Source organism: Lissotriton helveticus, chromosome 10 (assembly GCF_964261635.1).
Source record: "Lissotriton helveticus chromosome 10, aLisHel1.1, whole genome shotgun sequence".
Taxonomy (NCBI): domain Eukaryota; kingdom Metazoa; phylum Chordata; class Amphibia; order Caudata; family Salamandridae; genus Lissotriton; species Lissotriton helveticus.
This window is the reverse complement of record NC_136071.1, coordinates 931,238,545-931,526,902: the sequence shown is the minus strand read 5'-3', so window position 1 is coordinate 931,526,902 and position 288,358 is coordinate 931,238,545. Positions and strand designations below refer to the sequence as shown.

General features: G+C 43.4%; 1 protein-coding gene across 1 annotated transcript; it reads right to left on the bottom strand.

Moving 5' to 3' along the window:
• Window positions 1-159,899: 159,899 nt before the first annotated feature.
• GTPBP10 (GTP binding protein 10) lies at window positions 159,900-286,897 on the bottom strand. The gene is made up of 10 exons (XM_078663587.1): window positions 286,698-286,897; window positions 281,558-281,751; window positions 246,059-246,150; window positions 242,466-242,610; window positions 223,664-223,737; window positions 204,298-204,350; window positions 181,493-181,600; window positions 173,847-173,924; window positions 164,394-164,517; window positions 159,900-160,322 (listed from the first exon to the last, which is right to left on the bottom strand). Exons 1-10 carry the CDS (start codon window positions 286,728-286,730, stop codon window positions 160,069-160,071), a joined length of 1,155 nt encoding a protein of 384 aa, XP_078519713.1. The 5' UTR covers window positions 286,731-286,897; the 3' UTR covers window positions 159,900-160,068.
• Between the last annotated feature and the right edge of the window lie 1,461 nt (window positions 286,898-288,358).

Sequence of the window (288,358 nt, the reverse complement as noted above, 5' to 3'; positions counted from 1 at the left end):
CCCGACATCAAGAGATATTGCTTGCGGGCCCCCGTGGTTGAGCGGAAGAGCTAATATCAGGATGGTGGAGGAGACCCAGCCACGGCCTACTGAAGCTGACGACACACCAGGGTGGGCCGAACAACTGGAGGCGGGCGGTCGCTGGCTGATGGATCCGGAGGGCGCCCAACTGGAGGAATCGCCGTGATAGAGCACTCAGGTCACCCGACTATGAATTTACGGTGCTCACCTGGGCCCATAATCAATAACTTATAATTTAATCAGGTAACCTGCGCTCTACTACCAGTTTATTTTACCTACTAGGTCCTATACCATTGACTTACCAATCCTTGTCACTGGTACCTGTAAACCTAATGGATCAGGGTGTTAGCATAATAGGAAAATACTTTTGCACTCATATAACAACCACAGACCCGTGAAGTTTTAAAATCTTTACCTAAATTTCTTAAAAGGTCATGATCCAAAGATTAAACACGAGTAAACTCTCAATAATGAAAATCAGAATCACAATGTTACTATGCAGAAAATGTAGTAAACTAATTTCAATCATTTAGCAATAGAGAAGATAAAGAAAAAGGACTTAATATGCAATCAAAATGATGTTAAGCATTTAACTATAGGGAGGGTAAAGAAAGGGAACATAAAATACGATCAAAATGATTAAGCATTGAACAAAAGGGAAAGGAAAAAGGGACCATATCAACTTTTAGCAATAGGAAGGGTAAAGAGAAGGAACATAATATGCAAGCACAATTATCAAATATTTAAACTTTAGGGAGGGTGGGAAGAGAAAACAGAACATGACGAACCCACACAATTTTATATTTACCTAAGAATGGTGTGAAGAACTAACCCTGGCCACATATCAGTTTAAAGGACAGAACCGCGAAAGTTGCAGTCGCCAGTAGGCATGCAGGTGCAGATTCAGAATCAGGACAGGTAAAACCAGATTTGGATCAGGACAGGACCACCAAAGGTTAAGACCAGCACCCGCAGATCAGTTGCAACGCCTGCGCTACTCCCTCTCTGCAGCTAATAGTCAGAACCCTGATTGGGTTATCGATTTCACCGTCAAAGTGCTTCACCAGCACCTCAGCTTCCTGGACCCCGATTGGGTCAGCGAATCTTCTGACAGAGTGCTCCGCAGCACCTCTGCTCTCGATCACCTATTGAGTGCGTTGGGTCACTGACAGGTCAGCTATTCGGACAAGTCGGACAATTTCTCTAGCTAAACCTACGCTAGTTATACTATTTTCCAGGTCAGTGTATCACCCCCCAAATGTTGCAAGTGTACGGATCCCCAATTTTGATTGGACAAAGAGTGAGGAGAGGTCATCACACCACACCAAATTTAAAACTTTTTCTTTGAATATTCTAATAACGTTCCCGCCCATCACTTTATTTTTCTCACGTATGTTTTATTCCACCCGGCAGTGAATGTATCAATAATGATTACAATGTAGTCTATATTTCAGTTCAGTTTCCTTCACAGAGGTCAGAAGTTGACTTTCCCATGCACATCTTCTAGCAAGTCGTGCCTTGGCCGAGTGACATAGCTCCTTCTGGAGTTTTGACATGCGCAGTTTGGCTTTTCAAGATGGAGTAATAGAATCTCTCGGGCCCAAAGATTACGCTATATGAAAAGTAGAAAAGAAACAATATTAGAACACAGAATAAATGAATACACTGTATACCATGTATCTCTGCTCTATACCCATTATTTTATATTTAACTATAGCATTAGGATTAAGCAGAACGAACAGCTTGGCAAAAGCAGCAGTGCAAGCTTCTTGCATGTGAAGACATAGATCAGCCATATTATTGCTAGTGCGCAGAAGCGACAGATTCCCTCCAAAGCAAAGAATACGTCATGTCACGTGAGTATGACAGACGCATGCGCAGTAGAAACCCTCGCGTTGCAGCAGCCATCTTAGATGCAAGCGTATTATGGTTAGTAAAACACATAAGCAAGCTTCTCTCGGACACCCACTGTTTATGTAAAAATGCGATTTTATTAAGACAAACATGTTGATTAGTGTTTTAACGTTATTCGAGGTTCATGAATACAAGCAAGTCGCTTCACATGCGAATCCTTACTCCATCAGCCGCATGGGCAGGGAAGCGCGTTGCACAGGGGCCGCACCCCTTCCCAAGCCCTGAGTATCCAGCAGCAGAAAACACGCTCCCTGGGGAGACATGGGGAGTGTGACCCAACCTGACGACGGCGTGGAACTCTCTTCCGGCCCAGTGGAGACATCAAGGGGCATCAGAGCTGTGGCGGTGTGGCAAGAAAGCGCTTCTACTATCCCAGGTACCGCTGAGCTGAGCAATTGGGACACGGTAGCATGCCTAGCAGGCCTGCGGAGTGATTTCCTCTGTAGACGGGAGTGGCACCGGCAGCCTGTGACGCACCCCCCTGGAGGCAGCAGAAAGCGGAGAACCTAAGCTCCGATCTGTAAAACCGCATGGGGGAATGAAATCCATAATAGCCAGTGTTCAGGGATATTTGTACTGCAAATAAAGGACGTGCAAGGAAGATACATATAATTCAGCACAACAGCACAGCGGGGATACGAGTGTACCAGCGACATAGTAGGCTGAGTGCTACGAGCTACATTTTCAGAGAACCAGGGAGCAATATTATCACTCGCTTCATGGGAGCAATACCTTTGGGGAGACAGGACATGTAATGGTACACCTTTGAAGTGGTTGACTGGAAGCTAACTGGCACCCTCCGAATTACAGGCCTTCCGGAGTCCACCAGTATGGGAAACATGGAAGTCTACGTAGAGGAGCTATTGGTATTGCTATTCGGCCAGGAAACCTTCTCACCTATGTTTATGGTGGAACGTGCCCATCACTCACTAGGCCCAAAGCCTCCACCAGGAGCCACGCCATGGCCCATAATAGTTAAGCTGTTGAACTATAGAGATAGAGACGCGGCGCTGAGGGTTGCCAGAGAGAAGCGATCTCTGCAGCATGAAGGTTCCACAATCTCACTTTTTCCTGACTTCACAATGTAGGTGCAAGAGGCGCGGAGGCAATTTGCCCCACTGAAGCAGCACATGAGGGGACAGAACCTGGACTATGCCATGTTGTACCCAGCATGTTTAAGGGTAAAAAGGCAGGAAATGTCTAGAATTTTCACAAACCCAAGCCCCTACAGAAGGCTCTCAAAGAATGGTCGAAGAATGGAGAGGGACGTAAAGAAGCAGATGACCACGAAGGCGCACATGGTGGAAGCCTTGACGAATAAGACTAAATGGGTCTTTGTACATATTATCAATCAAGTTCCTGAATGTTTGGGAAGGGAGGGGTTTTGCTGCATACATATTATAGTGCTGGTGGGGTTCTGGGAGATGCCAGAATAGTGCGCATAGGTCCTCATTGTGCATAATGATAGAACATTAAACAACACTGCAGTCAGACTGGTGATTTAATCAGAAAGTTGACACAGGGTGATGGTATCATCGAAATGTTCTTCAAAGCTGTCAGTCAGATGTATGCTATAGATTAGATGGCAAACAGAAGACGCCTAGACTACAGAGGGGTAATTAAGGGTGAGCTGGCAACATCCTCCCACAAGTGTGAACCACATCATGGCGGTATGCCAGAATTGTTCTTTGTTGGAAACAGTTATATGGGATCCTGGTAAAGCTGTTGTGGGGAGGGAGGGGGGGAATCGACTCTGCAAAGTTGAGGTGAGCATGGCGTGGGAAGGAGGGGGAGTACAGAGACCTAGTTTGTTGGCAAATACTATTACAAGGTGGCCTAAATTTAACATGCGATGTACAATGCGCGATAATGGAGGGCTTAGGGACAGTATGTTAGTCGTACACAGCGCAAGCTTAATTACAATCACAAAACATTGTGCAGACCCAGGCCAGTAGTGTAAAAATGTTAACATGGAGCGTTCGAGGTCTTAACAATTATAGGAAACTGCGTAAGGTATCTGCTTATCTTTCTCGACATGGAATAGATATTGCGCTCCTACAGGAGTCTCACTTGCCCACTAATAGCAGAATGTTGACAAGTAGATGCTTACACAGTAATATCATGCAGCAGGATTCACTACGCATGCACGAGGAGTGATAACACGGGTAGGCCCGAAATCAGGGATTAAGCTTGAAGCACTGGAAACAGACCCTGAGGGCAGATATGTCCTTTCTAGATGTTGTGGGAAGGGGCTAGACATGGTAATTGTGAATGTATATGGGCCAAATTATGACAACCCACAGTTTTATTTACACCTGCTGGAGAAGTTGTGTAAGTATGGGTCTCTCCCCCAGCTTTGGGGCCGCGATTTTAACTGTGTGATGGACCCGACACTTGCTCGTTCGGGAGGTCCAGCCTGGTGCCCCTCAGCAGCGGCCAGGGTTATTCTGGATGCGACTCATCAGCTGGATTTGTGTCCCCTCATTCACTTGGAGGTTCCTCCATACTCATTGCTTGACAAAGTTTTTTAAAACAGAAATGGCTGAAGCCATAGAAAATTTCTTTGAACTAAACATAGGCTCTGTAGACAAGTTTTCCACGGTGTGAGACACTTTTAAAGTGTACATAACCGGAATCGCTATCGCCAAGCACTCAGGTGTCCTTCGAACACTCAGGAAAAGTCTTGCTGACCTGGAAGATCGATTGAAAACCCTAGAGAAGGATCTCCTTGCGGGGGCAGACGGTAGCACTAAAGAGGCACTAAAATCAACATTAAAGGAATATCATGACACAGCAGATACAGAAGTAAAAAATTTGGGGAAATATGCTACAGCCTCCATTTATGGAGAGGGAGAAAGACCGGGTAGGGTTCTTGCCTCCCTATTGAAGAATAGATGAGAGATGACTGGAGTGGGAGAAATTCACTCTGAGGAAGGAGAGACTGACCCGACTGAAGAGGCCAATAGATTTAGACAGTATTATTCTACATTATACAGTGCTAAGGTGACAGCAGGCAACAAAGAAATCCTAGACTACCTAGAGTATATTAAACTACCGTGGTTGACAGATGAGTATAGAGAATATCTAATGAGGTCGCTAGATGCTGATGAAATGAGATGAGAACGGGGAGCGCTCCAGGCATCTTTTACAAAGAATTTAAAGATCAACTTATACCACATTTAATCATTTTATTCAAACAAATGAGTGAGGATAGACAGATGCCCCCCTCCATGAGGGAAGCATTAATAGTGATGATATTGAAACCCGAAAAAAATCCCCAAACGAGTGCTCATCGTACCGTCCACTCTCGCTCTTAAATGTAGACACAAAAATATATGCCAAAATACTAGTAAACCGATTGGCTCCTCTGGTGCCACTGTTGGTGGCACCTGAGCAGGCTGGCTTCGTCCCAGGGCAAAACCTGCCATATAATATGAGAACAGTGTTCGGGGCAATACAGCACACTAGGCAGGAAACAAAGGCTGTAACTGTGCTTTTAGATATGGAAAAAGCCATTGATTCAGTGGAATGGGTGTTTATGAAACAAGTGCTGGAATTGATGGGTTTGGGCAATATATTTTTACAAATGATTGGAGTCTTGTACATCTCACCGACAGCCAGAATCAGAATTGGCAATATGGTCACTACCCCATTAGTATTACTAGAGGCACACGCCAGGGGTGTCCATTATCGTCGCTATTATACACCCTGGTCGCAGAACCGCTGGCTTGAGCCTTCCGCGAGTACCACAGTCACAGGGGAATACGCTTCCCAGGTTATAACCTAATCATATCAACATACGCTAATGACATGCTGCTGTATATTAGAGATCCAGAGAATAACTTGTCGCCAGTACTTTGTGAGATAGTCAAATAGGGAGAGTTGTCAGTGCTAAGGTCAATTGGCCTGAATCAATCATATTCCAGCTGAACCTTTTGCCCTGAATACCTTCTGCAATGGACAACTGAACCAGTTCGATATTAGGGCGTGAAGGTTCATACAGACTCAGAAGTGGTCTTTAAGCAAAACGATGGGAGGGTAATCAGTAAATTGGAAGAGGATATAGAGCGATGGAGCCTTCTGCCCCTATCACTGGTGAGATGGGTGTCAATCATGAAAATGGTCCTACTGCCTAAGTTCTTATTTGTATTCACAAATATCCCAATGGTCCTCCAAGTTCCTTTTTTAAAACAATCCCATCGCTACTAGTCGAGTTAGCATGGGCTGGAAAGCATGCAAGGGTTAGGTGGGACGTACTAACACTCCCGTACAGCATGGTGGGCCTTGGTAGCCCAGACCTAGACTTGTATTATAGAGCGGCGCAAAGCTTGCATGCACACTACTGGATACAGGAGATCCCTGGACTTCCCCATATTTAGATCGAGAAGATGGTAGCAGCTCCCTCCCCATTACCGACCCTATTATTTAACTCCCCTATCTGTAGAACTGGGGTTTTAGACTCAGTGAACGCTGCAGTACATGCCTGACAGCATTTACTTAAACTGCAGGCGGGAGCCATACTATACTCCCCATTGACTTCAATAGAATGGTGCCACTGGTTACCGTTATGCAGTGAGAAGGGAGTTACCCGCACTTTAGAATCCATAAACATGAAGACAATATGGGATATGTTCCTGGAGGGCTAAGTGAGAGAGTGTACTGATGTTGAGGTAGGAGGGCAAGGGCACCGTGCTTTCAAGATTCCACTACCATAGAATGAGACAAGCATTGAAAGAAATATTAGGAAACGAATTAACAGAACCGCCAGACGTAGCTGCCCTTACATACATAATAAAGTCAAACACAGCAGTGAAGATAGTCTCCAGCATATATAAACTAACGCAGGATTACCGGAAAAATCGCTAAACCAAAGCCAGGCTAGAATGGCAGATTGATTTATGTGAGATTTTAGATGATAATATGTGAAAATATTGTTGCGAGAGCACGAAGCGTGTTTCATTAAATGGGCGCCACAGATTAATCCATTTTAAATCCCTAAATAGGGTATACTACACCCCGGAAAGATTGCATAGGTATGGACTGCATGATACAGTAGAGTGTGAATGCTACAGAGGAAACCCAGCAGGGTTTTTTCATTTAGCCTAGTTTTGCCCAGGAATTGCCAACTACTGGAAACTGTTATTTAAGACCTTGGGAGAAATTACCGCTATGACATTGGCCTAAGACCCCTTGCTAGCGCTGCTGGGCTATTCCAAAAACTTGCCAAAGGAAGTGAGAAGTTTAGTTGATAGAGGGCTGTTACTAGCTAGACGCAGAGTAGCGATCTCTTGGGCCCGTGACCCAATTCCTACAGTAGCATGTTGGTCCAAAGATATGGTATACTGGAATACGCAAATAGAGCTTTACAGTGAACTACTTCCTCCTCGGAACCGCCCCAAAAAATGTGGGGGGCTCTACCGAAGTTATACGTCCACAAAAGAAACAGTGATACCGGGCTCAGATAGTCGCAGAGAATGAACATGTAAGGCACCTGATAAGTTGCATAGTAGCATATATATCGCAGGAGAATTCTGATCAAATAACCACCCTAAACTTAGACTGAAGGTTGCTGCCTAACACTGCTGGCAGACTGGTGGTATATGATGACAGGTTTGTCTTTCTGACCAACAATGTTGTAATGTTGTTTGCACAATGTTACAGACTGGTAGCTTTGCTCCTAAAGTTTTTACAATGTAATGGTTAACTATGTGTTATATTACAGTAAGACGCAATGTACTGTCATATCATCGCGATTTATGCTATTCTATTTGATGTGCTTTGTCAAAAGAAATGCATGTATATTTGGATGCCAATAACATTTAAATAAATAAAAAAATTGAAAAACAATTTAGTTTACCTCACATCAAAAAAAAGAATTCCCTACGTAAGGAGTATAGTAAGGTTCGGCTAGCAAGGATTAGGGGCCTGTTGGAGGATGCATGGGAGGACCTGTCAAAAGCAGCAGATAAAAAAAACATATTTTTAGAGAGTGATAAATGCACTTTTTTATGTACATTTTTTATTGTTGCAATGGTGATATAGCAGATTCATATTGTCCACCTTTGCATCAACATTCGGTCTTGTCAGCTATGATGCAACATTTTACCATAAAAGCAAAGGAAAAATAAAACACAAAAAGGATCCCCAACTCCCGCCTCCCTCGCCCTCCCCCCTCGGGTGCCTGCTCATCCTATTTCTGATCTACCTATTAACCTTAATTACCTCCTGGATCTTCAGATGTATCTGTTCGGTGGGGTGCTTCCGTTAATATTAACAGTCTGAGATATCAAGGGCAGGTAAGTTCTGTGAATTCTTGCGAAAGGAGTGTAAGGAATGAATGCCATATTTCCCGGAAAGTGTCTCCCTCTGACTTGATGGCTAATGAGAGGTGCTCCATACCTAGTAGGCCCCAAATCAGAAGTAGCCAAGTAAGCCTACTCAGGATTTTATTGGTGCCCCAAAGCGCTAGTATAGCTAATGCACCTTTTTAGGTCGAGACCTGCGTAGGCTGCGCTTGCGCAGTCTCGCAGGAAGAGATCTTATGTTGACAGTGTGGAGGCTTGAACCCGCCCCTCTTCTCCATTGGCTGGCTTCTTAACACCTTCAATGCTACAGAGATTCATCCCCATGCTGATCATCGATGAATCCCATTGTTCATGACGAGCTGAGCTCGTCATGAGCACACAAGCAGTGTACTGCATGACGAGCTGAGCTTGTCATGAGCATGGAAGGGGTTAAACTGAGGCCAGCCATTGGAGGAGAGGGGTGTCACTCTGTTCAAGCCCCATCTTTTTGGGATTCGGGGGTGTGTTTTTTACTTTCTTTTTCTTTTCTTTCTCTCCTCTTCCCATTGACTGGAATTTTACCTTCCAGCCAATGGGAAGGGGAGAGAAAGAAAAACACGCCCCCGAATCCCAAAATGAGGCTGAGTTTCTCCGAGGCATTTCTGCATGGCCTCGGAGAAAGATGGTGGTGTCATGGCGTGGTCCGAGGGATGCTTGTTTAAATGTGTATTACTTTTTTCTTTTACTTTAAAACAAGCTTGTTTCAGTTTTGCCCAAGGCAATTTCTTCCTGTCCCTTCCACCCCCCTCCCAGTCCGTGGCCTTCTCGCTCGTCCTCTTCCCCCCCAGCCCCCTCCCGTCTTCAAATGCTCCTTTCTTCAAAGTATGACGTCGTGGCTTGCCCGCCGCCCGATACCCCCCCGCCTTGAAATGCTTGTCTTGTTTGAACTCTCCCAACACTTTTTTTCCAGCGCGAAGGCGTTTGAAAGAGACTGTCGTGCGCCCCACAGCGGAGCAGTATGGCGGACGAGGAACCCCCTGCAAAGGGCGCAGGAACATTATCTAGCTGGCTAATTTGCACACCTGCCCCCTACCGGGATTTCTTTCCCTCGGCCCGAATATAGTTTTCGCTCCTGCGTTTAATTAGCCTTTACCCAGGTTCTGGCTGCGCACCAAGACTAGCTTTTCTTACAAGGTAATTTTCCAGGTCTGCTTCTACCTGAACCAACTCAGAAAGCCGTCACGCCCCTTGGAAGGCTTCTTGATTATCATGTTCGTGCCTCAGCCAATTATCGAGAACCCCTGTCGCAGTCACGGGAACGGAAGCCTGGAAGCAGCCAATCGGTAGACCGCCGGCTTCCGGTGGTAAAATCTAAGGCGAGCCGCGCTAAGGGCCCATGTTAGGGGAATCAATGGTGGATGAAAAGGGGTCTCTGTGGGCTCTAGTTTTTAAGAAAACGATAGCGAGGAGGTTATAGAGAGCATATACTGGTGTTACCAATTGGAGGGGAAGTGAGAGGTTTCGGTCACAGACCGAGTTTATGAGAGCAGTGGGTGGCCTAGGGATTGAATTTTCTATTTAGCTCAGGAGTAGCTGTTTCTAAGCCAGAATTTCAAGATAACCACTGACTATGCGGCCCCATCGAAGGAGGAGGAAGTGCCGCCCGACCCACTGGCGTTTCCCTCGCCCCACTAGGAGGAGCCGGCCCCGCGGAGGGGCCCCTCTGGCTCTGCGCATCACTCTGTGGACTTGGGATGTCTGGGAAGTTTATGTCCGCCTCCTCCTCCCTGCGCGGTTGGCGTAGCCCTGGATGCACCCTGTGCCATCTCCCAGGGGCAGGCGACTCCCCTTAGGGTGCGGCAAAGCCGCAAGTAGAGAAGCTGCTGAGTCCTCCGCCACAGCCGGTGAGTGCTCGTTTTTCTTGCTCTTTCCTGCCCCCTGGCTGTGCTTGCTCTCCTGCCCCCTGGCTGTGCTTGCTCTCCTGCCCCGTAGCTGTGCTTGCTCTCCTGCCCCCTAGCTGTGCTTGCTCTCCTGCCCCCTGGCTGTGCTTGCTCTCCTGCCCCCTTGCTTTGCTTGCTCTCCTGCCCCCGGGCTGTGCTTGCTCTCCTGCCCCCTGGCTGGGCTTACTCTCCTGCCCCCTGGCTGTGCTTGCTCTCCTGCCCCCTGGCTGTGCTTGCTCTCCTGCCCCCTGGCTGGGCTTGCTCTCCTGCCCCCTGGCTGTGCTTGCTCTCCTGCCCCCTGGCTGTGCTTACTCTCCTACTCCCTGGCTGTGCTTGCTCTCCTGCCCCCTGGGTGTGCTTGCTCTCCTGCTTGTTTGATATTTCTGGCTCATCGTTCGCAGGGTGTTTCTTTTCCTCGTTTTTGCGCAGGTTTTTTAAGAATATGATATATGAACACATTAGGGTGGTTTGAGAGTCGAGGCGTTCTTCCATTGATAGGGCTGAGGAAATGCGAAGGCTCATTGTTTGGTTGATTATCTGCGAATACTTGTGTACATCTGGGACTATGAGTGTTACACTTCTGCGGTAATTGGGAGAAATGCCATCTGGACAACCTGGAAAATCTGGATTATGGCGTGAATGTATGTTCCAGAAATGACCGTACTTAAAAGATCTATTCAGATAATTAACTGCCCTCTGCTGCAATTTGGACATGGAATCCCAGAAGCCTGTATTCCTGTCAGACAAAGTCACAAAGGAGATCTCTGAAAATGGTGAACGAAAAAAACAAATGGTGCAGAATAATTTTTTCCCCTAGTGATTTGAGTAATCTTGCTATTGCTGTCCAGATGCAATTGGAGGTCAAAAATATGTGTCCCGAATGGATGCCAGGAATAATGTTGGTTCACAGATGTAGCCCCCTTACCCATATCGTTCAAGGGTCTCTTCCTGTGCTGTGGACAAGGGGATCTTGGAGTACATTGCCCCCAGTAGGAGTCCACAATCAAATAGTTCAAGAATTAAAATATGGTGGATAGCCTTGGAAGCTTACCAAAACGCATGCTGTGTCCTAAAACAAGGGAGATTATCTGCTTTCATTTACGCCCTCGTTCCTGCCTAAGGATTATTTAAAGGACCTCAGTTCGAGGACATAAATGCCCCATAAAGAGTGTTTGTTCTCAGATCAGTGTCTGTGTGTGGCTCTGTGTGTGTGTGTGTGTGTGGCTCTGTGTGTGTGGCTCTGTGTGTGTGTGTGTGTGTGTGTGTGTGGCTCTGTGTGTGTGCGTGTGGCTCTGTGTGTGTGTGGCTCTGTGTGTGTGTGGCTCTGTGTATGTGTGTGTGTGGCTCTGTGTGTGTGTGTGTGTGGGTGCAAATGCAATAGGTCTCGCATTTGCGAGAGATAAAGCTATTGGCATTGTAAATGACAATGCCATTTATTTATCTGTTTTCAAAACCAACACATAAATAAAAATATTGTCATTTACAATGCCAATAGCTCTAACTTTTGCAAAGGCGAGACCGTCGCATTGTAAATGCTTGTTTTAAAGAGGATTCTGACCCTACTCTAGATTCTCATGTGGGGGAGGATGGATAGGTGGCTCATTTTGAGCACATTTTTGGAGCAATAAACACCTCCCCTGACCCCCTTTATAACTCATCGCAGGTACCCCCCAAGGAGTCCCTGGTATTTGATATTGAAGAGATGAGATTGGGCCTGGCTCAATGTACCCCCTTAAAAGCTCCAGGCCCAGGGGGGTCCCAATAGCCTTTTGTTTAGCCTTTCAAGAAATTTGACTCCCCTGTCTAACATACTATCTTTATTACTTTAAGCAAAATAGGCCCACTAGCCTCCTCGAATACATCGATAAGAATTCCCCCATTTAAAAAGGGAAATAGGTCTGATCCAGCGGCCTATAGGAAATATGCCATAAACAACGCTACCCAACTTCATAACCTATAAACAAAATTCTACACTAACCCATGGACCCATTTATAAACCTGACATATTTGGGCCTACTGAATCTGGTGGTCAGATCAAATCTATATACACCTTATTTACAAACTATATACAAATTTATACATTTACGGTAAAAATGTCATTATAACAAATCATAATTATTTAAATGACCACCATTGGCGACGTGATCTAGCTAATAGTAACCTACACTTCTGAATAATCAAGACCAGCTTGTTTGTCAAAAGTAAGATTTTATTTACTAAATTATGGTATTTCAAAATGTAGTTTTATAAACGCAATTTTATTAGCATTATAGTAAGCATGTATGAAAAGCTTCATGAGAAAAATACAGTTTAAAGTAGAAATTCAAAGTTTAAGTAAGATTTAAAAGTTTAGCATTTCTAAAGCCTAAGTCCCTAGCTAAGCTAAATAAATGGAAAATAAAGTAAAGTTCTTTGAGGATTCTTACGTGCTCCACGCAAAGTCCGACAGCACATCACCCTCATCGGAAAGTCAGAAAGCAGCAGCCAGCCCATCCCTAAGGGCATGACTTTTTATACCTTTCTATGCTAGCTAATCTAAGCGAAGGAAAGTTTTCATAAAATCACGACGTCCCATTGGTTGAGAGTGACAAGTGACATGTCACCCACATTTCAAAACTTCCATTAGGTCACACTTCTTAAGGACCATTGTCTTTTCCAAACGTGACTAGGAGCTTCCTAGGTTTGCAACAAATGTAAATTAATGTTCTCGCTGCGTCCATTAGACTTCCGCGGATGCCAAGTTAAGGCTGACAAAATGTTCTTTTCGACCTTGGCCACTTCCAACAGAAAGATGAATACGCGTCAGATTTGCTCTGTGAATGCAGCTTTGACGAACACTTTTTCAGAATGGGCATCTCGTGACTTTTGTAGAAGTAAAATTCAGCTTTAGCAAACTCGAGCAAACTAGGCCCAAAAGCAGGCAACTTATGTTTTCTAGTAATAAACAAACACAAGAAAAGTATTATTGTAAGAAATAATGTTGATTATGTATCCACCCTAAGTTAACTAATTAATTAACCCTCCCGATTAGTCTAATGTTACCTAGCAAATGCAAACAAATAAAGCAGCGTTTATATCTACCAGTCTTCATGAATCCATGAAACTTATGTGCACCTATAATAGTAGAAATGACATCACATAGACAAGGAAAAGCAAAATAAGCACATGCCTCTTTTAGGTTTGCTGCAGTTAGTAATGACAAAAACGAAAACAACAATTATTTTATTATTTTGCACGAACAAAAAGATGCAACACTTATGCACGTTTATGAGCACACATGTTAGTCCCCCCCATGTGTAAAGTTTAATCTAGGTTGTATTAGCACGACATATTACAAATCATTAATTTTATTATTTATGTTATGGAAATGTGACTTTGCGAGTTTAAACAAAATTTTGTTTTCTATCTCGCTCCATCAACTCCCTCATCTGGTGATTAACAAATCACCACACTACCACCCAAAATTTGGTAATTTAAACTTCCGAGAAAGTGATTCAAATTCATTTGTGTCAGTAATCCTAAAAACCTGTGTCTGCATAATCCTCGGAATTTGCATAACGTTCTCTGTGTAACTCCTGTAACTCAATCTCCCTTTCTTCTTCTTTTCTAAGTTTATAGATCCTTCTCTTTTCTTTCAACTGCTTCTTTCTTTTATGCAACAAACAACCTATTTTGGTCAAAATAAAAATGAATACTATTATAATCAAAGGTGCCAAAATCTTGCCAAGAATTGAACTTCCGATGTCACGAAACCAATTTTTAATAGCTTGGAATCTTTTTGAAAGTTTCCCTGTAAAATCATCTTCTTCTAAAGGAATTATCTCTGAATGCATCTGTGTAATGTTCTTAATGTACATCTCAATGTTCTTACTTTCATCAGGTATATATGTGCAACAATGTTGTACATGTAAAATGCCACAGACTCCTCCCTCTTTTGCTAGGAGTATGTCTAAAGCAAGGCGGTCTTGAATCACCATAGATCTAATTGCAATTACTTCAACATTCACTAATTGGAATCCATCAGCTGTGTCTGTTGACAATCTATCAACAATTGTGGACAATTTTCTGATTCTCCCTGCATTTAGGGTTATACCAACAAAAGGTATCACTGCTTGAAAAATATCTCCCAGAACTTCTGTGAAAGTTTCTCTTTTGACTCTATTTACATAATTATGAATTTTAAATAATCCTTCTGAATCTCTGTCAACATGAAACACTTTAGGAAAAACAATTCCCACATAACAAGTTCCATACCAGTGGTCTGGAAGGTTGTAGTAGGCTTTGTCACCACAAACAAAATAAATCCCAGGAAAGATTGGATCCTTTCCACCTTTGAATCCCCAACCTCCCAAAATCTGATAAGTATCTTCACAGTTACTTGCACCTACGAAATAATTATCAAAAAGTGTATTATCTCTTCTAATGCAAAGCTTCCCACTAACTGGTTTGTCTATGTGAATTGCAACATTTTCAAGCATTTTGCCATTTAACTTCTCATCCTCTTTCTGCCAAAATTTTGACTTAGTCTGCTTGACTAATTCATTCCTTTTGTAAATTGCTCTCCTCTCCTCAACCATATTCAAAAATTTCTTTCCTTCAGCACTTAATTTGCAGGTTAGATTATTCTTATAAGCATACTCATAAGTGAGTTCATTAGTAACAAGGAAAAATTCTCTCATTTGTTTAGCTTTCTTATGCTTATTTAAAGCATTCTCAATCTTTACATTTGCAAAAATCTCGTCAAAATCTGAATAATAATATTCTAAGCGTCCAGTTTGATAAAATAAGCTAGTAAACACACTACATGTTAATCGGGAGGGTTTGGAGCACCTGTTTCTTTGATTCGCTCAGGTTCTGTTTTTGGCCAACTTATTGATATTTTGCATTCTGTCCAAAGATCTGATGGAACGACAATGTCGAAAAATCCATCTAAATCTATCCACAGAACTTTTGACACTTTGATAAACCTATCTACTTGTCTATACCACTCTACTGGTTTCTCCCTCAATTTCGGAAAGTCGTTTGTAAACAACAGTATGTCCTGTCTCGACCAAGGGACATGAACATATCCTCCACCTGCAATCTCTCTCATTGGAAATTGTTTTGACAATTTTTCCAATCTTTCATCTTCCTTCTTTTTCGTCCATTTCACTCTCCACTTATTGAGTTCTCCCAGCTTTTTGATGTAAACAATCAAATCTTTTATATGCAGTATTCTTCCCATTGAGTTCAAACTCTCAATGTCACTTTCTGAAAAGTCTAGTCTGTAATGCTTTGCAAAATTCTTTTGTTTACTCACATCGATTTCAAGTTCCGCAGCTAGATCCTCTAATTGATCATATTTATTCTTTGTTTTCCACTGAATACTTTTGCAAATGAATAGTAATTCATCGTCTCGATAATAATTTAAACTATCTGGACCAATTGTTCCAATTATTAATTCTTCAATATTTGCTTTTAATTTAGCCACATCAAGTTTTGGTGTGGTCACCCTGACTTCAGGACTCCCTACATCTGATATAGTACCCATTGGTGTTTTTGGAGATAAATCCTCATTAAAGGTTAAATCTGGCATTCTTGATTCCGAAGAGTTTATTTCAGATATGTCTGAATAAAATTTTTCAGCAACCTTTTGAATTTCTGCATTTAAAGGAATAGTTAACCCTGTTTTGTTTGATTCTCTTTGGTCGAATACAGGCTGAACAGGACCAATCGTTACTGGAACTGTCACAGCTTCCATGCCTTTTGTCATTCTTCTAATTAATTCTTCTTTAGATCTTAAATATTCAGCAGAATCAACAGCTTCAACATTTCTTGTCTCTCTTGTATAATCCTTTGGAGCTTCCCTTGCTCTTGGAGTCATTGCAAAATGTCTACCTTCATTTCGAGCATTATCAAATTCTGGCCTTCTAGGAGTTTCAATAATTTCACAATTATTTGGATAAAGTTTAGGAGTCTCATTCATTGGAGGTGCACTCGGTGAAGTTTCTGTAGAAACTACCGGAGTAGACCATGATCTAGGAGGTCTCAAAGGCTGATTCTTTTTAGCTGTAGTGTATATTTCTTCCATAACTGCATCTTCAGATTCACTTTCTATAGATTTCCCAGTAGGAGTACCCATTACCATTTCCTGAATTAAATATAATCCTTCACTCATGTTTCCCTGCCTCCACATTCTCAATCTATCTTCATGAGTATCTCTTCTCCAAGCTGGAGGTTTAGAAGGTCTTTTAATTCCACTGGCTTCCCTTTGTAACTGATACATCTCATCTTCCCACTCAACTAAAGCTTCAAATTGAGTTGGTCTCGGTTTTGGAATAAGAGCATTCATTTTCTCTCTTAAATTTCTCAAGACCTTTACATTAAATGAACCATCATCAGGCCAAGTTAAAACACCGTCGTTCTTTGTATAGCGTTTCCAGCTATCAAACCATAAAACGGTATGATATCCATATTCACCTTCCATGTACGCTGCAGGTGTTTTATACTTATGAAGTAATTTACCACCTCGCGTTTCGATTTTCTTATCAGGCGAAAATAAATTTTTAAACTTCTGAAATAAAGTTGGCTTTTTCTCAACATGTTTAAAATGATAACTCATTTTTAAGAGTTAAATCTAATTCACAAAATCGTTCGTAAAATATTTCCGGGATGTTCCGCAAAACAACCAATCTGTGCGCGAAACACACCAACAAGCCAATGACAGTTGAGCTACGTCACTTTTCTGCTCAACTAATAAAAATGGAGTTTTTCTGAAGAACCAATCAGCTCATAGGTTGTCGGAGACTCAGGAGCCAATCAGAGTACAGTCTGTGACGTAGGTTACCCAATCCCAGCGCGGCTCTGTGACGTACACAGCAGCTGCGGTTTTTCGTTTCTCACTCCTGGCGCTTACCCCTCCTTCACATAATCTTTTCACAACGCCATTTTAAGAACACTTTTCAGTGTAAATTAATTCTTAACAATGACAATAAGGACTCATCTGTTTGTTTCACTATTTAGGATAGTTTACATACATTCAAGTATCCACACTTCGGAATAGTCGGCGCTATTCACACTAAGGATAATTTTCAATTGTCAGTAGAGTAACTCTTACCCCACCCTTCTAACACGTAAAATTATGAACTCGTTTTCCTCTGAACGCACCGTGAAGTGACAGTTCTAAGAGTTCCACTTGAACATAAATTACAAAACAAACTCGCACTTTCACACGGAAAATTCCCTAAATTCAAACACACATGAAATCCGTACAGGACTCTCACCTGTTTATAGAAATCATGCACCGTTAGTAAAATAACGACGTTATCCGTACAGGGCTCTCACCTGTTTATAGATATAAAACATGTACCCCTACAGGACTCTAACCTGTTTATAGATAATCATGCACCGACGCTACTCTACCCTTCACTCAAGCTCGGATATAACTAATACTCTTATCACAGTGAGTTTTATGGAAGGCGCTTTGTCCCTATTCTCATGCTGCTCTAATTTCTTAGAAAACCCTCACTATACAAGATTCGCACCTAGCCCTAACACTGTGCTGCACGGCGACAACACTATGGTACACGGCGATACCACTTGTGATACTCGGCGATATCACTGCAAACAGAACAGATGACTTGCGTGACTAATTTCTCGCCACACAATCTATACCGGTATAGCTTACAGATAGCACGAAAAACAAACTCAACATGTGTTAAAACATCGATCCTATTTCCATACCATAACACTTTAGCAACCCTTAGCAACCAACATATTACCTTGGTTACCCTTAGCAACCATCAATTTCTGCTACCAGAGAATTGATCCAGCGGCCTATAGGAAATATGCCATAAACAACGCTACCCAACTTCATAACCTATAAACAAAATTCTACACTAACCCATGGACCCATTTATAAACCTGACATATTTGGGCCTACTGAATCTGGTGGTCAGATCAAATCTATATACACCTTATTTACAAACTATATACAAATTTATACATTTACGGTAAAAATGTTGTCATTATAACAAATCATAATTATTTAAACGACCACCATTGGCGACGTGATCTAGCTAATAGTAACCTACACTTCTGAATAATCAAGACCAGTTTGTTTGTCAAAAGTAAGATTTTATTTACTAAATTATGGTATTTCAAAATGTAGTTTTATAAACGCAATTTTATTAGCATTATAGTAAGCATGTATGAAAAGCTTCATGAGAAAAATACAGTTTAAAGTAGAAATTCAAAGTTTAAGTAAGATTTAAAAGTTTAGCATTTCTAAAGCCTAAGTCCCTAGCTAAGCTAAATAAATGGAAAATAAAGTAAAGTTCTTTGAGGATTCTTACGTGCTCCACGCAAAGTCCGACAGCACATCACCCTCATCGGAAAGTCAGAAAGCAGCAGCCAGCCCATCCCTAAGGGCATGACTTTTTATACCTTTCTATGCTAGCTAATCTAAGCGAAGGAAAGTTTTCATAAAATCACGACGTCCCATTGGTTGAGAGTGACAAGTGACATGTCACCCACATTTCAAAACTTCCATTAGGTCACATTTCTTAAGGACCATTGTCTTTTCCAAACGTGACTAGGAGCTTCCTAGGTTTGCAACAAATGTAAATTAATGTTCTCGCTGCGTCCATTAGACTTCCGCGGATGCCAAGTTAAGGCTGACAAAATGTTCTTTTCGACCTTGGCCACTTCCAACAGAAAGATGAATACGCGTCAGATTTGCTCTGTGAATGCAGCTTTGACGAACACTTTTTCAGAATGGGCATCTCGTGACTTTTGTAGAAGTAAAATTCAGCTTTAGCAAACTCGAGCAAACTAGGCCCAAAAGCAGGCAACTTATGTTTTCTAGTAATAAACAAACACAAGAAAAGTATTAATGTAAGAAATAATGTTGATTATGTATCCACCCTAAGTTAACTAATTAATTAACCCTCCCGATTAGTCTAATGTTACCTAGCAAATGCAAACAAATAAAGCAGCGTTTATATCTACCAGTCTTCATGAATCCATGAAACTTATGTGCACCTATAATAGTAGAAATGACATCACATAGACAAGGAAAAGCAAAATAAGCACATGCCTCTTTTAGGTTTGCTGCAGTTAGTAATGACAAAAACGAAAACAACAATTATTTTATTATTTTGCACAAACAAAAAGATGCAACACTTATGCACGTTTATGAGCACACATGTTAGTCCCCCCATGTGTAAAGTTTAATCTAGGTTGTATTAACACGACATATTACAAATCATTAATTTTATTATTTATGTTATGGAAATGTGACTTTGCGAGTTTAAACAAAATTTTGTTTTCTATCTCGCTCCATCAGGTCCAACCCGCAAAATTATAAACCCATCTCACTCTTAGACAGTACAGCCAAATTTATGGGATGACTCCTGCTGAACAGATTGGAGGATTGGGCCACAGAGAAGAAAACTTTAATTCCAGTGCAATATGGTTGCCAAAAAGGCAAGGGGACAATAGACCAATGTTTCAATTTAAGCTTAACCATAGCAAAATATACAGTGGTAAGATCTGAGAAAATCTAAATGGCCTTTATACATTTGGCGGCCTCATTTGATTGCATTTCCCACCCAAACTATGGCCCATCATGGAGGAAATGGGCATTGACCCCCTGATAATTACTTTTATTCGTCAAAGGTACAACCGAACCTCCGCTTGCATCTGTAATGGTAGGGATTGGAAATTACCAAGGCTGTTTTAAAATAAAACGGGGTGTAAGACATTGATGTGTCCTTCCCCCTCTTCTATTTTCAAAATACACCAACAGGGTGCAGGCAGCTGTGATGGGAGAAACAAAAGATCTTACCACCTTTAACGGAGCATCCCTTCCAATACTGCTTTATGCAGATGATGATGTATTAATTGCAAGAACTGGAGTGGGGTTACAGAAGCTAATAGAGGCCTATTTGAAATGTTTGACTAGCTTGGTACTTTGTGTAAACGAAGAAAAATCCTGTGTGCTGGTGGCAGGTAGTCAGTCACAAAATCTCCCCATATTTGACATAGGGTGGCGCCAACTGATAGTGGTAGACTCCTTTACATACTTGGGGGTTGTATTTGATAGAAAATATACCTGGTCAAACATGTTGGGTAATAGGGCCCTAGCCATGGAGAAAAGCGTTAGGGCCATTTTTACCTTCATTAAGAAGAAAGGTGTCAAGAGGATCAAGGTAAAAAAAAAGGTGTGCCACAAAATTTGTCACTCTAGCATCTTACGGAGCTGGGATCTGTAGGATGGCGGCAACTGATCAACGAACTCCCAAGAATAGAGGACTTTTTTCCAGAGACTGTAAGCCTACTCACGTAACTGTGTAATTGTCACGCTCAGCTAGAGGCCCCGTGCATTTCAGATGTAGTGAGACTTGCTCCGATTATGCTGTTGCACTCAATCTGGAAGAGAGATACGGTCAGTGTTACTCGAAATATCATTTAGGGCTGCCTTGCCCTTGACAATGTACATAAGGTCGCCTGGTTGCAATATGTAAAAACAGCACTGGGGCGCCTGTGGTTGGGCGATCTATTTGCTAACCCTCCCAGTTGTAGAACCATGTTTAACGAAAGAATCAAACAATTATTCCTCGGAAAGTCGGTAAACGACAGAGAAGAAGCTATTCGTACTAAAATTTCAGTAAAGTTATACCTCACTTGCCCCCTCCGCACCCAAGTGGATGAGTCCTATTTGATATTTGTGACCAATCCCCAACACCATTGTATAATAACTAGATTTTGCATGAATTACATTCCATTAATGATGGGTTTTTCCAAGAATATTTTAACATTAAACGTTCTTGGTCTGGTCTGCACAGTCCGATCTCCACATATTAATCTTTTGTGGATTTTATACCTCTCACAGGAAAAGGTTCATTCTCCCCTCTCTGCGAACATTCTACTTTAAACAATGCCGTCCTGCGCTTTATTTCATAAAACAATTATTTACTCTTTTTATCTGCTACAGCACAGCATTGTTTGTATGGTCCTCCTGGTCTTGTTGGAGTACTTTGACAGAATGGGATAGGGGGGGTTAAAAGAGAGATGATAGACTTTCAGTCCGAGGGCATATTGTTCTGTATACAGTGTGTGGGGGTCCATATTTACCTTTTTTTAGCACTGGCTTTGTTATAGACATTTTCATATAACATTTTATTAGGTTTCTTATATGATATGTATATTTATTTAGTTCTAATATGTGATTACAAGATTGGCTCAAAAAATTGGACTTGTGAAGCAAACTGGGAGTGATTGTTACCAAGATTGAGGACACATTGCTCTTTACCTTACTGTGATGACTAAAGATCACGGGCACAATGCACTTTATATTCTTGGGGCGACCATGATGAAAGGTAAAATGCACTTTATACTCTTGTGGTGATTGTTTTGCTTTTTAGCTTTGGATTTTATTGAAGAACACAGAGAGTTCGCCTCCCCCCGTTTCGATCCGAGGCCACCGAAGTCATCTACGGCGTACCACAAGGATCATCACTCAGCCCCACCCTCTTCAACGTCTACATGAGACCTCTTGCAGCCATCGCACGCCAACACAACCTCAACATCATCTCCTACGCCGACGACACCCAGCTGATCCTCTCCCTCACCAGGGACCCCAACACCGCCAGAACCAGCCTACACGAAGGGATGAAAGACGTCGCCGAGTGGATGAGTACCAGCCGCCTGAAACTGAACTCAGACAAGACGGAAGTCCTCATCCTGGGACCATCACCCTCCGCCTGGGACGACTCCTGGTGGCCCCCTGCCCTGGGAACCGCCCCCAAGCCAACAGACCACGCACGCAACCTGGGCTTCATCCTGGACTCCTCCCTCTCGATGACCAGACAAGTCAATGCCGTTTCCTCATCATGCTTTCACACCCTTCGCATGCTCCACAAGATCTTCCGATGGATTCCGACCGAAACCAGGAAAACGGTCACCCAGGCACTCGTCACCAGCCGACTGGACTACGGAAACACCCTCTATGCCGGAACCACAGCCAAGCTACAGAGAAGACTCCAACGCATCCAGAACGCCACCGCCCGACTCATCCTGGACATCCCCCGACGCTGCCACATCTCTGGCCACCTGAGGGACCTGCACTGGCTCCCCGTCAACAAAAGGATCACGTTCAGGCTCCTCACCCACGCACACAAGTCTCTCCACGACCTGGGCCCCAAGTACCTCAACGACCGCCTGACCTTCTACACTCCCACCCGCCAGCTACGATCAACCAACCAGGCCCTCGCCGCCGTCCCACGCATCCGAAGAGCCACCGCCGGAGGCAGATCCTTCTCCTACCTGGCGGCCAAAACATGGAACTCCCTCCCCATCCACCTTCGACTGACCCAGGACCATCTCGCCTTCAGGAGACAACTCAAGACCTGGCTGTTCGAGCAGTAGCGGACCCCTCCCCCAAGCGCCTTGAGACCCCCCCGGGTGAGTAGCGCGCTATACAAGTGTCATGATTGATTGATTGATTGATTGATTGATGTGGCCGTCTGTGGCATTTTTTATGTTAAACACATATATTTTTACCATGTATTTATTTTTATATTTATGTACTTTATATGCTCTGGAAATATTGCCAAATAAAGATTGATTGATTGATTGATTGACTGATTTTCTATAAAGTGTGTTTGTAAAGTCACCAGGTGTACATATTGTTAATGCTTTGTGTTATATTGTGATTGTCCAGGGTCTCACTGTGCCCCTTTATTAGAAAGTGGAGCTTTGTGTTTTTTATTGGAAAAGTTGATACATAAATATAAATGACATCATAAATACAAAAATAGGAGCAAGGGCTTTAAAGGAAAAAAACAACGGTCAAAGTAACATGGCAGTTAGTTGTTGGAATGAGACATGAGCTAAAGTTAAGAAACCCAAACAAGCATTGACAAAGGCACCGTGTTGACTTATTAGATTTGACAGTGCTTTTTGCTGATACTATGCAGTATTGTGAAAACAAGAAAATACACATGCTTCTAAGCACTCACGCACACACAGGCAATGCCTAGGATCTGAAGCAGTTCTGCAGTGTTCGATATTTTATTGCTTGCTATGAGCCTCTGATTGTTCCGAGGCGAGCTTGCAAGATGTGGATTTTTCTGAAAAGCACACATGTACATACACTAAAGCTTACACACTCATAGGCTTCTAAGCATTCAAGCACAAAGGCAATGCATGAGATCTAAAGCAGTCCCTCTGTATTGTTATTGTTATTGTTAATGTCAGTTTATATAGCGCCAATTCACCGGCAGGTCTCAGGGCGCTTTTGACCACAAAACATAACAACCTAATCAGCAACAGGGACCGGATAGAGACTATACTGGACTCAGCGCTTCTCTAAATAAGATAGTCTTTAGGGCTTTCCTAAAGTGGAGCCGGTTTCCATCTTTACGAAGAGCCTCAGGCAGTTTATTCCAGATCCTAGGCAACAAGACCGAAAAAGATCTTCCACCTTTTGTGGCCAGTTTAAACCGAGGACACACCAACAATTGAGCCTCGGAGGACCTTAGACTTCTTTCTGGCCGGTAGATCTCCAGCCTTTCTTTAATATACGCAGGGGCTTGCCCATAGATGGACTTATGGGCTATGCAGAGACTTTTGAAGGCAGACCTTTGCGTCACCGGCAGCCAGTGGAGGCTCTGCAGCAGCGGGGAGGCATGTGATTTTCTTGGAAGTTTATAGATGAGTCTTGCCGCATCCTTTAAAACCACCTGCAGTCTATTGGTTAATACCTTTGGTAAGCCCAGGTAGAGCGCGTTTCCATAGTCCAGCCGCGAGAGTATAGTGGCAGAGACTACAGTGCGAAGCATGGACTGTGAGAGGAGCGGAACTAGTTTGCGCAATTGTCTTATAAGACCATTACAAGTTCCTACAACGGAGGAGATCTGGCTCACCATTGATAGGGCAGGATCTATCTTAATACCAAGGCTTTTTACCAAGTCAGCTGGCTTAGGGGTGGGGCCCAATTCCTGGGGCCAGTACAGGTCACTCCAGGGGGAACAAATAGATGAGATTATTAACACCTCGGTTTTTTCGGGGTTAATCTTCAGGAGGTTCCTGGACATCCAGTTGACTGTGAATCTAAGTACCTCCTGTGCCTGTAACTGGGCCTGTTCAGTGTCGTCCATGCTCAACAACAACTGAGTATCATCGGCATAATTGTATACGCGGCAGCCCATCTCAACCAGGGCTTTTATTAGGGGTTGTAGGTACAAGTTAAACAGAAGGGGAGATAGAGCAGAGCCCTGGGGGACCCCACATGTGAGCTTTCCCACTCCTGATACCGTATCTCCCAACTGGACCCTCTGGGTTCTCCCGGATAGGAAAGATTCCAGCCATTGATAGGCTGAATCCCGAAACCCATAACTGGCCAACCTGTCCAAAAGTAAAATATGGCTGACAGTATCAAACGCCGCTGACAGATCTAAAAGTATCAGTGCGCTAGGTTTTTTACTGTCAGCCAACAACCTGAGATCGTCCAGCACCGAGAGCATTACCAGCTTGGTGCTGTGATGTGCTCGAAACCCTGCCTGCATCTCATGGAGAAGATGGTTAGACTCCAGAAACGAGGCCAGGGATATCAGCACATGTTGTTCAAGAACCTTGGACAGGAATGGCAGCTGGGAGATCGGCCTGTAATTCTTCAGCACTTTGGGATCTGCCCCCACTTTCTTAATTAGCGGTTTTACCCGAGCTTCTTTAAAGCTGATTGGTAGCCGTCCTGTGTTTAATGACTTGTTCAGCACGGACAAGATATGGTCCTCTAGGCTAAGGCGAGCTAGGCGAAACACACTTGGGGGACATGGGTCCGCTGGGGAACCTGATTTTATTTTCCTCATTAATGTTTCGAGACCTAATGAATCCATCAGAGGGAATTCGGACATGTACACTCCGACCGGAGTTTGAGTAGATTGTGGTTCCATAGGGCCAGTGACAATGTTTTTTATTTCCTTTAAAATAGTGTCAACCTTATCCAAAAAGTATTTCAGAAAGGTGTCACAACTAATAGTGGTATCCGTAACTTGGGCTCTTTTACTTAGTTCTGACAGTATTTTGAAGGTTTCTTTCTGGACGTTGTCTGCCTCACTAATACGATTTTCATAAAAAGTAGCTTTAGAGTTCTGTACATGTTTTTTATAGGTACGAAACAACTTCCTATATTGTTCATGGGATTCTCCATCTTTTTTCCTCCTCCAAGTTCTCTCTAGATTACGTAATTCTTTCCTATGCTCCCTCAGAGCAGGGGTGAACCAAGGGGCGCCTTTCCCACCACAATTCACTTTTTGAGGTTTCTCAGGTGCAATCAGGTTTATTGCTCTGATCAAACTATCCATTAAATCCTTACACTCTTGATCTACATCAGCGTCAGGATCCATAGGTTGGACGAATTCCATAAGTTTGGTGGTTAGCGTTTGTGAATCAACGTTTTTCCACTTACGCATCTTTTTAATTATGGGTGGTGGTTGCGGGGGTTTTATACCGACAGGGACTTTACAATAGATCAGATGGTGATCTGACCAGATACAAGGGAGGACTTTCACTAATGTAACCTTGGGATCTAAGGCCCAAATCAGATCTAGAATGTGGCCCTTTATATGCGTGGGAGAGTCTACCAACTGCCTAAAGCCTATGGAGGACATCGTTGTCTCTAACGAGTCAGCTGCTGAATCTTTTTTATCCTTGTCCCAGTGCAGGTTAAAGTCTCCCGTGACTACTATGTTTTGATACCGTGAGCATAAGTCAGACATACTAGCCATAAATAGATTATTAAAGGCCGGAGTAGAGTTAGGTGGACGATAAACAGTGAGAATAGTTAGACACAGATTGTCAAACATAAGTTTCACTGCGAGCATGTCAGCCAGATCCACTGTTTCTGCCAAAATTTTGGTTACTACTAGATGTTTTTTTAATAAAATTGCTACTCCCCCTCCACGCGCATTCCCAGCACGGTTATGCCAATGTATGTCATATCCTGACGGGACAGCAGCTATGATATCAGGTAGGGAATTTTCCCCAAGCCAGGTCTCTGTCAGCGTCAGGATATCTATATCTTCATCTCGGAGCAAGGTGAAGATCTCAAGATTGTGACATTGCATAGACCTTGTATTAAGGCTAGTCAATTTCAAAGTGTACAGGTCCGAGATGGACTTACCTGAATATGGATTATGGATGGAAAGCTCGTCCAATACGGATAGCGTGGCTGGATCTAAGGGGTGATATTCCATATTTAATCGATGCATTTCATCCCGTGTGTAGGTGATCCAACCGCCAGAGGTCCCGGCCCCCGCGCCCGTCCGTGCGCGGACGGGCGCAGACGGGCTGGACTCTGGCGTGACTCCGACGTGCTCACGCTGCGCGTCAGCATGGCCGTCCTAAGTATCGATCAGCCGACCACTAGTGCGGCAACAAAGATGGCGCCGTCTGGCGTCACGACCTTCCCCTAAGATGGCCGCTTAGGGGTGAGAGGGACCCGCGAAATGCGGTGCTTTACTATTAAAATGCAGGTAAGTGGGTAAAAACAGGGTAAAATTAACCCATAAACAACACAAATACAAAACAGGGTATTTAAAATCTTAAGTAGCTAGCGCTATAAAGTTCGTGAGATGCGCTATCAATTGACGCTGCAGCGCTCCTGAACGCGATCTCCTGTGGCTATGAAATGAGGCAGCACGCCTTGTCAGTCGATATTTGGTAAAGTGATCTAAAGAACGATGAAGGATTCAACCCATATCTGTGACGGGGGTGAATGTCTGAAAAGTTTCAGCGCTCCGTCCATAGTCTCCTTGTATTTGCTTTGTTCGCAAGGAATTGGCAGAGTATGCCCAGATGTGGGTCCCTTGCTCACTCTGCCACTGGATTCAAGCTAGCCTGGCTGATGAAGGGTGTTACTCCGAAAGCGGTCCCAGGATGCTTGTTTCCAGTCCAGTGAAGACCTGGCTTGGCAGTTCGGGCTCCACTGTTTCCATGAGGCACACTGTCAAGACTAATTTGCATATAGCTAGGTCTGAACTGGGGTGGTGAAGTGAGCTAAAGAACAATGATGGATTCAACCCAGATCTGTGACTGGGGGTGAGTGTCTGAAAAGTTTCAGCACTCTGTCCATCATCTCCATGTTTTTGCTTTGTTTGATCTAGCAGGGTATGCCCAGACCTGGGTCCCTTGCTCACTTTGCCACTGGATTCAAGTTAGCCTGCCTGATGAGGGGTGCCACCCCGAAACTGGTCCAAGGATGCTTGTTCCTGGTCCAGGGAAGACCTGGTAGAGGGGGGGGGGGTCTGAAAAGTTTCAGCGTTCTGTCCATCATCTCCTTATGTTCAATATTTTGTGAAGCAGTTCCTCTACGTTTCAAATTGTATTGCTTGCTATGAGCCCCTGCATTATAAATCAAAGGTGAACTGGTGAGACATGCAGTTTTCTGAAAAGCACGAAAGCACATACACACACAAGAGTGTGCATACCTGCTCCTAAGCACTCACGCACCTACAAGTACATGCACACGCAAGTGCGCACACAGCTTCTGAACATGGGATGTGGAGCAGACCATTTGTGTTCCATATTTTATTGCTTGCAATGAGCCTCTGTGTGATTATTTTCAGCTGAGAAGCAGAGACAGGCAGTTTTCCGAAAAGTAGAGCTAGAAGTATTGGAAAGAGAGCAATGAGTTTGACAAAAAAAGAAAACACATACAATTAATGCGTCAGCTCAACATCCTGTGATTCTGGACAAATCAATTGATCTCCCTGGGCCTAAAAAAAGTTATGTGAACTTGTGTAATGTAATTGGTGTTATGTAAAGTGCTCCAATATCTTTGGTTTGGCCCAAGATCGCACTATATAAAAATGCCCTAAAAAAGAGTACCTCAAGTGGCGCCTCGCACACACTGCCAAATTAGAAGGCAACAAAGAAGAGCGATAATGATGGCAATTAATGGGTTTTTGTTTTTTTAAGCTACAATGGGACACCATGTGACAGCTAATGCATGCTGCCTGGAGGCTCGACCTAAAACCACTGAAATATACCAGTTACAGTTTAATGAACTAACTATAACTTGTGCCACCATTATGCACTATTTATGTTCTCCAGTCCTTTCTTGGTATCCATGGGAACGAGCACTATGGAATGTAAGTGACTTGTCCTTCTGATGGATACTTCTAACCGCAGATTCCTCATCTTAGAGTAGATACAAAAAGCAGTACCTTCCCAAGGTGGAGGGTCTGTTGAGATGGCTCAGACCAAAAAGTCTTGAACAACCGAATGAGTGAAGTATCCTTCCTGCCGGATCTGCTTTGTGACATATGCACAGATGCCCATGTTGCACATGTCAAGGACAGGCACCCCTTGAGCCAGAGCCAACGCAGTGGTAGCTGCCTTGGCCCTGGTAGAGTGGACTCTGAGACTTTCCAGCAGCTGCTTCTCAGTCATTGGGCTAGTTACAAATTATGCAAAAGCTTAAGCACCCTTTTTGGGTCTAACCAATGGAGCCTCTCTTCCGCTTTCAAGAGTTTTGGGGAGCAAGCCTGAAACAGTGGGATAACAGCCCAAATGTCCTGGACTAGTTGCTGTAGAGGGATGTACATATCTCCGCTCCTGAAGGTGTCAGAATGGAAATAAAGGATCTGACATTAGCAGGCTGTTGTGGTGCTTACAAACGGCTCTGCTCCATCACTTCTGGAGCTGTGTTGAGCCAATACAGAGTCGCGCCAAGTTACCAAGTGTTGTGCGGGAGCACGCTTTTCAAAAAAACACTCCTGATCTAGTCTGGCCCCAGAGGAGCATAATGAGGTGAGGAACCTGCAGTCACTAGTCCCTGGTTTGCTCTTTCACTGATTCTCGGTGTACACCAGAGTTCCTCTACTTTGGTGTCTGTGAATTCCTTATATGGCATATGCACTGCTTCTGGGTGGACCTTACAGACCATTAGACAAGTATATGTGGGATCTGCTGCTACCACTATTACTATTAGTACTTCTATTACTACTATAATACCTTAGATTCTTTATTGAAGTGTCTGCAATGCTGCACAGGTTGCCACTTTACTGCTTAAAGGTTAACAACATAGACCCTCTACTGAGGTGTCTCTGGCAATACTTGTGTGGCCTCGCCACCAATTTGAGTGGTGCAACACAGACCCTCTAGCAAGGTGTCTGTGAATTCCTTGCTTGGCCCAACTGGGGGCTTCCGAGTACTATATTATAGAACCTCTACTGAAGTGTCTTATGTTACACCATCAACACATGTTGTGGGACACTATGGACCTTCTAAAGAGTTGCCTGTGGTACTTCCTGTGTCCTCTCTTCACCATATCTGGGTAGACTCCCATACTTTATGTTCATTGGCCTCACCTCTACCTCTTCTTGATGGACTCCAGGGGTGAAACATATTATTATATGTTGAGCATTTGATTAAAGCCTTCCTGACTTGTAACAAACAAATCTGATTGTTTTTTGTTTATCCTTAGTCTATGGCCTACACTTACTAAAATTAACGCAGCAAAGCTCTTGCGTAACTCTGCAGAGTTGTGCTGCTTGAACAATAAAAATAGTGCAGCACTGAATTTTCAAAGAGCTGCATGCTGCTGAGGTTATCAGACATGCTCATACACAATGTTGCTCCATGGCACAAGGGTCAGCAACAGAGTTTCTGATGGTCACCCTGAAGTACAAATGTCTACAAATAGACAACCATCCATGGAGAAATAGCATATGTGTAATCCTGAGGGTATTACATATATTAAGCATATCAAAACCACCCAATTTTCTGTTCACAAGGATTTCACTCAAAGCCAGGTTCACCCTAGGTTACTAGATTTAGCTTTGGAAAGAATCCGAAAGGGCGTCTGCACAGTTCACTGCTACTGCTACTTTCGTACTCGTTGCTACATTCCATAGAATCCCAATCAATTCATCGGAGCCCAGGAGTAGTCTTTCTGTCGCCAGACAGAGTGAGCCAGTTGGTGTCTCATCTAAGGTACTTATTGTATCAACCTCAGGCCTCGGTAATTCCGTGGTTGTGAAGTCAGGGGGTGATAGCCTCAGTCTTAGCCATCATGGCTGGAGTTGCCTGCATCTGTGGTAGGGGCGCTTCCTCCAAGGCACAGGGCAAATAGGCACATCAAAAGGCTCTGTCATCGTCCAATGGGAGGGAGTTAGCTGCAGTCAAGGCGGCTGTGGTTTACTTTCTTCCTCAGACCAGGAATCAGTGTGTATCCATTTAGTCAAACAATCAAGTGGTGGTGGCCTATATCCACCACCAGGGAGAGATGGTCCTTTCCCTTTAGCACCTCTCCAGGGATGTACGTACTTGGGTGGAGTCCAGTCTCCAACATCTCAGAGCAATATATCTTCCAGGGAGAGAGAATGGGCCTGCCAACTAGTTGAGCAGATTTCCCTCCTGGATCTCCCTGTCTGTAACACTCAATCTTTCAGCAGATTTGCCTTAGATTCGGCTATCCATAGTTAGACATTGATGCGACCAGGGAGAATGCACTTCTACCTCACTTTTGTCCTCTGGTTCCCACCAGGGAAGCATAGGCAATAGATGCATGGTCAGTGAAGAAACCTTGGGTCTGCTTTATTGCTTTCCTCCATATTCCTATTTCCTCGGGTTCTGCAGAAAATTTGGAAGGATCAGGGCCAAGTTCTCTTGATTGTACATCAATACATTCGGAAACCATGGTTACCAATGTTCAGACAGATGGTTGGGACAGATGGCTACGGCACCTCTGTGGATTTTCTCTCTCCAGCCATCGCATTCGAGTCAATCTCAGTTGCCTCACAAATCTTTCAGTCATTTGAGTCTGGGGGGCCAGCCGCTAAATAGAGGCTCTTAATAGCAAAGGGTTGTTCTTCAGAAACATCTGAGGATATTAAACAGCCTTGGCAGCAATCTATGAGAAGATCTTATAATTGGCATTGGCAGAACTTTGAAAAAGGGTGTCTGTCTAAGGGTTTGAAGCCCACTTTTGTGCTTCTGTTAAGATTTTGGACTTCCTCCAGAATGGCTTCAAACTGGGGTTGGCAGTCTCCACCATAAGAGCTTAGTGGGCTGCAGTTCAGGCCTTTTGAGGAGAGTGGCTGAAGTTGCCCCTTTGGCCTCCTGCCTTTTGCAAAGTTTCATTCTTTAACATCCTTCTGTCCATTCCCCAGTTCCTTAGAGGGATTTACTTCTACTTCTTTGAATTTTAACCCTTCCTGCTTTCGAACCATCGAAGTCAGTGTGTCTTAAGTTGTTGACACAAAAGGTGGCCTTAAAGTTGCCATATGTTCCGGAAGATGGGTTGGGGAATTGGATGCATTGCTTGCAGCTTACCCTTTTGTTCACTTGTTCCCAGACACTGTAGTCCTTCGTCCCAGTCCTTACTTTTTGCCTAAAATCCTGTCTTCTTTTCACTGCTCCCAGGACATTGTCCTACCTGTATTTTTTCTGAGCCCTCCTTGGCTGAGATGAAAGTTCTTCAAAATTTGGACGTACATAGAGTCCTTAAAGCTCTTAAGATCGCTGCATTTTGCAAGGTGAATGCCCTTTTTGTCACATATGGGTTACCAAATAAAGGTTCTGTTCCTTCTCAATCCACTCTCTCTAGATGGGTCAAGTCCGGGATTGCCCTGTGTTGTGAATTGGTTCAGGTTCTTCTTCCATCTGTCATTGAGGGTAGATCCACTAGAGCATTGCCATCTTCCTGGGCTTCTTTTAGAGGGGCTTTGATGGAGCAAGGTTTCACACGTAAAGTCACTTGCTCGTACTCAACCCTCTCGATAATAATATTAATGTACTAACTAACATGTTTTGTCTTATTAATATTGCATTACATGACATATTAGATATCTAGGGGAAGCTTGCCAATGTGCTTTTACTAACTATAATCCGCTTGCACTAAAATGGCTGCTGCTACGCGGGATTTTCTACTGCGCATGCGTCTGTCATGCCCACGTGCCATGCTTGGAGGGAAAACTTTTGCTTCTGCGCAATAGAACTAAGATGGCTGTTATGTGTCCTAATGTGCAAGAAACTTGCACCGCTGCTTTTCTAAGCTGTTTGTTTTCGCTTAATATTTAATGCAATAGTATAAAATAAAATAATGAGAATAGAGTAGAAAGAAGTGGTACAAAGTGCATTCATTTATTCTGTGTTTCTAAAACTGTTTCTTTTTTATTTTTACATGTTACCAAAATTACGGGCCTAAATGCTTTGCTGAACTCCATCTTTGGAGAAACTGAGCCTGTGCAACAAAAGTCCTGAAGCCACAGAAGCTGTAGACTTGAATCATGGCCAAGACGGACATGGAAGGCAGAGAAGAGTGAACTCCTTGCCTTGCCAGAGGAAGCTGAACTGTTTAAATTGTTTTAAATGATCATTGATACATTTCACTACCGGGAGGAATAAAGAACATGGGTAGATAAAGTTATGGGAGGGAACGACTTGAATACATGATTGACAAGTTGCTTCTAGAAAAGTATGGTGTGATGGCTACTTCTCATTTTTGTCCAATAAAATTGTGGGATTCACACATCTGCAACATTTGCGGGTGGTACACTGACCTGAAAAATAGTATAACTAGGGTGGGCTTAGTTAGTTAGATTGTCCGACTTGTCCGAATAGCTGACCTGTCACTGACCCAACGCACTCAATAGGTGATCGGGAGCAGAGTTGCTGGTGGAGCACTCTGTCCGAAGATTCGATAACCCAATCGAGGTCTGGGAAGGAGATCGATGACCCAATCGGGGTTCGACTGTTAGCTGCAGAGAGGGTTTACAACGCACGCGTTTTGAACTTTAACTGTGGTGCTGGTCTTAGCCTGTGGTGGTCCTATCCTGATCCACTTTGGTCAGTAACCTGTCCTGATTCTGGCTTGCACCTGTTCTTTCCTGCTGGCACCTATACTTTGGGATTCTTATTTTTTGACTCAGCCTATGACCAGGGTTGGTCATCACACCGTTCTAGGTAACTATAAAGTGTGGGTTTGTCATGGTACTGTTTTCCCTTTTTCTCTTACCCACCCTCTGTTTAAATGCTTAACAATATTTTCTCTCCTAAATATTCTGAAATATTTATGTTTTTAAAAATTTGCATTAGTCTAAACAGAATAAGAAATTAATTTGAGTTTTCATGTTTATAAGTTTTCAAAGCTTTTACTTAGATAAAGATTTTAAACCTTTCCCGAGTTTGTGGTTATTTATGAAATGCTAAATGTTATTATTGCTACCTATTTTCTCTCTAACTCCCTTGATCTTTTAGGACTTTAGGTATCGGTGACTTGGATTGGTAAGATAAATGGTATAAAAATCCAAATGGTAAAAACCCCAATTGATTGAGTGTAGGTTTACCTGTTTAATGTATACATAGATATATGGGCCCAGGTGAGTATGTTGAGCAGGTGAGCCCGTGCTCTATCAGTTATTTTGGTAGCAGAGGCAAGGTTAGGGATTAGTGTAGATAGGTAGTTAGTAAATATTGATTGATTATTAGTTATTGATTTTATTGATTTAATGCATTACCAAAACTGTTCGTACCTGTTTTTATGTTTTGTCTGGAAACCCCGGGGGCAGAATAACAGGTGGTAAATGGAAGCCATTTTGTAGTGAGGTCACTTGTTCGAGGTAGTAAGTGCATGGTTAGGTAAAACCGGAACACTGTTTTAGGGATTTTTCTGTATAAATGTGTGAATAATTGATAGCAAAGAGTTCGCTAGTAAAACTTTGGTGTGATATCACCTAGAAAGGGTCACACTGGAGGAGTAGCAGGTTCTTCTGAGCTTGATTGACAGCAAAGGGGTTCGTTGGTGAAACTTTGGCCTTGCATAACCTAGAAAGGGTAAGCCTTAGGGAGTAACAGGTTCTCCGATGCTTGCGTGAAAGGTAGACAGAAGGGATCTACTTGTAGTGTATGAAGAGTAAACGGAAGGGAGTTACTCGCAGAAAATATAAATCATTCTTTTCTTTCGAAAATAGTTACTCGGACACATTGGCGAATGTTTTTACTTTGTTAATTAATGATAATGAGCATTTAAAATAAATCTCTCATATTACCTTGCAGAGGAGGGAGTCAGTTGCGAAGCTGCGCTGACGTCACTCAGAGTCACGCTGATATTAGTTAATACAGCGGGTGTGTAGCTGAGGTAATTTTGTAAAGGAGGGGTGAGTACAGGAGCGCGAGAACTCGTCTCACGGGAAAAAGCCGCATAACCATTGGTTGAAAATATTTTGGATTCTAATTGTTGATTGGTCATTGAAAATAAAAACGTTTTGCTATTGAAGGTTTCTCGTAAACAAACTAAGTGTCATTACGAAGTAAAGCGGCATAAAATATATGTGGCATTTAGATCCAGAATTCATAGGAAATAGACCAGATAGAAAATAACTAGGTTTTGCTAAAAAACAGATGATAAGAGGGAGACCTTATATTATGTATGGAGACAAAAGAAAAATGTCATTTGTCATGAAAGTTAAAAATGTCTTTAAAAAAGATAAACCGATTAGAACCAGAGAAGGGATTATTATTCCACCACCGAATACACCCGCATCATAGATGATGGTTGAAAGGGGCTACCATTCTTGCATATGGTTAGAAAACTGGATAGAATATACAAAAGATGATGGAATTTTGGTATTTCTAGAAAATGGTACCTTTAATGGTAGAGTTTTATATAATTTAAGAGCACGCATGAATGAATTAGATCCAAGACCTAGGTTAACTCAATATGAGGCATTAGAGGAATGGGAAACAGAAGCTTTTGAGCGAGACAGATCTAGAAGTGAGAAAAGTATTAGTAAATGTTATCCTAAATTTCCTAAAGAAACAAGAGATAAACAGATGAAACAATGGAGACAGTCAATGCTGGTGGAAGGATTATATCCTGTCCGAGCATTAGAAGAACAAACAGGGAGTAAAAGTACTGAGCAAAATAAAAATTTAATGACAAGTGCTGATCCAGAAGATGATTATTTGGAGGATTTATTAATGAAGAATCTGCCACCTTATAATGAGGAGCAGAATCAGACAAATGCTAGTGCTCCGTTTTTAAAGCCACCTTTAGTTCCACAAGTGTTACCTGAGTCATCATTAGAAAAAGTGCTGCAGGAAAAGGAACGAGAAGCAATAATTAAGCAAAGGAATGAGTTAATTCAGAAAATGACACTGTTAAATATCAGTCCTGAAGCCTTGACAATTCCGGTGACTATAGGTCCAGTTGTTCCTTTATATGGAGAAAAACAGACTAGTCCCAGACCTCCTGTTCTAACTACACCTGCTGTACAGTCAAGGAAAGAAACATTAATAGTGGATGATCAAGCAAGTGAATGTGGGTCAGAAATGTCTTTGATGGATTTACCTATAAGAGAACCAGTAAGTAGCTCAGCTAGGAAAACTACACCTGTGCATACTAGAGAAGTGCAAATAGAAACCTCTTCAGGTACGAGAAGTGCAACTGTAGTTACTCCAGAAGAAATTGAAAGATTGTCCCGAAAAATAGAAAAACCAAAATCACAGTCAAAGACATTGGACATTTTTAAATTAAAAGTTGAATTAGAAGAAATGATTGCTGGGAATGTGGGATTAGATCGATTAAATGCATTAAATGAAGATGAATTGTTGTTTATATGTCGAAGTATTACTCGAAATACAAAAACATTTCATGAAAAATTGACGAGTTTAGCAAGTGAAATGGGAATTGACATTGGTAAATCAAAAGTTTTACAGAAACCATATCGAGATGAATTTTCTGACCAAGATTTAGAAAATATGAATGTTTCAGGTCGTAAATTACAAATAAAAGAACTGTTATCATTGTTGCAAAAATGGGGTGACATAGACAGATGGAAAGCTAGATGGTTAAAGAAAAAGGAAGAAGCTCAAGGGAAAACCACTGTATCAGAATATATGTTGAAAGAAACAGAAAAAGTGGAAAGGTTGTGTCCAATGAGAGAAGTACCAGGTGGAGGTTATGTGCATGTTCCGTGGTCCCGACAAGATATATTGTCATTTACAAATAAATTTCCAAAACTCAGAGAGAAACATGTAGGCTGGTACAGACAGGTCGAGAGATTTGTAAAGGTTTCAAAAGTGTTATTAAAAGATCTAGATGGGTTATTTGACATTGTTGTTCCTGTCGATTTATGGACAGAATGTAAAATTGTAGTAAACTGGCCAAATGATGAGTATCCTAGAGACCCGAAAATAGGAGCACCATCAGACAAGGTGATGAGGAAGTATAACCAGGTTATACTGTATTTGAAAGGGAAAGTACCTCCAAAAGAAACAGACTGGACTAGAATAGCCAGAACTACTCAGAATAAAGCTGAATCTGTGCATGCATATTATGAACGTCTTTTACAAATTTTTAAACAGTATAGTGGTTTAGAAAATATTGACACCAAAGATATGACGCATTTTATCTATCGGTATGTGTCTGGATGAAGACCAGAAATTTCACAATGGATTAAGGATAATAAAATCAAACCTGTAGATGAAATACTGAAATATGCAAAATATTGTGAAGACGAATTGGATAATAAACAAAAGAATTTGAAAGAAAAAGTAATGTGGGCACAGGTAAAATTAGCAGAGCAACCAACAATAACTTTAATTGAAAAACATTCAGACCCAAGGAGATGGAAATGGTAATAAACCTAGAGCTAAATTTAATCGAGAAGAGGCTAAAAAGAAATCTCCTTGTCATGGGTGCGGTAAGTTGGGGCATTGGAAGAACGAGTGTAAGGCTGTGCTAAATAATAATAATTTGAATCCACAGACGCGGAATGAGGTATCGAAAAAGCAGCAAAAACAGGCAATACAAAATCAGTTACCATTGGTGGCTATGCCAAACACTGGGAGTCAACCAGCATACAGTATAGATACCACAAGTTGGGAATGAAGTAGTAAAATGGACACAGTGACACCCCAATTTCTTTTGAGTGACTCATACTTTGATGAAGATAGTTTCTGACGGTGCCTGAGGGGGGAGGACGAGGAGTGCATACTTGGCGCATCCTTGCAGGTAGATCAGTCAGGTCCATACATTGAGGGAAAGGTTGAAGGAAATGATGTTACCTTTCTATTGGATACTGGCGCTACCCGTTCTACTGTGAGAACAGCAGACGTTCCAAACCTACCCCTCTCGGGAGATGCGATCCAAGTAGTGGGTGTTTCTAATAAACAAATTAGTACCCCAGTTACAGAACCAATGGAAGTCAAAACAGGCAATTTTAAAGAAATGCACACATTTGTTGAATGTGACTCCAGTCCTGTAAATCTATTAGGCAGGGATTTGTTGTGCAAAATGAATTGCACTATCTTTTGTACACCAAATGGAGTTGAAATTCAAACTCCAGATGAAGATGGAATTTATAAAATTATGCTAGCAAAACAAGAAACTGAAAAACAAAAGTTTACCATAGAAGACTTGCCAAAAGAATTACAACATACAGTAGATCCTAAAGTGTGGGATTTCAAAGGAAAAGATGTAGGATTAATGGCAAATGTTGACCCAGTAAAAGTAACAGTAAAAGAAGGTGCAGTTAATCCAAATATTCGACAGTACAAAATAAGCCCAGAAATAAAAGCAGGAGTCGCACTAGAAATAAAATGTCCAGTAGAAGCAGGAATTTTGCAGTAAATAATGAGCAGTCCATGTAATTCACCCATAATTGGCATCAAGAAACCAAGCAGAAAATACAGGGTCGTACAGGACCTCCTCAAAATTAATAAAATTGTCATCCCATGTTGTCCAGTTGTGCCAAACCCTGCTGTCATTTTATATCAAATACCATGGGCAGCAGGCTGGTTCACCGTAATTTACATTTGCCATGCTTTTTTCTCAATACCACTGCACCCGGATAGTAAGTATCTTTTCTCGTTCAAATTTGATGACCATATCTATGTTTGGAAATGCGTCCCTCAGGGGTACACAAAAAGTCCATCGATCTTTAATCAGATCTTGAAAAAATGTCTTGAATCTTTGATATTGCCCGGACAATCAGTCCTGGTGCAGTATATAGATGACCTACTGGTGGCATCTAAGAATCGAAAAGACTGTGTTACTGATACAATTGCTTTGTTGAATCATTTAGGAAAAGGTGGACACAAAGTATCACCTGAAAAGTTGTAGTATTGTACTACATCAGTGAAATATCTGGGGCACCAGATAGAGGGAGGTTTTAGAAGGGTTACCTCTGAAAGAATCAGAATAATTCAAAACATGAATCTACCTCAAACACAGAAAGAAATCAGAATGTTTCTTGGAGTTGTAGGTTACTGCAGGCAATGGATTGTGGGATTTGCAGTCCTAGCAAAACCATTAATACAAATGACAAGGAAAAGAGCAAAGTACCCAGTAGAATGGGATGATGAAAGCATGTCATCTTTTCTAAAATTACGAGATTGTTTGTGTTCAGCTCCAACATTAGGGATGCCTGATTTATACAAAAGATTTTGCATTGTTTTGTGACACACGAGAGAATTGTGCACTTTCAGTTCTGACTCAGACTCATGGTTTGATGAGATGACCTGTTGTATACTTTTCCTCTACTCTGGATCCAGTGGCAGTAGCATTGCCAGGATGTCTGAAAGCAGTAGCAGCAATTTGTGCAAGTCTTGAGCAAAGTAAGTCCATTATCATGGGACATCCAGTAACAGTGTGTGTCCCACATGCAGTTGTGATTTTATTGACTAGGACTAAAACTCAGTATTTAACACCTAGTCGGCTGACTAAGTATGAACAAATTCTTGTAGGTGCAGAGAATGTGAATATTGCTAGATGTAATATTCTGAACCCAGCAACCTGAATCACAATTTGCAGAAGTCAAAAATGAAATCGAACATAATTGTATTGATCTTACAGAATATTGTACTAAACCACGACCAGACATAAGAGAAGAGCCACTAATAAATTCAGAACATGAGTTATTTGTAGATGGTTCATGTATGCGACATGAGGATGGAGGTTTGAGTGCTGTTTATGCAGTTTGCACTCTATGGGGTCCAGTTGAAGCATTATATTTACCTGGAGTAAAATCTGCACAGGTAGCAGAATTAATTGCATTGACAAAAGCTTGTACATTTGGCAAAAATCTGAAAGTGTCTATTTTTACTGATAGCCAATATGGCTATGGAGTTGTGCATGATTTTGGCCAACTCTGGATGCAAAGAGAGTTTCTGACTTCATCAGGTACTCCAATTAAAAATGGAAATTTTGTGAAAAATGTACTAAACGCAATTCAATTACCAGAAACAGTAGCTGTGGTCAAGTGTGCTGCTCACCAATCTGGCAATGACAAAGTGACAGCAGGTAACCGATATGCTGACCAACTAGCTCAACATTGTGCCAAGAATAAAATGGCAATAAACACGAAAATGTAACCAAAAAGAAACAGCTGCCAACTTATGTTGCTTGAGAAAGTGAAAACGTGTGAAGAAGTGAAAGATTTGCAAAATGATGCCGAACAGGAAGAGAAGGAAGAGTGGGCAAAAATAGGATGTCAGAGAAGGGCTGAAGATGGTGTCATTGTTTACCTTGATGGGAGGCCTGTGTTGCCAAACTGTATGCTTGCTCCTATGGCTAGGATGTCTCATGGTGATTCTCATCTAGGGTGAGGTGCTATGCTAAGACTATTCAGACAAACTTGGTTCAATGCAAAGTTCAGGAACGTTGCAGAGAGTCTTTGCCATAGGTGTTTGGTATGTCAACAAATGAATCCTGGGAAAAGAACTGTGGTTTTGTCAGGAAAGATTGGAAAGGCAGAAGGTCCATGTATTCGACTTCAGATTGATTTCATTCAATTACCCCCTTGCAGAGGAATGAAGTATGTTCTTGTCGGTGTCTGCCTATTTTAAAAATGGGTGGAAGCTTACCCTACACGTAGGAATGATAGCATCACAGTGCCAAACTATTACTTAGAGAGCTTATACCACGTTTCGGTTTTCCAGTAACGATTGAATCAGACCGAGGAAGACATTTCAATAATGAAATAATTGGTCTAATCTGTGAAGCATTTAAAATTGAGCAAAAGCTGCACTGTGCATACCGCCCAGAGGCTTCTGGAGTGGTGGAACAACTGAATGGCACTATCAACTAAAGATTGGGAAAGATTTATGAATCAACTCGATTAGAATGGCCAGATACTTTACCTCTTGTTCTGATGGGACTCAGAAGCATTCCAGACAGAAAAACAGGCTTGAGTCCTCATGAAATACTCATGGGAAGAGCAATGAGGCAGGCATGGGTGCCAGGACATAAGTTTTTAAATATATCTGATGACTTAGTACTAGAGTACTGCAAAGAACTGGCTGACCAAGTGCGTTCTATCTCTCACCAGGTTGGAGAAGACGCTGTCACCAGGCAAACAACTCCAGCACACGATCTGATTCCAGGTGACTGGGTTGTAATAAAAGAACATACACGAGAATCTTGTCTAGCTCCAAGGTGGGGAAAACCAACATAAGTGATATTGGTTACCACTACAGCAATAAAGTGTAAAGGAGTTCCAAATTGGATCCACGAGAGCCATACAAAAAGAGTGGCTGAACCTGATGAAACTGAAGCTGAAGGTTGTGCAGCTGAGGGGTCTCGAGAGGGAAACATCCTTTACAACGAAACTTTTTCCACGCAATACCTTTACAACGCAGGTATTACAACGCAAGTCGTTACAACGACTTGTGCTGGAGGGCGCTGTAGGATAGGGAATAGTTTAATTTACTATCCAAAATCTTCCCTACTATCCACCGGGACTGGAGTTGGAATAGTAAATTAAACTATTCCACTATCCAGCGCCCCCAACGCAAGTCGTTGTAACGACTTGCATTGTAAAACCTGCGTTGTAAAGGCATGCATGGAAAAAGCATGCGTTGTAACGACATACATCCGTCTCGAGAAAGTGATTCCGAAGTAGTTGATGATGAACAACCGAGCACCAGTCAGGATGAATGGATTCCAGTGATTGACATTCCTGCAGATGTTGTGAGAACCAGAAGCCAGACCTATTTAGATAGACAAAGTGATAGTGAGGATGAGACAGGAATAGAAGAACGTACTCAGGTTACACAAATCAAAGTCAAAAGTAATTCTGAGGAGGAACAGATAAGGAAAGATCAATATACTCAGACATTCCAAATACCTGACACAGTTTCAGAGTCTGAGAAGGGACAGATAGGTAAAAGGGCGAGGGCTCGGGAAGAAGAAGAGCAAGAGATAGAGATACCTGAGCAGGATCAGATAGATGTAGATAAATGTGTTCAGGAAGAAGAAAACAAACCAAATCAAAGTCAATTGCAGCACATACCTGAACAAGGCCAGATTAGTATCCTGGCAGAAGAAACAGAAGAAAGACCTGGACCAAGTCAGATAGAGAGGGATACAGATAACAGAGATATACAAATTGTGCCACAACTGAATGAAAACAAAAGAACAATTGAAGAAAAACAAATCATAGTGCCAGCTAAAAGACTCAGAAAAGGAGATCATTGGCCTGGTTTTGTTAAGAAACTAAAATGTGTCTTAAATCAATAAATGAAGAACCAGAGCAAGTAAACGAAATATCAAGTCAAACTGAGCTTTCCACAGAACAACCAAAAAAAAGTCTGAGATTGAAAAGACTGAATAATAAGTTCAGAGGTCCTGAATGGACTTATGTCATCCTTGAAGATCTTGAAAAATTAGAACTGAGTGATGATGATGATGAATTAATTGATGAACCAACAGACGAAGAAGTAAGACCAACTTGAAAAATTCACAGATTGAAATTCTGTGAAAAAGTCTCAAAGAGAGGCTAAGCCTCCCTAATCGAAAAATGGCTGATCATACTGTTAATGGTAAACCGAAAAGAAATTGCTTAAAAACATGCTGTAGAATATGCACATGTAGTATAGGGTAAACAGTCAAAATATCGACTTCAAAATATCGAATGGACATAATATCGAGTTTTAAATATCGAATGGACAAAATATCGACAGGACAGAATATAGACATCAAAAATATCGTTTTTTAGGTAAGTAATGTAATATCGAATGTTAAAAATATAGACAGTTTTTTACCCCTACGCTATCCAACGCTTTCTCTACTGTTGCACCCACTGGAGTGGGAATAGTAATTTTAACCCCTTCGCTATCCAACACTTTCCCTACTGTTGCACCCACTGGAGTGGGAATAGTAATTTTAACCCCTACGCTATCCAACGCTTTCCCTACTGTTGCACCCACTGGAGTGGGAATAGTAATTTTAAACCCTACGCTATCCAACGCTTTCCCTACTGTTGCACCCACTGGAGTGGGAATAGTAATTTTAACCCCTATGCTATCCAACGCTTTCCCTACTGTTGCACCCACTGGAGTGGGAATAGTAATTTTTACCCCTACGCTATCCAACGCTTTCCCTACTGTTGCACTCTCTGGAGTGGGAATAGTATATTATAGTAATTAATTTTTACTATTAATTTAATTTAACACTGTTTTTAATAAAGTCAATATTTTTAACAACTATATTTTTGTAAAGCGATATTTTGTACTCGATATTTTTGTACTTACCTGTTTGTAGATACAAACTCGATATTCTGTCTGTCGATATTTTGTCAACGATATTTTTGATAGTCGATATTCTGTCCGTCGATATTATGTCAGTGATCCGTAGTATAGTAATAGTACTTATAGTTTGGTTAGGACTATTCCTTATCTAATGAGTAAAAGTGAAAAGAATGATACTAACATTCATGAGAAGGTAGATGCACCTGAAAAATTAGGCACGCATGGGAATATAGACAATGTTAGGCAGCAAAGAATAGAAGTAGAAGCATCAGATGAGGAAGGATTGCATTACGATAAATTTAGAAATAGAACACATTTGAATGTATTTGCAAATCTATTAGTACACTATGTAGAGGCAATGGAAATAAGCGATTGCTACGTATGTATGGAGCTACCATTGTCTGTAGCGGAAGGCGTCACTTATCATCATTTACCCCTGACTTATGGTATTTCATGTAGCATTTTAGCTAGTTTATTTTACAAGAAAGGACCCTTACAGTATTATTATTCTAATTTAGATGTGATTTTCTCTGAACTTCCTATTCACAATAACCTGAATTCCGTACATAGTAAAGGTAACATATCTCGTTATATGGGAGAATATTTTCTAAAAATAGGTACAATAGATATAACTGAAGCACACAAGAATAATTTAACATGCATTTTACATGAAGAAGAGAAGATATTTTTGAATGTAGTTGAGAAAAGGAGAGAGGATTTCCAAAGAAAAGCTACAGTACAGAAACGAAAGATTCCTAAATGGGCAGAAAATAAAGAATACACCTTGAATGGCAAAACTCATGCTGCTATGTTGCTGGACTTTGAAAAGAAAGGGAAACTCTGTCTCCACAGGGAGAGAACAGGTTATTATAACAATATATTCATTGGTTCCAGTGAATGTGAACACAATTATAAAATAATTGGGGGTAGGTGTTTCAAAGATGGAACTGAACCGGTGTTTCCTGGAATTTATTATATCTGTGGAAACAAAGCATATTACAAATTGCCTGATCATTGGTATGGGAGTTGCTATTTTGGTATAGTATTCCCAAAGGTATACCATATAAATAGAATCACTGGAAGCAATGAAGATACTAATGGACTAATACGTAGTAGCAGAAATTGTAGGTGACATATTTAGTGCATTGATACCTTCAGTGGGAGTGGTTTTAAATACTCAAAGAATTTGCAAATTATCGACAGTGGTAGATCGATTATCGACATACACGGCTGGAGGTTTCTTAATGATTAATACAGAATTAGTTGCGGTAAGATCAATGGTTTTACAAAATCGACTTGCTCTTGATACATTGTTAGCAAAAGAAGGCAGAGTCTTTGGAGAAACTGTGCCTGTGCGAAAAATTTCCTGAAGCCACAGAAGCTGTAGCCTTGAATCATGGCCAAGACGGACATGGACGGCGGAGAAGAGTGAACTCCTTGCCTTGCCCGAGGAAGCTGAATTGATTAAATTGTTTTAAAATGATCATTGATACATTTCACTACCAGGAGGAATAAAGAACATGGGTAGATAGCGTTTGGGAGGGAAGGACTTGAATACATGACTGACAAGTTGCTTCTAGAAAAGTATGGTGTGATGGCTACTCCTCGTTTTTGTCCAATAAAATTGTGGGATTCACACATTTGCAACATTTGGGGGTGGTACACTGACCTGAAAAATAGTATATCTAGGGTAGGCTTAGTTAGTTAGATTGCCCGACTTGTCCGAATAGCTGACCTGTCACTGACCCAACGCACTCAATAGGTGATCGGGAGCAGATTTGCCGGCGGATCACTCTGTCAGAAGATTCGATAACCCAATCGGGGTTCTGGGAAGGAGATCGATGACCCAATCAGGGTTCGACTGTTAGCTGCAGAGAGGGTTTACAACGCTGGCGTTTTGAATTTTAATTGTGGTGCTGGTCTTAGCCTGTGGTGGTCCTATCCTGATCAAATTTGGTCCGTAACCTGTCCTGATTCTGGCTTGCACCTGTTCTTTCCTGCTGGCACCTATACTTTGGGATTCTTATTTTTTGACTCAGCCTATGACCAGGGTTGGTCATCACACCGTTCTAGGTAACTATAAAGTGTGGGTTTGTCATGGTACTGTTTTCCTTTTTCTCTTACCCACCCTCTGTTTAAATGCTTAACGACATTTTCTCTCCTAAATATTCTGAAATATTTATGTTTTAAAAAATCTGCTTTAGTCTAAACAGAATAAGAAATTAATTTGAGTTTTCATGTCTATAAGTTTTCAAAGATTTTACTTAGATAAAGATTGTGAACCTTTCCCGAGTTTGTGGTTATTTATGAAATGCTAAATGTTATTATTGCTACCTATTTTCTCTCTAACTCCCTTGATCCTTTAGGACTTTAGGTATCGGTGACTTGGATTGGTAAGGTAAATGGTATAAAAATCTAAATGGTAAAAACCCCAATTGATTGAGAGTAGGTTTACCTGTTTAATGTATACATAGATATATGGGCCCAGGTGAGTATGTTGAGCAGGTGAGCCTGTGCTCTACCAGCTTCTTTGAGGGAAATCTGCTGAGCTGCTATGTGGCAATTTCCTCATACTTTCCTTTCCCATTATAGAATTCAGTTGGGGGAGGGTTTTTCTACTTCTTTTGGTGACTGTGTCTTGTCAGCTGTTTCAAACATGTAATTTGTACCCGTATTTACGCATTTTGATCTTTATTAACTTACTAATTTTTTTATACACACAATGTTTTTGTGTTCTATAAACAATCCTATGCTGCGTGGGTATGCTCTCATAGGTAAGAACTGTATTGGGGAAGATGGACGAGGAGGTAATGCTGTGGTTAGTTACCAGTAATATTCATTACTCCAAGTCTTCTCTGATACAGTCCTAATATCCCACCCTCCCTCCTGAAGATGGGACTGATAATAAGGTGGGTTGGTATTCTCGTTAAAGAGCTTGTAAGTAAATAGGGAGGGATGTTACTGCTCCTTCCTTTTCTTCTGACTGAAGGGTAGGGGCAGCCATAATGGGAGGATGTTTAGATCAGCTAGTGAACAGGTTATGCAGGACGCTGATGGAATCTCGCAGGCAAGAACGGTATTGGGAAAGACTTGGAGTAATTAAGATTACCTGTATGTAAACAGGACATTTGTTAACACCCTTTCTAAAGGTTCTGAATGATACAAAATATACATTACCAATATTGGGCGTCTGAAAAATGTGCATTGTTGCTTGAAGTTGGAGTGTGGTGTGAACGCATTATTTGAGGAGGGTCAAAAGCAACTGATTCACTCATTACACTTACTGCAATGTAAACCTTTCCAGTTGATGCCAAAACACAATTTTAGACACACAATCAATATGTGTATTGTACCATATGTAGGTTTAATGCTCTATTATGCTACATAGGCAGACTTTTATCTGTGTTATTGACCTTTCACTCTGTTATAATGAATGAATGAATGTGACATTTATAAAGTGCACTACCATGCCCATGGGAGCACCTTGGCGCTATGCAGAAGGAAATGACTTAGTTAACTAAAAGGAGGGGCTCAGAGAATTAGAGAATAACAATACATCAGAGGCTGAAAAGAGCCATGTCTTTTGTTGTTTTTTAAACAGTGCTTCAGACCCAATGAATCTTACGTGATGGGGAAGTGGTTCCATGCCTTGGTGCCGAGGACTGAAAAATATTTACCACCTCGAGTTTTGAGTCTGAATGAATGGGCATGAGATGGTTTGAGGAACAATATCTCAGGGTTCTTTCAGTTATATAATGGGAAAATCTCACCTTTAAGTAGCTAGACTCTGTAGTTCTATACGCTCTGAAAGTGAATAAGAGAATTTTAAACAAACGTCTCTTAAGAACCGGGAACCAATGAAGGGGTTTTAGGGCTGCTCCAGCAGAGGAACATCTTGGGAGTTATAAAACATGTGTGGCCACCACGTGCTGTATAACCTGAAGTTTATGAATGGTTGTTGTGAAGACCCTGCATAAAGACTGTTGCAGCAATCCAGTCTAGAAGTAATTAAGGCGAAGCAAGAGTCTTTCTAGTGGACAGTAGGAGTAGATCAAAAGATTTTCTCAGAGACTTTATTAAATTAAAGCACATGCTGGCTACTGCAAGTGCTGGGGGACAAAAGGACAGGGAAGCATCAGATTTCACCCCTAGGTTTTTTGCAAAATTCATAGTGGCGGGCAGGGGGTGGGGTCTCTGAGGGTGGCCACCATTTAGCTGGCATGAAGAAGTTTATTTTTCCGAAAAGCATGATCTCAGTTTTTTCTGTGTTACATTTTAAATGACTAAATTGCATCCACCAAATAACTTTGTGAAGGGATTTTTTTTAAATTGGTCTCAGAACCAAAGCCAGACTGTCGTGGATGAAGACTATTCGTGCCTTCTAAGAAAGTTACTAGTTGGTTGTTGACACTTTTTTCAAGGCTCTTACTCATGAAGGGGAGAAGTGAGATGGGGCGAAGATTAGACAATATTGTAGGATCAGAGAAAGATTTTTTTGCAAAGCTTTGACCACAGCCAATTTCCAGTCAGGCGGAAACCTCCCCATTGTTTAAAAAAGTGTTAAAAATGCTATTGATTACAGGGTTGACAATGTCAATAACTTTTTGCAAAATTAATAGGGCGCAAGGATCCTTAGGGGATATCAAATTTACCAGAGAAAATGGCGTGATGTGACTTAGCCATGGAGATTTCCTGGATTGCTGTCGGTTGTTACTTTTGAAGGAGGATTCACCACTGTCTCATCGGACCGGGGTGGGTTGATTATGAAGTCCTGCTAAATAGTACATATTTTTTCATCAAAGAAAGTAGAAATTTTATCACACAACCTTTGGGAGGGAGGAACATCCCTGTTCAATGCCTTGTGTCGCAAAAAAGGTTTAGAGATGTTTAAGATAGTTGTTGGGTTAGCTTTGGCTTCCTCAATCTGAGTGGCAAAATAGACTTTTTTTGCAGGTTTTATCTGGCTATAACACAATTGCAATGCTGCTCTGAGAAAGAGCACGATATAGAAAGAAGTGGTTCTGTTGGGAAGGTGGCAATTGCTTTGTACAAGTGAAATCACCGTATTCACAACCTATGATTTTTGGGAAATAACTATGATTGTAATACACGGATCAACGTCCCTACTGGAGAACCAGCCTGTACTTTTTTAACACACCACAATTCCAATCTGAGTGGTAATATAGAATTTTTTTGCAGGTTTTATCTGGCTATAATACAATTGCAATGCTGCTCTGAGAAAGAGCACGTCCTTTGTCAGGTATGCCTTCTGCCATCTTCGTTCTGGCGAAGAGCTGGGATCTATGCTTCTCCTGCAGGACAGTTACCAGGGCTAATTCATTCACTGTGTGAGTGATCCAGTTATTGAATGAGGAGAAATCTGCCTCCAGATTTCCTGTAAGAGTGGGTGTATTACTGGATAGGCACGATGTGCGTTTGGGGTTAGACTACAGCTTTCCCCATTTCCCCTTGCATCTGAGAATCCTGGTTAGTGGGTAGTAAAGGGAGGTTTCCTTGTTCATACTGAATATTGAAAGGGATCAGCATATGGTCTGACTAGGGCTGCCGAATAGGATTTTCAATTTCCAGGTTAGCGTTTTTGGAACATACACCATCCATGGTATGGCCTGGTATATATGTGGATGCAGTGAATAGTTGGTGGAGGCCAACCATACTTAGTGTCTCTGAAAAGTTGGCTACATTAGAGTTATAAAAGTACTGGTTGTTAGGATTTCCAAAAATTGTGACGTTCACAAAGCGGGATACTAAGGTGGGTAGAGTTTAACCCATAGAGGCTAAAAAGGTAGCCCCTTTTGTTGGGGGCGGTAGGTTAAACTACCTACGAAAGAGTGTAGGGACTCATCTTAAAACAAAATCCTAAACTTTCTGCCCCTTTCAGGGTGGTTATGTCAAAGGTAACACATTGGAGTGTGTCTCGAAGAATATTGGCCAGGCCACCTCTGCACGTCTCTACTCTGTCCCGCTTAATAATAGTGGGGGGGTAAAGTCAGAGAAATGTCAGGGTTCACCACTCTTTCAACCACGGTTCACTGATGATGAGGAAGTCAAGCTGGAGATCATTGTTCAAATAATACTTTTCCTGAGCATGTTTGCTCAATGAACGAGTATTAATAAGAAAACTGTTGTAGTAAGATTTGTTGATGAGGCCATAGTTTCAGGGCTCTTGTCAATTGATTCTCGTACTTTCCCCCCGGCAAACACCTCTATCTCTATTAGGTACACACATCCATTAGAAGAAGGGGCAGTCCTGCAGAGAACATCTTGGGTGGATCCGTGTAATGGCCCGTGTGGGTCAAAGAGTCCCCAGCAGTGACTGAAGAAAGATGGCATTTTGTCGCATAGATGTAGACAGGACCATTTCCCTCCCCTATTGTATTCCGAGCCAGAAACGAATCTATTGCTCACTACGACATCGTGTGGTGTGTTTAACGCTACAAATGTAACCCACGGCATAACCCTGAATGTTTGTTCGGTTGAAACTTGGTGTTTTACTTTTTCATCATTCAGGATTCTGGTTTGGAATGTGGCCGGGGTTTCTAAATTACTGTCAGACCCCGACTGGTGCACATTCATTGATACCTTTGATATAATTTTGCTACAGGAAACTTGGAGTCTGTACGCTCCTTATAGAAGCGGCTTTTCCACTTTCGATATTGCTGTTACTAAGAAAAAGCAAGGTAGACCCTCAGGAGGGTTACTGGTATGGGTGAGGAATGCTGTAGGGTCCAAAATTAAGCACCTTCATGTAGATTCGCTGGTAATTTTGGCGGTGGAGCTGACTTTATCTAGTGGTTGGAAAGGCACATTTTTTGATGTGTATAATAGGGTTTACATTGCCACAGAAGAAACCACTACTTTACGTAAACTGGACGATGCATTGTCCAAGTACATGGATAACACCCCGGCCATAGTACCTGGTGACTTTAATTGTGCGTTCGAACCTCTTGCTTTGACTGCCCCTGATCTGATTGAGGATTGGGATCAGGAGTGGTCAATTCCACCACTTAATTTGCCGAAGGTAAGAGAGACAAAGAGAGGCGGTCAGTTGCTTGCCGTCACATTGCAGCATGATTTGAGAGCAACAAATGGAAGAGCAAGGTCAGACCTAAATGGGGACCACACCTTTAACAGACCAAACCATTCAAGCAGAATAGACTACTGTTTAATTTCCTCCAATCTATGGCCTACACTAGATGATATGGCCGTGGTGAAAAGATTTGAAAGTGATCACAATGCTCTTGCTCTTACTCTTCTTATGCAAGGTAATGCTCACTCCCACGAAAGGGGATGTCCTGAACCAGGAGTCTTGTCCCCTACTAATAATTTGAGGTCAGTAAAATGGAGTTGGGTAGAAAAACATCTTGAAACGCTAGATAAAGTTAAGAGCAAATCTAGGGACCTAATTAGGCACCTTGGCAAAATTCCCAGCTCTGAGGCGGTAATGAGTTTAGGCTTCTGGCATGAGCAGCTCTATAGGGAAGTTAGAGAACTGCTCAGCCGGCCAGTTAAGACACAAGGAAGCGGCTGTCATTCTGCTGGTCTGCAGCAAAATCCTAAATGTTCCTGGTTTAACCGGTAGTGTAGTAAGTCTAAGGGGGAACTTATTAGTGCCGTAAAGGGAAATGCCCACTCTGAGATTGTGCTCTGTAGAGCCAAGTACAGGCAGGTTATTGCCAGTGCTAAAAAAGAGTGGGAGGGCTTGTTATGGTCAACTTTACGTACAGCACTTGTAGATAAAGATTCCAAGACCTTTTGGAGAGAGGCCCCTCTCTGGTTAAAAGGGGAAAGATCAATGTTAGAATATAATATACAGCCTGAAGAATGGATGGCATATTTTGAGTCCCTTTATGCTAATGACAGCTATGTAAGTGGCAAGACAAATGAGGCCGTGGATGAGGGGCTGATTGGGGAATATGAACCCCAGGGCAAAGCACTTCACCAAGTTGCACGCATTCTTTAAAATGATGGATTAAATTGGAATATCGGATAAATATGGAGTGCATCCCGTCTTCTCGCATTGCTAACCACAATATTTTGCCCTATCAAGGGGTAGCACCCTACAAAACAAGAAGTCATGAGAAAAACGCAAGAAGAAAAAATGATTAAACCAAGACGGTCTACTGAGAGGGAGTAAACACTCTAGTTCGGATACCAAGTGGCGTTTTAAAACATGAGAGACATTTTTTTGGACAACACCTCAGGGATACGTATTATGAATGAAATATTATTGCTGATTGAAGTTATGCGGTGTTTAATATTATTCGTTGAGTATTGTTATATGTAGGTGAATTGCATTGTGGTTTATGTAGTGAGCACATGTAGGCAATCATGTTCAGCTGGAGCTTAGGACTTGAGCACCTATCACAAAGCAGGAGGTCAGTCGAGCAAAATTTAAAAGCAGGCTGCACAACATTGGGTTAAGACTCACGTTGCGAACCGTTTGAATGGAGCTATTTTAATCACAGCAGCAGGTACGTGATTCACTGCGGGACTAACTAATGTCTAGGAAGGGGGAAACAGGAGGTGAAGTATTGAATGTTACACATGGGGATTGTGGAAATGACTAATCAGTCTGAAGTGCAAACTGCGCGTAGGTAAAAAGCTAGAGGTTTGTGGGAGGTGTTGAGGAATCACACGATGCAGTGTAGGTAATTGCGGGTCAGATGGTTACAAGGCGAGTAGGTTCGAATTAAGAAACATAGTGGGAGACATTAGCGCGCAGTATGGGTCTAGCACAAGAGCTTTATAAAACACAGATTTTCCAGCAAGCGTAGGTGCACGTGAGGTGATACAAAGGTTTCGTTTATACACATGGAATAAACACAGCACGAATACCGATGTATGATAAGAAAGAGGTATCATTAATCACAGTAATTATTTTGTTTTATCGTGCAGACACCTATTATTGGAACAAGTAGATTGAAATGCATGAGTACAAGTCACATCTAATCAAATATGTTTTTATAAATGTAAGAATATCAATCAGTTTGATAACATAGTTGTTTCTATTGTTAAATTACAGTGTTCCCTGACGAAGGGCGTATCCCGCCCGAAATGCATTGGGATAAAAATAAACACTGCTTGCAACGAACCCTGGCATCTGTCTTGTTTAAGCTAGAGGCATGGATGGGCACAGTTTATACATATGAAGTATGGGAAATTTCCATAAGAAACCCCACATGTAGAACCTTGATCTGGAAAGTGGATAAAGAGGATTGAAAAACGGAGTAATTAAAATGATGGAGTAATTTGTAAAGATGGAATAAATGATGGATTAATAGTGGAAAATTGGAGCCGAGCAGGCACTTTTCTGCAGTGCACTTGGTTTGGGGCGTAAACTTGCCTCATAGCTACACTTTGTTAGAATATAATATACAGCCTGAAGAATGGATGGCATATTTTGAGTCCCTTTATGCTAATGACAGCTATGTAAGTGGCAAGACAAATGAGGCCGTGAATGAGGGGCTGATTGGGGAATATGAACCCCTGGTCTTTTTAATTAAGGAAACCCAACTGGCAATTTCATCATGTGCAATGGCCTATGCCCCAGGCCCTGACAAAATTCCAAATGATGTGTACAAAGACGACAATTCGTTGTGGGGCACGTACATTACTATGCTAGCCAATCTGGTCCTGGCGGGAGCACCCGTACCGCCATCTTGGCGGATTGCAGAAATTGGCCCTATCTTTAAGAAAGGCGATAAAACGAAGCCTTCGAGTTACAGGCCGTTTCAGAAAATTTTCTGCAAACAGGTCTTAGGGAGGCTCCAAGAATGAATGACGGAGTTCCAAATTTTAAGTGACTTCCAAGCTGGTTTTCGCAGTAAAGTTAGCACTTTAGACCAGGTTTTTGTTTTATTAGTAGTTATTGGAAAGAAGTGGATGTTAAAGGTGGGAAATTATATGTGGCATTTGTTGATCTGCGCACAGCTTTTGATTCAGTGCCTCGTGCAAAGCTGTGGGGTGTACTAAAAGAGATGGGCTTGCCAATAAACATTTTAAACATCCTAATTAGACTCCACTCTTCTAATTCAGCACAGGTTAGGTGGGGCCCAAAAAATGAAGTTACAGATACCTTTCGAGTACAGCGTGATTTACGGCAGGGTTGTGTGCTTGCGCCCACCCTTTTTACTCTTTTTATCAATGGTGTTATTGATTTCCTGGACAGGGATGGCTGCGACGCACCAAAAATAGGCACTAAAAGAATTCCCGCCTTATTATTTGTGGTTGATACCCTTTTAGTTTCAAAGTCACCCCAGGGTCTCCAGCAACTTTTAAATGATTTTAGACATTTTTGTAATGATAGGGGTTTGTTTTTAAATGAGGGAAAAACTAAGTATATGATTTTTAATAAAATGGGAAGGAAAGTATCAAGTAGACCAATATGTGCCGGCAAAAGTAGACTAGAACAAGTAGATGTATTTGAATACTTGGGTATTCGAGTGTCCCTATCAGTACACTGGGATGCTCATATGGAGAAGGCAAAATTAAACCAAATTGTCCAGTGTAACCACATTAGCAAGATTCACAGAAAACCAGTCTCACGCCAGATTGCTCCAGCACTTGAGATTTATAACACTAAGCTATTGGGGAGCATAATGTTTGGTGTAGAGTTGTGGGGGACAGGAAACATAACACCGCTAATTGCTGTTGAAAACTGTTTCTTACGATCATTAGTGGATTTACCCCAAAGTTCCCCAATGAAACCTTTGTATATGGATCTGGCACATGGAGAATTGATACACAAGGCAAAATATAGATTGCTAATGTTCTGGTTCAGACTATGGACTATGGAGGAGCTTGAACCATATCGAGAGACTCTGCTAGATCTCCTGAGATTCCCCAAAGCGTCAAAAATCAACTGGTTCATTGCCATACAGAAAATCTTGGGGAAGCTGGCATGGATGCTTTTTGGACAAACCCGGGAAGTATGAGCCGAATCGCAAGAGCAAGAATGAAGGAAATGTTCTGGGAAACTACCTTAGCAGAGTATGCTTTAGTTTCGGAATCTAGCCTGACTAAAGACTTTTTTACATTTAATTGCTTTTTATCCTTCGAACCAAGTATTGGTGAAATTGTTCCCACTTTTGCACGGAAGCTTTTCTTGCAGTTCCGTTATAAAACACTTCCTACCAAACCATTTTGTTCAAAATGGTCGAGCAGAAGTACTTTTGATGATCTCTGTCCAACATGCAGAGGAAGTTCAGAATCTATTGTCCATTTACTTTTCTTTTGCCGGTCCTACTGGTTACTGAGGAAAAAATGGATTGTCATGTTATGTATTCTAGTAGAACGTAGTCATTACTTAGAGGTCTGTGCACTGATACTAGACAACCCATTGTGTTTGGCCTTTCTAAATGTTGGCATGCACTTTGGATTAAGCAAAGGAAACTATGTTCCTGAAGCTTCTGTTGCCCTGTCCCGATCCTTTCTGAAATTGTTTAAGATCTTGTATCTATTGGTTTTGTAAACCAGCACATTAAACACTTTAATTCTGATCAATCAGACGTGTTATTGGCTGCTAGTGCATATTGCACTTTTTTCCTATGGAGATTTTTAAAAATTGTGTAAATTGTGTAATTGTTTTAGTAACTTTTTATATTGTCTATCTTGTCATTGCTGTACATTCTGGTCTCTGTTGTGCTGTATACTTTTCAGGATCCTTGTCATCGTACTAAAGTTACTGACTGACTGACTGAATAAGAAAACATAAAAGAGACTTCTTCCCCTGTGGCCGGGACGTAACTAATGGTGACTCTAAGGGGGTCCAAACACGCCTTTGTACTTAAGGCACGAAAATGGACCTCCAATGCAGGAAGGTGACTCAGAGAAACCGCAATGTGGAACACATTCTTTACAAGATTTAAAAAAAATCTGGAGACAAGTAAATACCTGAAATGTTCAGGCTGAAAAGGAACAAGCAGAGCGCTAGTCGCGATCCGGGCATGGATGGGCGGGACGGGCAAAACAGTTGCTAAATCAGTATTTCATTTAAGCACAAGTTTCGGATTAAAAAAAATAGCTTAATGGGTACAGATCAACTGTGCGTGTCCGCGGCATCTGACCCTTAAAATAGTCTTTACCAGAGAAAGACTACAGCGGCCAGGGCCAAAAAATGATGGCTTCTGACAGGACTCCAGAGAGCAACAGTAAATTGAGTTGAGGAGTAAAGTGCAAAGAGTGCAGGAAAGCTCAGTCAAACTTGCAACACACTATACCATTCCCTGTAAAATATTTATTTAAAAGATCTTAAAAACTCCCTGAAACAGATCCTAAAATCAGTATTCATTTGAGAACAAGCATCGTATTTAATAAAACAGCAATAATGGTACAATCAACCACTTATAGGTATTTTAGGACATGCATGACAAGCAAATGGGCCCACTAAACTACTATTCTGTTAATTTTCAGTCAGCTTCTAATTACAAGTCTGCTTATGATGCTCTAACATGGACTAAGTAAAATTCTATAAAATGCAATACCAAATGACATTTTACAAGTCAGTATAATATATGTGTCAGTAACATTAGACAGGAATACATAAAAAAATTCTCAAAATCCCACTAAACACATGTAATAAGATCAATTTGTATATGTCTATTCTTGATTCCCAAAATCAGGATGTGCAAAATGTTAGGACCAGAGGTGTCATTTACGATTGCCGGATTTCCACCAAGTGTGTAGAAGTTCAACATTTGCCAGTGAATTCTAGGGCTCCATTACAAATTCTTTGTAATCTCTGTTGGGAGATACTGGGGCCGGAATTTACTCTACTGGAGGGTATCCCCTGGTTAGATATTGTGGAATTAACACTGGTTCACCCAAAATGGGGAATATAATGTGGCCATTGGAATACCTGATACAATTTGGCATGTTTTCCCCTCTTCCGGAACATTTAGGTGTGTGGTTGCAGGTGGACCCAAAAAAAAACCTTTTTCTAGAAAAAAAAAATGTTTATAATGATGTGACTGTTGAGCGATGAATGGATAAAAATATGGTATGGAAGGAATAGTGAGTAATCTGGAACTGCTTGAATTCTCTATGTTATAACGAGTGAAGATTGTCCCATATATAAAAGGGTTTTTGCCACTAGAGTGAGATTTAGGGGTGTATCATTGTTTGCCTTTGTTGAACAAATAAATATACCTCACTTTGTGATGTTAGGTTTCTAACAGCCATAAATGAAATAAAAGGGACATAAAGAGTGTTGGATAGAGCTACGGTGGGGGGGGGGGGGGGGGGGGGGTTGGATGTGTGTCCTATGTGTAGCTTGTAAACCTTAGGTCCCCCAAAAATGAAGGAAATCCAAACTAGATTACGTGTTAATGAATTATTTAATATGTTTTAACTGCATTTTTAGTTTAAAAATAATAATGGTTGTATTCTATTGTACAGGTGACCCTACAAATTTGTGTATCAAGTACAGAGAGTCTAAAATACTTGTCTTGAGAAAGATGGATTTATAAGTTGACCCATCGAAACGCGTCGACGCCAAATTTTAGTACACAATCCGCCTAGCTGGCATTGGTTAAAGAATGCTAATTATAAAATGCTGATTTCCATGCTATTGATATTACTACATGACGGATGTGTAAATTGTTAAGACATATTGTATCTGTCTGACTCTTTTTTACTCTCTATGTTTATGTTACATTTGATTAATTTTTAATGTATTGTGTTTCATGAATTTTGAGATATCAAGCATACAATTTGTTTGGTCACTCTTTTTAAGGATACATTTTGTTAAATGATGTATAAATAAATGTGAAATTTTAAACTTTGCAGTGGCTTTTCCCGGTTATATACGGCTCAATCTCTAAGTGTGACATAAAGGCAAGTGGAGAGAGTCTCTTAGATATTTAGATAATTATCTCTAAGATAATTAGTATTGGTGCAGCTTCACGCAGTTACTAAAACAGTTACACCAGAGTCAAAATGTATAGATTATGTAAAAGTGAGCAAAACGGGGGCATGGCTTAGCCGCGAGCGAAGATGGCTGCTCCTGACTGGCTCTGTACACCGAACGAATATAACCCTCCTTCCGTACCATATCCAACCAACTCATAGCAATCAATGAATGGAAACGAAAGCCCCTGACACCGAGCAGTTCATGTATCCCCAAAATTGCCAGAAAACACCTATGGAAGAGCGTCAAGTGATGACAGAGCGGCGCCGGTCCTGCTGTGGCCCGGAAGGTGAGGCCTGCTAGAAAAGCCTTTGCCAATTGTGGGCCCGAGTGAGTTGAGGGTTCCGGTTATCTGCCAGGGGCGGCGGCGGCGGCGGGACTGGGAGTGTCTCAGGACCAGTGGTCGGTGTGAAGAGAGGAGTCAAAGCAGCGGCGGCAGAGTGAGCCAACAAAAACCGGTGACAGGCAGTGAGCGTGACGGAGGCTAGTGCGCAGTGGTCAGAAGCAAAGAGCAGTACTCCCGAACACCCCCGGGCCCGGGAGATAGATCGGAGGGGGAGCAAAACAGGGTGCACCAGAGGGGGACTTGGAGAAGTCCCCTGAATTCAATTGTAGAGACAGAGAGGACCACGGCAGCCTACACACGGCACCCAGCAAAGAAGGAGAAGTGGCCTGCCTTGGCCCCGGGACCCTTCTCCCTCATTTCCCCTGTCAAGGTTCGGCTTTAGGCTTCCTCGGGGCTGAGTTGAGAGTCCAATACCCGGCCCTACTAAATTACCCCAATGCTCGATATGCAACGACACGAACAAACGAAGTAATTCAACGGGGCGCGGGAAAGGAGGGGAACAGCGGGGAGGGAGATCTGCAACGACAAAGAACACCAGATTAGCACACCCTATCTCCCTCACTCTAACGGGTATTCACAGTGCCCTTTACTAAACAGTGTACTTCTCTTTATGCTTGAATAATACCTGTAAAGGAAAATACACAAGGCTTTATTCCTAGCAGAGACACTGCTGTGGAGGAGGTAAGAGGACTTGTACCCAGCTGTAAAACAAAACATACACGGTATAACATATACTGGTGCAAGGTAACCTGATTAACTGCGGTATACCAGTAAATACCCTACACATACCCTGAATACGGTTTTATATCAGATTGTACGGGTATTTCACAAGCCCCTCTCTCATGACCTCTCCTGTCTCCTGCAGAAATGAAAAGAATATAAGAACCATAAATTTTGCTTCTTGTGGAACCTCCCCTGAATGCACCAAGATAAAGGCTCCTTTTTCTTGTACGGAACGCAGTGTTGACGTCACACCGCGATCCCCCCCGAGTTATTGTGCCCTGTCTCAATAAAGGAGTCGTAGTTATACTCCTGCAGGGCTAATGGAATAGCGAGGCTCAGTGTCCTGGTGTAAGTGAGTCCCTTCGCTTTTCCTTGTTCTCAGAATATACAGATATATACAATTAATGGTTGGCTACGCAGCAGCGCCAGGTTATTGCCGCTCCAAACTGCCCTTGAAATGACAAACAGGGCTCAGAAACATTTATCACTGCTGGGAGCTTTCGGTGGCGGCCGGCCGGTGTGCTGTTGGGATCGATGGAACCAATGCCTCACACCGCCGCCATAAAGCCCCTTACTCACGGTTCTGACGGACTATGAAAACAAGTCAGACACTGCCAAAAGGACCGTAGCTCCGCACTCTCTTCTGGGACTTCGGAATTATCGGCGTTGCACGGCCGTTAGTTCCGCTTCTTTATTTCCTGGCATGCGTGCGCACATGACGTCCTACGTGCATTACGCGCAGCATGCCGGGAACTGTAGTTTTCTTGCTTCCGTCTCCAGCCCGGGACCCGTGCACACTGCTTTACATCGCGGGACATGACAGTACATCCCCCTTCACAAAGGGGACCTGCCCGCCTTGGGCTTCGCAGGAAACAACCGATGGAACTGAGCCACCAACCTGGGAGCCCGAACTGCCCTGGCCGGCTCCCAGGAATCCTCCTCCGGCCCATACCCCTTCCAGGACAGCAAGTACTGCAATCGACCCCTCACCCATCTAGAGTCCAGCACCTTCCGTACCTCATACTCCTTATCCTGATGCACCCAGACAGGCTGAGGTGATCTGCGCACAGGACACCTAGAGGGTTTCAAGAGCGACACATGAAAAACCGGATGGATCCGCATCTGCGCCGGCAGACGCAAACGCACAGCCACAGGGTTCACATGTTCCACCACTCGGTAAGGACCGATGAACCGGGGGTTAAACACGCTGGGCCTCTTAAACTTGATGTTACGAGTGGACAACCACACCAGATCCCCCTTCCGATAGACTGGATTGGGTCTCCTGTGCCTGTCGGCCTGTTGTTTGTACCTAGCTTTGGCCTTTGTAAGATTCCTGCGCGTATCCAAAAGGATTTGGCGCACACGCAGCAATCTCTCCCTCACCTCAGGTAATTTCACATTATCTGATGGTAACAGCATGGGGGTGAACCGGGGGTGATGCCCATAGGAACAATAGAAAGGTGAGTGGAGAGTGGATGCGTGTTGGGTGCTATTGTAGGCCACCTCTGCCACCCACAACCAAGTAACCCAGGAATCGCTGCTTTCTTGAACATAACAACGGAGATACTGTTTTAGGGATTGGTTTACTCTCTCCGTCTGTCCATCTGTTTGCGGATGGAAGCTTGTGGACACAGACGAGGTGATGTGTAAGGCGGTGCACCATGTTTTCCAGAATCTGGCTGTAAACTGAGCCCCGCGATCAGATACGATATCACGGGGTAGACCATGTAGCCTTACTACGTTCACCAGTAGGAGTTGAGCCAATTGGCCCGCAGAGGGCACCTGATCACAGGCTATGAAGTGACCCATCTTTGTTAGGAAGTCCACCACAACCACTATAGCCGTTTTGCCTTGGTCTTTTGGGAGTCCTACAATGAAGTCCACTGAGAATCTTTCCCATGGAAGGGTAGGAGTGAGAAGCGGTTGTAACAACCCTTGCGGTTGTTGTCGGTTAGATTTCATCTGATTGCAGGTGACACACTCCGCCACCCATCGGATCAAATCTGGTCTAATGGAAGGCCACCAGAAGTGTCTTTGGGTTTTTTCCAACGTTTTAATGAATCCCATATGTCCCGCACACGGGGCGTTGTGACACCAGGAGAAGACCGTCTTCCGCAACGCAGCCGTAGGTATAAGAACCTGTGTTCCTCTCATGGGGATGCCTTGTTTCATCTTCCACTCAGGATGATGCCGAAGCCAAGTGCGCCACACACAGGTTTGGGCTCCTCTCCGTACACCCGTAAGGAAATCGTTGGTGTGTGTTACTCCTATCACCTGTCCGGGTTCAATGATAGATCGAACAGGTTTCTCCAAAGGGAGTAGGTGGTTTTCTCTTCGTGTCAGTGCATCAGCTTTTCTGTTGTTGGTGCCGGGCCTGAACGTCACCATGAAGCGGTATTCTTCGAAGAACAACATCCACCGAAGCTGTCTGGGGGTCAGATGTCTTGCTGCTCTTAAAAACTGTAGATTGCGATGGTCAGTATACACCGTGATCAGGTGTTTGGCTCCCATCAGCCAGTGTCGCCAGGTCAAGAAAGCGTCTCTGATGGCAAGCAGTTCTTTTTCCGCTATAGTATAATTTACTTCTGCAGGGCTGAGTTTCCTCGACATATAGGCAATTGGGTGTAGAACACCCGAGGTACCCTCTTTTTGGGACAAAACTGCCCCCAAAGCTATCTCAGAGGCATCTGCCTCTACGATGAACGGGAGATCCGGATTGGCATGCGTCAACACCGGGGCAGAGGAGAATGCAGTTTTTAATGCGTTGAACGCACGCTCTGCTTCCTGGTCCCAAACGAACCGGGTGTTCTTCTTTGTAAGTTTCGTGAGGGGTGCCACCATTCCTGAGAACCCTGCTATGAATCTCCTGTAGAAGTTTGCAAAACCCAACAGGCTCTGTATGTCCTTGACATTCTTGGGTACAGGCCATTCCACTATGGCCTGCACTTTTCTTTCTGCCATCACTTGTCCCGAGGGCGTCAGTATCACACCCAGAAATTCCACTGTTGTGACATGGAATTCACATTTGGTGATTTTACAAAAGAGATGGTGTTCCTTAAGAGCCTGTAATACCGATTTAACATGGGTTATGTGCTCCTCAGTTGAATTTGAATAGACCAGAATGTCGTCTATGTAAACGACCACATGACGGTCCAAAAAGTCTCGAAGCACTTCGTTGAGAAAGAATTGAAACGCGGCCGGGGCGTTGCAAAGCCCAAAGGGCATCACCAAATACTCATAGAGCCCATACCGCGTTTTAAAGGCCGTTTTCCACTCATCACCCTGCCTAATGCGTACAAGGTGGTATGCCCCACGCAGATCCAACTTGGTATAGATACGTGCTGCACGGACTTGTTCCAGGAGTACCGGGATCAAGGGCAAAGGGTATTGATTTTTTACCGTGATGGCGTTAAGCGCGCGATAGTCAATGCAGCACCTTTTTTCTCCGTTTGCTTTCGGAATGAAGAATAAGGGAGACGCTGCAGGGGATCTGGAAGGTCTAATAAATCCTAGAGCCAAATATTTCTCAAGATAATCTCTCAGGGTTTCTGTTTCTGGCAACGTCAGCGCGTAGATCCTCCCGTTAGGAATTTCAGAGCCTGGGAGGAGATCGATGCGACAATCATAGGTTCTATGAGGTGGAAGTTCTTCTGCTTCTTTATCGCTAAAGACCGCCCCGAACTCTGCATAACAAGGAGGCAACGTCACGTCTTTTTCTGCTGCTGTGGCTATAGTTTGCATAGAAGCTAAGGCGGAAGCAGGGTTCCAAGGCTTCATCATACAGTGTTCGCTGCAGTATGGAGAAAGAAACTGGACCGTTTTAGTGGTCCACCGTATATCGGGGTCGTGTTTCTGTAACCATGGGAGACCCAGTATGATGCCATACTGTGGGGCTTCTATGATATTGTACACCAGCATTTCCTGATGATGATTATCATAAACCAGTTCATACTCCTGCGTGTGGTAGCGTATGGGTCCTGCTTGTAGTTCGTTTCCATCTACGGCGTAGACCGTCTCTGGTGTGTTTTTTGGTACTAGCGTCACTCCTAGTCTCCGTGCTTCAGTGGCATCCATAAAACAACCCGTAGCACCAGAGTCGATCATCACACGTACATCCTGTTGTACTCCATCTATCGTCATGGTCATGTACAGAAACAAATGAGTTTTTTCTGCTTCTGTGCTTGGGGAGAGCGAAGGGATAACATGCGAGCTTGAGGGCTTCCCTTCCTCCGCCGTCAAGCCGTGTAGTTTCCCGACTCTTTTTCTGTCACTCCGGCGAGGCTTTGACCTCCCTTGTATCTATTACCTTTTGGTTTCACCGGGCATTCACGCAGGAAGTGGCCTTTCTTGCCACAATAGAGACATAACCCTTGTTTGCGCCTGTGGTCTCTTTCGCTCGTGGTCAATGAGGCTCGCACTGCCCCTACCTCCATTGCTTCGGTATGAGTAGACTGTTTTTCACCACTACCAGCTTGTTCATAGGGCATCACGGTCTTGTCCTTTTTCTTATGTTCTCCCTTTCTTTCTTTCATACGATGGTCCAATCGCAAGGAGAGCTCTATAAGTGCAGTGCATGTACGTGGTTGAGGATCGATCTGTGCCAGCACGTCCTTCATTTCCTCGCTAAGACCTTGATAGAACAACGCGGTTCTCTTGGCTTCTGGCCAATCTGTTTCTGCCACGAGTCGTCTAAAGTTGTTGAGATATGTGACAAGATCGGCATCCCCCTGTTTCAGCTTCAGCAGCTCACGATCCGCCGTGAAGGTTTCCGCCCTCCTATCGAATGTTTTTTCGAATTCTTCTCTAAAATTGTCCCAGTGATACAGAAGGGGGTCATCCCTTCTGACTATCGGAACCGCCCATTGAGCAGCTTCCCCTCCTAAATACGATATAAGGAAAGCCACCCTTGCCTGATGTGTGGAAAACATTTTTGGTTTGCACATAAAGTGCATTTGAACCTGCGTCATAAACACCTGCACCTTTTTAATGTCCCCATGGTATCGTTCCGGTGGAGCCAGGGGTATTTGGGCAGGCATTTCAACCACCACAGACGTGGTAGGGGAAGAGCCACCGGTAGCTCCCTGGGTTGTGGAGGCTTGCGGCAATCTATCCACCCTAGCCCGCAATTGGGCATTCTCTGCCCTCGAGGCGGCTACCTCTCTGTTGGACGCGGCCAACTCTACTTGTACTAAGGCCAAAGCAGCCAGAACATCCTCTAAGGTTGTCATGGCGGCTCTCAACACAGCCAAGAGGAGGTAAATTCCTTGGGCCGATAATTCTGTCAAGGTTCGGCTTTAGGCTTCCTCGGGGCTGAGTTGAGAGTCCAATACCCGGCCCTACTAAATTACCCCAATGCTCGATATGCAACGACACGAACAAACGAAGTAATTCAACGGGGCGCGGGAAAGGAAGGGAACAGCGGGGAGGGAGATCTGCAACGACAAAGAACACCAGATTAGCACACCCTATCTCCCTCACTCTAACGGGTATTCACAGTGCCCTTTACTAAACAGTGTACTTCTCTTTATGCTTGAATAATACCTGTAAAGGAAAATACACAAGGCTTTATTCCTAGCAGAGACACTGCTGTGGAGGAGGTAAGAGGACTTGTACCCAGCTGTAAAACAAAACATACACGGTATAACATATACTGGTGCAAGGTAACCTGATTAACTGCGGTATACCAGTAAATACCCTACACATACCCTGAATACGGTTTTATATCAGATTGTACGGGTATTTCACAAGCCCCTCTCTCATGACCTCTCCTGTCTCCTGCAGAAATGAAAAGAATATAAGAACCATAAATTTTGCTTCTTGTGGAACCTCCCCTGAATGCACCAAGATAAAGGCTCCTTTTTCTTGTACGGAACGCAGTGTTGACGTCACACCGCGATCCCCCCCGAGTTATTGTGCCCTGTCTCAATAAAGGAGTCGTAGTTATACTCCTGCAGGGCTAATGGAATAGCGAGGCTCAGTGTCCTGGTATAAGTGAGTCCCTTCGCTTTTCCTTGTTCTCAGAATATACAGATATATACAATTAATGGTTGGCTACGCAGCAGCGCCAGGTTATTGCCGCTCCAAACTGCCCTTGAAATGACAAACAGGGCTCAGAAACATTTATCACTGCTGGGAGCTTTCGGTGGCGGCCGGCCGGTGTGCTGTTGGGATCGATGGAACCAACGCCTCACACCGCCGCCATAAAGCCCCTTACTCACGGTTCTGACGGACTATGAAAACAAGTCAGACACTGCCAAAAGGACCGTAGCTCCGCACTCTCTTCTGGGACTTCGGAATTATCGGCGTTGCACGGCCGTTAGTTCCGCTTCTTTATTTCCTGGCATGCGTGCGCACATGACGTCCTACGTGCATTACGCGCAGCATGCCGGGAACTGTAGTTTTCTTGCTTCCGTCTCCAGCCCGGGACCCGTGCACACTGCTTTACATCGCGGGACATGACATCCCCCGCCTAAAGTCAGGAGAGGCGAGCTGAACACTGGGAACAGTACATAATACCGAGGCGGCCTTGAACACGGGAGCAAGTTTAAAGAAACCCAGCATCAGATCGACAAGGATCCGAGATTGGGGCCTGTCCTGAATGACCCTGCGCCACCGGTTAAGGAGAGACTTGCCTGGGGTAAGACCCCTGAATCCAGGGGTATGATGGAGGGGTGGTGGCCAAAGGCAAGTGCCACCAATAGTCCTCCTCCAAAGAAGTTTGGCTGGAGGAGCCACACAGTAACCACTAAACGAAAATCTTCATCACCTGCCCAGGGGAAAACAAGGCTGTAGTGGGTTATCAAGAGCCGGTGCTAAACAACAGGAACAATAATACCCATTGGCTGGATTGGGAAACATCCAAGCAAAAAGACAGGGAGTACCAGGAGGAGCGCACAACTCAGGAAATATTCCACAATACAAACACAAGAAAGTGACTGCAGTCGCGAGGTGGTACAGAGGCATCAGGGGCCTGGTGGGTGCTGGAAACGCCACAGAGAGAAACAGCCCCATTCATAAAGGCATGGCCACAATAACCATACTGGGCAACACCTTGTTTCAAAACAGTAGCAAAACGCAGTAGGCTTCAAGTAAAAAAGGTGAAATGGTGAAGCCAAAAGGACATGCTGCGAAACAGCGGAGGAGCAGTTGAACCCTCTCTGAGTGCTATAATGGCTGCCATTAGTGACTCGAAAGACACCTTAGAACTAAAAATAGACACAGTAACGGTGGAAGTGAATCTAATCCATACAGGCTTATCGAACCTCCGGGAGAAAGTTACAACTGCTGAGACGCAAATTGCTCATCTCCAATCTACTTCAAAGCGTTTGGGGCCCAGTACAAAAGCTCACTCTCCAAGCCACAACAATGGCAATCAAACTAGAAGACCAGGTCGGTAGAGCCAGAAGAAATAATGTCAGAGTGATTGGGGTCCCAGAGGGGGCCGAGGGCCCCAGTGTGGAGCTTTCTTGGAGTATCTTATTGTCCACAAATTTCAACCCAAAATACTATCCATGTTCTACACAATAGAGAGGGCCCACCCAGCCCCGGTCCTGCCGCCTAAGCCAGGAGCACCCCCAAGGACGATCATTGCACAACTTTTCAATTATCGGAATCGGGACGTCAGAGCCGCAGAAGGAATTCAGTTTGAAAATACCCAAATTTGATTTTTTTCCAGACTTCTCTCTGCAGGTGTAGTGGCAGTTAAGGAGCTTTGAAGCAGCAAAGAGAGAGCTCCATGATAGGGGCCTCTAATACATGATGCTATTCCCAGCTAAGCTCAGAACTATAGTGGACGGTAAGACCTGGCATTTTAATGACCCAGATGAAGTCTGGTAGTGGCTAGAGAGCACTCTCCTGGAACCACCAACCAAGGAGGAGGAACAAAGCAGGATTGGAATGATATGGGCCGAGGACAAAAACACAGAGCACAACCAAACATTCAGGGGGTGCACAGGGAGGACTTGGGGATCAAGGGAGATGCAGCAAGCTGAACATGGTAGAACTTGTATCCTTGTTAAATATAAGAAGGGTGAATGACAAAGTGGCTGTATAAGGACAAGTTCAATTGGGAAAGCTTGAATTTATAAAAGAAGTAGCGAGAGAGTTAGACAACTTTATGATGAGAAGTATAAAGGGTTGCATGTAAGCAGTTGATTTGGTGACGCTCCTCAGCGGCTGAGACAACCTAATACAGCGGCGTGTCAGACACCGAAACACAGAACCACCTGGAGAAAGACTCGCTAAACTCGTTGCAATAGCGCGCCTGTTTTTTAAACCAGTCTCGTATTGTTTTTAAATTGCCCTCTTACCTGGTTTTTAATTGTTGCCCTCTTATTTGTACCTGGCTCCTTCCTTTGTGCCCCCCCGGTCCACCGCGGCTTGTGCCGTTTGTGCGGAGGGGTAAGCACCATTTTGCTCTCTTAGGCTGCCGCCTCCTCCCACAGCTGACAAAGGCAGGTCAGCACTCCACCCCTCGCTGCAGCGGTCCCGTCCACCTCACAGTCAAAAAGAGGTACACCGAGCGGACGCGCGCAGCGGCGTGTCAGACACCGAGACGCAGAACCACCTGGAGACAGACTCGCTAGTCTCGTTGCAATAGCGCGCCTGTTTTTTAAACCAGTCTCATATTGTTTTTAAATTGCCCTCTTACCTGGTTTTAAATTGTTGCCCTCTTATTTGTACCTGGCTCTTTCCTTTGTGCCCCCCCAGTCTGCCACGGCTTGTGCCGTTTGTCTGGAGGGGTAAGCACCATTTTGCTCTCTTAGGCTGCCGCCTCCCACCACAGATGACAAAGGCAGCTCAGCCCTCCACCCCTCGCTGCAGCGGTCCCGCCCACCTCGCAGTCAAAAAGAGGTGCGCCGAGCGGAGGCGCGCAGCGGCGTGTCAGACACCGATACACAGAACCACCTGGAGACAGACTCGCTAGTCTCGTTGCAATAGTGCGTCAGCGCTCCACCCCTCGCTGCAGCGGTCCAGCCCACCTCGCAGTCAAAAAGAGGTGCGCCGAGCGGACGCGCGCAGCGGAGTGTCAGACACCGAGACACAGAACCACCTGGAGACAGACTCGCTAGTCTCGTTGCAATAGCGCGCCTATTTTTTAAACCAGTCTCGTATTGTTTTTAAATTGCCCTCTTACCTGGTTTTAAATTGTTGCCCTCTTATTGGTACCTCGCTCTTTCCTTTGTGCCCCCCCGGTCCGCCGCGGCTTGTGCCATTTGTGCGGAGGGGTAAGCACCATTTTGCTCTCTTAGGCTGCCGCCTCCCACCACAGCTGACTAAGACAGGTCAGCGCTCCACCCCTCGCTGCAGCAGTCCCGCCCACCTCGCAGTCAAAAAGAGGTGCGCCGAGCGGGCGCGCGCAGCGGCGTGTCAGACACTGAGACACAGAACCACCTGGAGACAGACTCGCTAGTCTCGTTGCAATAGCGCGCCTGTTTTATAAACCAGTCTCGTATTGTTTTTAAATTGCCCTCTTACCTGGTTTTAAATTGTTGCCCTCTTATTTGTACCTGGCTCCTTCCTTTGTGCCCCCCCGGTCCGCCGCGGCTTGTGCCGTTTGTGCAGAGGGGTAAGCACCATTTTGCTCTCTTAGGCTGTCGCCTCCCACCACAGCTGACAAAGGCAGGTCAGCGCTCCACCCCTCGCTGCAGCGGTCCCGCCCACCTCGCAGTCAAAAAGAGGTTCGCCGAGTGGACCCGCGCAGCGGCGCGCCGGCAGCGCGCCAAAGGCAAGCCTGTCTGCGCCCGTCCGCGCCAGACCGACGCCTGACGCCAGACACTCTGCCCTTCTGGCCTTTTACCCCCTCCCTGCTATACTCAACATGGCAACCATTTAATATACAAGCCGTGAGCTACATCATCTGAACAGAGCACCTCTGGGTGCCCAGCTGGGTCTTCTGACAACATTGCCTCAGATCAAAAACTCCAAACCCGAATCGCACCCTCCCTTCAGACACCCCACCATTAGTAAAAATCTCAATACAGAGAACATCATTCTAAAGTCTAGCAATATACACAGGCCACACAACCTGACCTGTCTCTATTGCAACGCACCCTCCTTACCCAAACATGCTCTGGACATTTGGGCCTTACTAGACTCAGAAAAACCCGACCTCCTCTTTATTACCGAGACTTGGTTGCAAGAGTCTTCTCTGCCTGACATAGCTACTGCCCTTCCACCCGACTATTGTCTAATCAAACAGGACAGGAAGGATAGAAGAGGTGGAGGACTAGCAATTGCTTTCAACAGCAAATTGAAGCTCCACATCATGGAATCCCACCAGTCAGACTGGGGAGAACTTTGTGTTTTCACCATAGAGCTCTCCAATAAAGATCCACGGAGAGGAGCTCTCCTTTACCCCCCCCCCCCCCGGCTCCAAAACTCACTTTATTACTAAATTGTCCGAAATCATCGCCCCTCACATTCTAGCCTCCAATAACTTATTTTTGTTAGGCGATTTTAACTACCAAGCAGAGCTTGTGGCAGACCCTCACACCATAGATCTCATCACCAGCCTAAGCACGCTTGGATTAAACCAAATAGTCACCAGCCCCACACACTCTGCCGGCCACTCGCTAGACCTATTATTCTCGAATACACCTCACATCTTCTTTGTCCAACAATTCCCAGTCTTATGGTCAGACCACCATGTAATAAAATTTCAGGTCCAAGGGACACAGAGCCACTCTCCCCTATCACGTGAACTCAAACTATGCTGACCGTGGAGAAGTATTCAAATAGAGCCCTTTTCAACCCCTTTTTTCCATCCCTTCGGCTACAGAAACTACTCAAATTGACATATACACCTAAGACTTGGAAACCGCAATAAGCAACACCTTGGACAATATCGCCCCCATCAAGGCTAGCAAATGTCCAGCTAAACTCTCGCCTTGGTTCACCCCCGATCTAAAAATCGATAAGAACACAGCTCGGAAGGCTGAACGCAAATGGCGACAGTCGCGAAATGAACAAGACAAGCAACAATACAAAAAACTGCACAAAATCTACATGGGCCATATCGCCTCAGCAAAAAAAACATACCTTGCAAACAGAATAGATCAAGCCTCAAATTCACAAAAGGAACTCTATAAAATAATCAAAGAATTCACCAACCCCCCTGCATACCAAACTTTCCTCAAAGCCTCTCAAAAGTGGGTTGATGAACTCTCATCCTATTTCAAAGAGAAAATAGACAACATTTACAATCAATTTCCTCTCTACACCAATCCCCCCCTGGAAACCAATGCAACCAGTGCTATCCTACCCCTCTCTTATGCAATTTCGTACAATAACGGAGGAGGTGATCCCTAGACGATCCAGCATCCGCCCAAATTATCTCTAAAATCGCCCCTGTCTTAATTCCTCACCTCACCAACAACTTCAACCTCTCCCTCACTCAAGCCACAGTCCCCAAGCACTGGAAAGAAGCCACCATTTGTCCAATTCTAAAAAAGCCCTCTGCTGATCCAACTCAACTCTCCAATTATCGTCCCGTTTCTCTCTTACTTCTGTTTGGAAAAACAATGGAATCACTGATTAACCACCAGCTCTACCACTACTTGGAACAAAATAAACTGCTTGATCCATCCCTATCTGGCTTTAGGGCATGCCATAGCACAGAGACCGCCCTCCATGAAATCGTAGATAACATCAGGCTCTCCCTTGATGCCAGGCAATCCGCAGTCCTGATCCTGCTCGATCTTTCGGCAGCCTTCGACACCATCTCCCACAACACCCTGCTGCTTCGTCTGTCGGAGATTGGTGTCGGAGGCCCAGCCCTAGGATGGATCAGGAGCTACCTGTCTGACAGGTCCTCCAAGGTCCAAATTGACCCTTTCGGTTCCAAAAAAAAGAGCATCGACAAAGGTGTCCCCCAGGGGTCCATATTGAGCCCGACGCTCTTCAATCTTTATGTGTCCCCCTTAGCAAAAATCATCCGTAACTATGGGTTTGACATAGTGTCATACGCTGATGACACACAACTGGTGATCACAATCGGGACAGACCCTGATGACGCCAAAATCAGATTTTCCAACTGTATGGCTTCAGTTAATGACTGGATGACTAACAACCACCTGTTACTGAATGCCAGTAAAACGGAGATCCTGCTCTTCGGTAATGCGCACAGAGTCTGGACCAACGACTGGTGGCCATCGGTCCTTGGCCGTGTCCCCCCCCCAAAAAAGTCAGCACGTAACTTAGGCTTTATCATTGATGACAAGCTCTCCATGGCCGAGCACATCAGCACCACTGTACGCACCAGCTTTGGCATCCTGAGAACCCTAAAAAAAATCTTCAAGTGGATCCCGCTTTCCTCTCGGATGCCTCTTGTCCAAGGCCTTATCATCAGCCGTTTAGATTACGGCAATGCACTACTCGCAGGCAGCAATGAGGAACACCTGGCCAAACTTCAGGTGTTGCAGAACACGGGAGCCAGAGTGGTCCTTAATCTCCCTCCTCGCTCTCACTCAACCCCCGCCTTGAGGGCCCTACACTGGCTGCCCGTGAAAAAAAGGATCATCTTTAAAACTTGCTGCATAGTTCACAAAACTCTCAACGGCAAAGGCCCTATGTATCTAGCAAATAAGCTAAAACGGTACGTACCAGCCCTATCTCTTCGCTCATCCAGCAAGCAACTTCTAGCCCTACCTAAAGTGCAAACTATCAGAACGGGGGATAGCGCATTCTCCAAACTCGGCCCACAAACATGGAACTCTCTCCCAATCCAGCTACATGATGAAAGTAATCACAAAAGCTTTTGTAAATTCCTGAGAATGTGGCTCTTCCGACACAAGTGAGTCGTCCACTGTGAATCTCTTTCTTACACCCGTTGGCGCTGTGAGACCTACAGGTGATACATGCGCCTAACAAATACCAAATACATACATACATGGTTGGGTATGTACAACTATTTTGCAGGGTAGCAGGGAGGGGGTGGAGGCACATAGTTGGGAGTTAGAGGAAAATAGTTGTAGTGTTAAAGTAGCTTTACTTAGTGCTCAGGAAGAGACACAGAGAAGTTACATATTGCAGGGAGCCAGTAAGCCACGTAATATACCACCCAGTTTGAGATGGAGAGGGCCAGGCCCAAGGACATCCCCTGACACCTATCAAGGGTCCATTAAAATATGGTCCTGGAATGTAACTGGCCTCAATAGCGGCATAAAATTAACAATGGTGCTTCATTTCATTAAAAATCATGTCCAGGACAAAGTGCTGATTCAGGATACTCACCTCCTAGGTAATCAATGTAGGACACTGAATAGATACGGGTACAAGCTGATGGCACACGCAGGCTACACCTCAGGATCAAAGGGGGTCAGAATACTATGCAGAGCATCATTTTCATACGCGCAAATACAGCAATGGTCTGACCGATTGGGTAGATATGTAGCGGTAAGTGGCAAATGGGAGGGGAAGACGCTTAACCTGTGCTCGATATGTGCCCCGCCGGGCTTACAAACAATGACTTTTGATACATTGGGTCCTTTGTTGCTAACACTCCCAGAGGGCAGAATAATACTGGGAGGAGACATGAACGATATAGTCTTCCAGGAACTAGATACCCTGACTGGTTGGTAGTGGAGAGAAGGCTAGGCCCACTGAGTTCAGTTGGACCATGGGACTCTGTGATGACTTGCGAAAACTAGAAGAGTTCATCCGAACCATGGAACATTGTGATGTCTGGAGACATCAACACCCTGGAATAACGCAATACACACATACTTCAGTGTCCCATGGTAGTCTTTCTAGACTGACTACATTCTCACTGATGACTCTACCCTGGGGGATGTTCAGAGGGCAGCACACATAGCACAAGGGGGTTAGGACCACACCCCACTGGAGGTAGTTTTAGAAGGACCTAATAAGGATTATAAGCTCCCCCCAAAAATTGGTCCCTGGTATTTTAAAGACAGTAAAATCAAAACAACTCTTTGGAAAGGGGCATAACAATACGTGTGTTCTGAAGAATTAAAGGTCTAGGCCCAGGCTCTCATAGGAGCAAAAAGAAGAGACCAAAATCTGACATGCATACCATGGAGGAGGAAATTACAGCCCTGGAAGCCCAACTGGGGGACGGTGGGACAGTTGACTCGGATATCAGACACAAATTGCAAGTGAAGCACAAGGAGTTAAGAGACATAATGGAGGACTGGGCCAGAAATCTGGCACAAGCCCTGCAGCATAGACTATTCAATGTGGGAGACAAGGCAAATAAACTGCTGGCATGGCTGGATAAGAAAAGAACCGAAAATAAGTGCGTCCCAAGAATAATAGTCGAAGAAGGCCACCGCTACGAAGCGGGTAGAAAAATTGCGGAAGCCTTTGCTAAATACTATGAATCACTGTACTCCTCCTCATTAGCAAACATTGAGGAGGAGTGTAGGGACTTTCTGAAGGACATAAGGATACCAACACTAGCGGAGGCAGATAGGGAAATGCTGGAGAGCGACTTAACAGTAGATTAACTAAAAACAGCGACACGCGCATTGTAATCCAGAAAGGTAGCGGGACCAAATGGCCTGGCAGTCAACCTTTTTAAATTAATGCTTAATGAGTCAGCCGAACACCTATTAGCAATGTACACAGAGGCCAAAACAGATGGGTTCTGCCCACCCGATCAAAGGGTAGCACTAGTGGTATTAATTACTAAGGATGGCAAATCCCCGGAAAAATGTGGGTCATATCGGCCAATATCTTTAATAAATTACGAGGCAAAGGTCCTAGCTAAAGCCCTATCTAGACGATTAGCAGCAGGCATTACATCACTACTGCACTCTGATCAATGCCTCACAGAAGCACTAGTCTTAATCTACGTTGGCTATTTGGCGTCCTGCACACAGCATCGACTGGGGGAGTGAAGCCCATTGCGCTACTATCCCTAGAAGCCAGAATGGCGTTTGACAGTGTCGAATGGAACGATCTATTTGCAGTATTAGGGCACTTGGGTTTTGGGACAAACTTTATTGGTTGGATGAAACTCCTATATAATCAGCCTCTAGCTAGGGTGAGAGTAAACGCAACAATCTCACAAACATTTGCATGTAAAAATGGAACCAGACAGGGCTGACCGCTATCCCCGCTGCTCTTTACTTTGACCCTAGAATCTCTTGCAGAATGGGTATGACGCGATCCCCTGATTTGGGGAATACTAACAGGGGTTTAGTAGGATGAACGCATCTCTTTATATGCAGACGATATCCTGCCCTACTTTAGGAAGCCAAAGCACTCGGTAGACAGGATACTCCAAATCTTTCGTGTATATGGGGATTATTCAGGATATTGCATAAATTGGGACGATTCGTTACTATTCCCACTCCTGGGAGGTACCCCAGAACTCACAAAGCGTTGTGTGATACCGATAGAACTCGAGAATTTTAAATACTTGGGGATTCACATCACTAGAGACCCATTGGAATGTTATAACAGAAATGTCAGAAAACAACTAGCCCGCTTTGTATCAGATGTTACATGTTGGAAAACACTCCCACTCACACTAATGGGTCGAGCGGCACTTTTCAAAATGATGACTCTTCCCCGTATGTCATGGAAAATATCCCCAAGAACTTCCAGACCTGGTCTTCAGAAGGCAAGAATCTGAATTGAGAAATCTAATCTGGAGTGGGTGTTCCCCCACGGAGAGCCCTTCGAAAACTACAAAAAAGAGTCTATTAGGGGGGGATAGCAATGCCAGACGTCAAAATATATTACTGGGCCACGCAATTAATGATTGCTTGTTTGGCGAGAGGGAGGAACCAGCCGATCATGTAGACAGAGAAGCTATGGGGCCAAGAAGGTACCAGTCCATATTGTATGATAAAGGAAGGTTCAAAAATTTCCCATCACATACACAAACAGTGGTGGGAGCATGGTGTGCAGCCACTAAACACCTGAGCTAGGAGGGGAAACTAACAGAGATGACCCCACTATGGGACAGTGAACAACTACATTGTTTGGATAAATTACGCAATTTAAGCAAGTGGGAGTTATTGGGGCTGGAGAAACTGGGAGACGTATAGAGAGGCCAAGCCTATATCACATTTGCCACCCTGCAGCAGGAATGAGAATTGGGCCCTGGAGAGTGGCTGACTCACCTTCATTTGAGCCATGCTCTCAGAAGCTACATTCCCAGAGGGGTCTGCCCTTCCAGAAGCCTCCCTGCTAGAAGACAGACTGATGACAGTATCACTAACTTCCAAAGCCATTTCACTCATATACAAAAAGATCCTTAATAACTCACCAAACTCATTAGGGGTATTGAGAGTCCACTGGGCCAAGAACTTGTGAAAACTAGAAGATGATGGATGGGTAGAAGCTATTCAGCGACCAAGGGAGGTCGCAATTCAAACCAGGTTTCGACTAATCCAATTGAAGATCCTACACAGGGTATACTACACCCGAACCACACTGCATAGGATGGGACACATTGAAACCAGCCAGTGCTACAGACGGTGTGGTCAAGAGGGCACCTTCTTTCACCTACTCTGGGAATGCCCTAAGATACAAACGTATTGGCAGGGGATAGAGAAGGTCATGGCAGACGGGGTGGGAATGGAAGTTCTAGTCAACCCGAAGTGGCTCATGCTGCTGATACTCACCGAACAAGTATGGCCTAAAAGCATGACACAGTGGCTGAAAGTGGCGGCAGTGCTTGCCAAGTGCAATATTGGTAAACATTGGGAAGCAGTTGCCCCTCCTAAAGAGGCAGATTGAGCCTCTGATCTAGATTGGTGTTAGCAAGCGGAATATATCATCTATTTAAGCAGAGGGGGCCTGAAGAATTGGGAAAACATATGAGGGAACGGTAGAGCATATAGAGGCATGTAGTGGGCAACTGAAGAGAACAGAGGTGGGGTGAGGGAGGCAGTGGGTAACTTACATTGTAAAATAAATAATAAATGTACGAAATGGGACTGATGTAACTTGCAAAGATTAACAAAATATGAGATTGACATGTGAAATATTGAGCATGGTTAATAAAAAGAATGTTTTTAAAAAGAAAACTGATAGGAGAGTAAAAATTCACACAGAAAAAAGATTTTTATTTGAAAGAAAAAATATAACATAGTTTTGTGTATTTCACATAAACCCTAACACTATAGCAACAAAATGATCTCCTGCTATAGGGGTTTCCCTCATAAACGTGCCTGTTTAGCAAGGCAGGCATTGTTTAAACCCCTTGTAATTGTAGTGGCTTGATGCCTCTAAGCAGCACCTCCACTCTAAAAAATGTTCCAGCATTGCTGTTTGAGAGAATATATTCTTAGCATACTGTATGCAATTAGACAACTGTTTAGAAAGAAGAAACAATTTTCATTGTTTCAACATAAATGCATTTCTAGAAAGAATTCGCAAATCCAGTCGGTCTGGCTTATAACGGAAAATGCAGGTCAGACGTAGTGGCTTTGCCAGTGCTTGATTAGAAAGTTTCCAAATAAGCCTCATATAGTTTTATTTTAGCTGATGTTTAATGAACAAGTAATTTACATTCAGTAATGCCTTTTCTGGTAGAGACTCTATCTAACTGTAGATTCCTCACCCTGTGAATTTCCCCACAGAACAATTTCCTCCCAGGTCGGCATGTGATGCTGTGGAGCTCTGCATTGGGACCGTCAGTTCTGAATGTGACGTCAGGGACTCTATAAGATCGCCACCTCTACGCTCTGACATCAGTTTCTTTCTGATCTCCGTCCGCACTGTCAGATACAGAGCCATTGAAATCACAAGTGCATTTGAGATGGATGTGTCAGAGAGGAATGTGCAGTTAGCTGGAGTATCTAGCATAGAGGGTGTTACCGATAATAGGTAACTTTGTGAATAGATACCAAAGTAGTACCTCCTCAGGTTGTGGTCTGTAGAATACCTCATACCAGAAAATCCTGCAAGACAGTTTGGACAAAATGCCCATCCCACTGGACCTGTTTATATAGGCAATACCGCTTTGTTAACATGTGAAGGGATGCCAACAAAAGACACTGGCAAATGTCCACGACAACACACCATGTGCTAGCCCCATTGGCAGCAGCCTTCGCTCTGGTGGAATGAGGATGCAAGCCTTATGGGGCCTGTTTAATAGCTAGCTCACAGAAGATATTCATGCATAGGACAATCTTATATGAAATAGATCTCTTTTGCACCTTCTCACTTTCCCCTTTTCTGCTCCAGAGATGCCAATGCAAAACCTGGTCATCTTGTTAGTATTCTCTGGTGGGATCGATGTAAAAACTAAAAGCCCTCTTGGAGTCCAGTCAATGAAGCTGTTCCTCTTCCTTAGAGGGGTTGAGTGGAGCTCAGAAAGCAAGCAAGGTGATAGATTGCCCTATATGGAAGGGCATAATCACCTTCGGCAGTAAAGTTGCCTTTGTCCTAAGGACCTGTTTATCCAGAAAGAACAAAGTGTATGGCTGCTTGCCACACAATGCATGGAGTTCACTCCCTCGCCTAGCAGATGTTATTGCAACAAGGAACACCGTTTTAATAGTTAACAGGTGTAAGGGACAACTATGCATACGTTTGAATGGAGTGCACATTAGATAAGTGAGAACAAAATTTAGGTCCCACTGTGGCATCACAAAAAGTGACAGTGGGATCATGTGGGTCAGCTCTTTCAAAAAACACATAAAAACAGGTGACTTGGAAAGGGAAGTTGATCCGGTTATGTGCCAAAAGGGCCAATAGATAACGTTTATCTATAGCCACTGAGGCTGGGCCAATGAAAGAAAAATATGGCAAACTTGAACATGATAGAGGGAACACTATTCAACAAACATCTGTCAGAGCTCCGGTTATACAGACTTAGTGGAGGGCGCCTGACTACCAGAATGACACCAACAACTTTAGGAGGAAGTCAAGAAGTGTCACCACTCAATCCTCACACATCACATGAAGGTGTAGGTTGTGCAGACTATGGTGCAGGACCCAGCAGTTCGATAGAAGGTTCTCTGGATGGGATGGGACAGCCAGATTGGAGGACAAAATGCTCATGGCTAGAAGTTATGGGTACTACACTCTCCTTGCCCAGTCCAAAACTACTAGGATCACTTGAGCCCAGTCTTATCTGATCATTTTCAGCACTCTAAGCAGGAGAGGGACCGGAAGAAAGGCATACAGGATTCCTGATACCCAATGCTGATGGAAGGCATCTCCAAGGGAGGACTGTTTTGGGAACTCCAACACGCACAAGTTTGGATACTGTGCATTCTCAGCAGTGGTAAGTAGAACAAGCCAGGGTTCTCCCCATTGTTGGAAGATGCACTTTGTCAACTCAGAATGTACCTGACATTCGTGATCCACTTGACATCAGAGTTAATCCGCCTAGGCATTTAAAGATCCTGCAAAGTGCTGAACAGAGAGATGCCTCAAGCGTTCAGCCATTTCCAGAAGTGCATAGCCTCCTGGCACAGGACCCATGACCCCACTCCACCCTGTTTGTTCCAGGACCACATGACGTTATACTGTCATTGAGAACCTGCACCTGTTCCCCCAGGATGATTAGGAGAGCGCCTTCAATGGCAAGCAAATCGCTTGCAATTGAGGAAAGTTGATGTGGAAGCAAGCCTCGGCCAGAGATCACAAGTTCTTTGATTTCCACTTCTCCCAGATGACCTTCCCAACCCAATAACAATGCATCCCTCACAACAGATAGTTCTGAGTTGTGTAGGGAGAGGATTATGTGGCTCATCCAATTGCGGTTGGAGATCCACCACTACCACTGCCAATCCTTTGCAGTCTCCTTCAACACCTGGATGTAGTCTGACAGGTTGCCTTGGTGCTGAACCCACTGAGACTTAAGATCCCACTGCAGGGGACACATGTGCCACGTGGTGTGGTCCACAAGCAGAATCGAGGAAGCACAGGGGCCAAGAAGCCTCAGAGCCCCTCTCACTGAGACCCAGGTCAAGGGTTGAAACACTGGGATTATAGCCTGATTGTCTTGGGTTTGTTGAAGAGGAGGATAGTTTGAAAAAACACCATATTCAGGGTGGAGACTATAAAAGGGAGCCGCTGTGGAGTAATCAGGTGTGACTTCAGCACATTGATGGAGATAACCAAAGATGTAAACAGGCTAGGTAGTTTAAGAGTGTTTGAGGTGAGGCCGCCTTTAGTAACTGGTCTTCGAGGTATGAGAAGACTGGCATTCCCAACCACCGCAGGTGGGCAGCGACCACCATTACCTGAACACTGGAGGTGCACTGTTCAGGCCAAAGGGGGAGTATGGATAACTGACAATGCTCTTGAGCTATCTGGAAGGTCAATTAATGCCTGTGGGACGGCAGGATGGGGATGTAAAAATATGCGTCCTTCTAGTCGCGCGCCACCATCCAGACTTTTGGATCGACGGCAGAAGAACTTGGGCTAGGATGAGCTTGTCCTTCATCAGGAAGAAGTTCTAAGGGCAGACATTTAGAATGGGGTGAAGGCCTCTGTCCTTTTTGAGGACCAGAAAATAACAGGAATAACATCCAGTCCTGATTTCTGATGCTGGTACCCTTTCTATTGCTGCCTTGGTCAAGAGAGGATGAACTTCTTTACAGAGTATGAACATATGGTCCCCTGTGGGTGATGGGGATGCTGGTTACCTAGTGGTCCTGGGGAAAGGACAGAAAGCGTATGGAGTAGCCATGTTTTATAAGCTGGAGCACCCATTGGTCTGATGTGATGCTCGGCAATCTGGGGCAGCGAAAGGTGAACCGACCTCCTACAGGGTGATTGTGTGCCACCAAGGACAAATTAAAGCAGCTTTGCTGTGGCAGCTACAGCGGGAGGGTTTGTAGGCTAGGTAGAATGTTGCCCCTATCAGCCTGAACAATGTCGTCTTGCCCCCCGGCCTTACCCATGAAAAGGCTAGGAGGCATTTTGCTGCGGAAGGCCATATCCATGCTGCCTCTGAAGATATCTCCTGCCAAAGTCTCTAATGGGGCATTGTTGTTGGGTGAACAGCAATTGACAATCACAGCACAGTTTAAACCCTATAGTAACGGGAGACATATCTGCACACTACATGATGTGTGGTGTAAAAAAAACAAGCTTTCCTGAGGGTAAGTTCTGTCAAGAGACAGCACTGCTAGCTTTAGCTCCATATGAGCGGAGGAGCGTTGCCCCCCCGAATAAAGTGTGAGGCAGGGCCAGTGCATCATTGTTGCCAAGTAATTGGCGGCAATGAGGAGTTATATTTTGCTATTAGAATTTGTTACGCGCATGAATAACCCTGGGAGGGTATCTCAGAGCAGGAGCCAGCAGAACTAAAGCAGTTAAAATCGACAGGTCTTAAGTAGTTTTCTAAATTGCCGATGGTCCTTACAGGTTCACAGTCGAAGAGGCAGGTTATTCAAACAAAAGGGAGCTAAGAAAGGGAATGACATGACCCCAGCCCAGGACTTCCTGACCCCTGACCCCTGGGAGTGGCCCATTCAGTGTGAATTGTGCCTGTAGGTTTGGTCAGCTACCATGCTACAGCCAAAGCAACATGCGCAATTCAGACTCGCCAACCCAGCTATCTTAAACAGCTGGGTTGGAGAACAGGCACAGGGCACCAGGGCAATTTGGAGCGCTGAGGCAGCCTGCCGCAGCCAATCAAGACGCTGCTCTGAGCAGCGTCTGGATTGGATAAGGTGCAGTAAGCTTTCGTACACCACCTCGTCCTCGGAGGAATCAGAGCAATGGCCTGGAGAATATGAGGACGTGTTGCAAAGTAAGTGAAACTTTTATGTATTTTGTCTTCCTGACTAGCTGTCTGGTGTGTGTGTGCGCATGTGTGTGCTTGTGCGTGTGTGTGTGGGTGGGTGTGTGCGCGTGGGTGTGTGTGTCTGTGTGTGTGTCTATCTATCTATCTATAGTGGTACTGATGACGCCTAACTACTATTCTTTCCTTGCAGCTAACCGTGGGAGCGCCTATGAGCTCCACTTGTGGTCTCCTTTCACATACAGAATCGGAGAGGTGCACGGTTTGCCAGCCACTAGACGGTGCCCATGCTGCATACAAGTGCTCTCTTGCATATCTCTCCTCACAGATAGTGTGCTGACGGCTCCAACAAGCTGAAGTAACTGACGTGATTGGAGCAGCGCGCGCGCCCGTGATCGACTCCAACAGAGGTTTCTGTTCCCCGTCTTGGGCCTCATAAATTAAAGTACTGCATGCCCACTGACTGGAGTCTGAACACCCTGAGGGGTCTGTATATTTTTGCATTCTTAGTAGTGAGCTTGGAAGCACTGTGTTCGCCTAATAACGACCTATTGAGCCAGGTGGAAACCAACCCAGGGTCTGAAAGTTCCTACTCCCTGATCTGTTAAGGAGCGTGGCCCAGGAGATATAGTAGGCTGTTTGGTGTTCGGGACATTCACCCCTTTTAGTCTTGAAGACTTCATACAATTTTTCCACTGGGCACCCCACCCAGCCACACTTAGCCCCCTGCCATCCAACAGGATGTAACACAATAATTAATCTACTGAGACCCATATTGTATATATTGTAGAGGACTATACCTCAGATTTCCCGTTTGATGAGTTTGGTGATGCAATTTATGCCTCCATTCACAACGCGGTATCAGGTGCCATGGCCCCACCTTGAGAGGAAGTTAATGGAATGGGCAAAGCAGTGCTTTGAAGTCCTCCCTTTGAGGGAAGACCTACCAGGACCCTCGGAGTATCGCATCCTTTGGGTGGCCTAGAGTTGACCTGGATGCATTTGGTAGGCTGAATAAAGCCTTCCTTGCACACTCCTCGCCTCTAGAGGACTCCCCCTCCATTACTCCCACCCAAGACCAGAACCCTAGTACTCGGGCTAAACCAAAGAGTAGTGGTCATGATAGGCCATGGTGACCATCTTTGGGCACCTCTTCCTTTTCCCCTCAACTGGGATTGCTCACCCACCCAGGGCAAGATATGTTAGATTCAGAGGACATCCTCCACCTCTGATCATCCATATGGGTCCTGGGGATAAAGTGGCCACTTAAGTGACCAGCAGGCTTCACAAGCCCCTTGATAAAGAGATTCGCAACTGCCTACGGGTCGAATGCCTCATCCATTGCTGTACGGCAAAGTGGCATGTACCCATGAGATAGAAGCGGACATTGACTTATCCTCGCGGTGGTGCCAGGATAAAGCCTTGTATGTCATTGCCCTCTTACTAAAATACTGCAAATGGCTGAAGAGGCCAAAGAATCTGGTTCCCTCATGTCCCCCTGCGATTCTATCCAGCTGGACGCAGAGGGTTGTCATTTTTATTGGCAATACCAACTGGGCTATCCCTACCGTGAGGTGCAAATCCCCTCTGATCAAGGGGGACTCAAAGCCCCATTATAAACCTCAGGCAGTTCAACGATAGGGTGATATTCTGCCACTTCAAGATAAAGGGGATTCACCTCCTCATGGACATCTTGAGACCCAAAGACTGACTTGTCCACCTGGAACTCAAGGATGCTTACCTTACAATACCTATCTATGCCCCCCCACCCTCAACGCTGCAATTCCGGTGGCGAACCAGGTCGAACAAATTCATGACTCTTCCATTTGGGCTGTCGTCAGCCCCACGGTGCTTTATCAAGGTGGTGAAACCAGTGGTGGAGAACCTCAAACTAATCTATCTAGATGATATCCTCCTGATGGAACAGTGCCCTATGAAACTGTCGGAACAACTGCAACTATTCATCGAACTCTTGGAGTCCCAGGGATTTGCAATCAATGAGAAAATATCTAATTTGACCACTAATCACCTGATCACGTTTCTGAGTTTTGTGATAGACTCAGTAGCGGTGACCCTAACTCTGCTGCCCAGAAAAATGACAAAGATCTGACACACTCTATGGAGAGCTCTCCACAGACCAGGATCCTCCTTATGACAGATCGCCTGTCTGGTGGTCCTGCCTCCCTCCTCCATCCAGGCCATTTTTTCCGGGCTCAGGCTACTACTGGGCGCTTCAACACCTCATGGCATTCCATCTTCGATGGGGGCTTTCATACTCACAAAGGAAGCCAGGACGGAGATCAAATGATGGTTGCACCACATGCAAGCATGGAATGGGAGAGCAATTTCCGGCTCCCAGACAGACTTCGTCATAGAATCAGATGCTAGCAGGACCAACTGGGACACAAGATGTGGAGAGTTCTCCAGAGGAGAAGATAGGCCAGCCTAAGAACAACAGCTTCACACCAAGTGTCTAGAGTTGCTGGCAGGGTCATTTGCTGTTCAGTGCTGGACCAAGGACAAGATTCAATGCTGCATGATTCCTAAGATGGACAATAGAGCTGTGATTTCGATACATCAACCACCTGGGAGGCATGAGGTCCAAGACTCTCTTGGGCCTGGTAAACTCCTTTTGGGAATGTTGCCTGGAGAACCAGATAGCGGTTTTAAGAGAATATATCCTGGGATTGTCCAAACAGGGGCCATATTACATAAAGTGCCCTGAGGGAGCAGCGGCATTTGTTACCACTTTGCATGCCCCTGGGCGCGTTGGTATTACAGAGGAGGCCGCAGACGCTTGTGTGGCCCCTTCTGTAATAGCAATAGCGCTGGTCAGTGGCGGCTCGCAGAGGGAGTGCTGCGGGGTGGCGGGGAGGGGAGGGGCATGAGGGGACGTAGTGGACTCTGACTTATGTCGGGACTGAGTTAAGTAAGTAAATATATAAATAAAACAATTTTCTTTGCGTGCGTTGCATCGCCGATTTTGCGATGCAGCGTGCGCAATGTAAATTGTTTTATTTGTTTATTTACTTACTTAACTCCGTTCCGCCGTAAGTCGGAGTCCACTACCCCCCACCCTGCATCTCCCCCACCCCGCCACACCGCCCTGCAGCACTCCCTCGGCGAGCCGCCACTGGCGCTGCTGCACATAAAGTGCCAGTGCCTTCTTCAAGGGGGCATTCCTTTATTTGCATGGAGGCGTGCCCAATGCAAATGAGGGTATCCCTTTGCCTCTGCGCTCACACCATATTACGGACATGGGTGCAGAGGCAAAGAAGCCCTCAGGAGGTACTCAGGAAGCGCACTGAGAGTGCGCCTCCTGAGAGCAGCCCTCTGCAAGGAGGTAGAGGGGGTCCTATGGACTCCTCAGACATCCACTTGTAGGCAGCTGCAGTCACTGACTGCACCCACCTGCAAGGGGATCTCTATTCTCCTTTAAAGGTGCACCTGCACAGGGAAACATGGAGCAGCTTTAAAGCAACCGCTCCGTATTCCACATGAATGTGCTGCCTCCAGGCCAGCACGAGTTCGCAGCTGCTCTGTGGACAGTGCATTCCCCATAATTTGGTGCATTTTCCTTCATTGCAACAAGCGCACCTTTTTAATGGCGCACCTGGCACAAGGAAGGAAAATGCACCGCTTGTGCAGTGCGGCCCCAGGTGGCATACGGGCACTCCAGACACATCCAGGACTTCAGCCTCTTTCTCTCCCTCCGGCACAATTGGGGCTCATTCTCAGTCGACCTCTTTGCATCGTGTCTGGACAATCAACTGAAACAGTGCTTATTTAGGAGGCCAGACCCCAAGGCAGAAGCATCAGATGTTTTTTTTCAAGGCTGGACGAAAGAATACAAGTCCGTTTTTTTCCGAATTCCCCATGATCACTCGTCTTTATTCCCATGCGAGGAGTCAGAAGGCAGACTTGGTGGTAATGACTCCAAATTATACCTGAACCCATTCCCAGAGCCAAGCGGCAGTATTGACCTTCTCTGCTACAATTATGCAGATGACACACAAATACTAATCAAACGGGGAATCCTTAATGGCATATGATGCTCTAAACTAAAAAACTGTAGCAATGCCATTGACCGATGGCTGATATGGTGCTACTGTAAACTATATGAATAAAAAAACAAATTACTTACTTGTGGAGATTGGAAAAGTTAAGATTCATCAAGATTCCGCCGGGATGATCTAGACCCACCCCTATTTTGGATTTCCACCCAAAAAAAAATTAACCAACATCACTTTTCCTCTTAAAAGTTGATTTTGGATATGCTCTTTTTCACTGGATCCTGCTCTCGATCATTAGACAACTTCAAAGAATGGAGAACTCAGTCTCAAGATTACTTTTACATCGAAAGACATGCAGAGACATCTCCCTCGCCTTTAAGGCTCCTCATTGCTTACTGTTCACAAGAATATCTTCATTCAAACCACCGTATGTCGCTCACAAGGCAATACATAATACACAATAAACGTCCTGAAATCCTTGGGACGAAATCAACCAATGCTCCTAAACTAGGAATTTCTGTTCCAGACTCGCACCAAGATTTATCATTTCACCTTACAAAATGAACGCAAATGAGTGCCACTACTTCCTCAGTGAAGGCTGCCATATTAATGAATTCCCTCCCAGCAAAAATACCGCCCAATGAAAAGCACCAGAAATTTAGAAGAAACGCTAAGAGCTGACTATTCTCAACCTGATCCTCGTGGTTTCCAAGACACACCATCTTCTACAAAACGAAACACTTAACCAAATTAAGCCTGCCCTGTTCACAATCCGAATATCTGGCCAACTTGTCAAGATCTTATGAAATAACTCAATCAATCCTTCCTACCAACAGATTGTCTTCTCAGCCAGTCCCTGTATAAGTGGATGTAAAATTAAAGTATTATCCAACATGCACATACTCTGCTTTTTCTACTGTCAGCTACACGAAACTGCATGAAATTCAACAAGCTTCCTCCCATATAATCCTTGCACAAAAACGGACTTTTGATTTATAACCATCTAACATCTACAATCCTCCTAGGGCCCTGCTCCACTTATTCTACTCTTATTCCAAAGAGAATGTCCTTCTTCACCTCATACACAAAGCAGCATACCCTCTGGCTCGCTTCTCAGTATTTACATGTGTGAACTATATCATAGGCTTTACCTAACCTCTTCCCACTCATAAACTGGTAAACATTTACCTACAATGTATCAATCGTCTAAGCTTCCCCTGGTCTATTCACCCAACCAATCATTCACACAAACTAATATACCCCAAACCCTGGCGAGCTTTGAGATCTAACTCCCTACTGGCAGCCTCCTCTACACAATATATATTCACCCCATCAATAATTTGCTTGAAGTAATATATCCCCACACCCGCTAGCTATGACATCTAACTCCCTCTGGTTTCACCACAAACTGGGATAATGCATTCAAGTTTTGTGCTGAGAACACATAACTAAACTAACTAAAAAAACACTGAAATAACCACTGACCTGGGTTTTGGAGCAGCGTGTTTCTTGACGTAAAGTACCCCAATGCCTAGTCAGGGGCAGTAGGTACTATATAAATGTGAATACAATACAAATGCGGTAAGTATGTTGGAGTAAAAAGTAGGCTTCTTATAAAGAAGAAAGTGCACGCCCAAGTGCGCTGTTGGTTTAAAAATGATGATAAATAGCTGCAAGTCACCCTCATGACATGAGAAGCTTACAACATTGCAAGTGGTAGGCACCACCCACACCTAGGGGCGTGGTGCCATTAGTGGCATCTCGTTCAGGAGCCCTGTTACCTTCCGGTCAGCAAAGAGGGAAGGGGCGTTGCCGAAAACACGAAAGGTCTTCTAGGCGCGTCACCAAGGTGCTCAGGCCACCCCTCCCCAATAAAGGATAAAAGCTGGAGGACGAGAGGGCGAAGCCATCTTTGTCCTCTCCAAGGGATGCCATTGTATCGGAGCTGCAACGAGTATCTGAAGGTTTAATAAAGACTACGCAGTGAAGACCAACTACTTGGCTGGTGTGTTTGTGGCGGGTGTGGCAAAGGGAGAAGGGGGTGAGCCTGTCAAATTTGGCTGGGGCGAATCACACATGGTATGCCCACTATGAGACGCCACTCAAAAAAAAGCTAATTAAATTACAATGGTAATTTTTCTACATACAGTGGACAACATTTGCTCGTTTTTTACTCTTGCTTGTTTTTTTAAATTTCAGGTTTACCGATTCCTCTGACAGGTCACTGCCTTGTTTCTTTTGAACTGACCTGAGGCAGTTCACCGGTGCCCTTTATTCGGGATCTCAGGCCGTCGGGCCTGCACCCACAGGAACAAGTTAGCCCCTCTCCACCGGAGCTACTAATCACGCCGATTACTCTTCCGACCAGTTCAGCACAGAAAGTCTACAAAAAACCCAGACAAACACACCTTCCTGCTCTTCTTTAATGGGCGACGTGACTGCTCAGCGTTCTCTCTACTTTACAGACAAGAGAACTAATAGAAAGACGTGGTTTATTTCCTGTGAACCGAATCCAGGCGCACGGGACCGACAAATCTACGCAAGCCGGGCACTCACGAAGTCACTTTCAGTTAGTGTCTTACTATTTGAGCACGTGCAGGTGTATTGTGCTTCCTCCAGGTGGTTTTCCAAGGAAATAACTTGGTTGGAAATAAACATCTAGCAGCAAACAAAACAACCTCAGATGGTCGAGTACACTCAGGCGGTCGCGGTGAGAACCTTCTCAAGACCCCCTGAGGTTGCGCTCGTCATGGAAACCACACTAAAAGGTTCCGAGCGCGCCATAATGATGACGCTCGGCAGCAAGCGAAGTACAAACAGTTAAGGGGCAGTAAGAGAGACATAAACAGTTTGAATGTAGTCTGAAAATAAGACGCTAGCGCAAATGGCGGCTCTAGTATGCGTCATCCAAGAAGCCAGGAAACATTCACTTTTATTTGAAACATTTTTTAAAAGGAGAAAAATTGCTGCAGAAAAGATACATACTGCGAAGGGTATCTCAAGTCCTTTTCTCAACTCTGTTACAGCGGGAAGACAGGAATGCAGCACCAACTCCTTCTCAGGTTCAGCTCCCCACTCCCAACCGTTCACCCACAAAACCTTCACCTTCCCATTCTCTACATTACCAAACAGCTCACCTTCCACATTCTATTGCAAGCAGCAACACCTCACATCTTTCCCCTTTAAATACACATACACATTTATATCAAAACAAACACAAATCACAGAAAGAATATAATGAAAAGCTATTCAAACGTTTGACAGAAAAATAGTAAATCACAGTGGCACTCTTATGTGCCAGGCTCCTTCCTAAATTTACAACATAAACTTTTAATAAAAGTACTGCACACTCTAAAACAAGGTCTTTGAACTTAGCTGGTGTGTTCTTCATAAGTACAACTAATAAATGTCCTGCTCATTCTAACACAAAGTCTTTTTAGTTAGCTGGTGTGCAAATGATACTACCCAATCTTCCAGTTCTCGCTAAACACACACCCTCCTCCTCTCGCGGGCACACTTCCTTTCTTTTGTACGCATCCTCATCTTCCTCCTGCTGCCTCTTACCTCTTTTTCACACAACCAATCATCATCCATCAAATCTGCGACCTCATGTCCTTTTACTCTTACCTCCATCTCTCCACATCTTGCAATACGACTCATATGCCATGCAAAATTATCACAGAGTGTAGCTGCATTATTCAAACATTCAATAACTCTGAGCAGCACTGAATACACACTCTCCCCCTTGGGCACCTTTTCCACCTTCCTGACTTTTACCCAAACACCTATCTCCAACTTTCCTTCCTTAGCTGCTTTCTTGGCATTAAAATACTTCTTATATACACTTTGAGCCTTTAAAATGTTAAACGTTACCTTCTCTGGTGACCAGTCAATCTCCTGTGCACTATCTATTCATCCATCCAAGATTATCCTTAATTTACGGTTCTCTTCACCTTATGAACACAAAAGGCCTTATACCCATGAGCGAAGGTGTTACCCTATGTTCCCAAAGCATTTTCTTGACCTCCACCTCCCATTTTTTCCAATTCTAGTAGCAATTTGATAGTACCTTTAATAACGGAGTTGAAGCACTCTCTACATCATTTCCTGCAGGGTGATATACAGAGGTCTCTACATGTTTCACACCATTCCTTTGAAGAAACTCTTCAACTATCATAGACTTAAACTGTGGACCATTGTCACTCAATAATTTCCCTGGTAGGCCCTCTGTTATAAACACTGCATCTTAAAAATGTCACCACAATGCTGCATCCGCCTTTTGTACCACCTTTACAATTAGCAATTAAGATACAAGTATCCCCCAAATACTGATCTTCATCAGATGTTGACTCCTTTTGAGAGTCAGAAACACACTGGACCTTTTTTCCTCGTGTCCCTCTGTCTACACATCCTTGCATAACGACCAATTAAGCCACAAATAGAACACTTTTGGTCCCTTGCTCTACACCTTTTGCTATTTGCTAAGTGCTTCCGGTTACCACACCTGTTACACGTCAATGTACCTTGAGTTCCATCGCTATTTATGTTTTGCGCGTACAAATCTACAACTTTAGATTCTTTTTTCTTACTTTCAGAATACTTTTTGGTTGATTTACCAACTTTCTTTCCACCCATCACACCAACTTCTCTGCTCTCTTTAGTATCCTTAAATGCAGCTTTGGCATATCTATTCGAAATATCTGCCTTCCTCATGACCACCAACACATCTTTCAAAGTCGCATCTCCACTGTCCCATAACCTCTCCTGAACACTTTTGTTGAAAGCATGCATAATTATTTGGTCCCTTAGCAATTCCTCTTATATATGACCAAACAAAGATTAGCCTTCTAAACGTGGGAAAAAGGGCCTCTGAGGTACAGAAATCTACATGTCATTTTATAGGGCTTTAGACAAAGACATTCATACATTCTGCACGGGTACATGGTCCTCATGATATGCACCAAAGGGAAATGAGCACGAAGAAACAATTTACTACAGAATACATTCGAAGATTCTCTCATGGTAGTAGTACATTGGATTTCAGTCATTCTCACAGTTTATTCAAGCATCTCAAGTGATACATTGTATAGCAGTAGCTTGAGACAGTTGAAATGTCCTTGATTAGGTACAGTGAGAACAAGTCTCTGGCTCTCCTTTTATTAGTCTGAGTCTCGCAATTCTTTATTTAAAACAAGAACAACAGCAATAGTCATCACATGATATATTGTGACGTCGGTGCAAGATGGAAGATAGTGTAAACCCAGTCTAGGTTAACATAAGCTTAGCTCATTTGCGTTTAATGTAAGAAAGGAAAAAAACAACTCCCACAATGGTAATGAGGGGTGTTAAAAGTGGTGGTCGTAATGGAAGTATTGGTGAAGCTAATGGGCGTGGTGGTTATAATGGTATAGCATCAATTGTTAATGGTGGTGGTATTCGTTTGTGCTAATAAAATACTCTTTGAAAAGCCTTCTGCATTAAAGAACAACTACAAAGCGGATTAATTTCTGAATACAGTGGATGTTGAGCTAAAGAACTGCATGTATGATGATTGAGTGTTTTTTTTTAAATGACAAATAGTACCTCGCGTTGCAGTAAAAGCACTTTACAGAAAGAAGAATTAGGAATAATACACCAAACAGCCAATAGCATTAGGTGAGAGGGTAATACTCTGCTGGGTGGAGCCAAAGCCCACTCTACATATATTTTAAAAAAATGGTAGCAGAACTCTAGTGGTAATTCTAGAGCTATTACATGCCAACAAGTGTTAAACTCCCAGAATGTGTGCATTTATCAGACCAAGACCAATCTGGGCTCGCCAAGGCATCAGAAATGGGATTCATTGGTGGGAGAGCTGGATGATGATGATTGGCGGGAGGCATGTAGGGCCCCTAGAGAACTGGCAATATTCTCACGCCTTTGAATGGTTCAATTGTCTCCACATGGCGTATCTGACCCCCATGCATTTACAGCTTCAGCATTTATTTGTTCAGGGCGCTCCTCCGCTAAGGTGGAGGAGTGTTGCCCCACTGCTCTGTGAGCAGTTCAGTATTGTCATTTTATTTTTCAGTTGTGGATCAGCTCTTTAGGAGCGGGTTGGGGCTGGACTTCACAGAAATGGGGAGGAGTGGTGGCACTCTCTTAGTGAGCATGACTGTTTGGCCAGCCCTCTTGGGCCTCAGACCAATCGCAATTCTGCTGTAACACAGCGTTGTGACTGGCCAGAAGAGTATGGGAGACTGTGTGCTTCCTGGTTCCTTCTTCTGGAGTTACGAAGAGGACCAAAAGACTGCAGCAGGCATGCAGGTAAGTTGTATTTGTTTCCTTTCTTTTAAATTAAGATCGATGTTATGTAACCAAACTTCCATACACCCATCACAAATGGAGCATGTACTTGGAAAACTAAGTTAAGAGGCACAAGAATAAGAGCATATAGATCTACAAAAAGTTAGTTACCATCATCTAGTCTAAAAATCACAACTTAACAAACACCAGATAGAGAAATAAAAGGATTAATTGAACATAGTAATTTAGGTGGAAATGGCTAGACTGTGTTTACGCATATTCGACTTTAGGTTACAAGAAAAAGTAAACTTAGAAACTGAACACCACAAACAATGGTAGGACAGACACAGGTGGAGATAAAATTGTGACCAAATTTTTTAACTGGAGAAAAAGGAAAGGCTAAAAAGCAAAAATCTTGTTTTAGTTAGGTTCAGTTTAATAGCAGAGACATGTTATGGGGTCGGAACGTGTGTTGCTAAAAAATATTATAATATTCTGCAACTATTTTGTTGGCCTTTCTCCTTCAAGTAAATAAAATATACCAGAGACACCTTAAGCCCAAAAAAATGTAAGTGAACGTAAACAGTGGAAAAATTGTGTTTTCAATTTTATTAAAGCTCAATTGGTTAATGCGATCACTCCTTTGCATGTGTGTGTAATCAGTAACAGAATTAAATCCTGCTTTGGTACACTGGTGGATAGTGATGTGCATTTATAGTGCATATGTAAGTCATTGTGTCAAATTTGTACAAAGGAAAGTATAAGGCTGCCGCAAAATGTGCCAAGAGATTTAGGGCCATATTCATCAACACATTTTCGCATAAACACAAAATGGGCAAAACCCTTTGATGCATCTGGCCCTTAGTGCTCAAGAAAAAACAAATGTATTCAAGTATATGGATTTTTTTTAGTAATAGACAATCATATTTTGGAAACCTCTTTTTATAATTTTCCGTTAAAAGTCTTACATTACCTCTCAAAATTGGATACATTTTAGTCACTATGAAGCCTCAAATTAAAGCAATTTGGTGCAGCCTTTAAATATGGTGATTAACCAACTGCAGTCATGCACATTTCTTTCAGGCAGGAGGGATCTTGCCAGGAATGCTTGTTTTGTCTTTTGCTTAGGGCCTGAAGGTTGCAAATTGGGTATCTGAAGTCTTTAATCTGCTGTGGTGTCACCAATGGCATGGGAAACTCAGGGTGACATTATGATGAGTTCCAAAACTGGCTCTGCTGCGGGAACCCTAGCGGGAACCCTAACATTGCGACACCTTCACCTTTCTTTTGCATGTGTGTTTGGACTTCAATTTGGAGTTACTAGAAGACTTCCACTTTCTTATCGTGTGGAAATGGCACCAGCCTCGGAATTCCTTGATGAATAGGATTCTAAAAATTAAGGTTTCTGAATTTTCTATAACCCTTTATAGCTGCAAAATGTACCCCATATGGAGGAAAACTGCAATTCCAAGTTGGCTATGTAAGGCAGATGAGGTAGTACTGGTTCTGCAGTAATCTGAGTAGTTAGATTTTTTTTACTGCACCAGATGCAGAACCTCTTCCATTTGAAAGAGAAGGAAGTATTGGAGGATGGATGCATGGGGATGTATGACGTTACAACGCAGGCTATTACAACGCCTGCCTTTACAACGCGGTTTTTACATCGCAATCCATTACAACGCATATCGCTTTGGGGTGCTGGATAGTGAAAAGTTTAATTTACTATTCCAACACCAGTCCCCGTGGACACTAGGGAAGGTGTTGGATAGTAAATTAAACTTATTCCCTATCCTATAGCGCCCCCAGCGCAATGCGTTGTAATGGTTTGCGTTATAATGGTAGTGCGTTGTAAAAGTTTCGTTGTAAAGGTTGTTCACCGATGCATGGCCTCTCTTAGAATGCCCATGAAATCTTGTGGGAGATCATCTGACCATTTGGGATACAGTTTAGAGTCAAGCTCAATGATGGCAGGCTGGGATGCAGAATCTAACCCTTCAATTTGTGAAGAAAAACTGATCTGCATGGCAGCCTTTTGTCTGGGCACTCTGACAGGAGAAGTAGGTCTGTAAACCAACCATCATTGATCAGTCAAAAAGGTAAAAGCCTCTGTCTCTGGTTGGTAGGATCTTCAGGTAAAGTTGGAGGCAGTTATCGTTTTCAGCATCTGTGAAGGTCTATCTGAGGTACGCCCCATTGGAAGAAGTTGTTGTTTAATACTTTGCCATTTAGGATACACTTTTGATTCTTTTTAAATATCCTACTGAGCTTGTCTGCCTGCACTCTTCACAACTAGTAGATGCACTGTGGTGAGTTCAAGGTCTCTGACTATGAGGAACTTCCAGATTGTCTGGGCCTCGAGAGACAGAACTCTTGATTTGATGCCTCACTGTTTCTTCAAATAGTTCATTGTTGTTATATTGTAAATATATACTTATACACAATTAAATCTCTTTAATCAATCTTTTTGGTGATTTAATTGTTGTAACTGGCAACTGGTAACTGTCACCATCAATGTCCAGGACCTGCCTTGATGGTGGAGAGACAGCAGCAGTCACTGGGAAATCAGCCCCACTCTCTCCTTCAACATGTAGATCTAACGAATGAGGATGTAAATGCAGAAAGTGAGAAGAGTGTGGGAAGTTGGCCTGGCATATGCTGTCCACTATTCTAGTGGGCACCTTTCACCAGTCCAAATGACCTTTATTGATGGTAGGTTAAAGACAACCTTACTAGAAAGCTATCCTAGTGGTAGCTGTGGAGAGCAGCCATCAGGCTAAGTCTTGAAGGAATGTAAAGCAGCTGGTTTTACCAGTCTATAATCTCGTGAATGACCAAATGAAAGGAGAACCACACCAGGCATATATATAAAATATATGTATTTATTCTAAACATATCCCACTAGTCTCTTTATGAGGCTAGAGGCAAAAGTACATTCAGTAAACTTAACACACAGTAAATTTGCACAATATACGTTGAGCCCCCCCCCCCCCGGCGTGTACCAAACCATATATTAAGAAAGTGGTATAAGAACCACGACTTGCATAGACACAAGGCCTAGAGCCTTTGGAACTGCTGGGGCCACCAGGTACCACCCAAGGTAGTATTGTATTGTATTGCATTGTATTGTATTGTAAAGGCTCTTCTATAGCGCATGGCTACTCGGAAGCATCCCAGCGCTTAGGACTGACCAAAGGGAAATGGATTGCAGAAGATACGGAGACCCAGACTCGTCTAGATCCTGGGAAACAGGACAGTTTTTAGCTTCTTTCGAAATGCAAGTAAGTTAGGCTCTTGTCGGAGGGATGGAGGAAGAGCATTCCATAACTTAGCCGCATTATACGAGAAAAGACGGCCCCCTGTGCGGGCCCTATTAATCCTGGGAATTGCTAAAAGGTTTTGCTGATTGGAGCGAAGATTCCTAGATGGTTTATATGGCCTAATCATGTCATCCAGGATGGGGGGCCTCTCCCATAGAGTGTTTTGTGGACCGTACAAAGGGTTTTGAAGTGAACCCGCTCCCTTATCGGAAGCCAATGCAAAGTGCTCAACGCGGGTCTAGCTGATGTGCGGTAGCTAGTACCCGTGAGTAGCCTCGCTGCAGAGTTTTGGGCGACCTGGAGTTGCCAAATAACCGAAACAGGGGCTCCTAAATAAAGCGCATTTCCATAGTCCAGCCTGGATAGAATAATGGACTGGACTATGGTTTTCTTGGCTGTTTCGGGTAGCTGAGGAAGGATTTTGCGGATTGTCTTCAACAGTCCAAAGCAAGCAGCTACTGTCTTCCTTGCCTGGGTTTTGAATGACAGCTCCGCATCCAGCCAAAATCCAAGGCTCTTAATCTCAGTCTTTGGAGTGGGCCCAGGCCCCATGCAGGAAGGCCAAAGTGTCGAGTTATTAAATGTGGCTCTTTTCCCCAATAGCATCAGCTCAGTTTTCCCCCCATTCAACTTCAGGTGGGATGAGTCCATCCATTTTGCAACTGCCTCCAGGCAGTTGCAAAGATTGGTCGGAAGGGGCTCTACCTGGTTTAAGGAGACAACTAGCTGGGTGTCATCAGCGTAGCTTACTAATTGGATTCCAAAGGGAGCCACTACTTCTGCCAGAGGCGCCATGTACACATTAAACAGTGTGGGGCTAAGGGAGGAGCCCTGTGGCACGCCACACTGTAATGGTACTGGAAGGGAACAGCTGTTCTCCGAAAAGACCTTAAAAAATCTATCACTAAGAAAAGACTCGAGCCACATAAGGGCCTTGCCGGTAACCCCAATCCTTCCAAGGCGAGAAAGGAGGACACGGTGGTTAACCGTGTCAAAGGCGGAACTGAGGTCCAGGAGGATGATGGCCGTGCTGCCACCAGCGTCCAGAATCCTCCTGGAGTCCTCGACCACCCTCAACAGTGCTGTCTCAGTTCCCTGTCCTCTCCGGAACCCTGTTTGAGTTGGATGGAGCAAACCATGGGTCTCTAAAAAAGATGCCAGCTGTTTATTCACCCATTTTTCGGTCAGCTTACCGATGCCGGGGAGAAGGGAAATGGGGCGATAGTTGGAAAAATCGTCAGGGTCAAGGTTTTTTTTTTTTAACAGAGCCCTGACCATGGCGACCTTCCAATCTCGTGGCACCGTGCCTGACTTAAGCGAAGTACTGACTAGGTTGATGATGTGCGTACTGATGTGGGGCAGAGCCAAGTTTAAGATGGTCATAGGGGCAGGGTCGAGCGGAGAACCGCTCTTTATGGAATTAATGAGGGGGGGTAAAAGTTCTGCACTGAGGGGGGAGAAGAGAGAAAGGTGAGGCGAGATGGAGTCAGTGCCACCTACTAGAGGGGAAGGTAATACAGCCATGGGTGGGGGGGGAAGTGAAAGAAGGATCTTTTGGATTTTGGCGGCAAAAAAATGTGCTAATTCGCCGCAACGAACACCAGATTCATCAGAGGATAACGATGATGATAGCGGGTCCGGGGCTTTTAACAAAGATTTGACTATCTTAAACATCTCTCTCGGGGCGTTGGCGGAAGCCTCAATTTTTTCTGCATAAAAGGTGGATTTGGCCATGTTAAGGGCAGATTTGATACTCAACTTCACTGGTGAGAGGTCAACGGTATTTATTTTCAAGATTGATCTATCAACTTTAGCATGCTACAATCATTGCTTGTGGCAGTGATAATCTAGGGTAATGAAATGGCAGCTGGTGTGTTTGACTTTACAATGAAATTGATATAGGTTTCAACCATCTTGGTTGGAGTACCATGACCGTGTATAATCACTCTGGGAAAGTAGTCAGCAGCGTTATGATCCTTCCCTGGATGATGCACAATGTTATAATTGTACACTTGTAGTCGTAGTCCCCATTGTTGAATTCAAGGCTGCATCTTCGCCTTTGGATTACCAAATATAGTTAATAAAGCTTGATGATCAATTACCAGCGAAAAAGGCTTCCCGTCAGGAATACATGAAAATGTTCAGAAGCCCATACCACTGCTAAATTTTCTTTTTCAGGTTGTGAATGAGGACGTTCTGTTTGGGACAAACTCCTACTTGCATATGCCACAATATGCCTTCGAGCATTTAGGCGTCCACTATGCTGTGCAAGGAGGGCCCCTAACCCAACTGGACTAGCGTCAACAACAACCTCTGTATGAAGCATTGGATTGAAATACACCATTTCAGTAGCATTCTCAATGGCTTGGTTTCTCACATTCATGTGACCAATTAAACTAAACATTCTTCTTCATCAGCTCTCTCAGTGGAGCACTTACAGTGGCAAAATCTCATATATATCTGGAAAAGTAGCTGGCCCTGCCAAGAAATGAACACACTATGGGAACATCTTGTGGGGGATCAGCATTTGACAGCTCTTGTACTTTAACAGGATTGGGCGGCATAAACCCATCAGAAAAGATATGGCCAAAGAATTTTAACTTTGTCTTGTGTAACTCACATTTATCTGAGTTCAAAGTCAAACACGCATCCACAAGTAAACAACACGCTTGTGAGAACCTTATCGTGCTCTTTTGTCATAGCTCCAAAAACTAATATGTCATCTCATGACAGACTGTATGATGCGTCAAATGATGTCTTGAAAAAGAACTGCAGCCGATGACACACCAAAACGTAAGGGGGATATTTACAAGAAGATGGCGAAGCATGCCGTTAAGTACAAAATGCTAACCCCACCCTCCGCCGTTCCGAAAATGCAGGGATGAGCCATATTTACAAAGATACGGCACAGCCCTGCGTTTTACCTAGAGCTGGCACTAAAGTAAGCTGCCTAGCACGAATGCAGACACCCTTGTACCATAGTGACACCTTTCACATAAACAATCATTCATGGCGATTTGTTGTTTCTATGTGTGCTGCACAATGAAGCACATATAGAAACAGCAACACCGAGGAGAAATAAAGCATTTCTCCTTGTTTCACCATGTTAGGACCAGATTTTCCCTGGTCTTAATTTTGGCGCTGTCTCCTATTTACACCACCCTTGTAAATAGGGGGCATTATCAAAAACAATGGGTTTTGCGGCGGAACCCCCACTGCAAACCCCATTGACTACCCCTTTCATGCTAAGTATAGTGTGAAACGGTGTTAAGCCACGCTAAGTGGCTTAATGCCACCTTGTAAATAAGGCAAAGCCCCTATCGCCACAGGAACATAGTTAAAAGTGATGTTCCTGTGGCGATAGGGGCCTGTAAATATGCCCTTTAGTCTTTTGTATTAAAACAGACCAGCATGTGTAGAAAAGGTTGTAATGAACCTGTAATTTTCTTCAAGTTCCAACTGAAGAAAACCTTTATTTAAATAAAGGAGGGATAAGACCTTTGCACCATTTAATTGCGTTATCGTGTCAGCAATGTGTGGACCTGGATATCGCTCTCATTCAATTGCCTTGTTTGCCTGACACATGTCAACGCACATGCATAGCGTTCCTTCACTGTCCTTTTTGGGCACTACCACTATGGGAGAAACCCATGGTTTGGGACCAGTAGACAGCTCAACGATATCATGTTCAAGTAACAATTCAAGTTCTTTTTCAACAGCGTCTTGTAAATGAAAAGCTATTTGTCTATGCCTTTGAGCAACAGGATGGATGTCTTCATTTACATGCAGCTTTACCTTCATAGCCTTAAGTTTTCGTAAACCATGAAATAATGAAGGGAATTGACGTACTATTTCGTGGTGAGCATTCATGTTGCTGTTTTTAGAAATCAGTCCCACATCATCAGCTGTGCTGAAACTGAGCAGACAGGCACTTGACGCTGTACCTTGAAGCACATGGATAGGTGCTTGCACTTTCAATTTCCTGATTCATAATGGCTGTAACTGAATCTTGACAGTTTAAGGGACTCGATGTATACACTTTGGTTTTCAATGGCATAAGTTGTGTTAATGGAATCAATGAATCATATTTCCCCTCAGGCATAATGTTTATTGAAGCACCACTGTTGACGATAAAAGATATTGAACAACCATTTATTTTCAGTGTAATCTTTGGACAATGTTTGAACGACTTTGGTGCTTAAGCATGTCGACTTTTCTTAGACCAAAATATTTCTTCACAGGTGGTCAGACCAACATGTGCACGCTTTTCTGAGGTTAACATTAACATAGCGCAACCATCTTCTTCTTTTTCACTTGATACTGATGTTGATAAAGAACTGCTGAATGATGATTTAGATGGCAGTCAACATTGTTCAGTGCTGATTTGTCTTAGCTGATGTTGGCACTTGTCCTTGTGGGCGCACGCCGAATGTGGCTTCTGGAACATTCTGGCGGCCATTTTGTCCTCATGCCTTGATGCACTTTCTTTTTCCTTTGCTCTGCAGACCATCACAAAATGGTTCTCCTTTACTTATCTGTCCAATGGCTGGACATTTACCTTCAGGTGGAAATGAAAATCACCTTGTGTCCTTCAATCTTTGACTTTGGTTTACTTTTCACACTCATGATTGATTAAGTCTGGACACCTTCGGCCTGCATGTCAAAGGTTTGTCTAGTGGCACGCTTTTCAGCTCTGGCAGCCGTTAACACTCGTACCAGACTAAGAGTTTCTCTCAGCATTCGTCATCTGAATGAATCTGACAAGCATCCATTAATAACTCTAAGACGTATAGCTTCTTCATCATTAAATTAATTAACCTTGCACTGTTTGATGAGTGTGTAGAGTCTCTCTACAAATTCATCGATGGTTTCACCAACTTTCTATCGTTCTTGACTGAAAATGTATCTTTCGTAATCTACATTTGGCAATGGATTGAACTTGCTATTTAAAGGTCTTTATTCTGACTGCATGTCATTTCTTGGTCTGTTTGTGGCATTGTTCTTATTACTTCTTTTATACCATCACTAGCAAGGTTTTTGAGGTACTTGATAATCCTTTTGTTATCAGTCTCTTCAACTGCATCAATGAAATCTTCAAATGTCTTTTTCCACACAATCCATCTATTGCCAATATTTAGCTTTTTAGCAGTATTGAAAGGTGGTGGTGATTTCAGGAAGGTGGCAGCATATCTAGCTGTTCACGGGAATGGCTAATATTGAGGGTGGAACTCTGTCAGAGTTTGACGGTTGTCCACTAGGACCTGTGTCATCTGCGCCATCTCTGGGGCCTGCAATGAATAGGCCTCCAGATAGTCCTGGACAGTCCATGGTATGGTGACCTCCTTAGTTGGTCTCTATTGGAGCCCTTCACTTTCTGGGGACCTCAGGATTTGTTCTGAGCCGCAACCTGGCTGCTTTGTTGGTGTAACATGAGAAGTGGAGCCTTTTCAGGTCCCAGCACAGTGTGCAGAGCACTGAGAGAATTTCACAGACAAATACATTCCATAGATTTCTTAAAGCCATTTTATGAGCTCCTGATTTCAATTCCATACTTGCCCAAGCTTGTACAGTATTTTAAACCAAATTTGATGAATGCCTGTTCAGGCCTTTCGATAGAACAACTGGGGATTCCCTCTTTCTTATAACATGGCATAGAAATTAATTAATAACCCAATGCATTTCGGGCAACTTTAGCCCTTCCTCGGGAGTACCTGCAATAAAACAGATGACATATAATTTATCAATGCCCATTCCGGTCTTAATTATGCTGTTGTTACTTGATGTTTAACTTCATAATTATAATCTGGCCACCATTTTCATGCAGCCCATGAATGAATCTGTGAACTGATCAAAAAAAAAACAACATGCCAAAAGTGTCTACAAGCTTAATCAACGTGAAAGTGCAATGACTTCATAGATGTGAAAATAAAATCAAACCGAAGCCACTGCTGAAAAAAGCATGCTCTGTAACCCAAACTTTGTTCGAAATAAGTGAATTCATAACCTCCTAAATAGTATCCATGTATTAAAAAAAACAAAAAAACGTCAGGTATTGGACAGCTCAGTAAGCACAACCCTTGTGCTTCTTCTTGGGTTTCCTCGCCCGGTGCTGAGGTGGCAGAGCGCCACTTATCGAGGCTATGGTAACTTTACAAATAAATAAATAAATAAGTGCAATGACAAAATGCTTTCTTGCTGACTGTTTTGTCAGCCATTGCTCTATGTATTTGACTACTGCAGTCTTTAGCACTTCTTTTCTGTACGTATCCGACTTTGACAGCAGTGCTCTGTGTAACTTAGACTTTATCTTGTGTGGCAGCGTGGTGACATATAATTTATCAATGCCCATTCCGGTCTTAATAAGGCTGTTTTACTTGATGCTCAACTTCATAATTATAATCTGCCCACCATTTTCATGCAGCCCATGAATGAACCTGTGAACTGATCAAATTAATATAACATGCCAAAAGTGCGTACAAGCTTAATCAACGTGAGAGTGCAATGACTTCATAGACGTGAAAATAACATCAAACCAAAACCACTGCTGAAAAAAGTATGCTCTGTTACCCAAACTTCTCTCGAAATAAGTTAATTTATAACCTCCTAAATCGTGTCCTTGTGTTCAAAACTAAAAAAACAAACAAAAAACGAATAATACTGCCTTCAAACCCCGCATGCTTAACAAACTTGATGATACCTTTAGTCCCACGCAAGTCAAACCTTACTGTTCACCCAAGTCAATATGCTGACTAAACGAGCGTGAACATTGCTGGTGCATTCAAATTATCTCACATGATTGAACCTAATCACCTGACATGTAGACCATAGAACCAAACAAAATACTTTGAATTAAACACTGTGAATTACCCCATTCTGTCCCACACTCGTGAGTTATAGAAAACAAAAAATGCATATTGCAATATAAATACAACATACATAAAGCTGGCATGTATGAATGAGTAGCTTGTGCTGTAATCAGTTTCTAAAAAAGAACGTTGCCAAATTAAGCAAAGTTGAAATTTTCTCCAATATGTGACAAAATTCTAAAATGAAGACTGTTGGTGCTTTTTGTACGCCAAGCTGTGGCGGAAAAGTGAACCTCCAGTGTTGTGTTCTTCATTCAGTATTCTTTGAACCATAGTTCCTTAATGATAAAGTTTTATCCAAGGGTGCAAACTCCCGGAAAAAGGACGGAAAGGAATGTATAAATTCGAGAAAGGTGGTAGAATGCACACCGTATTCCATGCTGCTAATGTTTTGTCAAAGTTCAAATACTTTGATTTTTGCGGCGTGCTACCCTGAAATACGTTCCGTCCGTGCACACAAATTTGTATCTTGTGTAGTGAAGTTTCGTCAAGTCCCAGCACAGGGTGCCCAGCACTGAGAGAATTTCACAGACAAATAAATTCCATAGATGTCTTCCTTATTTTAAGCCATTTTATTAACTCCTGATTTCAATTCATGATCCATACTTGTTCAGACTTGTACCGTATTTTAAATCAAATTGGACTAATGTCTATCCAGGCCTTTCGGTACAAGAACTGGGGATTCCCCCTTCCTTATAACATGGCATAAGACTAATTTGCATATAGCCAGGTTCTGAGCTGGGATGGTGCAGTGAGCTAAAAAACGGTGATGGATTAAAACCATGATCTATTGACTTGGTAAGAGTACTCTGCATCATTCAGAAACTCTGTCCATCACCACCCCCCTTTTCCAAAATCGGTTTTATCCACACTATGTGTGGGAGGGTATACTCAGACGTGAGTCCCTTGCTCATTGCACCATCAGGATTCAAGCAAGCCGGGCCGAAGAAGGCTGTGATGCCAGAAACCGGTCCCCGGAAGCTTGTTTCCTTCCCAGTATAAGAATTGGCTTGGTAGTTTGGTTTGCCCTGTTCCCATCATGCACTGGGACAGGAACAGACTAATTTGCATATAGCTAGGTTCTGAGCTGGGATGGTGCAGTGAGCTAAAAAACGGTGATGGATTAAAACCATGATCTATTGACTTGGTAAGAGTACTCTGCATCATTCAGAAACTCTGTCCATCACCACCCCCCTTTTCCAAAATCGGTTTTATCCACACTATGTGTGGGAGGGTATACTCAGACGTGAGTCCCTTGCTCATTGCACCATCAGGATTCAAGCAAGCCGGGCCGAAGAAGGCTGTGATGCCAGAAACCGGTCCCCGGAAGCTGGTTTCCTTCCCAGTATAAGAATTGGCTTGGTAGTTTGGTTTGCCCTGTTCCCATCATGCACTGGGACAGGAACAGACTAATTTGCATATAGCCAGGTTCTGAGCTGGGATGGTGCAGTGAGCTAAAAAACGGTGATGGATTAAAACCATGATCTATTGACTTGGTAAGAGTACTCTGCATCATTCAGAAACTCTGTCCATCACCACCCCCCTTTTCCAAAATCGGTTTTATACACACTATGTGTGGGAGGGTATACTCAGACGTGAGTCCCTTGCTCATTGCACCATCAGGATTCAAGCAAGCCGGGCCGAAGAAGGCTGTGATGCCAGAAACCGGTCCCCGGAAGCTTGTTTCCTTCCCAGTATAAGAATTGGCTTGGTAGTTTGGTTTCCCTGTTCCCATCATGCACTGAGACAGGAACAGACTAATTTGCATATAGCCAGGTTCTGAGCTGGGATGGTGCAGTGAGCTAAAAAACGGTGATGGATTAAAACCATGATCTATTGACTTGGTAAGAGTACTCTGCATCATTCAGAAACTCTGTCCATCACCACCCCCCTTTTCCAAAAGCGGAAAAGTGAACCTCCAGTGTTGTGTTCTTCATTCAGTATTCTTTGAACCATAGTTCCTTAATGATAAAGTTTTATCCAAGGGTGCAAACTCCCGGAAAAAGGACGGAAAGGAATGTATAAATTCGAGAAAGGTGGTAGAATGCACACCGTATTCCATGCTGCTAATGTTTTGTCAAAGTTCAAATACTTTGATTTTTGCGGCGTGCTACCCTGAAATGCGTTCCGTCCGTGCACACAAATTTGTATCTTGTGTAGTGAAGTTTCGTCAAGTCCCAGCACAGGGTGCCCAGCACTGAGAGAATTTCACAGACAAATAAATTCCATAGATGTCTTCCTTATTTTAAGCCATTTTATTAACTCCTGATTTCAATTCATGATCCATACTTGTTCAGACTTGTACCGTATTTTAAATCAAATTGGACGAATGTCTATCCAGGCCTTTCGGTACAAGAACTGGGGATTCCCCCTTCCTTATAACATGGCATAAAAAATATGTAATAATCCCATGCATTTTGGACAACTTTTGCCCTTCCGCAGGGGTACCTGCAATAAAACAGATGACATATAATTTATCAATGCCCATCCCAGTCTTAATTATGCTGTTGCTACAAGATACTTACTCTTCATAATAATAATCTGGCCACCGTTTTCATGCAGCCCATGAATGAACCTGTGAACTGATAAAATTAAAACAATATGCCAAAGTGTCTACAAGCTTAATCAACGTGAAAGTGCAATGACTTCATAGAAGTGAAAATAAAATCAACCCGAAGCCACTGCTGAAAAAAGCATGCTCTGTAACCCAAACTTTGCTCGAAATAAGTGAATTCATAACCTCCTAAATAGTATCTATGTATTAAAAAAAAAAAACAACTTCAGGTATTGGACAGCTCAGTAAGCACAACCCTTGTGCTGCTTCTTGGGTTTCCTCGCCCGGTGCTGAGGTGGCAGAGCTCCACTTATCGAGGCTATGGTAACTTTATAAATAAATAAATAAATAAATACATAAGTGCAATGACAATATGCTTTCTTGCTGACTGTTTTTTCAGCCATCGCTCTATGTATTTGACTACTGCAGTCTTTAGCACTTCTTTTCTGTACGTATCCGCCTTTGACAGCAGTGCTCCGTGTAACGTATGACTTTATCTTGTGTGGCAGCTTGGTACCTTTATGTATGGCCTGACCCGCAGGTTCTCAGGTAACGATGTGTAGATTCTGCAATGCTTTCATTGTCTTCAACTGCTTCACAGTGGCAGGAGTTGTGCTTTGAAGCCACATGCATTGAGCGACTACACCATACTTTGGCGATGGCACACGTGGCACGCTCGAGTAGTTTGCGTGGACCACAGCAAACTCTGTGGGAGAGCAATGTTGATCTTCAGGTTTCTTATTCCCTATCTTGGCAAAAATTGTAGCATCTTCCCCAGCCTGCATACCCACAAATGAATACGCCACACACCGAGCTTAGTATTTCACATCTTTATTCTGCTGCGTGTAACTCAACATTCTAAATCAGCCTTCATTGCATTCCGCTCTAACACCTACGGAGTCCATCAGGAGCCAAAAGCATTCAGTCATTGCTAACTCGCAAGACGCTACAGTGACCACCCACAGAAAGTGCTGTTTTGAAAACCTACTTGGTCTCCCACCCGCCCTCTGTCAGCCTTGGGGTTGGTTTGGTTCTTTGGTCTACTCTGCTACAGGTTAAGTTAGACAGTTGTCTGTTGATCAGGCTGAGGCGAACGCTTGAGGTTCACCGGCTCGGTGGTGTTGCATTTTGGAACCTCAGAGGTTCCGGTTGCTCCAGTCTCCATCTCTGTTTCTTGGCTGACCCACAGTGAGTAGCCACCTGGTCAGGCACAGAATTTGCTGCACGCTTGTGTACACCGCAACACAGTTTTGAGGATCCAGCAGTAGTAAGCACCATTGCTTGGCAGGCCTAGACTCTCAGCGCCAGGATACCCTTTGGGTGACAGTTTCGCTTAACAAGCATTAAATACATACATACATACTTAACAATTAGGAGCAGACTATAATTCTGTTTTAAATAAATTGAAATAAGATCACCTCCACCTTGCTGACCAGTGAACTCAGTGCTCTTTTGAAGAGGCAGAGTACTCTGGACATTAAGAAGGAACATGGAATTAAGTGTTGGCACCTCTTATCTCAACTGTTTTAGTCCCTGTGGGTGGAGGAGGCAATCACAGACATTCAAGAAGGGGTAAGATTCTTATTCTGTTTTTATTTGTGCTGTCTCTACCTTGAATTTTGGATAGCTTGGCTGTTTCTAGCTCTCTGACTGAGATTACATTTGTCCTTGACCTTCAATCTTAACAGTTGGTCTATAGTAAAGCAGTTGGCAATATGACTTGAAAACGTGAGGGTCGGTGTCAGGTGGAGTTAGTGGACTCGATTGTGGCATGAGATGCCTTACCCCTGCTAAGAGGTGCGCAGAATAAGCCACTGAGGAACCCGAGGCATCGGCAAAATTGGTTTGGGGCGCTGCAACAGCTACACATGGACATGGGGAAGGCAGACAAGAATCAGCCCAGGCTGCAATTCGACCTGTGGGAGACCTCTAAAGGCAGGGAGGACGGTGCAACGGCGCCTGATCTTGTGGACTATGAGACCGGCGCTGAGGCTGATTTAGATTTCAAACAGATTCTCATGGCTATGCAACACAGACTCACGAAAACAGACAGAAAAAAAGATGGCCTGACTTTTCGAATGGACAGAATGTTGGAACAGCTTGATAAGCATGTGGAGCACCTTGCACGCGGTGTCTCGGAGGCAGAAGATAAGCAAGTCACACTGTCAACATCTCAAAAGAAGATGGACAACTTGCTCCTAGCACTCCAAACCAAGACAGAAGATCTTGAAGCTCGCTCGCGAAGGAACAACCTCAACATTGAACGTGTTCCAGAATCCACTCACATTGACAACATGAAACGTTAAGTGGAACAATTGTTGGCGGATCTACTGTGGAACTGTATCATTGAGCTGCGCAGTCGCAATTTGTGCACTATTGAGTTCACAGCCCACGAAACTTAACTCATGTGTGGTAAGAACAAAGCATGTGACCCCGTACCCGCTAACCCAGACCCTATTTAGAAGACCGGTGCAATGTATTGGCATCTTGGATTGGTTGAACACGACACCCTGCACCTGGCATCGACTCCTGAAGAGGTGAGTGGGGTCCTTGTTATATTCACCCATGGTGCCACTGGACTGGCGCCTTTGGTTCCCGTATGCTCGGGACTATGGAGGATTTTTTTGCAGATGGCAAGATCTATACTTGGGAAGAGGTTCAGGAATGCAACGGTGGGACATCGCCTTTAATACGCTTTTACTAGCACAAAGCATAAGATTTAATGTGGGGTCTCTTGGGTGAGGAGGTCCTGGAGCTGCTGGAGGTGCCTGCTTTGTCTTTACTATTGCTCACAACTGCCCCACTTCATATAGCACCTTAATTTTATGCATGTACACAGGAAGCATGTAGACCAGGGTTGTCTAAGTTCCAACTGGACTGGCGGAGGGACATAGTGAACACAATCAGCGATGATCAATGGAAATACTGCTGCTCAGTTGTGAAGATTGTCTCCTTGAGGAGTAGGCATAGGCTTTTGCATTTTAAATACGTTAACTGTGTCTACTTTATGCCAGCCAAACTGCACAGGCACAGGTTATGTGACAGTGCTAGTTTGCCTGCAAAGACTGAGGCAGAAACTGGATTTGTACACTTGGTGTGGTATTGCCGTGGCGTTCAAAGCTTTTGGCAAGCATTGTTTGGAGACCTGGGTGCGACAGTCAGCGAACAGTTGGAGCTGGAGCTGCTTTTCGCATTACTAGTAAATGATAAAGAATTGTGCAGCATTATTCGACGACTGTTTGCTTTCCTGCACAAAAACAATCACAAGAGGTGTTTTTCTCTTTTTTGTGTACTGCTAGAAAAAGGAAAAATGAGGGGAAATAAAGGTATTTCTCCTTGTTGTGCCTCCATTGGGAAAGAGTAGGAATGTGACGAATTCCCAGGGTTATAAGAATTTGTAAATCTGGGAATGCATCCAGTTCGATGGTTGTTGCGTGGGAACACCTACAGCAATGTAACGTCCCTTTCATGCAGAGTAATGCGGTAAAGGGGGACATATTTACGAGGCCATGAAAAGCCACGCAGGGTGGCTTAAATTGCCTTGTAAATATAAGCAGGCGCGCTACGCCGTCCATGCATCAAAACAAGTGGCATACCGGCGGCGCAATGGGCTTGTAAATAAGTCCCTAAGAACTTTCCACAAAGTATTGCATAATATGATTTGCATGTATTAATGTATGCAGATGATGTGGTTTTATTTGACTTTACCCCAGCTGGCCGTCAACACAGTCTGAATGCTTTAAATGGGTTTGCAGAATGTTTTTTTTTTTTTTAAATATGAACATTTCCAAAAGTAAAGTGTTGGCTTTTAAGGGAAGAGAACATTATCAAGCCTTTTCATGGAGGTTAGGTGGAATGATCCTAGACATTGAAAATCTTATATGTACCTAGGTAAAGCCTTCTCTCAGAGTTTAGACAATAAATCATACTTTTTGCATTCAGGGAACAAGACATTTGCGCATTATGGGGCTTTCAACAAATGTTTACAAATCTTCAAGAAGGAGCCATTTTAAATATTTATTTGAAATATATAGAGTAAAATCCCTTTGACTCTTACCTATGCAATTGAGTACAATCCTATTAGAAACATGGACATGCTTGAATCTACATAAAGTAAAGATACTCCTTAAATTATTTACAGTAAGCCAACAAATTGTTCAGGAGTTACAATTGGAATTTGCACTTACCAGCTCTTTTGCCATTACAATGGCAAATATAGTTTGTTGGACGTATGGCTTTTCCATGCATCAGAAGGCACACTCAGAGATTTATTGAGCAGGAGATAATGGTAACATTCCAGAAGGAGTATACTTTCATTGAACTTAATAAATTGTTCGTAGAAAAATCAGAATGTAGACTGAATATTTGCAATCATGGATCGCTGCACAAATTAGAATTTTTCCTAAGAATGCAATGCCAAGACTTACTTATTTCCTTGATATTATTAATTGTATAGATTTAAAATTGTACAAATCTTTCCCAGAAATTGTAGATTATAAGCATCCACAAAGTATTTTCGCCTTCACTTTGCACCATATGTTCAGGTTGGGTGTTTTACCATTGAATGCTTGGAAAAGTCCTTATCCAATTCTACAAATGAGGCTAATCTATGTGACATGTGTTACAAAGGGACGCAAAACTTAAGACATGCAATTTATGTATGCCCTGCAGTTACAGCAGCATGTAATTGTTATTTAATTACTCTACACTTTACATTCAGTATAATAAGTGCCAATGAACTGATCAATTTAGTAATGTTTCCTATGAATGGGTATGTATGCTACAATATTTTTACATTCAAATAGTTTCTGAAACTGTTTTACATTTTTATCTATGATGAGATATGGAAAAATGTGAAGGAAACAGTTATATTGTTTTAAATTGCTGATTTCACTCGAGGTTTATAATCAATAAAGTTGAATTGAGCATTATTTTTGGAACATCACTGTATCCTCCCGCTTGCCTGAGAAATGGAAACACTGTTCTTCAAGAAACAGTTGGAATGGTCTTGAGAGGAGACAAGCATTTGGAACCAGAAAAATGCAGGACGCCATCCTCCATAGGAAAGAGGAAACTTGTCTTGCAAATTAATGTTTTATCTTTTGAACATTAAGGCCTAGATTCTCAAAGGTTCAGTGTAAGGTTGCCGGTACATTTGTAATGCTAATCGTTCTTTGGGATTCCCAAAACAATGCAAATTGGTATTTGTGTTGGTTTGTATGGAAAAGTATGTTATGTTATGTTATGTTATGTTATGTTATGTTATGTTATGCTAAAATAAATTTGTAAAGCGCACATACACCCGGGTGGTTTCATGGCGCTACTTTGATTGATACCCAAGTCCTGGAGAGTTATTCGAAAAGGGAGGAAATTCCAGAACATGGGGACCAAAATAGCAAACCGGGCACCACCAGTGCGCTTCAATTTAAAAGAGGTGATAGACAAAAGTTGCTTGTGGGCCGAGTGGAGATTGCGTGTTGGGGCGTACTTGTTAATCAAGTTAGAAGAGGAGTGACATAATAGTGCCTAGGTTGATGAACAATCAGAACTGGGGCCTGATTTTGAACCATCTGCAGACGTTTGGATAGGTAATGAGGGATGCCGAAGAATAGCCAATTGGCATAGTCGACATGGGACATGACCATGGCGATAATCTCCTGAATCCAAGCTTCATGGGTAAGAAATCTGCAGATCTTTTTTATTTTCCCGAGTTGGAAAAAGCAGGTGGAGATCACCAACCCAATCTGAGGTTTCATTGTGAGGTCCTGACTGATTATTACCCCAAGGCTCTTGGCCGAGCTGGATGGAGAGGGGGGCTGGCCCAGCTCCCTGAGCCAGAAATAAGGTCCCCAGGAATTTTTAGAGATACCACCTGTAAAAACCAACTCCGTCTTATCCAGATTAAGGTTTAGATGGTTACTGTTCATCCACTGACTAATGAACAGCATGGTAGACTGAAATGCATGGACCAACTCCGAGGAGTTTCTGATGGAAAGATAAGTTGAAAATCATCAGTATAACTAAATGTACAAACTTGACGCTCTTTCAGGGCTCGGACAAGAGGGAGAAGGTAAAGATTGAAAGGGGAGAAAGTGAGGAGCCCTGAACGACTCCGCTAGACATTTTGATCCTGGGAGCAGTAAACTGGGCAGTGCAGACTGCCTGGGATCGATTTTCGAAAAAGGAGCTGATCCAGCCCAGAGCAGTTCCCGAAATTCCAGCGTCCCTCACACGGTGGACCAAAAGATTATGGTCAACCGTGTCAAAGGCCACGGAAAGATCAAGCACGACAAGAGCCTGCGAGGAACCACCATCAACCTCACTGCGGAGAGTTTCCAACACTGTGAGGATCACTGCCTCACTCTGCGAAACTCTGCTTTGCAGTACTTTGTGTCCAGGGGGCATTACGTGGGTGGCAAATAGGCATATATGTGCTAGCACCCACGCTTTTTGATGCTAAACTCAATTTTCAAACATCAGTAGAAAGGGTTTAGCGCCAAAAATTAATCCCTCGGATAAGCAGGCATAAAACAGAGTAATGTTTTCATTTCTCCATGCTTTTCCGATTTTGCAAGCGTGCTGCATTGTGCAGCACACATACAAAGTAGGAAAAACTTTTTCACTTGTCTAAGCATAGTATTTTGTACAGGAAGGATACCATTCCTGTACAAAACCCATGTTAGACTCAAGCACACACCCTAGCGCTATGGCACTGAGGTGTGTGCCTGACTTTTGGCAACTGAAATCAGTGCTAGGGAGAGTGGAGGAGAGAGGCATATCTTTGTGAATATGGCGCACTCTTGCTTTCTACCCATCATACAACGCAGCACATAATTTTTGGCTGCTGCACTACGTTCCTTGACAGCTGCGAGAATCTGGGCCTTAAAAATTTCATGCAGATAGAAAAGGCAACATTCTTGTGTTTTGAATATCCAATACTACCACCAGCTAGTTGAATGGATTGGACTGGGGTCGATAATGTATAATTGACTTGCAACCCCAGGTTATGGAGAGTATCAATTGTCAACTTGAAATGATAATGATAATGGAGCTGCTGAGGGGTTGAAGCTTTTATCAACCAATTAGCAGGATATGGATAGACGAAGATATCCATCCTTCTTAAATGTGCCACCACTACTGCCATGCATTTTGAAATGGAAGGACCTTGTTTTGATATTGGTCAATGCCTACTAAAAGCTTCAGAGACTTTAAATGGTTTACAGCAACTTGAATGTGAAAATAAGTGCCCTAAGGGTCTCTAGAAAACATTTAATCCTTTGAAGAGGTGAAGGTAACATTTTGAGCATCTCTTTATTTATTGATTTTTTGACTAATTTGAGACCAAGGATGGGTCTGAATTTGCGTTTGGGTGTTTCTTTTGATCCATAATTTGGAACCTGCTTCTGTAACAGACTGTGTTCCTCCTGCAGAAGGTGTCCTTAGTGGAAGTACTTTAACATGTTCAGCTGTATTGCCAGTGGAGGGGCTTTGGACTAGAGACAATAGCTGTTTAGAACAATATTCAAGACCCATCTGTTTCGTATGATCTTTTGCCACTCTTGTAGATGTTTTGTGATGCTTTCCAATACCAACCTGTCATAAGGAAGAGTGGAAAGGAGAAAGTCACTGCTTCTAACAGGGCCACAGAGGATTTAAGGTTGAATTTCTCACTCAGTTGGCACTATTACAGATATTGCCGCCTCTGTTACTGTTATAGAGGGCATTGAGGGTTTTCCCCTTATCTTCTGGTGATATTTATACTTTCTATATTCTTTAGTCATCTTTAGGTAAACTACTCAGTTTCCTACTTTATTCCATGCATATCTTCATCTGCATGGGAGACAACGAGGGAGTTGCTTGAAAAGGGGAAATTGAGAAACTGTTCTGTGTGTTGGGCTTCAAACACTAGGTCACAGCCAGCCTCCTTGTTGGAACACAACAATATTCATGTGCTGCTACACATATCTTCAGATATCATCTCTTTAATGTCCCCTCTTATATCTTTAGGAAGTTAATCCGCCAACCTCTACATAAAGTTCTAAAGAGATTTCTGGTACCTTCCTAGATGTTTGCTCTTTTTTCAAAGAGTACTGTAGATGAAATATTGACTGCATGACACTTCCTTGCTGCTAGGATGACCATTGAATCTGCAAAAGATTAACCCTAAGAAAAAGTGGGCACTGCACTTCTTCAAAAGAAATGTTAAGGCTGCATTTGATGAGGACTTTGTTTGTGAAACACACAACTGAGGACACAGTTAATCCAAAACAATGGAATAAATATTCCCTTTTAATATAACCATATTCAGAAACTGCAGAAACAAACTTGCTGAAAGACATTCATTCTTCTCTTTTTTTATGGGGGCCTTCGAGACAACTTAAAAGATGGTCTAGTAAAGGTAATTGATCTACCCAATGCCTGTGATCACTTTTTTCACCTCAATAGTGAAACTGGAATACAGACTTGGAGAAAGAAAAGGAAAAAGAACTGGGAGGGCTTAAAGTAGTTGCTATTCACCAGGACAAAAAGCATACTGAGCTGTGGCCCTCCACCTTTGAATCAGAACCTATGCGGATTGGAGGGCTGAGTTATCCATTGACAAAGGAAGAGAAAGAGGTGTTAGAAGCAGAATTGAGGGCATTTTGCTAAGGAATGTCAAAAAAGTCTAAACCAACTAAAGAGTGTCAAAGACACTAGCTGTGACCCTGAGGTTTATGAAAAACAGCAATGCCTGAAAGTGAGACTAATTTGTTGTAAGGAAACCCAATTCCAGTTTTTCAAGTTAAGCCAAACATCTTGACCCAAGAATGCAGCCATCTGGCCATGCTCATCTTTTGTCCGTGTCTCCACAATGCAGAGTAGCCAATACAAGACCAGCTGGACTCAGGAGTGACACAGAATTTCATAAACACTGACTATGCTAAGTCCTTAGACATACCTGTTTTTAAGGAAGATCACCCAGAACCCTTTTGAGCTGTACAAGGCACTGAACTGTCCTCAGAATTAATTTCTTATCAAACAGAACCCATTATTATCAAATGTGATAGTGACCATGTTGCACGATTAATTTTCGATCTCAATAAGGCTCTTTTATTTGCTGTAATAAGGTGTATCCTCTGACTCTATGCACATAATCCAAAGATTGATTTACGCTTGCGAACGTTGGTTGACTATATTCATTGTTATGTGAATTGTTATGGGACACCTCTGCAGTTGGTTATAACGTTGTCTTGTGCAGTGGTAGAAACCAATTTTGAGGGCTGCCTACCACCTCAATGCAATGGCTTCCATGATGTGTTCAGCTAAATGAAAGCTTGTGCCTTGTCCCCACACTGGAGTTTTGACTACCAATTAACCTAAAACCAAGGGCAAACCTTCTATGGAGTTAAGTATATTCCTTAACTCAGATAGAAAATTAACATCTGCAAGAATACACTGATGAGCTTCTGGTGAATGGGTATATTTGACACTTAACATATCCGCAGTACTCACTACTCTTTTTTGCACTGATAAACAACAGAGAATTTAGGACTACCTAGTACCCACTATTCTTGATCCCAGTAATCTTGGACCAAGAATGACAGGCAGCCATTTATACAAAATTGGACCTATGTGTGGCATACCATCTTGTCAGGGTCCAAGAGAGAGAGAGAGAGAGAGAAGTGGAAGATTACTTTTCATATTAAATAAGCAACCTACAAGTACACAGTTATGCGTTTCAGGCTCTAGAACACTCCAGAGGTTTTCCAGTTATTTATTTAGTTCTATTAAAGGCAGTCATTGAGGACATTCTGGATGTTCATGTGGTCATCTGCATAGACAATATTTTAATTTACTCCAATACGGAAGCTGAGCACGTGATACAGGAGTAGGCTTTTGTTCAACACCTCTAATTTGCTAAGCTTGAAAAAAGGCATTTCCCACACTTGAAAAGTTGAATATCTAGGATTTATTAGTACACTGGCTGGGATAAAAATGGTCCATAGAAAGGCTGATGTTACTTTGGTCTGGCCTTAACCATCTTGCAATACGGAAGTTCAAAGCTTCCTAGGATTTACAAATTTCTACATGAGATTTACTGCTAACTTGAATAGTATTGCCACTCATATACCCATAGCTTTCAGAAAGGAGTGTTATTTCTTGGACTCTAGAAGCAGAAGCCACCTTACAAAGGTTGAAAGAGGGCTTTCTCACAAACTCCAAGCTCTGGAGTGTGGGGAGTACAGATCAATACCTCCTTCTCATCAGGAGTCCACCTACCCCTCTGGTAAATTGTCAAAGGTGATAAAGAGAATGCAGGCTTTAAAAATGAAGGTTAATAGAGATCTTGACAGGATTACACATAGCACAGGCCCTTTGATCACAAGCGAGAACTGACCAAATCTCCACATATAGGCAAGAGAATATATTGTCAGTGAAGGGGCCAAATCAATAAGGAAAGGATAACATATATCCAAAGAAGATGTGTATAAACTTATCCTAAGCAAGCAGTAAATAAACTGTAATGAATCCCCAGGCATACTGGAAGTGGACGGAGTCCCACTCAGGAACCCTACTTGGAGGGAATGCTACTGCAGCATTCAGGAAGGAAAGAGCCCTGTACAGGAAGATAGCAGACTCACAAAGGTGAAATGCAGGTAACAGTTGAGATACAAATACGCTAATATAAGGCAACAGTGAACTAAACAGGGAGAAAACAATAAAGGTGGGGAGTGGTATAAAAAGTTGTGAACTATAGTGAGTGTAAAGATAGACACTACAACTGATGTTACCAGACAGTTTGCCCTTACATAATGTCTGCCACTAACAACCCGGAAGTGTACCTGTGGGAACAGCCCTACTGTGGCAGGGGCTGCAAGCACGATTCTGGATTTTGGAGTTTTGGTGGTGTACTTAGGTATTCCCCATTGTCCCTTTCTCAATCTTCACCATGTACTCTGTCTTTGCAGTTTGCATTAATGCATCTGGTGACCTGACTGTACTGCTACACTATCTTACACCCTCTCCCCCACAGTTCACCATGATCTTCCTTCCTGTGGGGATTAGACTTGGATGGAAAATGCTGTGATATTCAGCGATCAGTTATGGAGCTTGAGCAAAGTTATTGGCTTCCATCACATTTGTAGAGGAAACGGTTTAATTGTGTGATGACTATCTTGCCCATCCTGATTTTCATCTTTCATTTGTCATTAGGACCAGCAGAAGTCAAGTCTGGGCTGTGATGACCTTTGTGATGACCTTTGACTACCATGATTTTAATTGACTTTTGGTGTTTTACGTTGTTTCTCTGCATGTGCATGTTTCCTTTGAAGATTTATTTTGTGAAATCTTGTAGCTTTAGCAGAGGGGGAGCTGTCACAGAGTAGAACGACTTTGCCAGGAACAGAACGTGCGGGATGTGTATTTGAAAGCATGAGAGATGTGGAAAGTACTTCTTGGTCCACAGACGTGCATTGTGTTGTACATTGGGAAGTATTTTAAAGATTTTACTATTGGCTTTGACATGCCCTCATGTCATCTTGAATTCTGACTCTGTCTTGCTTGAGCTTTTTGCCCACACGGTCCGGCCCTCAGATTACTCTAGTTGTTTAGGTTATTCACGTTCAAGGCTGCTTTGTTATTGTTGAATGTACTGTCGGAGACTATCGTACGCTTTGTTAAGATAAAGGCTGGAACACATGAGAATGAAGAAGGAACGTGGGAACTCCTTTGCCTTCCGAATGCTTGTATGGAAATTGGACAGTTCCAGTAAGTTTCCTTAGCACAGAGGGAAGGCCTCTATGAACCTTCTAGTGTGTTTTGAGATTATAAAGCTGAGGCTTGTTGTCTTAGAAACCGGGATTGTTGAGCCTGAACGGTGGACACATCGTCAGTGCAGGTATCTGGTTGTTGAGTCTCTTGACCCCGGCTGTGAATCCCCCAGTCCTGAGTGGCCCAGAGTGAAGTTTGCGCCAGGTGAAGTGCTTGATTCTTGATTGGTGCCTTTGTGATGCGTTGCTGTTTGTGTGCATATTCAGTTTCCAGTGGTTAGAACAGTCATAGTGATGTGTGGCTGTCTGTCTGCACCTTCCGTTTCCAGTGGCCATAATCATCTGAGGTGTTTTCTTCGAGTATTGACTTTTTGGTGTGTGTGTTTGTGTGTGTTTGTGTGTGTGTGTGAGTCTGAGTGCACATCCAAGTTAATCATTTGATGTATTAAGTATATATATATCTCTGATTTCTTGCAGGACGTCCAGTATAACTTGCTTGTTTTTTATTCTTGTGTTTTATTTCATATTATTAACAGTTACACTTGGCAAGTGTGTTATTATTGCTTGTGTGTGTATGTGTGTATATATATAGTATTTTTAATGTTGTTCATTTGACATCTGGGAAAGCCTTTTTCTTAGAGAGCATTGTATAAATAAAACCCCAAGCCTTATTCTGAAAACAGTCTTTGATGTGCTTCATTTTATAAAGTGAAATCCCTTTCCAGTGGGTGTTGTGTAATGTTTATTGCTTTTTCGTGTTTGAGCCACCTGTGTGGGAGAGAGATATTCTGTATTATCTGGGAGTGTGAAGCAAGACAATGGCAAACAACTCTCTATTGCAGATGGTGTAATTAGCTTCTGCTGTCTCCTGAATTTAGAGTTCTTAAATAAAAAGCAGCCAGATGAAGGGCTCTGTCTTAGAATCTTTGAATCTCATTCACTAATTAGGCTGATCTCCGACTACATACACTTTATTTATTGTACTCGAGGTCCGGTCAGACGGATCTAGTTGCAGCTGCACTACGGTGTAGTGCGGGGTGCTTTTACTGAAAATTACGGATTTGCTGACTTCGAAGCAAGGATACTAGACTCACTCACCGTCTAAAGTGTGTGGGATGGAATTATCACCACATAGCAAGTTGCTACCAATGACATTGAAGCCTTGAGAAAGTTGCGGGACAATTTCCAAGTTTGTGCATTGAAACACTTCTTGGCTGATCAGAAAGAAAAGAATAAAAGAAAGAAAAGATTTCTGAAACTGTGTTTATAATTTGTGTATACTTGCATTGGTATTTAATATTACTCTATAGACGTGTGCTGAGAATTTTGTGAATACACTTTATTCATATCCATGTATATTTCTTTATTACAGACCCTTTCTTGCTAAAAACAGTTCAGGGTGCACCCAAGTCAAAAACATGATGGTTCGTTTGTTCCAATCTATGGAAGGATTATGCTTTCTGTGGTACAGAGGACCTAAGATGATGCCAAAGGCAGGGAGTGTCAATAAGGTGGAAAATAGGGCCTCATTTAGATCTCGGCAGATGGAATACTCTGTCACAAATGGGACGGATATCCCGTCCACAGTATTACGATCTCCATAGGATATAATGGGATCGTAATACGGCAGACGGGATATCAGTCACGTCCCTCCGCCCAAATCGAAATCAGGCCCTTGGTTTCCAAATATTCAGGTTAAAAGTCAAACCTAACAAATGTGTCTCCCAATACACCTAGCCTCACAATAGTAGGTTTCCATGTCTTCCCACGTTATTGTCAAGAGTCTCCTCTGATTGCTTTGGAAGGTTTTATTGCTCATGAAACTTTATGTCCATGAAACATCCAGAAGAACTTCAATCAATTAGATCCAAAATTCTTCAGGGCCCTTGGCAGGTCAGTAAATGAACTGGAAGTTGGAAATATTCTCAATGAAAGTTTTCAAAAATAGGGGAGAACCTTAGGGTGAAGCAGGGACTCGAATGGAGTCCGCCATTTACAGTACTTGAGTTTCTCCCACCAAGCTAGAGCACACTTTGACAAACTGACCAGCTTTTCTGCCTAAACGTATAAATCCTTTTCTCTTTGATTCTTTTCTAAGATTTCTCTGGAGGTTTTCCAACTGTATTGGTTCTTGAATTAACCTCCTACTTGTTTAGCAAGCTTGGTTTGGACAGGAACCGTAGGCTTCTGCAGGAACTCAACTTTGTTCAAGTCACCACTGGTTTTGCTGTGCATTAATTTCTAAGGTATGTTCAATTAGCACAATGGATGTGGTGTGTAACTGCTAAGGAGAGCGCTTCTTTAAGGTCTTCCTGAAGGACATGCCAAAATGCAGATGCAGCAGACTAGTCTGTCCACAAAGCTTAAGGAACTAATTGTTGGAAATGATATACGAGGCCAACTCCTCCTTTCCTTGTCTGAGAGTGAAAAGTGCACTGCGAGTGGCTGATCCTGTATCTATATCTTCCCCAAGATAGCAGTGAATTCTTGTACAAAGGTCACATAATTAATAATCCAGGTATTTAGATTAGCCCAAGCGAGTCTATGCTTGGATAGAATAACATAAATGTATCCATGGCTTGATCTGAGATAAACTGTTGCAGTTTCACCAGAAAATGCAGATTGCACTGCAACTTAAATTCTCGAAAACCATCAGGATCCCTAAAAAACTTTTTGGGGAGATGCCAGAACTAGATCAGTGTAAGGCGATGTGAGAGGAAGACCCAATATGAAATGGCTTCCTCCGGCAGCCAACGAAATTGAGGGAACTTGTTTGGAATAGTAGTAATTCCTCCTGTCCTGTCCTTGAAGGATTCATTTCCTAATTTGATCTTTAACGTAAGAAAAGCTCTTGTTGTGCGACTTCAAGATCCCTCAAGAATCTTGGTTGTAGTTTGACAAATCAACTGCCTGGTATTGGACTCAGACTCCCTTTATTGGGTCTGCCATTTTGTCATGAGCTGGGTTATCTAGTTGTGGGGGTTGAGGCTAATCCCTCCCTTTCCCTCTCAGAGGTCCACCTACCCCTCTGGTAAAATCTCAAGGTTGGTAAAGCGAACGTAGTGAAAAAGGGGGTTAAGGGAATCTCACTCCTGCATGTTGGTTGTTTGAAGAATCATACTGGATTACACACAACACAAGGCCTTTGATCGCAAAAAAGAGCAGATGAAGTCATTACCTATACGGGAGAGGACATACATCAGTACAAGGGCCAAACCAATGGGGGGAGGAGAACATATACCCAGAGAAAGGGCCTATGTACTTAGCTGGTGAGAGCAGTAGATAAGCTGCAACTAGTCTGATGGTGTTATGAGAGTCCTGCTCAGGAACTGATCTTGGAAGGCACACTACTGCAGTACCGGGAGGAAAGTTAATGGTAGAGCGAAGACGACTGACACCAAAATGTGAAATGCAGGTGACAGATCAGCCACAAATCAGGAAAAAAAAGTGACGGAGAAAACCGGATTGGGAGAAAGCAATAAAAGTGTGCGGACAGAATAGAGAGGTGTGAACTATGGCGAGTGTCCAGATACCTTACCCTTGCACATGTATGATCTCAAATACTGTCTGCCATGAATAAATCACAATTGTCTCAGTGAGGAACATTCTTACTGTGGCTAGGGCTGCATATGGGATTCTAGGAGCTGTAGTTCTGGTGGAGTAATTCCATACTCCCCATTGTCCAATTCATCATGTACCCTGTCTTCGTGGTCTCCTATGTCCTAACTTGTTTGGTGACCTTGGAGATTTCACCTCATCACCTGTCATCGGACACCCAAACCCTGCACATTCACATGAGGAGGGGGCTGATGTTTTTCAATTTGTGATTGATAAAGTATTGTCCCAATGAGACCCCATGGCTGGGCAACTTCATCCCATGGTGTTTCTTCCAAAAACGTCCTACATGGAACACCATCATGGAAAAAGAGTCTCAGAATTGAGCCACTAACAACCCTGAAGTGTATCAGTGGCAAACACTCCTCTGTGGCTAGGGCTGCATATGGGACTCTGGCATATGTATTTCTGGTGGAGTAATTCCATATTCTCCATTCTCTAATTCATCATGTACCCTGTCTTTGTTGTCTCTTATGGCCTAACTTATTTGGTGACCTTGCAGTTTTCACCTCAGCACCTGTCATCAGACACGAAAACCCTGCACATTCATAAGAGGAGGGGGCTGACGTTTCTGAATTTGAGATTGTTAAAGCATTGCCTCAATGAGACCCTAAGACTGGATAACTTTATCCTGCGGTGTTTTCTCTAAAAAAAGGCCCTACCTTGAAGTACACCATTTTGGAATTGTTACTAGACATTGGAGTAACATTCTTAGATTGGGGCCTGCCATTCTGTGACCATTTATAGACCACAAAAATATGCACTCAGTATGAGCTCAGGCAATTGTGCTGGGTGCTGTTTTTCAGTGAATATTGGTATGTGATAATTGATCAACCAGAAACAAAACACGCCAAAGAAGATTCTCTGTTTAGGTTTGGGGTATAAATGATGAACCACAGAAAAGCACTCCCTTAACTGCCCTCCAGAAAGGAACAGGGATAGGTGGAGTAGCCACAAACAAGTATTTTGATGAGGTCCACTCTACTGTTTATAAAACCCCCGATTGAGTGCTTGCAAGATCCCAAAAACAACATGTGAGATGGAATATACTTCGATAAGGGACATTGTATCTCCCCCAGATCAGCAGGCAATTAATTGGAGTTATTCCTGACCCCCTGCTTGGACATCTAAGAGAGCATAACACACCTCTCTCCGGTCAAACTTGGTTTTGGTAGGAACCAAAACTAAGGACTAACAGTATTAGACTATCTGAGCCCGTAATAAAAGTGTGCATTCTCACCCTGCTGGACAGATGCAAAGTTTAAGCAATACTGTCTTACTCTTTGCCATACTATCAATTATGGACTTTGTAACTGATTTGCCTCAGGTTTGTGGACAGACTACCATTTTAGTCACAGTGGATCCATCCGTTTGGATGAGTTTGAGTACAATGACCTAACTCATTCAGTTCGGATAAGGTGTCCATTACATTGCAAGTACAGAGGAAGGTGTGACTGTGAAAAAATACCAACTGCATCTCCAGGATATTTTGGCAAAGATAATAAAAATGTTTAAGAAATGAAAGTTGCGAGAGGCCTTCCAGGTCATGTTGGAAGTAACTGGGCAGGTGGTTCCAAGTGAGGCGGGGTGGCACATCCTCTGTGTGACGGGTGAGTTTAAATGGCCAAAATATTCCAAGATATAAAGATAGCTAGCATAGTCGCTAAACGGAACGTAGCAAGGGAGTGGGGGGTGAGCCAACCCCCAAGCATGCTGAAATGGCAGGAAGATCTAGATTGGTTTTGTAATACTGAGAAGATGCTTTACAAGGGGAGGGTGTGCCCAAAGAAGTGGGATACGATATGGGGAAGCTGGGTGCAGTATAGGGGACTTTAATCACAGGTTATTCAACTGTGTGTGGGAATTAATGGAGAGATAGAATAATGCAATTTACAAATATGTACTGGATCATGCCTTGTCATAGGGATTTTGTGCGGTATGGAACAAAAGTTGACAAGTGGAATTGGTAGTGAAGAATTTGCCCAGAATGTACTTACTGTCAGATGTACTGCCAGTTGTGTTTATTTAGTTTAAAAAAGATGTTTAAAAAATGAATGAAAGTTGCTTAATAAAAGCAGTCAAGTAAACACTAGCAGCACCTCAATGCCAACCTGGAAATCGGTTCAGCCACTAAGTGCCTACAGTTATAAGGACCACAAAATTACAGCCCTATTGTTTATGTCCTTGTTCTGTGGAACATATTATTAACCCAGTGACACAATGGCAGCTAAATTAGTTGTGTTTTGACATGTCCATCCTCCACATTTGGTTTGCCTACTCTACTCTTGTCACCCAGACAAACCTCAGCCTGTTGGGCAGCTTTTGGAGTGGGGGGAAGAGGGGTAGCCAGGGCTTGCCACGGGTGCTCACCCCAACTCCAATCCACTTCTGGTCCTCGGCATTACTGGCTACCCATTGCACACTTATACCTGTAAAAAACTGTACACATATTTTAAAATTTATCAGCAGTTAGGAAAACCCAAATGAAAAAGATTTTTCTAGTAACTGTGAAGTGTGAGGGAAACAAAGATTATTGGGAACAAATCAAGACATTTTACTTGATGATGAGCAAATGGTAAATATTTGTTTAAAACACATTATCATTTGTGAGGTATATCATTTTATCATTAAAACTGAAGGTCAGTGCAAATTCTGTGGTCATATCAATGGAAAATGTACTGTCTACAAATGACAGTGTGCTACCACACCATGCTTTCTTAATCAAGTTGCATCAGTGTATTGCAAAATGCAACACTGTCTACATACCACACCCTTACTACTCTCCAGCTGTATGTGTGTCTCATTTGCTACAGTTGTTCTTTGCGTGCGTTTTCACAATCCCTATGACTTCTGTGATGTAGCATTGATGTCAGCACCCACACTCTGAAAATTGTTCTAGCACCACTGGGTGTGACGGAAGACATACAACCCAAGATTATGGCTGTCACGTGTACTATCCAGCTGTGATCTTCCTCCATCATCAGCACAGCCTATCCAGTCCACTGTAGGCACCCCAGAAGGCCTGATAGCATGCCAATCTGAGTGGCAAGCTACAGTAGGATTCAAGGAGCTGCGAGAGGATTCAAATGTATACAGCAGGTTTCAAAGACCCTGCAGTGTATAAAAGTCAGCCGGGCACTTGACCTTCTTTCATGTTACTGAAAGGACACATCTGCTTGGGCTCTTATCGCCTCCTGGGCCCCAGGCTCGTCAGCGGAGGCACTCTTCAAGCTGGACGCCTTGTTCATCTTCTCTGATGTTTGCTGCTCGTGGCACAGCTTGGAACTTTTTTTGCAGCCACACTCAAAGAATTTTCTTGCAACCTTGGAGCTCTTTGATCTATTTCTGGGGTCTCAGGTTCTGAAACTTACAGTCAGATTCTCGAACTACCGTTCATGTCCACACACTGGAAACTCCCTGTGCCATTCTTATCAAGCAGTCTTTATCATATTTGGCAGTATGGATAAGGAAGGCGGTTCTGGGATTCCATGTGCCCCTGCAGCAACATTCAGATCTACATACATATTAGTACTAACTTGATTTTGACAAAAAGCCAACCGCACAGCAGCTTCCTGTCTGAAAAACATTGATACATGGCTTTCTGACCACACTCCAGACATTCACGACATGGCCACAAAAATCTTGGTTCAGCTCAATGATGACGAAATGTATGTACAACCTTATGATGGAAATGAGTAAAATGATTGTTTAAAATACTTGTAATACCTAAGTCTTTTGAATGGAAATGAGTGCTGATACCTTTAAAGTTCTTTAACCTCAATACACTTGCATATGTACTGTCTCAAAGGTACACAAGGATGCTTCCTTTACCGCTGGACTGCCTACTATCTTGAGTAACAGTTCTCACACTGAAAGATTATCTGATTATGTGGACATTGTTCTGAGACAATTTTTTTCAGCAATATCCTGTGGTTTATCACAGTCACCCGTCATGTCTCAAGTACTTTGAGTGATAATGTTCTGGATATGTCCTTGTAATTCTGGATGTGAGATTGTTATATAGTAGAGCAGAACAAAAATGGAGATTGGGGGGTATAGGTAGCTTTATTTTTTAATCAGTGTCCTGTGAAATACTAAGAACACACAATATAGTCATTGAGATGGTGCAACACATATAAGAACATAGTGTTTTTCTTTATGAGAACATTTGGTAAGCCAGAAATGTGGTGGGATCCAGGTATGCACCAACCTTTCTATTGGGTAGTATGAGAGAGTCAATGGCTAGGGACTCAGTGCCAGTTAATAGGCTGACACAATACGTGCGATTATACTAATTAAATGGCAGGATACAGCATAAAACATTTCATTAAAATATTATGCAATGCAGTTATGCATGCCACTAACTGTTATCCCAAGTCTCAAATGATGGCTATTACTTTTGGCAATATGGTGAGTCAGAAACACTGCAGCCAGGGTCATGGTTTCAGGGAAACTGTTGAAAATATACAGATGATATTTCTGAGGAGATGGTATGATAAATAATGTATTCAAGGTTTAGTTATAAATAAATATATTTAAAAAATCACTAAAACACGAAGGGATAAACCCTCTACCAAAGTTAGAAGAGCACGTGGGGAGAAAGCCAAAGGTAAGACTGATAACCACATATAATAAAGACATAACGCGTGTCAGCTACATGTTGAACAAACATTATTGTATCTTAACTCAGAATCCAGTTGTTTACAAGTTCATTGGGAGTAAGCCAAGTATTACTTTCAGAAGAGGGGAAATGCTTAATGAACATATTGGGTCTCAGCTACCCAGTGAGAATAGAGGAAAAATGACTCCATAGCCAAAGTAGAGGTTTTCTTAAATGTGGATAGTGTGCAATATGAAGATTTATAGTTGATGGAACAATCACATTTGGAGACATTACAAAACACATTTTTGTATCCCTAGTTATATCTCCTGCATTACCAGGTATGTGGTGTATATATTGATTTGTAAATGTAAAAATGCATAAGGGAACCACAATTAGACAAGAAAGAAGAGCGGAGCATGTTACGGTTATTAGAAACAATAATGAGAGATCTCTTTTGGCCCACCTCAGTTTGGAGAATTGCTGAAATAGAAAAAAAAATGGATTTGACATGTCACACTGCGGAACTCGTGCTGACAAGAGAGTTGAAAACAGATATAACACTATTGGAGGGTAGAAGCATCACGGTTCATACAGTTAAAAGCAGTGGAGCTGGGCCTGAACACTGATTATGTATTGCATTACTTCTTGGGCGAGTGAAGAACGGTCATCTCACCAGGAGTAGCAACAACTCACTGATGGCATTATAGTCTGACCAATCCAGTGTTCCTGTCAACAAATCACTGTAAAATTGTGTTACACAGTTTGAACACCTCTGTTTTCCTGTTCAGTACGAACTGTAAAAGAGTATGATGATCTGTTTAGAATGTTCTTTATTTTTGGGAAGTGTGAAGAACTGCCATCTCATCTTGAGTAAGATCAGATGACCTGTGTTATTATACCTTCCCAACTCTTTTGTGCCTGTTCAGTAATTATTGTACAATGGTGTTACTACAGTTTGACCAGCCTTGTGTTCCTACCCAGAAAGTACTGTAAAACAGTGTGATGAATTGCTTAGCATGCTTTTTACTTGAATTTCAACAATCAACAAATGAATCTCTCCTCAGGCATTAGACATAGAAAATGCTTTCATATGCTCACTTGTACTGAGGATGAATCAGCTGGACCAATGTGAGTTTTTGTTTGGCATTAGAACAAATACGTTTTCATTATCATTGTATGTACTATTGCTTGCTAAATGAATCCATTGTTGTGTATTTATATATATATGTGGTAACCAACTGAGTCAGCAGTAACAGGTATGTAAAATATTTTTGTCACTGTAAACAGTGTCCTTCTATTGGGTTTTCCCAGATGGCACTCTTTTTTCTTGCGTCCACTGGATGTTAATAATTTTCACATTCTCAGCGAGAAACACATTTCTGGGTTTGCGATAGTACAAACATGCTTGTTGTCCTTATTATGTGAACATCAGTGCAGATTCTTTATATATATATATATATATATATATATATATATATATATATAAACCAAGCGATCTTCAGATGACCACACTCCTGTTGTGGAAAACACGAAGACACGGACCCAATGGCTGTAGTCAAGGATTCTTTAATCAAACCCTCGCTGGTATATATATATATTTTCAAATGTGACATAGGCAACTTTTAGTTTTCCATTGTGTAGAGAAGTACAAGTGATTGGCTCAACAGGGCCATGCATTTAATTTTAAATTGTCTTCAGTGCTGTATTTTATAACGTGCTTCCTTGAACAAATGTTTCCAGGTGTCAGCTGCTGTGTTCCTGAATAACTGCTGCAGAACACACCGCGTGACTGTACTAGATGGTATAAAAAAGCATAACAAAATGCAGCTGATGCAAACTTCCTCTAGTGAGCTGAATATCTCTTTTCAATGTTTGTTGAGCTGAACTGATGATTTTTTTTTAGGCAATCTTCAATAGATTTTAAGTCACTATATGTTATTATGACACAAGTATGGGACTATGCTTACTATACTGGTTTTAAAACTTTACATTTTTGATTATGAACTAATATGGGAGACACAGATAGGCATTGTGAGGTCTAGCCTTCAAGATTCTCCCAGGCTTGGGATCTCTTTTTTAACTAAATCCCTGTTTGAGCCATACATGTCCGGCCACACTCGCAACCCAACTAGCAACTCCAGAGCAATCTTCTAAACAAAAACAAATCTGGATCACTACCTGATTGTTGACGATCCCGCCACTCCATCCATTGAGAGAGCTCAACTGGTCTCCTAGCAAACAGGAAGAGAGACCATCCCCCTCCCCAAACCCCCCAAAACCCTGATACTTTCTAGGTTGCAAACCAAGGATCCACAGATCGATACGGGTGGTCCATCCAACCTGCTGACGCCGATGACCACCAGAACATGAAGGCGGCGGATGTGACCCTGTGCTTTGCAGCGCTGCCTCTCTTCTCTGCTCAGGGTCGCATGGACTAGTACAGTGAGCCCAGTGCTGGCCATACCGTTGCTAAATATGTGCCATGCCAATGAGCAACCTTTCCGACACCAGACCTACAGAGGTCTTGGTTTTTCTTCCAGTGACCCCGGGGGGCTATTGGAGTGCCTCCGCTATTCAAAGCCCGATTTACGGGCTGTCCCAGCTTGTCCCATGCTAAGGGGATTAGTGTGTGTTTCAAGGCGGAGCAGTGCCTCAATGGAGCTGACCCTACAGTAGCCTCTGTTTGCTGAAGTTTTGGAAAGCAGTAAGCTTCTCTGAATTTTAATCCTGGTCAGAAGTAAACTATTTATATAGCAGGCTGCAATTCCCTGGATTTAGCCTTATCTACAGCCAGACACCCCCAAGAGCCCACAACATACTACTACCCAGCAATGGGCAGCTTCACACACTTTCATAGTGCCAATCACGAGCACAGTGCTCACAGGCCTTTCGCACCAATCGGAGATCCTCGTCCCACATGACTACAGTAGAATTTCTTTCCTTTTCACCCCAGGCACCAAGTTGGAGGAATCCTGCCCGTTCCTCTGTCACATTATAGCAAACATTTTGTTTCTTGTAGGCTATGGGCTCTTTTATGAAGGAGCAATAGTAAGGAAAAGAGAACTCCTTCTTCTCGAGGTCAGACCTTTACTTTAGGGTAGACACTTTGCTAATGAGAGATGGGCCTGTAGTATATGAGCCTCAGAAAGTAAGGATGGACTACTACTTCCATGACTGCTTTTATGAGACTGCAGAGTTCACGCCTCGCATCATACATTCTGAGATGGCTAATTTCTAAGCCTTAATGTGGATTCTCAGCGTGGCAGCAGTGAGCAGGATTGCTTGCTGTGTCTGTGTTTTCATGCCTGTACTACCTCCGCATTACCGATTCAGAACAAGCATTGGCATAGCCAATAGGTCTCGTCTCTAGCACCTTATAAATAAGTGTCTAGCCACGCAGCAGATTCTCTCCCACACCTTCCTGTTATGTATAAGCATAGCCATAAGTCTACCACAAACAACATAAGTGAATGTAACTCCTAACTTCACAGGCTTTGTCAATGTCTTTTAGCCACCAAAAATGTTTGCTTACGCTGACCTGTGTCTGTCCCAGCACATAGTCTCACCTGCGAACAACCATTCATTCACAGGAATTGGCTCCGGCCTGCTCTTTGATGTTAAAACGAATTCCCCCGGCAGTCCATTTGGAGCGCCCCCCTTAGGAGCTCTTCCCTCGGAAACACATACACAACATGAACGGCAAAATAAATGTGACCTCAGCGGCAAATTAAGCAATTAACAGTTTTGCATGAACTTACAAGTGCATAAGAATGGCGCCTTGAAGCAGAACTCAAGTGGCGCCCTACAAATCTCAATAATAAATGACCACATGATCTTGCAGTGCTTTTCCAAGAAAGAGTCCCCATTTCTGGACATTTCTTCAGATCGCTTCACACTTTTAACATTAAGTGTTAGGTCTATCTATAGGTGACCATCCTGCTCCACGCAGAAACGGTCACTCCCCTCACCTCCCCCTCTTGGTGGTATCGTATGCTTATTTGTGCCACAGCAACTCGTATTTAAAATCATTCTGTGCAGCGCTCGTGACTTGTATGCTGATTTGTGCAACTGCAACTCTTAATTGTAATCTATCTGTGCAGCGCTCGATAACGCTACTTGCCTTGCATTTCATAACGCTAGCGCTTTAATTGTGGTGCGCTTCGAGATTAGACTGTTTATAGCGCTTTGTGGTGTTGATTTAGGCAGCGCTCTACAACTGCAGCCGTGATAGAATATTTCCCCCATAGCGCTTCCTTATTGATTGTGCTCTTGTTGTTGGAGCATTTGTTGACTTTACAGCCATTTTGTTGTGATCCCTTGGCCCGTCCCAGACCCTCCCTGCACCTAGATCCCGCCTCCCAGCTGACCCTCCCTCCCACAGAGTTACAGCCTGCGCTTGCCCTCGTGGAGAGCTGTGACCATCCTGCTCCACGCAGAAACGGTCGCTCCCCTCACCTCCCCCTCTTGGTGGTATCGTATGCTTATTTGTGCCACAGCAACTCTTATTTAAAATCATTCTGTGCAGCGCTCGTGACTTGTATGCTGATTTGTGCAACTGCAACTCTTAATTGTAATCTATCTGTGCAGCGCTCGATAACGCTACTTGCCTTGCATTTCATAACGCTAGCGCTTTAATTGTGGTGCGCTTCGAGATTAGACTGTTTATAGCGCTTTGTGGTGTTGATTTAGGCAGCGCTCTACAACTGCAGCCGTGATAGAATATTTCCCCCATAGCGCTTCCTTATTGATTGTGCTCTTGTTGTTGGAGCATTTGTTGACTTTACAGCCATTTTGTTGTGATCCCTTGGCCCGTCCCAGACCCTCCCTGCACCTAGATTCCGCCTCCCAGCTGACCCTCCCTCGCCCCCGCCCACTCCACCATCCATATATGACAGATGCTCCCGCGCGCAGCGTTTACGCGCAGCGGAAGCGCCCCATGCGCGCCAAAGGTAAGCCCGTCTGCGCCCGTCCGCGCCTGGACCGCGCCCAGCGCCTGTCCCCTTGGTCCCCGCCGTTCCCAACCCACTAGAGTCACATATGATGCCGCAACTCTCCTCGCCCTCAACCCCGGACGCGCACCACAATGCTGCGAAGCCACCCCAGGTCGTACCCACGGCCCTTTCGCCTGCCTCTCCTGCAAGTGCACCTGCTTCAGGACCCTCAACAAACCCACTTCCTCCACACACAGCTCCGACTCCAACCACCTGAAGTGCATCCTGCTTAACACCCGCTCAGTCCACAGACACACAACTGAACTCTGGGACCTACTCGACTCTGCGTCACCGGACATCGCCTTCCTCACAGAAACATGGATGAACACATCTTCAGCACCCGACATCGCCATTGCCATACCAGACTCGTACAAGATTATCCGTAAAGACCGCACCATTCAGACAGGAGGAGGCATCGCCATCATTCATAGGAACACCATCAAAATCACGACTAGCTCCGACGACAATCTTACAACCGCCGAACATCTCCACTTTCAGATCCACACCGACCCTAGGACCACACTCAGAGGCACCCTCATTTACAGACCTCCAGGCACCCGCACTCAATTCAGCGATGACATCACAGAATTCATCACCCCACATGCCCTCGCCTCCGAGAACTACATTCTGTTAGGAGACCTCAATTACCACCTTGAAAACAAACACGACAGCAACACCACCACCCTTCTGGACAACCTGAACAACCTCGGACTCAAACAACTTGTTGATACCCCCACCCATATAGCCGGACACATGCTCGACCCTATCTTCACTTCCAGCAAGCACATCTCCTTCGACCGCACCACTGCTCTCCACTGGACGGACCACAGCTGTATACACTTCAGCTACAAAACCACCCTGACCCACAACCGCCCACAACCTATTCCTCGGAGAAACTGGAACAAAATCACCTCAGACCAACTCCTCGCTTCACTCAACCAAAACCCTCCCACCCTCTCATTGGATCCTAACCAAGCGGCCACCAATCTCAAACAATGGATCACACACAGTGCTGACGAATTAGCACCCCTGAAAAAGCACCAGATCAAATCAGCAAGCAAAAAGGCTCCGTGGTTCAATGATGACCTAAAAAAATCCAAGAAGCTATGCCGCACCCTGGAGAAAACATGGAGAAAAAACCCAACCAATGACAACATGGCCACCCTCAAGGCAGCCACCCGCAAACACCACCAACTGATACGCTCAGCCAAGAAATCAGCATTCAAGGATCATCTCGACAACAACACTCACAAGAGCAAGGAACTTTTCAACATCGTCAGAGAATTCACCAACCCCACCGCAGCATCCAACGACATCACTCCCTCCCAAGTCCTCTGTGATGCGTTATCCTCCTTCTTCTACAAAAAAATTGCCGACATCCACAACAGCTTCGAGAATACTCCCAGCGATCAACACTCCCCACCTCCCTCAGATCCTACTCCACCAACCAACATCCTTAGCGCCTGGAACCCAATCACCACTGAAGACACCATCCGCGTAATGAACTCAACCCACTCTGGCTCGCCAACCGACCCCTGCCCCCACCACATCTTCAACAAAGCCGACTCCATCATCGCACCACATCTTCGTGATGTCATCAACTGTTCGTTCAACTCTGCCACCTTCCCAGAAAGCTGGAAACATGCCGAACTCAGCGCCCTTCTGAAGAAACCCACAGCAGACCCCTCTGAACTTAAAAACTACCGACCCATATCCCTCCTCCCATTCCCGGCCAAAGTCATTGAGAAAGCCGTCAACAGACAGCTCGCCGCCTTCCTTGAATCCAACAACTCCCTCGACCCCTCTCAGTCCGGATTTCGGGCCAAACACAGCACCGAAATCGCCCTCATTGCAGCAACAGACGACATCCGAAATCTACTGGACAACGGAGAAACAGTGGCCCTCATTCTACTCGACCTCTCAGCTGCTTTCGACACAGTGTGCCACAGCACCCTCATACAACGCCTCAGCAACATCGGCATTCAAGGCAAAGCCTTGGACTGGATCACCTCGTTCCTAGCTGGGAGAACTCAGAGAGTCCGACTTCCCCCATTCAACTCAGAGGCCACTGAAGTCATCTGTGGAGTCCCACAAGGATCCTCACTCAGTCCCACCCTCTTCAACGTCTACATGAGCCCACTCGCATCCATCGCGCGTCAACATAACATTAACATCATCTCCTACGCTGACGACACCCAGCTGATCCTTTCCCTCACCAAAGACCCCAACACCGCCAAAGCCAATCTGCACGAAGGCATGAAAGAAGTAGCCGAATGGATGAAACACAGCCGCCTAAAACTCAACTCAGACAAAACGGAGGTGCTCATCCTAGGATCCTCCCCATCGGCCTGGGACGACTCTTGGTGGCCTTCCGCTCTGGGCACAGCACCCACACCCACAGACCATGCACGTAACCTTGGCTTCATCTTAGACTCCTCTCTCTCGATGTCCAGACAAGTCAACGCAGTCTCATCCTCCTGCTTCAACGTACTTCGCATTCTCAAAAAGATCTCCCGCTGGATCCCCCTCGAGACAAGAAAGACCGTCACCCACGCACTGGTCACAAGTCGACTGGATTATGGTAATACATTATACGCAGGAATCACAGCAAAATTACAGAAAAAACTCCAACGCATCCAAAACGCATCAGCGAGACTCATATTAGACGTCCCTCGCCAAGATCACATCACCGGACACCTAAAAGACCTCCACTGGCTTCCCGTCAACAAAAGAATTACGTTCCGTCTTCTCACCCACGCACACAAGGCCCTCTACAATCTAGGACCCGAATGCCTCAGCACTCGACTGTCCTTCTACAAACCCACCCGCCAACTTAGATCGTCCAATCAAGCCCTCGCCGCAGTCCCGCGCATCCGAAAATCCACAATGGGCGGCAGATCCTTCTCCTTCCTGGCTGCCAAGACCTGGAACTCACTCCCCACTCACCTCCGCCTTACTCAAAACCACATCACCTTCAGAAAAGAACTTAAAACCTGGCTATTGGACAAATAATGAACCCTCTCCCCAAGCGCCTTGAGACCCTCTGGGTGAGTAGCGCGCTATATAAATGCCTGAACTTGAACTTGAACTATCTATGTGCATATCGATGCAGGGTTTGATATCAGGCAAAACAGTAAATATCTTGCAGAAAGCCTCGGATTTTTAAAGCTCTACGTGAATTAGTTTTAGGAAATGGGCTTATTGATGGATGGAATGCTAATCATGCTACTGAACCTGGGTATAGTTTTTTTCTACTCCACACCAAAAATGTGTCCGCTTAGATTATTTTTTTATTTCTCCATTTTTTCTTGATAAAGCTAAAATTGAAATCCTCCCTAAACTAATTTCAGACCACAATCCATTAATACTTGAAATACAAGTACCTCCTAACATCCGGGGTAAAAAAATAAATTGGTCTTTTCAAAGAAACCTATTATTTGAAGATGATTATTTGCAATATATGACCACAATCATAAAATAATTTTTTAATCACAACAATGACACTGCCTCAGTCCCAATAGTATGGGATACTTTTAAATCAATAGTTAGGGGGGAGACTTTAAGCTTCTCGAATTTCCAACGTAAAGCCAGACGGATTAAGTTTTGTGAGTAGTCGAATAAGGTAATGAAGGCCGAGTTGAAATTAGCGGATAGTATAAAACTAGGCTGTCGCATTGAAGAAGCTCAACGTGATTTAACTGTCAAACGGAATATAGTGTATTCCCACATAGCTGATCAGATTGTGCAGAAGCACAGACAATTTAAGTCGGAGTGCTACGAATTCAGTGAACAAACAGGAAGAATACTAGCCCAAATATTACGACAGAAGGCAGCATTTAATGATATTCTAAAAATTAATGACCTAAACGGTGTTATGCAGCGATTGAAAACAGAGGTGCTTAAAGCATTTCGTGATTTTTATCAATTTTGTATGACGAGTCTCATGATGGTATAAACGTAGGTAGGAATGAGCTTTTGTACCTTGAAAAGCTCGATTGTGCTGGACTTCTCGCAGCACATAAAACTTTATTAGCTACCCCCATTTCATGTGATGAAATTGAATCAGCCATTCTAGGTAATGCCTCTTGGAAAGGCAATGGGGCCTGATAACATACCCCTTGAATTCTATCGCACATTTCGTGGGTTGTTAAAAAAAGAGTTACTGAAAGTTTTTCATAATGCCTTTTTAGGTCACCCCCCGGAATCATGGTCTTTTGCCACTATAGTCATTTTTCTAAAAAAAGGAAAGGCGGCAAGTGAGCTAGGGTCATACAGACCAATCTCACTTATTACTGCTGATAGCAAGATTTTTTCTAAAATCCTAGCCAACAGGTTGAATGACTTAATGCCCACTTTGGTTTCCATAAGACAGCATGGATGTATTCGTGATAGAGACACAACATATCATGTAAAAAGGGTTATCTCACTCTTGGACTGGGCGCAGGCCACAGGATCTCCTGTTGCGGTGGCGCTGTTGGATGCTGAAAAAGCATTCGACAGGGTTGCCTTGAGATTCCTGTGGTCTGTATTGATTTGGAAAGGATTTCCTAGAGAATTTATTACGGCAATTCAGGCATTATATAATCACCCTAGGGCCACAATCCGAATAGCCGGTGGGGTTTCGGATGACTTTGTTATAACAAGGGGGACGAGGCAAGGCTGTCCTTGCTCCCCCTTGTTATTTGCATTGTATATCGAACCCTTCCTGAAAAGACTGGAAAGTGAAGCCAAAATATGCCCAGTTAGGATCTATCAAACTGATTATAAAGTGTTTGCGTATGCAGACGACATTGCCTAAACTACTGCTGATATTAAGCAATCTTTACCCAAAATCATTGAATCAGCTTATGAGTTCGGGGGTTACTCGGGATACAAATTGAATATCTCCAAAACGCAACTTATTCGTTCTGAGGAGGGCCACCCAAAAGATATGGTCTTTGCTCCAAATGCGCGGTATCTCGGTATCACTATTAGTGCTAAAAAAGATGATATACCTCATCTTAATATGGATCCTGTATTAAATTCTGCTCATAGAACCCTTGAGAGACTAAATAATCTCAATTTCTCACTATATGGTCGTACTAATATATTGAAGATGTTAATCTTTCCAAAATTTCTTTATTTGTTCCGTACAATACCTTTGCTGTTTCCATCGATTTGTTTTAGCAAGATTGAAAGAATCTTTTCTAGGTTCCTATGGAGCTACCGCAGATCTAGAAGAGCTCTGAAGTGGTGCTTTCTCCCTAGAATGAAGGGGGGTTGGGGGATTCCGAATCTCCGGTTGTATTATTGGGCTACCCTATTGAGACATATGGGTATTTTAATTCTCCATGATATTAGGTTAAGAGATTCGGTCAGCCCCTCAATTTATGAAATGTTGTTAGGGATGGAGGCCAGGCAATGTTTAGTGAAAGTAATTGAGCCGAGTTATTACAAAAAAACTAAATTTAAAATTATGATAGCTTCTTTTGAAATATGGAAACAATTGACATTTTTTTTGCCTTAGCTCTGATTTAAATTATTACATGCCGTTGATAGATAATCCAATGTTACCTGAGATTTTTAGGGATCAAGTTATTAAATAATGGCATTCTGCAGGTATCCAAGTTTTAGGAGATCTTTATCAGGGTGCTCAGATTGCTGCTTTCTCCACTCTACAACATAGATTTAATCTCCAGAGAACTGATTTTTTCAAATATCTCCAACTAGGAAGCTTTATGGACTCTAAGGGACTGTTAGATCATCCCTCCATGAATAAGATTGATATTCTCGAATGCATCAGGAAGGGAAATAAAATCGGTTTGTTGTATCAGATAATGATGAACAGATTGCCAGATGATTTATTTCTGGTTGAAAACAAATGGAAGAGAAAACTGGAAGTGGACAATTTAGATATGACTAGGGCTCTAGAAATATCCATTAAAACTTTATTCAATGGTTCACTAAAAAGTCAACACTTTATGTCCATTTTTGACCTATATTATACACCCGTCAAATTGGTGAAATGGAAATCTGGCATTGGGGATATGTGTAGCCGTTGTGGATATATAGCCGCTGATGTCATTCATATGTTTTTTGAATGCCCCAGACTGTCACAATTTATTATCGATGTTCAATTTTTTTTAACTATCAGTTTGGGGGTACAGGTACAATTGTCTCCAGAATTAGTAATATTTGGAAATCAGACACAAGAAATTGGGATCCGATCAAATCCAGAGGAAGGATTTCTTTTCATTTGTATGGCTATATTGAGATTCTGAATTACTTCACGATGGTTATACCCCGACTCACCGGTTTTTAATCACTGGCAACTTAAATTACTTTCTATTTACCAATTAGAAAGTGCTGTTTATAAACTGAAGGGGATGAAAAGGAAGATGTACGGCAAGAATGTATGGGCACCAATTTCAAATTGGATCTAATCTTCTTCTTTTGTATGACTGATCATCTTTCACATTTATAATGTTATTCATGTATATTTAAGATATTGTTTGTAAAGATTATTTCTTCTGTCCCGGTACATGGGACAATTCTCACATTTATTCTCCTTTCACTATGCTTTTTTGTGCTATTTCTTTGTATTTCTTCATAACTGTCTGCTGACACAAAATAATAATTTTAAAAAAAACGTCCATCTATGTGGGATTCAAAGTGCAGTAATTGGTGTTCCGAATAACCTTCTACATCTCCCTTTGAAGTCAGAGAATAGAAGTAAACAGAACCCTCGGAAAACAGCGTCTGTCATCTGACCGCATCTTTGAATACACAGCAAACATGACCAGATAAGAACATGAATAAAAAATGTGCTAGCATTCGCGCCAAGAATTTTCAATTCTATTAAGGACACGGAGGCGAGGATTATGCTTCTCTTTCTTTTATTTGCTACTCACAGCAGCCAATGAAAACTTTTTGTATGCAAATAAAACTACATTTCCCATGATGCTTGTCCATACATCACATCCTGTTCAGCCCTATAAGAGCCACTGCATCCTGTTTCTCTTCCTCTTTCTTTGCTCGAACCTTAACAGTCAGTAACATTAATAATTGCAGTCCAAAAACAAAGAGAGGGAATCCCAACAACCATCCTCCAATGGGGAAGAACCACATTCCTACTGGGACGTTTACGTCTTCGAAACCAGAAGCACACCTGCTCCATCGTCTTTTCCGAACCTGAAAGGAACGAGACAGGAAGAACCCGTAACTTTCGCCTGAACAGCATATAAAATACATGCGGGTGGGTAATTATTACCATTATAGTAATAACCGGGTGGGATAATCCTCGCCTTCCTGTCCTTAATAGAATTGAAAATTCTTGGCGCGAATGCTGCCAAATTCTTTATTCTATTACAGGACCGGAGGCTTCGTATTATGCTAGTTTAACGCTTATAATACACAACAACATTTATATCACCCACTGATTTGTGATAATTAATGAAACAGAAATTCAGAAATCGAGACCTTGAGGTGTTTAAACATTTAGAAATAATCATAACATTAAGAACCATGGCATCATGAGCAGACTGTGACCGGACATTTGGTATGAAATTATTCCCTGACATAATCGTCCTCAACTATGTGGTTAGTATAGTCGCTGGCACATGTTAAAAGATTTTTGTAACGCAACCAACCATTAATTATATTTTGGATACTGAAGCACCTGGAACAGAATGTGCCCCAAACAGTTGGGTAGGAACTCCTGCTGCTTTTATAGCAGACGCGAGCCAGTAGCTATCAAGACCTCAGTAACAAGGACCTCTTGTAAATTAGAAGACAGTAAATTCATAAGTTGTAGCTGGAAAATTTTTTATGTATCAGATCATGATAAGCTGTGATCCTGGTATAAAGCTAAATGAAACCTTGTTTGAAAATGACTACCGTACCTGTAAAAATCCAGTCTGGTGTACCTGCTGTAGGAACTGCGACAGGTATAAAGGCCTAGCATCACCGCATGAACCGGAATCTAATCCTGGGTAGTATGTATGAATAGACTATTATACATAGGGGAAGCCAGAGAAAACCTGTCCCCTAGAGAGGAATATTCTAATCTGGGAGGGAGTTGATGGAATACCTGACGAAAAAGTGGCACAAGCCCATCCATTCACCCTCTGTTGGAAAATACTAGCCGAAAAAAACAAACGGTTGAACGGCTGATGCAAGCCGAGCAAAAAATTAATATGTACAACAGTTTTGGTAGAAGAGCGTCCGTCATGTGGGGAAAAATTAACCCCACAGTAGAGTCATGTGTGCTATACCTACCAGCTGACATGGGCTTTCCAAGTTGAAAGAATCGCAATGGAATGAAGAGCCTGAAGTTATAAGGGAACGCCAGCACGCAGTTAAGCGCCGGGCAAGTTTCTGTTGTTATCGGGAACCTTGAACACGAAAAAAAGGTGGTAGCTTACTTGACGGCGGATATGCAAGAAGCCCCGGTAATCTCGTGAGAGGATACAAAGCCCCTGAGCAGTACACAACCCTTCGCCCTGGGTGTTGAAGTTGGCATAGAAACCTTCATACAACAGAGATGCTAGGATATGTTCCTGCTAACAGTGAAGGTGTAAGAATAATAATCCACATTGTAAAGCGCGAATGATCACCCGTAAGGGTTTCTCAAGGCGCAGGGCAGTCATGAAGATTAAGCAAGCTATTGCCCGAGTCACATGGTGCTGGGCTAATCTGGCGCAGAGGATCGAACCGTGATACCCAGATTACAGCGTCAGTCCCTGGCGCCACACCCCTTCCTAATGTAAGGCCTTGGAAGGTCGTTTTAGAGATTAGGAGTTGACCCTTCCAATAGTAGGACGATCAGGAAACTTCTAATTTGGCGGTAGCTCTGACTACAAATACATTATACAAGTGTCAGAGACTAATGTGAACAAAGCTAATAATACCCACACAATAACAAGTGCCCGAAGGGACTCATGCACTGAAAGCTGCAGAATGAGCTTCAAGGGAAATATGCGAAGGATCGCACCATCAGAGACAAGTCAGAGAACGAGGTACTGATGGGAAGACAAACCCCCTGAGGCATAGGGGAACTGAAGAGTAACTGGAACCGACCATGATATTGTGTATTCCCGAAAACGGACCGGAAGCTGAAACCCTGAAGCATAAGGGATTATAGCCGAAAATGGCCATAAGAAAGTGCAATGTAAAGGACTGTTATTATGAAGTATCTTTGGGAATCTAGGAAGGCTAAACATGCGCATATACTCTAGATACCTTAGCAACGAAGCTAATGGTGAATGACCACCCATTTGACATGGTTAAATTATCCCTTTTCCAGAAAAAGGATTTGCAGCTCTTGGAGGAGATGGGACGAAAGATGTACCCAAAAAAACGTATCGCGTTCACTGCAACCCGCGGAGCCACCGGAGAGACTGAGCCATCTAGCACGACAGATCTGGAATAATCCTTCTTATAAAGATCTAGAATCAGGAGGAAGCGGACATCAACGGTAGGAAGAAGATCGACTCTGCGCTAGGAGAAAAGAAAAAAATGGATAATAAAAAGGAAAAGAAAATGAAACAAGACAAGAAACAAGACAAAAAACAACGCCCAAAGGATATGCGTAAATAATCATGATGGGCGGTCATAAAGGCTTGCTACCCCGTGCTGGGGACTGTATTCCTGGGGCCCTGGTGACCGACACCAGGACGGAAAATCCCGAGTTCATTCTGGGAGCGAAACGCTCCTTTAATGTAGATTTCATCCTCCTTGTATCTCACCCTGCCTGTGTAAGGGTGTCCGAATGCAATATTGTAGTGCAAGGCACCAATCACGGAGGAGTAAGGGGGAGCCAACCCTTTGCACACTAGAAGTGAACACAATAATAATATATCTGGCTCCTCAGCAAAGCTGTAGAACAAGTAATTCCAGCCCACAAGGGCGTACGAGCCATGTCTAGTTATAAGGAGCGTGTGCGCACTCCGAGGCCCTCCTGTTGTTACAGCCTGGAAAAGCGTAAGATAAAATTGCTCAGTTTGAACATAAGGCATTAAGAATCTAGGAGCAAACTGGGAACGCGTGCGAAGTGCGTGATCCAAACTGGTATAAATTGAACCTGATTGGGTTACGCCCCCCCGGAGCGTCATCGACTCTATTCCACACTCAGCCACTAGGGAAGGCCTTTGGCGGGTAAGTGTGAAACTGCGCATGAATGGAAGTATCCCTTATAAACACATGGACGTACATTGTGAAGTAACTAGGTCGGAACAACATATATTACATACCTGCATTGAACACATAACCCTCGGTATATAGTTAGATACCTTAACCTCTACCTGACAGTGGCTTAGTAGGAACGCTGGGGCCCCAGCGCAGTGCTTTGCTCTCCTGGACGCGTATGGATTTCGTGTCCAGCTGGGCCAATATGTATAGAGTCAATATGTAAGATGAGAGCACGCTATCTCCACTCCCAAGGGAGCGTCTACAGGTTGCGTGACCGGAAGGGTTAACCTTTCGTGTAATGACCCATATTCATCTACTAGGCAGTTGGGGCATGAAGCGTATAATGCAAAATTGCGCAGGCATTGCAACTTGGAGTGCACATTGCTAAAACACAACCGGTCAAGGAACATTTCAATTATCTAGCCCGCTGGCGAAAAACAATTCCTGGCAGGAATGCTTAATAGGCATGAGAAACTAAAGGAACAGTAGATAACATAGAGAGTTGCAAGGTCCTTACTATAACAGGTATAAATACATATGAATATATATATAGCAGAGAGCTGCAAGGTCTTCACTGTAAAAACTTATAAACACATTGAATGCACATAACAGAGATCCGTCAGGCCTTTATTGTAAAAAGTATAATACCTATGGATACATTTAAATAAATAGGATAAGTCATCAAAAGATTGGAAATCGAGCAGAGCGCAAGCCACCGTAATCTGAATAGCAGATGTCGACACCGAACGTAGACTGTACTTACAGTTCTAAAGGGAGGCAGCGCTAGCCGATATACTGTGTGCTTCCAAAGGAAGTCTGACTAGACGGCCGCGTGGCCGCAATGAGAGAATGCTTTACCCGCCTAGTGGGGAGCAGACACAAAGAACACCTGAAAACACCTAGCAAGCATGCTGTCAAAGGCAGCGCGATATTGCAGTAGCATGGGAGGCTTTCCAATATTCTCTGAGGCTGGAAGTCTTAAAACATCATTTGCGCCTGCGAGAAGCGGGAGAAGGGACTTCGCGTGCTCGCATGAGTAGCCAAAACAACAGCCGCATTAAAGAATATTTAGGCCTTAAAAGGAGGAAAAACTAAGAGCGCTAACACAACTGACACTAAGCATATAGCTAAGCGGGTGAATAATTATGAGCCCGGGGGCTGCCCGCATGACGCCTTAGCTCCGCTCTCAGCAAGAGCCTCTTGAAGTTAACGCTCCCGGCTGGAGCTCATCAGCATGCTTGAAGGTAGTAGAAGGCCAAAGGGTAATCAGCGTGATGCATCCGATACACGCTGCAACAGCAGAATGTTTAAAGGCAGCGTGATGCGTGCGTAAGCGTAAAGACATTAATAGTGGAGAGTACTGATATGCAAATGAAGCTTGAAGCAGTAGCGCGTTACGCACGGCTGGACCCTAATTATTTAGCAATCAGCGCGAAGTGCGCATATAAAAGCAAAAAAGCAGTTTAAAACGTAGCGCGATCTACGTGCAAGCATAGCCATACAATCATAATCGTCACAAATGAATTAACAATACAAGAAGGCAAATATCATATTATAGTTCTCGAGCACTTAACTTCCTGCGTGAGCAGCAAAGAAAGAGGAAGAGAAACAGGATGCAGTGGCTCTTATAGGGCTGTACAGGATGTGATGTATGGACAAGCATCATGGGAAATGTAGTTTTATTTGCATACAAAAAGTTTTCATTGGCTGCTGTGAGTAGCAAATAAAAGAAAGAGAAGCATAATACGAAGCCTCCGGTCCTGTAATAGAACTACAGGCTTAGTATAAAGACAAGCATTCGCGATGCAATCCTTCTCGCCTTTGGGACCTCATAAGTGTTTAGCCGTGCAGCATATTATCGCATATTACTGCAATGGATTGTATGGCAGTGAATATAAGACTGGCAGTTAACTTGGTATTTTACCTTTTAGGTCTGGTTTGAAGACTAATACATGAAATTATTGATGAGCTTTAATTAAATTTATAAACGAGTGAAGCGTACAAAGAAGTCTGTATACGTTTGTGGAAATTAATATGTATGTCCTGCAGTACTTAAGTTGCTCACAGGAAGAGATATATATTTAGAGCAGCTTTCGATGCTCAATATATCTGATGATATTCATAGATCCTTAGATGAAGGCAACTCCTGCCTCCTAATCCCATGCCAAGAACAGATGCATACTGGTAAGTAGCATTTTCCTTACCACCAGTGTCTTGGATGAGCAGTGGTTAATCTGGAAGTTCCAGCTGCATGGTGGTGATTAGCAATTTAGCTTTCTCACTGGCTATTAACCAGTCTTCCAGATTTTTGGGAAAATGAATATGATTGGCAACAGCCTTATTACTCGACCTCTACGCTCTGAAGACTTGGGCTAAAAACCCTGACATTAAGGCAATATGGACATCATCACTCCCAGATTAACATCGAGATCAAGGACAGTGACGTAGCAATGGTTCGATGTTGAGGCACTAGACATCAAATAGACCAGGCCCATCAACATTGAAGGACATGCCTCTGAAAAACAATGCCAAGAACAGATGCATACTGGTAAATAGCATTTTCCGTTCGAGGAATATGAGCTGCAGATCTTACACTGTGCATCGATTGTACAGCAGTGTCTCCCCTAGCGGTGTTCACCTGTATCTGTTGCAATAGTTTGAAAGAGGGTTTTGAGGACAGCTTGGCCTACTGCAGCTTACTGATTAGCTTGCACATCAACACAATAGTGTTCAGTGAAGATGTGTGTTGTAGACCATGTTGCTGCCTTGCAGATGTCTTCTAGGGTAATGTTCCCTAAGAAAGCCATGGAGGCTCCTAGTTTGCGTGTGGAGTGCACTCTAGGAGGAACTGTTAATGTGCGTTTTGCCTTGTGATAGCATATTTGTATACATTTAACAATCCACCTTGCAATTCCTGGTTTAGAAATGGGGTTGCCTTTATGCGGTGGAGAGAAAGCTACAAACAGTTGCTTTGTTTTACGAAAGGATTTGGTCCTATCAATGTAATAGAGAAGAGCTCTTTTTACATCTAGTGTGTGTAGAGCTCTTTCTGCTACAGAGTCTGGGTTTTGAAAAAACACTGGTAACTCTACTGATTGATTTAGATGAAAAGGAGTAATTACTTTAGGAAGGAATTTTGGATTCGTCCGTAGAACTGTCGTGTATTTCTATAGGTTCTGAATCGATCCCCCTATTCCTGACCCTATTCTGGTTAAACTACCTAGCTAGTTAACTAACAGTCAGCCCATGAGGCAAGAAATCCCCCATGATGCAGATACCGTTATCTGACGCAGTCACACTACGGCACAGGAACGTGTTATCTGATTAGGTCATAACGCTTGAGATCTAATTAGACAAGCGATATTCCTCCAGCCCCTGATAAGGCATACGACGTTCTCATAACAAATCAAACCTATGACAACCTGGATAATCCGTGCGGCCATTGTTTTGATTTCACAGAGAACTTTAGTTAAGAATGTGCTAACGAGCAAGTCGTATGACATCTTTATTGACGTACCTATGTCCATCCTTACGTCAATCCCGGCACCTTTAAGGTATAAATATTGCCGATCTTGCCCTATGCAAGACACACGCGTGGTGACAAGACGGAGCAGCCACACTTGCCGAAGCCGAGAGCAGAAGCAGACCCCGCAGGCAGCAGCCCCGCCTTCCTGACGCGCTGAGAGACGCGCTGCTATCTCAAGCCGAGAGACCCAGCACCGGCGCTTCCGAGTAGCCCTCGCAGGCAGCCTGGAATATCGAGAGCAGAGAAAGAGATACCATTCCTCATTCATCCTAAATTCCAGGTACAGAACTGAATAACCCCTCCTAGAGAATTCTTTAGTTATTCACTTGGCAAAAACAAACTTAACTTAAACTGTAACTTTCTATTCCCGCCCACGCATTAGACTTAGGTCAGGTACACGGGGTAGGCGTATTTAGAAACACCAGTTGAGTACGTTTAGTCAAATGTATATGTGTATGTAAATATATTTTAATCATTTTAAACATCATATGGCTCAGAAACCATATCAATGTTTTTACAGTATTATTTTATACTATTGCTTCTAATGTATGCACTTTACTTAACTATAAGTATCGCAATAATATCGATCCATTTCTCTTGTACGAGAAAAGAGACTGATCAATAAATAACATCTTTTTATTGAACACGCCCGTCTCTTCCTTTTCTCTACATTCTGATGAGACTAAGAATGCACGTACTGACTGAGTAAAATAATTGCCTTGTGCTCACACGACTCTTGAGATTGACTCTTGATTAGGGGAGAGCAAAGTTGTCATGTTCTATGGTTGTCAGAAACTAAATCCCTTCTTGTCTAATCAGGGGAGTTAATCCTTCCTTGAACATTCGAGAAAGTTTCTAGCGAACTCTGAGCTTAGCTGGCAAACCCAAAAATTAAGTCTAGTATCGACAGTAGTAGACCTAGTTAACGTCTGGCCTAGGCCTTTACTGCTGTAGGTACTATTCCAATGCGCAGAGCCTATTGGGAAAATAGGAACTACACTACATGGCGCCCAACGCGTTTGGAAAGGGCGATAAAACTAACGTAAGACATTTAGAGTAACTCAGTCGTGCTTTCTCACTCAGACCCCTTTTCCCAAATACTCCAAAGACGTCTGGAGTGGGTGAAAGGTTATAAATCCTCCAAAACCTCGCAGGAGGGAACTCCTATGTATGGTTCTTGGTATAGTCAACGTTGAAGGATAAAACAGTTCCAAAATATTGTGCACCTAATCTCTGTTTCCATAAAGAAACCTGATCTGCAAATAAACATAATACCATCCTGTCTGTAAAATGGGAGACAGTGATGGAGAAAGAGAAGCAGTTAGATTAGCGGCTGAAATAGCAGCAGCTGATAATGCTGCACTAGATGCGGACGCGGATATAATACTCATTCCGGTCGCCAAAAGGAGATCTATAACCTTAAAACTTATAGAAAATGGACTGACACCTAGAGGTGGCACAGTCATATTCGTAATCGAGGCACACGAATATCGGCAGACAGAGGTATACTATACATGGATACATTTTCCAGCAGCAAATGCTGTAACAAAGTACTTCCACTATTACAAAATAGAGGTTCCTCCAGAAACGTACACTCCTTTCGAGGAGGTGGAAGTACCACTCAAATTCCAAGAGCATTTGCTCTTATTTGATGGCGCCCTAAAACATAATAATCACATTACAAGGCTCGGTCCTTTAGGAAGACCAGGAGCAACGTGGCCGGTCTTAGCCGGATACACACCACATCCAGACATCGACGAGATGCCTGCACCAGAGCTATTAATACAGCTAAAACAACTACTAAAAATTCACAGACAATTAGTTCAGTATGTAATGCGGACTTCTACAATTCAGCCAGCGATTAAACTACCACAGCTGACCTCTCACCAGGGGAACACAAATAAAATTACACCACAGAACATCCAATCCTGCCTAGGTAAAGTTCCAGCTAAACGGGAACAGATACCATTCTGGTTGGCACAGAAAATCACCCAAATAGAGGCGGTGTTTCCTGACACCACCCCGCTAGAAAAACACAGGATTCTGACTATATGTCTCCCAATGGGAATCGCACCACACATTGAGGACTGTGACACTTGGGGTACAGTCTTTGCTTCCATCTACACAAAAACGCACGGTGTCCCATCCATTTCGGTGATACCAGATGTGCTAAAACAAATTCAAGATGAATACGGTCCAGAACCTGCTTTAACTCTTGGTATGAAATTACTGAAAGACTTCAAGCAGGTCTCGGCTATATTACTAGCCAACATAAAAGGTGAAGCAGCAAACGTGGCGATCCGCCAGAGGTTAAAAGAGACAGATATAGCAGACCAACCAGCTGAAATTGCCAGAATCATAGAAAAATCCTATGAAGAACTAGGCAGAGATAGTCTAGGTGGAATACCGGTAAAACCGCAACTGACTACAAGTCCAGAAAAAATATTTTTTAATAATAATAATTCACCAAAAAAGAACTGGGATGGAAACAAACAATCCAATCCAAAAGAAAAGAAATTCCAGTCCAGAGGAAGGTCTCCTAGGCGAAGAGAGAAATCTCCAAACCCGAGACAAAGGTCACCTCAGAGTGAACCCTCTGGGAATAGATATAACCTTAGAAATAGGGATAATATTAAAAAACCTGATAGATATCAAGACATTGATACACGTCCCTCTCAATCTTTTCAGAATTCCTTGCAGAAATCGGAAAGAAGAGGACGATCAGAAGAGCACGCCAAGTCCAAAGACAAGGAACCTGCTCAACTGAAAAAGAAATCACAATTTCCAAAAAAGAAGGTAGCCAGTATCAAGGTAGTTAACAATGCCGAGAATACTGAGGACACAATTGAAAAACGGAGAGTGGGCTCAGACAATGCTAGACAGCGCAGCAGAGGTGAGCATAGCTCGCAAAGTCCTTATGAATCATCTGGAGACAGTGGACACGAATGAATACCTTCAAGTGGAAACTGCAGATACCAGAGTTAGCAAGCCCCACAAAATATACGAGATAACATTACGTATAGAGGGAGATAAGACTAGGAAAATAAGGGGACTATTTTGGGATAACCTCTCAAAGGGCTATGACATCCTTCTAGCTGAAAAAGACTGGCCACCGGAGTTTGTCAGGGAGTGCCCTCATGGCGAAGAAGTAATTATGCCTGCCTTCTCGAATCAAATACCGATTCATAAAAAATACACACTTGCTAGAAAGTGGGCAGTGGCCTTAGCACCTGCTTTATATAAAAATCATGTAGGATGGGATGAGGATTCTCCTCCTCACAAAGTCCAGTTAAAATCACAACCAACTGCACAAAGGCAGTACCCAATTAAGCAAGAAGCTAAAAAACAAGTAAATGAAATACTAGATCAGCTAGAATACCAAGGGGTGATTGAAACTTGCACCTCACAAATGAACAATCCTTTGTTTCCGGTCTCCAAACCAGACAATTCGTACCGTCTAGTTTTGGATTACCGACACCTTAACACATGTTGCAAAACTTTTGCAGTGCAAAACTCACACAGTGCTGCACTAATGAATAACATAGTGCGCAAAAAATACAAAACAACCTTGGACATCTCCAACGGATTCTTTTGTCAAAACATAGCACCAGAGAGCAGATATTTAACTGCATTCTCAGTAAATGGCACTCAAAAACAATTCTGTCGGTTAGCCCAGGGGTACAAGAATAGCCCGGGGGTATTCTCAGCGAGAGTAACAGAATTACTACAACAATATGATGATGAAGCATTATCTTATGTCGATGACATTTACTTAACAGATGATGACTTGGAAACTCACTTGAAAAGAGTGAACACCATAATACTTGGTTTCGCTGCAGAGGGTTACAAATTCAACTTCAAAAAGTCCAGAATTGCCCATCTGACGGTCCTATTCTTAGGATATGAGTTATCAAGTGAAGGCAAAAGCCTGGCAGACAATTTCCTAGAGAAATGTGCCGTAATCCAAGCTCCTAAAACACTAAAAAACCTACAGTCAATTCTAGGCTTCCTAAATTTCGGAAGAACTTACATTGCTAATTACGCAGAAAGGGTCAAGCCCCTTTACGATCTAATTAAACCAGACTTTAAAAGATCCAGTTGGACTCAAACACACACAGAAATTTTGAGATCCTTACAAACAGACATGCTAATTAAAACAAAATTAGAAACCCGTGATAATACACGCAACCTTGTGATCCGAGTCATCCCAGGGAAATGCGGATACACATACCTGACCTCTAATGAGGGAGAAAAGGTACCAATTGCATTCAAATCACATTTGTACACAAAAGCTGAACAGAGATTCAGCAACAAAGGAAAAATGGTTCAAGCAGTTCAAACCGCAATAGCTAGAGAAAAAGACATAGCTGATGGTAGACATATCACAGTCAGAACAGCTGAATCAGCCTTCGAGGCATTAACAACACCGTGTAATTTACCAACAACAACATTGGATCCAGATTGGTTGCAATGGGTAAATTCAATCACAACGGACAAAGTATACTACTTCTTTGATCCAGAACTAGAAGAATTAAAAAATCTAAAATATGAAAAAACGTATCCTCTGCCAATCGACATTCTGCCTCTAAGACATTACGCCTGTGTAATCTATACAGACGGACATGCTCAACCCTCCGTTTGGGGAGAACATGCATACAATCCCACATGTGAGATTACAAAAGAAGTGTGGCACGGAGGTAAACTAAGACCTCTATTAACAAAATCACACTCAGTAGAAACTAATTCAGAACTACAAACTGAAATATTAGCTTTGAAAATGGCGCTAGATAATGCGGATCGCGAATTCCCGACACTTATAGTGTCAGATTCATATTTCTGCGTCAAAGCATATAACAAGGATTTGCAGACATGGATTCAGAACGGTTACAAAGATGACACAGGTGCATCAATAAAGCAGAGACTTCTCTGGGAACAAGTAGCTCTTTTGAAGAAAGAACTACCAAAGACTCACGTGACTCACTCACTGAGTCATCAACGTGATGGCGTTCACGTTGTGGGGAATTCATTGGCTGAGACAGCCGCAGCGGCAGCCACTAAATCGGCTCCCGTAGATCGAAAAAAGCGTACATTAAAATACATTGACGGCGAAACATTGCTGGCGGTGAAAACGTCATCAAAAGGCGACTGCTCAGCGTTACCGATCAACTATCCACTCAATTATACATACATAATCGATGCAAACTCCGTCCCTTTTGCTCGAATCCCTGGAGTGGGGGATAGAGTGATTCCAAACATGGACAGGAGAAACTTGTTAATCGCAGACGCACACATGGGCGAGGGTCACAGACACCTTAAATTAAAAGATTCTCTGGAAGAATTACAATCACGGTACTGGTGGCCAGGCATGAGCCTGCACTACACCATGTTTGTAAAAAACTGCCCAAACTGTAACAGAGATCGCAGTGGGGAGAGAAGCAGTTTAATACCTCGTCGTATCAAGGCAGATAATATTACCAGCAAAAAGAATGGCTTGCGATTAACATACACAGGCTAGTTCCACTTATAATGTAGATCCACAGCACTCGGCTGACGTCCGGACTGTTATACAAGATTTGCGAGTCTAAATGGCATATACGCTAAGAGCATGCTACGTTCGACCAATTTTTCTTTTTCTCAGGCAATCCAGCCTGGGGGGGGAAGGAATGGCCAAATGAGCACAGCCCAGCGGGAATCTTCTCACTTCCTTCCTGAGGGTATGGGATGGTGTAAAGAAAAAACCAAGACAGAAAGCAATCTATAATAGAAAGGATATTAGGTTCGGGAGCTGGGTGGGTCAAACATCTAATAAGTGTCCAACGTAGTCTAAATAACTTGCCAAGAAATTCTCTGAAGGGATTCAGTCCGTACGAATTATTATTCGGAACTAGGATGTTGATCTCTGACCTTGATAGTCAGACTTCAGTGGTAACAGAAAAAACCTTTGATGTCAAAGACCGTTTGGCTATTTTGCAGGACTTAAACAAAACAAGAAAAGACCTGAGCAACATACAGTTGAAACAACAGCCAACAACCACTGAAGATTCACCACCTGTCCCAGCAAGACCTGTCTGGATTCCAAAAGTCGGGGATCTAGTCAGGGAAAAGATCGCGGTAAAGAAGGAATTTGGGCCTTCTTACAGAAAAGCAGTTCCTGTCTTGTCTGTCAACGGGACAAGATCAGTTGTACTACCGCCACTTGCTGGAAAAAAGGAGAACCGAGTTGTATCCATCGACCTGGTAAAACCACAACATGTGGCCGATAACAAACAGTAGGCCAAGTGGACTCCCAATAAGTAGCAGAACACCAAGGTTTGCTACCAGTACAGAGGTCCTAACAAAGAGGCTCATCACATTCGAAACGCCTACAGAAGAACAACAAGGACTATGCAACAATGCAATAGAACTTAGACCTCTGAAAACCTAAATAAAGACATTTAGTAGAGACACACCAATCTATACAGAAGTACCAAGTGAAAATGCAAGAAACAAAAATCCTGAACCAATTGGAACAATTGACAGAACTGCATCCGGTTACTTCATCAACTTCGATGATTCCTCTGAAGGCTTCAGCGAACAAAAGACACAGCCATCATCAAAATCCTTTAAAGACAAAGCAAAGGAGCTTTTGAAACAACTAAAAGAAACATATCTGATTTCTCCATGGATTGAATTTTGGGTGGGTTTTGGTGCATTTATCCTCATACTTTGGCTCATCATGGTATTTACCTTGGGACGCTTCATTGAGGGAAAATATGCTAAAATGGACACAGCAAGTCAGAACATCAACTTGGTCCTCAAACCACACACATCTTCACACGTCGAGAAACGAGAACTTTCTTCAGAACTTTCTTCAGCCAACTTCACAGCAATTCCAATACCTGGTGGGGTAGCCTGGGACAACACTGACTATGAAATTTATGGTCCGGTCGAGATCCTGAAATATCCACACCAAATCAAGATCTCTTTGAGTGACTTTGCAAAACCAAACTCATTTGCTGATGATTGGGACTTTGAAAGTATTAACAATATGATGTCTGACTTAGTAATGTCTGCTAAATTTACAAAACATGATTATTTGCAGGGTTCTACAAATTATGATAGTATGTATTGCTATAACCACTATGGTAACCATTTCTTGCATACATCTGCACAACCTAGAAATGTTTTAAGTTATAATCAATGGGAACATTGTGCTACACCTCCAAAAGGGAGCTCTAGAACCGTATATGACAAATATTCATATTTTTCAGGTTTTAACATAACTAATGCTGAAACATTTTATTACAAATTGTCAAACAAGACAGGGATGAAAACCATGATAACCAACACAAAATTGATATATTCAGATTCTTTCTTTGAAAAAATGAATACTTTTGGATTTGATTATTGGGACAAACATGTTGATTTGAAAAGTGTTTGGGGTACAAAAGAATGGCAAGTACAGGGTTTAGAAGCTTTGTTTAGAGCCTGCATGATCCCAGAACAAATGATATTTTTAAATGACACCGTCCAACAAACCACCTGTCTTGGCCTAGCAAAAATCAAAGATTTAAATAACCTGTCTATTCCAAAGCCAACAATGTTTAGCAATAACTCTGATACAGATGAAGAAATAGACATAAACCATATACTTAACCAAAACAGAACACATCCTGATTGGAAACAATGGTTGATCTGGCCCACAGATACAAATAACTGTCAAGATAGATTCCTGAATAAAACACAGGGTTTCAAAATGAACAGGCCAGACCCTAGATATCCCCAAAGACATCACCCAGGGATAATAACAACCTACAGTGTGGGCAAATTGTGCCTTCAATGGCTACAAACTTCCACACTGCCTGAAATTAAGCAACACCTAACTTTACTTACTGATGGTGCTGACTTGCGTGATTTCATACTGGGACCACGCAAACAGCGTCAAAAGCGTTTCATAGCAGCCTCTGTATATGCAGCATACAATGAGGCCTGGAAGGTTACTCAAATTGAAACAGCAGAGAGAATACGTGAAATTGATCGTATTAATTTGGAAAAATCACTTTCTGTAGTGGACAATGGGTTAATGACTCTGTCCTCCAGAATTTTTTCATTGGACAGCATTGTGTCTTCAGCAATCGATATATTATCGCAAGACTTACTGTTATTACAACATGGTCAGTCACAATTGCGTTCTATTGTACAGCTTGGTTGGACGTTACAAAATCTGCGTTCAGGCTATGTGCCTTGGCGTTTAATCAACACAACGTCACTATTCCAAATCTTTAACCTTACTGATAGACAAATCGGTATGGCGCAGAAGGGTGCTGATTATACAATCTTGAGCATTGAAAAACTAGAAAGATTACCAATGACAATGTCAGAACGACCTGTCAGTGAATGGATAATACACGGAATCATAAATATTCCAATCTCAACCTTCAGGTTTCAATACTGCCAAAAATATATACAGGCTGGCATGTACGAGAAATTGGGAAAAGGGTACCTTAAAACAACTTGGAACCTGCCCTATTCACATGCATGTGTCAGTAACAAAGGACAGAAAGTGTTTCTTAGTGGCAACAATTGTGCTATGTCACTGAGCGGCACGCTTCTGTGTAACGGTATTAGTTTGCACGGAGCCTGTGAAGGGAATTCATACAACCTTTCATGTCACCAGCAAGGCGCACCTGCAACTGAAATAGAACCATTCTTTCAAAGACTCTATAATGGGAGTTACATTCTTATTGTAGACCGCAGATGCTGTAGTCTTATGCCCGGGACTCCTTATCTCGTCACTACGACGGCGAAGGTCAAGTGCTGTGGACGTTCTTTGTTCCCCAGCTCCTTTCCAGACAGGGAGGCAAGGGCATGGCCCGGTCTGAAAATTACTTCTATCCGAATAGACACTTTAAGCAGAATGAAAACAGTGCTTCTTCAGACGCCTACAAGGCTCACGTCATCTAAAGAAACGTATGATCTACAAGTCGCAAGGACGACTGCAGAGATACATACATTATTATCAACTAATTCCCCCGTACATTTCGCGGAAATCCTGAGCGAAATCTTAAATATTTCTGATACCACAGGGGTCTCAAAGGTATTTAAGACAGTATTTTCGATGGCATTAACACCATTCAAAGCCATACTGGGTATTTTTCCAGATTTCGTCCATTCGATTTTTGGCGGACTTCCCCTGATCCTGGGACTAATTGCAGGAATCCTATTCCTAGTCCTTATTTTTCGTTATGGCAACCCATGTCACAGAACAAACTCTCGCGACAATGGAAGATACGATCCTAGCCATTGGATACCGGGACCGGATATCAAAAATCCTGGGACTCTCCCGGCTTAGAGACCTAAACATGACTTGGTTTCTATCATTTCGACCAATGTGGCAAAGGTGTGTTTTACCTGTACTAAGGTGTCTGCTATGCGGAGAAGAATGCGTGTTAGACACCTGTCTGACGCTACAATCGGATGCGCCAGTGGATGCAGATACACTGTTGGTTCCTACCAAGGTTCACGCACTGTGCTGCCCTCAAAGGCTGCCAATTCTGATGACGGCATTCCTGGAATCTTCACCACTGCGATTGAAGAGTAGTGAAGTTCAAGATGAAAGCAGCATCGAACAGGTACGACCTTCTGTCAGCAATGCAAATCAGAATGTCAATGGAGACAATCATGCGCACGAATGCATGGTTACCCCTATTTCCGACTTAGTGGAACTTTCCCATGAAGCTGTTGACAGTTTTTTCGAAAGCCTGAATGATATGATGTTCTCTCCGGAACAGAAATAGAGACTTTTGAGTAAACTCGCACGCGGCGTTCCCTGAATTCGGCCTTCAACTTTAAAAATAAAGTCACATGAACAATTACAATCCAGTTCACGGACAGCAACTTTTTTCAGCAAGCCCCTAAAATATTTTTCTATATATTTTTTCCCGGGACACTGATCTTCTGCTTAAAGTAAGAAACTATTCCTAGAGAACTAAGATTTCTATTTTTTTAGATTCTTTATAGACTTTATATAGACTTTAGCTGCCCACTGGTATGTTCACAATATATTTTATGTGATGAAATGGTTTCGACTTTTTTTCTGTATAGCCATATTAAGAGCCATTTCATGTGTATTTCTCATATACCAACAAACAATAATGCATAACAATGCGTGTTTACTTTTGCATTTGATTCATAGCTTAAGTGCATACGATATATATGACTGCAATTTTTCAGTATATTTGAAAATTTCAAAATGCATTTATGTATTTTGGGGTGGTAAGGTATACACTATACTCTATAGTATGTTGTACTATGTTATACTATGCATAGATTAGTAGATATGACCATAGTTAGCGTGGAGTGGGTGTCGTGTATTTCTATAGGTTCTGAATCGATCCCCCTATTCCTGACCCTATTCTGGTTAAACTACCTAGCTAGTTAACTAACAGTCAGCCCATGAGGCAAGAAATCCCCCATGATGCAGATACCGTTATCTGACGCAGTCACACTACGGCACAGGAACGTGTTATCTGATTAGGTCATAACGCTTGAGATCTAATTAGACAAGCGATATTCCTCCAGCCCCTGATAAGGCATACGACGTTCTCATAACAAATCAAACCTATGACAACCTGGATAATCCGTGCGGCCATTGTTTTGATTTCACAGAGAACTTTAGTAAAGAATGTGCTAACGAGCAAGTCGTATGACATCTTTATTGACGTACCTATGTCCATCCTTACGTCAATCCCGGCACCTTTAAGGTATAAATATTGCCGATCTTGCCCTATGCAAGACACACGCGTGGTGACAAGACGGAGCAGCCACACTTGCCGAAGCCGAGAGCAGAAGCAGACCCCGCAGGCAGCAGCCCCGCCTTCCTGACGCGCTGAGAGACGCGCTGCTATCTCAAGCCGAGAGACCCAGCACCGGCGCTTCCGGGTAGCCCTCGCAGGCAGCCTGGAATATCGAGAGCAGAGAAAGAGATACCATTCCTCATTCATCCTAAATTCCAGGTACAGAACTGAATAACCCCTCCTAGAGAATTCTTTAGTTATTCACTTGGCAAAAACAAACTTAACTTAAACTGTAACTTTCTATTCCCGCCCACGCATTAGACTTAGGTCAGGTACATGGGGTAGGCGTATTTAGAAACACCAGTTGAGTACGTTTAGTCAAATGTATATGTGTATGTAAATATATTTTAATCATTTTAAACATCATATGGCTCAGAAACCATATCAATGTTTTTACAGTATTATTTTATACTATTGCTTCTAATGTATGCACTTTACTTAACTATAAGTATCGCAATAATATCGATCCATTTCTCTTGTACGAGAAAAGAGACTGATCAATAAATAACATCTTTTTATTGAACACGCCCGTCTCTTCCTTTTCTCTACATTCTGATGAGACTAAGAATGCACGTACTGACTGAGTAAAATAATTGCCTTGTGCTCACACGACTCTTGAGATTGACTCTTGATTAGGGGAGAGCAAAGTTGTCATGTTCTATGGTTGTCAGAAACTAAATCCCTTCTTGTCTAATCAGGGGAGTTAATCCTTCCTTGAACATTCGAGAAAGTTTCTAGCGAACTCTGAGCTTAGCTGGCAAACCCAAAAATTAAGTCTAGTATCGACAGTAGTAGACCTAGTTAACGTCTGGCCTAGGCCTTTACTGCTGTAGGTACTATTCCAATGCGCAGAGCCTATTGGGAAAATAGGAACTACACTACAGAACCACCTTGTTACGGTGTAATTGTTAAAATGGTTCTTGTATAGTGAAAGTTTGAATCTCACTAACTCTTCTAAGAGAGGTAATAGCAATAAGGAAAGCTGTTTCCATGTGAAAAATTGCAGTTCACACTTATGTAAAGGTTCAAAAGGGGGCCCCACGAGCCTTGTAAGCATAATGTTTAGGTTCGACACTGGAGATGGTGGTAACCTAGGAGGAACAATTTTCTTTAATCCTTCCATAAAAGCTTTGATTGCAGGTACTCTAAATGACATATGTTGCCTGTTTTGCAGATATGCTGCAATGGCTGCAAGATGTAAACGTATAGATGAATATGCTAGATTACATCTTTGTAAATGGAGAAGGTAACAAATGATATTTTGTATGGAAGCATCTAGAGGATCAATTTGATTGTTAGTGCAGTATATGGCAAATCTCTTCCATTTCGCATCATAGCAAGCTCTAGTAGTAGGTCTTCTGGCTTCTTTAATGATATTCATACAGTCTGGTAGCAGGTTAAGGTAACCAAACTCTAAGACTTCAGGAGCCAGATCGCCAGATTCAGTTGACTTGGATCTGGGTGCCTCATGGTTCAGCTTTAGCATGGATGGTGTCAGAGACAGTTTTTGGTGGACATTGGACGCTCTAGGCAGTAACCATACTGGATAATCTGTCTTACCCACTTGTCTGTTCTGATGGAATTCCAGACAGGTGAAAACTGTGTTAATCTCCCCCCTACAGGAGTGGTATGCTGTTGGGGGAGCTGAAGGAAGTCACTGTTTAGTGGTGGAAGAGGATCGATTGTTGTTGTTACCTCAACCTCTTCCTTGAGTGATATTACCTCTGTAGCCCCCTCTAAAGTATCCCTTATTAGAGGATGCTTGTGTATTTGTTTTAAAAGAAGCTGAATTGTCTGCTCCAGTTTGTTTGGAGCCTCCTCTGTAGAAGGAGTGACGAAAAGAGCCTCTTGCTTGGGTGTACTGAAGAGCTCCTATAGACTTGGCTGTGTCAGTGTCTTTTTTCATTTTTTCAAGAGCGGCGTCTACTTCTGGACCAAACAATTGTTGTTGGTTGAATGGTTGATTTAAGATAGTAGTCTGTACCTCCTGCTTAAATCCTGAAATGCATAGCCACGCGTGACGTCTAAGGAGGACACTGGTGTTTAGTGCCCTGGATGCAGTGTCTGCTACATCTAGTGCACATTTAATGGAGGCATTAGATATAAGCTTACCCTCTTGTATGAGGTCATCTGTTTGTGCCTTATATTGATCAGGTAGATGTTGCAATAGCTTTTCTAGCTTATTATAATGAGCCCTATCATATCTTGTTAGGAGGGCCTGTGTGTTAGCAATGCGCCATGCATTACTAGCTTGGGCAGCTATTCTTTTCCCTGAAACATCTACGATTTTTGATTCTTTATCAGGAGGTGGTGCTTCGCCTGATGTTTGTGAATCTTTTCCTAGCGTTTGAAACAACTAGGGAGTCTAAGGGTAGCTGTCCTTTAATGTAAGCGGGATCCCCAGGAGCTGCTCTGTACTTGTTATCTATCCTTTGGTTTACGATTCTAGCCCATACAGGATCTTTAAACACTTCTGGAGCATGTTTAATGACCCATTTAATCATTGGCAGTATTTGCACAGATTTTTGGGATTGTTCAAAAGTGTCTAGTAAGAAGCCCTCTTCTGCCTCATCTAAATGCATGGTGAGATTGTGGTAGATAGCAGCCCTATTAATTAAGTGTCCAAACCCAATATTGTCTTTTGGAGGAGAAGGTTTAGATGGATATATATGTGGGTCAGGAATATCTGGTATATCCTGTGGGTTTGGATACTCCCAGTCTGGTGAACCTGTTGGGTAGGGAAAAGGGTCATCTTGGTCTTTCCCTCCCCCCATGCTATACTGATCATCATCAGCATCCTGAGGAGGTGTATGTTGTGGAGAATGAAGAGGAGAATTTTGAGGCGAAATGTTTAAAGGGAGAACAGGAGAGGGAGATACAGGAGAAGAAGGGTGCATAGGAGATGTGGCAGCGTCCTTCTTCTTGACAGGCACTGGGGGTGAAGGTGCTGTATCCGACTTCCCCTTCCTGTGTGGTGTGGTGGAAACACGTCCTGTTTCTGGGTCTATGTATATCCTCTTTTGCAGAGGATCAGGTCTGAAAAGCTCTTCTTCTTCAGAAATTGCTTTCACGCCGATGTTTTCGGCTCCGGGCCTGGTTTCTGTTTGTCTTTAGCCTTAGGAGTTGTTGTATAGTTCTGTGGCATAGTTTTCGGCACCGAAGGTATCATTTTCGGAGTCGAGGCCTGGTTCGAGGTCTTGGAGGCATCGGAAACAGGTTTAGTGGGTTTCGGCACCGAAGATTTTGGGGTGGAAGCAGGTTTCATTGGTTTCAGTGCCGTATTGTCTTTAGGAGTCAACTGTTTCTGGGTCTTTCTCGGACCCGGGACTTCTTTCGGTTTCGGTGATGAGGGAGCTGATCGTATCTGCATGTGCGGTTTGCCCGGTAAGTCGCTAGTGGAAGGCTTTAATATTTTCTTCGGAGCCGGGCTTGATGGCGGGGCCTTGGAAGCAATGTCTCCGTCTCGACTGGGCCCCGAAGGCGGAGTTTTGACCTTAGCCTTTGGTTTAGGTGGTTGGGCTGGGGTAGGGGCAATCGTACTCACGTGTTGACCTGATGGTATGGAGTCATCGGAGTCGTCTGCCTCAGATACGATCTGGAGATCATCAGAATCTTCTTCGGGGACACATGGACCTTCGTCGAAGATATCCACCTGTTCCGGAGCTGATCTCTGCATGTCGCGTCGATGGGTCCTCCGATCTCAAATGGTCTTCTTGGATCGAAAGTACGCACAAGCTGTGCAGCTCGACTCGTCGTGTTCAGGTGATAAACACAGGTTACACACCTTGTGATGGTCCCTGTGTGGAAAGTTTGCTCCACACCCGGGGCATTTTTTGAATGGTGTCCTTTCCATGAGGTGTAGGCCTCACCGCATGGGTAGGCCCGACGGCCTGTGTCGACGACCAGAATCGAAGTGATGAGGTCGAGTCTATGTATATTAAAGTTAAAGTTTGTTTTTAGAAAGTTTTGCGCGTCGAAGCCTTCGAAAAGTCAATTTGGGACCGGAGCGGAAAAGTTGCATCCGAACCCAGTGGCGGAAAAAAACAATCTAAGGATGGAGCCGATGCCCATGCGCACTATCGTCCAAGGGAGGAGTCACCTATCTCGTGACTACAAAGACTTCTTCCAAGACGACAACAACATGCAATCATCCGAGCCCAACACCAGGTGGCGATCTAATACACAGTGTAAGATCTGCAGCTCATATGCCTCGAACAGCATATTTAACCACACTATTCACAGGCCTGTTTGCCAGGCAATGATTAGTAGCTGTACTTGCTTTATGGTTTTCACACTCCTCATACACCAAAACCTGTATTCTATAGCTATTTTTTTTAACTCTTACTGTTCCAAAACTTTAGCCCTTACCTAGAAACACTACTGTCATTTGTCCCAGTTTGTCCATATTATCTGTCGGTGGAGCTCTTCCATTTGCTGATTTATGTCTCATGGGCTTCCTTAGCTGCAGCACCAGTATCTGAACTGGACTCTGTTCTCAGGACAGTGTCGCCCACCCAGGACCCAGGTAAACTTGTTGGCTTAGTTGTGTTTAATTTCTCATTACATGCAATACATTTAAGTAGTACAGGTCAACAAGCAGTACTACACAAATATGCCAGATAAGAAAGTAGCCACAACTGAGCCAGCAAATGTACTCTAGTCCTGGGCTGTTAATTCAGTCTTCGTACTTGTTAAGAATTTGCCCAGTTATAACTTACAAATGAGTCATGTATTACTCCTCAAAGCAGATGTTACTCCACCCTGGTTTGGCCAACACAGATCTGTAACCATCAGTGCTTCTATGTTTTCCCTCTCCATTGCCCCTTTTCTCTTGTGAGGTATTTAAGTAGCCAATAGCTCCACAGGGGACAGCTGGAACTCTCAGTACCTAAATGTCGTCAGCTGAAGATTGACAGTGCATCTCTTTCTGGATCTCTCTCGGGAAATGCCATCAGAGATGGCACACAGCTTTTAGGATACAGATCCCTTGCACACTCAATATTCTCTGCCATGGGGCCTCATCTTCTCTCGGTCATCTCAGAGATATGCAACCGGAAAGCAATGGATATACTGCTGGTATGGATCTGGTTTTACCTTTCTGTGACAGCAGGTAGATTTGTCAAAAAGGCAAAAACAAATTATTTTCAGTAAGAAAACTGTCAAAAAACACAACCTCCAAAGACGTCGAGTGGACTGAAAATGTAAACGTGTGAAATACTTATCTAAAGAAAAAAAAAGCTTAGATAGCTAAGCTCTGTGCTTAGAAACTAAGTTTTGGAGTAACTGCCAATGACACAGCATGATGCGATACTGGTGGTATGTGCTTTCTCACAGGAGAGGTGCCAGTTATCCAAGCTTTTAAAAGGTGCAGTCTATATAGGTGCAAGGCACTCCATTTCACAAATTTTTCTTTTTTAATGCAACAAAAGAGTTTTACTTGCCACTTTTCTTATATGAAATAATCCAGAACTATACGTGGAATCTTTATTAACTAAAATAAATTAGGCTAATATTTCCAGGATTTTGTATGTCTTTTTCTTTAGAAAAGCATTATAACAAAACAGAGTTAAGGATTTCAAAAAGATTCCTTTAAGGAGAATCTTGATTTTATGAGGTGCTGTAGTGGACACTTTTTGTAAAAGGCTTCAAAGTATGCAGAAAGTAGCAGTCATTGAAATTGCTGAATGTCTGGCCTAGAACAGCTGTACTACCCATATGTAGAACCAACTCACAGTAAACCAGGAGATTAAGCAGATGCTGAATGTAATTTGCAGATTTAAGCAGATGCTGAACGTAATTTGCAGGTTCAAGCAGATGCTGAATGTAAGGTGCAGATATTTTGATCTAAAGGTTTAAGTTGCCCATGATCATGCCTTCGACATTCCATCACCACCCCCTTTTATGAATCGTTTTGGCCACTACAAGTGTGGAAGGGTATGCTCAGACATGAGTCCCTTGCTCACTGCACCATCAGGATTCAAGCAAGCCAGGCCGAAGATGGCTGCAATGCCAGAAACCGGTCCCCGGAAGCTTGTTTCCTTTCCGGTAAAGAATTGGCTTGGTAGTTTGGTCTGCCCTGTTCCCATGATGCACTGGGCCAGGGACAGACTAATTTGCATGTAGCCAGGTTCTGAACTGGGATGGTGCAGTGAGCTAAAAAAACTGTGATGGATCAAGCCCTGATCTTCTGACTGGGTAGGAGTGTTCTGCTTAATTCAGATGCTCTGTCCATCACCACCCCCTTTTATGAATCGTTTTGGCCACTACAAGTGTGGAAGGGTATGCTCAGACATGAGTCCCTTGCTCACTGCACCATCAGGATTCAAGCAAGCCGGGCCGAAGACGGCTGCAATGCCAGAAACCGGTCCCCGGAAGCTTGTTTCCTTTCCGGTAAAGAATTGGCTTGGTAGTTTGGTCTGCCCTGTTCCCATGATGCACTGGGCCAGGGACAGACTAATTTGCATGTAGCCAGGTTCTGAACTGGGATGGTGCAGTGAGCTAAAAAACGGTGATGGATCAAGCCCTGATCTTCTGACTGGGTAGGAGTGTTCTGCTTAATTCAGATGCTCTGTCCATCACCACCCCCTTTTATGAATCGTTTTGGCCACTACAAGTGTGGAAGGGTATGCTCAGACATGAGTCCCTTGCTCACTGCACCATCAGGATTCAAGCAAGCCGGGACGAAGATGGCTGCAATGCCAGAAACCGGTCCCCAGAAGCTTGTTTCCTTTCCGGTAAAGAATTGGCTTGGTAGTTTGGTCTGCCCTGTTCCCATGATGCACTGGGCCAGGGACAGACTAATTTGCATGTAGCCAGGTTCTGAACTGGGATGGTGCAGTGAGCTAAAAAACGGTGATGGATCAAGCCCTGATCTTCTGACTGGGTAGGAGTGTTCTGCTTAATTCAGATGCTCTGTCCATCACCACCCCCTTTTATGAATCGTTTTGGCCACTACAAGTGTGGAAGGGTATGCTCAGACATGAGTCCCTTGCTCACTGCACCATCAGGATTCAAGCAAGCCGGGCCGAAGACGGCTGCAATGCCAGAAACCGGTCCCCGGAAGCTGGTTTCCTTTCCGGTAAAGAATTGGCTTGGTAGTTTGGTCTGCCCTGTTCCCATGATGCACTGGGCCAGGGACAGACTAATTTGCATGTAGCCAGGTTCTGAACTGGGATGGTGCAGTGAGCTAAAAAACGGTGATGGATCAAGCCCTGATCTTCTGACTGGGTAGGAGTGTTCTGCTTAATTCAGATGCTCTGTCCATCACCACCCCCTTTTATGAATCGTTTTGGCCACTACAAGTGTGGAAGGGTATGCTCAGACATGAGTCCCTTGCTCACTGCACCATCAGGATTCAAGCAAGCCGGGCAGAAGACGGCTGCAATGCCAGAAACCGGTCCCCAGAAGCTTGTTTCCTTTCCGGTAAAGAATTGGCTTGGTAGTTTGGTCTGCCCTGTTCCCATGATGCACTGGGCCAGGGACAGACTAATTTGCATGTAGCCAGGTTCTGAACTGGGATGGTGCAGTGAGCTAAAAAACGGTGATGGATCAAGCCCTGATCTTCTGACTGGGTAGGAGTGTTCTGCTTAATTCAGATGCTCTGTCCATCACCACCCCCTTTTATGAATTACTTTCCCTCATGACACCGTTTCTATGCCCCTTGCCCTCATTTCTGATTTCAAGGTTTTTCTTTAAACAAGATATTCTCATATAAGCAGGAGTATCTTGTCTGTGTTGTCAGCATCTACAAGTGTCCATTGGATCAGTGTGTGGTCTATGCGCCTGCCTATAGGGTGTGGTACAATCATGTAGAATCAGTCTGGGAAACATTTATAGAGATATATGCTAGTTCTGTTAATTCCTACATCGCAGAGTCTACAGAAGGTGCCATAGCGCATACACAGAAGAAATGTACTTGCCTTCCAGTACCTTTATGGTGTTCGGTACCACAGGGGACAAGCTCTGCATATAGTTCCAATTTATGATTCGCTAATACCACAAATACTAGGCGTGCAAGACATTTAGATGAGAATTATTTATAGGGATATGAGGAACATGATGCAGCAAGTAAGAGCAGATTAGACTGTTAACAAGTTGTCACTTTCACATAGGGTATCACGTAAAAAAAGTTCTTTTGTATTTAAAATAGCTTCCACATTGATGTCAACAACCTCCTTTATGGATCCGTGTCACTGTATATCCAGTATTGAGTTAACATTTTTATGTCTTTTAAAATTTTGATCTGTGCCCGTAGTTTCTAAACTCTGAAGTTTTTCCTTTTGGTACTTTTCATGCTCCAGCTCATATTGGTCTTCTAGAGATTTCCTGATAGCAACCTTCAGTTCATTCACTCCTAGGCCAGTAGAGGCCGAGATAGGAAGGACACAGTTAAACTCTGCTGGAGTTTCTGGAATCATGTCTTCTGGTAGCAGGTGTAAGAAATCTGTGAAAAAGAAACAGGTTTATTATTGGATTTGTAATTATGATTATTATTGTGCAAAAATACAGAAACTTCACATTTATAAAAAAATACAATAGGGTTAAGAAGGCAAAATAACAGAAAAGAGTGCGTTATGTTATGTTAATGGGCATTTGTTGAGCGCACTGTCACCATGAGTTTCCTGGCGCTGATAGGACACTGAGACTGTACAGGAGAGAATTTATTGGGAGTGCGAGAAGATTTATTATAACATTATATATATTATAACAAGTTATCATGAATTAACATAACAGAAACCAGAATGTAGGTGAGAAGGAAAAAAAATGTTTTTGATATAGGTAATAATTGCTATGGAAACAAAAGGAAATTTACTTGATTAGCAAAATATTTTTTACCTATGTTGTACACCATCGGCAAAAAGAAAAGAGTGAAAAGGCGCAGTTGCTGGTAGTGTCATTCAGTAAGCACTTGCCTACAAATTGGCACCAATACTATTTTACTTGTTTTATTGACTGATCTAAGATGATGGACACCACTTACAATGATTGATAAAAAATAGAAGGCATGTTAAGTGCTTGGAAGTGCTTCTGATATCAGAGAGTGCCCAGCAGCAAATGACAGCTGTCGGGCACTCCAAAAAGTTTAACCAAAAAAAACAAAAGACGTCTGAAGGGGTAAGGGAGCAATAGAATAGTGGGTGGGAGAACATAATATAAACCTAACTAGGTGGGGAGGAAGGGCAAAGAAGCCCACGAGGAAGAGGACGACACAGCGTGCTGGGAAGTAGGGAGTAGAAATCCACAAGGGAAGAGCGGCAAGGAGTGGCTGCTGGGGGAGCAGGTGTTTGGTGGAGGAAGTTACTCACAAGGGAAATAATGAGAAACACAGGTACTGTCTTGGAGTGCTGAAAGAAAGATCAAAAGTTCTTCCCTAAATGTGAACAGTGGAAGCACTCAAGGCATCTAATCAAAACAGATAACATAGAGATTATGCCCCAAGGGAGGGGCTGACCGAAGAAGGTGGGGGGGGGGGCTCAAGGTCGATCTACACTTTTTTTGCAGAGGCAGTCCCCGCAGGGACCAGCGCCGAGACCCCGGAAGAGAACTGGTTCTGGGCGCCTGGGCGCGCCCCAGAAGCAGGAAAATGCCAGCCCCCCCCCTTGCTGGCAGCGCCAAGTGGGCGCCTACCCCCCCCCATCCAATGGGGGCAGTCACGGAGTACAAACCCCCCAATGAGGAAAAGCGACCAGCTAGCCAGGTGAGCAAAAGGGGGTATATAAGCACCGCTCCTGGAAAGAGGGCATCGTAGACCAGGAGCTGCAGTGGTGCGCTTCGGAGGAAGCTACACCCGCGCAAAGTAAGCACAGAAACAAATAAGCAAGGAAATGGCCCAGATGGGGCCAGAAATGAGAGAAGCCTGCAGAAGGAACTAACGAACGATATGCCAGTCCAATTGCGAAGGGACAATGGAAGATGATCAGCAAACACAGACGGATGATTTATGACCCATGCATGACAGTTCGCTAATAGTATTGTATGGCAATGGCATAGGAGTAATGACAGAAAGTATATGCATGTATTATAAATAAAAACTGCGGCCAACACTGACCACTAAGAAAACAAACGGTTGTCGGCTTGTTCATTCTGATAATCACCAAAAGTGGGATGCATATAGACTGGAGTGGGGCACAGTGCAGGGGTTATTTACAACAATATATGTAACTACCAATTCTCCTTGTGTGAACTACATTCAGATATATATTTCTTTTCCCTGAAACAAGTAACATGCTTCAGTGTGCTGTTAAATCTTCAGCTCTTAATGCTTGTTTGTCATGCAATCCATGCATAGGCCACTGTGAGTGTGCAGTCCTTGCTTCAAATGCTTTTGTTGATTTAGCTTCTTCGTGAAGGCATGGGTGTTGGCATTCAGTCCACCAGAGCAAGTGCTCCAGGTGCAGGGCAATGAGGGTAAGGTGGCTGCAATAGGATTCTTTTCTTTATTTCATGGTCAAGTGCATGATATAAAGTCTTCATATTGTTGTTTTATGGTATGGTAGCCATCTTTGCAGTTTATCGTGGTGGAAATGCTAGTGTATTAATAAGTGTTTTTAGACAAAAAACCTGCTATCTTCCATCAGGTACTAATTGATGCTAGACTTTTGTTACACATTAGCCCAAAATATCTTGCAGTCCTGCTTTTCACCGTACAACTCTCAACCACATCCTAAACAGTTTAACTGTCATAAGTAATTACCTTTGTCCTGCATCGGCTTGATGAAAGTGAAAATCATGTAAACCCTGACCATGTCTAGTTTGCATGGCTTCAAACTTCAGCCACGTGCAGCAGGGTTTGCCACAGGCCTGGCCAAGGGCCAGAACCTGCACCTAATCACCACAGCAGTCCAACCCCCGTTGCTCACACCTAAAGGGAATTAGCCACAGTGAATTTTACTGATTGTTCTATGATTTAATAGTTTTCAACCTTTGCTGTGCAAGGTCTTCAACCATGTGCAGCAGGGTTTGGGCACAAGGCTTGTCATGTTGCCACCGAAGCAAAACTGCAAGGCCTCTGGTCATGCTCAGTAAGGAGCAGGCTACAGAGGCCATGCCATGTGCCCGACCCTGAGTGACACCCGACCCATGCAGCACACGGCTGTGGTCAGCAGGGGGTTCGCCACAAATAACCAAGGATACGCACTATAATAGGTGCCTGGCTTTACCTGGAAGTTAGGAATTATGGTGCATGGCCTGGTTGCAGCCAGGCCTTGTGATGAACATACAGAGGCCACTCCTCAATGGGGATCGGCACAGGGTTGGAATCTGGTCATGCCATGCACTCTACCTCAAGCTTTCCTAGCAAAGCCAGACAGTTATTTTATTATTTGTATTTGCTTATGCTTTTAAATCTTTTTTTTATAGTGTTGAAAGTCACAAGTCAGAAGCTCAAGCATCGGAGGTACAAATCGGCAGCCGAATCGAGCACCTAAATTGGTCGTTTATCGGCTCGCGTGGGCACTAGCTTGTGCACCAAAACACGCTTTTTTCCCAAGGATTGGTGTTGATTTTCCAAAAACTGTGCACCGAAGAACACTGCTCTGGATTTGGCAACCCACAGCTGTGTACATTTTCTTTTGACAGCGCAAAACTCACGAGTAGGAACCTACTCACAAATTTCAATATGTTTGACAAACAAAATTCAGCCCTAATCCTGTCAATCCCATGGTCTTAAAATCTGAACATGTGATTGACAGGATTGACTCACAAGTTAAAACAACATAAAGTTCTACTTTCAAGCCAAATTTGGCGTTTCCTCGCTATGTCCTGTATAACATCTATCAGCTACTGCTTTCGTCAACGGAAATAAAGCAACTTTAACATGTTCTCGAATACCAAAGTTTCTTGTCCTAGCCTAGAAGTGTTTTACTGTAGTATATACATATATACATTTCCTGCAAATATTTTCATACATCTATATTCCAAAGTTTGAACAACTCTTTCAACAAGCACACATAAGCACTTTAAAAACCAGTAGACCCACAGCAGACTAGTAAATGGGCCACTTTCACTGACCTCTGTGGTAGTTTAACCTGTATAAGAAATGTTCATGCCAAAAGGTTACTTTTCAGAAAATCAAGAATATTAACGTATTGGTCCCCTAGATACCATTTCTGCAACTCTTATCTGCGAAAATGTCTCATCCTGTGGCTGCCCTGGATATATAATGATCACCTGCTCTTATTCAAAATATTTGTACACATATGCCTAATACCACCTGGAACAGTATTGCTGCATAGTCCGAGTACTCCATTTACAAAAACCCACAGCAGTTAGATTTGTGTTTTGTTCTGCCCCCCACAACCGCCCCCACATTTTATTTTAACATAGAACGAGCTTTCCCTAGCTTAAACAATCTAATTATGGTGATGTAAAACAAATACATAAAAAATAAAAAGCGATGTATTTTTATTTTGCAGAAAAAAAGGTTTAAAACAATTGTATTTGGTGCCTTATCAATGCACTACTTTTTCAATCAACGCCACTGGTATCTACATTACTTATATAAAAGTGTTCTTACCCTCAGGGTGCTCTAGTTGCTTCATGAGTTCATTCAATTTGTCTTCTGCATTTGGAAGATCCATTTTATTAACTGCAAGAATGGCTGGCTTTGTCAGCAATTCTTCCTTGTACAATTCTAGCTCCTTTAATTAAAAAGAAATATTTTAGAATATTCTCTTTATATAAGTATATATTGTTTTGTTTCAATTAATCAAAGTCAATATTGTGAGCAGATCTAGTACCATCAGAGTCTGCCTCTTTTGCAATTGAATCACAAGACGTTTGTGATATCACCCACAGCTCATGGTTCATGAGGAAGTGTAGAATTCAAATATTCTGTGACTGAGTGCGAAATGAAAGCATGTGTCTGAACCGTAGAGAGATGAAAAACATTTTTGTGAGAAAGAGAATGTATTTTAAGACCATAACACTGTGGTTGAAGCCATGTGAGTGCTGAGTCGAAGTGTCTTCTGTGCGTTCCACAAGAAGCTCCACTGCAAACGCTTATATGACCAGTTTTATTAGACCAAGCAATGATGACATTTTGAAAAATGAAGGGACACCTCTTTTACTTCACTAGTTGAATTTGTTAACAACTTGGATGAATTTGGCACTTGCTCTCCTTCTCGAACGAGTGGGGTCGACTACAAGTATGCATTGGTTACTGCCTGGGCATGATGTCACTGCAACCATATAACACCTTAATTATAGTTCCTTTTTTGATGCATCAAATCTGCTGGATTGCAAACCGATTTTGAATACTGTAAAATCTTTAGGCTTGACTCTTGAAAGAAAAAAAAAAACTATGCATGCACAGATCAACACATCAGTGAAACGGGCACATTATGAAGTTAGACTCCTCCAAGGATGAAGTCCCAGATCTCACTGGTTGATTTTAAAATCATCGTGCAAGCACAAGCGCTCTTAAGATTCGTGTGTGGCATTTCTAAAATTCACATCAATCATTTGAAAGCAGGTTTTAGTACAGCTGCTCATCTTTTATCTGGTGCCAATAAGAAGTGATCATTTAACCATTCCTGTTCTCTGTAAATTGGCCTCCCAAAGAGGTGAGATGCATATTCAAGCCGTCACAAATTACACATAAGACTATACTCCAAAGCTCTCCCAACTAGGCACAGACTGTCTTGCCCTGCAAACACTAACCTTCAAGAAAGCAAGAATTCTACTTTTTCAGGGAGACGGCCCAGAGTCCGGAACTGTAGTACCCCTTTTAGGATGATCCCTTAATATGGTACCTTCAAGAGAGGGCTGAAAGTGCTTCTCTTCCAAATGAGATCCACTTGATGCTCTTCTGAGATCAACTGATCAGAGATTACCTAAGACTCTGATGTTGTATTATGTTGTTACTGAGTTGATGTCAATTAGAACTCACTTTCCCCCTCCCCCCCTCCCCTTTTTTTGCCCTTTCAGTCACAACAATGTAGGTCTCATACCAAGCATACCATGGTGGTGAGAAATTGATTACCTATTGAATGTTTCTTTTTATACCCGCATCTCTCTTTTAATAGATGTTATCCATCACATTCAATACGTGTATGCACATCAGATCTAGAGAAAAGATTACTGCTGTTCTGAACGCTTTGGTTCATGGCACACAAAACTACAAATACACTTAAATTAATTAATTACATTTCTGTAGCAAATGAGGATTGATAGGAATATGCATTCAACCTATTCTACAGCATGTACAGCAGTGAGGAAGACCTTATCAACAGTTTAATTGTCGTACAAATAATATGTTGCAGTTAAGAATAGAATACATTTGTGGGGGCAACTAGCCAGCTAGGAAATAGGATGTGAGAGTCTGTGCTCCTTAAACAGGTCACTAAAATCCTGAATTTAGCCTATTGAACTCCTGAGAGAAATCTAGACCTGCGCTGCCCCATTTTTCTCAGGTAACACGACGGACATAATGGTCATGTTATGTGAGAGCACCAAGTGAAAAACTGAGACTAGGACGATTTTGAGGAAGATTGAGGGACATTCACCCTGCCTAGAGTACTGGAAACTTATAGCACTCGCCACACCAAGGAAGGAAATCAAGGTACTTGAGTGGTTAATATTTTTAATAAAGCTGTGAACTATGCAACGGCAGTCAAGATTTGGTTACAGTCAGAATGCAAAAAACATCAAACTACATGAATGTAATATAAATACTGTCTCCTGAGGTGAAAATGGGGGCACAAGTGACATGTAATACTAGTTAAGCTAGCAATGTAAATGTTATCACACCTGATAATAAAGACCTGTTAAAATGTAAAATTGGGGTTAATCCTCTCTAGTGGGATTGCAATACAGACATATACTGAATCTGCTAAACATGAAGGAGGACCAAGGCACTTGTTAACCAGTGCTATAGACAACTGCAGAAGAGGTGGGACAAACTAGAGCCCAGGCTGGATAGATGATACAGATCGGTCACATTTTCAAGGAAACAGAACAGGCTGCGATAATAGGCACTTAACTGCAGATCAGATACGAAGCTCCCCATGTTAAAGCAGAGGCGCGTCTACAAATCTACATCATTCATGGGAAATCTTTAAAGGGATGTTGACACATATGGGTGAGATGAGGGTGTTGCTTACTTGGGCTAGTCACCAAAGAAAGATACATTTACAAATTAGTCCAAAGTCACTGTACTCTATGCGGTAAAAGATTAACTGTTATAGATATGACATAACAAACAATGTGTCTTACAGCAGAAAAGAGATCTAGTTGAATATCCTAGATGCCTCCTGAGGAACCTGGCAAGTGCATACAGCAGTTTAACCTTTGGGCATGGACTGAACATGAACAGAAGAGCATGTATGCATCTGCATTGGCTATATTTAATTCTTCCGTGAATCGTGGAGGTTAGACATGTAGAAGGAGGGAACAGTTTCATCATGCCTGATGTATGGCACTAGACCATGCATAAGGAGAGAATTGTTTCGTCATGTTCATGCTGCAGCATTTCTTAAAAAGATAAAGTTAAAAGAAAAACTAGACATTGCGGCTGGATGATTATAGACATACCTAAGCTCAATATGAGCTTAAATGCCCACAAAACTGGGAAGCATAATGGAAAAAATACACCTTTGCACCCAAAGAAACCTTCAATTTAAGCGCATACATTTCAAATGCAGATGTTACACCTTGTAATTTATATAGGATTGATCCTGAGAAAAACCAAAGGGTTGCATACAGAGCAGAGTTCCTACCAAGGATAGGATAGGATAGTTGGGAAATGTAGAGTAGTGTGCTGGTTGCCTACAAAGCTTAACATCCATCACCTGTAAATTGCATACTCTTGAACATTTACTCGATTCAAATACTTAGTAGTAGCAGGGAACTAATAAGCGGTACTAGAGATTTATTTTCTAATTAGAATGCCGATAGCTGTACATTTTAAATATCATGAGTGACATTAAAATACTAACTGTCCAGACTTACATTTATTGCTGCCATAAAGTGAGTTGGAGAACATACCCATGCATGAATTGAATGTTAATGTATCCAGTTGAAATACGAGAATAGTGGGCTATCTTCAATGGTAGGCTACCAATGTAAGCGTTATCAACTATGTTAAAAATCTGTTTAAATGGAAAATGAGTGTCGGTCCTTAGATGGGCTTACCATATTGTTATCAACCAAATTTGCTAAATCAGATTTGCCTAACTACTTGCTGCATTTTGGCCAGCCTGGAAGATCAGTCTTTTGACAAGAATACTTTGTTATTTGGTTATTTGTATTTATCTTTGTTCAGGAATGAGGAGATGCAGAGTAGCAAGTCCTGCTGGGATTAACTTTCTGACACTTTGTCAATGTTTTCCTTGGGCCACGTTTATTGTGGATGGGGATTTTATTCTGTATTTTAATATACTCTTGTTAGATGATATAATGGGGTATATGCCTTGATGCCCTATTGGGGTTAAGTTCTCATGCGCGATAGAAATAATCACTCATTCATTTCATTCATGCAGAGCGTATGCTGCGTTCCATGTGGTAATTTAAACCACAAGACCAGCAGTAAGAATGCTCAACTGATGGGTATAGAGGTGGCACAAGCCAACTAAACCTCTTTAAACAGACACCAATGTTGAATAACTAGCAATATCTATCTTCGTTCTAGCGGTCTGTTTGCATTATTAGCCATTAGATTGGTATTTATTAGTTGCTAACTTTTATTCATTTCATAATTTTTACGTACTCACTCAAGGAGGGAACGATCATTTGAGGCTTAATCAGGGCTTACATAATAATGTCAGTAAATTCAATCTCCACAGGTAAATCAATATCCTTATTTCAGATCAGTGTGCTGGTACATTAGGGATTTCCCAAGGCATCACCATGCCTGTTTCTGAATAACCTGACAAGTGTCCTGTTCCTTCCTTCAATGTTTCAAACGGAAGGTATCAAGAACCAGTAGTCAGCTTCTGTGGTTCTTGTTCAGAGCCAGAGCGTGTATTTTTATTATGATTTGTTTTAGAACTTGAAGCTAATGACAAGGTTGAAGTGGTCTCTAGGCCATACCAACTAATAGCAACCCAGTGAATCTTACTAATTATTGTTAAATCTCATTACTGGTTGTGACATCAAAAGTCCCAAGTGTAAGAGTATTCTTTTGCGGGTTTCTTGTTGGGTCCATAATAAGAACTTGATGCTTTGGGAGTCAAGGTAGTTTTCGAGAAAGGTATTTTGCACCTTATCATGGTTTGCCCCTCGAACGATTACCCAAAGATTCATGGAGCATGTTTGTCGCTGCTTTGTCGATTTCCAGCCAGGTGTTGATAAGATTGACCTAATAACCCATAGCTGAATCTAGGTGTCTGAAAACACCATCAGGTCCAGTGGCCTTATTATATGCTTTCTGTACTGCTAACTGGACTCAATTATAGTTTAACCCATCTGATCCTGTATTTAAATATTTAAAAAGATTGAAGTTAGGAAAGGGCTGTGTATGGGTTTCGTGATGAATCAGCCCAATAGTTAGACTTTTTTTGGAAGACCTTCCCCAATATTTATCGTCAACACGACCATAACTCTTGTTTGCAGTTTGTAGATGACCTAGCAATTATGAAGTATAACCACGAGGGTGTGCTGTGGCACATTATCACCCTTAAAAATGATTGTAAATCCAACAGGCTCACTGTAAACACTAAGAAAAGGTGTTGGTGCTTGGTGGTTACATATTACTGGGGGCTTTTTCGTTTGAAGATAATAAACTGGATAAAGTCTATTCCGATGTTTATCTTAGAATGTGCTTATCCAGTTTCCTTTCATGGTCATTTGCCAGATTCCAATCAGAGGGCAAGCAGGAGCTACTGAGGCCCCAAAGCATGGGTTAAGGTTGTTCACCTCCGATGTCTCTAGTTCCATCATACTATGGCTTTGCAAACTAGGCCAAGTACAACCCTGTGAGCACTGGAATCTCAGTGGTTCTGATGGCGACATGTCACAGGCTTCTCAGGGAGTTAGTGAGTGGTGCTCGAGAGCAAGGCTCAACAATCACACAAAAGCACAATAACAGATTGTCCTACCCTGTGCTTTACTCTCAAGAAAGTAAAAATGTACTTTGATGTACACTAGAACATACTTCTACACACATTATTTGTGAAAGGTTCAATTTAGTATTCTGGGTGAATGAGCTTGGTGTGCCTACATCAGCTATTCCCCCACCCTCCTCCCCGGTTCCCCTCTTTCTCTGTTTTAGGTGGGTATCTCCTGGGATAAGGTAATAGCATGATTAGGGCCCAGATGCATATCGCCTTCTCTTTTGTAAAATGTGCTCAGTCTCTCACAGTTAAGTACTTTGTTCTTACAGAGTTCAGTTCCTCAATTCTTACCATCCTTGGTAGATCAGTACACCCGGGGTTTGTCTCAGTGTGACTGTTCCTTACAGCTTCTGGGAGAGAAAGTGTGTAAAACAGCAGCTCCATCTGGGTCTCCTAACTGAATGCAGGTGCCCACCCAGCAGATATGTACTCGACTATGCTGCACATCTCTGAAGACTGTAGGTGGCAGTCTCAAAGGCACAGAACTCGGTCCTCACAGAACACTACATCGCACTAAACAGGTGGGCGGGAGCTGGAAAAACAAGTGGAGTAGTAGTACCGCTTTAATATAGTAACAGCACAGCAGAAGGAGATGTGCATCCACTGTCGGCACTTTCAGAACCAGTTTGAGGTGGCTCTCTTTTTCAGTGGCCTCTGCATAGTTGCTCTCCAGGCGTAGCCATAAGTAGAGTGATGCTTCTCACAGCGGGGTTGTCTCCATCCCGTAGTGCAAACATCAGAGGCAAAACCTTCTACATCTTGCTGTCATCAGCAAAACTGAAAGAGTGATCAGAGAACGACAAAAGTCTGAATCTCACCTCAGGAGACCAATTCATCTTGCACAAATGAGTCTGCAGTCCGACACTTCACCCCATCATACACCAAATGCCAGTATTTCAGAGAGACTAATAAGCATCCTTTAGCTCTGCCAAAGGCCTAACTGAATTTCTAAGGGAGCTTTGTCTTCTCTTTCCTCACTTCAGGGTCTAGGTCTCCTCCCTCAATCGTCAGGAAATTCAGCATTACAGTTGCATTGTCTGGGAAAACAACCCCTCAGCACTGCACCTTAAAACTCTTAAGAATAAGAGAAATGCCTACTTTAGGAAAATCAAGCGCTTGAAATCTGACTTCTTCAGCCTCCAGCTTGACCAAGCAAAAAACCGACCAAGAAAACTGTTCGAACTAGTCAAAACTCAAACCAAGGAACAACCTCTATAATCAAACAACACAACAAGCGTTATACCATCCTGTGAAGACTATTCTGCTTTCTTTAAGCTAAAGACTGATAATATAAGAAGTGATCTCCCCAATGATGTAAGCCGATACTCCAGCCCCATCAGCATAACTAACATTCAACCTTAAAACAACGCGGCATGGTCGTCCTTCGACACCTACTCTGAAGTAGCAATTAACAAACTGCTCGGCACCCTGAAACCCTCTAATCACCTCACAGACCCCTTACCTGCTAATGCTGTAGAAGACTTCACCCCCCTGCTCCTCCCACTCTGGACTAAAATCATTAACAGTTCCCTGCAACAAGGGCTCATCCCGGACTCCCTCAAGGTGGGGCAAGTCACGCCTATACTCAAGAAACCTACAGCTGACCCTGCTGACCTAAACAATTACCGCCCTATCACCAATATCCCCACCCTGGCCAAACTGCTGGAAAAATGCGTACAACTCCAACTGATAAAACACATTGATCAGTTTGACCTCCTCAACCCTCATCAATCAGGATTCCGAGCAAAACATAGCACGGAAACGGCTATGACGCACATAATTGATGACGCCCTCCAAATCCTTGATCACAACGATTCCTGCCTCCTCATTCTACTTGATCTCTCCTCAGCATTTGACACTGTCAAACATGAGAACCTACTGGAGCTGTTAAACACCAGAATGGGTTTATCCGGAACTGTTCTCAAATGGTTCACTTCCATCCTACATAACCGGTCTCAGAAGTTCAAGATCAACAACATGTTGTCCTCATCTGTGCCTGTAACATTAGGCGTTCCACAAGGATCTTCCCTATCCCCCACTTTGTTCAATCTAATCATGGAACCACTCACCACCTTGCTTTAAGCATCTAATGTACACTTTCACATGTACGCCGATGACACTCAACTCTACCTCAAACTACAATCCCCGGAAGACATCAAACTTCTGAACTCCACGCTCAGAAACACCCAATCATGGCTTGCCGACAATCACCTCAAACTAAATGCTCTGAAAACTGAGTTCCTTCTGATCGCACCTCCTGCGAAAATCGCCATCACCCAAACCTGGCTCAAACACCTAACTGCACTCAATGTCCAACCCACCATCGTGGACTCCGCGAAATCCTTAGGCATCACACTTGACGCCAATCTCAACATGCAGCAGCACATTAGCAAAGCAACTAAAGGAGCTAATTTCCAAATCAACACTTTGAGGAAACTTAAACCCTTCTTCCCAGCTAAGGACTTCCAAACTGCTGTACAAGCCCTATTCATCCCATGCATAGACTACGGAATTTTGGCTCTCAGCGGACTCCCCCTATCAACAACCGGTCCCCTAAGAGCCTCCTTTAACGCTGCAGCGAGACTTATCACTGGATCAAGGAAACATTCGCATATATCCCCTGACTTAAAATCCCTGAACTGGCTGCCGTTTGAAGCCAGAATACAGCTGAAAATCGCCTGTATGACACACTTGGCCGTACACCACAAGTCACCCGACTACCTCGCTCAAAAGCTGACTATATCAGGAGGCTCGAGATCCAATAGAAGCACAAAAAATCTTCTCCTGAAACCTCGAAGATTCCGGAAGGAAAAAACATACAAACGCTCCTTCTCGGGAATGGCACCCAGGATCTGGAATGCACTCCCTCCGGAAACCAGACTTATCTCCTCCACTGCATTTTTTAAGAAAGAGGTAAAAGCCATCCTTATGGCTAAATTCACCTGAACTCTATATTTACTGGATCGAAGACTTTGCACCGTTTTTGTATTATTGGTTATCTGAATGTCTTTTTGGTATTATGTTTTTATCTGATTGCTATCCTATTTGGCTAGTCACTTACTACTGACTACTATATTGTACCCAATAGTTTGTTTAATCACCCTCTTGTTTCCCCTAGCCCTTGTTTTCTGTAAAGCGCTCTGATATATGCAAAGATCTTGTTCGCGCTATATAAAACTCTGAAAATAAATAAATAAATAAATAAACCATGCCTCCATCTTGTGAAAATGCGAGGGGTATCCAAGATGGATCCCACAGTCCTCCATTACTCTGGGTTCACTCACACTGATGTGCCACACACACACAACATACACTTGGGATTGTGCACTAGAAGTTGAAAGCAAATATTAGCAGAACTTTATCCAAGTGAGCTAGCAGGCCTCCACTTCTATGTCAGATAAAAAGAGCACAACTATGGATTCACAGAACATGGTAAACTGCCATGACAACTCTATGTGCTAAACCCATGACAGGGTCAGTAGGCCCACTGTATTGACCTCAGCTCTTGTCAAGTGACAGGCCTAGGCCTGTGCGCACATACAAGATTGCTATGAAGCCAGGGACCAAATGGAAAAAACAGGATACCAGTCAGGTACTCAAAGCAGGGGAACAGGACTGTACATTATGCAGCCATTTTTGCAATACTCAATAAAGTTGGGGAGAATTTTTCATCCATTTTTTCTTTGTAATCAGTGTTTACTGCCGTTTACTCGGTTTGATGTGTACTGCATTAAGACAGAATGTCTGAAAAAACGCAATCTTTACTAAATTGAAACCTGAATGTGCTGGAAGGTGGTGTACACAAACATAATTCATTGAAGGTAATGACGGGAAATGAATGCATGTTTTACTTAATAAATGAACATAAGTAAACAAGTATGAAATACAGGATGACAATGTTTAAAAAGACAACCCACCTTTGTAAGAAGCTGTATAGTCTCAAATGCGGTTCTAAAGGGAGTTTTAGTAGAAAGCTGAAACCCAAAGACATCAACCTAGCAACACAGCAAGAATAAGGAATAAATACAAATATGCCAGCATATATATTAATTACATATCACAACGTTTTGATAGGAGCATTAGAAAATACAACTCTCAGAAATGAATACTCTGAATACATTACTAAACATAAAAAAGCAGAATCTTTTAGTTAAATAAGAAAATGGAAGTAGACAAGTTTACAATCCTCTCAGATTATATAAATCCTTCCAGATTCCTAAAAACTGTACATTTACTGCCTGGCAGTCTGATGTTGTACTAGAATAGACGTAGGGGGGAAAGGGCTGCAGTGCAACAGGTATAATTCCACAACAACTCACTTTGTTAACTACAGTGAAGTTATTCCATTAAAGTAGCCCTCACTTCACACTATGTGAGACACCTTCCTTCCTCCTGGTACACAGGAGTGATTCAGCAGTCAGAGCGTTGTAATGTGAGGCTTGTGCATGTACACCAATCCATTCCACGCCCATCCCTGCATCAAATACAACTACACATACTAGAAAGGGCGAAAGTTTGGTAGGTCACTGTAAATGGACTCGGAGCTTGCCAATCAAAGTTTAATAACTGGCGTTCACCCTTTTATATGGCAACCTTTGTTTCCATTGCATGGAATACTTCACAAGTACATAACCAAATGCCTATTTAACATAACATTGAGGCTGCCTTTAAGTTAATCAAGTAATAGTGTTTGTAAAATGCATTCAGAGTAACCTATGTGGATTTCCTTTAGATGACATCAATAGGTACATGTACTAATAGGTTAGAGGAGCTGCCAGGGCCAGCTTTAAGCGCAGTTGGCGCCTGGTGCGACAATCATTCTTTTGCCCATCCCATGACCTTTTCCTCGGATTCCCTCATGACCACCAGGCAAAAGTGCCCCTCACCGCTCCACAGATGTTCTCTCATATATTTAATTTGTTTTAAAGCACTTGTGCTGGCAGATGTTACTAATAACGCATATCTGCCTAAACAAACCCTTTTGAGCAACATTAGGAATAGATAAGTCTGAAAAAGCCTTATTAACTGGGGAGGATAGGATCAATGAGAGCAATTTTTTTTCTTTGATCGAGCCTAGGCAGCGCGCTGTAATTGCTATAGGAGTGTAATGCTGCATGCTGCTTACCATTGGTTCACTCGTAGAGGTCCCTCTTCTTTACTGCCTCCTAACTTGTTCAGGCAGCCGATACCTTACTACCGTTAAAGGCTCAGGAGCACCGGTCAAGTACAGTGTCCCTACGCTTCAAATGAAGCATTGCAATGTTCCTTTCCTCCCGAATGTCTAAAACAATGTCATTTACAACACCAATACCTATAACTTTCACAAATGTGAGACCTATTGCATTACAAATGCTCATTGCATCCAGGTTTATAAAAAGTGCAGAGAGTCGGAGAGCCAGGCAGGAAAGTAAGAAAATACAAAATGCACTTCGGAAAGTAAATAAAACATGCTCTGAGCTGGCAGGGAGAGTTACAGAGGTGGAAGAAAGAACGGGAGCCTTGGAAGATGAAATAAATGGATGGAGGGAATTTAGACAAAACCAAGAGAAAACTAATAGTGATGTATTATGGAAACTCGAAGATTTCGAGAATAGGCAGCGGAGAAATAATGTTAGACTCTTAGGTATTCCGGAAGGAAAGGAGGGACAGGATGCTAGAGCCTACATAATTGAATTTCTTAAGGGTGCTTTTCCAGACATAAAGGGATGGGACTGGGAATCAGAGATCCAGCGCGCACATAGGTTTCCTTTTGTACAGAAGAAGGGGGATGGGCCAAAAAAGCCTAGAGCATTCTTGATCTATGTGGGCAACTTTCTATTGAGAGAAGAGATACTGGCCAAAGCAAGACCACAGGCAAAATGTAGATTTCAGGAGGTGGAGTTCTTCGCTAGACCAGACTTCTGCCATATAACGGTAGAGCGTAGGTGGAGACTTCGTGAGCTGATAGCTCCTTTTCAGAGAATAGGGTGTGAGGCATACCTAATGTTTCCTAGCAGACTGAAGGTGGTCAAAGATGGTCAGTTTAAAATCTTTTATTCCGAGATTAGAGCGGCTGAATTTTTGGCATGGCTCAAGGAGAGGACCCCGCAGAATAGTACACAATCTCAAGATCTAGCAGTAGACGTACTATCTAAAGGCAGCAAGATGTAAAGTGAAAATTTTACAGCAGCACAAGAACAGAGAATTGTAGCGGATTGTTACGTAATGTGCGATTTGGTAGTAGTAAATAATAGTAAGAGAGCACCACCTAGACAAAGGGTGAGGAACACAGCAGGAGCGGGGGGGGGGGGCGTGGGACCCAAGCAGACACAGCTGTCACACAGAGGTCCGTTGGACCTTTTTGCCTGTAGGGGGGGTGGGACAGTCGGGGTGGGGGGGAAGGGTGGAGTTCACGGGGGGGGCAAGGAGTGCAAAGCAAATAGGAAATGTATAATACAGGAAACATTATGGAATAAGAGGAATAATAAAACAGAAGGTAGGCTTGTGTTGGTTGAGTTATATAAAGCCGTGGTCATAATTTGTTTTTCTTGTTTTTCTTTAAGAGCCAAAACTGTGATGGTGTTTGCTAAAAACCCAGGATGAGTACACGCATAATGACATGGAATGTGTGTGGTCTAAACGATAAGACAAAAAGGCAAAAGGTAGCTGTCTTGATTAAAAGTTTAAGAATAGATTTTCTAATACTTCAAGAGACTCATATACAATTGTCAGAAATCAAGCTGTTAGACCAGCTAGGCCTTACTGTTTTAGCACACTCTAGGCAGGGAAGTAGGAATAGGGGGGTGGCGGTTATGGCAAGGCAAAGAGATGTAACTACCAGGAAAAAATGCGAGGATGTATGGGGTAGATGGGCCTTGATAGAATGCCTGGTTGGAGAAACATGGGTTACTCTTGGGTCTATTTATGGGTCTACAGGTGATGATCCGGAGATTTTTGAAGCAATCGATATTGAGTTGGCAACCTGGGCTCCATTTATTGTGATAGGAGGAGACTTTAATATTAATGGAGCAGGGGGATTGGGGTTGGGGTTGGGACCTCCAGTTGAATATAAGGGGAGGAAGAAAAGAGTCTTTAAGGCAATTGTTAATTTAGCCAGAAATAATGGTCTGTTGGATGTTTGGGACACCCTTAATCCCAGTCAAGATGGGTTTACGTACTACTCAGCACCCCATAGGATAAGTGTCAGATTAGACTACTTTTTAGTTAGTAGCCAAGGGATTGACGGGATAGATATCGAGAGAACACCAAGATTATTATCGGACCATAACCCTCTTATAGCCACCTTAAAAGGTTTGACAGCGGTGAGGAAGACCTCGGAGTGGTCTTTTGAAAAGGCTTTTTTAGTGGAGGATGAATATATCCAACATATGAGGGAATGGATATCTGAATTTTTGAATATAAATAGGCATACAGCACCTCCAGGGATAGTGTGGGACTGTTTTAAGGCTGGAGTGAGGGGTGAGACCATTAGCTATGGGGTAAGGAAAAGAAAACAGGAGAAAGAAAGAAGCGAGGGGGTAAGGAGGGAATTGCTGCAGGCAGAGGATGAATTGAATAACAGGACTGATCAAGCTGACGGCGCAGCCCCAACGGACTCTGTATATCTTAAACTTGTTAAACTGCGAATGGAGGAGGAAGAACAGATAGCAGAAAAGGCAGCCAAACAATATACTGTGAACAGAGAGAACTGTTATGAGATGAACGAAAGGGTGGGCAAATTGTTAGCAGCTAGAACTAGACAGAAGGTATCATTTGGGGAGATAAAAGCAATCAAAGATAGTACAGGGGCGATCTTAACTAGTGCACAACAAATAAGAGAAGTTTTCAGGGACTTTTACACGACCTTATATTCTGAGAGCGATATAAAGGACCCTGAAGACATAATGGAGTATTTGAACTATTATGAGGGGAGGCAGCTGGAGGAAGCAGAGAAGAAGAGGATAGACAATATGATAGACTTAGAAGAGGTAAAAACAGCTATGAAGAGTTTACCATCAGGCAAGGCGGCAGGCCCAGACAAAATCCCGCTAGAGTTTTATAAAGTGTTCTGGGAGGAGTTAGGCGGAGATATGCTTTATACTATGAAGCAGGCACAGAAGGGAAGCTCAATACCAAGCACTTGGTCTGAGGCCGTGATTGTGGTTATTCTCAAGAAAGGGAAAATCCCAACTAACCCGGGGTCATACAGACCAATCACTCTCATGAACACGGACACAAAGATTTATTCAAAGGCACTGGCGACTAGATTTGCCAGTGTAATAACACCTCTAGTTACCAATACCCAACATGGGTTTATACCGGGACGGGGGACTACACACCATGTTAGAAAGTTAATTACCCTTATAGATAAAACAGAAGTAGATGGGGACCCGTTCGCAGTGTTATTACTAGATGCCGAAAAGGCTTTTGACCGTGTGTCGTGGATGTATATGTGGAGTGTCTTGGGTAAACTGGGATTTGGCAGTGGCTTTTTAACAGCGTTAAAAATATTGTATAGAGACCCTGTCGCGACAATCAGAATTAATGGGGGGTTAACGGAGAAAGTAAAAATTAACAGGGGCACAAGGCAGGGTTGCCCATGCTCCCCGTTACTGTTTGCGGTATATCTAGATCCACTAATTAGGAGACTGGAGCTAAATAGGAATATCCCCCCAATCGTTACACCCAGGGGGGAATGCAAGATTCTGGCCTATGCCGATGACGTGGCGGTTATAACATCTTCCCCCACAGAGGCTATAAGACATGTGGAACAGGAGGCAAAGGAATTCGGGAAGGTCTCTGGGTATTCTTTGAATACCGGGAAAACACAAATTATAAAAAACAGTAAGGCCCTATGCCAGGATCCACGGGTAGTGCGGACGGGAAGTTATCTGGGAATAACTATAACTTCAGAATTAGACAAGTTAGTGGATTTAAATATCGATCCTATTATACGGAAAGTTGGGGGCGAATTAGATAGACTGAATAATCTCCACTTTACCCTGGTTGGAAGAGTGAATATTATAAAAATGTTAATTATGCCGAAATTTCTGTATCTTTTTCGAACAATTCCCTTATGGTTTGACAACGTGTGGTTTAAAAGGATTGAAAACATGATTAACAAATTTATCTGGTCCAAAGGTAAAACTAGGAGAGCGGCGAGGTTCTTGGCACTCCCACGGGACAGAGGGGGGTGGGCGTTACCAGACTTGAAGTTGTATTACTGGGCCGCTGCCTTGCAGTATATGGTAGGATTAATAGGTGGAGCTGAAGCAGAAGAAGAAGACCACCTAGGGTCATTAGCGATTTATGGTATCTTGCTGGGTGAAGAAACAAAAAATATTTTTTTGAGAAATTTTGACACGGCATATTATAAAAGGACGCGTTTTAAGACCATACTGTGCGCATATAATATATGGAAGGCCTTTATGAAAAAGTTTGGTTTGGGGAAATTTAATAGGTACATGAGGTTATATGAGAATGTGTTACTTCCGGGGGATATATTCTCTGACTCAGTTTTTACGGAATGGTATCGGAAAGGGATAACAAAATTAGGGGATGTAATGGGGATACAGGGGGTGGAACAATTTGTCACAATACAGAGAAAATTCAATCTGTCGACAAATCACTTCTTCAAATATTTACAAGTTAGAAGTTTCCTACAAAGTAAAAGAGGGGGAATAAGAGGATTTGAAAAAAACGACATATTAGAGATAATAGAATCTGGAGTAGATTGCACAATTAAAAGATTCTATTTTGAACTAAATGAACAAAGACCGGATGATATGGCGAAATGGGGGGAAATCTGGTCAACAAAGCTGGGCATAGAACAAGAATGCTTTAAAATATCATTAGAACTAGGGACGAACATTCTATGCTCTGCGTCACTACAAGCTCAGCATTATAAGACGTTGTACTGGCTTTATTATACCCCGGCTAAACTGGCACAATGGGGAGCGACAACCGGTATAAACTGCCCCAGGTGCACGAGCGTAGATGCAGATGCCATTCACATGTTTGTAAGATGTCCCAGTTTAGTCACAGTACTTAAAGAAATAGAAATGTTTCTACAAAGGGCACTAAAACTACATGTTAATTTATCACCTGCGATTATTTTGCTAGGGGTAGATGGAAACAACGACGTTGAGACAGGGAATTATTTCATTTTCGTGGCCATGGCAGTGTATAGACTGTGTGTAACCACCGCATGGTTAGATCAAGCGGCGCCATCATTTCAACTATGGTTAGCTAGGTTGCTGAGCATATACAATTTAGAAAAAGCGATCTACTCCAGAAGTGGGAAAAGACTGAGGAAATTAGGTCTGGATATATGGGAAACAATAACGAAATGGAAGGAAGAAGGTTGAATTGTACAGGAAATGCATACGTACATAATTTTGTATTTAATCTGTATAAATCTGCATGTAAATAGTAAATGAGGTATAGTAAGGTATAACTCCATAGAACACATATAGAAAGTATAATCGATGTAAATATGTATGAATAAGGATAGCGATTTCACCCAAATAAGGGGTAATGTATCATTTTGGTATTGGCATTTAGATAATGGTTTTTTTCTTCTTTTTCCTATATTTCTTTTGTTTTATTTTTTCTTCTTTTTTTTGTGTGTTTGTTTTGTTTGGATTTATTTCAAATGAAATGTATGGTGTAAAAATTGATAAGGGTAGGAAAAACTGTATTTTCCTTATTTGCTCCATGTCCCCTCTGCGCTCCAGAGGGTGGGAAAAATTTAAAAAATTCTGTGAATAAAAAGATTCAAAAAAAAAAAAAAAGTGCACTTGGAGCTGGATTAAGAGATCGCTCAACAGATTTCATTTTAGCCCTGTAGGTAGTGTAGAAACCACGGCCAAAGCCACAATTGAAAATCTATCAAATTTAGAGCTAATTACCAGGATGACAAAAGGCATTTTTTTTGTACCACAGTTACAGCATCAGGCACCGGAACAGACACTTTGGAAGAGAACCAATTCAGCCGAAAATCTACCAATGACAGACATGTTGGTGTCCATTCTGCAAGCAAATATGCACATTCGACATGGCCGCTAAGGTGGGGGTACGCAATAGTGCTTGCATAGAGGTCTCCATTACATGCCACAGCTAATTCCCAACATGTAAGGACAATGCAAGTATCTTTTCCAGGAAGCCCACAAGCATTACTCTAAGAGTGCTTCATAAAGTAGAAGAAAGAAAAGTGACATTCCGTTTTTGTTGCTTTAAACAACTGCTTTAATTATGCTCTATGACTTGATCTGCCTTTCACCTCCGCTGCTGGCTCAGGCAGCAGCGACTGTGACATCAGAACTCAACTCTAATAAGGTATTATATTTGAGTTCTGATGTTATTTCTTTACAATAGCCGACTGTGAGCATTAAAAGTAACTGATTATAAAGAAATTAGCGATGCATTTTTATATACAGATTGCTGAATTCCATGCATTATATCATCCTTAAAGGAAGAAAAACTTCCGTTTTAACTTTCCACAAAAGGATGCTACAAAACCTTTAATTAAGCATAGTTATGGAAAAGAGGCGGCACATAATATCAATTTATCATGCTATCTTACCACAAAAAGAAGCTGCTTTGTTCTTTCTATATGCTTGAGGAATTTATGCCCCATTCCTTTGTTAATATGCGCACCTTCGATCAAACCTGGGAGATCGGCTACGGTTACCTAACAAAAGATAGACAAACAAGCATGACAATGATTTTCAACTAATTTCAGTCAGTTTGGAGATAACACTTCTAAGATAATAATTAGAAAAAATATGAGTTATGGGACATTACTTTGCTCACAACACTTTTAAACATGAGACTGCATGACATACATTTCAGACTTGTTAAACTATGAATAAAACTATCAAAAGTGTCAGCTATTCTTAATCCAATTTCAGACATGCTGCGACTACACCAGTATGAGAGGAGACAAGAACACTTTTACAGCACAAGGGCGGCTATTCATGTGCTTGGGCGCAACCCCCTTATGCTGCTTTCCCCACACTTCTTATTACGGAGACAAATGGAGAGTTGGGCGAAGGACAATCAGAACAAAAGGGTCTTGAAACTAGGAGTGCAAAAGTTAACAAGCATTTGCAATGCAATAGGTCTCGCATTAGGGAAGTTTGAGCTATGGGGATTGTAAATGACACATTTTTTGTTTATGTGTTGGTTTTGAAAATAGCTAAATTAATAGCTTTGTCATTTACAATGCCAATAGTTATAACTTTCGCAAATGTGACACCTATAGCATTTGTAATGCAATAAGTGTTGTATTTACGTGAATTAGATGTATTGATATTACAAATAACAATGGCTTTTATTTTTTTTATAATTAATACTTAAATAAAAGTTATTGTAATTTATAATGGCAATAGCTTAAACTTTTGTAAATAACCTTTGTGAAGATTATGTTCAGTGTATTTTATTGTGACAAAAATCCAAGAACAGAAGTGAAAAATTAACATCTTTTTGTGACATTTGTAATAAAGCTTGAAACATTGAGAGAACATATTTGAACCAGTTGTTGTTGAATGGTTGCACAGATTGATGCTGTGGGGGCGCGGAGTGACGTTGTGGTGGCGACGAGTGATGCTGTGGCGTTCAGTGATGCTGTGGTAGCGCATAGTGATGTTGTGGTGCCCCTGAGTGATGCTGTGTTGGCCCTGAGTGATGCTGTGGTGGTGCTGAGTGATAATGTGGTGGTGCTGAGTGATAATGTGGTGGTGCTGAGTGGTGCTGTGGTGGTGCTGAGTGATGCTGTGGTAGTGCTGAGTGATACTTTGGTGATGCTGAGTGGTGCTGTGTTGGTGCTGAGTGATAATGTGGTGGTGCTTAGTGATAATGTGGTGGTGCTGAGTGATGCTGAGTGATGCTGGTGTAGCGGTGAATGATGATGTGGTGATGCTGAGTGGTGCTGTGGTGGCGCTGAGTGATGCTGGGGTGGTGCTGAGTGGTGCTGTGGTGGTGCTGAGTGGTGCTGGGGTGGTGCTGAGTGATGCTGTGGTGGTGCTGAGTGATGCTGTGGTGGTGCTGAGTGATGCTGTGGTGGTGCTGAGTGATGCTGTGGTGGTGCTGAGTGGTGCTAAGTGATGCTGCGGTGATGCTGAGTGGTGCTGTGGTGGTGCTGAATGATAATATGGTGGTGCTGAGTGATAATGTGGTGGTGCTGAGTGGTGCTGTGGTGGTACTGAGTGGTGCTGTGGTGGTGCTGAGTGATGCTGTGGTGGTGCTGTGTGGTGATGTGGTGGTGCTGAGTGATACTGTGGTGATGCTGAGTGATAATGTGGTGGTGCGGAGTGATGCTGGGGTAGCGCTGAGTGATGATGTGGTGATGCTGAGTGGTGGTGTTGTGGTGCTGAGTGATGCTGGGGTGACGCTGAGTGATGCTGTGGTGGTGCTGAGTGGTGCTGTTGTGGTGCAGAGTGGTGCTGTTGTGGTGCAGAGTGGTGCTCTGGTGGTGCTGAGTGATGCTGGGGTGGCGCTGAGTGATGCTGAGTGATGCTGTGGTGGTGCTGAGTGATGCTGTGGTGGTGCTGAGTGGTGCTGTGGTTGTGCGGAGTCGTGCTGTGGTGGTGCCGAGTGATGCTGTGGTGGTGCTGAGTGATGCTGTGGTGGTGCTGAGTGATAATGTGGTGGTGCAGAATGATAATATGGTGGTGCTGAGTGGTGCTGCTGAGTGGTGCTGTGGTGGTGCTGAGTGATGCTGTGGTGCTGCTGAGTGGTGCTGTGGTGGTGCTGAGTGATAATGTGGTGGTGCTGTGGTGGTGCTGAGTGGTGCTGTGGTGGTACTGAGTGGTGCTGTGGTGGTACTGAGTGGTGCTGTGGTGGTGCTGAGTGATGCTGTGGTGGTGCTGTGTGGTGATGTGGTGGTGCTGAGTGATACTGTGGTGATGCTGAGTGATAATGTGGTGGTGCGGAGTGATGCTGGGGTAGCGCTGAGTGATGATGTGGTGATGCTGAGTGGTGGTGTTGTGGTGCTGAGTGATGCTGGGGTGACGCTGAGTGATGCTGTGGTGGTGCTGAGTGGTGCTGTTGTGGTGCAGAGTGGTGCTCTGGTGGTGCTGAGTGATGCTGGGGTGGCGCTGAGTGATGCTGAGTGATGCTGTGGTGGTGCTGAGTGATGCTGTGGTGGTGCTGAGTGGTGCTGTGGTTGTGCTGAGTGGTGCTGTGGTGGTGCCGAGTGATGCTGTGGTGGTGCTGAGTGATGCTGTGGTGGTGCTGAGTGATAATGTGGTGGTGCAGAATGATAATATGGTGGTGCTGAGTGGTGCTGTGGTGGTGCTGAGTGGTGCTGTGGTGGTGCTGAGTGATGCTGTGGTGCTGCTGAGTGGTGCTGTGGTGGTGCTGAGTGATAATGTGGTGGGTAATTAATAAAACCACTTATGCATAGCTGGGAGCTGCTTTATTGTAAGCAACAGACATGCTACATGCGCTGCACAACGAGTGTTTGCTTATGGTTTGAAAGGCATGTGGGGCCCCGTTTTTTAAAGGTTAAATGACACACTTTAAAGGCAACATTAGATCCCAAGTGGCAGGCACGCTGTATGCGCTGCAGAACGAGTGTTTGCATATGGGTTGACAGGTGTGTGGGGCCCCGTTTTTAAAAGCTACATTTGATGCTTTAAAGACAGCATCGGATCCCAAGTGGCAGTCGCGCTGTATGCACTGAACAACGAGTGTCTGCTTACAGGTTTAAAGGAGTGTGGGGCTCTAGATTTTTTTAGATAAATTCCACACGTTTAAAAATCCCTCATAACCTCTGCAATATTTTGTTTAAGCTGTAACAGTATTTTTTTTAACTATACAGTTAAACCACAAATAGCTGTATAATACTATATACCAAGCATACACAATTATTAAAAGACATAGGAAAATAAGGCCTACATTTATCGCACAATACATCTTTAACGCAACATTTATAACAAAGTACCAGATGCAGCTAACCTCTGCAACAGGTTTGTAAACAAACGGCGAGAAAAGTGATAAAACCCACGCCCCAGCTCCACTTCTAAAGAGAACACAATTAATTTTATGGTGGACCAAAAGCATAATATAAAACTTATGCTTATCTCCAGGAAGCGCAATAAAGATGTGCGTCTGTGCTCAAGAAAGCATGCCATGCAAGCTACTTTGCATTACGTATCACATGTGCAAAACGCACAGGGCAAAGGAGTACACTATTATATAGCATATACTTGTTTTCTACATTTATATGTTTTCTTTTTTATTAATTACCACGCACACGGACTGCTTATTTTAAACTAAATAGTCCTATTGCAGAGCTCTTCGCTAGCAGTACTACGGATTTTACTTGTAAATATAAAAAGCTCTTATGCGTAAAACATCAGTCTCTGCTGTAAAAATAAACAGATCACCGTGGCGTGTTCGCAATGCACAGCCATAGCTCTACTTAAAATGTATGTTATACCACAGGGTGTAGACATATGTTGTCGGGATGCCAAACATTTTTAAACACAATTGCAGGAGGTGAAAATACTATAGTTTAAATAACCAACCGGTGTGCAGCACCAATAGAGCCCGCGTTTCCCAGAGAGCCGAACCGGTTCCTCAGTTGCATGGCAGCGGTTTAAACTACATTTATGCTAAATCAGAAGGGATGTGGCGGCAACGATACCAAATCCAGTTTTAGCTACCTCTGTGCGCGTAGCTTTGTATCTGTGCACATCATACACAGTACAAAAAAGACATCATTCCGTGCTAACAAAACAAATATGTTTTAGGTAATGTAAATAGTGCTGATAAAAAGCACGGTTACAACTACGGGTGAAATTGGCAATAAGTAAACCTGCATAAAGACGCACACCGTTTAACAGTTAAAAACCTTACATTTTAAAGTGCAAATCTGTAATATACCATAGCTAGGAATGTAATAAACGTAAGTGCTGTTTGTTAGTTAGCTCCGTATATTACCTCACACATAAATGTTTAGCGCTGCTTGAATTGTAAAAATAACTCCTGTGCCTGCCCACTAAAATATGCTTGTTCTTAAAAAAAACATGCGATCCCAAGCAGCAGCTGCGCTGAATACGTGACACAACGAGTGTCTGCTTACACATTTAAAAGCGAGTAAGGCACTCGTCTTTCTTTTTTTTACCAAAAAGTCTATAAAACATCGGGATTGCTAACAAAATATCACACGGAGTAGCGCTGCACATTAATAATAATTTCGAGCACTTTGCTATTTAGATTGTAACAGCGCAGCCTCCTCGATCCTTTTCAATTAGCATCAGCTACAATAGTTATATTCAGGGGGTACAACACGTTTAAAAGCATATTGTCCTCAAAAAAACTCCTGATCCCAAGCAGCAAACATGCGAAATACGTCCGACACAGGTTACAAAGCATATAGAGCCCTCCTCTTTCTATAACTAAATTGCTTGTTTTAAAAAAAAACACATGATCCCAAGCAGCAGCCGCGCTGAATACGTGACACAACGAGTGTCTGCTTACAGATTTAAAGGCGAGTAAGACGTGTAAGGCTATAAAACATCGGGACAGCTAACAAAACCTCACGTGCTTAAACAAACAAGAACATCGCCAAAAGAAACAAGACGGAGGGAAGAGAGGGGAGGGGGGAGGAGAAATGCGACACGGCGGGAAGGGGCAGGCAGGATGACTCAGGGGAGGGGGCGGAGCGGGGCAGAGCGGCATGTGGGTGTGAAGAAGCCGGGCCTTTGAAGTGAAGCTAAGCTTCACTTCAAAGGTGTCGGAGGAATGCGGGCGGCTGTGCACGCGCTTTTAAGCTCAATGCACATGCGCATTGAGCTTAAAAGTCACGGGCACTGCAAGGAATCGCCACGATTCCTTGCAAGTTAGATAAAGAGTCGATGAGCCCCTATAGTCTCGCTTGCTCGATGCGCATGCGCATCGACAGGCGAGACCTAAAAATGTGCAAACATTTGTGACAAGAATTTTGCTGTAGAAGTAAGCACACGTTGTATACAGATTCTATGTCAGGATCGGAGGCTCCGATTATGCTTCTCATTTGTTTACTACTTAAACACAGCAGCCAAAGAGAGAACAAGTTTTCCTAACACTACATTACCCATAAGCACAAATATGTCAACATCACAAACCATAGAGTGCAGCCCTATATAAGCTCCAACAAAGGTGCCAGTGTACTCTTTCTTTGAGTAACAATCCAACAGTTAAGTCATTTCAAACAAGAAGCTTGATAACTTAGATCCAGGGAACCTCCTGATGAGGAAACAACTCGGCCCCAACGGGACACAACTCTCGATCTTGCGCTGGAACAAAGTGAAGTCTGGTAACTACCCTGAGTAGGGAAGATGTATTATCCCTGCCAACTGCAGAACGAGTGTCGCAAAGCTCTGGTTCACCACCCTTTACTTGTTATCTGCACTTGAAATTATAAAGAGAAAAGCCATAACTCTGGTCTCAATACTTAAGTCAGCATCATGACCATAAGAAAAGGGAACGCAGAATACAAGAAAATCGTATGCAATAAATTAAGACAAAGCAAAGACATTTTCTTTTTAACTTGGGTGGGAGAATCCTCGCCTCCGTGTCCTTAATACAATTAAAAATTCTTGTTACAAATGTTTGCACATTTTTAATTCTATGTCAGGACAGGAGGCTCTGATTATACTTGTCCAAAGCTTAGCAACCACTACAGAAGTCACATCAACAATAGGTTCATAATAGAATGATTTAAAAGTGGTCTATGTTGACCAATCAGTCGCATTCATGATCTCTGCAAGGGTGACCCCCAAGGTGAAAGATTTTGAGGCCATAGCCCCCGAGCAAATGGGCTCCAAACTTAGACACATCAATGCCTGCTTTGCCCATGAGCCTACGCACCCATCTCAACATGGTGGCTGGGGTCACAGGGCGGAAAGGCTTTTGTAGTCCAATTAACAACCGACCCTTCATGTCTGAACTAAATTTGGCAGTACTGAGCTTGTACGCCTTTAGGCATTGTACCACACACAGTTTAGGATTATCTGGGAAAGCTGGATATGATACTGCAGCAGTAGCGCATTTCGTTCTTTTCGTAATGGCAAAGTTAACCCCTTCGAGGGGAAAACCTATGTCCAGCTAAATCCAAAGCCCGGATATCTGACACTCGTTTACATGAAATCAGACACAGCAACATGGTCAATTTGGCAGATAGTGGTTTCCTCGATAAGTACTTATTGCAGAGCCATGACTACAAAAATATCAAAACAATGGACACGTCCTGTAAGACCAAATACCTAGGGCAAGGGGGCCTGACCATCCAGATGCCTCTAAGCAACTTCCACACCAAGAGATGTTCTCCTACCGGTTTACCCTCCACAAATCATGGCCTGCTGATATGGCTGAGCGGAAATTGTTTACAGTCCTGTAAGCCATTTCAGACGAAGCGATGGAGGATAAATAGTTGACAATCAACGAGAAATGCACGTTAACGGGATTGACTTCCCGTTCACTGCTCCAGCCACACCATTGTTTCCAAGCTTATGAGTATTGCTTGTGGGTATTAGCTGACCAGGTCTCACTGATAAATCTGTTAGCATACCTTGAAAGGCCAGGGACATTCCATCTGTCCCAGAAACCCGTCATACTACCCGAGAGAGGTGCCCTATCATAGGATGTGGAGATCCCTGAGGGTCCAGTAACTAGTTCCACCGATGTGGAAGGAGGATTGGGGATGCTCACGACTTTTCCAGCAGTACTGGGAACCATGACTACGCCCTCTGAAGTGGAGTAATCAATATTAACTCTGCCCGTTGCCGACAGGTCTGCAACAACACTCTGGGAATCATCATAAATGGGGGAAATGCATAACACAGAGTTGTTGGCCAGATCTGGAGAAAAAGCATCCGTGGCAATCGCCTGAGGATCCGGACGCCAGCTGAAGAAGGCTGAGATTTGCCTGTTTAGCCGTGAAGCAAACAGGTCCAGATGACAGGGACTCCAAAGTCGGTTCATTGTCCAGTAAATACGAGGGTGTAGTCTCCAGTCACTTAAATCTTGTAGGTATCAGGATTGCCAATCTGCCACAGTATAGTTGCAACCCGGAAAGGCATTCCGCCACTACAGAAATTCAGTGTTGGAGGCAGAAATGCCAAAAATCTATGGCAATCTAAGCTACTACCTGGGACCTCGCACCTCCCAACTTGTTCAGATATCGTACCGCTGACACGTTGTCCATGCGGAGCAAGATACAACAGTCTGACTGCGATTCGCAAAAGAGCCCACTAGGAGCTCCAGACAGTTGATATGTAAAGACAGCTCTTCCTGGGACCAACGAGCCCCGGTGGAGATCTGTCTGCAATGGGCTCCCCAACCCCAACGGCTGGAATCGGACTCAATCACTACTACTGGAATTGAACCGAATATGACCCTGTCGTTCCAAGCTCCATGAAGTCTAGCCACCACAACACCTCCAACCTCGCCTCCTCTGAGAGGGGAATCTGTTCTGCATAACCAAGGACTTTCTGGAGATACTGATTTTTAGTCTCTGAAGAGCCCTATAGTGAAGGGGATCAGGGAAAAAGCTTGTATTGAAGAGGCCAGCAGACCAACCACCCAGGCTACTGATGTTAATGATACAATCTGCTTGTTCAGAATTAATCTCAACTCTCTCGATCGATCTGACCTTCTGTGTTGGGAGGAGGAGCTGGCGTAGAAGGGAATCGATCTGAAACCCTAGAAACTTTATCGACTGTGTCGGTGTTCGGATCGATTTCTGACAGTTCGCAATGAACCCCAGGTTCTGCAGGAGACTAATTGAGCAGTCGAGGTGGGTTATTAGTAGATGCGGGCAACAGGCCAAGATTATGATGTAATCTAGGTAGATAATTAGACGTACTGCCAGAGCCCTCAATGATTCTACCACTGGATGAAGGAGCTTTGTAGAAGACCCCTTGCCATTGCAACTGCAGAAAACGCCGATGTGGCACTAAGATGGAAACGGACAGATATGCGTCCTTCAGGTCCAAACGGTAATAACCCTGGCTTCAATTAAGAAAATGTAGCACTTTTAAAGGCGGAAAATATATTATAGATACAGATAGGGCATAGCTAAACAAAACAAAATAAAATTAGATAAACTGTCGGTTAGAAGTAACCCTTAGCTCTTGGTTAAATAAAAATAGAGTATATCTCCTCTTTCTCCTATAACGAAAACTTTCATATTTTTGCCTACAATAGATGATCTAACCAGGGAATCGAGAGGAAAGCTACAGTGTGAGACACATATAACCTGTGTACTCACAAAAGAACATTAAGGTATATATAGATCAAGAGAGCAAAAATATAATTTATATCCTCCATTCTGTATTATTGGAATTTGAGTAACACTACTCATCTTTTCTGTAATTGTCTACCCCATACAAACAGATACAGTTCCTACATTTTTGGATCATCAGTAGTGTGTGACTATACCACCGTCGCAGCCCCATAAAGAAAGCATGTACACCAGAGAGCCATCTAAAACATGACTATAGGAATTAGTCACCTCTCCTATTTCCTTAGTCACACACTTTCCAACCAAGCAACGTATACACCGTCTCTCGGATTTGAGCACTACACAAAAGATAAAAACTTTTTCTCCTTCCCTCCACCCCCCTTCCTCACAATCTTGTTCCTTTGAGCACTTTAATTGACAGTAGTCAAATTCTTACACTTGGTGACAAGACAAGTCCTGTCTGTCTTCTAACTATTGGGGTTTCAGGTAGCACACAGTAAATCATGGTAATAGATCACTTAACTCAGCGTGTTTCTAAAAGAAATTGTGTTTTTTATATGGTTTTTATCTATTCCTTAGGATAAGGTGGTGGCCCTCCTGATGAAGGCACACTAAGTGCCGAAACACTCGTTGAGCAGATCCATCTCATAGCCACCATTTTTTTATTATGTGTTTATTAATTAATTGATGTTCCTTCATTCTATTCTAGATTATATCGTTATGTTAATATGGGATTGTTTTTATGTAAATTGTGTCCACTCATAATTATGTTGTTCTTTATCAATGTATTGTCTGAGCTGTTCTTTGAATAGTTTTTAATGGAAGTAAAATAAAATGTGTATATGTTTTAATACAGTTTAATTGGGTTCACACTGAGTTCTTTAGATCATGATCTTTTCTGAAATGAGTTGTTGAATTGTCTAAACCGATTAATTGCCTAGGGATTTGCTCTCAAATGTATTATTGCCCTGCCCTAGGAATTCCAAAGAATTAGCAGGGGGTCCTAGATATTTGCATTCATATAGCCTGTTAAGCCCATCCTATTAGCTCCTCTGGGTCAATAGCTAAGGCAGATCCTTCGCCTTAAAGCCCAATTCCAATATCTAAGTTAGAGGATCTGCCATGTCTAAAAGCTTATTTTGGCACGACCGCCATGCCCTACTTATGCTCTTTTTAGGGTCTTTAGCATCTTTCTTCAGCTAGGTTCCCATGGTGGGGTCTACTTCCGGTGTCTCCGCAACCTTACTCGGCAGGTCAGGTCTCGGGCACCCTGAACGCAGCTTCGCTCTCACATCTTTGTCAAAAGCCTGTCGAAGGTGGGATTGGACGTAATCTGTCACCTCTTGAGGTTGTAACCAGGCAGTGGACTTGGTGTGTATAATCTCTGCCGTTTCAAGCTTGAGCAGCTTGGATTGAGAAGGAGAGTCCACATGACACTCCTTTTTTGAGCATTTACACTGTCTAGGGGCCTTGTCCTGACATGAATTATGGCAAGATGAGGAATCCCCATAATCCTCATGGAAGGATTCTGTGGAGACCGTTTCAAGAGGAGGGACATTATAGTCGTGGTCACTGGACATGATGTTGGCGAACTTGGCAAAGTTCGCTGCGTGGGAGTTTTCGTGACCTTTCCCACCAGGTTTGGGTCGCATGCTAGGGGTGGGAAGCCAGCCTTGCTGTTGGGCATAGCTGCAACGATGATGTTTCAAAAGCTCTATGGCTTTCACCATGGCTTTATTAATGGAGTGTTGCGCCCCGGCATCCAGTGCAATAACGTCACAATATTCTTCTTCGTAATAAAATGTTGCCATGGTGCCAAAAACCGCAAAGCAGCTGAATAATCCCACACCAATTAGGACCAAGGACCCAACTGTAAAGGGAAGAAACCCCTACTCGGGAGCAAAGTATAGGAGGAGTGGGACAATCCCAAGCAAGCCAAATATTGACATAGGGTGGATGGAGGGCTTGCTAGCCACCACTCTAGGTAGAGCCTATGAATATTGTACAGCCCAGCTAAGGAAGATAGATTTGGGACATCTCAGGGAGGTCTCATGAAGGTAAGGGATTATAGAGCAGAAGATGAGCTTCTACCGTGTCGGTTTAAGACTTTCCTGATAGGAAAAGGAACCTAAAATGGCTTCCGCGCATGCGTGGGGCACCTTCATAAGGATAGCAACAGAAAGAGGACTACGCATCTATTGGACAAGCGTCCTCCCTCCCTTCTCCCTCTCCACAAAAGACACGGGCGAAATGTGCCAAGTAGTGAGGCAGAGTGCTCACAAAGCGAAGTGAACCAAATGCAGCACGATTACGGCTGCAGCACAATACCATAACATGTGCAGCTCAAACCGAGCTCAAAGCCTGGGCACGGACAGCACCTACACAATAGTTGTATAAAGGTACCAACACAAAGCAGTCATACAAACTGAATAACCTGATCGCACTAAGGCAGCAACAGCATAAATCACAGTGTAAATATCATTAAGCCAACAATTAAGGTGGTATAGTGAAAGTCGCACCTAACTGGTTGCGGAGCAGCAAAGAAAGAGGCCACTGGCACCTTTGTTAGAGCTTATATAGGGCTACACTGTATGGTTGGTCATGTGACATATTGGTGCTTATGGGTAATGTAGTGTTATGAGAACTTTTTCTCTCATTGGCTGCTGTGTTTAGGTAGTAATGGGAAGCATAATCGGAGCATCCGATCCTGACACAGAATCTGTATACAACTTGTGCTTACCTCTACAGCAAGTAAAAATGATGGAATGCCAATCAGGGAGGGTTATGATTAGTTCAGAAATTCTATCAATCCACCACATTGTTTATTTTTGGTGGCAGAACCTACAGAAATGTGTTGCCCAAATTTAGAAGGAGCACACCCCACAGATAAGGGGACCTCTCCCAAGCGTAATGGAAGCATGTAACACACTGTATATTCCCTAGTGACAACCAGGTCTAATGGTGGATGCATGAAGGGTCAGATAGTCACTGTAATTATTAGGTTACCTCTGGGGTGATGCATGAGTCAACCAGCTATGCCTCTTCACTGAATGGCTCAGAAACAACCAGCCTGTGGGTTCCCTGACAAATATGTAATTGTCGAGCACACCCGTTCAAAGTACGTCAGCGAGCCTTCAGAGGCAGCTAATGTTTCCCTCATGGTTTGCTGATGTGAAACATCAATTTTGTAACGACAGAACACTTGTATCTCAATGCTAATGTCAAGATGCTAGCATGTTCTCTTTCTAGCCACCATATAAAATTCTAGCATGGAGGGGAACTGAAGAGTATGGATTATGGTGGGTATCATGGACACTGTAATCTTTGTCCACTAATGGAGCCTTGGTATGACAACTTTCTTAAGCAGGCTTCTAGCAGATGACTGATGGATGAAATGGAGAAAAGGTTCTGAACTGTCTGCCCTTGCAGGTGGTAAAGCCCTTTCAAGGCTGTAAACGGAGCGAGAGACTTATTTCCCCATTTACCTGGTCGAGGCTTGTCTGAAGAGTGAGCTCTTCCACACTTAACAGAATTTCAGACAGTTCTATCAGGCCCCTCGTGGCTGGACCACGCTCTTCTAAAGTGTTATGCCTAGGGCAGTGCTTGTCTGCACTTTGCTAAGCAAGTTTCATTTGTAAAGGAGAGGTGTCCCATGGACTAAGGAGTGAGTAGCATTGTAAGAGTAAGAGGTTTTTGCCAACCAGTTGTCAAACAAGCATTTGCAATGCAATAGGTCTCGCATTATTTAACTTTGAGCTATTATTATTGTAAATGGCAATGTTTTTTGCTTTATGCTATAGTTTTCTTATGTACATAAAAAGCTACATATAAAGTATTTGTTGTTAAAATTATTTATGCAGTATTTAAAGGCAAGCATTACCGCCTTCGGGTAAAGTCCGTGCTATATAAAAATGCATAAATACATGAATAAAGAAATACCGCCTTCGGGTAAAGTCCGCGCTATATAAAAATGCATAAATACATAAAAAAATAAATACCGCCTTCGGGTAAAGTCTGCGCTATATAAAAATGCATAATTAAATAAATAAATACATACCGCAAAACATCCTCGTTACTCTGCCGGCCTGCGACCAGGAAGTCAGGCAGGCCGGCGCGACACCCGGAAACAGGAAGTAGGAGGGCGGGAGCCTACCCCGCCTCCCACGGAAGAGCCGCGATTGGAGCCGTGTTGGGAGCAGGGAGCACCGGAGCAGGCAGGAGCCTACCCTGCGCCCCGGTGCCGAAGGAGAAAGGAAGAGTCCTGCTGCCGGGCCTTGCAGCTGAGGAGAGGAAGCCGGTGAGTGCGTTGCTGAGCGGCGGGCGGGCGGAGGGAGAGGAGCATGTAGGCGCGGGGGGGAGGCGGGCTGTGTATGTGTGTGTATGTGTGTGCGTGCGTGTGTGTATGTGTCTTGGAGTGCGTGTGTGTGACTGTGAGGGAGGGGGTGTGTGTGTGAGCGAGTGTCTGTCTGCGACGTGTGTGTGTGTGTGTGTGTGTGTGTTATGCGCGGTAGGCTGGGAGGGCGGCGCATGCGCAGTAGGATGGGAGGGCGGCGCAGGACGGAACGTGCGCGTTCACGCAGCCAAATCCGACTGCTAAAAATAGTGCCAGTTTTGTGTCCCTCATTCCCCGGCATCCGACGGCTATAGAGTCTCTGTCCCTGTTCCAGGGCGAGACCTAAAAAAGCAGTAGCTACTTATCCAGTTGTAAAACAGGTTGGCTGCAACTGCGTCCATGACTTTAGTAGAGACTCACAAGGTTGAACCACAGCCAACATGGAACTTCTTGTTCTGATAGCAGAGTGAGGATAATGTCCTCTGAGAAAATACTAGTAATTATGTTATCAAATTACCAGGTCAAGAAATGTATGTAGGGTCTCTTAAGTGAAGTATGAGTGCAGAATTGTTATTCCATGCTGAGATGCCCTGAAGCTCACGACTGATTGAAATGTTGAAGTAATCAATAGCAGAGGTGACCATGAATGCCTGCATTATTACCTGCATGTTAAACAGAAAGCTTGGTGAATCCTGTAATTGTCTTTTCACATTCTCAAGCAAGTTGCAAATGGACAAGAATGCATCTACCATGAGTTGACACTGTTTACAGAGCATTCTAACAGAAATTCCAGTAAATTACATCCATGAACTCAAATTCCTACATAAAAGAATGAAGATATATCACTTTGAGGAACACACAACTCAATAAACTTGTGAGTACAATGTAAAGGCAATACACATAAATGTTTTTTTCTATGTTAGATGATTTGTTTTTCGGCAAATTGGCCTTTTCTCTTTGACCCTCCTACGCTTTGACCAACACTTGTCTCGTCATCTTAAGGAAGTATCCATATGACTTCATCAGGGCTGTAAGCCTCAAAATTGTTTCTTAGCCACTTCTAACTTCCGGTTGTAGTTCTGACCCGAAATTTTGTGGCATGATGCTCTCGGACGAGTTAGACACACTTAGAGAGTTCTTTCCCGTTCTAATATGGATTTTGACAGGGCCATGAAGAACTTATAACAGACCTTGGTTCCATGGGCATTTTATTTTGGCACATATACGTGATTCAGTTGGAAGGGTGAATCACGCCATGAGCCTTTCGAGTTGGAATTACAACCAGAAGTGAGAAGTGGCTAAAAAACAATTTTGAGGCTTACAGTCCTCATTAAGTCATGGGGATACTCCCTTAAGATGATGAAACACGGGTTGGCTAAAGCATAAGATTGTCAAAGAGAAGAGGCCAAGGGGACAAAAAACAAATCATCTAACAGAGAAAAAAACATTTATGTGTATTGACAAGTTTATTAAGTTGAGTATGCCTCAAACCGATATATTTTGTTTACCAATGCTAGGATTGGGGGAGTTGGATGTATATTCCCCCTCGGAGCACCGCAGTTTAAAAACTAGGTCTCTCTTGCAGCGCCTTAATCCTATCAAATCACCTGAATCAGCTACAGAAGAAGGAAGATGATGGACGTCCCTTTCCTCTGTTCAATGTTGCTCAATAAATGATGTGCATACCTGGCGAGGCAGTATAACACAAACTGTCTTCTGATGGTGCTCTACACTGCCTCAGATTCGTGGAGGGACAATAGGGCTTTTGGGGGGGGGGGCGACCGGCAAGAGGGGGGGGGGAGATTGGGCAGCGCCGTATGAGGGCTGGTTTTGGGCTGGCAGTAGTTTTTGGGCTTCTGTTGGGCTGTGTTGGGCTGGTTGTTGGGCTGGCAGAGTTAAAGCAGGCCATTTTAGGTCACAAGCCACCATTTCGGTGGCAGTGACCCAGCAGCCGGGCGGGGATTTTCGGTGGGGCTGAAATTCATTGCTGTAATTAATTTTGTGGTCTAACTTAAATTTTGGTTACTTTCCCAACGTAGTTTCCGTGGTTGCGCTGCGGGATTTGTGTTTGGCCTTGTGTTGGGTTGAGTGCGCGACAGGTCGGGCTCTTGGGACCGGCTTTTGCGTGATTGTGGTGGTCGCGAGGTCGAGGAGCGGTGCGGAGCGAGCGGTAATCCTACCTGAAATGGCTCGCCGGGAGGATCCGTGCGTCGTGAAGGCGCTGCGTTTATTGGAGGAGGTGGGCCGCATGGACATTCTGTTTTTCGGCTAATTGGCCTTTTCTCTTTGACCCTCCTACACTTTGACCAACACTTGTCTCGTCATCTTAAGGAAGTGTCCCCATGACTTCATCAGGGCTGTAAGCCTCAAAATTGTTTCTTAGCCACTTCTAACTTCCGGTTGTAGTTCCGACCCGAAATCTTGTAGCATGATTCTCTCGGACAATTTAGACACACTTAGAGAGGTCTTTCCCATTCTCATATGGATTTTGACAGGGCCACGAAGAACTTATAACAGACCTTGGTTCCATGGGCATTTTATTTTGGCACATATACGTGATTCAGTTGGAAGGGTGAATCACACCATGAGCTTTTCGAGTTGGAATTACAACCAGAAGGTCGAGGAGCGGTGCGGAGCGAGCGGTAATCCTACCTGAAATGGCTCGCCTGGAGGATCTGCGCGTCGTGGAGGCGCTGCGTTTATTGGAGGAGGCGTCAAGGTGAGACTGCCACGGCGCGCTGCCAGCGACGCTGCGGCAGCGGTTCTGGCCGGGGAGGGAATGCGGCGCGGTCGCACTGCGGCACGGGCACCAAGCAAGAGGCCGAGGGCAGGAGGAAGGCGGGTCGCAGCGGCCAAACCACCACTGGAATTTACGGCGGGGTGGGAGGGCGGGCGGGGAGCCAGGCGATGATGAAGCATCGTGGGTGGGCGAGGGCAGGATGCGGAGGGGGGGCGGGGTCGGGTGACGTCTGGGACTATGGTAGGTGGGGAGTTGGTGGGCGAGGGGGGCCAGCATCGGGGGGGAATGGTGAGAGGAGTCACCGCTGCTCATCGAAGAGTCGGACGTGGAGGGGGAGGGGGAGGGGGGCATGTGGAACGAGGGGAGTTGTCCGGGGGACAGGTCGTCGTCAGAGGGGGAGGGGAGTATGGTGGGGCCCAGCAGATCACTGTCACCGGGGGTGGCACGCGGGGATTTGGGGGGGCAAAGGGGGTGGGAGCTGGGTGTGGGTACGCTGGGGGGGGTGCGGGCCGGGGCAGGGTGGGGTGGGAGGAGGTGGCAGTGTGGGTGTTGGGGGGGTGGGGTTTGGCGGGTGTTCAGGGGGTGGTCGGTTCGGGGGAGTCGTTGGGGTGGGGCGTGGGGGAGAGGAGGGGCCACGGGTGGGTAGTTGAGAGTGGGGTTTGGTCGGGCCCGTTGGGTGGGGGAGGGGTGGGGGGACCGTCCGGTGGGGTAGTTATTCGGCGGGCTGGGGTAGGAGCGCACGTGGGGGGAAGTTCGGGGGACGTTTTTTCCCCAGCATGCTGGACTCCACCACTTTTTCTCGGCAGGAACATTTGGCTAGGTGCTCGGGAGAGCAGCATGCGGCTCCACTCCACCGAGGGGATGGGCCGGCTCTGCCCGGTATGGCCGGTCGTGCTCCACCATGGGACCACTCAAGGGAGCACGCTGAGAGGCGGGCCGTAGGTCCCCGCCAGCCCCACCCCGAAGGGTCGAGACGGCCAACGGGGGACGTGGATGGAGGTCGGATGCTGTGGATCAGGCTGCGGAGTCATATACGGTGGATGAGAGGAGGGAGAGTTTGGATCTGGGGGACTTGATGCGGGCATGTAGAGAGAAGGCAGGGTTGAGCCAGTTGGAGCCCCTAGGGGGCGGCCGGGAGGTGGGGTGGAAGGAAGGCCCCCTTCCAGGGGGAAGTGTAGCAACTCGACTATGAGGAGGATTCTTCAGAGGAGGGGGAAATTCGGGAAGGGGAGGGGGTGGGATGGGAGCGGAGTAACAATGTTAGGAGTGTGTTACAGGCATGCCCACGGCAAAGAGCGCCGAGAGTGATGGCCCCCCAGCTCCACTGGTTAGGCGGCGGGATCCAGCACGGACGCCGGCCTTGACGCCAGGTAAGGATGGTGGCGGAGCGGGGAGTGGTTTGGGCAAGCCTCGTTGTGTGCAAGTGTCGGTGGGTACGGATGCTCGAGGGGGGCACTTGGGGGTGAGTCTTCTGAAAGGACGATATGTGAAGGACACGGGAGTGGGCACGGATGGGGCATTGGCGGCGGACGTTGGGGGTTTTGGGGGCCGTGGGGCGAGCGGCAGTGCAGGTGCAGGGGAAGCGAAAGCGGGCGAGGGAGCCGTCGGAGACAAAGGGGGTAAGGAGAGTTGTGATGTCCCGGTGCGCAAGCTTCCCTACATGGGTGTTGCAAAACCGCTAGGGGCGCACTTATCGCTGGCTACTAAGGAGAAGATATGGAAGGGGGAGTATGGTGAGATCTTGAAGCTCCTTCACAGGGAGCTGACGGCAAAAGAAGGGTCGAAGTAAGGGGAGCAGGAGTTGGCTAGGCACCCAAGGTCCCCATGACTATTGACAACTAGTCGGCGGCTTTTCTGATATACACCAGCGTGTACTGCGGGAAATACCCCAACAGGGCCATAGCTCTTTTCAAGTACATGGATGTGATCAGGCAGGCGCAGGTTACATATGGAGGTTATGCCTGGTCGCATTATGACGAGGTGTTCCGGGCGCGGATGGCCTCGGATCCGGAGGCGAAGTGAGGCGAGATTGATTCAAACTTGCACCACCAGACTATGGGCGGGGCAAAGTTTGGCAGGATGATTTATGCGGCCAGCGGTCTGCCGCTCGTGCCGTCCCTCTTTTCGGCCCGCTCCACCCGAGGGGGGATGGGGCAGGGAGAAAATGCTGCACATGCTACAGTCAGAGCATGTTGGGATTTCAATAAAGGTGCATGCAGCAGGCAAATGCTCATACACCGGTTAGGCTGGATCGTCTCAAGCCCCTCTTGGAGTCTTATCCGCGGACGGAGGATGCGGCCACGTTGCGGCGGGGTTTCCGAGAGGGTTTTCGGCTGAGGTATGAGGGTCCGCGGATCGCCAGGTGGGCAGAGAATTTGAAGTCAGTCAAAGCGCACAAGGGGTGGTGCAGGAGAAGTTGTTCAAGGAGGTGAGGGAGGGCCGGATGGTGGGCCCCTTTACAGAGCCGCCCCTGCGGGGTCTGATTATTTCCCCCATTGGTGTGGTGCCCAAGAAGGAGCCCGGTCAATTCCGCTTGATACAGCACTTGTCGTGGCCGGAAGGGGCGTCGGTAAACGACTATATTTCGGCCGATCTCACGTCGGTGTCATACTCGTCCGTGGATGTGGTGCGGAGGCTCGTGGTGGCTGTGGAAGAGGGCGCCCTCATGGCGAAATGCGACATTAAGTCGGCGTTCAGGCTGCTTCCGGTTCATCCGGAGGATCACCAGTTGTTGGGGATCCAATTTGACGGGGGCATTTTTGTGGACAAAGCACTGCCCATGTGGTGCTCTATTTCTGGTGCTCTTTTTGAGCGGTTCAGTTCCTTTTTGCAGTGGGCTTTTTCCTGGCACACAGGATTTGAGACGGTGACGCACTATCTGGATGACTTCTTCTTGGTGGGACGACCGGGTTCGACGGACTACCAGCAGCAGCTGGACGGTTTTACGGACCTTATGGGTTACTTGGGTGTGACCCTAGCGCCAGAGAAGACGCACGGTCCCAGAACAGTGCTGTCATTTCTGGGTATAGAGCTTGACTCGGTGGCCATGGAAGCACGCCTACCAGAGGACAAAAGGACGGCAATGTTGGGTTTGGTGGGCAGCATGATGGACAAGCGGAAGGTGACCGTCCGGGAGGTTCAGGTTTTGCTGGGTCATTTGAACTTTGCGTGCCGCGTAGTGAGGGCGGGACGTACCTTTTGCCGGCAGTTAGGTCTGGCGCTGTCCGGTTTGACACTGCCACATCATCATCTGCGGTTGTCGGCAGGGACGAAGGAGGACTTGCGCATGTGGCAGGCCTTTTTGGGGCGATTCAATGGTGTGCCCATGGCGCCCCCGGAGGATTGGGAATGGGATGTCACGTTATCGTCTGATGCGGCGGGGGTTGGCGGTTTCAGGGTCTACTGGGCAGGGAGGTGGTGCGCGGAGCAGTGGCCGCAGAATTGGCAAGGTGGAGGGCGGAGCATTGCCTTCTTAGAATTGTTTCCACTGGTGGTGGTTGTTTCGGGGTGGGCGCAGGAGCTGGCGCACAAACGGGTGCTGTTCAAGGTAGACAACATGTCAGTGGTGCAGGTGGTCAATAGGCAGTCGGCCAGGGACCCACAGGTGTTTAAATTGATGAGAGTTTTCGTGCTGCGCTGCTTGGAGCATGACATCCTATTTCAAGCTCGACATATGCCGGGGGTGGACAATGACATTGCGGATGCTTTGTCTCGTTCACAGTGGCAGAGGTTCCATGGGCTAGCCACAGAGGCGGACGAGCACAAGACGCCGGTGCCAGTGGACTTGTAGTTGGTGGGAGATGCAGGGTCGTTCAACTGGTAAGAGTGTCTGTGGCAGCGTCTACATGGAAGGCTTATGAGCAGGCGTGGGATGAGTTTCGGAGGTGTGGAGCGGTAAGACAGGAGGACCGGTGGCATCGTGAAGAGCAGGTGGTACAGTTCATGCTGACTTTGATGGACAAGGGGTTGTCGAGGGTGACGATTGCGGGGAAGTTATCGGCGGTAGCATTCATGGGGTAGTTGTGGTGGGGTTACTCGCCGTCGGCGGGAGAATTGGGGACGCATCTACTGGAGGGCTGGGCGAGGGAAAAGGGGGCCAGGGTGAGTCAGCGGCGGCCCATTACTGAGGGCATGCTCGCGGGTCTGTTCTAGGCGTTGCCGTCGATTTGTCGTGACCGGGGGAGACTATTTTGTTTGCCACGCTTTTGTCGTGGATGTTTTTCAGAGCCTTAAGGGTTTCTGAATTGGTAGGACCGAAGGGTGGACCAGGGGTGCTGTGGGGGGAGGTGGACATGAGAGATCAGGAGGTGGCAGTGCGGCTCCGTCGTTCTAAGACCGACCAGCGGGGTGAGGGTACTTGGGTGGTGATGGGTCCGGTAAGGTACAAGGCGGTTTGCCCGGCGGTGTGGGGACGGCGTCTGGCGTCTGGATGGCAGGTGTTGGCGTGGGAGGTTTTTGGCCGGGGTGGAACAGGCAGGGTGACTGCGGCTCAGGTGTTGTGGGTCCTGCGGCACACCCTACGGATTATGGGTGAGGACCCGAAGGCTTTCAGGACGCATTTCTTCCGGATCGGGGCGGCGACGGAGGCGGTGCGACAGGGATGGGGGAAGGAGGACATTAAGCGTCTAAGGCGTTGGAAGTCGGATGGCTACAGGACGTATGTCAGGATGAGGGGGGGTGGGGTGGAGCTCTGAAATGAAGGATATTTTCCCGCTCTCTTACATATGTGTCTTTGCAGGTACAGTGGCGGGGCCAACTGCGTCGGCATTGGAGATATATATTGTAGGACATTCCTTTATAAAGCGGGCGGAGAGGGAAAAGTACCGGAGTCTGAACCTGGAATTGAACCCGAGGTTGTTCCATTGTCAGTGGCAAGGAAAGGGGGGCATGCTCTGGCATGAACTGTTGCCGGCTTTGAATAAAGTGGTGAAGGGGGGAGTGTGTCCGGTGTAGTGGTCATCCATTTGGGAGAGAACGATTTGGTCCAGTGCAAAGGGTTGGCGTTTGTCAAACAGATGAAGAGGGACTTGTTGGAGATACTGCGCAGGTGGGCGGGGTGCCATGTGATCTGGTCAGAGTTCGTTCCCAGGCGGATTTGGAGGGGGCGGAGAGGCCGGCAGCCATAGATAAAACCCGGAGGAAGATTAACAGGGAGATGAAGGTTTTTTTGTGAAAAGGAGGGATTGGGTAGGATGGAGCACCCAGAGCTCAGGTATGGGGCAGTGTATTTATTTATGGAAGACAGTGTCCACCTGTCTAGGTACGGGAAAGAGCTCTATATTGTTCAGTTGAAGGAGGCACTGGATCAGGCTATTGGGGTGCGCAGGTATCCGAAGGTTCAGGCGTCCTAATGGGGGGTCGAAAGTCCTTAGTACGGCTTTCGAGTGGCGGTCCTTTTTAAGTTATGAGGGGAATTTAGGAGGTCTGGGTTGAATATCGGAGGGGGTTACGTACAACAAGTTATTTAGCTAGGTAGAGAGGCAAGTTAAAGTTTGCAAATTGTGTTCACGTTGTACTCTGGGGGGAACCATTATAGGGGAGGGGGTGGGGGGTTGTTAGGTAAGTTATATATTTAGTGAGGTTTAGTTTTGTACGGCACAGGCCAAGGGTTTTGTTTGTGTAAGGTGCACCTGCTTCCAATAAAGCGGCCTTTGTCACACCATAAAACGAGTCTGTGGTCGGTGCTGCATCTCCCCCTCCCAGTTAGGCCCCAATTATGGCAGAGTTTTGCTTCTGCTACACATTTAGGACATATTTCTGATGTCTTCCTGGATCAGGCTTGTAATGCGCTTTGCAGAATATATCAATACCAATCTCCCTTTCTTAGGTCAAAGGTCCACAGATTTATGTTCCATCCAACTGACCAAATGGACCATGGATGAGTGAAGAATATAACCTTGGGAAATCTTTCTTGATCAACACCACTTTCAACGGAGAATAGTATCAGTATGGTTTCATCACCACCAAGAGTCACAGATCTGCAGAATCTTTAATCTGTTTACAAAATATTGCAAGCCCTTCCTTGTCTCCCTGTCTGAATCACCCACTTTCTTGCTCCTGCCCCTAATATTGTGACTGTGGACATTCCCAAATCCAAACTCAAAGTTTAAATGTTCAGAGTCATGGTTCTGTGAATCTTGTTCAGGAATGTCCATCCACAAATCCATATTTTCTGAGCACGAAAGGTCTGCTATGTACACAAGACAAAGATCTATCTAATTTGCGGAAGAAATAGTTGGTTTGAGTAGTCAAGGTTAAATTAGAAATTAGATTAAACATTGGTCACTTCGCTACCAAGTCAAGTTTTTCCTATTCTTGTACTGATCTCATTTCCAAACCTCCTGTACTTCATAAATTCCTTCTTATTCTTTTTTCAGTCTCTCCACTACCATCTTACTTTCTTCATCCTTCTACATTGTTCAGCTTCCTCTAATCCCTACATATCAATGTTTTTTCTTTCCTACATTTCTTCCCTTCGCACCGTCTTTATTACCCTACATTCCATTCTGGCCTTCATTCCACAGCATTCTTCTTTATTTCTTTCTCTGGTCCCTTTCTTACCTTTCGTCCTCACCTACATTTGCTCTTCTCTTTCCAAAGGATACTAGCATGGAAGGGGATAGTGTCCTGGCACTGTGTATTTCTAACATGCTTGCTATCTATAGAGAATAAATGTACATGTTGAAGATTCTTGCAGGCAATCAAGAGGGCCTTGTAGACTTAGCACCTAAGCAGGAAGAACCTAAAAACCACTCTTTTCACACTATATGTCTACCTAAAGGACACATTTGTATTCTCTGTACCACTGTTCTATTTTAGAATTTGAAATGATGTTCCTTTCTTACCGCCTTTTCATTCACAAATGGTTAGCGGGACCTTTGTTCTAGTAAATGACATACAAAACACATGCATTAAATAAAACAAAACGGGTGTTTCCTGCAAATTATAACTGACGGCCGTCTATGTGTTATTAGGTTGAGGAATACCACTCGCTAGCGTTCTTGTTGAGTGTTGTAGAAAAGTCTATAGGAATGGTGATTTATTTTTACTGTTAACACATGTATCGTTCATTTAATAACTTACCTGTCTGTGATCTTTATACATAATTTTCCCAAGCTCAGGTTTAACCGTTGTAACTGCAAACACACAAAAAAAATCCAATAACAAATTCACAACTTCTTTATGCGGTGAGACAAAACATATCTTATACATATAGTGTATGTGCTTGAAACATTTGATAAATCAAATCCACAATTAATGCATGCAGGACTGATTAGTAAAGAGAGCTAACGAGTTTTGAGTGTCATTATGAGACAAAATCTTCAGTAGTCCTCTAGGTAGGGAAGAGGCTGGTTTAGTAAGAATGTTGCAAATTGAAGCAACATATGCATAATTGGGTAAATACAGACTTACCAATGAATACAAATAAATAGCGAACTGCAAAAGGTATAAAACTAACTACACCCAAGCTACACAAGAATTCGAAGAAAAACTTGTGTAAAAAATGAGCAATTGATGAATTAAACAATAAATTGCCTAATGGGTTGGATAATGGTGTAAATATAACGTATAAGACAATGGAACATATGATACTTGAGGAAGAGTGCATTATGCATTTCTCAGAAATCTACCATGGTGCATAATTACCCTCCCTTCCATCTTTTCAATTCTTGAGATGTTGACGAAGTCCACTACTGTGTGGATGTGATGAACTCCACTACTGTGCAGAACATAATGTGCACAGTAATGGAGCTGAATCTCATGGGGGCTCCACTCCAAGTATTTTTTGGGCCGTTTAATATAGCGTAAACTCGACCCAAAGTTATCAGCGCTCTTTACATGAGCACCAGTTGCATTTCAGAAGGACACATTCATTTTTAGGTCGAGCTTAGAGTTAGCACGCAAGCGCTGCTCTGGTGAGGATCTACTGTAGTTCAGTACGTGAGCAAAGCCCGGCCAACTCCCCCACCCATATTTCTTATTGGCTTGTATCTCTGTACTTCGTAAATGCTGCCTTCGGATTAGTTTATAGGCGTGTTAGTCCCTCCTTATTACGGCCATGTCGTCATTTGTATCCTCCCATGGCTACTGGTCCCCTTTACTTTGAGTGTTACACGGCATGTGTTATTTAGACTGTGAGCACTATTTTCTTAAATGAGGTTCTCCTACTGCCTTCTCTACTACCCACTTCCTCCATTGTCCGTGCCATCTCACCGCGTCCCCCGCCTTCACTACTGTTGTCTGTGCCTTCTCACCCCCTTCTCCCCCTCCCTCGCCCGCATTCCCGCTGTCCGTGCCTTCTCGCCCCTCCTCTCCTCTCCCCGCCTGCACTCCCGTTGTCTGTGCCTTCTCCCCCTCCCCCCACCCGCACTCCCGTTATCTGTGCCTCCTCCCCCCTCCCCCGCCCACACTTCAATTGTCCGTGCCTTCCATGCCTTCCCCCCAGCCCTCCCTCCAGTTGTCCTTATGACTACCGTTTGCAATGCAATAGGTCTTGCGTAAATGCGAGTCCTATTCCATTGCAAATGCTTGTTTTTTTTTGTTAGGCATGGGGAGATTAAATGATTTGCCCATTATCACAGGATGCTTAGCGTCCCTGCAGAGACTTAAACCCAGTTCCCCAACTCTGAGGTCAACCGCTCAATCCAGTAGGCCACATCTTTCCCAATTGCTTGGTGTATTCTAGGATAATGGGCAGACCAATTAAGCCCCTTTCAAAAGTGTGTGTTGCAGAATGGGGCAGTCTGAGTCTTGTAAAGGGACAATTAAAATGCTAGTTAAGAAAGCACTTCAGACTAGCTCAACATCTTATTGCCATGTTGCTAACAGACTTAATTGCTAAATTAATATTATTGTGGCTTTAGTAGTGGGATTTACTCGTTTTCCCTAATGCATATGTAGCAGAGGGATTCTGAACAGCGTTTTCCACTACTGAACACCGTTTTCTGAGATGGGAGTTCAGCCGGAGGGCAATAAACAGAAGGCTTATCTATTTCTGTTTCGTGGACTTCAAAGCAGCCTTGGTTTCGGTGGAGAAGGGTATGCTGAAGAATATGTTAACTCGCTTAGCAATTATGCAATTACCGCATTTCGACAACTTGCGCAGTTTGAGAGTTCAAGGACTTTTATACTCACTAGGAAGGAAGTCTAAAAAGAAAGTTTACAACAATATCTATCGATGTCAGCCTTATTCACCATTTGTAGCAGATTTTCAATAAGTCTAGCTCATATACACCCAGAATAGGTACTAGAGATGTGGGCAGATTTCTTTTTGATGATAACTTAGTATTTTTGGCTCTAACTCCTATTAAGTTATGGAGAAAATAAGATGCTCTTCAGAAGTATCACCTGTCTAATAAAGAATGAATACTGAGAAAACTGAGGACCTATTCTATGAGAATAATGAACTGAAATAATCATGGTGTTTAGAAGAAAGCAAATTAAAAGCTGTTGATCAACACCAATCAGGATCAATAATTACTTGCTCACTCTCATGGTCAAGGCATTTGGAGAGGTACTCTACCAGTAGAACAAGTTACTTACCATCTAGTTAAAGCTCTATCTGGTGGGTACTCTGTCTCAACGCAAATTTCTCACATTTAGAATATCCCCAGACACCAGACTGGATCTGGAAGATTAAACAACATTGCTCCCATGCTCCAAAAAATGGTGCCATGGGGCTCGCATTAACTCTGTTACACCCAGAAGTGATGATGAAGTCGCATATAAGCACCACCCCTGTGCCTCGACGTCAGTTACTTTCTGCACTGTGGCCGAGCTCTCTGAAGCGGAGTGCAAAAATAATCAAAGGTAAAGTGTACAGATCTCAAAGTTGAAATCTTTTTAGACAGAAACAGAGACCAATCTATGGAACGAGGAGGAGTGAGAGCATTGATGAATCTGTGGTTAAATAGAGTATACTCCAGAAAAGCGTTACCTAAAGATAAGTAACTTGTTGTTCTGATGGATACTTCTCCCCGCAGAATCATCACCCCTTTAGAATGGATACCAAAGCAGTACTTCCCATGGTGGTGGGTCTGTGGAATGGCTTGTAACCAAAAGTTCCGCAGGACTGAACGGTGAAAACTCCTTCCCTTCTGTCCTGCCTGTCAAGACAGTAGTGCTTCTTGCACATGTGTACGGACATCCATCTCGCAGCCTGACAGATGTCAAAAACAGTGGTGAAAAAAGTAGTATGCAGTTCCTTAGAGGAATGGGCTGGAAGGGGTGGGCCAACACCTGCATGGAAGACTGGAGTCTTCTATGCAGTGTGCGAGTGTCTTGGACGTCAAGGTTGGGGTTTCACCACATCCCCTTCTAGGTTTTTGTCAGAAGGTAGATGGTTTTTTACACCAACTTCCACTTGCACCTTGGATTATGACATAAGTCCTGACCTTAGGGCAAGGAATCTCTTAGTACACCTTCCGACCGTCCCCTTTAGGGTAGATGAGGATCCCCCCGTCCTGATGAAATGCCATTAATCCTACTGGATATCTTGGGCATGAAACATGTCGACCATTTGACCATTTCCACCATTCACAGAACACTTTGAGCTGTAGTAGGTTTAATTTTCCTCGCCAGCCACGACTTTTATAGTCTGTTGTTTTTAACCGTAGCTTCGGTATCCAACAAACGAAGTTATTTTTGGACACCCATAGTTCTTTTTAGACGCACATTTTTCTCCCACTTCTCATCCTACACAAGCCACCGCTTTTTGTGCTTCACTGTGGCAAACTGAGAAGACCTCCAGCAAAGATCCCCCCTGCAGGGCCCGTTGGGCATTGCAGTGCCTGCCCAACAAGGAGCTGCCCTATGATGAAGCATGACACCTCTCGGGGTGTGTGAGGGCCCTTGCTCCTTATGAGCTACCCAACTTCCGTCTCCCATTTCATACCTGGAGTTTCCTTCTCCTCCCCCAGGCCTCCCCACCCCTTCCAGCCCATTCCTCTCAGGAACTGCATGCTACTTGTTTCACCACTATTTTTAGGGGCATGTATGCTGGACCTACCAAGCCCTGTCCCTCCTATTGAGAATATTGCAACAAAGTCAAGTCTGGTTCCCATTTAGATCCACTCAGACTTGACCAATTTAGGAAAATGCTTCCTACCATTCTACCATCCATGGGTCAAGTGATAAACGGGTCACTTGCCAGAGCCACTGTGCCCAGGGTATGGAAACAGGCCATGGTGGTACCCTTGGTAAAAAAAAAAGACCATCTCTCGATCCTGCCAAGCCAGAGAATTATTGCTCTATCTCTCTGCTACCTTGGGCGGCAAAGATTACTGAGGTCTATGTCAAATCCCTCCTGTCGGATTTCCTGAAAAGGGATAACCTGCTAGACCCCTCACAGAATGGCTTTCGACCGGGTCACAGCACGGAATCTGCCCTCCTGGCTGTGACAGAACATCTCTGGTATGCCCTGGACGCTGGCCAAACGTCGGCGCTGATCCTGTTGTATCTGAGCGCCGCATTTAACACGGTGGCCCATGTCATTCTACTGTACCGTCTGGAGGAGGCCGGCATCACCGGACCGGCATTGGAGTGGTTCGCCTCCTTCCTCCGGGAGGGTCATTTGTGGTGCCAGCCCCCCCGTTCGCCTCAGGCATACACCCCATCAAACAAGGGGTGCCACAGGGCTCCTCTCTCAGTCCTCTGCTATTTAATCTCTACGTGAAACCTCTAGCGGCTGTAGCTAAGAGCAGAGGACTGACCATGGTCTCCTACGCCAATGATACCCAGTTGGTGGTGGCACTCTCCAATAACACTGAGCGGGACGCCCTTAAGTTTCAGGGCGACCTAGCGGCAGTCGCCGAGTGGATGACCGCCAACTGTCTCCAACTTAATGCAAGCAAGTCGGAAGTACTACTGGTGGGGAAGGACCATGGTCAGTGGAGTGACCGGTGGTGGCCTGCAAGCCTAGGCTGTGCCCCACTCCTAAGGAGGTTGTAAAAAATCTGGGAGTGTGGCTTGACTCATCCCTCAACTTCCGAGTCCAAGCCAAAAAAGTGGTAGGTACCTGCGTTGGTCTGCTTTTGGGGGCTTTGACCTCTTTTGGGGTTTTTTGACGCCCCTAATCGCCAGATCCTCATTCAGGCGTCTGTTTTATCCAGACTAGACTATGCCTCCTCGTTATATCTTGGGTCTAACAAGGCAGAAATCCTGAGGCTTCAAAGGGTACAGAATGCGGCAGCAAGAACCCTTCTAGGTCTGCGTTGGTCCTGCTCTGTGTCTAGTGCCATCCGGCGCTTACACTGGCTGCCTGTGGTCAGGAGTATTGAATTTAAGGCTCTCTGTATCACCTTTAAAGCCTTAAAACTGTCTTCTCCCGACATCCTGGCACATCTTCTCCTGCCCTATGTTCCCTCACGCCATCTTTGCTCACAGGGTCAACATCTGGTAGTTGTTCCCCGAACACAGAGAGTCCGTGCTGGAGGCCGCTCATTCAGTTTTAGAGCTGCCCTCCTTTGGAATACACTCCCAGCCCACATCCGGGGCCTCAACAGCGATCTAGAATTTAGGAAGGCCATTAAAACCCACCATTTTCCTGTACCATAGTCTTTTCTTCTGGCCCATCCGTCATGTCAGTTGCTTTGCTGTCAGCGCCGGGACGCCCCTTCGCTGGGGCAGCTGTTTGCGCTTTACAAGTAATGTTAACAACATAACATAACAATAGATGTCAAAAACAGGTCCTTCCCGTGCCAGCACAGCGGTAGTGGCCTTGATGGAATGGGCCTACAACCCTTCTTGAGGATGCTTCTTGGCCAGTATGTAACAAATCTTTATGCAAAGACTATTCACCTTGACAAAGTCCTTTTCTGCATTGCCTTGCCTTTTTAAGTTCCAGAGATCCCACAAAGGACTGATCATTCACCTGATGGTCTTTGGGGCGATCAATATAAAAGGTTAAAGTTATATTAGGGTCTAGTTGTGGTGCTACGGCCAGGGCGACGGACGCTGGATGCTGGGGATCACTGTTCTATCCCCGGCTCCAGCGGCAGGGGTCTGCCCAGCACCCTCCGACTCGGCAATAGCTCGCTTAATCTTCCCAATGGCCCCCAGCGCCGAGATACCCCTTCGGGGGTGATTCGTGCGCTATACAAATACTGGATTTACATTTTACATTTTAGCCGATGGAGTCTCTCCTACTCTTTTGATGGGCGAGGGAGAACAAAGAACATTGGGAGAGTGATTGATTGCCCAATCTGAAAAACAGTCACACCTCAGCCCCACTTTGTCTGGGAAAACGATAGTGTAAGGGGGCTGCACCGGGAAAGCCAGGAGTTCACTCATGCCAAAAGTTAATATTTCCGCAGCCAGATAAACAGTCTTCAGAGTCAGTAGACGTAATAGACAGATGTGCATGGGTTCGACTGACGTGCACACAGGGAAAGCGAATCCGAAATTAAGATTCCAATGTGGTCTGGTGTCACAACATTTGTGGCCAGGAAACAAATGAGTCATACATTTTAGAAACCTCCTCAGAACAGGGGTTTTGAACAATTACAACGCGGCTTGAAAATTTTAAATGGCCAAAAGGGCCAACAAGTAACGTTTAATGGTGTCCACTGGAAATCCTAGCTGGGCCAGGGATAAAACAAATGACAAAACATCAAACAGCGTGGATTGTGTCGGGTTAGTATTGCAGGAGCCACGTCCTGCTACAAACTTGTACCAGTTCCGGCAATAGACAGATTTCATAGAAGGACGGCTAGCAGCAAGGATGACATTATCAACCCCAGGAGGAAGGTCAAATGCTGCCGCAAAATCTTCACACAGAGGTGTAGATTCGGCTGGTTTGGGTGAAGAACCCCTACCCTGTTGTTGTGACAGGAGGTCCTCCAGAAGCAGCATATTGATCGGAAGACAGATGCTAATTCCCAGACGTTTTGGATACCATGCTCTCCTTGCCCAATCTGGATCCACTATGATGACTTGGGCCCAGTAATTTCAGCTTTTCTTCATATATCTGGTAGGAGAGGCAGCGGCGGAAAGGCGTACAGGAGTTCCGTGCTCCACCCTATCTGGAATGCAACCCCTAAACAGAGCCTTCTTGGAGGGTCCAGAAGACAAAAGTTTTAACACTGCGCGTTCTCTGTGAGGTAAAAAAAACTATATCAGGGCAATCTCCATTGCCGGAGGATGGCATGTGCCGCATAGGAGGGGAACCGCCATTCATGACCTGCCAGATGCCGCTGGCTTAGTTAGTTTGCCCAGGAATTAAAAAAAAGATCCAGTCAGGTGGTTCCTAAAAAAAGAAATGCCCTTTTGCTTCAGCCAACTCCAGGGATGAAATGCCTCCTGGCACAAGACCCGACCCCGCCCAGCATACTGCAGCACCACATGGTGTTGGTGTTGTCTGTGAGAAACGGAGCCATACTCCCTATGGTGGACAGTAGGAAGGCTTTCAGCACCAGGAAAATGACCCACAGCTCCAACAGTTTGATGTGGAGAAAGGTCTCCACTGGGGCCAGAGTTCACTCCCAGAGACCTGTCCATCCAAGAAGATACGCTTTTGTCACCACTGTAAATTCTGGGAAAGCTGTTAGATGGGCCTGCTGCCAGTCCAATTGAGCAACTGATGCAGGTCGTTTACAGTCCCCTCTTAAACCTAAATTGGATTTGCAGGTTCCACTGGTGCTGGTTCCATTGCAGAGTCCACATATGCCACCTGGCATAGTCAACTAGCAGGATGGCAAGAAGACCAGACACTTCAGTACTACCCAGGACAGAGGATGAAACATCAAGATCATACTCCAAATGTAGGGCCTTGTAGCGATGTGAAGGCCTGAAACTGCACAACTTCCAGAATAGCTTCAATGAAAGAGCGCCTCCGCAAAGGTGTCAGATGGGACTTCAGCACACTGATAGTGAACTCAAAAGATATCAGGAGGTTCGCCGTCCTCTGGATATGGTCTACGACTGACTGTGGTGAAACCCCTTCAATAGCCAATGGTCAAGGTAGGAGAAAACTGGAATCCCTAAGCCCTGAAGGCATGCTGTGACCACTGCCATTACCTTCATGAACACCTGAGGAGCATTAGTTAGGCCAAAGAGGATTATCACAAACTGAAAATGCTCCAGGACCCGCTTATATCACAGGTGTATGGGTACATGAAAGTAAGAATACAGCAGGTCCAAAACCACTATCCAGTTGCCTGGAACCAGGGCAAACAGAACTCCTGTCACTGTGACCATCTTGAATGTGTCCTTCTACAAGAATGTGTTCAGAGGAAGGAGATCTAAAATAGGAAGAAAGTCCTCCGTCCTTTGGCAACAAAAGGAAATAGAGGGAATTACAGGCAGTCCATATTTCCTGAGACGGGCCCTCCTTATGGCCCCTTTTGCCGAAAGACCCAGCGCTTCTTGGAGCAAGATGAAAAGTAGTCCTCTGAAAGATGTTTTGCTTGTAGGTGCAAGATGCAGCGGATCAAAAAGGAATGGCATAGCCTAGTTTGACGAACTGGTCAAACTACATGTCAAATGTTACATTTTGCCACCCTTGGAGGAAATATCTGATCCTGCCCCCAGAGTGTGGTTGTTTTTGAAGGCTGTTGCTGCAGGGGCAGTTTGGAGGCTGTTACTGCAGCGGTGGGGAACTGAGAAGTTTGTTGCCACTGATGGCCTGGATATTGTCAGCTTGATCCCTGTCCCCAACAGGACAGGGGCACCTATTGCAGGAGAAGCAGGTCTTGGCAGTGCAAGTATGTCAACACCCTGGAGTAGACACGAACCGGGACACATTTTTCAGGATACCATTTTGCAGGGGTTTTAAGGCCTAGGGGGCATGCTCTGGCTCAGCTTTCTTTAATACATCCCAATGATGAATCATCTTTCTCGCCAAACAGGCGAGATCCATCAAATGGCATTTCCACCGAAGAGGCTTGTAGATCACCAGAGAAGCCCAAGGATCTTATCCAAGCGTGCCACCTGAGCACCACGCTAGTGCCAAGTGTTCTGCCCGAGCAGTCAGTAGTGTTCAGTCCAGAGCGTGCACTTTGGGGCATCCTGGTCATTCTGGGTGGTTGGAGCCTAATTGGCCCGAAATTCCTCGGGAACAGACAGAAAAATCTCAGGAACCATATCCCATAAAGCATTATTGTAGGAAAGTGCCCTTTTTTCGACATGGTCACCCCCACTTGTTGCCTGGTAATTGATGTGATTTTGACTGGAAGCACACTGGGTTCCTGCTAACCAGGTCCCCAGTGCCAGATCGCTTTCCCAAAACTGTGCAATTGCTTACCCAATTTGCCATACCTTTAGTATCCTCTGAAAGCCTGTAGTAAATGGTGCCCTTGGTACCTGAGGTCAGGTACGAAAGAGGATCCCTAAAGGCTGCAACATGAATTGTGCGACCATATGGGTCCCATCTCCAAGCTCATGCAAACTGCCACCGCAGGCTGTGTGTCTTTGTACAGACAAAAGTGACAACACGACATGGCACACAGCCTGTGTTTCATACCTGCAAACACTGCATGTGGTATAAGTAGGTCACGTCTACTGCAGGCCTTCCTGCCCTCAGGCATGGTGCACTATACTTCATGTGAGGGCATAACTGCTTGAGCGGATATGCCATGGTACTGGTCAGCTCCCTTTCTAGCAACACCAGTGATCAGAGAAACATTTTAAAGCATGTGCTGGACACTGGTGAAAGTGAGTACCCCAGACTGATGGCTTCACTGAAAATAGGGAAGTTTAGAATCCAACATCTCATATTAATAAACCTGCACTGATGCCAGTGTCTGATTTAGTAATACATTCACACAGAGGGCACCTTAGGGGTGTTCCCTGAAAACCTACCATCTACTGGTGTGCTGATGGACTGGTTTTCATCTGCCTGCCACAAGAGATGAGTTTCTGACCCTCAAGGGTGAGGGCCTTTGCTCTTGGGGGCTATAAACCAAGTCTGCTCGGGAAGAGGGTATGTTGTCACCCCTCCCACAAGATGACCTTCAGATTACCATTCCAAGGCAGGGGAGCTTCAAAGGGCCTACTGCCTTTGGTATGCAAATCTGGTTTCTCTCACAGGAGAAGAAGCCAACCTCCTTTGTCCAGTGACATTTGGAACCTGGACAGGCGGGAAAATGAGTAAGTCCGACAGGCGTGTCCACCTGCAGTCTAGAGCCACCCCTAAGGTAGGCTACTGGAAGTGGAGGCGACTTTTCAAAGTTAATCATCTTGGTGATGGCAAAATCAGCAATTCTGGGACTGGGTTATGACCAACTCCCCCAGTAAGTGGTCATATAGGGGGTATAGTGTCTCACAAGGGTAGGTAGCCCATTAGCTACCATCGCACGCTCCACTATTAGTCCTAAATTCAACATTCAAGGGAGCCCATGGCACCAGAGAATCCGATCCTGCCGACCCAAAAAAGGGGGGCAGCAGAGCCGCGAAAGCAAGAAGCAATGGACTTGGCACCAGCTTTGCCGGCCTGTTTGCCTATTCTCGACAATTGTGCCCAAGTCGTCTTGCCCTGCAAGCTGCTGATCCTCCAAAACCTGGGAGGAGTACAAGCACTTCTTCAATGCACAGGAACTCCTGTGGAACAGCAGAGCTGTTCCCCTGCATCTTGCAAGTACCACAGACCTAGCTGTGAGGCTCTGGAATCGCCAAACCCTGGTGCCAGACTGTGACATTGCCGCCAAGCACTACTTCACCTGAGCCCCCCCAACCAGAGTTGAAGTGGGCCAATGGTGTCAGAGTGGTCCCCAGCCATGCAGAGACATAGTCCGCCTTCGTTTCACCCCTAGCGAACTTGTGGACGCCGCCTACAGCCTCTGCATGTAGATCCCCTCAACCACAAGTGCTCCCGGATGAGAAACCAGAGACCTGAAAGACCTTCTGCACCAACTTCCCCGGCCCGAGGAGAAGAGGACCACTGGTGTACCCTAGTACTGCAAGACTTGAACCCTCTTGTTGGTTCAGCCTGACTGGCCCCCCAGTCCAAAACTGTGGCATCTGTTCACAAAAACCGAACCCCTTTGACTTACACTGGACCACCGACGCTGTTTGACACCACAGCACCGCGCCACCCTCGTGCCATTGGAGGTGATCGGTTGGTGCTGCCTTGGACCTTGTCCCATACTCACCCCAAGTCCTGAGGATGGTCTCGTAAGTTGCTACAAAGAACTTGTATGTCCGATTTCTTGTTCCTCCCATAGGATAACATTGTAGCTTTTAAAAAATACACGGTTGGCTGTTAAAACGCAAAAGTAGTTATCTTGAAGAAAAAAAACATACCTGATCCTATTGATTCTGGTGCCTAAACATATATAAAGATAAGTGTTATTTTTATAAACTTGTGTGGATCTCCTTATTGAGTTGTTTGCAGCATTTATTGACTATTGTGTGTGTTTGCAGAGGTCCCACACTCCTCTCTGATAAGCCTCAGGCTGCATGACCATATTACCCCCTAAAAGAGTGTTTGGGATTACTAGAGCAAGCCCTATCCACTGTAAGGAAATACCTGGACTCTTCGCACAGCATATCTCGTTTTGATATACTACACAGAGAGCCGGCTTCCAACAATCGAAATATCTCACCAAAAAAGACAGCTGGCATTTACTGTTTGCAGAGCTAGACTGGCTGAGGAAGCATCTGCTTTCCAAATGCCTCATTGTGTTTTGGCTCTGTCAGGAGGATTTGTGACGAAGGAAATGGGTTCATCCTACTGGTGGAAGTTTGAATCAAGTTTTTAAATGTAGGGTGCTGCGTCAAGAAATCAATGCCACCTGGTGCCGGAATGTGACATCTGGAAACCTACTATTTCAGGAGTGGACAAGTATGCGACTTAAATCATTACGTATATATCGTCTTACAAAAATATTGCCATCAGGTTGCTACTACCAATATATCATGAAGTTACATATAATGCTGGTGGGTTTAATTAAGTATCAGTTAATACAGTGTTTTAATGTGGTATCCCCATTGAAAGACATTAAGGGAAAAATGATGCCTCTGAAACTTTATGGAAGCAAGGTGATGGTAAAAGATGGATATTGTAGCTATTCAAGCCTGGAAACAAGATCCTGGGGTCAGGCTTTTCCTACCCCAAAGTGGCAATAATTCAAGCAGTTTGGCTTGATTTAGAGGTCGTCTCCTGGGCTTTGTAAGTGGTCAGAATATCCATAAACTTTGTAGAAGGTATGGAAAATGCTTGTGAGGAAAAAGTATCAAGTTTCTGTCTATCCTGTCCCTTGACCAATCTAAATGAAGCTTCACTGTCGACAAATGATAAGACTAATAGCCTCTTAAATTTGGTGACTTTAAGACCGGATTATCAGTTGCTCAAACCCCGTGCAACCAACTGTCAATGCGGACAAGTGGAAATCAGAGTAAAACTACCTTCTAGATGACATGTTACTTTATTGTGTTCATGAGATGGCAGGTATAAAAAGTAATTGTAGGGCATTAAATCTACTCTGCTAAAAGAAATCCATGTTTCAGGACACAAAAAATGCCCAATTGTGGGTCCAAGGGCTTTCTTCGGGATTGGATCCGCCCCTGTATGGACTGTCTCTCTCAACTAAGCACTCTGTAAGTGGTGCCAGAGGTCAGTCAAACAGAAACGAATTGTGAAGTCCATTAGTTAGAACAGTGTAGGAGAATATACATCTACACAACCAGTGCAACTGGGGTCTATGGGAGACTTTTGGAGTCATCGTCCGTCAGAATAATAATAAATAATAAATATAATCCATATTTGTAAAGCACAAACATATCACACCTTAAGGTTTCAAGGTGCTGGGGGCCATCAGGCAGAATAAGTGAGCTACTGCCCAGAGCCACACATAGGTCTTTGAGACTTATTTGGTGGTGCCAATTGTTCTAGCCATTTTGTAACATGATTTAGGCTGTGCATCATGACTTTTTTAAAAAAGACAAAAAGCACACTTGTGGTCCGGTGTGTAATTTTGTGGTGCGTGCAACAAGCATGTGTAAAAAATAAGGCAAGTGTTCCTTATGTATGTTTGCAGATTTGAGATGGTTTGATCAAAATAAACAATTGGTCGGAGGGAATCCACACGGAGAGGGGAAACTAGGGGGGCAACATAGAGCATACACTGGCAACCTCTCTCACAGGCAGCATCAGTTGGTATGGGACCACGCTGCACGACTGTCACCGCAGGAGTAACAGGCAACGTGCAGTTTTAACATATAGCAGTGTTGACCTGAGGCTCCTAACCGCAACAAAATGGCTGAACCAGTGTCCTTTGCAGAGGAGAACCCATGGATACAGTGCATCTGAGAGTAGGACATGTGCAGTCCCTGATAGAAGTTACACAGAGCTCACTTTTTCACATAAATACTCCAAGAGAGCACGAGCGGGAGGTCGGCGTTTCTCTTATAACGCCTCTAAATTGTGGAACTCCCTCCCTCCTGATCTTCGCGCCCAGCCCAATCTTTTGGCATTCCGAAAATGTCTGAAAACCTGGTTGTTCCCGTAAGCCTCCCCTCTTGATTCCGCTTGTACTTGTTCAGCGCTGGGACGCTTCCGGGCAGCTATGCGCTTTAGAAATCTCTTAACATTTAACATTAACATTTAACATGGACATTCTATGTAACCTCATGTGCACTTAAGCTCTCTGCTTAGCATTCTGTCACCATGTTTTTCTGCACTGCATATGCAGTGGTCCCACCATAAGTGGTGCAGAGTCCCTTTAAGAATTACACAGTATAATGTATACACAGCCACCACCAGGGTCGCTGTGCATGTTACATATAGTGCTGTGTGTAGCAGACATCCTTCTGGTTCCAATAAGCAGTCTAGTATTGTGCTGTCTGGAATGTAAATTCAATCTCTAATCACAATATGAAAGGCTACAGAAAAAGGCTCAGGATTAATAAATACCTCTATTGGAGACTTTGGCTGCCTTTCACTCGTTTCCTTCTACACATTCTTCTCAAGAAATTGAGCACTTGCTGCCTTGCAGAAACCCAACATGGGCGGCAGGGATTTCAGATGGGTCAGCATTCCATTCTTCTTGCAAACCCTCAGAGGATTTCTAACTATAAGTGCGGCTGCACGAAGCTCGCGCTGCGCACTACAACTGAACCCGTTGCCTGAGAGCAGCGTCTCAGCTTGGCGCCTGCATTTACCTCAGAGAAGTCTAGATCTTTCTAAAAACTCGACCCCTTATCTCTGCCTTAAAAAAAGGCTGGGGTGCACACCTGAGGAGTAGTTTTTTTGATTTTCAACCATAGATTTTGTCATTTTCTTCAGGAGCTTGAACGGTTATTTATGACAAGTGTCTGTCATTTCCAGAGCAGTATCTACCAGCTGACAAGTAAGAGGTGGAATAGTGTTGAAAGATCGCGAAGCACAAGTAAGGAGAATTTTCCTAGAGGTCAAATGTATATGTATTTCTAAATCGTCTTAAAACTTAAAACAAAAGGGGAGCTGAACTATCTCTCGATTCTCCCTCAACAATTTAGAGAAAAATACGTATATAATTACTTTGAAACCTTAACTCCCAAGAAAGAAGAATGGACTATTACTTCTCAATTACCAATAAGAGAGGGGCTGGTCCTTGAAGCTTCAATAGGTATTGTGAATAGTGATTTCAGGGAAATTTACATATCAACTCTGTAATTGCATGTATTCGAATTGTGAGACAGTCTGAGAACTGTGGTTTATTCTTGTTAATTACTCTTATTTTTAGGTATTATCATGTATGAATAATCTTCCTGTTGGCAAAAGAAAGAACTCACACAGCCTGACAGAGTGGAGTATCGAAGACACTACCATAAACTTCAAGGCAGGCTCTCTTCTCTTTTCTCCCAAATCCCCTTCCCCTGGTGAACATCTTTCAATTTGAGTTCTATTAAGATTGAAAGCATTCACTTGGGGGTGCTGGGAAAATGTATTCTGCTCCTGTGGAATCATTGGCACCAGGTTAGTATTCTGACATGTGCTGGCAGTTAACACACATCATTGGCTATCCTGCTGCTTTTTTGTACATTATGTGACTGCGTGTCAGCTATTCTAAAAATCTCTTGCTGAATGTTCCACGCAAAACACAGTAAAGGCCACGCTTGCAAAATGCCTTTGGTCTATACCATATACCAGCCCGTGCAGTGTGTTTATGTGCTGTATGGTTTAAATCCAATAGCCTCACGTTTAACTGTTTTCTCTCTCTCTCTATATATATATATATATATATATACTACATTCAATTAAGGTCCTGTGCTGCATGAGGTGTGCACAGAGCCTCCTGGTTACACTGTATACTGCTGCTGCTCTAGAGTGTGTATTCATCACACACTTTTTACCATATTCCTTCTCAAACTGCACAGATTTTGCTGTGTACACTACATGCAATACTCTGACTTTGTCATGCACCCTCTGTACACACGTCTGGCAATCATCTTTTTCTCGTTGTATAGTGAGTGTACTTCCTCGTCTTAATGATGCACACCCTACAGTGCTCGCACTTTCCAGAAGATAGCATAATATTTATTAAACTTCTGACCTCACCATTGAATTTGATTTCAATAACTACTGAAAATAGTGGTTTAATTATTTTTCTAGCTTGCCCATTTCCGAGATACAGTATTAGTATTTTAATCTGAACTCTGGCTTTCTACATAGGACAGCTAGGCCTGTCAATGTGAAAACAGCTATTGGGCCCATGGCACTTTTATTTTCTACATGTCCCACTTTGAAATACCATGCACCCTACCTTATGGTCTACAGAGCTAACATAACAGTACTTAATATTTATAAGGGAGATTTCTGACTGTCAGAAAGGCATGTTTTCACAGGTGGCACCGCAGCAATAATTCTACATATGGTAGGCCTGAACCCATGGTTGCTTTGCCACTGTAGAGAATGGCACAATAGTTGCTGCAGTCCGCTCGTGACCCTTAACTTCCAGGCCCTGGGGACCCTTTGTATACAATATACTAGGGACTTCTAGGCAAATTGAATATACCAATTTGGAATAGTCCAATTCAACCATGTTTAAAGGGGGAGCACAGGCACTTTGCTACTGGTTAGCAGGATAATTTGCACATAGTTCTAAAGCAAACAAACATAAATAGGGTCCAACAAAAGAGAAAAATCTAGGGTGACCACGCAGAAAAGGCAAATTACCTGCAAAAGGCATCTTGGAATGATATAATAAGTATACAAACCAAAATGGTTATACTTTTCTGATGAGAGACGCCTATTTTAGACCGATAGCGACACAGATGCGCTGCGAAGTATAGCGAGCACTTGACTCTCTTTGCGATTGGTTTTAATACCGCTCGTATATCTTTTAATATTCTACCAAAGGATCTATGTTTGTCACAATGCAATAATCTTTACTGTTGGGCTTGGCTTTTTAAATTTTTATTGCGGTCTGGGATAGTGTATTACTGTTTTGTTGGGCTGGGGGATACCACAACAGTTTTTATTGAAAAAACGTATTGTTTCTGTAATCTTTTAAGCATACACACTTTACCTCACTCTCTTGTCAGCCATGGTCTCAGTCGTTTGAGCAGAGAGCTGCAGGTTTCACCCCATGTTCGGGTTGCCACTTTGAGCTGCCATCTTGGGGGAGGTTTACGGTTTAGGCGCTCTTCTCTCAGATGAGAGATTCCTATTTTAGACAGTGGATTAGTGCAGCGAGCATGCCCCTGGAGCGCCATAGGCAAGTCCATCAGTGCCCATCCACGCCTAAACGTCGCCAGGAACCCTGCTTTTTTTACGAGGAATATTACTACCTCGGATAAACTATGTTACTTCTCTGCCGAACTCCACCACTTCAACACCACAGCTAGGAATTTTGGCTCTTCATCCCAGTGTTGCACAGGTCACTTCCCTCTCAACCTAAAGGCCCGGCTTCTTATCTATATTGTAAGCTTTAGTGCTCCTTGAGCTCCTCTTTGTTTACTACAAGGGGGGCGTGGCTCTTCACTAGCCACCCTCAAGGGCTCACATATTAATAGGGACTCGAGATCTGCAAATCCAAATCATGTACGTAATTACCCTTCCTCTGCCATTCTATGCATTCTAAAAGGCATATACTGTAATATTTATCTAATATTTATCTATGTCAAAGCACTTACCGGAACTTTGGTATCTGTTATCGCCTCTTTCTTCTGACCTGTGTAATTTAATAGAAACCTGGCTGAATGCAGCAGCTCTATCATGCATCCCATTAGCTCTCCCAAAGCAGTGTCAGCTGTTTACGTTGGATAGATACTCCAGACCTGGAAGAGGTGTAGCAACTACTTTCAAAGACATAGTAGAAATAGTTGTAACCTTGTTAGCTGAATGGGTGGTAATATCTATTTTTGTATATTTTTAGAATCAGGCTCTCTGCCACTGACTTTAGGAAGGGTGCGCTAATTTATCATCCCCTGGAACTAAGAAAACTGTTAGTCATCTCTTAGCAGAGCATATCGCCGCTCGCATCCTAGCATCAAATAATTTCTTATTGCTGGGAGATTTTAATTTTCATAGTGAAAATGGTCTAAACAATGAAGTGGCCTTTTTTTTTGGCTAACATGGAAATGTTAGGTCTTAAACAGGTTGTGATGGGACCTACTTATTCGGCCAGTCACACCCTAGATTTAATTTTTACTAATTCCCATGAGCTTAGCTTTGAGCCCCCTCTACCACTCCTCTGGACAGACCACTAATTGATAAATTTTCAAATCCCAAAAATAACTGAGTTAGTAAAGTCAAAAAGAATGCCCAGTCAAGCTACGAGACAGTGAAACTCTGTCACTCTGATCTCCTTTGCTCGGGATCTCGTTCAACAAAGCTCACCTTCCGAGTTTCCCAGTAATGGACATATGGAGACCGCTCGGGGAAATTTCAACGACTCCTTTTCCCAGGTATAAGATCAAATCCCACCCCCGTAGGCAAAATTCTGCCACATCCCCAGCAGAAATAAAACCCCCTGGTTTTCGGCAGACCTAAAACTATCGAAATCCAAGTGCAAAAGATTGAAAAGGTGTTGGTGAAGGACCAAAGTTCCAGAGATAAAGAAGAACTTAAATTGCTGTTGAAGAGCTATCACAATGCTATAAAAACAGCCTGAAGACATTTTATTACAAATAAGATCGATTAGGCAGGCAATTCCTCAAAAACTCTCTTCCAAACACTTGATGATTTTATGAAGGCTCCTTCTTGCACACATGTGATACTGGCTTCACGAGAACTATGCGACTCATTAGCCAATTTCTTTGAAGAGAAAGTAAACAACATATAGGTGAATTTCCCTCCAACACGGAGCCAATCGGACAATCTTTCTGATTTTGCTTTCTCCCTCGGCCATTTTTCATCCGGAAAGTTTAGTTCCTTGTACCTTGGAGCAGTGGCTGCTAGAGACTGCCAAATCAGAAAATCCACTGGGTCTGGGCCCTCCCAGTATTATGGCAAGTCTGTTGAACACAATTGCTACCGCCATTATTTCCCTTTTTAATCTCTCTATGTACTCAGCCTCGGTCCTTATCATCTGGACAAAATGACTGAGTCCACATCTTTAAAAAAGCCTAACGCGGACCCTAATAATCCCTCTAACTACTATCCTATCTCTCTGCTCCCTCTCCTCAGCAAACCTTTGGAGAGCATCATAAATAAGCAGCTGTAAGCATTCCTGGAAGAATGCAAGCTCCTTGATCAATCTCAGTCAGGTTTCAGAGCATGTCACAGTACTGTGCTAGTCTCTGTAAATGATACCATAAGATCTTCCTTAGATGTGGGGACCCCAATGATGCTTGTGCTTTTGCACCTAACTGCGGCCTTCAATACAATCTCATGATATTTTGATTTGCAGACTTCATGATATTGGGGTCCACGGCAAAGCTCTCCAATGCTTCATTGATTTTTTTTGAAAGACCGCACTCAAACCATCTCTAGCTCATGTGTAGGTTGTACACTGCATAAGCCACTGCCGACCGTGCAAATGTGTCAATTATTTACTTTCACCTGTCAGACCCCTCTCTTTGTGGACAGATTTCTATGCACTGGACCCACAGAGCTAGGCATGGTGATGGGACTCCTTTTCTTGCATTAACCTTAACTTTTCAGAATGTATAATTCTCGACTGTGTCTCGAGAGGTGGGAATGTTTTATTTGTGTACAATCTGAGTGTTGCTTATCACCATGATCAGCTGCTGCAACGCAGAATCTGTTCGACAGAGCAGCCACAAAATGTACTCAATGAGACAAGTGCTTTAACCATTGAGTGGGCCACTTCTATGTTGCTGCCCAGATGTTAGTGCTGTTTCAGAAAGGCAAGTCATGCAGCTGCTTTCTATTGTGTAGGCTGGCAATTCAATTTGGATCCATAGGTTGGGAGGTGCGAAGAGTGCCGGAATCAATAGTGTTACAAGGCACTTGGAAGAAATAGAACGAGATCTCGCTCATTATGTTATAAATTCGAATTGTCTCGTTTTCATTTAACATGCAACAGACATAAGTGTAAAGATACTGTATGAAGGAGCATACACTTACATGCATAATTCGCGACTTGAGGTTTAGCGTGGGATACGCTGCATAGTAAAGAAGATTTTCCTGCGTTTGGAAATCTAAAACACAAAAAAGAACCTCGGTCAACATTTTGCATTGCACAATTACCACTGAGTAACATACATTAAAGTAAAACCCTTGATTATCACTATGAGTGGCCACATCAATTTCCAGTATGTGCGGCAACCTGTGTCAGAAACAGAGTACCTGCAATTCCCCTCCCCACCCTGAAGGAAATTCCGTCAGGTCAAACGTTCAAAAATATGTAGGCCAGCAACCTGAATATTCATTCATACATTTACAAGGCAATACTGCCACACTGGTAGGCCAGGTGAATCCATTTTGTTTATTTAATTTGCTACCCAAAGCTCATCACAACTATATTGCATGCCATAGTTACATGCACTTTACTTCTTACATTGATAACCAAGCAGTGGGGATACACTTGCTACTGTATTCTACGTTAAGAACATTATTGAGAACCCTACAATGTTATTTACTTGTAATCCTAGTTCTGCATCGCTGCTATTGACATTTAAGTCATAAACGCTCACTCCTCCCCTCGTTGTCAATGTAAATCTTATTCTCCTGCTCCCAAAAACAAAATGAAGTGAGGTATACTGCCAGTATAGTGCATGCTGGGCAAGGGTAGCTGCTGGTTTCCTTAAAACCAATGTATGCTGAATGCAATCCACGCGTTTCCCTGACTGGAACCTTTCCTTTCATTTGTAGGTCGAGCATGGGCAGCACATGCGCTGCTGCGAGGCATACAGTAGTGGAGTATGGTGTTGAAGCCCCGCCCACTCTCTGCCCATGTTTTTAATTGGATTGTGTCATTGTCAATCGTAAACGCTGGCTTCTGAGTCGTTAGTAGGCTTGTGAGCCCCTCTTCGGTACCGCCTTGTTTGCCTTTGTTACCTCCCATAACGACTGGACCTTTTACTGATGTTGTTACATAGTCTGCAATATAAGTTGGTGAGCACTATTTTCTTTAATGCTCTTCCCCTATTCCACCTACGACATCGCAGCACGCTTTGACTACTGTATTTATTTAAATTACTACGCGGTCCACTTGAACTATAGCGGCCGCGCTTATTCAATTATTTTATTTACAGCAGGGTCCGCTTTCAGTTTAGCGGCCAAGCTTATTCAATTCTTTATTTTACAGGCGGCCACTTTCACATTAGCGGCTGCGCCTATTTATTTTATTAATAAATATCACGGGCCGCTTTCACTTAAGCGGCTGCGCTGCAGAACGTTTCTAATTATTTTGTTTTTGCTTTGTGTGAAAGCGCACCATATGCGCTTTCACTTTAATATTGTCAATGCCCCTTTGTTTAGAAGCTGCTCACTGTAACTTGAATAAGGTGAGCAGCATCTAAAGAAAGGGGCACAGCCAACAAACATTAAAGTGCTCTCAGATTTGCAAGAGTTTGAGCTATTAGCATTAAAAAAAATAATGCCTTTTGCATGTGTTGGGTTTAAAACACATAAATGAAAGGCCTCATTATTTACAATGTCAATTGCTTAAACGCTTGCAAAAGCGAGACCTATTGCATTGAAAATGCTTTTTTTCTTTGCAGTTGGAGCATTGTTGCAGTGTAATTATATAGGACACTTTTACATGTAGATGCAGTAATATGGTTTGTGCTAGAATTGGAATATTGTAGTTTTTTTTGCAGAAAAATGCAGTAAACGCTAACCTGTCACTAACTTTTGGAAGTCTCACCGAATTGCGAGAGAGGGATGGATTCTTTTTTCCTGGATCCATGCAGGGTGGACAATTCTAGGTTTATGACTATCGGTGAAAACACTGCAATTGCAGAACGGTACTTTCAAGTGAAGTCTCAGCTCAGCTCAGAGTTAGGTGTCAAAGAAAACATAAAATGCGCATGGCATTCTGTTTTTTTATATCAAGCTCGGTAACAAACGAAAATCCAAACAATGGATTCCGAAGGGAAGTTTAGAGCCTTCCACTCCCCCTGCGATGATCTACACATCAAGGTCATACTCCTCAGTGTAAGGAAAGACAGATGGTGGTAGTGTCTCCTTATGAAGCTCTGGGGCCACTGAATGCTAGTTCACTTGAAAAGTGAAGAAACACGCTTGGATCAACCGATCTAGGATCTTCCCTCAGTGAAACAGCTGAGAAGTAATGAAGTAAGAGGTATGCAATGGGTTAAAACGACAGCAAGGGCATTCCTTAGTTAAGAGGGCAAATATATTTTTCTTAACCAATACAACTCTAAGTTTGTCACTAAACAAACAGATAGGTGTGGCAGAATTTGTTTTTGGGAAGCCCAAGGAATTTGAGTCCCCAAATGCTACACTGAGAAAACATGGATAACGATTTAATTAAAATTATGGTTTGTCCATTAGTGTGAACGGACAGGTGTTTGAGTTCATATAGATGTTTGCAGAATGCTAACAGCCGCTCAGCGGATTTACCCTGGAAGTCCGTGAGTCCCCAACTTGAAGCCCTGTCCAAAACATTACCCCAGGGATTGGACTTCCAATTTAAGCACGGGTACTTTAGCTATGAGAAAAAAAAAACGTTGAATATTTATTGATACATTTATTGTGCTTTGAAACAGTTGCGTATCTTATGCCTACGATTGTCTTTGAGATCTGAATGAACTGAGTAGTTTCATAAAAAGCACCAGGGCCGTGTGATGCGTTGCAAGATTGCTACAGTATTTCTCAAAGGTACATAAAATACAGGCCTGTTTGTAAGCTAACATATTGACGGTTTGAGATTTAAATGTTTTGGACATTGCAGTGCAAATTCAAGGCTTAGAAAGCATGTTCGCTCGTTTTCTAACAAGCACTTGTTTAAATGTTGCAATTAATAAAAGGCAGACTTAAATGTTGCTTTTTTTCTGAGACTCACGTTAACAGCCCAGAAAAAGGTAAAATTCCATTCTCTGACGCTTTTTCTCAACCACAGCAGCTAAAATAGAGCAGCAAAGAAAAATGACCTTGCAAGTTCAACCGTGTAGGAAGAAAAGTAGCAATAAACTTCATGTTCTACTATATTTCGAAAAAGATCCAGATCTAACTCGTCTCAAAATCCTCAACCACCATTTCATGATGGCAATATATGCATGGAAAACCTCTTCGTGAAACTACATGGGGCTGTGTTTAGGCACAGATATTGGCGACCCCAAGGGGGGGTCATTAGGATGTCGATCGGACTTTAGTCCGCCCGCCACCCAAGCGGTAACGGGACCACCCCCCTGCCATGCGGCGGTCCAGCCACCCTAATCATGATGCAACAGCGGCAGTCGCATCTGGCGATTTAACATTGCGGCGGGTGCTGCTGGCTGTAGCACCCGCTGCAATGGTAAAATGCTATGTTGTGCAATTCAATGCACAACGTGGCAGGCACCGCGCGGTGCCTGCCACCTTGTGCATGGACAGTACCCCCCAAGTGCACCCCCTCACCCCCGGGGGCACGCAACAGGCCCCTAAGCTACTCCCCGCCAGCCTTTTCATGGCAGCATCGCCGCCATAGAAAGGCCTTTAAATCCATACATCATAATATGGATGGCGGTGCCTGCTAGGTACCGCCACCATATATGAGCCCCAGCTCTGCCCGGCCAGCAATCGTAACGATTGCATACCGGGGAAAAAGCGGTGGACAGACTTTCCGTCAGCCGCAATACCCACCGCCATCTTAATATGGCGGTGGGTAATTCAAGTTACGATGGCGGGCGGATCGCCACTGCCGGCCCAACCGCCATCGAAATCAGCCCCAAAATGTCGTTTTCTATTATGAATCCATAAACAATAATGGATCTACCCATTCATTAAGCCATTACTGTACGTAACCTGTACCGCAGAGATTTGTAAATTATGCTTCACATCACTCTCATCTATATGGAATAAGAGAAGTGCATGTTATTACCAAATTTCCAAAATCCAAAGTTATGTGGTCACTAGGCAAAGCAGTTTCTTCTACATGATTACAAACTAGTTGCAATTTTGTTAAGGCTGTGACATGACTTAATGGACCTTCATATGATTATTAATCCAAGGGCCAATTGACATTAATTTCCACTCATATGTTCACTTTGGATAATTAAAATGCTGCAATTGTTTTCCCTTTCAAACAGAAAATAAATTAATGCATGGGGGATTGCCAAGCTTTAGTGCATTATGTTTTAAAAGTAAGAATATAACAAAACCATTTACTGAAAGAAATGTTTCGCACTGGAGGAGCAGCAGGGTATCAGCCTCCTAATTCTGACATATAAGCTGCTCCTGTACAAAACATACTACTAGTTTTTATGTGACATTGTATTCCAACATTTTAAAATAAGTTAAATCTTACAAACTCATAGGACCAAAAACAAGTTAATAGGTTAGTAATAAGAAGGCTTTCCAGATGAAGATCTGTGCTCACTAATGTCAAAATGAATTAACAACATTGCACTTATGATATAGTAAAAGTAGTGCACGTGGTCTTTCTCAGTCACTATTAATTCAGTCATATATAGCATGGCATACTTAAGCCTCTGAAGAATATTCTTGGTTTCAGCAAAAGGTACTATACCTTTGAGACTAGGTGCTTAAGCTAACTTTGTTCTTGAGAATGCTTTTCCCTCACAAAAGAAGATTTCAGCAGTCAATATTGTAGCAATTGTAGGTAGAAGTATGCAAAAGGCTGATAAATGGCATAGCGAACTGTAAGCCAGTTCCGCTAAGAATTGCAAAAAGATATGAAGCTTTATCTTCCCTAGGAAAGCTTCTAGCAAATCTGCAGCTGTGCCTTGAAAGGCCAATAATAGAAAGGGTAGTCTACTGCCTAGGGCCTCAAACCAAATCAGCTGGGAATCTACCTTTAAAGACTTCGCTGGAACAGGCATAAAGGTATAATATGACGATGAAGTGGGGAAGAGAAGGCTGTATCGATATAGAGTCAAAGGAGAATTGTTTGTGTAGTTGGTCAGCACTATTAGCTATAAGTCAACTGGATGCTTATTTGCTTCATCACTTCTAATTTGTCTCAGATGAATTAAAACATTTCCACATGATACTGGAGGGAAATTGGTGGTTGTGGCCATCTTCACTGTGGCCCCTTTAGTAGAATATTTCAAAATATTTAACTGAAAACCCTGAAAATGTAGAAAGAGGTTTCCCGACTTCAATCCTTCAGTGCCAAATTTCAGGTCACATTTTCAGGAAACATATGCATTATACATTTGAATGCGAGAAATCAAAATAGGAAATCATTTATACAGTCAGTGGTTATCTTGCAAGCTCAGCTTGATTGTGGCCCTCGAGAATCACAGTTAAAAACTTGAGCCAAGGGTTATACAATGCCAAAATATAAAACAGCGTAATCCATGTAAAATATACTGATCAATTTCTAAAAATCTGAATAAGGTAGACTCTTACATGGAACTGCTTCTGAATATTTTGAATTATGCCTAGTCTGAGAGGTTAGAAAGACTTGTTTGATCATCCTCTTGATAAACTTTTGTTTAATTACACAGCCTATTTCTGCATTTATTTTAACCAACACCTTCGATTTCCCATAGCTAAATGCTTATTCAGGCTGACGTGATCTAAAATGTAAGACCTACACATCAACCTGTCAATGGAAACATACAAGTTGGCACACTAGAAGAAGTGTGAAGAATCGAAATTTGCCTAGCATCGTAAAGGTAAGTTTCAATTCTATTAAGGACACAGAGAAGAGGATTATGCTTTTCTTTCTCCACTTTTATTAACATACAAATTTCATAGCAGCCAGAAAAACTAGGTTATCCTTTTTTCAGAACTGTCAAAAAAACCTGAATCAATCCATGAATAAACATGACCAAAACCTGCAATTCCCATAACACCAAGGGAAGTTCCACAACATGTCATTTTACAGTGTCCATAATCAGCACATAGTCCTTCCATTTTGACTGTCCCTCCTCTTTCTTTGCACGAGTCACGCCACAGCCTCACTGGTCCTGTTTTATACCGCCATTCCCTTAAAAAGAGCAGAGACAGCATAAGGGTTTCCAAAAATAAAAAACCCTATTCCAAACAGCCAACCAATTCTTAACAATTGCCAGCGATAAAAACAATTGTATCAATCTTAATATTAACCCACAACATTGGCGTCAATACCCAAAAGCTGTTACGAACATACGGGTGGGTTCGAACGAGACAGTGCTCTGGGTGGGATAATCCTCGCCTCAGTGTCCTTAATAGAATTTAAACTTACTCTTACGATGCTATGCAAATTTTGATTCTATATCAGGACCGGAAGCTCAGATTAACCTAGTTTAAAGCTTACTTACCACCAACTGAGCGACCTCCAACACCGGTTTGAAGTAAAATCTCTTGAAGGTGGACCAATCCGCAGCACGCATTAAGTTCTCTAGACGGACCCCCAGGGAAAACATTTTAGAAGCCATTGCACCTCTGGTCAAGTGAGCCCCAAACTGCTTTGTGTCAATACCCGCTTCCTGCATGACCCAACGCACCCACCTGGCTATAGTAGGGGAGGAGACAGCTGTGCGGTTTTCTCAAGGCGATAAGAAGTTGTCGCTCGCCCGGAGTGTGGTATTCCTGAGTTATTTCCTCATATGCCTTAAGATAGTTCACGACACACAACTTAGGGACATCCGGAAAAGCCGGATACGAGACCGTTTGAGTAAGAGACTTAGTGCAACGTCGCACTGTGAACACTACCCCGTCTGGGGAAAAAACTCTCGCTGAAATATCCAATGCACGAACATCAGAAACTCTCCTACAGGAAATTAAACATAAAAGCATAGCCAGCTTGGACAAGATTTCTTTCAAAGAAAGGTATTTATTCGGTTGCCACGACAGAAAGAGATTCAAAACCAATTTGACGTCCCATAGGACTGAATAGCGTGGTTCCGGGGGCAACGACAGACATATACCCCGCAGGAGCCTACAGATGAAAGGATGCTCCCCTACCGGAGCCCCTTCCACCGAGCAATGCCCTGCTGAAATTGCCGACCTCACCGCATTGATTAAACGGTACGCCAGGTCGTCTGTCGCCAACTCCACGAGAAAATTCAAAATTGGAATGACACTTGCGACCACGGGATCCAAATCCCTTCGAAGACACCAACGAACGCACCTTGTCCAGGTGGACCGATAGCGCTTCGTGGTGCTGTCTGCCATGCCTTTGACAAGAGAGCTTCAGCCGGTCTCGAAAGGCCCGGGAGCGACCATCGCTGGCTGAAAGTCGCCACGCCATGAGATGGAGAGACAAGGTGATGCTGCTCCCCGTACGGATTCAGAAGGAGATGAGGAAACAGGGGGAGTAGGATTCGAGAATCCCAAGAAGGTTCCAGAAGAACCGGAAACCAAACATGAAACCTCCAACACGGCGTTACCACCACCACCTCTGCTCTCTGACAACAAATCTGGGCCGCCGTCCTTACATTCATCGAGAATGGGGGAAAGGCGTAACCCCTCTACTAACACCAATCCTGTAGAAACGCATCTGTGGCAATAACTATTGGATCCAGCCTCCAGCTGGAAAATCATGGGACCTAGTGATCCAGAAGCCACGCAGAGAGGTCTACCGAAAACAGCCCCCACCAGTTGTCCAACCACCAGAAGACCTGAGAGTCCAGCTTCCACCCGCTGGAATCGTGGAGATGTCTCGAGTGCCAATCCGCAACCTGGCTGTCCTGGCCCGGAAGGTATTCTGCAGTTACCGAGATGTGATGAGCCAAGCAGAAACCCCCAAAATCCTTTGCCAGTTTCGCCAAGGCTCGGGAGAGACGACCTCCCAGATGGTTGACTACCGGACAGCGGAAACATTGTCCATCTTTAACAGGACACATGACCGCACTCTGTCCCTGGTCCAACATCGAACTGCGAAACAACCAGCTAAAAGCTCTATACAATTGATGTTCAGGGTCTGCTCTTCTAATGACGAAGCGCCTCTGGAATCTCCGCAGCGGGCGCCCCAACCCGACCTGCTAGCGTTGGACTCTATGATCAGGTCCGGACCTGACACGAATATCGCTCGGCCGTTCCACACCTCCATATGAGTGAGCCACCACTTCATCTCCTCCTTTACTTCCGCAGAGAGCTGGACTGACTGATCGTACGACAAACCTCTCCTTAAATGGTAAGCTTTCAGGCACTGAAGAGCCCGATAGTCAAGGGGACCCTGGAAAATTGCCTGGTTGGAAGAGGAAAGCAGACCCACCAGTCGGGCAATTTGCTGGAGAGAAGTATGAGTTTTGGAGATGGTCTACTGCAACTTGTGATACATTTTGTCCATCTTCCGAGACAACAGACTCCAGGAGGAGTGTACGGAATCCACAACAAACCCGAGGAACACTACACTTTAAGAAGGGCTGAGGACTGACTTGACCTCGTTGATAAAAAATCCCAGCCCCTGCAAAAGAAACACCCTTTGCTGGAGCTGACTTGATAACTTCCTGGGACACAGCGCCATGAGAAGAAAGTTGTCCAGGTAAACAATCATGCATATGCCCTGGGCTCTGAGAAATTCCACCGCCGGGTGGAGCAACGTGGTGAAGCACCATGGTGCCGATGAAAGACCGAATGGAAGGGCGGTGAACTTGTAAACCAGATCCCTTCAGCAGAACTGCAGAAACCGACGATGCAGGGGATTAATGGGGATCACCAAGTAAGCACCCTTGAGGTCCAGCTTCACCATTCAATCGGACAGGAGCAGAACGTCCCTGAGGAGATGAATCCCCTCCATCTTGAAATGCCGGTAGATCAACCACCCGTTGAATTCCTTGAGGTTGATAACCGGGCGACGCCCCCCATCGGGTTTGTCCACTAAGAAGATGTGGCTTAGAAACCCATTGGGATGCAGAGCTGACCAACAAACGGCCCCTTGCGAAGCAGAGCGGAGACCTCTTCGTTGACCAGCTGTGCATTGAATATTGAGACGTAAATGGGGCGAGGAAAATTCTGCTGCTGAGGGTGGTCGTAAAACTCGATATGAAAACCTTGGATGGTTTGCAAGACCCAAGCATCTGCTGTAATAGGACCTGTGCCTCTGGTATTACTTATCGCTGGAATTACTGCCTTCGGCATGGTTTTTAAATCCTCCACGCCCCTTGAACTGCTGGCCTCTTGTGGGGTAAAAGTTATTGTAGTTGGCGCTAGTATTGTACCATATCTAATGAGGTAAATGTATTCTCAAATTTACCTAGCTCTTCCACAACAGGGTCTCCGAAGAGACCGCCCTGCGCAATAGCTCCCGCCTTCGAGGAGGCCAAATCCCTGAGTTTGGGGTCCAGCTTAATCAACAGGGAGCGGCGACGCTCAGTTGACAGGGCACAATTTGTGTTGCCCATGAAAATTATAGCCCGCTGAGCCGAGTTGGAGTGCACGTCAGGGGATATAGGGGAACCTGACACCTTAGCCTCAAAAAGCTTATCTTGGCAGGAACGCCAAGACCGATCAATGCCCATCCGAGGATCTTTCATATATTTTGCCAAGAAAGTGGCCATCTTGGAGTCCAACTCCGGGGTGAAGGCAACCTTCCGCTCCAGAGTGGGCCTCGGGCACTCCGCGCTCAAGCAACTCGAGCCTCTTTCTCCAGGGGCTTGCGGAGGCGACCGGCAGCAAATTTGGCCACCTTCTCACTGGGAACCCAAGCTGCAGAAAGGGGATGAATAATCTCATTGGGTCTAACATGCCTGAGTCATCCTTCAGAGTTGAGGAGGGAGAAACAGCCGGGCGCCAAGGGTGTGAGGGACCTGCCTCATCATCTGAATCCTCCTGCGAATCCTCATCAGGATCTGGAGAGGCTGGGTCCGGAGTCCCTAAGGGCTCTGCAACAGGTGGGGGCGAAGGGGAGGTTTATACAAAGCCAATAATACCAATAACAGTCCCCGGACACAGCCTTAGACTGAAAAACGCCACGGGGAAGGCATAAATAAACTCCGAAAACAGCAATACACAATAGTCAGACAAAAGAAACAAAAAGTGTGACTTAACTGGCAGCGACGAATGAGGAAGGACAGTCAAAATGGAAGGACTATGTGCTGATTATGGACACTGTAAAAGGACTCATTGTGGAACTTTCCTTGGTGTTATGAGATTTGCAGTTTTTATTCAAGTTGATTGATTCAGGTTTTTTGTGACAATTCAGAAAAAAGGATAACATAGTTTTTCTGGCTGCTATGAAATTTGTATGTTAATAAACGCAGAGAAAGAAAAGCATAATCTGAGCCTCCAGGTCCTGACATAGAATTAGTCAGGAAGGTTTAATGGGTCGACGGTGAAATAAAATATGCTACATACAAAATGATAAAAGTCATTTGATTTGTTTCTTTTAAGATGTTGTTTTATACCAACTGAAAGTCTTCGCACACACATACGTACTTTGGCAGCAAAATAAATTGGTGCTTTTTCATCAGAATAGGAAACCTACCCATTTTGATCTTTGTAATGAGTCGATTTTTGGCATCTGTGTGCCTACATAAGATTTCCAAACTGAAGTAAAAGCACTGATAGAAAGAACAGTTCAAAGCTCTGATAACATTTGGAGTGGCTCAATGCTATTACCAACAACTGAGCTTCTTGGCTTCAATAGATACAACAAAATAAATAACTTTTGTGACCTGACAAGCAAAAAAGGCCTAAAGCTCGAGTACTTGATAAAAAAAAATGTCACAGCTAGGCACATTAAGTAAAATCTAATTTCAATTTAAAGTGTTTACAAATGGTAAGCCTCGGATGTGTTACCTTTTAGACAGGTCATGAGTTTGCACTTAAGGTAAATAAATTATTTCATAAGCAACTGTGCTACAGTACATGAATGGATATTTCCCATCCAAAAATAGAACCCCTTTTCAATCAGAGCAAGTAAGTTGCTGATGTATACATGTTACAGTTTTCCAAGGATGATTTTGCAAACGACTAAGGCAAATTGACAATGCTTCCAGACAACCCAAAGTGTTGAGGAAAATTCCTTTTAAATAAAATACATATTTTTATGTCCGGACCCAAACCCTTATTTACACTCTATTTAAACATTTGAGTCGTTTACATACATCTTTCACAAAGGAAAGTAGTTGCTTGTACAACAACATGAACATGCATGCCAACACACCAGATATAGGTGGTGGACTCATGATTTTAGAAGCCAAAAACAAAAAGCTTTATTTTAGCTTTCTGCTGCTCAAAAGCACCTCATCAAATTACTTCAAATTAAGTCTTTAGGGAAAAATAAATGTCCGACATGTATTTTTCAAAATCACGCTGTCTTCCAAATGATGTCATGTATGTATGAGGTTTAAATCGTCAAAGGACATAAAAGTCAATTTTATTTGATCAAATCAAGATAATTCCCAATGGTTTCAGTCAATAATCTCTGCATTCAACAGCACAAAAATGAGGCTCTAGCAGAAAGTGGGCTTGAAACCAGTTTTTATGTCCAAACAAACATCTATTTTGAAAATGGACTAAAAATTGGTTGTTAGCGATAGTATCAGGTTCTCTCAGTATGAAGAGCAAAAAAGTATTAGCACTCTTAAGTAAGGTGCTGTGACATAGACAACTAATCGAAATGTTGCTTCTGTGGGTTTTTATTTCTGCTACAGGCCTGCTCAGGGATTATTGTGAGAGGTGAAAGCTACACTTAACAAGACTTATGCCACCAAATTTTACTCCACATATGTCAATCAATCAAGTCAAGTCAAAAATATATTTATTTAGATCAAAAATCTTTAAACAGGTGCAAAGGCATAACTACATGGTTAACATATTCTACAAAGAGATAGTAAAAATCATTACATATAAAAGTATTCCACTATAGTTTAAAAAGACTTACACACACTGTATACATATCTTAAAAGCAGACACCAGTAAAATATCACTTTTTTAGGCAAAACCTTACTCTTTAAGAAATATTATTAAAAACAACCTTTTTCTCTTAGACAAGTTATATAGTTCAATTATTTTAAGATTCCTTAAAATTACTCTTGGCTATTTTGGAAATTCTGGACTACTTTTATGTACTTCCTTAGAGCAATAGCGATTTCGATAGAGGGCATTTCTGTTAGAAGGTTGACCGTCTGTGCCCTTGTTCTTATATCATATTTTAGAAATATTGGGCGCAGCCACAATTTACGCTGTTCTAATATTGTTAGGCAGTCAAGAAGGATGTGCACTAGATCTCCTTTGGTGCCCAAGTTACACCTACAACACCCTTTATGGTCTAACATTTTTTATTTAGGATCTTTATTTATTAACCACGGATTAATCCCAATTCGCATCCTTAATATCGCCTGTCTGTACCAGCGATTTGGTAGGATATCTAAATAGGGGAACCAATTTTCCTTTGACCAAGAGTGCATCATAAATTCTACAGATTTTTTCTTTGCCAGGTATCCCATGTCAGTCTTTCTGGATACTTCTTGCCCGTTAATTTTCAGATCACTCTTAGTACAGACTATATGTTGGGTTTCTTGGCACAACTCCACCTTTAGCCCTTCACAAGCCTGCACCATTCTTTCCCTACAAGCTTTTGCCCATTTTAGGTTACTGATTTGGATCTCTTTCCTACACCATTGTGCAACTTTTTGGCCTTTTGTATTTTCCAATCGTTTCCAAAATCTGATTAACGCAGCTTGTACTTGTACCCCTCAAGACTTTGTTCCTATTTCCGTTCTTATTGCTTGGGCCATTGATGATTGGGGTAGGGATAGTAGGCTTTTCAGGCATTTCCCTTCCTCCAGGTCCCAGACTCCCTTACTGCTCAAATAAAGGATTTCTGCGCCGTAGAGGACTTGTGGGGGTATCATTGCATTAAAGGTTTTTAGTAATGGACGGTGTGACATATCCCCATTCTCCCGGTTAAACATTTTTAGCCCACAGATTTATGTGTGTGCTTTTGCTTTTTGGGCTTCCAAATGAGTATGCCAGTTTAATGTCTTAGCGAACCATATCCCTAGGTAACGATATTCGTTAACCGTTTCCAGTTTAAGATCACCTAAGAACCAATTAAACTTAATTGCCTTTTTACCAAAACATAAACTTTTTGTCTTGTCTAAGTTTACTATTAAAAATTTCCTAGCACAGTATTCATTAAAAGATTTCAACTTTCTTTGGAGGCCTGTCTCTGTCTGGTCTACTATTACCAGGTCGTCTGCATATAAAAGGCAGGGCACCTTTTTTCCGTCCATTCTGGGGCTTGCACTACCCTTGACCTCTAGACAGGTGGGTAGATCTGACAGGAATATGGAGAATAACTGTGGGGCCAAAACGCAGCCCTGTCTCAGGCCATTTGCAATGGGTATTTTTTATGTTAATGACCCTTCTGTATCCCTGATTACTTGAGCCCAATTACCTCGGTGTAGTTCTTTTATTATAGTCAATAGGTTTTTGGGGATATTTTTCTTTATGAGAGTTTCCCATAAGCAATCCTGGGCTACTGAGTCGAACGCTGCTCGGAAGTCGACGAAACAGCAGCAAAGCTTGCCGTTTTGTTCCGTTGACTTCCTTGCCATTGCCCACAGTGCAAAACAGTGATCTATCGTGGAGTGCCCATCTCTGAATCCTCCCTATTCAATGGGTACGATTGAAAACTCCTCGAACCATGCGTTTAGTCGATTTAACACAATTTTTTAAAGACCTTCTCTCCTACATCTAGAAGGTTAATCAGTCTATAGTTTTGTGGTGCGTCCATGCTACCTTTTTTATGGATTGGCCTGATTACAGCGCGCTTCCAATTCGGTGGCATTATACCTTCTGAAAGTATTAAACGGAACATCTGGGCAAAGAGTCTTGCCCACCACTTTAGCTCTGACTTTAATATTATTGCGGGGAGATTATCGGGGCCTTCCGCACGAGTTAGCTTCAGTTCTCTCATTATGTTTTCTACTTGCTGTTCATTGAAATCTAATTTAAGATCTTCCGATATTTCCTGCCAGGGTTGGGGCTCTATGTACCCTTGGGAATCTCGTGCCCCATACAGTTCCCTTAGGTACTCCTCCCAAGCCGCCTCACTAACGACACATTTCATTTCTCCGTCTGTAGGGCCAGACGCTGCTTTTACCATTTTCCAGAATTGCCTCAGGTTTTTATCTTCAATTGATTCTAACAAGTTTAACCAACATTTCTCTTTGTATGACCTTTTTGCATCAGTAACCATTTTTTTAATTCAATTTTCAACTTAATTAAGTATTTTTGTCTCTCTTGGGTGAAATTTTTCATTTGACTTCTTTGCACTGCCCGTATCTCCCTTTTTTTTTAGTTTGGCAGTCAATAGAAAACCATTTCACTCGGCTAACCGGGATTTTTGTACTATTTCTTTTATCCTTTTTTAGTTCTATTCTTAAGCAATTAACTACTTGGGCTAGCTTCTCTATAAACCATTCCAAGCCCCTACTCCCAAAATCTTCTGGTTCAATTTTAAGTTGAAAGGCCTTTAGTTTTTCCTGATACTCCTCAGTTAGTCTTGTCGTCACACGTTTGGGGTACTCAACTTCTTGTGCAATCACTTTGTCTCTATGCACCTTTCTTCCCCCCAGTACCGTTAGATGCAGTGGAGTGTGGTCACTGATTTCACTTTGATATATCTTGAATTCCCGTACTAGGTGAAAATTCCAGGCTAGCATAAACATGTAGTAAATCGGGTAATTCTGTGAGCCTATTTTGAAGGTCTTCCCTGCCGGGCAGTCTGTTTTAACTCTGCCATTTAGGCAGAGAAGACCCCTTCAACCTAAAAATTTTACTAGTTCCATATCCTGTTTCGAAGGATCACATACTGGGAAACTAGCATAGTTTATTCCATAAGCATCCAACAATTCTCTATTCCAGATATCAACCTTCTTAGGGTATAGCTTATGGTTAAAATCCACCATGATTATCAATACATCTGAGACATATTTTTCAATATCCTCTTTAAAATTTCCCACCTCGATAGCATACTCTGCTGCATTGTCCCACTGCATATAAACATTTATAACAATCAGCATTTTATGTTTCTTTTCCAATGTCAGTAGTTCTAGTCTACAAGCCAATATCCATTTACATTTCATTTTTAACGGTTTTACTTCTCTTATTACTTTTGTTGAAATAAGGGTCATTATCCCCCCGATGGGCGACCGAATCTTTTTCTCTTATGTCAATCAATCAGTTCAACTTTATTTGGCTAGTTTACAGCCATAAAAGTGCATAAATATATAAAACATCACGATATAGCATTAAAGGAGATAAAATGCACAATCCAGATAATACATAAAATCCACAATCCAACATAATACGTTTTTGATAGATCTGCAGCTAGTAAAATCTAGTACATAATACTCTTCCTTAAATTAATTGCCTTCAAAATAAAAGTAGCAGCTTCAAAACATACAGGAGGGTCATTTAAAAGTAGCAGAAACTGCAAGGCCACATCACCATTCCTAATACCCTATGTGACACAAATGGGCCTCAAATAGTACCGCCGATATTCTGAATAAAAGCTACAGAATAGCGTAAAGTGCTTTGTCCTCTGCTTGCTCACTCTGTTACATGGGCAAGGGGTCGATTCTGAGGGACATACCTTAATAGAAGGAAAGGCTACCAGGTGATGCACAATGCCAAGCTGAAGCCTAGCCAGCACATATCAGTGTTGATTAATATTGACACAAGACAATATTGATAACCCTCCTCCATATAGATTTCCTCTTTTCCGAATCTATCGTCAGATCTGCCCTATACCTAAAAAAGGTAACTTTAATCAGATTCTTGGTGAGTTTCAGGGCCATTAAAGAGTCACTGCGCACTGGCAATTTAAAAAGGGCACTAAAAGATGAATTAATATACAACAGCCATTGAATGCGAAAAGCATTATCCAATTTCAGACAGTCTACAATGATTGATTTAGTAAAACTAGTCTCCACTTTGGACCAAATAAAAAACCAAAGGAGTAAAGGTTTAACCAAGAGTAAGTCTTCTAAATATTGTAATCCAAGCTCTTGGTGAGCAATAAAATTGGATCAGAGGAGGGGAGACAGAGTAAACGTTTAATAAAACAGTTTTGCTCAAGTTGCAACAGCTTGTAGGGGATATCCCCAAAGGCTGGCCCCATAAGTAGCGGTCGCCACTCCCCTGGCCTTATATATCTTTACCATTTCTTGGATTGGCTGGCTCCCCAACTTGGATGAGAACGTAAATATTCCGTTTGTATTTCTAACCATTTTAATTTCAGCACTGATAACCTATTGGGCCCAACAACCTATGCTTGAAAAAAGGGCTCCCATATAATTAAAAAAATATACCCCAACAATGGGCATATTGTCAATAAAAAAAAGTCTGCAATTTTTTTTTGATGCCCACAGATCATTGTGACCGTTTGGGATTTATTACTCTTCACACTCTAATCAGCCATGAACTCAGCAAAGGCATTCATCAATTTCTGGAGGCCAACCGGGGTCCTGGATATCAACACAGCATCATCAGCATACAATAACACTGGTATGGGACGTCCGGCGACACTGGGGGCATCAGCTTGTATGGCCTGTAGGGAGGAGTCAACCATATTAATAAAAAGGGAAAATAACAGCAGGGCCAGAACACATCCTTGCTGAATGCCCTGTTCCACTTTAAAAATGGGTGAGCATTCTCCCTGCGTCCATAGGGCATTTTACTGATTGCTCTCAGGAGACCTCAAAAGACAGTTTGTTCCACATTATAGCACTTTGGATGTGGTAGATCATGCAGGTAGCTGTCATAGATCTTATGGTTTTTGATGATTATTCTGCTACAGGGAAATGGCCTCAAAGGCTTTCAGTACACGCACACGGCTGGAGAGCATTATAAATGTGGCTGATTGGTCCTCAGATTCTACCTTTAAAAGGTTCTATTTTAAACAAATTTTGGATATGGCTCATTTGATGGTAAGTAAGCTTTAAACTAGCATAATCCGAGCCTCCAGTCCTGATGTAGAATGAAAAATGTCCCAGCTAACGTAACGGAAAGTTTCAATACTAATCAGGATTATCTCATCGGCGGATATCTTATCTGCGAGGCCCTCCACGCGACTGCTAAGTAATGAGTTTTCTGCTCTCTTGGTCTTGGGTGTTGCACACTTAAGATGTCAGTAGATATGTTCTTGTGCATACTTTGGTTGCTAGGTTGCTCTCTTGGTTCCAGTTTCTGGTGATGATTTCACTTCTTTTGCTCCAGGCATGGACAATGGGAAGTAACATAGGAAGAAAAAGGCCAGTGTTGTGACTCGTGCGACAGAACAGGATTTTGAGGAAGAGAAAAAGAACTATATTGAGAACCCTGGCTCCTGATTGGATGATGGGATCTGGTGGACTATGTTGCCTGCTGTTGTTTGTTTTTACCAATTTCCATGTGGTTACAGGGAAATGTGATTTTGTTTGATACTTCTACTACGGCTGCTGTAATACAGTGAAGAAAGTGATCAGCATAATCTTTGCCTCCATGTCCTTAACAGAATGGAAATTTTCTGTTACGTTAGCTAGGAAATCTTTGATTCGGATCTAGAATTGAAAAGGATCCAGAAGGTCCTTTATGGCTGGCTGTGGATCCCAGAGTCCAAATTGACATAGTATGAATAAACGAGTATGCTATTTTAAGGGCCCTACACTTCCTTAAATTATGCTTAACCCGTTTAGGGCGTTCTAATGGGTGGATGGGGCTGCGTCGGTCAACGGTCGTGCGCAGCACCCCGAAAGTAGTGCTTGCTTTAGCCGTTGGCCAACACGTGCACGGAACGGGTTAATCTAGGCAAAGCTGTATTAACAAAACGGTCATGATGACCAAAAAGAATGAGAAAAATCAATTGCAGATTCTCAGCCCAAACAGAGACAGACAAGGTTTCCAGACCATAGGGGAAAATATGCAATATACCATCACTATTAAAACTCATTATCTTTATTATGGACTGCCAAATACTTTTGAAACACCCAAGAGCCACACCGCATTAACGATATGTTGAAATGAATGCATCCATAAATCATGGAGTTTCGCTTGTAAGCCTGGTCAGGTAACGTTGAACCACAGTGGAAGATTGTATATAAGCAAACAAATATTAAAAAAGAAAAGACTTAAAAGCAAAGTGAGCGCAATGCTTCAAATTCTAAAATAACAGGGGTTTGAATTAGTGATAAATGTGTCTGTGGTTCACAAAACTGTGAAGAAGAATATTTCAAGGGACTGTTTGAGCATACAAATAAAAGAAGATTGCATTCCTACTGAGTTCCAGGGAGCATCTTAGGAATCACAAATGGATTTCTGTTGACAAAACTGACAACAGAAGAACCTTCAGCCATTAAAATACATCACTGAAATATGAATGTCAAAGACAAAACACAGTCCCTTTTCCCTTGCTAATATAGAATGACAGCATAACATCATGATCCAACCCCTTTTAACATCATGATCCAATTGACTAATTGCCAAAATGGTGATAAGTTTTTGTGGCATTAACAAATCCACCAGTTTGATTGTTGTCAGAGGCTATAGGTTGACTGATGGACTTCAGGGTCGGTGGTTGATTTACTCTTACTTACTGCTGTAACTACTATAAAAATGTTTACAAAGCTCATGCATAACAAGTGCCATTCGCATATGCTTACAAAAGTACTATTTGCGATGAAACGATGTATAAATGTATGATATGGGGTATAATATTATGTACAGTAAAAAGACTAGTAGAGGACATTGACATGTAGCAAACAGAGAGACGCATAGGTTACATTGTGATAGGGGTATCTGCATGAGGGTTATCTATAAGGTAGAATTTAAATCCTTTAAAACCAAAAAAGTCATCACACAAATTCATGGCACTCACCCCACCAATCCTATGTCCGCTATGAGCTTCAGATCTAAACGAATTACTTTTGTTTGGCCTTTGACAGGATTAAAGTCTGTCCTGAAACTGCCACCGTGACCTCCACGAGCAACCAGGATTCGATCATGCATCTTATTCAGTTCTCCTACAAATAAATGCAGTTATTTTATGATCTGTAATTATTTGCAGTTTATTATTACTTTCTTGAAACTTGTTGTATCTGTAATACTGGTTTATATATGCAATATTTAGATATGAACACTTACTCTGCAGAAACTGTTCATTTGTTACCATAAAGAAATATGCCTTTGATGGTAAGGCTTAATATCACAACTTTTAGAGAGATTAAAGGACAAAACAACTAAGCAACAAAGTAGGGCTGTGATGAAATATTCTTCTAATTTATTTATTACCTCAAATGATTTTAGAAAAACAAGTGAAACATGCTAAAATACTGAGAAGGTTAAAATACAAATACAGCTTTACATTCAAATAACACATTTAGTTCGGTTTAAAAGTTTACCACAAGCTACAAAATTGCTTTTGCCAGTTTGAAAAATGAAATAATTGTAGAAATTCTTGGCCCAGAGTACAGACTGAGCAATTTTTTTGTAGTGCAATGTAATGTACTATTATTTGCACCGCGCTTTTCCTATTCCTTGTAGGGTATAGTGCAATTTCTTGATGTGGCATAAATAGATACTCTCAATGTATAATTTGTACTTGTTGGACAACTCCGCCCATGTAATGGTATGATCTGCACTGGCTTCCTGGTCACTAGTCTGCTCATTGTCGTTGTGGGGAATAAACGGGGTGAAAAGTGCGAGGATTGGAGGCAAGGTAGAAGTCTTGTGTAGGGCTTCAAATGCACATAGGCATGTGTTGCAGAGTGTGTCAGAGAGACGTAGCCCCACATATAGGTAACAACCACCTATATGTCAGTGTTTCTGTATACAGAGTTTGAACAGTGCTGTATAGTTCACATAGAGGAACACTTTACTGATTGAGATTGCTGTAGAAAAGAATCAGGAGACATTTAGTCGTGTTCTAGCTCGCTAAGCTGTAGGCATTATGCAGAAGGGCACTGATGAAAATAGATCTTGCCACATACTGACCATTTGACATATTTAGTCCACTAGAGTTCTTGCCATGTTCTAAGAGAAGCATTTTTTTATGTGCTTAATTGAAAGTGGTCGCTGATTGCCGTTAGTTTCTTTGGTAATGTCCCATAACTTAGCAATAATGTACAAAGAAGGATCACCTATACAGTTTCTTCTGAAAATAACTGTGCCATTCTCAATCTAAGGTTTCTTCTGGGTGGAGAATATGGATTTGTATTGGAGAAAAAGCTGTTCACTGCCATCGATTGCCCCGTAGGAAATGCAGAGTGATTTGAAGGATGCTCTTCTTGCAAAAGCTAACCAGTGCAGGACCTTGCATCATAGAGGTGAAGTCATGTCTGTTAAGGCTCAGGAATTGCTTGGTAGTGTCAACACACTGGATTTGTTGCAGTTTCTTGATTGGGAGCTTTGGAAGTCCCATGTTGAGTCCCTTGGCAGATCTCAAACAAGCATTATTCTATGAGAGAGTCAGACTGATCCTGTATGACCTACTAAGTGTTATGGAACTATCACTTCACTTCAACATTCAATAGATGATATTAGGTACAGTTCTACGTCCTAGTGTCTCAGAGATCACAGTACTCAAGAAATACTTATCACTTCCTGCAGGGGCCCAAATAGAAGGCTGAAATATGTTGACCATCATTTAGGCTGAATAGATTCTACGGTTGTTTTAAGTTACTGTCAGGGGATCCAAATAAAGCAATGATTGGTCCTATCACAAAATACTTTTTAGATAATGTTTTTGATCCCTTTGTTTTCCCTCTAGTACCAAGGCTTGTGACAGGATGTCCCACAAAACTGACTCACTTTGGTAGTGGACTTCATTCTACACTTGGTTAGTTGTCACATCCCACATCCCCGTTTAAAGAACTCCCATATTATTTAGATGTGCCAGACCAGTCACGACACCACACGTGAGTGAGGAGCAGGACTAGTGATCAAACATGCACCCTAGGTTGGGTGAGTTTACACTGCTCTTTTAAATAATACTTCATGTGGCACACTCACACACACACACTTAAGATCGATGGCACTTGTTAGGACATTAGGTATCTAAGGAGGATTACTGCATTTATCTCGCTCTCTCCTCTTAAGTTATTATGAGCTCACAGGCAGAGTCTAGATGTGATAGTTCCAAGGTTATTGATGCTTGGACCCTATGAGGGTAGGCTTAGTTGAGGAAAATCTGTTGCAATGTTCTGCTATTGAAGCTGTTTTTTGTCACAATGTACACTTGTCTTCAGTGCAAGTTTGCAGTCCCTGGTCAGCCTCAAGTTATTTACTTCTATTGCCATTGTAGGATGAGATCCAATCTCCTTGAACCAGGATGTAGGTGGGTCACATCCCTTCCATGTTCCAAAAATTAAGATCTCGGTTTTGTAGTGATTTCGTTTCAGACAGTTTTGTAGCATCTAACTGTTAAGTGCTTTCGGGTATCTGATAAGTTCGGAGGTCTCAAGGTCTGATAGTCTTTCCGGTTTAAGAATAATCTGGGTGAAATTGGAGTAGTTTTAGACAGTGAGTTTAAAGGGGTTTATGAGGTCAGGGAGTGAAACCAAGCACAATTTGAACAGCAGAAGGCCAATCATTGAGCTTTGAGGTAATTTTTACCTTTTGAGGGACTGGTGCAGATACTCTAGAGGTTGGGACACAAACTGAATGTATACTGTAAAGTAGGACATTATCCAGCTTAAGGGCAGCAATATTTTTCTTACAGCGTTTAGTCATTTACGTAGGAGTTGGTGGTAAACTGGGACAACGGTTGCACAAGGGTCCAGTGGAGATGTGCGGCCACTCTGCTGGGGTCTATTTTTTTCTTGGGGACATAGCACATTGAAATGTATGATGATTCAGCATCAGAAACCAGTCTGCTGGACACAGAGAATGTTGTTTTGCCCAGAAATCTGAATTAATGCTGCTTTTCAGTTAATCAAGGATTTACCTGTTTGACATAGGTCTATATATTTTTGGGTCCTTGTGGTTTATTCCTTGCTTTGTGAGGACTAGCTCAATGAAAGACATTTAACATTCACTAGAGAAAATATCACATCATTTTTTCTTAATTAATTATTGCTCTGGATGGTTTGGCGCAGTGGTACCTTCAACAATATTTGAGAAAGTGCATGGGAGAGCAATTAGAATTGTGAATTCTGCAAGTATCACATTGTACCACGTATTTTCCTCTCAGTACATTTCGGCAACTTTAACTTGAAATTTACCAAGTGAAAATTGTTGGGGTCCAGTAACCATAGCGAGATTCATAATACCGTTGCAGGCACAAGCACGAGCTTACACATATTTCAGATTTGAATGCACTAATTATATTACGGACCAAGCATAAAAACAGGTTTTGAAAAATCGTTCTATGTCATTTTATGAATCAAATTAAAGAATATTTTTTGAAAGGTACTATGAGGCCAAGTACACAATTTGAAAGAACAGGCAGTTACATTATGATGCAGAACTCACCGATGGTTTGTTCATCATCCGAAGTTACTGAAATTCCTACAGGTGCATTTATGATGCAATCCTTCCCTTTCTCCCCTTTCAGAGCGCGGATACTATGAAGAAACCAAATGACAAATCACAATGGTTATTAAATGAAAGACTGGGAGCTCAGGACTAAGCTGTGCACACATGACACTAAGACTCGTTCAGATCACTTCTGGAATCCATGAATTCTACTTTGATGCGTTTAACATGATATATTTTTGACAAAACTATTCCCATATTACATCTTCCTTACCATCCTTTCGGAATGAGGTAATTAGCACTCTTCCCACAGGTATAATACACTCCAGGGAAAATTGGATCTACACCTACTAAATGCCATCCGCATTTTTCAAACAATTCAAATATATGTTCACATTCACCAAATCCTACAAAAGCAGTGCTAATATTCGATTTATTTTTGTGTATGCAAAGTTTGCCTTGTGTTGCCAGCCTAAAGATAATGAAACCATTCCCTCCATGATTTTATTTTCTTCTTGTGGTAAGCTCCAAGGAGTTAATTTAGGCAGTGTGTTAATATTATTTATTTAATGGTCTCATCTACTTTCCACTAAATCTAGAATATTCTTCTCAGTTCTCACTAATTTACAAGTGCATAAGCCTTGTCCACAGATTGAGTTGGTCTTACTATATAATCCATAGTTTCAACTGTCGAACTTCAGGGTGTGGATTCAAATATTTAAGCACAGAAATTTCAGAAAACATCAAGTCTTGATTAGAGTAAATATACAGCAATTGATCAGTACCGTAAAACAAACTAGCTAGCAAGCTGAAAGAAATTCCATACGTTGTAGGCAAACTATGGTAAGTCACACCCTCAGCAACTGGTGAAGGTATTTGCATACAAACATAGCAATCACCAACATCCATAGTATTTACATATTCATTTAGTAAAACAGCATGGACATTTGAGCTAAAATCTATGTACAAAGTATTATTATGTAAAGAATTGTTATTCATGTCAACAGAATATGAAAAATTTATTTTAGTGGCTCTAGAAGAAATAATACATTTAGGATCTTTTACGGAAACATAATGTGGCAGATTTAAGATAATAAGCATTGCAATTACTATCAAAACAGCAATAAAAGAATCACAGCATATACATATTTGTATCTGGAAGAAATTCCAGTGTAGGACTGCATTGTTACTTAAGATTCAGACCGTTTAAGTAAAGAAAAATCAAAAATAGTAGCAGTGGTTGGAGCAATTCAGCACAGTCTTGGCAATAAAAAAAAATTATGGCAAAGCTCCAAATCTTCTCATAGGAGGAAAAACTCTCATATCAGCTATAATGAGTAAATTCAGAAATAACTGTGTCAGTCCATCAACTGGTACACTCAGATTAAAATTAAAATCCACAACACAGTTTGCTTCAGAGAGGTTCAAGTGGACACGTATTGTTAGTAGGCCTGGGCGGTAAATTTCGTTCCGGTCACGGAATTTGCGATATTTTGGAATTTTCGCGTTCTGCGGAGAGCGCGACAATGTCAAAACTTTCGCAATCGGCCGCGAAACTGAAGTATTTTCTTGTTCGCGCTTTAAAAATGTGTTCTCGCGCGTGCTGAAGCGACTTACTGGGTCCCTGCGTTCGCCGACGAGTTTTCCTATCCGTTCGCGTGCGCCACGAGATGTTAGATTGTTGGTAGCCGGTCGCGCAATCCCGTGATAGTTTGCGATCGCGAACATGTCATTCGACTCAGAACAGGAAATAAGCATCGCGAGCAAGATGGAAGCGCCCATTAGCGACCACATGGGCAAGTTAGAGATAAATTTACCGCAAGCACGCAAAAACACATCGCGAACGTGCGGGAAAAGCAATCTTCGCGAAAGTTCCACGTGCTCGCCGAGATTTTGAGCAATTTCGCGATAATTTGCAAAAGTCAACTTCGTAAATTCCGCCCACCCCTAATTGTTAGCACAAAACTCATAGAATTGCCGTTCCCACTCATTAGCACCCAAATAATTCCATTCAGGAGATGCGTACCTCTGGCTTGGTACTTTTGCTCTTTTTGATCTCTTCACAGCTGTTTCCGCATCATCTTTGTCACTTTTATCTGATGGCTCAGAGCTTTCAGGAATAGTTAGTGGTACTCGTCCTGCGGTCAGACAGCTTCTCAGAATCTCACCCCTTTTGGGGCAATGGTCTCCGGGCACAACTTGCTTTCTTGCTACACCATGCCTTTCGTTGGGTGTTGTATCTTGCGTAGTCATCTCTCTTGGCTATGACCCTTCGGAACCTGCAGTTGCCTCTCTCGGACTCCCCTCAAGCCATTAGCAGGAACAGCTGGCAGCCTCATCACACATCCCAGGATCACTCTGTGAGGCGACAATCCTGTCCTCCTATATGTAGTACTCCTCTAACTCATCAACACAAGAGGCAATACATTTGGCCACTTCAAACATGTAAAAGCCCAAACCTTCGCCAATCTCGATTTTAATGGGCATTGATCAGTTGCACGAACTCGGGTCGGTAACTGCAATGAAGCTTCTGCTCAACCTGTGCATATTATAGGACCTCACTATCAAAATGAGATCCACAGTCTGACTTAAGAGAAGTTTGAAATCCGAATCTCAGAATCAGCTCCCATAACTGCAGTTTTGCCACAGTCAGGTTATCATTCCTACGAGTAGGATAGGCTTCAACCCATTTTGAAAAATGCACACGATGACCAAAACATATCTTAAAACATTACAAAGGGGCATCTCTATGAAGTCCATTTGCTTCCAGCTGAAAGGACATGCAGATTTACCAATGTGACTCAGGACAAACTGTGTTTTTCTTCATGGGTTTTGCTGCTGACATATTGCACAACAATGGGATAGTGTCACTGCAGTTGCTCTAAATCTGGGATTGTACCACACCTGTTGGAACAGGTGCATCATTGCATCTCTCTCAACACGTGTAGGACCATAGTAGTGATTTGCCATTGGTGACAATAAGCGTTCATGCAATACCAGTCTGCCATTAATGTAAATCCACACATCATCTTCCCGCTTGGTACAACCTGCTTGTATGCAAACCTGCCGTTCTGCTTCGGTCACCTTATCTTGCAGCTTCCTAACCTTCTTCCAGGTGCCAAAGGCTGACAACATCAAAGTAATCTGTGATGTTGGATGGGTTTTTCAAGCTCTCTTCATTAAATGTATGTGCATTCAAAGCACAATATCTTGCCATCTCATCTGCATAACAGTTGCAGACTGTGACATAGTTTATTACCTTGCCGGTGAGCAACACTTCACAACAGCAATTCAGGCAGGCAACTGTTGGGACTGCAAAAGGTTCCTCATGCACTCCCCATTTCTAATGGGCGAACCAAAGGACGACATGAACCCTTGCTGTGACCACAATTAAACAAAAGTCGTGTATGACTTCAAAGCCATACTTACTATCAGTGTAGGTTGTAACTCCCAGCTGTACTGAAATGTTACATGATTGTCTCAGAGCTATGAGCTTTGCAACTTGCGCAGAAAACACTCAATGAAGCCATGAAGCTTCCAAAACACCTCCAACTGCACACACAGCATACGCAGCTTCAGATTTTCTTCATGGTCTCTCAAACAAGAATCATCAACAAACAATAAATTATCAGATTCAGGCAGTGGCTCGTCAGACATATCGGGACATGGTTTCGTACACAGCTCGGTTACATAAAAGCAATCATGCCCGGCTTCATCAACCACATTCTCATTTCCAGGTAATGGCATCAAGGTAGCTGGGTTCAACATTGTGCTTATCTTCAGTCACATTCCCTGCACCCAACAAAATTTTCTTGCATTTTGTCAACAGACTATTGGTCAGATACTGTACTGGAGTACGAGTCAACCGTATCTCCACTGAATGGGTCACAAATACTGTCAGTGGGTGTCCCATAAAAAGCTTGCACACTACCCAAGACTCACATATGTAGATGCAATCACTTTCAAACAGCAGCTGCAACAGGATCAAGTGTCGCTGAAAAGTAGGCAATATGCCTATGGTTGTTTCCATGCATTTGTGTAAACACTGAAAACATGCACTCTTCTCTCTCACTGCAGAACAACACAAAGCACGTGTTCTAATCAGGCATTCTCGCAGCTGGTGCCCTGCAAAGGCATTTCTTGCAGCTCTGTGAAGGTAATCATTCAACTGTCATCCCAGGGTACCGGATGTAACGCATCTTTGTCTGTCAACCTTTGAAGAGGTTTTGCTGTGAAATAAAAATTGGAATCCACGGTCTGCAATAGCCCACCATTCCTAAGAACATGCAGACTTCCTTTTGGGTAACTTGAGGATTCATGTTAAGAATTGCTGAGTTTCTTTTATGCAACCCTTTCCTCGTTCCTTTCTTAATGTGATGTCCTAAGAACAGAACTTCAGTTTTGTAAAACTGTAACTTGGTCTGGGATACTTTATGTCAATTTTCTGCCAGATGATTCAACAGGGCAATAGTGTCAGTTTTGCAGGCTCCAATCGTGGTAGACGCCACCAATAGGTCGACAATGTATTGAACTAATACGGAGTGATTCCGCATTTTCAGAGATTCAAGATTCTTTTTGAGTATCTGATTAAAGATTGAGGGGCTTTCGGTACACCCCTATGAGATTCGGTACCATGCCAAAACCAGACTGCCGAAATGGAAAGTGAATAAAAAATGGGCTTTATTCATGCAATGGAATCGAAAAAAAGGCCTGGCACAAGTCAATGACTGAAAACCATTTGGCCTCACGTGGAATCTGAAATAAAATCACAGCTGGATTCAGTAGCACAGGACAACATAGAATAACGTAGAACAACAATGGCATTCACCATGCGCAAATCCTGCACAATGCGATACTTGAAATTCGGCTTCTGCAAACCCATAACAGAAGGGTCATGGACTTCCTGCTATTTCCTTCAGAATTCCTTGCTCAACGTTTGACTCAATTACAGGAGTAATAGTATCTGGAGACAAATTGTATTGTGGGATTCTTGGGAACTCTGCATTTAGTTTAATTGTGATTCCGACTAATTTGACACCTTTGATTAGTCCGATGTCTTTACCTGTAAAGTCCCAGACTTCGGGTAGCATAGTGACTTTCAATTCTTTGGGCAAATCCTCACACGTCAGTAGAGGATACATCCCCAGGTCAGATTTCTGTTGGGCAAGTTTGAAACCGACATCCTCATCATTTATATGGAATTCAATTCCTCTGGTGTGCAAGAAATTGAGCAGGTAATCACATCCAAGCAGGTTCATTGGACTTGTATCACACACCACAAATTGATGATGATCCTCAAACGATCCTATTTTAAGAGTAACTGGTTCTGAGATTGGGGTAGACAACTTGTATTAGCAACTCCTATAGCTTGGATACTTTCTCCCAAGAGGAGCAGGTTTGGAACCTCTTCTGTTCTTCCAGTAGAGCAGGTAGCACAAGTGTCGACACGGAATGATTCCCATTCACATATTGACCACTCTGGCCTATCTCTAGAGCTGCGCCAAGCACGCAGCCCTTTTCCCCGCGCTTCCCCTCTCAGGCACCATCATGCTAACAGGTCCTGGTCACGATCATCCAGTTCAATCAAATATTGCTGCGCTACATTTTGATTTTGGTAAGAATTTTGATTCACACTGTATCTTTGTACCTGAAGATTCTGTTGTGGCATTGGAGATTGAGGCATTTGCATTTACGGTGATACATTACGATTCTGCATTCTATGTACTTGCATTTGTTGAGTCTGTCCAATGTTTTCCCTTGAGATAGTGCGTAATCCAAACTCTGCTTCGGATTCCCCATATTATTCAAAACAGACTTCAACTTATGTATCCAATGTCTAGGCTTTCCGCACGCATGGCATGGACTTGTCTTTTTCAAAAGTGACACCTCTATATCAGCTGTAGGATCTACGGGGTTAGCACGACCTCTACCTTGCAACAGGAAATTCTGCTGTTGAAAACCATTAACATCCTGCATCATCTGAACTTGCTTATAACCTCCTTGTACCGGTCTTGTGTTCTCAAAACTCATCTGATTTTGACCTTTCTGCATCGCGTTTATATGTGCAATCATTAATTTCTCCTTGAGTTTCTTGTGTTTCATCTCATCTGCACAATATTTTGCAAATCACAAAATCTCATCCACGGATATACTCTGCCAACGAAGTATCTGCTGATGAATCATGTTAGAAACCTCAGGTCTCAAACGCATAGTGAACTTGTAAACAAACTGTGCCACATTTCTCTTTGCAATAGAGTCGGATCTACTATACTGTTTGAAAACCTGTAACAATCTTTCATAAAAGGCACAAACTGATTCTTTCAGCTTTTGAGTAATTCTATGAATCTGCATCCAGTCAATCTCTTTAGGGGAAATTTTAGTCTTCAGGTGAGTTATCACCTGCTAGTATTTCCTCATTACCTCTGTAGACGATGCATGTGTTCTAGAATCCCTTTCTGGTTCTCCCCCTGGCCAATCTACAGTAATCTTATATTCAGCCCACAAATCCGCTGGAGCCATAATTTCAAATAAAGTATCCAAATCAATCCACAAAACTTTTGACATTTTCACAAATAATTCAACTTGTCTGTATCATTATACTGTGTTTTTTCTCAATTTAGGGAAACCATTTATAAATGACAAAATATCTTGTCTATTCCACGGTAGATGAACATAACGTCCTCCAAGTACTTCTCTTATAGGGAGCATTTGTACATCCCCTATACTGCCACCAAAAACGTCAGGTAGAGACTGCACCAACACGTGTTTTGCTTCCTTCTTTTTCGACCATTTATCTCACTCCGCCCATTTTCTAATTAATGTAATCAGCACTTGTATATGTAATTTGTTTCCTGGCGCTCTTATGTTTTCAATGTCTTTGTCAGAAAAGTCCATCCAGTAAGACTTTTGCAGAATCTTTGAATTTTAAATATCTATACCATATTTTTGAGCCAATTAAACGATCTTTCATAGTTACATTTGCTCGTCATGTAACATTTTTACGAGGAAACAATAGTTCATCATCTTGGTAAGTCTCTAGTCTTGATGGGCTAAGTACTCCCTGAATCATCTCTTCTAATTCAAACTTTAATCAGCTAACATCCAGGTGCGGATTAATTTGCGGAATTGAATTTTGAGCGGAGCTTGGACCTGCAACCAAATCTGAAGTATTTACCTGTAACCCAGACTTATAAAGGGGCACAACAGGTCCAATAGTAACGAGAACAGTCAAAGCATCTGGAGCATTTGAATCAACCGAGTTTATAGGAGCAGACATTTCTGTCCTCCCACTCACAAGAGAAATAAGCATTGGTTCCTTTGATACTTCAGGCATATAGGGAGCATTCAATGCCTCAGCTGTACTCATTTACATCAGGTCTGTACTCTGTGTCTCATTATGAGATGGTGGACGATTTAGTAATAAATAGCTCACAATTCATCATTTATGTCACTCTCTTCTTCCTCCTTCCCTGTATCAGTTTTGCCGGTCTCTAAATGTTTCTTTTTCTCATTTCTATAGCCCCTTGCTTCTTCCTCAGCCTCTAACACCAAATACAATAGTGCCTTGTGCATTATATCTGCTCTCCACATTTTCTGTTGAGCATCTCATCAAGTTTCTGAGTGAGGGTCCATTGTTCACCTAGACCTCCCTTGGTCTTTCTCTCTAGCTTTCTATTGAGCAATATTCTCCCAGGTATCCAAAGCATTAGGAAAAGTGGCCCTAACAGGCTCTTTCATTTTGTATATTCTTTTCCTTTAATTTTCAAAAATTCTTAAAGTAAATGTCCCATAATGAGGAAACTTCAAGTCCTGATCCTTCTCAATAAGTGTACACCAGAACTTGAGCTGCAGCCATAGATGTAATCCTTTGTCCATCATGACAATGTTTCCTGGTCTACCCTCGGGTGGTACTCTTACTTTCGTTTTGGCAAATATGGTCTCATCTTTCTTTACTAATTACTGTAATGACTGGAAATATTAAACTTGTATTCAATTCGGTATTCACAAACAATTTCCACAAATCCAGGAAATATTATTCTCTCACAATCCACCTGTAGCAACCACAAGCAATGACAGTGACACTTATGACGTAATCAACGTTACACCAACTGACCAATCCCAGCGCAGCACACTGTGACATTGAACTGCTCCTCACAGCCGCTCACCCTCCTTCATAATTCCTCCTGTTTGTGTTTCTCTACGCAAAAAGAGAATACAATGCAAGCAACAAATAAAACTGTCTGTTCCACTAAAGGATATTCACTCTCACATAGTAACTAAACTTTCTATACTAATTTGCAGCAAATGGAAAACCTTGACCAGCAGGATTTCACCCTTAATTAATATTGTTAGTCCCGGTGCACCATAACAATCATTTACCACTAACACACATAGAGAACCCTCACCAAGGTGTTGTTGACGACGTCTCACGACCAACACCACAAACCAGCAGACAACTTACTCCATATCTTCTATATCTAGACAACCCGTAGATAAATATCTCGAGATCTTAGGCCACAACGGACTTGTTTACAACTTCACATTTACACAAAAGTGCCACAATCATACGTGGACTTTAACCATTTCGAGCCGCTCAACAACACACAGCCATTTCAAAAACCGCAATCTTAAGCAAAGCAATAGAAATGTGCATCCCTATTGTTACTCACACTCCTTTGCTGCTACACGTTGACTCTATCCAGAGAAATACTCCATCAGCACTCCATCACTTATTCTCTTTGCCTAACCAAAATCTTGGACTCATTGGGATTGGGCTAAGGACTACTTTACACCCTAAAATCTCACTTCACTAGGAAGAACCATAGCTCTGATACCAGATTTATTGCAGTGTTAAGCTGGGCCCTTTACAGTCAAACAATCCACAGCTCTTTAGTTTACCAGAGAAGCAATGATCCTCTGATGAATCTTTCATGGCTGATATTAGAAGTGCAAATTAGGGTGGCCAAACTCCACCTTACCTGTCCAATGAGGGCCATTAATTGACAGCAAACTCACTAATTAGAGATCAAATATAAGTACACCACTCTTAAGACCATGCTTTAAAAAATAAAGAATAGCAACAGGAAAACCCTAAAGAAGTTAAGTCGAGTTAGAAGTATTCAGACAAAAAGCTTGTCTCGATGTTCTGTCAGAACACACCGATTCTCCCTCCAACGCATTTAAATCATTGGTAACAGCACAGTTTATATGGAAGAACCAACAAGACTCAACAACGGACTCAGACAGAGATTAGATTCATTGGATTATTTTATTCAAGATTCAAAATGTATTCCCACTGGTCATTTTTAGGGATGTTCAGTTAAGAACATCACAGCTTTTATAACAGTGCCAAGCTTTTAAGCAGGCTTTCTCGATTGGTTAAATAAGAATCGGCTACAGAGTTACAGAGGTCCTTCCACCATTAAGGCAGAAGGATAGTTATTTGCCTAACAGCTCAGGTCCTAAGATGATAGGCAAAATTTAAAGTCCATTAAGGGTGAGCCCATTAGCATAAATCAAAGAAATAAAGGAATAAAAAATAGTAATGGTTCAGCAAGTAGGTTCATTCCATCAGCTACCGACTGCAACATTAGGAAGTCGGTCCAAAGTAAGAGAAAGTTGTAAAAAATCGATCAGCATAGCATCCTCATGCACAGGGAAAAAGGAAAGTATGGTGTTGCCCCTCCTTTAGGGTTTCTTCTTATATAAAGTTTTTATGATTATCCCGGTGAGGTGGCATCACACTACTATCGAAAAGACCATCACATGTCCATGTTCTCATAGTGCCATCTAGGACACTTGCATCATCAAGATGGCTTTCCATGCTAGTCATGAGAAACGAAAAACTGAGAGTCCATATAGGCCCTGTATCGATAGAAAAAGATACAAATTATTTGTCCGTAGCAATAGCTGAAATTCAATTCTAACAGCAATATTTCACTGTGCACACTTAAGAAACATTGAGGAATGTCAAAGTGTAGACATATACGGGACTCAGCATTTCACTTATAGAAAATCACCTATTGTATCAAATCAGGGGAAAGGTCAGCACTAGAGAAAGAGCATTTTGAAAAGGGCATTTATGTTAGCTTCCCTCATTTAAATGAAATGAGCCCTAACCCAACATCAAATATAATTAAATTAATTCAATTCAAATAAAGAATGTATAGAACTTTCCCCATGCTGAGTGACGTATGGGCAGATGACATAAGCGGGCACGTCGCTTGCGTACATGCCACGATTTCTCATGGGCAAATATGTTTTAATCATGACATTGCGCAGGCGCGTATATCACAGTTGGGAGACACTGAGAAATACATCAGCAGGGCAACAGTACACTAGCATATGCGGGGAAGTGGAAAGGGTGCTACGGGCGGGGTCAATGTTCTTCATTGTTTTTTCTTTTCTTCTGTTGAATGTATTAGAATTGGATGGACTCTTGCACAAGTTCACGTCTTATATGTACCTAAATATATGCACTACATAATGTGCAATGATGACTAAAAGTTAAGTAATGAAAATGCTTCTAAGTTCGTAGCTGCTGTTAAGAACCCCAGATATATTTTGCAAGAACTAAGCTGATAATATTGTACTCTGTAATGTACCGATGGTATGCTTAAATATAGACACTGTACCAAATATACCTGTTATAGAAGTGACATTGTGTATGTATGCAAATTCCTATAAAAAAAGTATACATTCAATAAAAGAGATTTAAAAAATAAAATAAAAAAAAATGTATAGAACTTTCACAAATCATTAATACAAGAAAATAGCTAATATTAGAAAAACCCTACCACAAGTTCACAATATTCATATAAGTGCATGTTTTTCTAAAAACATATTATAAAAATAATTGTTGTTTTTTCATAAACTATAGAAACTCTAGTATTACTATCAAAGTTTCAAGCTTCTACTTCACTTCTACACGTTTTTACACCAACTTTAACTGGTGCACGCTCAGAAGCATGAAAAACACTAGGCCACTTCACTCATCATAAATTTCATCATTAGATGTTAATAAGCAACGTATGCATATGAAAGTTAATAATGCAACTTCGTTTATATGTATTGGTATTACTTTACATTTGTGTTTTCTTGGTCTCACGTTTTAAAGCATGCTTTTAGAGGGATTCAACAACACTTGTCTCAATTTCATGTGTCACTGTGTCTAACGTGTACGTGTACTTTCAGGTGTTTATGTCTTTTGTTAATTATGTGTTGTGTACTATGATTTTTAAAATTGTGCTGCATCATTACCAAGTGGCAGACAGAAACAAACCAACAATGACACAAAAACAGACCTTCACCAGATAATTTTAAATACTCTCTTGGTGGAGGGAAGAGGTGTCGCAAGCACATTAAATGATGTTTATTTTCAAGTGTCTGGGCATGTAGTCGCCCTATGCTCTTAGAGCAACTGCAGGTGACAGATTAATTCAGACTCAGGCTGGTCAGAGAAACAGAATCTGCCGTGGCCGCTGTCCTGGATGACCTCCAGCTAATTACAGAAGCGGAAACTATTGATTCCCGGGTCCCTCTGGAGCTTCCAAAAGCTCTAAACAGTTTTCTTCCCATTTCATGTATTCTTCGTGCATAAGTACAGCTCTCAAAGCAATACTGCTGCAGTTCTCGTTTTTATACCGTTTCAGAACTTCTCCCTGCCATCCTTTTGCTCTTAGTCTTTCATCATCGCCAGCGTCCTACAGGGCTCATTTTCAATGTTCACATTCAGCCCTTCGCCGCCTCCTGTCCAACCAATCAATGACAGATCCTTTTCTGTTTGAAGCAGGATGACTACAACTATAGTAGCTGGGGACAGGAGAGACATCGGAGATGCAACTGGTTTGCACTCATCACTAGGTTAACTCCCTCTATTATTTGCATTAATACAATACCTGGGTTGATCGGATTCGGAGTGTTCTAGCTGTCCTCCTTCCTAAACTCCAGTTGTGTCAGAATCAGAATACTGTATGTTCCTTATCCAAATGAGCATTACAGTTGGCAAGTTTCAGATGTCCACTTGGATGCAGATCTGCTTCCTAGTTTGATTGAACATTGGACTTTATGCTATCAAAAGCTTTGACCTCCTTATGCGAGACCTCTCAATGCTTGGACTGTTATCAGCCTGGATATTCCTCTGAAACAACAAGCTGTGCTCTCAGTAAATCAAAGGGATTTGATTAGACCACTAATGTTGCATCAGGCATATTACAATGCCATACAACTGCCCATCATCCCGGCTCCTTTGTTTGACTCACATTTGGTGCGGACACATATGCCACAGTCAACATTTGTGGTACTCCTGTTTTACCCATACACTTCGTCATGCATGATGTCTCACAATCACATTTATGCTGCTGCATCTTTAAATCCAAGCAGGGGCTCGTTCCTAACTGTGGTTTTCTTCCTGCACCACCTACCTGTGGTTCCTGGCAGCCTCTCCTACAGCGCAACGTTCCCTGTCCCTAACGCTGGTCTCCCCCCGCCGCCGCAGCCGATTGAAGACCTCGGCGCGGCCGCACGGAGGGGGAGAACTACATCTCCCAGCATTACCGGCGGCAGGAAGCTGCACCCGCCTGGTCCGCGCCCGGAGGCGCATATAATCTAGGAGAGCCCCGGTGGAGCGGGGGCTCGTTCCTAACTGTGGTTTTCTTCCTGCACCACCTACCTGTGGTTCCTGGTTCCTGGCAGCCTCTCCTACAGCGCAACGTTCCCTGTCCCTAACGCTGGTCTCCCCCCGCCGCCGCAGCCGATTAAAGACCTCGGCGCGGCCACAGGGAGGGGGAGAACTACATCTCCCAGCATTACCGGCGGCAGGAAGCTGTGCCGCCTGGTCCGCGCCCGGAGTCGCATATAATCTAGGAGAGCCCCCGCGTCACGGGAGCGCGCCGGCAGCGCCGGGCGAAGCCCGGGCCAAGGGCGGGCCCGTCTGAGCCCGTCCGAGACAGAAAAAAACTGGACTGGGCCACCCCCATTGATTTCAAATCATAGTAAGACTGTAAAATATTGTGTTTTATAGCAATATTACTTTTAGCTTCTGATGAAATATTGGAATTTTATTAATTTAGTAACTTGTGACAAGCATAGGCATCATTGACAGAATTGGCTCTTAAACACCAAAAATGTGATAAATCAGGAACTAGGGGAGGGAGAGGAGGTATTGCCGGTACTTTAGATGCCTTTATCACTAGGGCAGCAGTTGCTTTGGAAAAGGAGATTGATCTAACAGTACGCCGCATATCCCTCGACCCAGTGTTTCTGAGAAGATCCTCACTTGGGAGTATAGCAACAGCACCATCACCCGAACAACCCCTTATTCAGATTGTACAAACCTCCCAACACCTCCGAGATTTACCCACAATTTTAGATGTAAGCGGGACTGATATAAGCTTGGATTCCTTTATGACTTATCCAAGTGCGGTGCCGGACTCTAGCAATAGCACCCAGCTTGTAAACAAACCGCACTTAGTAGGGAAACAACCTGAAGGTACCCCGACAGCCGCGTCGAACTCGAAGCGTAAACGTGGGGGAAAACAACAGAAAGGCGGATGTACCAAAAAGCTAAAGGTTGTTTCGCCAAACTATAACAATAAGATTAATGAGGATAGAAATAAGACAACCACACAGGTTGTGAAAATCTGTTTTATACAAAATAATCCCAGTGAAGAAATAATAGAAATCCTGCTTGAGGGTAATAGGAGTACTGAGTACTCACTAGAAAATGTAGAATTATTGGTGAAATCCTTAATCCTCCCCTTAGTGGACGCACTAGAAGGATTGGAAATCAGCTAGAAGCTCTTGAGAAATTAATACAGGGGAACACTGAAATGCTAAAAAAGATGGCTGACAACAAACCCGCACATTCTTTAGATCCCCTGAATCCAAAAAATAGACTGAAGCCCTTATTTAGTGAGAAGGTGGGACAAAGAGGAGAAGAAACACCAAAACAAACAAGTGTAAAGTTAACGAGTAAGACATCCCAGCGTGTAAGTCCGACGGTAAGGGGTATTCAGGCATACAGTGATCAAAAGAGCACTAACATGAGCACAGAAAAAGTGGGAGTAGGGGAGGATCTTGTAGAATCAGTGGGTATAAGAAATAAAGGCATTGGGAGGAGGGTTGAATTGCCGCCAGAATCGTCCCCTTATGTAATCGTGCTGGCGGGTGTCCCCGAGTGGAAACTTGAAAGGGATGAAACCCTTCATGAATTAAAAAACAAAGTCATGTTTTGGCTAGGAAAAAATAGACCATTAAGATCAGACTTACAAGGGGAAATTATAAATGTATGGAGAACATGCTGGGTGGGACACAAGGTAAAAAATATTGAAGGAGATTGTATAATAGTGAATTTTAGAGACCCCCGAGTCGTACAGTTCATAAGTGGTTTCCAGAACTGTGACAATTCTGGGGGAATTCTTACCTTGGATTTAAGTTATTTTTACCCACCGGCCTCCACTCTGTATGGTAGACAGAGAGCCCACTTTCCTTATCACGAAAGAAATCATTTCCAACTTGGAAACCAATTTAATGGCTCCCCACTAACTAATATGTGCAGAGGTTACCTGCCTATTATTCGCTATAATACACATTTAGCAGGGTATATATATATATAATGCACCAATTAGTAATCGTTTTGATTATCTGTCCGGCTTGGGGGGAGTGGATTGACAGGTGAAGGATAGAATAAATGTGAATGTAAATAGCTTTGACAACTCTCTGACCCCCCAAATAATGGTTTATCAGGAGAACTTGGAATCCCTTGGAAATGTGGAACCTGAAGGGATTTTAACAGAGTTGGGTTGCTCTGAAAACCCCGGGTATACTCAGACATGAGTCCCTTTCTCACTGCTCCATCAGGATTCAAGCAAGCCGGGCCGAAGAGGCTGAAATGCCAGAAACCGGTCCCCGGTAGCTTGTCTCCTTTCTGGTGAAGAATTGGCTTGGTAGTTTGGTCTGCCCTGTTCCCATGATGCACTGGGCCAGGGACAGACTAATTTGCATATAGCCAGGTTCTGAGCTGGGATGGGGCAGTGAGATAAATAACGGTGATGGATCAAGCCCTGATCTTTGGACTGGGTAAGAGTGGTCTGCTTAATTCAGACACTCTGTTCATCACCACCCCCTTTTCTGTACTGAAAACCCAGATGGCACAAGAACAAGGGATGTAATTCCAAGTGGGGGGATATTACACATCAAATCTGAATACGAGAGATTAGAACCTTGTAGGACCATCATTGAATTTAAAACCCCTGAAAAGTTTAATGCAATCATCAAGAGGAATGTAAATCCAAGTGTGGGGATATCAGTATCTTCTGCTGAAAATGTTGGCAACCCCGCTGTAGGCTTAAATGGAGGGTCTGGAGATAAATGGACCATTACCTTTTGGAATATTGCTGGACTTAGGGCCAAAATAGACAACCCGTTTTGACGCAAACGAATTAATAAGTGTGATGTTATATGTTTACAAGGGACATGGACTAAGGAAGAATACCACATGAATGGCTTTAAATCTATATTCATTCCAGCCATAGGCTCCGTACATGGCAGAGCGAAGGGGGGCTCTGCATGTACATTTGAAACTGTTTTAACCACATTGGTGCTAAGGCAATTCCCGCTGGGTGCTGAATATCAGATTTCCCATTGTTCATGACAAGGTCAGCTCGTCATTAGCACAGCTCCAGTGTGCCTCATGACGAGCTGACCTTGTCATGAGCATGGAAGGGGTTAAATGTAAAGAAATTAAGATTTTTTACCATAATTGTTTTTATCATATAGTTGGGCTACATATGAATAACACCTTTTGTATAATGATTGTACATTTTTATAATAATATCTCTACATCAGATACGCCTGAAGTGCTTAAAACTCTGAGCTCCAAACTTAAAAGCATAATTAGCAGTGATCACAAACAGTTTGTTGTTATATGGGGCGCGACTTTAATTGTGCCCTTTGTAACAGAGCTGGAACAGGGAATTGTGGTTTAATGGTGGATAGGGATACCACACTGTCACACTTTGAGCATTCAGTAACGGGGAGTGCCCTAAATGAGATTATGTTTATGAATGACCTAGGGTTTTCAAATGAATTGTGTAACCCAGAGGTACCTTTCTCTGCTACTTTTAATGGCAGGGGACTATCCTCCACAATTGACTATATTTTGATTTCCTCGTGTTATGGGGACAGTGTTGCCAGCTACAATGTATTAGAGACTCCCCTTAGCGACCATTTCCCTATTAGGGTAGAAATATCAGACCCACGGGTGATTGTGTATAATACACCAGTGACATATTCAAGAGATATTGAAATCGCTAGGCAGAATGGATATGCCCTAAAATGGTCTAAGGTGATACCTGATGAGTTTCTTTGTAATTTAATTAATGCCTGTAATAAATGTTTCACTTCCTGCCTGGACATGGCCTCTGATGATATTGATATCATTAACAACTTTAGAGAAATAACGACAAGTATCAAGGAAGGATTGTGGGTAAATGTTAAGAATATGAATAACCTGAGGAAGACTAGGGGCTGGTTCGACATAGCGTGCAGTAAGGCACATAAGAAATTGAAACTGGCCTTGTGCAGGCACGATAGAAATCAGACTCAGATTAGGGACCTTCGAAAAGAATATAAATCCGCACTCAAAACTAGAAGGGAGTCGTTGAAGAGGGAAGCATGGACAGCCATAATAAAGGCCTCTGAATTAAAGGACATGACGGCCTTCTGGAAGGCAGTTAATGCTCCATATTTCAAGGATAACACAAAGGCCCGGATTGAGATTGCAGTCACTGAGGAGGAATGGGTAAGGCACTTTGAAACACTTTACAGCCCAGTGGCAACTACCATCGACATACCAAGGGAGCAAACTGAGAAGGGGAACGGTTACGAAGGGCTGCAGCTTAACTTTTCCTTGGGAGAAGTTATTAAGGGTATTAACTCAAGTCTAGGGGGAAAGGCACCTGGCCCTGATGGTGTCCCGGTGGACATTTTTAAAAACAATGTATCACTATGGGCGCCACTGCTTACTAGAACCTTTAATGCTGCTTGCTCAATAGGATTGATCAGCACTTGGTATAAATCAATCATTATACCTATTTTTAAAAAGGGATATAGGGCGAGTTGTGCGTGTTACCGGACCATATCCCTGCTTGACTCTACTATTAACATTATTGGTAGGGTCATATTAGATAGATTGCACTCATGGGCAGATGATTACAAGATTATTAGCGACCTTCAATATGGTTTCCGAGAAGGAGTAGGAACCATCGATCAAGGGCTCAACCTATCTATATTATTAGAGAAATACACTAAGGCTAAGGGAGGAAGGTTGTTTTTAACTTTTGTAGATCTGACATCTGCCTTTGATTGTGTTAATCATGGTAAATTATGGCTAATTTTAACCCGGTTGGGAGTGGAGGACAACGTCATTAAATTTTTAAGAGAACTGTATAATGGGGCTAGGGCAATGGTTAGATATGGTAAAAGTGGGGAGTGCACCAGAACGTTCAACATAGCGAGGGGAGTGAGGCAAGGATGTGTCCTTGCCCCTTTTTAATTCTCCATTTATATTAATGATTTGGAGGAAACCTTGCTTCAGGACTGCATTGATATGCCAATCGTTTCAACTCGTCGAATACCTGCTCTTATTTATGCAGATGATGCTGTCCTAATGGCAAGAACCCCCATTGCCATGCAGACTATGATTACCTCTTTTACTACTTTTATGATTAATCTAGATTTACAGGTAAACTGCACTAAAACTTTCTCTATGAACTGTGGCGGTAGTGTGAATCAGAAGAAAAAAACTACGTTCATTGGCTCCAACCTTTTAGACCACACACCGACATTCCCATATTTGGGGATCCTGTTTGACTGAACAGGTCAATGGAGCAGTGCAGTTAAAGGTAGAAACCTATTATTTTCTAAGTCTATAATGGCCCTTAAGTCATTCAGTAAAAAGATGGGGAAAAAACCGGTTAAGGAGCTTTTATGTATTTATAAAGCTAGTTGTGTTGCGGTGGCAACCTACGGGCGGGAATTTGGGGTAACTCAAACGTCACTAGTTTACAACTGACTGAAAATGGCTTTCTGAGATACCTCCTAGCCGTACCAGAGAGTATGTCTAGCCACAACTGTCACTCTGAACTGGGTATCCCATATCTGGAAGACTTAATCAAGGCCCAACCGATTCTCTTGTGGCACAGGGTATGGACCACCGAAGAATATCACCTGAACCGCCTCATTTTGGGGCTTCTGCTGGTCCTTGGGAAGGCATTGCAGAACCAGCATTTTTGTTGTTAATCCTTTGGGTTTTTCAGTTGTGTACCATGCTGCATAGTCGAATTAGGCTCAAGATGTTTGCCTAACTTGATCATGTATTAATGCACATAGATTTCTGCACGTTTATTCACTGGAATTGTTGCCCTATCAATCGGAGGGTGTTATGTGCCTTGCGTTTGTCCCATTTTTGAACCCTTCATGGTATGTAATTATTCATATGTATGCTATCAGTAATAAATGCAGGTTTTGCCTATTATATTACTAATATTTATAGAACACAATGCTTTGAAATTGGCTGACAGTACATCAAGGACTCATATTATGAATTAACAGGTTGTGATTTATATAGCACAAAAGTTTGAGACAAATGTGAAGCGGAAAGGCATACATTTCTGTTTTACTCCTTGCATCACAGATCAAAGTTCTGGTGTTTCATAAAATAAAGTCTGAGAATGGTATACACATACAATGAGATGGTGTTTTAGGTGGAGATTTCCAAGCGACCATCGAGGCTGCAGACACTTTATGACAGTTTGCGCACTAACTCTGCTGTTGGTGTTATCTTTCTTACTCACAAGAAGAAGCACGATATCATAGACAACCATTGGCCTTGCTGTCCACAGCAAGGCAGCGGACTGAAAAGCACAGACAACAAATAAATGAGTTGTGGCTATATGTGTTAACCCCTCCCAGGCTCGTGACGGAACGGTTCCGTCACGAGCCTCGGGTGGGCTGTGCTGGTGACGGAACGGTTCCGTCACGGCCCGATCGCCGCGCATGCGTGGCGCGAATTCCGCCCCTGCGCTGACGTTCTGAAGAGCGGGCGGGGCCGTGACTGAACCGTTCCGTCACAAGCACAGCTCACCCGCGGGCCGTGACGGAGCGGTTCCGTCAACAGCGCGGGACCGCCGCGCGGCCCCGCCTCCCCCTTAGCGCTGCGGCGGAATAGCCGCCGCAGCGAAGGGGTTAACAAGGCATCAAGGAAACTTGCTGCCAATTTTCCTTTGTATTTCCTGTGTTGTATTTTTCCATTTCAGCGTTATTTTAATTTCTGCCATAACAATGGATCTACTCAGCACTAGTACTGGGCTATAATCAGACCCTCCAGGATATCGCGATTTGCCGCGAAATCGGCACTTTCGTAAAAATGCCGCGATTTTTACAAAAGTGTCCGCAAAATCTGCACTTTTGTAGAAATCGCGGCATTTTTACAAAAGCCGCTATATCCTGGGGGTCTAATTGATGTTATCCTGTTCATGGGAATAACTCCGAGGTTCCACTAGGGGGACCTGCAGTCTCGCAGCATTTCTGGACAGTAGCTAGCTGCCTTTTCTGCACCTTGCATGGAGCTGAAATGCAAAGCGCCAACCGGTTTCAAAAAATAGTGACTGGACAACAACTCTTATGTCGGCCCACGAAGCTGCAAACACGCAGCAAAATGCCCCGAGCCCTGTCTTTGATAACAAGCCCCTCTTTGCTATAGCGACACCCTCTGTGCCTCTGTGTCTTAAGTTATGCAGACATGAGTGCTGCGAGTGGCGGCCTTGTACATCAGTGCAGTTTTCTTCATCTTGCTTGGTAAGTCCCTCCTTCTTTTCTGATGAACAATAAGAAGTTAAATTAGCTCTGTATTGTCCCCATCTTTTAGTGCCATTCGCAGGGGTCTTCCCCAACAGGGTACGATTGTGCGTCTTTTTCCTTCTTGATTCATTTACCACACTACATCACTAAAACGTCCTTCAAAATATGTCCGTTGGGCCATATTACCTTAGGAAAGGTGTTCTGACTACTTCATCTCATGGAGGCCCGTCTCAAGCCTTGATCTTGCTTTAGCCTGCCATAAGGAGCTCTACCATTACCAAAACTCTCATAATAGCGGCTCAGCTTCGTTTTCGGTCACTGTAATGACTAAACATATGATTTAGGGTGGGTGGAAATACGACTTCTGCCAGAAATCAGCAAATGCCATCAAGTCTGTCATCAGGCCCGGTTCTCTCTGCATGAAATATTGACGAACAGGCCCACAAATTTAGAGCAACCAGTGCGCCTCCATTTTGCGTCATGCAAGATTGCCAGGAAGCTTTGATGAAACAGGCATACAGGTGCGCCTGACATCCTGAGGACAACACTCTCAACATCATAGGCACTTAAAATGGGGGTACATTCTCCATGCCCACAGCTCTACCCATGCCACACGAGCATGGTGGAATCCCTTCAAAGTGTATCTAAACATGGTATCTTTCACCACTTAGGTGGCAGAGGAAATGATGTTGTTGGTTTGATAGTCCTAATGTTTTTCATTTAAATTCAGATCGGCTCCCACGTATCTATGTGTCAAACGTACTCCTTATGTAGTTCCTGGTTACTTTAGATCAGGGTATCCTACATGACATAACATTTAAAACGGATTAATTGGAGGAGCACTTTATTCAAATGTGGAACCAGAGTTGTGACAAAGTTCATGCCGGTTGTGAGAGGAGATGCTTATTATCTTCCCTGTAGAAATACGATAAAAACGTTTAGGATGAAAAACAACATATTCTGAATTACAATGAAAATAAATAATGCAAACTCTTTAATACTGCAGACAAGACCGTGTCTTAGGGTATAGTATAGTTGAGTATCTGGGTTAAAATTCAGGATGCTTGTTATATCTAACATCTCCCAGACGGTCCATTTTGGTACTATTGAACATTTGTGAGATGTTTGGTTGGGTGTCTGGTTACACCATTAATTGGTCCAAATCGATACTATTTATACTGCATGGCCCACAGCCGATGCTTCTGAGGGATTGTCCGCTGCAGATCATGGAGGCTGCCTTCAAGTATTTAGGCATTTATGTGACGCCCAAGCCGGACTACTTTTTTCGGAGAAAACTTGGGCCCCCCATGGAACGATTTCGACGAGACATAACGGTCTGGCGCAATTTACCACTGACACTGCTGGGAAAGGCAGCACTTATTAAAATGATATCACTCCCACGCTTTTTGTATGTTTTGCAGAATACCACGTTTAGAGTTCCGCCGAGCTACTTCAAAATAATAGCGACAGAAGTCTCCGGTCTGCTATGGGGGAATAAACCGGCACGTATAGCTTAGAATAAGTTGGTCAGGAGCTGGTATGATGGCGGTATTGCCCTCCCGAATATACAGTTGTACTTTTGGGCAGCTCAATTAAAAGTAGTCAATTGCTGGATACATGCACTCCAGACGGACCTAGCGTTTCAGGCAGATAGGCAAGGGCTAGGAGAGGGAGGGGTCATGTCTGCGCTATATACCAGGAACGGAGCCAGACTACTGATTGGGCCAACAGCACACACAGTTGACATATGGTATGAGGCACATGCCAGGTTGGGTTGGCGGGGGGGGGTCATCACAAAAATTACGCCCCTCTGGAATTCGCAACGACTTGGGCGACTCAGAAATAGTAAAGGTTTTGACAAATTGGATGCGATAGGCATATCAACTGTGGGTGATCTCTGGAGGAAGGGCGTAGTGGTACAGTTGAAGAAGAAACACCAATTTCTGCATTAAACACCCCTTTCAAAGGTAAAAGGTATTCATATGGTAACTTTGCATAGCGGATTTATGAAACCAAACATTTGTAGTAATTCCAGGAGCTGGATACGAAGCTGTTTCTCCATTGTACAGCAGGGTCCTGATATCATCGGTGGCGGCGATGAGGGCAGTTTCAGTGCTGTGGTTGCTGCGGAACCCAGACTGGGAAGGGTCCAGGATGCTGTTCTCCTCGAGGTAGCAGGTCAGTTGTTTGTTGACGATCTTCTCGATGACCTTCACCGGGAACGGGAGCAGGGAGATGGGCCGGAAGTTCTTGAGGTCCTTGGGGTCCGCCTTGGGTTTCTTGAGTAAGGCGTTGATCTCGGCGTGCTTCCAGCTCTCCAGGAAGGTTGCTGTCTTGAAGGAGATGTTGATGACTTTCCGGAGATGGAGTGTGATGGCTGTGCTGGCTTTCTTGAAGATGTGGTGTGGGCATGGGTCTGACGGAGATCCGGAGTGGGTGGTGTTCATGATCGTGATGGTGTCGTCGTCGTTGATGTTGGGCCAGGAGAGTATGCAGTTGGTGCTGGTGGTGGTCGTTGGGGCAGAGGTCTCAGTGTTTTGTTGGGGCGGTCGTGGCGTTGAAGCTGATGTGGATGTCTGCGATCTTGCGGGCAGTCTTTTGCTTTTCGAGGGAAACAAAGTGTCTACATTGTAAATAAACCAAATATACATAGCTTCATGTTGTTAAATAACTAAAAAAACGAAGATATCTGTGTTTTTGTAGAAAAAATGGCCAAATAAAATGCCGCAAAATTGCTGCTAAATTTCCATTTTTGTGCCGCTAAATTTGCTAATCCATGCCGCTATATCCTGGGCGGTCTGTATAATATTTAATGAGGTCTTCCTACATTTACAGAGTCAAATCCTGTGTGTGTCCATCTATGTGGGAAAGTGGCTCCAGAACTAGCTAATATAATCCTGGAGTCTCAAATAGGAACGGTCATTGTTCAGTGAGCATTATCTCTGGTAAACTGTGGGAGATGACTGGGTCACAGCTGGTCTGTCCTTCCTGCTTGTGTTAGTTAAGTTGGTGCATACCTGTGCTTGCCAGGAGGTTGTCAAAGCCTTTCTGGGCTCTATTTATAAGCGAGCTTGTAAAAATGATCAGTGTCACTTATCAAAGTTTACACTTAAACAGTCCAGGAATTTTCTAGCATTAACGCAAGGGCCCAGAATAGACACACACCTCAGCCTATTGAGTTGATATACTTGTGACCCTCAGAATGCATCTTGCAGTTTTCTCTTGTTCCCGCCTTTTGTTGCTATAGGCAGTCAAAAGACAGGATGTTTAGGGCCATTTATGTGATTGTTCTAGTTTTCAAGCTCATTGAGTTAACATTGATCCACTCCACCTGGCACACACTGACTGATAGTAAACATTCAGAGGTGGTGAGATGCACACCAATGTACTCCATATTTATGCTCCAAGTTTGCTGTACTTAATTACTTCACCACTCAAAAGGCTTGTACACTCGCTACGCCCGATTGCGCTGCAATATTGAAGGAATACGTGGGGCCAAATCCATCACAATTGAATCGAATTTCTATTTCAACCTTCATTTCATGCACGTATTACTCCATTGCCTAATCCTTTTTTTCCTTTTGACTTCATCAATTCATTTTGCTCATTCTTATGTCAATTCATTATTTTAATGAAAACACAGGAGAATTAAATGTTTCCTCATGTCACGGTTTTATTTAAAAACACCCAATGCATTTCGGGAAGTTCCCTTCGTCAGGGGTATCATTCCTGACTTTCAAGCCACTGTGCCAGATATTGCCGGATCTCCATAGGAAAGTTATATCATCATAAAGCTGATGGATTTGTTCGAGGAATTAGTCGTCCAGTTGTTGCAACTCGCACCACTGAGTCATTCTAGAGAAAATGTTTTTCGACCGTATTCTCTTCTGGCTCTGCAGCAAGCAACGTTCACGACTCTTCTCGAGCAGTCTCTCACTGACGGCAACAACGCCTCTTCTCTGACTGATGCCACCAGGCATGCTGGGATGTTGCAGTATTCTGCCTCCTCCAGACTGGTGGCTCGTGCTAGAATAGTTTTGCTGTCCATGTGAACTGTTCCAGACAGCCGGGACAGCGCCCTTCGCACCACTTCATCAGGGCTAGACAAATCTGAAAAATTGTACTAGTCCTGCAGGTCTAGTACCATGGAAAATCCACTCGACCTGACTCCAACCCACTTGACCTCCGTCTCTGTAAACGGAGCAAAAGTGACAAGATAACAAGATTTAAAGGCATGTTTATTGCTCATTCCCTTTGTGAGCAATAAAAATGCCTTTGAATCGTGTTATCTTGTGACTTTTGCTCTGTTTTTAAAGACAGAGGACAAAAGTTAGTTTGACTTCCTACTCGCCAGAAAGGGCGAGTAGGACCTAAAAATAGCTCGTTCTCATCCATTCTCCCTCGCAAATGCGAGCGGGCGAGTGGATTTGTTGAGCCCTGTTCATGGTAAACCCCTGTCATCCAGACCTCGCGTCAAAACCATTCTAGCATGGCAGTTCCGCAGTAGTTACAGGTCAATGCTCACAGGCAGACCTGATCTGCTAGTGAGTGGTGAAGAGAGCACAGAACACTTAGAAACACAGGGCTGCATTGCCAATCTGTTACCTAGCTGAATATTTAACTGCACCTGGACGGCGCCAGGACGCCAGGACGCTCCTTCGCTGGAGCAGCTGTGCGCCTAATAAAAAATGCATAACATAACATAACCTGCTCCAGTTGGGGTCATTCATGTACCTATCTTACTTGGAATAAACCCTCTTCTAATCAAGCCTCGTGTCTACAGGCGACTCTAAAGGGCAAGGCTGAAAGCAAGAGTGTGGTGCTGGTGTGTGTGTCTCACAGAGTACAGAACAATTAAAAACATGGGATAAGTTTGCCAATGTGTTATTTATCGAGGTTTTCAAAGAGACAAAATAGGTTATTACGTTTGAACACACCCAACCTCTTCTTTTGCACCGTCATGCTGTACGTATATTTATGTGCTATACCTTCCAAATCTAGTTTTCAAATGTTTAATGCTCTCTGGTGAGGGCCACTCACAGTGCTAGAAGAGGCAGTTACTTCAAATATGCACAGAAGCTGGAGAAAGAGGGGAAATAGAGGGAACAGGTGGGAAATGGTGGGAAGAATGAGATGCAAAGGGATTAGAGACATAAAGAAGTGCAGAGAGAGAAAATGAGGAGGAGGGACAGAAAGGGAAAAACATAAGGAAGACGGAATGAGGGGAAAAGACAAGTAGGAGGGACAGGCAGCGGAGAAAGTGACAAACGGTAGAATGCAAAAAGAGGAGAGACAAATGTGGGAGTGCGTGAAAGAGGTGGCGAGACACAATAGAAGCAAGCATTTGCAATGAAATGGGTCTTGCATATCTGATAGTTAGACCTATTGGAGTTGTAAATGCTAATGGTTTTTATGTTTTTTTGTTTGCGGGGATGGAGGGAACGATGGAATTTGTGTGAGCTGGCCAGAAAAAAAAAGAAAGGAACGGCTGCCATTGTTGCCGATTAGGAGAGGGGTGCTTTGGTGCTTAAAAAAACATTAAAAAGATGTTGAGTTGGGCAAGCCGCGCGGCTGCCATTGTTGAAGATTACGTGTGGTGTGCCGCACAACTGGAAGTAAAAACTTTTTTTATAGGAATCAATACTATTTTTTTTTTAAACTATCATAATAGCAGGCGCCTCCTAAAATATTAAGAGTTGCACCCATGTTGTTAATATAAAAGTGCCCGCCATGCTGAAACCTAAAGTGCGGTGCCTGTGGCAGGATAGTGATGAGGAGCAGAGAGTGGAAAAGCAGGCACATTGCTCCAACATTTAGCACGGCGCCGATGTTGTTAATATAAAGTGAGCTGAAACCTAAAACGCAGCTCCGGGGGTCGAGACGGGACACGGAGCAGACAGTCGAGCAGAGAATGGAAAAGCGGATACCCTAGCCCGGAAAGCATGTTGTGCACGCACTAGGAGAAAGTAGTTTCAGAAAATGGTGCTTACAGACTGTAAATAAAACATACCGAGCAGCAACAAACGTAAGAGGGCCAGTCCTCGTGGGAGGTTACGAAAGGAGAAAAGGAGGTTTCAAAACAGCCATTTAGAAAGGACTGTAACAGGAGCCAATCGAAAAAAATGGGCGGAGCTTCAAGTACATACCCAAATACAGCATGTCTCGAATAGACAGTACAAGCGCTGCCTAGCGAGACCTAAAAAAGGAGAGAGGGTAGCAGTGGATATGATTGCAGGAGCTGGAGAGACAACGGGGTAGGGTGGAAAGAGAGAAAGAGAAACAAAGGGTGGAGAATGATGTGGAGAGGAGAGAGAAAAGGCAGAGGTGTCAGGCGAGAGAATGGCAAAAGGATGAGGGAGAAAACTGACGAAGATTGATTAGTAGCATTGGAGGGGGAAGGAGAGAACAGGAGATAGAAGGGGGAGAAGGGAGGAAAGGATAGCAAGAGAAGCTCAGAGAAATGATGATGATGAGGTAGACTAATGTGGTTTGTGTAAAGAGGTGAATGAAATGGAGGGAGAAAGGATTGTAGGAGGTAGGAAAGGAGAGCGAGAGAACCAGAGTCAAAGTGAGAGAGGAAGGTAGTAGAGAGTAGGTGGAAGAGACAAGAAGGCAATATAGGCAAGAAAGTATTGTGTAAGAGGAAGATGGGGGTGAAAAAGATTCAGAAAGGGAGTGAGGGTGAAGGGACAAAAGTGAAATGGAGAACAAGGAGCGGTGTGCGAAGCAAAAAGTGAAGAGAGGAGGGCAATGAAGGGAGGGGTGAATGTCAAGCTGAGGATAGAGTGGCATGTAGTTAGGTTAGGCCCGGGAAGAAACACTGCCATTTTACATGTACACATATTTTAAGTGCCTTCTTTTCTACAAAATTACTTAAGACACACATTTGCTTGCAGATTAGAGGAGCACTCTGCTGTCATTGCAAGGTCGCCGTTGTGTCGGAAACCTCCTAAACGGAAACACCCATGGTGATAGGCACTATCTTCCTCATCTGAATAGGTAACCCCTATGTATTGGCTGTAGGTTGTCCAAGCTTGAACTTTTCAACAGATTTTTTCCATTTTGTTACCCTCCCTAAATTCCATTTAAGACTATGTCTGACACAGAAGAACCAACAGTAATTAACATTGCTGAGAACTACAGACATGCAGTTACTCAGAATCTCTTACATGGTGTCACACTTTCAAGTGGGGATGTAACCTTCGTGGCTGAGGCCCACAAAGCATATAAGACAGTGGCGTTCTATTCAAGGGTTACATTCCCAGCAGCAGACAACACAACAAGGCTATTTCACAACTGCACACAAGTAGTAGTTCCAAACAAATGCACACCATATGAAGAAACACCTTTAACATATCAAGAACACAGAAATTGGTTTGATGGTGCCCTACCACATTACACACACACACACAACAGAAAATGTTAGACTGGGTCTGCTTAGCAACGAGGGAGCACATGGCCAGTCTTAGCCGGATACACACCGCATCCTGATATTAATAGTTGTTCAGCAGTACAATTGCATAGACTTCACAAACATTTAGTGACAATATACAGATGTTTGACAGTTTGTTTTGCACAACTACACTTGGCTACACTGAGCATCAGCCCACAAAAGCTAAAGGCAGTCTTGGATAACGTTCCCATCATCCGAGAGGATATTCTGTTCTGGATTGCACAAGAGAGAAGTCAGCTTGAAGCTGTGTTTCCCCATACAGGGCCCCATGAAAACCACAGAACTTTAACAGTTTGCTATCCGATGGAGATGGCTCCCCCTATGGAAGACTGCATCACTTGGGGTCCACTTTTTGCTGCAGTATATACCAGAACATATGGTACCCATTCATCAGTCGTTTTGCCATAAGTGCTTAAACAGATCCATAATTAATATTGGACAGCTCCTGCCCTGGATTTGGGGATGAAACTGATGGGCAATTTTGCTGCAGTGTCTGCCACTGTGTTAAGTAACATTAATGGGGAAGCAGCAGCATTGGCTATACACCAGCAGTAAGGTATTTGGCTGTGGGACAACAGGGGCGCGAATTGCCTAAAATTATCGAAGAAACTTCCCTACACTGGGTATAGATAATATGGGAGCCAAGCCTGGTAAACTACAACTAAAGAGTCATTCTGAAAAGAAAAACTCTAACCAAGCACCAGAATCTTCTACAAAGAAGAGGGATAATAAGAAAAACAAAGACAAAACTAAATTGCGGGGTGGGACTCCTCCACAGCAAGCCACTGATGAGTACTACAACCTACTTAACCGTTACAATATTAGATCCCCGGACAGGTATCAGGCTACTGATACAAGTTCATCTCCTTCCTTTCAGGAGTCATCGGAAAAATGAGAGTGGATGGTCAGAACGAGAGTACATGAAACCAAAGGAGTCACAACGCTCATCTGACTACATCATTAAACAGGAAGACAAACCTAAAACATCAAAACCTGAATTCAAAAATAGAATGTAGCTGGACTTAAGGTTAAGAATGCCGCGTATATTGAGGACACTACTTCTGAGGAATGACTGGGCAGAGACCATGCTGGACAGCGCTGCACAGGTCACGATAGTTCGCCAGAACTTGATGGATTGTATGGTGGGAGTAGAGCTAAATGAATATATCCAGGTGGAAACACCGGATACTAAGGGAAGCATCCCAAATCATTTATACGAGATACAACTCCAATTGGAAAGGGACGTATCTAGGAATATTAATGTTCTCTTGTGGGAGGACTTTTCATTCGGATAAGATATCCTGTTGACCGAAAAGAATTGGCCACCTGATTTTATGATGGTTTGCCCAAATGGAGAAACTGTAAATTGACCTGCTTTTTCCAACCTCGTCCCAGAATCAATCAATCTGGTGTTTGAAAAGCGCAAACTACTCACCCCTAGGGGTCTCACGGTGCTGGGGGCCGTCGGGGAGATTAAGTGAGCCATAGCCCAGAGTCACATGGTGTTGACTGCCGGCAATCGAACTGTGAGCCCTGTGCTCCGCAGTTAGCCGCCCTGGCTGCTGCGCCACACCTCTCCCTCTAGAATCAGTTAAAAATTCAAACGCCAAGGAGTGTCTAGCTGTTGCATTATACCTTAACCATGTGGGGTGAGAGGATGGTTCCCCTGATTATAAAATACCAGTGAGGTCGACTCCATAACCTCAAATACTATACCCCATTATAATTTAGGCTAAAAAACAAGTTAGGGAAATTCTCAAACAACTAGAATACCAGGGTGTAATAGCAAATTGCACCTCTTCAATGAATAATTCCTTATTACCTGTGATGAAATCCTATCAGTAATTTTGTCTAGTATTAGATTACAGACATTTAAAGCACAGCTACTCGCACATTTGCAGTACAAAACTCACACAGCAAGGCACTAATGAACAACATAGTGAGGAAAAAATACAAAACCACACTAGATATCTCAAATGGATTTTTCTGCCAAAATGTAGCGCATCGAAGCAGATATTTGACCACATTCAGCATGCTGGGTTCTCAGAGGCAATTGTGTAGATTCCCTCAGAGGTACAAGAATAGCTATGGGCTGTTTTCAGCTCGAATAACAGAACTTTTACAAAATGTTGATGACCAGGCAAAGTTTTGATGATCTATGTTGATGACATATATTTGACGGATGATTATCTTTCTGTACACTTGACAAGAGTAGAATGCATAATTCTGGGATTTGCTCACATGGGCTACATATTCAACTTGAAAAATCAAATGCCCACCTCAATGTCCTGTTTCTGGGATACAGGCAGTCAAGCGCAACACATTTCTTAGAGAAGTGTGCGCTATTACGACCTCCAACTACGTTGAAGAGGTTACAATCCATATTGGGATTCCTACATTTTGCCAGAATTTACATTCCAGATTATCCATAACAGGATTACCCGTACTATGACCTGCTTTGTCCAGATTTCTCAAGCAAACACTGGACCACCTAACACACAAATATTACATTCAGAACAAGCTGACATGCTAGCTTCAAAACACTTACACAGGTGTAGACACAACACACCTGGTTACCTGCATAATTGTGCGGATTAAAGGGTACACCTATGTTACATTCAATGAAGGTGACACTGTACTGACTGCATATAAATTGTATTTATACGCCAATACAGAGATGCGCTTTGCACAGACAGGAAATATACTGACGGTGGTACAGACTGCTGTGGTGAGGGAGAGAGCACTGGCTCAGGGAAAAACAAATTATTGCTGTCCCTCCGGTGCCAACCTTAGAGGCCATCACAAGAGAAAGCGTTCCAAACGCAAAAGCATTACATCCACATTGGATACAATAGGCTAACTCACTCACTGCAACACATGTAGACTAGAGATTTGACTCTACATTACCAACACAAGCCTTTCTATATTACAAACATGAATATCCTCTGACTGATGACATAATGCCTCTAAATCTGTATGATTGCATCATATACACTGATGGTTCTGCACAGCCTGCTGTAGGGACAAAGCCCCAACATTCAGCAGAGTGTGTTGCCATGAAAGGGCACAAGCGGGATGAAGAATTTTATCCAGAGAAAGCCTACACATAGTCACTTGGTGACTGAACTACACAGTTGGCTGATCCCAGGGCTCGAATACTGGCACTGAAGAATACGGATCCTGGATTCCCCACACTCATAGTGTGTGATTTGAAGTACTGTATCCAGTCATATAATGAATATCTACACTACTGGAGCCAGAATGGATTAAGGGACTAAAAAGGGTGCATAATCAAGCACAAGATGCTTTGGAAAAAAGCAAAGCTGAAATATTGCTGGCCACGGACTCATGAATTAAACACATTCAGTCATAACATACTGGTGTACACTTTGCAGAGAATTCAATGGCTGATGAAACAGCAAAAGCAACAGTGCAAATTGTTGCAATAACTTGTTCAAGTACAAGAATATATACAGATATCATGATGACTGTCAACGCTGCATGCAATGACACCCATCTGCCAAAAGGCTTTACACTCAAGTTCTCCTAAAAATTAGATGCGCAAAACATACCCTTTGCTCACTTTCCGGGAGGTGGGGAAAGAGTAATAGCAAATTCAGACCGTTGGCTAGATTTCATTCTAGATGCACATGAGGGTCTTGCGTCTGCACATGCAGGATTGGTTGCTACAATGTCACTATTGCAGGAACGCTACTAGTGGCCAGGTGTGGTACTTGGCCCTTTTGCAGGGTTATCCCCAAACGTTTTGCTTCTTCCTCCTATTTTTTCTTGACCTGTTGTTAGCTTTAGGACTCTGGGCACCTTACCACTGCTAATCGGTGCTAAAGTGCATATGATCTCTGTGTAATTTGTGAACATGATTAGTTACCCATGATTGGCATATCTGATTTACTGGTAAGCCCCTAGTGCAGTGCACTAAGTGTACCAGGGCTGTAAATCAAATGCTACTAGTGGGCCTGCAGCACTGATTGTGCCACCCACATGAGTAGCCCTGAAAATGCATCTCAGACCTGTCACTGCAGTGTCTGGGCACAGTTTGTAAACTAGCATGTCGACTTGGCAAGTGCACCCACTTGCAAAGCCCCAACCTTCCCTTTTGTTACATGTAAGGCACTCCTATGGTAGGCCCAAGGTACCCTCCCTGGGCAGGGTGCAGTGTATGTGACAGGTAGGACACGTTCTGGTATGTGTGACGTGTCCTGAGAGTGAAATACTGCTAATTTTGTTTTTCACTATTGAAAGGCTATCTGTCCAATAGGATAGGATGGGAAATACTTTGTAACATCTTACAAGTATAACTTCTCATTGGGACAAGATAGAGAAATAAAGTTTAGGCTCTCTGAACTCAGAATTTATTAACACATCGTTTAGTGAAGCAGGTGTTTACATTGTGTATTTGAAAATGCTTCTTTTAGAAAATAGGCATTTTCTTGTTTAACCATTGTGTGTGCCTCTGCCTGCTGTGTATTGCCTGTCTGGTTTTGGAGTGACAGGGGCTGGCGATGTGCATTCGCTCTAGACTGCCACTGGGGGGGGGGGGGTGAGGTGTGCCCGGCCCCTCCTGGATGACTCCGAGCTGAGCTGAATAGACCGTGGCATAATTTAGAATAGTGGGGTGAGATTTCCTGGCACCTGAATAGGGCCTGTCTCCCATGAACAATTCTGTCTCAACCCCAAGTGGTCATACTGCATCAGTGAGAACAGAACTGGTTTGTACTGGGCTCAGAGACCCTTGCACAAAGAGAACAAAGACATTTTGGGGTATAAGTATTAGACCTAAAACCCCAGAACTTTTGATTACTTCTGGACTTAAGAGGAGCCTTTGCCAAGGAGAAGAGGTGAAGAGCTGTGAGGAGGAGTACTGCTCCCGATTCCTATGTGTATGGCCATAACGTTTGGCTGACAACCAAATAGTTATAAAGGATCTGTGAGTCTTTATCAGAACATACGCAGTAGGCACACTATATTCCGACCAAGGTCCGGTGTTCGCCTCAAGGGCATACAAAGATGCCATGGGAAGTTTGGGTGTGACCCTACGGTATTCCTCCCCATACATCCAGAAGGAAATTTGGTTGTGGAGAGAAAAAACTGGTCATTCAAGCATTCTTTAACAGCTTGTGTACTAGACTCGGGTCGCAGTGGGTCTATCGCCTATATGGGGTTCAGAGGGCACTTAATCTGCCTAGAAAATCCCTGGGTGGTCGGATTCCCTATGAAATCCTGTTTGGGGTAAAGATGTGTGCTCTTGAACTCAACAGTCCCAGCACACTGGCGGCTTAAGCGCCATTTGTTCTACATGAACGTCTGGCTGTTTAACAGGAACTCAACAGTTTCCCCAACAAATGAAGCAACGTCCGAGTAAAACGCACTGCCACTGGTGAAGTGAAGAAAGTGCAGACAGCTCCTGGTTGGATCCCGAAGATTGGGGTTCTGGTCAGGGATAAACTTGTGGACAAAAATAAGTAGGGAAAGCAAAGGGTTCCCCTGGACTTTTGAGATAAACATACAATTCTAATATTCAATCGCCACTGATTCTACTCCACATACTCACACCTCCTTCAAATCGCAGTGTCTTACCCCTTACAACATAAGTCTATATCCAAACTGGAAAGTAGTGCCAATATATAGTTATTCTTATTTTTCATAAAAAAAGGGAGGCAATTTCAACAAATATTTGATTGTCTCAATGTAAAGTATTAAAAAAGATTAACTCTTAAACAGTTTATATATGAGAAACACTAGTTTATTAAAATATATTCTAAAAATACATTTATAAAAACACAACAAATTATAGACAGTTCATCAAATCAAAATACAAAGTACAAGACCCTAAGGCCAACAACAACCCGATGATGACATAAAGTTGTAGCCAGACTATTGATCCCAAGCTGATATATATTGCAAGATAGTTTCGGCAAACAGTTTTTCCTTTTTTTTGTCCTGAAACAACCCTTCAGCGATGGATTCTTTACATGTGCGTCGACGCATTTCGGTGGTATTACTACTTATTGTTCAACCACCTTCTGCAGGACTAGCATTAATGGGTACAGGGTCTAATATTCCAATATTGCAATATTGGAATATTAGACCCTGTAATACCACCGAAATGCGATTCCTTGGGGAGTCAGGTTTGTCATGTCCAGAGGTTGCCCAAACCAGCTGTTTGTTACCTTGCCAGGTTTGGGGGTACTTATGGTGGCACTATGAACTAGCAGGTCTATAGGACAACATATCCTGAGTGGGTGAGTGGAATTAGTCTGGCACCATCCCAACATTTATGTTGTTCCACAAATGAACAGTTCCTACAAAGAAAGTGGAAACCGTACAACAGAGTGGTGAAGAAGAAAGTGAGAGGAATTTGCTGGCATGTGGCATAAAGGGAAGGATGAGTCATGCTTTATTCACATTCTCAAACAGCCTGATTCATCAAGCTAAATTGCACTCGCAAAGGGCAAGATTCTCAGAATCTTGCCTTTTGCAAGTGCAATTTTTGCATTTGGGATTCATCATCCCAAATGCAAAATTCGCTATTAAAGAATTCGCACATTTGCGAAGAATTGCATTTAAGGAATCTCAATTTGAGATTCCTTAAATGCAATTCATGAATCATTTTAAAATTGCGAAATCACAATTTTGGGCCGCTATTTACTGAGAGGTCAGACCTCGTGGTAAATAGCAAAAACTTAGAAAAATGCATTTAAATGCATTTTTCTAAGTTGCATGTTACACACACACATGTCCTTTGGACATGTGTGTGCGCAACACCAATGTAGATTACATTTCAGGGGTGCTACAGGGTGTCCTTTGGACACCTCTGCACCCTTGAAATCGCATCCTTATTTGAGAGTAGCTAATTGCTAATCGCAAATAAGGAATAACTCCCCATTCGTGGAGTGGAGTGGTGTGGCTCACTGGTTAGAGGCGGCGGACCCGTAAGCAGAGAACGGCCCGGGACCAGGGTTCAATTCTCGACGCGGCAGGGTTGTGGACCAGGGTCAAAACGGACTCTATAATTCTCGCCTCGGTGCCTACTCTAACCAGGGAACACACTCAGCAACTCTGGGCATTAAGCTTGCCTCATCTCTACAACGGCCCCCCACAGACGCTGGGGATGCCTGGTTTCACCTTGGAGATACCCAGAAAGGGACCATCTCACAGGGAAAACCAGGACGGGTTCCCCAGCGGTCTTCAGCGCCAGGATACTCCATGGAGTCGCAGTGCGCTTTACAAGTACACCCACATTTACATTTACATTTACATTCATTCCTATGGGCCTGTAGGCCCATAGGAATGCATGGGGAGTTATTCCTTATTTGCGATTAGCAATTTGCTACTCGCAAATAAGGAACATGTAGGAATCGCAATATTTTTTGCAATTCCTACATGAATCCCGTTTTGCAAGTCCTTAATAGCGATTCCTTATGAATCGCTATTAAAGACTCGCAAAACGGGTCTTTGATGAATCAGGCTGTTAGTTCCCATGCAGTCTGGAAATCTAGAGGGTTGATTTAGAAGTGGGTAATAGTAAAAGAAAATCCTCTGACATCTGGAGGTAGGATCCACCAATTAGTTTTTCCCCACAATAGCTATATTCCGATGAAGGAACTACCACTAGTGGACTCTGTTTCAGTTTATCTATGGGCTGTCTGTGGAGCCAGAGCAATGATGTTGAGCCTTCCTGCTCAGGGCTGCCTCAGTGCTCTTCAACATTGTTTGACTCTTGAAAAACTAAGCTGCATTAAGAAAATCTCATAGTTTCAGTTAATGCATTTGCTTCCTGATTGTGGCCCATAGGACAAATGATGTACCTGACACTGTCGCTCCAGGCCGATTTAAAAAAAAACAGAAGAGTCCTAATAAATGTGAAAAAGCCAGAGAGGGGGCAACAACAAAGGGCTGTGGTTTTTTCTAAGTGTTACAGCCGTAGTGTAGGCTAATAACAGACAGACGTGCCTTAATCCATAGAAGATTTAAGTAACATTTTTTAAACTAGCACATGACAGAATTTCCTGGTAGTAGGTTCTTATATTTTCAGAATACGGATTCAAAATATTTCATATTCTTAATAAATAATCTACATTAGCAGTTGATTTACGAGGCCCTTTAAACACAATTAAAGGACACAAAACAGTATTTATTAAGTAGAATAAACAATAACATACCTACTATTTCCACCAACTCCTGCAGCAAAACGTTTGTGTGGATAGCGGTCTTTTATTTTCTTCAAGGTAATGTCACCTTTAGCAACAATCCAAACATCGCCACCTTTCCCTCCTTCACCACCTAATCGCGGCAGTCCCATTCCACCTGTTCCACCTTTTGCATACACCCTTAGATTATCTACGAAGTTCCCATACTGAAAGAAAAAAAGAATCACTACATTTAACTATAATGAAAAAATCGTTAGTCTTACCTATGTCACTTCGGTAAAGTATGACAACGAATATAAATTTAATTAATTGTGATTTCTAAACAATCGTTTTAAACGTGACATTTTCCTCCTTGCAATCTGAAGCAACTTTCAGGTGGTGTTCACGTACGCAAGTGTGTAAGTGATCACATCATAATAAACTTCGAAGTTCTACTTGTAAAATATAATGAAGGCGCGTTTGTTCTCAAAACATGGTTTATGAAGTCAATCTCTGCATGTTTAAGCATATACAAAGGCAAACTGTGATGCTAACATTTAATGCCAGCATTATATTACACGACTTCCAGCATTGATTTAGGATTTGATTTAACAACTGATATTACCCATTATATGCATCAAAATCTCTCATCACAAGAAAATGGCTTCTGGATAATAAAAGGTCCGGCTCTCAGATTAAGACATGCCCAACCTATATCTATTCTGGCCTTTAAAGGGATGGCTGTTCGTGCCATGGCTATTACGGCAACAGCAGCAACCTAACACATTATGGTTCAGCTAGATCGGACTGTTCCAAACCTGAAATAAACATGAAAGAATAAATTCTTCAAATATTACCCCCATTACAGAATGCAACTGAGACCCTATTCCACACATGTACAACGAATTAGTGCAGAGCCCTTCAAGTCACAAGCACTGGGCCTCTCGTTCACCCCATTTCTCCTTTCTGAAAGAAAGATGCTAACATGCTCTTACACTACTTTGCCACTCACCCAAAATTACAACAACAGCAGCAGCAGGACAAACAAGCGAAAGTAGATTCGGGGGTTGCCATGCTGTATCTCACCGAAATAAAGCGATACCAAAGAGGATGATGGACAGAGCGTTTGAGCAAATCAAACACTCACCCCCAGTCAACTGATCTGGGTTTAATCCATCATTATTCTTTAGCTCACTCCACCACCCCAGTTCAGACATGGCCATATGCAAATCAGTCTAACCCTGTGCCTCAAGAGAACAGTCCAGCCCGAACTGCCAAGCCATGTCTTCCCTGGACTGGAAACAAGCATCCTGGGACCGGTTTCGGGTTCATAACCCTCATCAGCCAAGCTAACTTAAATCCAGTGGCAAAGTGAGCAAGGGACCCACGTCTGGTCATACCCTGCCAACTTAGGGAGAACAAAGCGATACCAAAGGGGATGATGGACGGAGCGTTTGAGCAAATCAGACACTCACCCCCAGCTAAAGAATGGTGATGGATTAAACGCAGATCAGTTGACTGGGGGTGAGTGTTCGACTTGGAGTCATGGTCACGCTCTAGACACGACAGGCATACCAAATGAGAATCCATCACGAACATAGCACGATGACAAGCATTGCATTACTTGAACCCCAAAGGCTTCCTAGAGGACATCCTACACACCAAAAAAGGAGTCGACAAAAGGTCGAAAAATCCAGGCAAAAAGTGACAGAGGGTAGCTCTCTTCATGGATCAGCGCTTGACTGGCATGGAAAGAAAAGAACAGCGCGCCAAGGTATTGCCTATATAGGTGACATGGACGTCAGAGCGTGGACGGAGTCAACTACATCATGCAGTGCCGACCAACAACACCAACAGGTGCACAGGGGTGTTGCTCGAAGAAAAAATTTGCGGATCCAGTCTTACGCCCGAGACCATCAAAGGTAAGGAAATCTCAGGCTAGATGTTCTCTATCAGATCTGTACCTTTTTCAATACCGCTAAATTCTCCTCTGCCTCCTTGTTCCCTCGCAATTCTCTTTACTCATTCCTCTCCAAAATGCCCCTCTGCACTTTTCCCACCTATTTTGTTGACGCGTTCTTAATGCTGAGGAATATGAGGACATCTCTGCCAAATAAAGAAGCACTTCATATAGTTTGTTTTTTATAAACTTTATTTAAAGTTTCATGCAATAACACAATACAGGTGTACAATAAATGCCAGTAAAGATAAAACATATAATAATAAAGCATTGTTGTGCAGTTCGAGGGATCAGCACAACCGCAGCCCCCCACCCCCCACCAAAGCATTTAAGAAGCACAATAAACATTTATTCCCCTTCATCTACTTCAGATACAGCCTGCCTGCCTCCCAGTGATGCGCTTTGGACCCAGACTGTAGGCCATTAGAAAGTAAATTATGACAATTTTTCATCTGTGCGGCTGCTTTTCAGATGTACCGCCTCAGCTAATGTCCATTTGCGCACATCTCTTATCCAAGCCGAGACCTCTGGTGCAAGCACCCACGTCCACACAATAGCTATTCTACGCCTTGCTAGGACTAAGACACTTGGGTATGTGAGATGGAAAGGAAACAACATGAATGTATAGCTAACATTTGGGCTCGGCTGCATAAATACACCTTGACGCGCCATCACCAAAGACTACATGCTGGGGTTGATAAATCCGGCCATCTGCTGGCTTGGATTATTCGTAGGGAGCGGGCTCCCCCATCTATTACTGCATTGTTGGCTGAGGTAGGGAAACTCCCCGGACTCTTCGAAGAGACAGCTGGCGTAGGGGGATTACCAAGTTTAGGGGGCCAGAAATTGGAGTGCCAAGGGCACGCCCCCCAGCACTTCATATAGTTAAGAGGAATAACCCCTGTATGGGGTAAATTTGCCTCTTTGTACTCTTATTGTCTCCTCTATAGGAAGATTCATGTTACCACACATTTCTGGATAAAAAAGCGCAGGGAAAAACCACATTGCCAAAACGCACACAAGGTCACTGGTGACATTTCCTTGTGCTCCATTGCACAGCTGTACTGTACAATACATACTGAAATGTAGCCGAGGGGGTTGTACTTAATATTTAATCAGTAGAAAGTACTCCACTTGAGTAGATGTTTTGTGCAATACTGTGGACTCTTTTTGGATAATGGGACAGGGGCGGTTCTGTTGTGGCCCAATGACTCGCACAGCTACTAAAACGCCCACACAGACACTTAGGCACCCACTCACACACTGAGACAATGACAGACCCACTCAGACACGGATACATCCACTTTACAGACTTATTCAGGCACTCACATGCACTCATAGACCCACTCAGACACTAATGCACCTACTCACAGAACCACTCAAACACTCAAAGACACTCAAAACCCAGATGCTCCTGCACCCACTCACAGACCCATTCAGAAACGCATGCACCCATTCACAGACCCACTCGACATTCATGTACCTACTCACAGAACCACTCATACTCTCTCACACCCACTCAGACCTACTCGGAGACTCACGCACTGATTCACAGACCCACTCAGACAGTCATGTACTCACTCACAGACTGACACACTCACAGAGGTGCTCCCACACCCACTCAGACATCCATGCATCCACTCAGACACCTACTCAGACACTCATGCACCCACTCACAGGTCCACTCAGACACTCATGTCCACTCATACGCCTACTCAGACACTCACGCACCCACTAACAGAGCCACTTCAAGTCGCACACCCAGTGAGAAACTTATGCAGACACTTCCAGACCCACTCACACAGACATCCATTGAGACACTCATGCAATCACACACCCACTGAATCACTCACACACTCGCTCTCAAAGGTTACTAGTTACAGCTAGGAAATAACATTTTAAAGACCTTAGATATTCACTTAAAAAAGCAAAGGTTACAGTGGTGTTATAGTCAGAAAATAACATCAAAAAACTTTTAAATGTACTGAAAAAAGTCAAAGGTTACAGGGACTTTATAGTTAGGTTCAGATGTTACTCGCACAAAACCAGAGAAATTCAGCAGTTACAGTTACCTGAGCCAACTATAACTTAGCCCCATATTACATACTCATGACATTGCCAGTTACATCACTGGTGACATCTCAAATGACATCACTGATGACATCATGCAACACTGCAGTCTGCGGTTCTAAAAGTGTGACTTTATTTTTTCATCTTTTCCCCTGCAAGGAGACTCTCAGCCATATCAGAATCGGAAATCACTTAAAAGGAGCAGGATGAAAAACGAAAAGATGTAAACGAAAACATTGAAGAAAAAGCTGTGAAAATGTGATACAATGTGAAAATTATTTTCTACCTGCTTTTAGATTTTGTTAAACGTTGCAGAGACGTATGAGGCTGTAGCACCCCTCTTCAGAATCAATGGAATGTTTTCACATTTATGCGAAGAGTGCTGTAAAATACCATATTTGTTCCCATTTTGACATATTTTTCTTTTAGCAGAATAATACTAAATGTCCCTTGCATAAGACCGACTTTCTTTCATTAGTCGCTCACTGGATGCAATTTGAGTTTTTATCATTGCCTCATCATAATCAGAGATGGCCAGTAGGACAGTGAACTAACAAAACTTAACTACGCAACTATCTTTTCTGATGACAGGATGTGTTAGAGAGGCTAAGCCTTGGCCCAGTTCTCAAAGGACACTATTATGCTATTTATTACTTGTGACAGCATTAGAATTAGATGCTGCGTGATCATTTGCTCTGATTTGGATCTTTTCTCATATTGTGATTTTCTCTTATGGCATTTCTGGTGACATTGGTATGATAATTAATGGCTGAGTGTTGCTACTCCTCGCTAGCCCTTGTGTACTTATGTCACTCTTGCTAACCTCAGGTAAGGAAGACAGTTGCAGGAATAGAAAGCTAGATCTGCTAATTTATGAAGCTTTCACGTTTTGCGCTTTCCCGAGCACCTAAAGGGTAAAACAAGGGGTGGAGCGGATTAAGGGCTATGGTGCAAAGCAGGGCAAATTATGTGAGGTCAACGAGAGTCACTACCGCTATACATGGCAGTGAATAAAACAGGGTTCATGAATGGGTCACGTGACGTGACGGAGCTACAATTAGGTAGATGGAACGTGTATGAGTGCTGCAAGGTGGGGGAAACTACATTTTGCAGTGGAAAGAATTCCATGGAAACAGACGGTACCTTCCTCAGCAGTGTTCGGCTAAAGCACACCATAACAGAACCGCTTTGCTCCGCTGACGTAAAATGCCGGCTCAGCTGCTCGTAACTTTACTTTACAAGGACCGCCGGTGAAGGTAACCTGCTGTCCATTATTGATTTTTTTTAACATTGAATAACATGTGTCCGTTTTGTCACTACTTCCGGGTCGACAGAGAGCCAGTTAAATGGTTAAACATATTCTAGGAGTGAGTGGGACTCGTGATGTGTAAGGTGATCTAGGATTGGAGTATCCTTTCACCTCAGCCAACCTAAACTCGTTGCACCACATACCGAAGTGCTGATTGGCTGCAGAGTCCACACTTAACAGTGATTCCGGGGAGGGGGCGGCATGTTTTTTTTAAACTGCAGGGCGCGTTTCACCACTTGAGTTTAGCTCGTCCATCGGAGTCTCGAAATAATCCGTGGTGGTTTGTTGATGCCGCTGCACAAAGGCGTGTTGCCGTATGTTTTTGTATTTGAACAGAACAGGCTTTATTAGCTCCATGCATGGCCAAGGTTTTAGATTGCTTATGTGTCACATGTTCATAATTTCAATGTAATTGAGTGACATTTCAACGATTTTGAGTGGCACTATCGCTACTCTGTCACCACTGACCAGAGAGCGACTTCAACTATGTCGCTTGGCTCGTGTTAAAAGTTCAGTGTTCAGTGCAAAGAGACTGTGTGAACGTCAGCAACACACAGGGCATTGGCAGGCAGCTATGACTCAGCTAAAACCGCTATTATTGTAAACCATTACCAATCAAATTTAGCAGACACTGGGCGAGATTATACACCCTAAGGTAATCAAAGGTGCTGGTCATAACACTATGAATAAGCAATGATACTCAAAAAAATATTAAAGTTAGGACAGCTGGAATGAAAACCAGAAACGTGTCTGTATCAGATAGTCTTCATGTCTGTAAGCTTTATGGCCTGGATTGGAACAGGGAGGATGGGGTTTGGGGTAATGGGCAGAGGATTCTCCAGAAATGGTGGAAATAGGAGTTTCTCTATGCCGCAAAGGTCTTCAAACTGTGGGGTGGTGGCGTGGATGGGTTCCCAGGGGGGCACAGATGCCTCTGAAAGTACAAGTAATGAAGGGGAAGTGCAGCAATGTTTATTTGCTGCATTTCCAGGCTGTCTTCATTTAAATGGGGCCGCAGGTCAGTGAGTGTGCTGCTGCAGGCTCGGTTGGCCAGTGTCTGGAGTCTTATCTCCGGCACAACCGAGTTTATCACAGGTCTTTAAAGACCATTTGCATGTTTACAAACCTTGTGATTTTTCTCCACTTGTTCTTTCCCCTTTTCTGAGTGATATAATATGTTTTATGAGACGTAAGGAGTGCCCGGTCATATTATACAGGTTCAACAATATGAATAGTGGGGGGGTTAACCTTTAGTATAACCCCTTCTTCCCCCAATTTTGGGGCGTTTCTATGATTCAAGTCTTTTTTTTATATAAGACTTTATTCGTGAATGTATATTCGCCACATACGTATACAGTATTATCATCAGACATGTAATACATCACGTTTTTCAATTTACTCCCAGTCCCAATATAAAGGGCGGAGACTCGTCCTCTAGAGTTTCCCATACAGATTTGTGCACAGTGTTAGAGTTCTCCATTAGTATGAGAACATA

Excerpts from the sequence above, each read along its gene's own strand:
- GTPBP10 (XM_078663587.1), bottom strand. The coding sequence starts at position 286,730 with ATGGTGTGCTTTAGCCGAACACTGCTGAGGAAG. Across the intron at positions 246,151-281,557 it reads GGAGTTGGTGGAAATAGTAG|TATCCGCGCTCTGAAAGGGG; the intron begins GTATGTTATTGT and ends GTTTCTTCATAG. Across the intron at positions 181,601-204,297 it reads TGTATAAAGATCACAGACAG|GTAACCGTAGCCGATCTCCC; the intron begins GTAAGTTATTAA and ends ATCTTTTGTTAG.